The 259869-nt window shown below is 40.6% G+C and overlaps 7 protein-coding genes and 4 long non-coding RNA genes across 54 annotated transcripts; 6 read left to right on the top strand and 5 right to left on the bottom strand.

Moving 5' to 3' along the window:
• Positions 1-22848: 22848 nt before the first annotated feature.
• On the bottom strand, positions 22849-77584 carry LOC111922898 (uncharacterized). Of its 2 annotated transcripts, XR_015284137.1 has the most exons (4): positions 77388-77584; positions 63736-63863; positions 62472-62635; positions 22849-22930 (listed from the first exon to the last, which is right to left on the bottom strand). It is a non-coding gene; the product is annotated as an uncharacterized LOC111922898 (long non-coding RNA). The 2 variants fall into 2 exon arrangements; XR_002860798.2 differs by lacking the exons at positions 22849-22930; positions 77388-77584 and adding an exon at positions 60777-61927.
• PRDX4 (peroxiredoxin 4) lies at positions 76849-84782 on the top strand. 2 transcript variants are annotated; one of them, XM_086879902.1, is made up of 8 exons: positions 76897-77146; positions 78909-79026; positions 79983-80099; positions 80646-80768; positions 81380-81510; positions 83084-83118; positions 84288-84334; positions 84658-84782. In XM_086879902.1, exons 1-8 carry the CDS (start codon positions 76930-76932, stop codon positions 84659-84661), a joined length of 792 nt encoding a protein of 263 aa, XP_086736028.1. In that variant the 5' UTR covers positions 76897-76929; the 3' UTR covers positions 84662-84782. The 2 variants fall into 2 exon arrangements, with proteins under 2 accessions (XP_086736027.1, XP_086736028.1); XM_086879901.1 differs by lacking the exon at positions 84288-84334 and having other exon boundaries at positions 76849-77146.
• A 3596-nt stretch (positions 84783-88378) lies between these two features.
• ACOT9 (acyl-CoA thioesterase 9) lies at positions 88379-117465 on the bottom strand. 22 transcript variants are annotated; one of them, XM_023918498.2, is made up of 17 exons: positions 117124-117341; positions 115033-115417; positions 110604-110695; positions 108983-109009; positions 105697-105742; positions 101917-102087; positions 101787-101824; positions 99679-99762; positions 98989-99092; positions 98059-98132; positions 95642-95709; positions 94586-94697; positions 93445-93535; positions 92581-92666; positions 91712-91799; positions 91374-91524; positions 88379-91116 (listed from the first exon to the last, which is right to left on the bottom strand). In XM_023918498.2, exons 2-17 carry the CDS (start codon positions 115098-115100, stop codon positions 91058-91060), a joined length of 1359 nt encoding a protein of 452 aa, XP_023774266.1. In that variant the 5' UTR covers positions 115101-115417; positions 117124-117341; the 3' UTR covers positions 88379-91057. The 22 variants fall into 22 exon arrangements, with proteins under 22 accessions (XP_023774266.1, XP_086736008.1, XP_023774270.1 ...); XM_086879882.1 differs by lacking the exon at positions 117124-117341 and adding an exon at positions 117028-117078; XM_023918502.2 differs by lacking the exon at positions 115033-115417 and having other exon boundaries at positions 117124-117419.
• On the top strand, positions 117410-120387 carry SAT1 (spermidine/spermine N1-acetyltransferase 1). Of its 2 annotated transcripts, XM_023918504.2 has the most exons (6): positions 117410-117930; positions 118036-118087; positions 118172-118255; positions 119427-119528; positions 119615-119655; positions 119875-120387. In XM_023918504.2, exons 1-6 carry the CDS (start codon positions 117865-117867, stop codon positions 120043-120045), a joined length of 516 nt encoding a protein of 171 aa, XP_023774272.1. In that variant the 5' UTR covers positions 117410-117864; the 3' UTR covers positions 120046-120387. The 2 variants fall into 2 exon arrangements, with proteins under 2 accessions (XP_023774272.1, XP_023774271.1); XM_023918503.2 differs by having other exon boundaries at positions 118036-118255.
• A 4724-nt stretch (positions 120388-125111) lies between these two features.
• On the bottom strand, positions 125112-167231 carry APOO (apolipoprotein O). Of its 3 annotated transcripts, none has more exons than XM_086879905.1 (9): positions 167126-167231; positions 163229-163336; positions 160807-160926; positions 158156-158210; positions 157003-157098; positions 154955-155046; positions 149864-149971; positions 141677-141772; positions 125112-126376 (listed from the first exon to the last, which is right to left on the bottom strand). In XM_086879905.1, the coding sequence occupies exons 1-8, from the start codon at positions 167132-167134 to the stop codon at positions 141704-141706; spliced, it is 657 nt and encodes a 218-aa protein (XP_086736031.1). In that variant the 5' UTR covers positions 167135-167231; the 3' UTR covers positions 125112-126376; positions 141677-141703. The 3 variants fall into 3 exon arrangements, with proteins under 3 accessions (XP_086736031.1, XP_086736029.1, XP_086736030.1); XM_086879903.1 differs by lacking the exon at positions 125112-126376 and adding an exon at positions 138491-138806; XM_086879904.1 differs by lacking the exon at positions 125112-126376 and adding an exon at positions 140784-141178.
• On the top strand, positions 126376-130750 carry LOC147653965 (uncharacterized). Its single transcript, XR_015284136.1, has 2 exons — positions 126376-130191; positions 130530-130750. It is a non-coding gene; the product is annotated as an uncharacterized LOC147653965 (long non-coding RNA).
• A 1-nt stretch (position 167232) lies between the features above and the next one.
• On the top strand, positions 167233-170507 carry LOC147653964 (uncharacterized). The gene is made up of 2 exons (XR_015284138.1): positions 167233-168701; positions 168782-170507. It is a non-coding gene; the product is annotated as an uncharacterized LOC147653964 (long non-coding RNA).
• Positions 170508-175877: 5370 nt separating this feature from the next.
• On the bottom strand, positions 175878-204510 carry KLHL15 (kelch like family member 15). 9 transcript variants are annotated; one of them, XM_086879877.1, is made up of 6 exons: positions 204268-204401; positions 203610-203693; positions 201490-201584; positions 199706-199816; positions 191098-191809; positions 175878-182719 (listed from the first exon to the last, which is right to left on the bottom strand). In XM_086879877.1, the coding sequence occupies exons 5-6, from the start codon at positions 191800-191802 to the stop codon at positions 181610-181612; spliced, it is 1815 nt and encodes a 604-aa protein (XP_086736003.1). In that variant the 5' UTR covers positions 191803-191809; positions 199706-199816; positions 201490-201584; positions 203610-203693; positions 204268-204401; the 3' UTR covers positions 175878-181609. The 9 variants fall into 9 exon arrangements, with proteins under 9 accessions (XP_086736003.1, XP_086736002.1, XP_086736004.1 ...); XM_086879876.1 differs by lacking the exon at positions 204268-204401 and adding an exon at positions 203924-204149; XM_086879878.1 differs by lacking the exon at positions 204268-204401 and adding an exon at positions 203837-204047.
• Positions 204487-218275, top strand: EIF2S3 (eukaryotic translation initiation factor 2 subunit gamma). 2 transcript variants are annotated; one of them, XR_015284134.1, is made up of 13 exons: positions 204487-204591; positions 206819-206882; positions 207351-207478; positions 207565-207686; positions 209009-209103; positions 210318-210476; positions 211398-211532; positions 212451-212545; positions 213444-213588; positions 214014-214183; positions 215130-215302; positions 216114-216272; positions 217528-218275. XR_015284134.1 is itself a non-coding variant. In XM_086879881.1 (12 exons), exons 1-12 carry the CDS (start codon positions 204523-204525, stop codon positions 217589-217591), a joined length of 1419 nt encoding a protein of 472 aa, XP_086736007.1. In that variant the 5' UTR covers positions 204487-204522; the 3' UTR covers positions 217592-218275. The 2 variants fall into 2 exon arrangements, 1 of the variants encoding a protein (XP_086736007.1); XM_086879881.1 differs by lacking the exon at positions 216114-216272.
• On the bottom strand, positions 208087-217234 carry LOC147653963 (uncharacterized). Its single transcript, XR_015284139.1, has 2 exons — positions 217110-217234; positions 208087-211144 (listed from the first exon to the last, which is right to left on the bottom strand). It is a non-coding gene; the product is annotated as an uncharacterized LOC147653963 (long non-coding RNA).
• A 13507-nt stretch (positions 218276-231782) lies between the features above and the next one.
• ZFX (zinc finger protein X-linked) lies at positions 231783-253923 on the top strand. Of its 9 annotated transcripts, none has more exons than XM_086879869.1 (8): positions 231783-231909; positions 238242-238330; positions 238776-239342; positions 247970-248119; positions 248313-248456; positions 248550-248684; positions 250904-251044; positions 252461-253923. In XM_086879869.1, exons 2-8 carry the CDS (start codon positions 238270-238272, stop codon positions 253645-253647), a joined length of 2385 nt encoding a protein of 794 aa, XP_086735995.1. In that variant the 5' UTR covers positions 231783-231909; positions 238242-238269; the 3' UTR covers positions 253648-253923. The 9 variants fall into 9 exon arrangements, with proteins under 9 accessions (XP_086735995.1, XP_086735993.1, XP_086735997.1 ...); XM_086879867.1 differs by lacking the exon at positions 231783-231909 and adding an exon at positions 232292-232602; XM_086879868.1 differs by lacking the exon at positions 231783-231909 and adding an exon at positions 232629-232811.
• Positions 253924-259869: the final 5946 nt, after the last annotated feature.

Below are 259869 nucleotides of genomic sequence, written 5' to 3'. Positions count from 1 at the left end.
GTGAGCCATGAAATCCCACATCAGCCAACACCTTTATTTTTATTCAAAGGGAAAACAAAACTAAGTGGTGGCACAACTGGACAGAGAACAGGGGAGTCCAGAAGGAAGACTGGCTCCTCTGAAAAACAGAGCCAGCAGAGCAAGTGGGTTGTAGGAGAAGACCTGATGGCTCCAATACTTAGAAAGTGGTGTTTTTTCCTATTTTGTTAACTCGGGAAGAAAATAGCATGTCCAGGGAGGCACAGGGAAGGGAAGCCGAGTTAATAGGAGTCAGCTCTGGGTTTGCTGTTACAGGAGCTCCTCTGGCATGGTTGGGAACTGTCAGCAGGATGGCAGTGTGGGAGGGTCAGGGACAGCACTGCTGTGTGGGCACTGGGTATGCCAGATGAGGGGCTGTGGTGGTGCCATTTCCCTTGTCCCCATCCCACAGCCCTGCCCGGGGGTTCTCGGGGTGTGCAGCCACAGAGAGCATCAGCTCCTGTGCAGGAACAGCTCCTCACGATTCTCACACTGTGGCAGCACTGCTGGCAGGTTCTGCTGAACCAGTGCTTGCATGGTAAGGCACGAGCCCTGTAGGAGATCACTTTCTGGAAGCTCTTGGTTAGAAAGAATTATTCTGAGCCTTTTCCTTCCCAGCCTTTGCACATGTTAAAACCCTGACCCATAAAAATCAGCTTGAACAATTTAGCTGTGTAGGGACAAAGTATTTCTTCCATGGCTTTATCCCTACATTTATCACTAAAAGTACTTGTCATTTATTTTCTTATAAATATTGTGAAATAAGTAAGCCTTTCTGGGGTACGCACAAGTCTGATGAGAAGGAGGTGGGGAGTGGGGAGAGCCCTCTCCCAAAGGTGGGAAGCATCTTCCACCCTCAGCCAGTCACTACACCATCGCTGCAGGGCACCCCCAGTGACCCCAGCTCAGTGCAGTGGGGAGGGAAACTTTATCCCTCCTCCTCAGTATTATTAGAGAGCAGGGAGAAGCTTTAGCTCCAAATTGTGGGGGGATGAGTCCCCAGGGAAGCCCTTGTGAAACCCATCCACTGCCAGGAAAGAGCAGTGGTGGACTTCTTGTTTGGTTGGGTTGTTTTGAGAAAGAGATGACAAAAGTATCCCAGGAGAGCATTTGAACACAAATTCCTGTCCATGGTGCGTGGGTTGGAGCAGAATGGCATGCCCTGACATGCCACCCCTTGCCCTGTTGTCCTGGCACAGCTTCCTGTCTGGAGAGAGGGCACCTCAGCATCACATGCGCCTGCCTGGGGCAGCCGCTTCTCAGGCACAAATTGTTCTGATGTCGTTGGCATTCTGCAAGTCATTACCTTTTTTTAATTTTTGGGAAAAACAAAAAAAAAAACCAAAAAAAAAAAAACCAAACAAAAAAAAAAAAAACCAAGAAAAAAATGAGATCAGCAGAAACAATTCTAGGTTATTTAAGCTCCAAGAAGTCTTAATCTGTGCATCAAATAAATGGCTTGCAAGATGTCAGGGGTTTTCATTTAGGCTTTTTTTAACCTATTTTTACTATTTTTGTATTAATTTAGGGGAAAAATTGTATAATGAATCTCAATGTATAGCATAAGCCTAAAATAAAATGGCTGTCTCTCTCTTTGCTTCTTGTACTCCCAAACTGCTACAGAAAACCCATGCAATCACCAGTGCAACAAACTCATTTTCCTGGCCTAGCCCAAATAATAAGGATGAGCGTGCTCTGCAGGTCCCCACAGAGAGGGGTGCTGGAGTAGTTCAGGGGCACCTGCTCAGCACAGAGCCAGTGATGTCCCCAAGGTGATGGGTATGCTGCTTCTCCAGGAGCCCCTCTTGTTCCAGGCTGCACACTGCTCAGCAGCAAGCACAAGGAAAACCACATCTATTCATTTCCATATTACTGGGATCTAAGTGCTTTTTGGGGCTGTTTTATATAACCCAGCAGCAGAGCCCCAGCCTTGGCAGGCAAACCAACAGCTAAGGCAAAAATCTGAAACTGATTTGATCAAAAACTACAGGTTATTTCCTCAAACAAGAGCTGGACCTTCTGATATCTGGTAGGTAGGTAGGCCTGAAGTATTGTTGAACAGAAGTATTGCAATTGAACAGAATTATTACTATTAAAAATTTTCTTACCAAGACCTTAGCATCCACAAACTTAGAAGCTAAATCATCATTAAGACACCCACCTCTCTCCCACCAGCAGAACCACAGCTGCTGTTCCAGGATCTTCTTATGACTGTGCTCAATCCTCTTCTTCCCATGCCCAAGCAGATAACCCATTTACACTTCTTTCCCATTGTTTTGGAGAAGGGGAGCAGCATCTCTACAGGCCCATTTGGACCAACTGCCTCAAAGCAGAAGCAAAACACACCACCAGGCGACGAGGGCTACAGGTGCTCTGTCACACCTGACAGCAGAAATGACATATGCATCACTTTACTGTAAAAGGCAGGTGAGCCAGATCCAATCCCAAGTCACTGCAGGGGTTTGGGGTTTTTGGTTATCAGGGGTTTTCAGCCACTTTAGTTTAATGAGTCTGCAATTTAAAGGTGGTTCCTGTCACCTGTTATGGCTCCTGGCCTTGTCCCTTTCAGTCATTCTTTCTCTCATTGCCTTAAATTCAGAATCCAGAAGCACTGTTGCCAAAAATTCTGTCTGAAACTGAAACTCAAACAATACCAGTTTTTCTAGTTGGTAGTGTAATATAAGAGAGGCTATGTCTAAGCATCACACAGGAACTCAAAGAGCAAAACCCCCCATACCAGGCTGGTGTTCCTCATTTGTGTTAGCAAGAGCTCCTTCATGCAAATCTCCACCGATCTAATTTACAAAATTCAGGCTTTCCAAATGTGTAATCAGCATGTTCATTCTGAAAGTTCATCTGTATGTATACCTTGGAAACAAAGGCATGTTAAATCTGATTTTTAGCTTATCAAGGAATGCAGTTCAGCCCAACAAATATTCATGAGCAGTATGTCTGAATTCCTTATGCAATTCTCACACTGCTGCATACAAGTCAGGATATTTTCACTCCCAAATACCACATTTCCTTATTTATACAACTAATTTGCACATAGAAACTAGGCAGAATTGTGGACCCAAAACAGTGAAGTCTGCTTATGTTTACATTAATTCTGTGAATATCACTTAAACTTGTAAAGGTTGATGGCAATACAGAACTCACTGAGAAGGACAGGATTTTTTTTGCTGACTTCAGTTTACTGGCAGAATATAACTCAAATATATGCCAAGCACTAGCTAGAAAGAACCAGGGAATAAGACATCCAACAGTCCATCAGCAGAGAAAAAAAGTCCACTTGAAAATTTATCCATATGGGAAATGTAAGAATCATGTTAAAGGCCTTAGCTGGGTATCCAGACTATACATAGCATATGTTATATATGAATACAGAATATTCCATTCTGATTCTTTTTGGCTACATGGAATCTGCTGAAATATACTCCGTTCTGTGAGGAGGCATACTTTTGAGCAAAACTGACATTTATCTTCTTAGAAATTACCAATTTGCACAGGTGAAGTTTGCTGGAAACAAGATTTTAAATGTATACAAACAAACTGATGCCAGAAAACACAATTTGTAAAAAATATGCCTTCACATACTGATTATATTTCATAATAAGCAATCTGTTCCCTGATGCTACAAGTAAAAAATGATTTTTTATTTGTCAGCTATATTCAGGAAAATGAGATGCCCCACTAATGTATATATAGTGCATACACCCCCATACCAATTATGTATTTCTTATACGCCCAACACAAGTTGGCTCCTTATAAAGAGGAGGAAAAGCCAACCAAGAAATGCAGTTGAAAGCTGGTAGGAAGAATAGTTTATCTGTACTGAGATTAGTAGTGGATCAGAAGGGGAGGAGCAACGGAGAAGTTTGGTAAGGAGATTAGGAACAAAGAAACTGGCTGCAGAAATGCAGAGCTGTCAATAAAACTCAGGTTCTATTGTGTCAGGAGGATGAGAAAGAAATTATATAAAAACCTCTGAGTTGTAAAGGGAAGGGAGGTCTAAGCTAGTATGAGACTGAGAAAAATCATATCAACATATGTGCGGCTGTAATATATATTAAGGCTGTTTAATAAAAGACAGGATCTGTCCATACAAGGAAAATAAAAAATCACAGCTGCCTAATTATATGATTTCAAATACAGATTCAGTACCTCATTGTTTTGGAATAAAAGGAGGATATAATTTATAATCTAATCTGGAGCCCAGAGCTGGAGAATTTAACATGATACATAAACAGTGTCATACAGAAAAAGAGATTGGTCATGGATTCTGGCTCATAACTTACTTAAAAATGACAAATTGACCCTCATTATTTTACTGCAGCTCTTACTTAGAGAAGAGCAGCTGACTTTAATGTTCTGAAATAGCCATACCTGCCTGACAAAATTCTTGTGTGTTGGAAGGATTTCTTTTCTTTTCTTTTGAAGATGCAATCAATTTTCCCTCTGGACCAAGTGAGCCCTCAGACACATAACCTAGAGCAAGAAGTGGAAAATTTCAGCTCTCCTTAGGCGATTCCTGATTCAAGGACACCTATCTGCAATTGAATTTCTCTTTTTTTTCCTCTCTGCATACTATTGCAGGCTGTTCCATACCTGTCTATTGACAGTTTTACCAATCAGTATATTGTACCCCTCTTTGCAAGAGAGGTGGGGTTCTGCCAAGCATCTCTTGGTGTTGGCTCCAGAGGCAGTAGCCACATAATAATTTCAGGATTATTTCTGCTCATTAGCCCCTCTCCTGGGAGCCTTTCTGGCAATATCTTGGATCCTACTGGAAGGGTAGTTACAACAGCTGTCTCAGGACAACCAACAACATTTTGCTGACCTGCCATGCCTCTGATCTATACAAGTGACATAACATTATTAGATCTAGCAAGGAGAACCATCCAAAGCTCACTGTCAGGACATCATATGATATTTAATATCTGTGAGGATGTTTATACGGCAGATTTATTATATGGAATTTGCAGAAATAAGGAGAGGAGAGAGAGACAATATCAATTAAACTACTCATTCAGTCCTTTCCAAACCTCTCCATCAAAGGAAGAGTTCTTGCCTCACAGTCAGTGGTGATACCAAACCTGAAGAATCTAATTTACAGAAAAAGATTAAAAGAATTTGTCTTAGAAAGGGGAAATGTGAAGCAGTGATATGTGACTTCAGAATTATGGATAAGATTGTTAACATCAGTGAGAGGCAAATAATAAATTCATGGAGAATATTTCACAGGTAGAAATGACAAATATATATTGGAAACTGTAAAGTCAAGGGAGACAAAAAAAATCAACTCAGATGAGAAATGCCTAGATTTATTGTAGAGAACTTAATTTAAACCTCCAGACAGAAAACCTCCTAGATGTACTCACAGCCCTGGAGAGCTCTTCAGGTGGTCTGTTCCAGCACCAGATCAAAAATAAGGTAAGAGTTTTAAATTATTGACAACTACAACCAACAGAGCTTTAAAGTGTGGAACCTGGGTAGGAGAGAAATGGAAAAATTATGGGAAAAATACTTTAATGAAGTGTACTTAGTCTTTGTGTTCATCAGCATCTCTCCACAGACTTCTCAGGAGTTGCAGCTAATAACATTTATTTAAAGCACCACACAGCACATTCCAGACAGCTGTTCTCCCCTTCCCCTGGAAGCCAAAGGCTGAGTTTCATTTTGTCAGTCTGCTTTCAAGGCAGATGATCCCTCTGACATAGTCTGAGCAACAAAGGACCTGAGACACAGAGGTGAGCCCAGACCAGCACAGGAAACCCATACCTGAGCCATGGCAAGGCAAAGCATTGTTCCTCCTTCATCAGACAGCTGTGCAAAAGAGGATATTCCAATTTCTAATGTACTTTAAAAGCTTATAAGAGAAATTGGTCTCTGTAGTACTCTGTGGCTTCCCTAAGCAGTAGATGTGCTATGGATGCTGTCCAGACATCCATACACTTGTGCTTTCCCAAATCTTAGTAGCCCTCAGCCTCTGGCTTTATGCCACACAGCCCCTCTGACACTCTGATACTGAGAGACCTTTTTGGTGAAAAAGACTTTGTTCAGAACAAACAAATCTTTTTAAATATGAACTCTTCTATTCACCCCAGGTTTCCACACCTGCCATCTCTATTCTCTGTTAGTACATTTGGAAATGAAGGTGGCCACAGCGGGAAGGAGAGAACTGGAAAGGAAGCAAAAGTCCCATCATTTCAGCTAAGTGGCAGCTAGTTTTGTGAGGCTCAATTACCTGTAATTTTGTGAGACTCATTTTCCAGTACCAAATTTTTAAAAGGTGCTCACTATTCCACTCCCAAGCCAGGAGGAGCTATGGATTTTCAGTATACTCCAAGAATAGTATAACTGCTGTGTTGAAACCATGTTGCCCAGTGGAAATAAAGCATTGGGAAGGGGAGGAGAGCTTTATAGAGTTGCTGGATTTGAAATTTTCAGCAGAAAAGATTGGGTTTTCTTTTTTTAAAGAAAGTTCACATTTCTTACCTTTATTCTGAAAGGAGAAGTCTTCAAGTCTGAAAAGCTTAAAGCACATAAAATCATGTACTAAACCTTCTGTTCAGGAGAATAGAGGCCAGACGTGAGCTGAGAAAAGATACTAAGGCAGTAACAAATGCAAACAATAGCAAGCATTGCACTTCTAGAGAAATACGGATTTGAATGCATAATTAGCTAAATGTTACCAAAAATCTCCTGATGCAGGAAAAATAAAGTCAGGGAAAGATTGTCAAAAAAACATTTCTATGGTTTTTAACTTCTTTTTATGGCTTATTTGTAAGGTCACCAGATCTGCAGATTTCACACTCCATTCAAATCTGTAACTGCTTTTTTTAGACATAGTTATCATTAATATACATTCAGCCATTGACCAAATATAAACCATACTCAGGTGACCAGCCATGGATCTCAAGTCATCCCCACTCCTGAAATACATATAAAGTACATGTATTTCACAGAATAATGGGAAAAATCTATAGTAAATTCTAACCTAGGTGAAAACAATTTGTTTTAAACAGGCCAAACAGAATTGAAAAATTGTTTGCAGCAAATACTTTTATAAGCTCAAAATGTGAAGGTAAAGTAGCTCTATTCAAGCCTTTTGAAGAGAATGAATGAGAGAATGAATGTGAAAAAGCACATGGAGTGCAATTTAAAGAAGCAAGCAAGCGAATCATGACCAGAGAATGTCTATAAAACCTTGGCAGTTGACCTTCAATGGGTGAGGATGGTAAGTGGTTTGGAGAATCAGCGTTTCATCAAGTGGTTGAGTATATTTTTACCCTTTTCAAATATGAACCAGATCATCAGGTAAAAACTGATCATGCAAGGTTTGTCCATTTGCCTGCTCTCAGTGAGCATGAAAAAAAATCATATTCCTAAATAAGCCTGTGGTTTCTGCTGACTTTGGTTAATTCCCGTATGTTTCTGTTAACCACTATAGGGACAAAAAACAGAAATAAAAATGCTCCCAACCTTTATTACTTTTTCTTTTCTCAATAATCTATCCTACACGTCCCATTACCTTCTCCTTTTGCTATGCCAAACCTCTCTTATGAAATTCCCCAATTTTGGCCAGTTGACTCAAGCACTCCCCTAATACACTCTTGCAATTGTAAGTACTCAGGGGTTCCACTAAAGGGGTGGCTGGATGCAGCTTCAGGACTAATTTTATCCTATGAGTGATAGAATTATGCACCAACAGCTAAAAGGACACAATTACAAAGTAAACTATTGTGACACACACTGTGTAATGTCATACAATCAAATGCAATGTTTAGTAAACATGAACCTCTTTGTCATTTTGTATTTATTTATACAGGTTTAAAAAAAAATAAAAATAAAGCACACATTTAAAAATATCCCTTTCTCCATTGTGTGTCTGCCACATTATGCAACTTCCCGTTGAGGCTGATGGGAAGGCAATGACTCGGTCAGTGCCTGGGGAACTAGGCAATGACTAGCAAGGAATATGCAGTTCTTGTTTGTATTGATTTATACCTGCAAAGAGAGGGATAGAACCTTCCAGAGAGTGTGGGAGAGACAAGGAATGGCTCACCAGGCATAGGTGGGAACAACCAAATTTCTGCAGAAGTAGGAGCCTTAACTGGGTCACTGCCTAAAGGACTGCATTTTTCCAGCAATGTGCCAGTAATGAAATACCAAAGGGTTTCTAATTCCTGGGCTCCTCCCTCAGCTACAAATTCTGGGGGAAAAAGAAAGGGGAAAAAGGTCTTCCACTTACAGATGGAGAATTGATAAATCACTGGCATGCCCTCAAAACAGGGAGATGACAGAGCTCTGCAGGGAGCTCCAGGTCCTGCCAGTCTGCCCAAGGACCCATGGATTATCCCACCAAGTCTGTGTGCCACAAAAGCTCTGCTTTCCACACCTCCAGCAGGACTGTTCCCTCTCTTCTGGAAGAGACAACACACATTTCAAGATCACTGTCTTCCTTCAGAGGAAGATTCTCTGGCACCTTGCCTTCCTGTACCACCCTCCTTTTCTCTCCTTGCTTGTTCTCATCCTCATTTCTCTCATAGACATGCACATAAGAGATTCCTGTGCAAAAGGCTGATCTCAGTCCATTCCCCTATGGCCTAAGCCAACATGAGTTCCATTGATGAAGGAAAGTAATCCACAACTCTGACAAAATGATTGTTTTTCTCCTTTCCTCAATACACCACAAGAAACTGAGAAAGATGATCTAATGATGGATATCCAAAATACTGCAGAGGGAACAAAAGCCAAGCATGCTACTAATTTTTACAAAATATGTACTGTGAATTTCGTGTTTAGTGTTAGGAGAGGGCATGTCATTGTTTTTTACAACAGTTACAGAATCACAGTGGATTTTGTGGTAGCAGTTTTGGTCTGTGCTTTGAATACAAAGCAATTACAATGTCTAATGGCACTATTTTGAAAAAACAAAAGTGTTTCTGAAATTTAATTGTGTTCAAATCCCAGGGTAATTGTGGTACAATAGGAATTATTGGGTCAAATTTCAAATCCATCTCTACATTTGCATGTGTGTGCATGCTCATATTTGGTGCACTCAGTGGTACTCTTAGCAGACACACGAGGAGAAGATCCCACATGGGCTATTCAGGGCCAGCTCCATTCAATGGTTTCACTATTACTAGCTTGGATAGTGTGCAAAGGAATATATTAATAAAACACTGTCTGCCTGAGTTGGGAAGAACTGCAGAATTCTGAAGGCTGAGAACAGAGTCAAAAAACACTCAGACAGACCATTGAAAGAAAGAATGATGTGAAATCAACTGTAAGAGATTCAGAAAAGCCAAGTCCATGGGGAAAGAGAAATCAGTGGTGCAAACACGAAGTATGGAAAAACTGATAAAACAGCAGTTTTGCAGAAGAGCATCAGAGATTGCACTTGGTCACTGCTTCACAGTGAATAAAAACTGTGGCAATGCTACAAAGCCACCACATCTAATCCTTACCCAATTTATTAAAAGAATCACATACAGAAGACATGGAAGACATTTTTTGCTGCTCTCCTTAGAGGAGATGAATCTTCAACTGAACACTGTGGGCATGACCCTTGGAAAGAGTACGGAATTAAATGAGAATGAGGAGTCAGAAAAATGCACTGTCTTCAGGAAAGCCTGCTTATTCTAGGAGAGATAAATTTGAGAATCACAGTAACACTTTTCTGTATGAAAAGGATATATAAGAACAAGTATCAAATGTTTCTTGTGTCCCCTGAAGGTGGGACAAGACACAATCAGTTTAATTTGCAGCAAATATAAGTCAATTTGTATATCCTAATTCCAAAAATAGGCATGCACTGGGAATATGCCTAGGCTGGCTGTGGGACCATGTTTAGCAGGGTTTCAAGAAGAGGTTACACAAAAAACCTGCTTGCAACAACCTAGATAGTGATTCAGCCCCTTTTTTCCAAAAATCCAGTGTTTTCCAGCTCAAGTATGGTATTGCAATTTAGGTTGCCCCAAGCTATGTCCCTTTAAATTGGCTCAGATTGTATATTCAGAAACAGAGGCACCTTGAATTGCTTGTCATGTTACTTAGCATAAAAGCTGGATTCCTGGCCTGTAGAGGCTGGGATGTGTTCAGAAAAATGAGAGATTTATGTATCTGTAGCTAATACTTTTAAGTATGGCAATTTAAAATCTGTAGCAATTCAGCCACAATAAGTGGAGAAAATGTGATGTCTTCTACTGTTTCCTGATGCACTTTAATACATATCTGTGAAATTCAAGCTCTTTAGCTCACAGAAAATCTCTGTTGTAAAACACTCCGTAAGAAGGGTCCATGAAGTACAGAATAACAGAAGAAGAAAGAGACAAATTAATTTGCTGGATAGACAATTATTGGAAGCTTAGGAGACAAGAAATACCAGATTAAATACTTTCTCCATTTCTTTCTTGCAAATCAGTCTTTCAGTGTTTAATGAGTTCCTATCGGTCTATGCAAATAATTCACAATGAATAGTTTATCTGATATTTTTTCTGTTTGTGGGATATCTAAAAGCAAATTGGTTTCCTCTCACATAATCGTTATTCAAAATTATATTAATGCAGCCTTCAGTGAGTGTGTTTTCACTGCAGTTGCTTTGCTCTGTAATTCAGTTTTCATACCACCTACACGTGGCAAGAGTCCCGCCAAATTCCTCTTGTCCTCAGGGCAAAGATTCCTTCAAGATGAGGTAAGGTCCCACTTCCTACAGGCTCTGCAGGATATCTCCCTGTCCACTGATGCCATGGGGGGGTCTAACCTCCTAATCTGAGCACCTGGATCTGATGTGAGCTTCGGGATTAGGCTGCCGGTGGGAATTACTGCCAGTGCTAAATTAAAGACCCTCTTGAGCTCCCACTTCCCAAATTAACTGGCTAAAGAGAATCAAGATTTCTCAGGGAAAGAAAAGAAGCGCTCCTCCAGGCATCCCATTTCTGCCACTGATGTTCCCTATCTCTTCCATTGGCTATTCTATCATAGAATCATGGAATACTTTAGGTTGGAAAATAATTTTAGTGTCATTCAGTCCAACTGTGTATTTATTACATGTAAGCTTGCACTTGGTTTGCACACAAGAGGTAGGCAAAGGATTATGATTTTAGTTTTGAATCTCATTTTAATAGTTCCTACGTGAAGAAAGTTGCCACCATTCCTGAAGTCTCTGCTGTTTTGGGTACAGCCCATGGAACTCCTTCTGCTCTTGGGAACAGAGAATTAAATGCTTATGTGGAGAACTTTCAGTTCACCTCTGTCATGAAGCTTAGGGATGCCAGACAGACCATCTAACACAACAGGCATTATTCCTGTCATGAAAAACACTGAGAATGCCAAATGATGACAGAGAGCTGGAAGGTCCTTCAGCAAGCAGTTTTTGAATAGGAAGGAAAGCTTGATCTGCAGTTGTTTTTCCAGATGCAGTCAGATCTTTTGATAATCGCATTACACAGAGGCAGTTCTATAAATTTTCTCGTGACTTCAGTGCAGAGAGTTAAGGAGTTTGGTAACTGAGCACAATGAAATATTTGTGTTGCTAGAGGCACTTGACAAGGAGACACACTGTATTAGAAGTTTAGTGTGTCCAGCTCCTTCAAATTCCTTCTTTAACATTTTCAGAATGCAGAATGCAGAATGCAGAGTACACTGCAACATTTACCTTTGCAGAACCTTCTTCCTCAGAAGCTCACCTCAGACTTCCTCTTTCACCATCTCAGTGTACTAGAAGAAGTCATTCAAAGTTATCAAGAATATTTTTATTCACAAAGTGAAAGGCTCATGCTCTTTACTGCCATAAAAAACCAACTTAAATTGCTGACAGCCTGTGGCTAGCCTATTAATGTAAAAGTGAGAGAGCTTGCATGGGGGAGATAAAAAGGGGCAGATGAAAGAATATAAAGCATGCAGGGAGAGAAAAGAGATTAACAGAAGAGGGGGGGAAAAGTCAAATAAATAAGTGGAATGGGAAAAAATCAGAAAAAGAAGGCAAAATACAGAGATGCCATCAGTAGAAAGGAAGAAACGGTGAAGAAAAACAAGGATATTGGGAAAAGACAGGGATCATACCAGATCTTAAAATAATTCTGAGAAAATAGATAGTGATGTCAAAATCCCAGTAATTGAATTTCTGCCTTGAAAAGCCACTGACAGCTTTGCTTAAATGTTTAGCCACATAAAATCAAACTCCACGTCCCTGACTGCATGTATCTCTCAATGAAGTCAACAAGAATCAATAGCAACAGCAGCATTCAAATCCATGCTGTTTTTGTTGTGGAAAAGGTAAATACAATACTCTTTGCATACCTGCACCATTTCTCCATCTTCTTGTAGCCTCTAACACACTTTCTAACATATGTCTGTCCCAAAGCCACTGTTGTTAGCCCTTCCTGAATTGATGGCATCCAGATGAAGCGAAGCCAGTGAGGGAGAGCTCACTATTGTCTGTTCTTAACAAATAATCATTAAAGGATAGAATGGCAGCACCACAGCATTGTCCAACACTCAGTCTATTTGCCTTGAGTCAGCTGCTCTGTACTTTCTCCCTATTCTTGAATAATTGAATACTACATCCTACATTTCTTTTTTTCTCTGTGCAAGGACTGGTCTTACCTGAAAAATATTGTAAACTCATTCAAATTTCATTACTTCATTGGACCTAATGCAAACTGGAGGTACAGGAAAACCAAATAAATTAGTACCTCTCCACTACTTATTAATAGTGGTGTTTTCTGTTTCCTTTAACTGCAACTCAGGCCTGCCTGGCCTCTCCCCCATCCTTTGCAAACGACACTGAAAAATTTATGAGCAGCCCAAACTTACTCAATCATTTCAATGTCTCAGACTTACAATGTATCACATAAAGTGAATGCTCAAATGCTTGAATCATCACACTGAGGCCACGTTCTTGGACCAGTGGTGCTTCCATACATCCACCTGATGGGTCTGATGAGACACCTGCAAACAGGGGCCAGACAAGGAAGTAATAGTGTCACGTAAGAGTTAGATAAATGCTTCACTAGTGGAACCAGTTCAAGGATTTCTTGGCAGTTTAGACAAATCCTGAATGTCGTCAGCACAGGAGCAAATCAGTGAGTAGGTCTCCTTTCAGACCTGAAATTTAGTTGATCATGGTGGTGGAGGAGCACAGGGGGACATGGTGTCACCAGGAGGGGCAGGGAGCCAATGAGGGCCATGACAATCCAGAAGGGGTGGCAGGAGGTCAGAGGGTTTCAGGAGTTTGTGGGGAAAGTTTGTGTCTGTTTCCTACCTTTCCATTCATCTCACAGGTGCTGACCCAGGTTATTTGATCTCTAGTGGGACTTTGGTCTGTAGCAGGGGCACAGCACCAGACCCAGCCCTGCTCCCTTGGGGAGCCCAGCCCATGCTCTCCACTGGCACTGCCAGGCTGTCCTTGCCCTGTCCCCCAGCAGTGGCACAGCTGCTCGAGGGGAGCCCCACTTCTTCCCAGACCTGTGTTTTCCAGCACATGAGCCCAGGAGCAGCACACCAAGGAGGTGCAGCACACACACAGCAGGGACACTGCAGGCACAGCTCCCAGCAGCTGCCAGCCTCCCTGCCTCCCTGCTGGGACATGGCGAGGAGCTCACTGCCCCCTGCGTCAGCCTGGGTCAGAAACACTAATGCTGAAAAACACATCCCAAAATCTAACAAGCACAGGGCTTCAAGACCATTTTGCCTGTGCAAAAACTAATGATTCTTCATCTGGACATCAGTCCAGATAGCAGAGCCGTGATGATCCATAGGGAGCCATCAGGCTTGTAGGCTTTTCTGTATGTCTCATTTGGGATGGGAAGACAGATAATATATAATCATGTTGATTAGCCAGAGGGAGTGACTGACTGTTTCATGTACTGTGTGCTTTGTACACCTAAACAACAGAACAAGTTCATGTATATTCATTCCTGAGTGGCCTATATAATGAAAAATATCTATATCTAGGCCCTAAAACAGAGCAAGGATTTGTCTCCCTTTTAAAAGTCAAGGTATCTAAACACATAATATAGAAGGAAAGAAAACTTAGTATTTCCCTCAAGAGGTCTTTTAACAAAAGAATGTGTCACAATGATGTACAGCACGTAGAAAACAAATTTGATAAAATAAAAATATAGAATAAATATTATTTTTAAGGACACTGTCCCACAATATTTTTGGTTATTATGCAAAAGCATATATTTGATTTTCACAATAAGACCCTTTCCAGAAATACTCTCTATTAGTCATAAAATGTCATGTTGTAAAGCAGAATCATCCATCAAAATGCAAAATGAGCAGGTTTCTTATTTTGGGACAAATAGGGTTCACCAAAGATACGAGGTCAGGTGAAAAGAAGGAAAATTTTCTGTATTTTTCAGCCACCAGGGTTGTAAGAAAAATCCTTTCTGAATTCTTCCCATTTATGTGCCTGTGATGTACCTGTGCAGCTTGAAGTTCCTTGTACACAGAGAGCAGGATGCATTAATCATGAGGAACAGAGGGCCTGAAGCTGCAGTGTGCCACTCCACTTGAAAAGCCTCTAAAATATGCTAGTGCCAGATCTGCCTGGGCTGAAAATTGTGTACTGCTCACAATGCTGCATCTGAAAAGAGTAAAATTAAATGTATGCCCTCGGAAAACTTGCCGCACATCTACTCCCGATTTCTTTCCATTTCTGCCTACCAAAGGGTTGTAATTTCCATCTCTATCTTAAGCATGCTCCTTCTGTGTCTCTCATCAGAACAACAGAGCTTCCTCCTGCCTTTCTCATGAAAGTTCACCACAATGAAATCAGCGGGGTAAGTAAGGCAAGCAAGATTTTCACACTACCTCACAGGGAATTCATCTGCTGAGGCTTCATTTATTGTAATGTATGGCTTTTGTTCCTGGCCTCCTCCACACAGTTCTGCACCTAGGCACGATGGTAATCTGGCTTTCTCCCCGTGTACACCTGGCAGATGGTGGTGTGTATTAGCAAGCACTAAGCAATGCAGCCTGCTCGTTGTCATACTGGAGCAAGAACAGCCTCGGCCACGTTCCCAAGCATTTACTCTTTGTCTGGAGTTCCTCAGATATTCCAGTGCCAGCCATACATCACAACTTTAAGAGCTAAGGTGACAATTCAAAATATGAAAATCATTGCGGAGTAAATGAAGCAAATGATCGTTTTTGACAAATACACATGAGTGTGGCACTCAGAAATCTGGCTTGAATGTCTCTAAATAATTAAATTTATCTACCTCAGTAACCACATTTGAATTGCAAATTAATTCTCCACCTCAGCCCTGCTGCATGTGTGCATCTCCACTGGTACCTGAGCTCCCACAGGCCTGGTGAGCTGGCTCTGAGTGCAGGAGCTCCTCTGGGCAGAAGCATTTCAGGGCAGAGAACACCCAAGGGCGAGGACACTTGGCTTTGCTATACAATGTTTTGTTGTCAGCCTCCTTGCATTTCCTTTTGGTGCCTTTTGGTGGGTGCTGTGCTGTGCAGCACATCCACAGCCCAGGGGCAGTGCCAAGCATGGAGCTGCTGAGGCAGGGCAAACCTGGCTTAGCTCCATCACATATGTTGTGGTATCTTTTAACTGCATAAACCATCCTCTCTACCACACTCCTGCCCTTTTTATGCAGAATAGACAGGGCAGCACTGCTCACCTGATGTTCCCTGCTGGGGGAATGACAACATAAATTGTTAAGTCCCTGTATTGTTTCCATTTCAGTTCTCCACAATGCCACCCTTGTTCCAAGTTACTCAAATTCCACTGTAAAACAGAATTATCCACCTCCCTACCATTTCTCAGCATATAAGCATTTTCTCAAGAACAATGACTTTGCTCTCTGAAATGTCCTGTGAGATGAGGAAACTTCCTTAAATCCATTTTACAAATAGAGGTTTGAGGCACAGAGATATTAATGTCAACAGGGCTAACTCACTTTGAAAGTTTATAGTTTGACTTTCTTAGGGAACCAGACATTTTAGTGCACTACATTTCTCCACAGCAATGCAGTTTCTTAGTCTCCATTGGAAACTCCAAGCATTCCTCATTTCATTTCAACAAGTCAGACTGAAGGGCTCAGATAAGAAATCCAGAAATTGAAGAACACACAGGCATCACCTGTGAGAAATGTCAGTGAAGCGATGTGATTTAAATCCCAGTGGAATTCCTGCATGTCAGGAAGAAAAGAAAGTTCTCCAGGGCAATATTTAACAGCCCATCCCAGAAGACTTCTTCTCTTTCCATCTTATTCACTGCACAGATTCCCAGCTCCCGCAGCAAATAATGCAGAGGTCCTGGAGGCGACAGTTTCTCCCCCAGCTGTGACAGGGCCCCCGGCCCATGTACCCTACACTCGTTGCCATTCAGGATTCTAAGGTCAGCTTTGCACAGACAAGTTGAAAACTGATATTTTTTTCTAGTTCCATGCCTCCTTCTGGTGCTGTTACAAAACCCTTAGGACAAGGGAAGAAGGGGCTAGGAAGTTCCCAGGTTTCATTCTTGCAGCCCTGAGGCAAGCCTGAGGCAGGAATAATCCTCTGCATAGGTGTCACAAAGCAATGGCAAATGGCCACTCTGGTTCCTTAGCAAAAGGAACTACACTCCACCATGGCAGTAAGGGAATTTTTGCCCCTGCACCCTGAGCTATGCTATTCCTCAGGCCAGGTTCAACCTCCTGACACCTTGTGACTCCCGATGCTTCAGTCCTACCTGAGCCTCATCCCACAGGGCTCTGTCCTGCCTGCCCCTTCCTCATCCCCAGCCTCCCTTACCCATCCCCACGTCCCCCTCCACCACAGACACACACACACACATGAGCATTCTGCACAGAGAATGAAATCAGTCAGCAGAAACTTCAGTCTTGCAGGGGTATTTTCCCAGAGTAAGGGACAGATCCTGACACCAGCCCTGCTCCTTACCCAGCTTTCTAGCCCTACCCTAGAGCTCTATCTGAGCAAGGCTGTCCCCTCTTTCTTGCAAACAGGCAAATTGTTTCAGAGAACAGAAATTGTGCATGTTTTGGTAAAGAAAGTTTTAAATATAGACTCTTAAATTTTAGCAAAGTTATGAAACATAGAAAAACAATTATAAACATTTTTATATCCTAGAGGGAGGCTTGATTATTTGGCTGCATTATTTTAGAAAAGCTTTTACAAACAGAAGGAATATGCATGTGATCTCTGGATAATCAGACAACCTCAGCTGAAAAAACAGTAACTAAATGACCAGAGTATTCTGTTTAATTCTCTCTGTCAGGTGGCCAGTTCTCTACTATTCAGAGATGAAGAGGTGAATTCTCTCTATAGCATCGTTTCTCTGTATCTGAAAGCAAAACCCAAAGCTTTTTAGCAGCACTTCCAATTTATCCCTTCCACTAATAGGCATCATCCTCTTAAAAATCTTTTCATCTCTCTGCAGTACTAAATTACACAGTCCTAATCCCAACTGAATCAGATGATTGTGCTGGTCTGTACTGTAGAGGCACTTGGAGGCAGCTTCACTCAACATAAGCAGCATCTGCTCTGCAAACATCATACCTGCTATCCACACCTAAAAGTGGTTTTGGCTGACTGACAAGCATTACTCTTGTAACGTTAGCCCAGCTGCATAGTATTCATTTATATAATCTGTTTTATAGATATGTGTTTATTATTATTAATAAATATTATATTAGAATAATAGAATAATAGAATACGGTGATAAATTACATAATGGTTGGTTGGTTTGTTGGTTTCTTTGGTTGTTTGTTTGTTTTGATAATGAATTTATAATCTGTTAGCCCAACTACATCTTTAGGTGTAGACAGAAGTTTGGGACGGCTATAGGGTCTCTGGAGTCATCTGCTATATCTACTGGCTACAGAGACCATGGATAGCCTTGGCAGGGGGAGGAGGTTCATGTGAGTGTGCTGTGTGTATTTTTAGGGGTTTTCTCAAACCTGTCAAACAAAAAAAGGATGTTATACTGATTCCAAGTGACTCCATCACTTCATCAGCTGTATACAAGATGATGGGTGGTCATAGTGCCTGCTCACAGTTCAGTGTCTTACACCAGCTGGGTTGCAGCATCACCTTCCAAACACAGACAGGCCTGGCTTTCCATGACACATCTATCCTGCCATTCAGGCCTAAGCCTGAGGTCTGGGATGAGAAGCCAGCCTGGCAAGGCTCCCAACCTGCCTCACTGCTGTGACAAACTCATCAGTAACCACCTGGCTTAAGACCACGGTGCCCTGGCTGGACCCCTCGCACCTGTAGCTTCAGGTTGCTTCCAGGAGGACAAGGGGAACTTTGGAACATGGTTCAAGCTGGCCAGATGTTCATCTGCAAAGTAATGTGCAAGTTTAAGGAGCTGCTGTCTCAGCAGGGAGCTCCCTCTCACTCAGCTGGGTGCCACAACCTCTGCTGGAAGAGCTCAGCCTTGTTAAACAGCTCCGAGCCCTTTCCAGTGTCAGTGCCAGTGCCCTGGGCTGGTTCACACCCGCAGTCAGTGCCCCAGCAACACAGGCACAGATTTAAAGGACCAATTCCAAACTCTCTGTGTGCCACCAGCAAAACTGATCCAACAGGAGCTTAAAGGCATCGTCATCCAGCCAAGAACCACAGGCTTGGACTGAAAATCTTGGGAAAGAAAATGTGGGGTCTGGAGCCTATTCCTGGATTCAGGAGGAAATTGCTGGTGCTCTCCTGAGATTCATGACTGCCTGTTTGGCTCAGGGAAACAATCCCTGCACTTGCAGAAGTCACTGGGGGTGGGAACTAGATGATCTTTAAAGTCCCTTCCAGCCCAAGCCTTTCTATGGTTCTATGAAATCTATGAAATATCCTTCATTATATTTTAAATAGAAAGGATACTTCTTCTTGTGCACTTTGTTTTCTGAGCCTTTGGAGTACCCTTATCCAGGCTGGTCTCTTTGACAATGAAAGCCTCCTCAAAATGCAATATAGTAATGTGACTTCAGACAGGGAAGCTTCAAGGAAAACTCCAAAAGCTGCAGTAGGGCTCTCAGAGCCAGCAGCACCAGGAAGAGATCTCAGCACACTGCTTACCCAGGGACACCCTCCTCCCTGGCTGCCAGACCCTTCATTTTTCTTCCATTTCTGCTCCACCATCTCTCATCAAAGTGACAGGTGTGAGACCATGGATTTCAATTAATGTCTCTTAACTGCTTGGATGGAATTTGACAGAATATGAAATGATATTATTAAATGCACAAAAATAATTAAAGATAGGATGAAGTGCACATATATAGATATGTAACAACCATATATGCATGTATGTATGCATAATGGTTTTTTTCTCAAGAAGCCAGTGGAAAGTTAGTGACTTTTATCCCCTTCTGAGATACTTTCTGATTATGTACAGCCTTGACAATTATTCCACTGCTGGTTATATGAAACACCAGTGTGTTTCATATGTAAGCAGTACCCTTCCAGAAAAATTATCCTTTTGACATAATGTTATATATATACTTCTTTGTTTAGGCATCCTCAAGATTAATAAAATCAAGAGCCAGATGCCTTGAGACAAATTAGTATAATATAATATAATATAATATAATATAATATAATATAATATAATATAATATAATATAATATAATATAATATAATATAATATAATATAATATAATATAATATAATATAATATAATATAATATAATATAATATAATATAATATAATATAATATAATATAATATAATATAATATAATATAATATAATATAATATAATATAATATAATATAATATAATATATATAAATTTATAGGAAACACTGGTTCCATGAAATGCTTTGGGCTGCCTGTGCTGCTCATCCCCGTGGAAGCACCATTGCTATTGCAGCCCTACAACCACACAGCACTGATCCATAAGTATAGGAGGTTTCATCTAAATAAGAGACATTAACAACATAAGATGGTTCTGCACCAAAAAGATCCATTTGACTTTGAATTTGCTTTTTCACTCTCCAATTCATTTTTCATCTACAGGATTCTCTATATTCACTTATAAAACCAGGTGGTTTTTATGGACATTTGAATAATGACAATGCTCTGCAGCTGCTTGGCACTGCTTATGAAATGGCATTTGTGACAGGGAAGATGCCTCTGACAAGAAAAGACCTCTGATTAAGTCCACATCTAACTAATCACACTGTTGTTAATAGCTTGAGAAAATAAATATTCTGAAAAAGTTTAAAAAAAGACACGTCTCCTATCATCCTATATTTTTCTTGTATATTTCTAACTCATCCAAGGGTTGTTTTCTTCTCTAGACTTTGGTTAAAATACTTTGGTGCCCCAGTCTAGTTTGGAGCAAGTTGGTGAGACTCATTTGCAAGTAGCACAGTTATTTTTGGAAGACCTGTTGTTGTGCCATCGTTAAACTGCATTATGTTTTTTCTTGTTGTTTAACATGCAAAACATGTGGTATCACCCTCAAATGTATACCACATAGTCTCTTTTTTAAAACTTGACATTTGTGAGGTTTTTCAAGAAAGACAATAATTCAGGCTGTAAGCGCTAAGTAATTAAGAATTAGTCCCCAAAAGCTCATGTTTTGAGTTCTGTGATTTACTGGAGACCTTCTACATTGATGAGGTCAAAACAGAGAAAGAGAAAACATACTGAACATTTTATGACTTCTCAGTGGCTCTGGCTTTATTTTACTCTCAAAATTCAGACTTTCTGCAGTCAACTAACATAAAATTTCTGACAGTGTCTCCAATTATTCAATGCTGTATGAAAAGCCATCTTAATCAGCTCAGGTGATGAGTATACTGGACCAGATCACACAGGACCCTCTCTCTATAAGGCTCCCAGCCTCCACCAAGGAGACAGAAATAACCTGTGCTGAGCTTTCTTCTTTAATATAAAAATTATAGGGGGAGAGGAGGGCATTCACTAATGATTTGTTAAGACAGGGTGGAAGTCCTGAACTGGCTAACTTTAATGAAAACAAAGAAATCTGTTCCTCAGCCAAAGCTTATGATTCTCATGGAGTGCCCAGCCCATTTCCACTTCCCTTTGATTTATAGCAAACTGATGCATTCCTTGAAATGGATAGCTTTTTTGCACTCCCCTGATGAAAAAGCTAAACAACAAAACCAGCCAGTAAAAACAAACAAAAAAATTCCTCTTTTTTAAACAATAGTGACCTTTTCTCAAGAAAATACCAATTTTGATAAAAGTTTATTGTTTCCCCCAGATTTCTGGTGACCAGGAAGGAAAAGGTCAAGTTCCCACTAGAGCATTTTTCATCTGGGCAATTTTGAGAGGACAGAGAGCTCAGCATGAAGGTGAAGCCCCAAAAGTGACCCTGTCAGCCTGAGCACTGCCTGCCACCAGTGATCCAAAACCAGCTCCCTGATTCCAGTATCCACACCCACCTCCCTGCCTCCCCTCCTGCCAAGATGCAGAACAAACCCACCCAAAATACAACCTGCCCATGCCACCCTGACAGACACCTCAGAGAGCAGGACAGGTTCTAACAAAGCAGAAGACCCCTTTTTTTCACACAAAATAGAAAGTTCTACTCAGAGCTGTGTGGCTCTGTGAGGAAAATTGGATGTTGGGGAAAAAAAAATCTCAAATCTTCTCCATCTACCTGAGTAAGTGACAGATGTGATTAGATGCAGACGCTTGGGAAATTACAGCATGTGTCAAGGACGAGGTACGGTAATCCTTTCAAAAATACTCGTGGTCCCAGAAGGGACCCCTCAGACGGTCGAGACGACCCCATCCTTCTCCCAGTTCTGCTCTGTGTGCCCCCTTTACTCCTTCCCACACGGGAATCCCGTGCCCACCTCCCCACTCCCATGCAGAGCGTTCCTGTGCTTTGCAGTGCAAGCAGCAACAGCAGGAGGCTTCACAGCTCACTGCCCTGCAGCCTGAATACGAGGAAGAAAAACAGGGACAAAGATTATAGTGACTTTGATGGAGCAGGGGAATGTGGATATTAAATTGCAGCAGAATATTCCAAGCAGCAGAATATGGATTAGAAGCAGTTGAACCTGGTTTGGCACAGAAACTCTGCGACGTCGATTGCCTCTGCAAAGCTACATTTGGCCAACCTGCTTGTAGCTTCTGGTAAGGTTTATTTATAGGCCACCCTTCCATTTTTGTTCATGCACAATTAGGAAGAGCAGAGAACTAAACTATTTGCAGAAAATGGAATTTGAACAGGAAAATGCCTCCTTACATCCCATGGAAAATGAGTTCCTGACGTCTACCTCAGGAATCTTCTGTTCAACACCTCTGGATCATGCATGAGTTGCAAACTGATGTGCTTTAGCTTATAAGGGAGCCCTTTCTGCTCTTTTACATCTGTCTTTTTGGGTTCCAAGAGGAAGGCAGGAGCTTAGCAGTGAATTTTAGAAAACAACTTCAATTTGTGTATGTGAATTCCCTCACTATAGAACCTACTCACACCACTCAAATCTCACTATAAAGAACTTATTCAACCCAACAGGTTGATTTCAAGAGCAAAGTATACAAAATACAAAAAATGGGAAAAAAACTGTGTATTTGCTGCATGACTTCACAGTGTTCAACACACAATTAAACTTTCCATTTTAAGGAGCATTACAATAGGGTTTTAATTCAACAGCATCTCCAGAAAAAGATTTATATCTCATACTTCCATATCTATCATGTCAAAGGGTATTAACAAATGAGCATTGTCACATTCTGACACTGAATAAAATGTCTTGAAAGCCAAATGACACACTTAAAAATTACAATTTTTTTATTCTAAGAGAGAGAGAAACTGTTAAATATATTTAATGAAAAAAAAGTAAAGCAATCAAAACAATGAAGGAGAGGATCTTTCTTGCTTTATTACCTTTTGAATGCCAACCTTGTCTTTTTAACAGCCAGGCAGACAAAGACCTGTCATCCAGTATCTTCACAAATTACAGTCCAACCTGTAAATACAAACAGAGCACTTGATATGATCTTCAGGCATTTCTATTTTCTATTTAATACTGCTTCATGCATTCATGTGCTAATAAAGGTTAAACTAGGTGATCCTTCAAGCAGCCCTCTACACTTTATCTGCCAGAGCTATAAAAGCCAAAGAAAATTGGTGCATTTATATTGTGAAAAGAGAAAGACTCCAAGCATTGTAATGAAGTAGGGTATTTCTTCTCGTGTATCATTTCAGCAGCAGTTGTTTACAACAAAAACATTTAGTCAGAACTGGATTTTTATGAGAAATTCTCATGTGTTACTAATCTTCTGCTGACATCAGACTGATTCTCTTGGATCTTTCATTTGCTTCTGGTGAATCACCCTGCTCATAAAACAAATTGCCTTGTCCTGACTTGGATTTCCACCTTGATTTTCAGTGTGGCTTCAGGTATATGCAACAGTTTACCCTTGAGAAAATTCAGCATAGTCATGCTAGCACAGTCTTCATCTTAAAATAACACACAACACCACTGTACAATGAACAAAATTTAAAAATTGGAGGAATTAATTCTAAAACAATTCCAATATAGAACAGCCTTATTACCTCAGACTCCAAACACAGAACCAGATACATAATTAAATACAGGATTGCCCACATAACCACAGATGAGAAGCAGAAAAAAGTATTTATCAAAATATCTCCTTATCCCCTTTGACTTCCCATCCTTATCTTCAGACTTCCTAAGGTATCAGTTTCTCCTACTCTATACTGCAACTACACAAGTCCCCTTTTAACCCTCTCAGTAGTCTGAAATACATGCCATAAAAACCCTTTGTGGAGTCCCACAAATAATTTTTAGGCAAAATAAGCAGCTGACTAAAATCACCTTTCTAGATCTCCACATCCTTCAAAAGTTAAGAGCACAGAAGACGAACGGTTGGTTTGGCTGAGAACTGGCAGATTTGGGTTACAAGATGAGGAGAAGGTGTAAGGAAAGCCTTTATAATACAGACAAAAAAGATTGTCCCATGAATAAAGGCAAAGAAACACATGGATAGAGAGGCTGGGTTTAGCAAAATTGCTTCCACAGTTTCACCAAATAGCTGAGATAAACATGAATGGGCAAATATTGATGCATCCACTCATTGGGCTAGAGAACAAATTATTATTACAGAACAAATGGCATTCTCCTTTGGGCAGAGCTGATTAACAGCAATCTAGAGAGAAGGGGAAAAAGCAGGAATGTCCCTTGCAAAGGAATTACAATAAAAACCCCATGTGTTACTATAATGTTTCATGATCACACAGGACGAGCCAACACCAATTAAAGGCCAAACGTCTCCCATTTACAGCAGCAATGATAGAAGAGGCAAATTTTGGCCATGACCTCATCTTTTATTAAGATCCTAGGTGCCAGAAGGCAGATTTACAAAGGCATTTTTTGAACTAAAATTGCATATGGGCCCATTGACACAAATACAGGGATTTGCAGTAAATCCTCCCAGGATGCCTGAAGTGGCTTTTTAAATTTTTAATCACAAACAAATGAGTCATGTTAGAAAGAGTACACAGAAAGAGAACTACTACCATCACCACCAGCACTGATTGTTTAAAAAAACCTAAATTAAGCTTGCCAAGTCTAGCACTTGAAGTTTCTTTTCTCTGTTATTTGTATGCACACACACAGTCTGACAAAGCACTCCCAAAATTATAACATAGATTTAAACAAAAAAAAAGGAAAACTGTGCAAATTTTTAGAAATACTCGCTGTGGTGCAGTAAAACTCTTTCATTATTTTCCCATCTTTTCATTTTAATCTGATAAATGTACACATTAAGCCCTTTTCTCAATAACATTTTTTATGGTCAAGTGGAATCTGATTTTTTCCAACATAGTTATTCTGAACTACTTCTTTCCTTTTCCAAAGGCATTTATTGCCTTAAGTTGCTTTTTTACATTTGAAGTGGAGCAACTGAAATTGGAATTGAGCAAAACATTTCATTTCCTTAGATGAAGAGATTCTTAGGACTTTCCAGATATGCTTTAATTATTTTGGGAGTACAACATTAGCTTTCCTTACTAACTCAGAGCAGGTCCTTCCTTGTCTGGCAGGCTAGTCAGTGCTTCTTTAGCCAAAAAGAAACAGCTCATCTTTTAAAATACTGAGTTAAGCTCTTTGAACTATGTGCTTTGTCACATCATGCTGCTTTTTGTGGGTTTTTTTCCTGAAATGTCTCCCTTGAACGTTTTTTTACCTAAGTTGGTAAAGCACAGATTATCTAAGTGTCTACAATTGTTTGCATCATCCTCTTACATCTACTGTAATCTACAGACCTCGAGATTCTGGATTTGACAGCAGTGCCACCGTCACTTAGAGTCCACCAAGTCACTTAAAAAAACAAACACCATGGCTACAGCAAGATCTTGATCCTCTCATATGCTGGAGGGTTTCTGCATTTCACAGTTACTGTTCTTTGTTTTGAGGTGGTACCTACAGTTCTCAACAGCAAACTGATCCCTCCTAGGTATCAGGTGATGTGGAATGAAAACTGAAAGGGAAGATGAGAATAATAACTTGTTGACTGGTCTCTTTCCCCCAGCTGTCATTAATGCCCTCACCCATGCCTTCATTTCTGTTTCCAAGTTAATGTTTTAATTTTCACCAAGCTCATGCTGAAATTTGGCACAAAGCTATTTAAAATACTTAGGGTCCAATCTAATTCCTATTCAAGTAGATGGAAAGAAAGATGGATTTTATTTCTTTATTTCAGAATAGAAAATATTCCTGTATTCCAAGGGCCAGCACAGGACATCAGACTGCTAGAATCCATCATGTCAGAAGAATTTCCCACATGTTTCTTAACAATGTGAGATACCGATGAAAACAAAAGCCTTTTCCCCAAGCAACAGCACCACACCAGTCCTGTCCCAGGCCCCTCCTCACTCCTTCCTGAACTGGGAAAATTGCTCAAAATCTTGTCCACATTTTTTTCTCATTCCTCTCCTTATATTTACTGCCCAACTTATACTGGCCATGAAGCCAGCCAAGTTATTCCTTTTTGTCTTGAGGAGAACAAGGTGGGTATTTTTCTGTAAATCATTTTTACAAATGCAATATTCATAGTCCTAGAGATGAACTGAAAAATCTACTGTAATGACTGAGTAGCTGATCTTAAACAAACTTGCTTGATTTTATTACCGGTGCTTTATTTTTCCTTTCTCTCTCCTCTCTTGCTGTCTCTGTCACCAGTACCAACCATTTTCACCCCTGACATCATACTGTAATTTAAGAAAGTTCTTGTTTTATGGTTTAAAAGACTATTTTAATGACCTCCATTAATTCAAATACATCTTCAAGTCTTTGTGATACAGCTATTAAGGCAAGCAGGCATCTCAAAATGTCTATGAAAAGTATTTATTGAAAATTTTACATCTAAAAAGACTAGCTAAGAAATCTTTTCACAGGCTTTGATTCCATGAAGAAGCCATGATCTTCATCCTAGACCAGATAGACAAAAAAAGCCACTGAGGAAAATGAAAAATAAAAATCATAATACAGAAAATACTACCCTGAAACAGAGTTCACATCTCAATAAAGAATAAACTCAAGGACTGCATAACATCTGCTAGGATGTTTGTTATAGATATCGATGTAGGAATGTGTATCTCTAATAAGATGAAGGATGGTAGTGCAGAGCAGGAGAGAGAAACAGGACAGCACCTGAATTCTTTATGCATAGAATCATCATATAATCATTAAGGCTAGAAAAGATCTCTGAGATCATTGAGTCCAACCATCCAACTGTATGGCACAGGAGAGGTGTCCTTTGAGATACAACAGCTTTTTGTGTCCTCTTGAATGAAAAAATATTACCCTGTCACATGCCATGAGTTTGCAAACCATGTATGACTGCATGTGAAGAATAATGTGGAGCCAGACTCATGTGAAGTAGGAGCAAGAAGCCCACAGGACAAGTATTCCACTACTGTGGCCTCCCTGCATCACCAGAGCAGCTTCTGACTGGAAAGCCAGGACCCAGGAAAGGGATGGAAGAGGTGGGAGGCAGGACCATGAGGAAGCTTGGCTCCCAGAGCAAACCAAAGGGAGGGAGACCTTCCAAACCATCAAGGGAAAGCAGGGACAGGAGACCGGGGAGGCCTGAGTCCCCACCTCCTTTGCTACCCTTGTGTGCACACTGAAGGAAATGCAGTGCTCACATCTGCCTGCAGCACAGTATTTATTCCCTAGGCTCCCACTGCAACTGAGTGGCCTTTGCTCTACTCTTGCACAGCTCTGCAAAGCCTCATCTGAAAAGTTAAGCACAAGGAAGTGTAATTTTAAGTTCTATCTGTAACTCTCACTGAGCTATTATAAAAGGAGGAACACTACCCATATTATAAATGTTACATGAGTAAATGAGGAATATGAATGAGTGAGAGCTATTCATCTCAATGAGCACTTCTCTCCTGGAGAGTGTTACAAAGCCACAGGATGTCCCCAAGTTTCAAAATTTGCATTCCCACCTTCGAGTTAGATGAAAAACTTGCAAAAGCATATGTATCTAGATAGCTCCTTAATGACCCTGCCTCTCAGGGGAGTCTTGTGCATTGAATATTCATCAACAGTAGGTTGTGCCACGAACGCTTACCAATAATTGCTATTTAAACAGCCATTTTATTCTGAAAAAAAAAGCTTTACTGGGCACATACTATCAACCCTCTGAATAAGGGAAAGCCAAAGATCTTCTGAAGATGTAGATGGGGAGCAGTGGGGTAGCAACCATTGCCTAAGGCTGTGTCTGTATTGCAGTTAAAAGATGTATGTGGAGATAAATGCTTAGTGCTTAGGACCTAATGCCACATTATTTAAAAAAACAGGGAAGGTGGAGAGTGGGGATGTGTTGAGGCATGGTCTAGTGTGATCTGATGTGCTGGGTTAGCGATGGGAGCACTGGTTTCCATTCAGGAAGAGCTGAGTTCAGGAGTTTTGAGGCCACTCGGTACCACAAACCAAACTACCTTAGTGCAAGCAACTGGAAGAGCTGTTTCAAAATGCATTCCAGATCTGAATAAAACCACTAATGTAAATGCACACTTCTTCATCCTGCTCCTCAGTACCTTTGAAAACACTGAAATAAGTCATGCACAAAGGCACAACTCAAGGAGAGGAAAGATTGCACAGTCATTTCTCTTTTGCCCAGGCTTCTATGCCTTTCATGTTGCTTTGATAATAAAGGGAACGAAAGTCTGAAGTAGAACTATTCAACACTCCATTGCCTGGCTCTAAATAAAGAAATTTCAAGCTTTTCTACCTTACCTACTATGCTATTCTAAGACAGAAAGATTTCTATAATTTTAAAGGTTTGTTGGGATTTTCCTCTGCATTAATGAGATTTATTTTTCCTCTGAGAATTTAGCACTTTTCTCACAATTACCATTCCACCTCCAGTTTCTTTAGCACACCTGTTTCTGCACAGCAGACAAGAATGAGCTGGTTTTGTTAGGTACTGTCTTCCCAGTAAGACGCTTTCACTGCAGTGCTGAGCACCTCTCACAGTGGCACCAAACTCTTCTTTATGAACCCTCAGTGCCAAAGCTGCACGTTGATTTTGCTGTGCCTGAATTCCATTCAGCAGAATTCATTGTTGCACCAGAAGCAGCCTTCCTGCAGAATTAACAGGGATACCTCTGTGCCAGTGCAGGAACCGTAACAAAAGCGGGCAGAATTGCAGTCTCTCACTTTCTCCCAGGTTGTTTGTGCAGGCAGGTGCTTCATTTAGCATATTTCTTAAACTGGAAATTATTTTTTTAAAAATAAAAACACACATACACACCAAAAAAAACCTGACTACTCCTTTTTCAGCTCTGGTTCTAAGAGAAGCACCATTTCTTTCAGGTACAGAGAAGGTAAATAACATCTTTAAATCAAAGTGATATGTTTTAGACAAATACATTTGGGTTGTTTTTTTTTCCTGAAACTTCTCTCCCGCTCTTCCACATCCTCAGACTCAAGAACAGGCAGTTCTTGAGTTCAACAGAAACTCCTTCCTGCCAGGAAGCCAAACACAAGCATCTCACCCTGGGGGTGAGCACAGGGCAGGAAAGGAGCCCAGTGAAATCTGCTTATAAGGCAGACCCACACTGTGGATGCCCTGCAACTGCCCCCATTCCCCCTGGGACTGCCCACTTAAACAGGCAGCCAGCAGCTCCTCAGTGGCTCTTCCCTTTCCAAAGATATCCTGGCCCCAACCTCAAGCCCTGCTTTGGTGTGAGCAGCCCTTTCCCCCTGGGCTGGGACATAGCTCTCTCCTGGTTTTGAAATTAAACCACTTGTCTAACAGGTCTCCCAAGATCCAGGCACCATCGCAAGATGCCCAAATCACCAAGATTTTCACACCTAGCTGGGTTAGGAAGTTAGGTGGAGAGAAGAGCAGCATTTTCATCTGGGAGCCCAAGGAAGGGACACTTTTGGCCCCACTGTGAAAGCACCAAAGGATTCACACTGTCCTGTAAGCAGATCTCTCTGTGCTGCCAGCCTGAGCTTTGTGAAAGAGTGGGGAATATCTCCACTGCCTTCACAGGATGCCACCTCAGGATCTTAGATCTAACTTTACTATGCCTTAAAAAAAAAACAATCTGTTTTATAGGATTGGTCTGTTTCTGCTCCTTGGTGATGTTCATGACAGCAACACAGCAGAAATATAGCACATACCCTTAATTTAGTTCCTGTAAAGCTCTCCTGTTACTGCTTAATGCAATCAATTACTGAGTAATCTGAACTGTGCCCACAAAATGAACGTAAATTGCCATCAAAGCTAGGACAATGCAAGTGGTGGTGTTAATTCCCAACCATCTATTGTAATTCGGTAGTCATTGGAAAGGTTTCTCTCCTGGTAAATTTTAGAAGCTCTTTACACAAATGACTGCTTTCCTTTGATGTGGAGCAACAGGGAATGTCTTTTTAGCATTAAAATTACACAAAATATACTATGCATATATGTACACAAGCAGAGCTTAACAGTATTTATAGAAATTCTAGATTCATTTGTTTGGTGGATAAATGCTGTATTTAGATAAAGTCCATTTACAAAAATACATCACATATATATATGTATGTATAAATATATTAATATATAGATATAGAAACACAACCCCTCAGTACAGAAAATTCCCTTAAAAAGTGTTTAGAACTACACTGTGCATTAACTACAAAATAAGCCACATGCAGTCTTGGCGATGACAAACAGCAAAGGGGGAATGATTTGCCTTATTGCAGAGCGAGGTAAGGCAGGCAGCGCGGGAGCCCTGCCCTCCTGCTCGCTCCCTTGTCTCCGGGGAAGGCAGGGAGGGAGGGAGCCACTGATGTTGGGAAGGCTGCACGGCCACGCTCCTGCGCTCCCTCTTCCTCTCGCCCTCTCCAGTCTTTTCCTTCTCACACTGCCGCAGAGCTTTCCAAATGAAGAAGCTGTTTCCATGACACCAAACCTTTAATTTGAAGCATACATATAAACAGCCTATGATTGTGATCACAATGCACCATTCCTTATTTATTTTATTCTTTTTTTTTTTTGTTCTGTTTTGGACAGAGACAGGCAGTTCTTATGAAATACAGCATAAAAATCACTGGTTGTAAACAGCAAGCAGTTTCACCTTTAGTGTTTTACAAATACCTTGATTTCTCTATTAAATTTCTTGTCATGTTTAATAAACCTAAGAAGCAGACTAGTTGACTAATCAGAGTGCTTTGTGTTTATGCTTTGTACTTGTAGCCAGACTCATCTCCGTGGTGCTTTGTTCTTCTGGTGAGGTCTTACCTTAGTGCATCCTTTCCCCTAATAATTTACTTTTCCTTAAAAGCTATTTTTTGGTCACTCTCTTCCCCAGAACAGTGTTTTATAGCCTTCTATCATGGCAAACTTACAATAATAAACTACAAATGTAAGTATTCTTTCTTTTTAAATTTATTTAAATTTTTATCTATTTATCTAAAAGATAAATAAAATAACATTCTTCTTGCACAAAAAAAATCTGTAAGAAAAAATGTGTCACATCAAGAAAGACATAATCTTAAACTTGCATTGAACTTATATATCAATAGTGGAACACACCCATAAGCAAATATTTTATTTTTTATTTCCTTAATTGTACCTTCTTAAGCACAAGATCAAGATTTATTTATCCTTCTAAAGAGAAACTTTAATCAAAATATTCTCCAGTTAAAACACTGTAAATTTGTTTGATTCCCAGTGTAATGGAATCAGAAAGTAAAGATGGTAGGAAGATGAAGTTTTTGTGCATCCACAGCATCCCCTCTCTCACCCAACTACTGCTACCAAAGAACTGCAGTGGCAGAAGCACCATGCAATAGCAGCTAAGTTTTATTCTTATGCTTAGCTTTATTAACAAGTCTGAGACCCCTACAGCGTGTACTCCCACACACCTGCTGAGCCAGCGGCAGGGAAAGCAGGCGTTTGCTGAGTGCCTGATTTCCCACTGCTCCACACCTGACAGACAGCTGCCCACGGGATGTGGTGCCCTCAGCCCCTTCCCAAACACAGCAGCTCCTGCCCCACTGCTCCAGGCAGGTAGGGATTGCAGGTAGGGATTACAGGTAGGGATTATGCCATAGCTGCAATTCCCATGCCGTTCCCTGAGTGTGCAGGGGCACACAGGAAGGTGGCACATTTCTATCTGGCCACCACTGGTATGCTCACTGCGGAGAGCAACTTGTACCTTTGGGCCAGATGTTCCACTGTCCTTAAAGACAGGAAGCAACAAGCAGCCAAAACAACGTTGGGAGCAGCTTTTCAATGTGGAGGCCTGGAGACCGATCCCAAAATCAACACACAAAAGACAGCGCTAAATATGCACAAGTGATTTGATGTAACAGCGAAATCAGCACCGTCCCTTTTCCTACCCCCAGGTTATCCCAAAATTCTTGCACACAAATTAAAGGAGAAAATTCCATGGTTTTATAGGACAAGTCAACCACAGATACACTTGCAAACAGAGTGATATATTAGGTTAAAGGTTGCAGAGGGATTTCAGAATTGGAGCAATAAGTTGTTTTACTGATATCTTTTCTCCATCCATGGAGGCTTTCTTATGACATAGACTTTTCCCCAAAGCAGCCTGTTCCAAAGGCCAAGGAAGACAGAAGGATTCCCTGTGCTGGAGACACCAGGTGTCCCATGAGTTAAATGTGCTAGACATAAACATAAGCACATGGCTGTACTATCCATGAAGGACACATCCACAGAGACTTGCAGGAAGCAACAAGATGAGTAAAGCCTGAAATCCCACAAATAGCAGAAAACACTCAGGATATGGAAATGCAAAACACAAGGCAGCAAGCAAAGCCTAGGGCATGGCACCCAAAGTTGAAGGGGGTAAGACTTTCTAGGTGACCATGGGAGTTCATGCCTGGAATACTCCCTTCTTCTGTGTGGCTACTGCAACCAGGCACAATCTCCCCTCCACATGAGACCACACAAAAGCCAGGCTCAAGCATGTTCCATGCAGGTTTCCCCTGCAAACCCCAAGCAAGTTTTTCAGTTGTCTGTCAGAGAGGAACAGCAGCAGGGTCACACATCACAGGTGAAGACAAACACAGGGGAGCACATATGAGACTGCAGCAGCAGGTACTGACAGAGATGAAAAACCCTGAGAGAAGAAGCAGGTCTGGGGTTTGCAGCATCCCCATCCCTGCCTTACAAAAGGGCTTCCTCACCTTCAGGAAATCCTTGTGCAACAAGAGCATCCAGCCTGGAAGGTGAAGTGGGTTCCAAGGTCTGTTGAAGGGTCCAGACATCAAGGCCTGTGCTCACAGTGTTTTCATTGCCTGTGGAGAGCCCAACAGACTCTAAAAACAATTCGGGATGTGACAAGGAAATGAGATAATGATGCATTTTAAAGTCAGTTATAGGTGAGAGAGATGGGGCTCCTAAGGAAGGGCAAAGCTACTTACTGGTTCACATTGACAGGGTGACAGCAGAGACAAGTGATCTGAACTGAAGGAAAGGCTTTTTCGATTGTAGTGTAGGATTTACACCATTACGATGCTGCCGGTCTGTGTGTTATTCTGAGAGCTATTCATGCATCTCTATCGTTTAGCTGAATTATATTTTTTCCCCTTAATAAACTTGCTTATTCAGTCTCACTATCACACCAAAGGACTAATTTGGATTTAATTTATTTCTCTCTGTACTTGCCATAGCCATTGCTTCTTTTACTTTTTCTCCCCCTATCTGCCAGTCTTTTTAATTTTGTCTTTTGTGTGAGCCTTGTAGGGCAAGGATCATACCTATTTCTATTTTTGGAAACCATCTACAGGGAATAAATTATGGTAATTACGTCCAGCAGAATTATATTGTAGTGACTGCCAGACATGGAATAGCCACTGTCAGAGATCCTCAGAACAAGATCATCTGGTTTTGCCCTCAAGTAAGAAGGAAACGAGGAAGATGCACCACCAAAATTAGTATTATGAAAGTGCCTCTAATCTCTGGAAAAGTACATGGTGAATGCTGCCTACAGCCAGGGAATCACAGAGAGCCAGGCATTTGAGCTTTACCACAGAAAGGATATAATAACATTAGCGACTGCTGATTTTAAAATTGAATTCTACTAAAGTTCCTATTTGAAGCTACACTTATTCCCGTGCTTAAGGCTTTGAGGGTGGGTAAATGGGTGGGAAAAAACTTTGAATGCAATCTTCATTTCACATATTTCTGATATTTAAAATGTTTCAAAGTTATTAATGTGCTATACTTGCCCTGAGTCCAAGTGGTGGCTTATCTAATATTACCTTATGAAAAATTTGGAAATATGAAAATAGTATTTTCCATATAATTCAGCTAAAATCTGTTTATTTATGTAGCAGAAAAAAAATGGTCAAATATTTAAATATCAAATTAAGTGTGTGGCATAGACTTCCCAGGGGAAAAGAAATAGACTTGTGTGAAGGTGTTTTGTTCAGTAGGTCTGAAGGATGGTGAAGGATGCAATGCCATTTTGACTCAGACCTTGAGGCTACGTTGGTGTGATGCTCTAGAAGTAAGGTGGTTTAAGGGGACGAGGGGCAGGCTGAGTTTCCCTAGCTCATTCTTAACTGCTTTAAGCACTTTTCCTCCACTGGTGCCCCTATCAATGTTCAAATGCAATGTTCAATGTTCAAAGGCGACCTGTGAGGAGGGAAAAAAATGGTCCTTATACCCTTCTCTTGCTGCTTCTTGGTGTGTTGGAGACCTCTGCAAGAGCTGGGAGTCTAGCTTGTTTGGGTTTTGCTGGCTCTTTCTATGAAGAATGCAGGTTCTGTGTCTTGTTTGAGGGGCAGTCATTGGTAACCAGAGCCGTGAGAGTTCTGCTGACTCTCTGGAGTCAGGAGCTCCCACAGCTCCAAAGAAGACTGGCACCTGGCACCCAGAGCAGGTCTGGGTGTCTGCATGTATGAAAAAATAAGTTGTTCTGAATGTGATTCACCTTTTTGTCTAACTGATGTGACTGTGTGTGTTAATGTGGATTAACACATCCATATTCATCTTTCTGTAAAAAGTATAAATTGCAGAGCTTCACAAACTTTTACTACAGTGTGTTTGTTTCTGGGGGCTGTCTTCCCAACTGGCTATTCCTGATTTAAGGACATAGTACCCATTAAAAGGCACTTTTTTTTCCAGTAACAAACCACGCTTCCAGTGTAAGAGGGAACTAGAACACTCCAAATATTTTTCTCCATGCCAACAATCATGACACAGAGGTGATATGATTTATGAAGCATCAGGAGAGCAGAAGGGAATAGACACTTTAGGCACATGCCAGATCTTCTTCCTTTAGGCTGTTGCATTATGAGCCTGCCTTAGGGCAGTTTTATTTCTTCTCCAGCAGCACATCATCACAGAACAGCAGAGTTCCTCCTCTGTGCCAAGCTCTGAAGGAACTCAGGGAAGAGCCGCAACCACCTGGAATCCTCCCTGATGAGAGAAGCTGCCAATATCTCCTTAAAACCTGAAAGTTTCTAAATAGACAAGGGAAGAGATGGGGAGGTGCCTTTTAAAGTCAGGATTTACATTTTCTTGCATACATATTGCAAATGCTTTATTGCAACAAAACCTTTTGGGATTTCTGTGATGGTTGAAATAAAAAGAGAGGATTTCAGGCAACACCTGACGAATTCAGGGGCTTCAGCCCCATAGTCTTCAAAAGGTCATCACCTTCCCCTGTGGATCTGTAACTGATTACAGGTATTAACATCACCTCATCTACATAAACAGACTTGAGTAAGGAAGGATTTCAGAACATTAACCTCAGTAATTAGTCTCCTGTATCACCTCCTTTAAACTACATATGCTGAGAAGAAGGCAATAAAGACAGTCAAAGAAATTTTTCCTACATCTTCTCTTGTTTCCTCAGGCTGGCCCTAAGGAGGAGAGAAATTTCACCCTGATAGCTGGAAAGGCTCCTATGGTTGAGCCTTTAGACCGCTACTCTTTCCCGTCCCTTAAGGAAGAGCGGTTTTGTGCACTTGTGTAAAGTGTTGCAGATGTTTCTCTCAAGGTCACTTGGCTGAAATAGCCCCCTGTATTTTCTTTCCTTATTCCAGTGTGCATTCACAATAGCTTTGTGTACATCTGACAAAGCAACATGGACAGCCAAGCAGCTTGGACACCCAGCAGCCCACTGCTCATCACTGGCACAGGGAAGCCACCATGATATCTACAAAATACCTGTCCCAAAGATTTTTACCTTATTTGTTACTGTCATTTAACCTTATTTGTTACTGTTGAGTAGTTTGGAGGAAAGCAGCCAAGGCTGCAGAGTCCAGTTAAAACTTCCCCACCTAATGACAACCTTTTACCAATCACAGATTTCTGAATCACTGCATTCATTCTGTCCTAATCCATCTTCTGGCCTCACATCACCCCAGCTAAAAAAACTGGCATTGGATATGAACACACACCTTGGATACAAGCAACCCACACATCTTGCCTAGCACCATGATTTGCACATGGGGATAAGGAGCTGAAAGAAACCTGAGATGCAATTGATAAGACAGCAGCACCATCCCTGCACTGTGCACACAAACTTTACAAACACTCTCACTGGAAAAGGAATCCCTGAGGTGCCATCGTGTGGGGAACCCACAGCTCAGGCTCTATAAGAAGGCAGTGGGAAAACCTGCTGTCTTCTAGGAGCTGATACAGTGTCACTGTCACAGAGCTATTGAGTGAGTGAGCAGCACCAGCTGCCTTTTCACACTATGAAACCATATGTCTTTTTAATTTGAAAAAAAGGCTGGCTGGTTGAGGCTATTTATATCTGTATTTCCTATGGGAATTTCAATAGCAAAACAGCAAAACACCAGATAAAGATATCTATAATAGTAATGCTGACAGACCTCTGACTGTAGTATCCTAAACTCCAGCATTATAGCAACCTGCTTAGAAGTTTCTATACCTACAGAATTTCAGTCCTAGCTCAGTTCTTGGGACTGCTATATTCCACTTTTAAAAGTAAACCCATCAATTATCTGGATAGTGAAGAAGTGAAGGATAAACTTGAACAAGTTACATGAACATTTTAATTAAAGCACATCTTGACAGAAGATCAAGAAGAGAATAGTAAGTTAACATCCATAAAAATGTGTTGAGACAGCTCTGATATATTTTCCAGTTGTAGAAAAGGTAATTGGATGAAATGAAGGGGAAACAAATTCAATGTGATAAATGTAATGGATATTTATTGCTACAAAGGATTAGCTAGAACTACCTTCAAGCACAGGCTTGATGCTAGATATGATAATTTGATAGGAAGAAACTGCCTTTTGCTTATCAACTTCTTTTATTATGACATATCATAAAGGGGAGAAAAAATCACATTATGGATTTGCTGGCCTGTGGGATAACCTTGAAATTGTGCCACTGAATTTCCACATCTTTTTTTAGACTTCTAGTATGGAACCAAAATAATACTGAAAGTACATGGAAGATTAGAATACGAGTAAATACCGAGTGTGACCTTTTCTTGCCACAGAGAAAATCCCTGCGACCTCCACTCATCGGGAGTCAAGGCACAAATGAAAATGCCTAAAGAGAGAAGAAAAAAATCTTACCCAGGTAGACAACAAAACTTTCTCATCCATGAGCATTTTTTATTGAATGACAAAGTGTTAATTTAAACTATCAGACCATACATCCTTCTGTATGTAAATAGGGGTGATATACTCGTTTCACATGTGTACTGGTTCTGTGCATTAGGACATGGTGAAGCACATGGCTTTTGCCTTACCAGTAATGACTCACGTGCCACCTACAGTAAACCAAGCAGAGGGGTGGCACAGTAACTACAAATACAGAACAAATGCATGGCTTTTTATCATTTCTGTCTTGTAAATCTCCTCTTCTGTTTTCCTTCAAAAAAAGAAACCAAACCTAAGTAGCAGTTTTGCCTGAACAAAGAGTGCTATAAATAAGTGTTACAAACAAGTGATGTTAGAAACAAGTGTTATAAAGAAGTGTTATAAAGAGTTGAGAACTCCTATTTTATCTACAAAACAGACATGCTGACATCTATAGCATTAGAAAGCAAATGGATTATTTCTAGACTTCAGGTTGTGCAGAGGTGGGACCTGTGTCTGTAAGACTGTTCTTAACACAGTAGTGTTGCTACTAAAATATTAATAACAAATTATATACATAGCATGAAGGGTGGGATCTTGTGCTTAAACTCAAAAATCCCCACTGAACGTGTGTTGTGTATGACACCATCAGACACACTCACTCCAAATTGTTCTAACTCAGTATTGACATTTTTCTCCATTATCCATCACATCCATGAGATTTTAATATAATTATTTCAGAACATTGCTCAGGTCTTGTCTGCTCTTGGAAATACACCAAAATAGCTACAATTATTCTGAGACAGTTTATTTCAATATAAATCCCAAAGCGGACACTCTTATTCCAAAATAAGAGTTCTTATTTCCAATTTAATTTAATCTAGTTCTAAAATATCCTCCTGGGATCTTATTCTGGAATAGTTATTTTGGTACATTTCCAAATGTAGGCAAGCCCAAAGTCAGGGATTGGAGACTGGAGTTTGTTGAAGACAAAATTCTGTTTCCACTTGAAAAAAATCCAAACCAATAAGCTTAAGAAATCCATCCCTTTCAGAAATGCAAGCCCTTACACAAAAAAGGTAGAGATCCTATTTCAAGAATAGCAATTTGTTACCCCTGCATGTGTAGATGCCAATTAATGTTTCATCAAAGAAGTCACTCATAGAGCTCCTCCACCCTTTTTCTTTTTCATCTAAACATATACTGTCAAAGCAAAAGAGCAAAAAATAAGAGTCAGAAACTAAACCAGGAAAATAATCTAGCTCAGGCAGCCTTCTGATCCTGAGAAAAGGGAAATGTAAAAATCTTCACTAGCTCAGCCAAGCAATTCCATCAATTGTTAATTTTATGCAGAAGGTGTTTGTATGCTGAATGCTAGGCTGTCCACAAAACCTGCAATAGGCAAGCCTTAAGAGAAGTACAATGAAGCTATGAACCTCTGTAGGGAAAAGAAAAAAATAAAGATACTTATTGTTTCTGAAAATCAACTATAATTTTACTACACCAAAGCCTAAACTTTCTAAAATTTCTAGAATACGAAAGGGGACTTGGAGAAGATCTCAGTTTTCTTTACCTCAAACAAACTTTGGAAGTAGAATCACAGAATGGTTTATATTGGAAGTGACCTTAACAATAATCTAGAATCTATGACTTAACAACTTCCTTGCTGGGAATAAAACAGCAATCAGAGATGGTGAAAGAGGACACAGGGAGTGTTTAATGTCAGAGTGGTTAAAGTCATTAGAACACAAGCGAACATGGGGAGCCATCTATGGCTCAGCAGCTTCCTCTCCATCCTTTGGCTTCACTGACCACTCAATAGTATTTTCAAGGCTGAAATAAATTCTGGTATCAGCAGATATTGACAAATGGTTGTTATCCAGAGCATCTGCCTCTGATTGTATGCGGGCACAAACAAAACAAAACAAAACAAAACAAAACAAACAAAGAAAAAATCCAAAGAGCTTCCTAATACACTAAATGTAGGTATTTGATCCAAGCAAGTTGTTTTTATTACATCTGTTCCACAATTGTTAGTAAGAGATATGGTCAATCCTTTATGGATTTTGAAGACTGTCGACAACACAAACCCTTTTTTTCCTCATTTTTCTACTCACCAGCCTAACAAGAGAATTCAAGGCTTTCTTATTTTCTTTAGAGCTCTTTTTTCAGCCTGACCATGCAAAGAACATATGCAGCAGCATTTACCAACACTGCCACCAGCATCCCACCACCATCCACCAGAGCCGGAACACATCAGCTCTATCTTGCATCCCATGGACACTTTGAAATCTGCCCCAAGTACCAGTGACATGTGAATCCCTGTGCTTGTGACTGCTCTTTTCTGGAACTGCCCAAAGGCCACTGTAGCCCAGTGGCTCTGCAAGGGCCTGCAAAGGCAGCAGTCATGTCTGTATGAGACAGTTGTCTCAGGAGCCCATCTTCACCCTGGGTCACACATCACGGGCAGCCAAGCCTTCTGAGTCAGGGAAGGAGTCTCCTGCTTTAAACAACATCGATTTGGCAAGCCAAACATATAAAGGGAAGGAATACAAAAAGTAGTTTCATGTCCCTTGCCCTCAAAAACACACCAATGATTCCTACAGCTGCAATGCTTCGGGCCCACAAACATTGCCATGGTTTTGATTCTCCCTCTCTCATAGGGAAGATTTGTCCCTTTTTCCTCCCAGTGCAGAGGAAGAACCATGATCTTCTTGTCCCACACGATGCCAAGCTGTGTTTCACAGCCAGAAGAAAGACCTCAGTGTGTCTGAGCTGTTCAGACCAGCTGTGTTTGAGATGGAAACCACAGAGTAAGAAATGACAGGTGTAGCTTGCCCCACAGGTCCCACACAACACCCTCTGATCAATCCGTTCCTCTGGATATCACCAGCCTTCCTTGTACCTCAGTAACATCACCATCAAAGCTGTGAGAGACACCAAGAGCCACAAAGTGAGCAAATATCCCCATCTAGTGTCCCTGAGCACTGCAGAGTAAATTCTGCTCTTTTCCATCTCTTTTATCTTTTTCCAGTCATCCTGATTCTTAGTGAGAAAGAAGCTCTCTCTAAAAGAGAGAGCAAAAATTACCACTGCTCCCCTGAAGTGCATTATGCAGACTCTAGGCATGCAAACAGCTCAGCCAGCACTCTGCTAATTACATTTCTGCAAGTCTGGTCTGAGCTTTCTCTTGAGCAACAGCTGGTTATTATTTCAGCTCACATGGTCAGTCTCAGTGAGGTTTCTTTCCTGGCTCCATTCTGCTAATCTGACCACAAGGAATCAACAAATTAGTTCTAGAGGATAAATCAAAGGGCTTTTCCTGTGACACTTACCCCCTGTTTTGCATACAGCACTTCCAGCTCACAACTGTCTCCTCAGTTCTCATAGAAAAGCTCCCTGGCTACAGTGGCATGTTTTTTGAGGGTGAAATGCATTAGCCTCTGTTTGCTCCAAATTTAATTCATCTATTTAAATAATTTAATACAGCATCCACCAGTATGAAAGCTGGGCAAATTGAATCCAAAGGATTTGAAGACACATAGATTAAATAAACTACCTTCAAATCCTGGCTCTCAAATTATCACTGCCCCTGGATTAATTCTACCTTAATTAGACAAAATAATCTTCTCAAAATGATTAAATTTGTGAAATAAAGATGAAATAAACATGAAGCAAAAGCAAATGGAATACAAACAGCCAGAAAGCATAAGATATAATACAGAGCCTTGAATTACACTAAAAGTCATTCTGTTTAGGTTCTCATTAGAGGTCTATAAAATCATGAGTGGCATGAAAGAGATGAATAAAAAGTTTTGTTTCTCAATATACAAGAAAAAGGGGTGCATCACATGAAATTTTCAACCAGGGTGTTGAAACAAATAAAGAGTGAGGACTTTCTCACAGAGTGAATCATTAAATTGCTAAACTCATTGCCAAAAGTGATGAAGATTCTGAAAGCAAAAGTAGAATCTGACAAATCAACAAAAGATAAGGCCACAAAGACTTATTAAACACAGAGACCAGAAAATCTTTAGGCCCTGAGCTGCTGAGGGGTGGGAGAACGGATGGGGGAAATATCACTCAATACTTTCACTGCAGTTACGCCCTTTCCTTAATTATCAGCTGCTGTCAGAAACAGGATACTGAGCTTGATGGGCCTTTGGCTGAGCATAATGGAGCTATTCTTATAATGTGACAAGTCATGAATTGGATTTACTTTAAAATGTTGACACTGGCTTCAGAACCTTGTACCAGAAGGTGACTAAAAAGCATCCAAACTAAACTCAGCTCATGGAGTTTAGGATAACAATTAGACTTTCAGACTTATCTAACTTGCAGGAGTTGTTCATGTTGCAACACCACTTGATTGTCAAATCCATTAAGCATCACTACTGTAAAGGCAGACATTTGTCTGTGGTTATGGCTCATGATGACAGCAAGCCAGCATGTTACAGAACAAAAGACAACACTACTCTACAAAAGGTCCCTAGCAAGCAACTTCATTAACAGCAAGGATTTTAAGGCCAAAAATAAATATTTTTTAAAAGACTAGTATCTTCAAGAAAGGCTCCAAAATTTGAGTTTGGGTTGAAATTATTTACAATATCTGTTCCATACAGGTAGCTAGACACCATAGTGAACACTGCTTTGAAGTCCCTGGAGAGTCCTTTGGAAGAAAGCATAGAAGAGCACATAGTCCTTGCCCCGTCTGAACTGTAATGAAAAGCAACACTTGGAGATCAGGGTCAGAAAGATGCTTGTCCAAACCATTCCTAAGAAATGAGAAGCAGAGCAGGTCATCACTACACTGTCATACACAAGACAGGGTAGAAGTGCTAAATTTAAGGAGAGGTAAGGAAAAAATCCAGTTTTATACCCTTGAAGTAAGTGGTGCAGGCCCATACCTCAAACAGAACAGGTAGCACCACCTGACACACTAATCCTCTCCTCTTCAACCACAATGCCAAAGTTTCTGAGCAGGAAAGCATCAAGACAGCTCAGTTTTGAGCTAGTTTTAACACTAGCTGGAGATTTGCCAGGACTCTGAGAACAGTGCAGCAGATAGTCAATATTGCCATACCCCAAGTCTACTGCCAGAGCTGGATCATCCCACCAACTGTATTTTTCAAAAAAGCCAAAATTTTATTTTAGTCTGCTAGGAAAAAATCATATATAATATAAAAAAATAAAAAAAAGCCCTAGACTGATGCAGCCTGCAGACCTGACTCAGTCTTTATTGTCTTCAGCAGAAAGACCTTGATGCCCTCCTGGGAGTGGAGTGCAGCCTTCAAAGTTGCCTGGAAACATAAAACATGAAAAGCTGTTCAGGTATTGAAGCTGCTCTCAGAAGACAGGTGAGGACAGCCTCAGGCTCCCACAAAGCTCGTGGAGAAGCTGATTACCAGGAGCAGCAGAATGAGTTCACTGCCTTTTTCACCCACATCAAGAGTCCTCCAAAGCCAGACAAGTGGGTGCTCCCAGAGGTGGCGCTGGGACATGCAGGCAGGTGTGCCTCACCACTGTGACATTTCACAGTCACATCAAAACAAGCTCTTTTCTTCCCTTGTTTTCCCTTGTTCTTCCTCCCTCAGTTCCCCATGCAAATTCCATCTCCATCTTCCACCATCATTTTGCTATAGCTAGAAGAGCCATATACCTCAGCCCAGAGTCATAAAATGTAATGCACACCCTACTGACTGTCCTGAGCCAGCTCTCACTCTGCACCTTTCTTTGGGGAACAGTTCTCAGCCACACACATTTCCTCCACCAGACTTGTACTGGTACTGACCTCTACTCCTGAAACAGCCTCCAAAACCCTTATCAAGGCTTTCCTTCACCAGTCACCATCCTGACCCATACACAGCCTTAAAATTACAAGCCCTGGATCCCTGCCAGCTTAAATAATGCAGATCCAAACGACTTTAAATCTCTCTTCTTTTTTTTTCCTCTCTGCATTTTCCATACACGGTGTTAAGACCCACAGCAGAAAACTCTGTTTCCCCGTGTTATTCTGTAATTTGCAACGCCACCCACCAAATGGTACAGTAGAAATAGTTAATCACATAGGCTTGGGATATGCATAAGCTGAGTTGTAAAGGTGCTAATAGATATATTTGAATTCAAAAGAGATCTGAGAGGTGGAAAATAATATCTTATTAGTATGCTATATGTGTGTGCAAAGCAGCAGCCTGTTCTCTAAAAGATGTGGGGAAAAAATAGTAGAATCAAAGCCTTCAGCTTCTTCTATAACAACGCATTAAAATCAGTAATCTTTCTATTTTATCTCATTAGAATTATTAGCATTATTGATTTCTATATTACAGAATTCTGAACCATTGCAAAAAATATTACACACAGTAAATCTGCATTTCTGTATGTTGACAACCACTCATACCTGTCTCGGGGTCCAGCCTCAGACACCAGCAGCTCAGTGTTTCCATACAACTTGCAGTTTGTCTGGCATTTGGAGAAATGTGTTGAACCTGAATCACGTAGGAAATGGGTCCGCAAAATGAGCTGTTGAAATGTACTGAATATGAGCTGAAATAACACAGTATGGAACCATCTTCACCTTGCTTACCTTTACTTCCCAGAACAGACATATTCCTCAAATACATGTAAATTGTGGGAATTGCTGTTTCTGTCTTCAACACACTGCTGGTTTGCAGGTTGTTTTCTCCCATTCTCTTTGCTCACTCTATGAGCAGCAGCCTTCATAGAACAGGTCCAATCAAATGGATGACTGAGCACTTATTTCAAGGGGCCAGGGACAGAGAGGACAGGGACATTTGCTTCTCCATAGAGGCAAATGAGAATAAGATCAGCCAAGCACACAGATCATGCTTGGGCGGGATCATAAGTTAAAAACTTAGAAAAAGCACGTACACCCAAGTAATTAATCCAAGTTGAATTATGACTACTTAATGTGCTCTTGTTAGTCAACTCAGTAATTCTATCACATCCATCACATTTACATCTCAGCTACAGGATTTGGAAAAGATTCTGCAATATACGATTCAGGGGGAGAAAATGGTTATCATTTCTTTTTAAACCTCAGAGCATGAGGGGGAGAATAAATACTGGGCTATTTGAACTTACTCAGAGTGTTTTCACTGGCATAGAGAGGTACAAGATTTCAACCTGTTCTCTTTTTAAACTTAATTTCAACATTAATAATGGATAAATGGGTTGTGCCACCCACAGCACATTCTGAGGACCAGGGGCATGACTGAATTTAAAAAAGCATTAGGCAGTCCCTGCCTGTAGACATTCTCCCCCCAAACTAGTTCTCTAATGTACAAACTGGAACAGTGAAACCAGCCACTAGAGACTGTTTCCATGAGTAAGGGGCTACTCTTGCAGAAACTCCTCTTGGTCATCTGGTCTCAAACAGCAAATCCAGATGAGACTAAAGTTGCTCCCACAGGTTTCTACAGGGAAGTACTTTCCTTTGTACTAAGTAAAACAGAAAACGAAACAAACTTGGGCATATTCCACTCTCCTCAGCTGTTGAGCATCGAACTCCCGGGATCTTTAACAGCACGAGTCAGGTTAAGCAATCTCTGCCTACCAGGGCAACTGGAAGATGCCAACATGAGCATGGCACACACACCATGAGGCCACCATGCAGCTCCAGCACCTGCCCAAGTGCCACATCACCCACTTCCAGCAGGGAGGGCAAACACATTGCCAACACTCCTGTCTGACACTGGCTTTGCAAGCCCCATCTTTCAGCCTCATCTTGCCTTGAACCACAGGAAGTTTGTATCCATATTGTATTCAGCACACCGGCTGCCTTGGGGATACCAAAAAGATAAAAAAACCCAGAAAGGAAAACCACCTGTAACAACAACTTTCACCTGTGCAATAGCAAAACTGTCAAGAACCCAGAGATCTAGAAAGTGAAGCTTCCTGTTCATTCTGAGCACAGAACAGACTGCCCAGAGCATTTGTGGAGTCTCCTTCTCTGCAGATACTCCCATTGTCTCGACACATTCCTGAGTGAGGCGCTTTAACGGAGCAGGGAGGCTGGACCAGATGACCTCTGGTGATCCTTTTCACCCATTCTGTGTGATTTTGTGATTTATCATTTCCTGGAAATGAGGTGGTGCTCCAGAAAAGCACACAGCACGCTGTACATGAAAGTCAGGGTGACACAGTAGGTGGATAATGTGAAGCACACATATCTACTCTGTTCTGCAGGGATCAAAACATCCACTCCCTTATCCATATCCTTTTTGCAAGGATGAATCATACCAATAACAATTATGTCTTCATTAGCTAACACTGAATCTGTTTTTCCTGAACTAAAAATTTAAAAATTAAAAAAAAAAATAAAAAAACACCACAAATTAATTTTTAAAGTTATGATTGAATGAAACAATGCTCTTCTTGCAGGATATTTAAACCTTGCTTAGTCATATGCAAATCTCTAAAATCAACATTTACATAAGGCTCAGTCCATCACTTTTTTAATTGCTCACACAATAAAATATTTTATTCCTTTTATACTGGCTCCTCTACATCAACTTTGGAAAGTATCCCATAAAGTACAAGTGTATGTATATTCAAAATACAGTTGCAAAAAGCATCTAGTGGAAAACATAGAACACTCAAAACTAGCCCATGTGCATATGGGTTTTTAAAGTTGAACTACATAAAACCCCAACAGAAATGCAAAATACTGAAGACTTGATTACTATTTTTGTACCAGTACAGCTACCAGGAAGATGCAATATTTTCTTAGTATTTTTCAATTGAATATTTATCAAGAATATTATTATTTTGCTGTCACTGGGTTTTGATTAGTACCTATTCACAAAGTTTCAGTTTTGGTTTTGTGGTTTTTAATGTTCAGTTAGAAATTGTAGTGTTTCACCTGCCATGGACATCATGGGAAGTATTTGACACTGGAGTTTTTCTTCTGTCCCTGGAGTTACAGCAAAGGCAGCTTCACCATAGAGTTAAGGATGTCCTTTAAAAACAGTCTCTCAAATAAGTGAAAACTATTGCTGCTGGGAGTTCAGTGGGTAGCAGACACACCAGGTGCTGCTGAACATTCAGTTCATGCATTGGGCATAACTGGAATTGGAAATAATTAGATGAATATTTCAGTCCAGAACTGTGCCTGTTCCTCTAATCCTCTCTGTTGCAACTGTATTTGCTGCTTAGCAATATCAGTTTTAATTCCCAGTTCCTAATAAGTGCAATCAAGCACCACTCTCTCGAGTTCATTATACAGAACTGGATGAAACATTAGGTCAAGTGTGACTTCCAGGTGAGCTTTCATTACCATTTGCCTCCTGGTTTTTGTATGTGCTCTGCATGTTCCACCTCAAGCGAGGGCAGATCCTTTGTAAGTGCTGAAATTGCTCATCTGGGTCCTCAGGGCATCCCAAAACACAGCAGACACCACACAACAACTGCTGCAGCCCCGAGGTGTTTAGCTATGGCAGTGCAGCTGGTAAAAGCAAGCAGCCTAATAGCTGTAAAATGTCACCAGGGTTAGCACAGATCATCCTTCACTCAGTGTTTTCCCCATTCTTCACATCCTCTTTCGTGACTTTGAAATAAAGTTACATAAGAAAAAACTGGTAGTTCACGTCCACGCCAAATTACAAGCATAAAATATGTGACAACTTTACATATTTACAAGGCTTGGAGGAGGCATTTGGATCATCAGGAGCCTTAACCACGTGGTCTTCAATATGCAATTCCAACTCTCAGGGATATGATGAAGAGTGTTTTACTGCTGGCTGAGCACTAATGGATTTGGATTTTAACTGCAGTCCAGAGGCATCCTGAAATGGTGAGCTAATGTGCATTTAATTTTGCTTATTTGGATTTAGCACAACCTGGTTTAGTTATAACACTGTAGTGTCAGCACCAGCCATCTGGGAGTTGAGCACTGGGAGAAAAGTGGCCAATGAAACCCTTTGAAAAGGGGAAATTCAAAGAGAAGCAGATGAAAAATAGAAGATAAACAGGCAGGGCTAAGAATAATTTTTAAAAAGTCAGAGAAACAACAGCAATAACAGGCAGTGACAGAATAAAGCATCAAAAGGGAGTGACTCAAATAAATATCCACATGTCTGGTTGCTTCACAAATCTGGGTAAAGACTGGGTGCTACCAGGAAGCTCTCTGAAAACACTAATATCAGCAAACTGAGAGATGCCAGTTTTCCTATTTTAGATATCAGCCCTCAAATTAGGATTTGAGTACTGGATCCTCTCCTGGAAAAAGAGTAATCCTGAAACCATTCAGTTAGCCCTGGAAACATTTAGAGGCTGCATGGCTATTAAGCAGCCCATATTAATTTTCCTCCATGAAAAGCATTCAAAATACAATATTTCAAAACAAAGTGGGGAAGAAATGCTTTTCAGAGAAGAAACTTAACACAAGCTACTTTGATATTTTACTGTGGACTTTCACCTGTAAGTTTTGCAAATTACAATGCTCTGGCAGGATGTTGGCACAGGAACTAAAGGATGAGAAACCAAACAATGACACAGAATCACAGAATTTTCTGAGTTGGAAGGGACCCAAAAGGATAGTGCACAGCAAAACAAGATCATTTTGGGCTTTTAGAAGTGTTACTACCACCAGGAAGAGAGTCCAAAGAATCAAAAGGGTCAAAGACATGAAGACTAGAAGATCTGAGCAGGGACATCTCTTCTGCAGACCAGGAACACCATCCTCTTCCTCAGCCCTAGATGTGCACCTCAGGTACACCCCAGCTTGTAAGGACCCAAAACCCAGACACATTCCCAGGGAAAGGAAGGTTTGAACATGAGGTGCCCCACCATGTACTTCAGGGTGAAGAAAAAACAAGAGTGCAAGTTAATACCATGTCCAGAGCTGCATGAACAGACCAGCAACCAGACTGAGACCAGTTCAGCTGACTGGCACCAGCACAGAGCAGCATCCTGGCAGAGAGACCAGGAACCAGCACAGCCTGAACAACTCTTGGTAATAACAAATGGAACAGCCATAAAAAATCTCAATAGATCATTATCATCATTATAAATTTTGTTACTAATGATCTCACATCAGTCCAAAATAACCTTCCATAGGTCTTACCCTGGCAGGGCCTGAAGCAAGGCCAGCTCTGAACAAACAGTGGATATATTCCCTTAGTTTTTAAGACTAACTGTGTAATATAACTTTGTCACCACCAGCAACAAGGACTCTCCCAAGAGGCAACCTTGGAGAGCCTGGGGAAAACTTTTAGAATCACATTAAAAATGTCTAGTCTTTCACACTGGCCAGAATTTCCCTGGTTTTCATGTGGTAAAGAAAACTGAAGACAAAGGAAAATCCACCATCTCTAAGTGATTTGAAATAAGCACCAGTTTAAGTTGTAATGTCAGATGTACAAGTTCTTACCTGGAGTGTAGATTCAGAACCTGCTGGCAAATCAATATTTAACAGGAATCATAGGACTTTAGAAGTATGCTGCACACTGCAGGCTTTTTTATAGTAAACAAAAGAAACCAAATACCAGCTAAAGTTTCATTATGCGTTCATACACCTGCTTAAAACGGGACATGTTTGGAGTGGTCCCTCATACCAAGGTCCTACAGCAGTTTAGGCCAGGTAGGAGCAGGGATCACACCACAGGAGTGCTGTCTCTACCACACTAAAGCTGTGTCTCAGATGTGGGAACACCATCTGAAGCTGGATGCTGCAAGGGCCAAGCTGTGTCCTGAGCTGAACCAGCTCATTTGGTCTGGGTACTGGGATGGTGTTTTGCAGCAGAAGTTGCAGATGAATCCAGAAGGATTAGTGGCTGGAGAGCAGGAGTTGAACTGAGAAACCTGCTCCTCCTGCCAAATAAATGCAGCAAATGAGTCTTGGGTAATGGAAGTAGAGGGTGCTATGTGAAGGAAATGCATATTGCTGTCTCCTATAATGAGGGCCACAGAGGACTGGTTGCACCAATTAAATTAAATCAATTTCACAGCCAGCATTGCACTATTGTACAACCATCTGTAGAAAGTGATATTTCAATTAAGAGTATTTTCTCTCACTTTAGATTAAGACAGTTCATAGTAAATTTTTTAAAAATTAATATAATCAATTTCTAAAGTGAAATCCGAGTCTTGACAGCAAACCATTAGCTTATTTCATGCAAGCCTAGAAAAAGTAACTTCTCAGCAAGATACATAAAGTTATGAGGAGGATTTTTGGGCTTTGTGAAAACATTTATTATTGCCAATTCTTTTCTAAAATTCATTTCTAAAGCATTGTGAGATTTTACTTTATTGTGGCTGGTTTTGTGCTTGAGTGCTGCACAACAGTTTGTGTACTGAAAAAAGGGTTTTTGCAGATAAAAGATACTGAGAATCCTCTTGAGCTCGTACTATTAAATGGCCAATGAAGATCTATCAACTTCCAAGCACTTATTGGTTTTTTTAATTAACTTATGAATTCATATGACCAATCATTACACAGGACTTCAAAATCTTTACAAGATTTTTTTGCTTGTTTTTATAGGAGAAATAAACTCTTGAATGGCAAAACTGGTGAACAGTGTTGGGAGGTAAGCCTGCCCATCAGAAGCAAGAACATTCAGAATTTAAGTGTTCAATCAGACTGACACAGATTTACTGCAAAAAGTGAAAGCATACAGACATTTGAGTTAAGCTGCCTTGTGGGAATGTCTACTGGAGTTTTCTTCCCCTGTAGTGAGGTTTTACTGTCACCTCATCTCAGGCAAGGTGCGCTCTTAGAGTATTTGCCAGTATAATCATCTTCTGTGTATATATGGGGAAGAAGGGAGTAAGGAGGGGAGGGAGAGAGGGAGGAAACAAGGGAGAGGAGAAATGAGATCATAGGACATTTTTATACTTGCCAGCATAGATATATTTCTGTTGGAAAATCACTTTAGCTAACATTATTTGTTTTATTCTTTGTTTTATGATATACCTGGTATAAATAAAAATGCCAAGTCTAACTTTTTGCTGTTAGAAGCTTATAAAGACTCCAGCTGTATTAAACAACTGTGAGAAATGAACCTACTGCTCATCTAGAGGTTATCTGAGATGTAGAGATGTTGTGAACGGTTTTTCATGTCTCCTTAGTTCAGTTTAGTACAAAGTGCAGTGACTTGGATTATTTCAGCTCAGACGGTTTGAGATTGCAGTGATAGTGAGGGAAATCACAACACCACATTCTGCAACAACTTTCTGTCTGAGAGCAAACTAAGCAGTCACAGCTTCTGCACTGAAAACCTTTTGAACCACTTCAAGGTCTTGCATGTGCCTGCCAATAACATGAGAGCACTGGGCTCTCATGTAAAGCTATTCCATTAGACATGTTCTAGAGTAGCCATGACTCAAGAAGATACATCCTATGGCTCCACTTGCATTGTTCTGTCACAATTTCTGGTCATTTCTCCATCCCTCTTATGAATAGGCAGAAATATCAGCCCCCAAACCACAGATGAGCAAATATTTGATCCTGCCCCTCTGTCCAGACCTGAGCTCCCTGGCCATACGTAGGGATTCTTTGAAGCTCCACTGGTGCAACTTGTGTAAGTAGTTCCAGCCTATTAACTGTTCCCTGGAGAGTTTTCCTCACCTGGAAAAGTCAATGATGTCCTTATTTCAGTTAAGTATTCACTGTCTTTCTGTATGCAAGCCATTGAGTGGGCAGGGAAGAGCAGAAGGATGTGTATAGGGAAGACACAATGTTCTCCTCTGGCAGTGTGGGAAGACTGGCACATCATAATGTTCAGGAATAATAATTGCACCTCTAGCACTTCCACTACCTACTTGATCAATGTTTCATAAAATTTAACGTACTGATGTTTTTGAAAGGTAACCACCAATCCAGATACACAGCTTGTGAGGGTCAGGGTAAGGGCAATGGAGGAGAACTATTTAAAATGGCTGAGTAAAAAATTTGATTGAAAACAAAAAGAGTTGAAAAACAAGTTACTATTTCTGACTTTTGCTATAGAAAAGCAAAATCTCAAAATAAAAAATAAAATAAAAAAAAGTACTTTTCTTCACTGGGAAAAAACACTGGGAAAGTAGGAATAATAACTGTCATTTGAGTGACTTATGATGCCCTTCATATAGGCCAAGCTCTGTAGTCCAGTTGTACATTCTGTCATGCCTGAAGAGATCATTACCCCTCACTAATGGAAACCATTGTTTCTGGGCACCCTGGCTTACAGGGCCAAATGGGAGCTCTCCAAAGGATTTGGCATAGCACTCCAAACCAAAGGCACAGGTCTTGGCTGTACTACCTCTGTTTTCAATGAAAAGCACCTATTTCTGCCAAAATGCTATTGAAGTTCAAGTGATTATTTTATTATATCTTAATTGATTGAAAATGTAACCTCTCAATTTTTGTGAATTACCTTCATTGAACCATTGGAGGCAATGATGGACTAATCTTTTTTCATACATTTAAAAGGAGAAAATGTGGTGCTGTAGTACTTGACTAATTTTGCTAGACTTTCAAATCTAATAATAGCATTCTTCATAATTGATTTAGTCTTTCTCAATTCCACTTAAATTAGCTTTCTGCTTTAATTAAATCACAAGACATTTTATGCCAGGAGAGAATTGGTCATTTTTACCTGCTGGTATAATTACAAAATATCACCACAATGCACAAGAGAATCCTGAGGCCTATAGTTATAAATAAGCTTAAGACTTAATTTTATGCTTCTGTTTTCCCTCCAATATTTACAGCATATTTGCATTTCTGATACATTTCATGCTGCTATGTTTTACAGTGTTTTGCAGACGGTCTTGCAACTCTCAGCATGCAACAACAGTAACTAAATATTTATGATTGTGCATAACTTCAGTTCTCTCTGTAGTCTTCAGAGTTCCCTGTAGAAGTCAGCATTTGTCAGCTCGGAGCCTGCACTGGCACCAGCAATGATTGTACTGGCACTGCCTTGTGCTACAGCAATGACTCCCTCTAGCCCCAGCTCATCCACAGTTTCAGTGCATTTCATCCCATCCTCTTCACAGAAGAAAAGTTAACAAAGTCAAAATGTTGCCCTACTTTTCCAGCCTGAGGAAGAGATCATCTGAGAGCTGACATTTTGCTTTGGATTCCATGCATCTCATGCACACCTTGGGGTGTTAGGTTTGACTCTCTGTGGAACATTTGTAACTCATGCCTCCAGTCAGGCCAAGACTTGAGACTTCCCTCCACCTCACACAAAACACACAAGGAAGAGATGTACATGCTCTCTCCAGGGCACTCAAGTCCTGCCCAGAGGCTGCAGCGAGGGACTGAAGGAGCAGGTTTTCAGGGACAGCTGCTCTTCTTCCATCCAGAGCCACAACAGGACAGGACCAGGAGGGCATCCAAGCTCTCAGCAGAACCAAACCTGCAGCTGATACACACAACAGCTGAGACAAGCCTTTGCCTACCACTGTCCTGGGTCCTACTCCCTCCTGGGTCTGGGTCTCCTCCTTAAAACCACTTCTGGTGCTATTCACAAACGTTAGGATCCTTTTCTAACTAGTAGCCAGAAAAGCCTTGTTACTGTCAGGCCATCCCATGCATTTATTGTAGAAATTTCAAAATTGAGTAAGAATCAAAAATTAAAAGCACAGCTAGGTCTGTTAAAACTGTCTAGACTTTTTATTTCTTTCTCTGTTCCCTTATATGACTATCTGTGCTGCTTTGAGAGCAATAACTCAGGTTATTAACTCCACTGTATGCAATTAAATGGACCCCAGTAAATCTGCAGGTCCCTCCCCACAACTTTTGACCTCTGGTATGCAAATGAAATTATTTTAAGAAGTTATTTTCATGATAATATGATACTCTTTCATTAGGCCTAATTTCCTTTCAACAGAGCCTCAAAAGAGGGAGCTCATTTACAGTGTTCTAAAGCACTTGCACTTCCTTATTGCCTGAACTTTTCTAATATGAATTCTTGTAAGACAGAGCACAACATGAATTATGTGTATCTGTATTCACTCATAAGCCTATAAAAATTTGCATCTACTCCCTTCCTGCTTTTTGTCCTTGTTGGATTTGTTGTTTCCTTCTCAACACAATCTGTTAGGGAACTGGTAAATCCTTTACATCAGTACATGTTGCTATTTTCAACCTTGAATAAATACATACATACATAGTAATATAAATATGTTCTTAATGACTCCCAATAATAATACTGCTGCATGTTCTGGTGGCAAATTACTTCAGAAATCTCCCAAGGGATGTTGTAATTGCAACAACATTGCTCCAACACTGTTGGAATAGGATAAGTGGAGTGGACAATTGCTATGGTCAACTTAGTCCTCATGTGGAGATTTATTGACAATATAGTCTCTGGTAGTTTCCATGACAGAACTCTACCTACAGCTGAACCAGCTCTCTACACAAAAATATAAATAAAGTCTTCAAATCATGTGAAGGCTCACAGCACTAAAGCCAAGATCTGAAATTATTTTATGGAAATATTAAATACTTAAACGAAATATAGCTGTGTAGTAACTGGACTGATTCAGTAAGTGCTTGATGTGACCACGTACAAGTGGCAGTGTCTACCTGGAGATTTTTGTCAGTCTAAAATTAACTTGAGTTTTAATAAAATATTTCAAAATGAAAACAGATAATTAAAGGCAAAGGTAAAAACGTATTAACTTCTTAACTTTTGGGTTCTACCACTATGACCACAATCTAGTAGCAGAATTTAATCACTGATCTTACATTTGAAGTCACTTAGATGTTACCCAACAACCTGCTGATGTAGTAGCTGAAGGCAAAAGAAGTAAGGTGAGGAATAATTCAGCATCTCATAATACACTGCTGCTATACATATACACAACATGGAACAAAAAGAAAGCATATTAGCAAGAGAAACACATGGAGGAGATCTAGTGCTTTTCCTGAAAAATTATCCAGACTTCTTCCTTTAAGTAACACTTGGGAGCACACTGGGTTTTAAGGCAAATTGTCCTCACATATTGAAATTGTGGGAATATTGACTTTCTTCATTAAGTCAGAGCTATAATCCATAAAACAGACAATAAAAATATTCATGGTACTTCGTCCAGTTTTCAGCTGATTATCACTCTCTTCAAGCAAAGCTGCAGGAAGCAAAAAATTGAGTAACTCATTGAAAAACAGACCAAACTGCTTTTCTCTCACAAATTAAAGCACCCATCTTTGGGAGCACACTGGAAAATTTAACTAAAAAAAAAAACCATTTTTGTTCATAATGTGCTCAGCATATGATCTACTTCATATATTATTATTTACTTGAAGCAAATTAACTTAAGCATTGCCAATTATCAAATTTTTATTTATTGAGCATCACTGGGCTTGTACCCAAAAAAATAATAATTTAGTTTGAGAGTCAGAACTCTTCAAAAACTTTTGCAAGTGTGTCCTGAACTTCTTATAGAAGGAAAAAGTTGTTTTTATACAACTTTGCTATAATCATGTAGCATTATAAACTTGACAGAACTATTGGTGACCAGAACAACCACTCTGCAGTGTGGCTCATGATATTTAACCTCTGGCCTCCTCTGCCCTGCAGCTCCAATTGCTCCTCCAACCAGACCAAGACCAGCATTTCTCACAAAACTGGAGCAATCTTCCCTCCTGTGGGCCAGAGAGGTTTCCAGGATCACCTGCAACACACTGGAGTGTTCCTCTCAGCTTAGAATCATAGAATCTGATTGGAAACATCTCTAAGGTCATTAAGTTCAACCATTAGAGTTTTTTCTGCAACAAGTCCCAACGTGTGGCCTGAGGGTATGACACTTGCTCAGATTTTTGCAGATTTGCAGTGAGGGAGACCCTAAGCCACAAATCCCAAGCATTTGGGAGAGTGTTAAGTATCACTGTGTACTTTCTCTTATCTTCCTCTCTCATTCTAATATCTGCAGTTCAGCAAAAGGTAGGATAACTGGTCTGAAGCGGTATTTCTTTGTTTTGTTCATTAGGAATTACTGGTCAAAATTTGATATCCAGAATTCAGAAAAAGAATGAGGTGACATAAGTTTCCCTCATTACCTTTTTTCCTTTTCTTTTTGATATTCCAAGGAGTGCAAATAACTCACTGGTTTTAAGAAATCAATGAAGACTGTCATGTCCCTACAAGCAAATGAATGACATTTAGACTTTCCACTATACAAGTTTGAATACCTGATTGATTTTATGCTGGAGAATTTAGTGTAGGTAAGCAGTACTGCTGAAGTCTCATGCATCAAAACAAGACAGACTTTCATTTGAGATCTCTTGAAAAACAGAGTGAAACTATCCAAACTCTTCAAGTACACTTGGATTGTTTGACCTTGTAGGGGATCCACTTGTTTCACCCCGGGAAGTGCAGCACAGAGTGAGACTATGCTTCCATCTCTAAGGCCTCCACTTTGCTGTACCCTTCTATATGAATGATAAAAATTATCTCAGGAATGAAAGCACAGATTAAAAAACAAGTCCAAGATGTTCTCAGAACAAGGGTGTTACTAGCACAGTAATAGTTAAAGTTTACAAACTGTGCCAGCGGAAAGGAAGAAGTGCAGAGACACTTCAGCTAGAAAACTTCCTGGGGAAATAAGGTTGGCAGTGGCTGAAAAATTTATTCAGACCTTTTGCACATTACAGCAAAACCGTCCCCAGCCACGTCAGTGACTCCGGGTCATGGAGAACTACAGCTTATTTCCCAGTACCAAACTGAAGGTCTCACTCAGCTGACTAGTCTACAATTAACTCTCACCATATGATTTAATTCTGAATTTTAAGATTAATTCTTTTTTTCTGTAATTTGACTGGATTTTCTCACCTTCCTTATTAAGGAGAAAGTTGGGCTTGTGTTTTCTATCATGACAGCACCCTTCCCTGAGACTATGTGCTGATAAACAAGGCTCTGCAACTTCCAAAACCATTTTTTCTTCTAGATACTAACCAAAGCAATAACAATTTTATCTGAAGAACACAAATACATCTGAGGTGACCAACAAAGAGAAAACAGCTTTTTATTACCTGACATATTCTACAAAGTTGTCAGCAAAAGAAGAGTAGGTTGACTGAAATGCACATCAGTCAATAAAGCAACCATCATCATTTCAAATCACTCAGGGAAAAATACGTTTATCTGTGGCTGCTTTTATGAGTGGAAATTAATTCAGCCAAATTTCAGAGAGGAATAAATGGCCTTTTGTCAGAGCCATCATAGCCAAATTGTTATTACTTTCTTACTTCTATCACGATGTCTAAAACCAGAATTTCACATGACATGTGAGTGCAGAGTCCCCTCAAAAAGCAACCAAGGAGAGGATATTGCACACAACCAAAGCCAGCCCCTTCCAGAGCTGGATGTGTTCACACCTACCTGATCTGGGTGAAAAAAGAAAACAGTGCAGGGTGAATGTGCCAACTTAAATCCAGGGTAAGGTGTGCTGCTGCATTTCAAATGAATTGCATGTGGCAGGTCAGTTTTACCAAACAAGAAGGGAACCACAAGTGTTACATCTCAGGAAAGCACAGGTTATGATCACTAGATCAATACAAGATAAATAACAGTGTATCCCACACAGCCTGCTTATCTTAAATCAGTGCTGCCAAACTATGCCTTTTGAATGAGAGCTAAAAATGATATTGAAGGTTTTCATATGGCTTGTACTTCAGAGTGAATCCATTCAGCCTGGGGAGACATAAAGATCTCAGAGAATCTGCTCTTATCTAGCAGCAGCATTCCTGCTTCACCAGGCCTGAGGACACTTTTAATGCATCTGACCAGCAGGGTCACTCAGGCATCCCTTCCCACAGAACAGAGCCCTAATTTGATGAGTATGCAGAGCATAACACAAAGCAAATCACAACAGCTTTAGACCCTGTGCCCTGCTCATCCTCCCCAAACAGCTCCAATTCTGCTTTCAGTGACCAGTTCCCAAACTTTTCTGACAAATGAGTCATTACCTATCCACCCATGATTCTTTTGGCAGAAGAAAAAGCCTTGTGCAACATCCATCACTCGGAGGGATGGTAACAACAACTGAAAACCAGCTCTTACCAACAGGGCACTGCTCACAGGGAGCAAGGGGCCAGTGTACAAATCCGTGTGCCAGCCTCGCCCAGGCACAGCATCTGCAGGCCACCACTAGAAACCCCCACCTCTAACAGAGGGACAGGGCTGACTCCCCAGGTTTTTTCATGCTGAGAAAAGCTTGGCCACTGCAGCTGAGTGCCAGACAGAGCCGGATCTGCAGGAGAGCTGGCCCCAGCATTGCAGCCCCACTGCTGCACACAAAAGACTCCCAGAGAATGGCTGAGCTCTCCAGTTACCCCAATACCATTACTAACAACTACCTTGCACAGCAAAAAAGATGACTTTTATGCATTTTTCCTGAACATTTGAAGGAACCATCTCCTAAATATCACCTTTCCTGTGAAACTTTGAGTTTACCCGAGTAGCATCTCACTCCATGCTTACCTCACCCTGCCTGACTCTACTTTTCCCACCTGCAAACCCTTCCCCTTTTGTTTCCTCTATCATCAATGTGCTCCTGTTTAGAATAATTTTAAAATTAAGTTTTCATGTTAGTTCTTTATTAAGTATCTTGATTTAAGTTTGTTCTTTTGAAAAATAAGTAAATGGCATTCAGCAGATCCGTTCCAACCCAGGCCATTCTATGATTCTGTGGCTCTATATTTGCAATTTCTTGTGCAGAGTATAATCTGTACTTCATTTTCCTGTCATATCATACTGATAGAGGCCCTATCAGCTAATTAAAGATTTTTACCCTTTTTCTTTTCTCTGTTTTCTCAGACACAAAGTTCTGATTTTTTTTAATAACACCTGATTTTTATGGAAGACATCTCTTCCAGATCGACATTCTGGAAGCAGCAGCAATAATTTCTGACCTATTATGGGCAAATCAGCAGTATTAAGTGATCTTCAAAGCACTTCTGTAGATGGTACAAAATGTATATAAGCTGCTCCATTGGCAAAATTATCTACCTTCTGGTGCCATTACACAGAACAGCCTAATATGCATAATTACAGTAATTATGCAGAGTACAGCACAAACAAAAACAAAATTATATGCTGCTTCACACTGGCACTCTTTCAGATAGAAATTCATTTTCACATTTACAGTATTGCAAATATGGACAACATTATTAAAGTAGAATTTGAACATAATTATGCATACCAACTCCATATTAAATTGGTGCTTTCCATCTTCAGTAAGTTGTTGGTAGCTGTTGTGATGTCTTTTTCACGGTACACTAAACCACCTAAATTTTATCAACATGTAAGTCCATCTCTACTTTTCTTTCAACAATACCACTGAAAGTATCACAGCATCTATAACCACCTGCTGCCTTCAAGCTAAAGTCACATCTTCAGGTAATTCTAAAAAGAAATATTTTTTCTTGTTTAGAATTTAAAACATACTTTTTAAGTTTTTCCACATTAAAAAAAAAAAAAAAAAAAGAGAGAGAGAGAGAAAGAAAATATTTTAAGCAGGACAGACTGTTTCATTTCAGTTCAATGATTTTTAAGCAGAATGAAAAGTTGGAGTCCATGGTCTGACACTTCCTACACTGCAGTAACAACCTGCATGAACACATCTCTTTCCAAAATGCACATCCCCTACATCCTATGATAAAATGATAAAATTTCAAGTTACTGTTATTTTATGCATATGGTTACATAGAAGGAGATTCCCTGCTGGGATACAAGATTGCTCTGACTTTGGGCCTGCCACATTGGCTGGGAGGTATCCCAGACCTTTTCCTCCTGTCAGCCCCAGCACAAGGCCCTGGGGTACAAGGAGAGGAGATGGGTGAGTATTTAAGTGTTGAGGGTGCCTGGAAAGGACTCATCAGGCACCAGAGATAAGACACTGCTGTGACTGAAGGAGGATGCAGAACCCATCTAGACAAGCAGGAAGTGCTTGTAGTGCTGGGGTGTGACTGCAGACAGTGAGTTGCTGCCAGCACAGAAAACCTGCACTTGGAAACGCAGTAGCTGGAAGAGGAAGAATAATGAGTGGCCCAGTTTAAAGCCTCCAAAAGAAGAAGGTTGATGCCAGTGGCAATTTTGGAAGTCTTTCTCACCTGTCTGGACTCTTTCACAAATGGTTTCATCTATCCAGGCTTTTGATACTCAGGAATGGGAAGACAGAGAAAGAAGGATCATTGCAAGCAAGCTGCTGAGAAAAGCAAAACTGAATAATTTGTTAAAGGACTGAATTAGTAGAACAGTTTTCCACATTGTCACATTATGATTACCTCCTTCAGCTCAGAGTAGATACACTGGAAGAGATTAGAACCAAGACCACCAGGAAATGGAAAGATTGCACATGTGAGAGGAGACTCTTGAAGCCCTGCTGTGGGTCAGCTTGGACAGGGATGTTCAGACTTGTCCACACTGATCAAGCATGGAAGAGGCAATCAGCCAGGCTCCTTCAAGCCATGGCCCTGTCCTGAAAGTACCAGGTCTGAAGAACCATCTGAGCAGAAAAGCACCGTTTCTTTCCAGATGTTCCTCTAGGCAGCTCCAAGTGAAAGCTAAAATGCTAACATTTCTTAAGGAAACAAGGCTCTTCATGTCTGCATCCAGGACTGTTTGTCTTTTTTGTTGCGTCTCTTCCCTAACCTTTTGTGAGCCCATTGGACAATTTAGATCTAATAAGACAAGCCAGAAGTCTTACAGTCATTAAGTTCCTACACATTTCCTGAAAATAGGGTGTGGGTGGAAGAGAAAGAGCTCATTAATGCTGCCTGTGGGGGAAAGGCTGGTGAATAAACTCCCACCTCTTTAGAAACCAGATTGCACACAAGAGACAAAAAGCAAGTGGTTATGAAAATTCCAAGTGCGGGGAAAGCCTGGGGTCTGCAGAGGACCCAAACAAAAAGATCAAAACCCCAGAAACAAACACAAACTTTCCTTCTTCATGTTTTTTGACACTTAGTCTTACCCTTGGGGGTAATCCAATCTATTTTAGTTTCAGGACATGAAAAGGGAAGTGGACCAGATGTATTTGTGCTTCGAGTCTAAGTGTGCACATCTGTAAACCCACATAAGCTTCATGCAGGAAGGAAACACTCCTCAAATAACATGAAGCTGTTAGGTATTTTTAACAGCCCTGAGACTGGGGAATTGCCATCTGTAATTGCTGATGGTAGGTGACCATTGATAAAATTGATGGAGCCCCAGCTGGACTGCATTGCACAGGCAGGGCAACAGTTGACAAGAAAGGAAAAGAAGGGTTCGGTTACCACAAACCAACTAAAACTAAGGTGAAAGCTTTATAATCAAAGTTGTGGTTCACATATTAGATGAATATTCTGCTTCCGTCCGAAGATGTATCCAGCTGAACAAATCAGTTTTGACTCTTTGATGAAATTATCTATTTAATCACATTTACAATCAAATAGCAGCTGACTTCTTCACTGTTAATGTGAGGGAGGAGCTTTTTGTATATATATGTTAGCATTTTATATACTGTGTGGTCTCTGACTGGCTCTCCACCAAGTGAAGGACTCAGCCCTTCACTTTTCTTGGCAGAAAATATCCTACAATTTTCCTAAAGTTCAAGCCTCAATTCTCATCCCTACAGCACTCTGACTATATAATAATCTTCAAGTTGTCACTAAGGAGCTATGGCAATTGCTTGAAGACAATGACCTAAACCAGCTTTTCAAACATCTACTTTTTTTTTTTTCTTATATTCTTTTAATCTAAATAATCACAGAAACAACATATAAAAAAATTAAATATTTTAAATAAGGCAGAGGATATTTTCATTTAATTTCTTTAATCAAAAGATTTTCCAAATGTGACCATTCAAAAGAAACATTTCCACCACAAATACTTGAAAAATAAAATGCATCACATAGAATTATTTCAGCTTCTGACATTTTATTTCCATACCTGATTTATTTTATGGGAGTGTTCTCCATTTTTCTTTATCCTATGATGTTTTTAGAATTAACCTTTTTCCAGATCAAACCACCTCCCTAATAAGTTAATCCTTTTGGATGCAGCACTGAAGTAATCACACCCAAGTCAGCCACAAATGAAGATTGCTCTTAGTGGAACTCACTTATGTCCAAAGGCCAACTTCTCACAGTTTTCGGGGTGGGAGGTTGTTAATCTGGAATCACAGTCACTTCCCAGGAGGTGAGTTGTCTGCAAGCTGCATTGGACTTTGGTTTTGCAAAAGGACAAAACACTAAGCAAGGCATGGAGCCCAGTTTGATTCATGAGAGAGAAACCCTTTCCAGATCCTTCTTCCCCTGCAGGAGACCTGGGCTCTCTACTCTGCGCCAGTTGCCACAAGAAGGTACTAGCCACTCATCAAAAATGTATTCTAGGTTCACAAAGTCATAGATTGGTTGAGTTTGGAAGGTAAATCATCCAGCCCTGATCTGTGATCAGAGCAGAGTCAAAAAAAGACAGTTGCTCAGGGCTGTGTCCAGTCATGTTTTAAACATCTCCAAGGGGTTTTGCCTCAGAGCACTTTTTCCTTGATGTTCAAGAATTGGTGCACTGTACAACCTGTATCAACAAATTTGATAAAAGCAACCATCTCTCCCTAAAACATCACATCTCTTATTAGACCAGAATGGTCTTTTCTACTACTGCTGCTATTGCTACTATAGAATTTCAATTTTATTTTTTGGACCTTAATAGTAGTTTCTACAGATTCTTTGCAAGTAATTAAAATCTCCTGCCTCTTACCTCTGCATATTCAAAGAGATTACCTCATATATTCTCTAAAACTATTATTTATCACATTTATTACCTGAAGATTTAAGCCTTCATTTGAGAGATCAATACAGAACATTTCTGAGCTGTGTACTTCTTCCATTAATCAAGGCACCAAAGGAAGGATCTCCACCAATACAGCTACACCAGTTCTCAGCAGGCATCAATCTCCCTTTAACATCTGTAAAGCATTTATTTAATAATACCAGCTAATTAAATAATCAGAGAAGCATATGTCTATGGAGAACCAGACAAGTATATGCCTATGAAGACTGTTCAACCCCAGGCACACGTGTGAGAATGTGGGTCTTTTCTTCTAACTACCGAAGCTAAATTCTTCCTTAACTCTTTATCTTACTGCTCATTTGAATTTCCCAGAAGCATTTATTTTGACTCTAAGAAAATCTGTGATTCAAATCCTTGCAGCTTTGCTGATGCTCAGATTAGATCTCTTCATGGAGCAAAGTGTTCCCCTGGACAGCTCTGCTTAGCAAGATGCAGGGTTTGGTATTTGTGTGAATCAATCCAGACCATTTCAGGGTCACTTTTAGCAAAGGAAAGCCTGCCTGTTAAGACCAGATAAGAGTGAGGTCATTGATTTATTTTTTCCTCATTATCTGGCAAGATTTCAGTTGAAGCCTAAACTCATTATCTCTGTGGAAATACAAACACAACTTGGTCCCTTGAAGCAAGTTAATTTAGTTTGAAAACAGTTAGGGAGTTACCTTCTGAATTCAATTAGCTAATAAGTCCTGATGGGTAAAGGTCACAGAAGAGCAAGGCACTGTGCTGGTTTAAGTTAAATGCAGTTCCAGGTAACATCAGAGCAGCACTTTTCCCCTTCTTACTGAGTCATGGCTGCAGCTTCTGGCCACCATCTCCAAATTCTCTGTCAATAAGAGAGACAAATTTATGCCAGAAGGGCACCTTCAGGGATGAGAACAGCAGCAGTACCTTTGAGCCACAGCTCCTTCAGTGTCTTCCCTTTATACTGGATGTAAATCAGCAGGGGAAGATGTTCCCCCTTTCAACCACACGGAATAAAGCCTCTCTGCTCAACTCATGTTAATCAAGATAATCTGTACATTAAAATCCAAATCCCTCTCTGCAGCAAGATACAGTCAAACACAGGATTCACTTTCTATTCCCAGCTGTAGAGATGGTTCCTATAAGGACTGATGCTGTAGGAGAGCCTGTGTTTCTGCAAAAGACATGACACTTGTGGATCATTCATGGACCACCAGCTGAGAGAGACTGTTTCAGGCTGGGCTGGGAAAGCATTCTCAGCTTAACATCCAAGTTAGAAAACAATACTACGGTAGAAACATTGACAGGCTTGATCACAATATAATAACTGTTGGTATTACTGCTATAATAGAGGGGAAGTAAATGGTGGAAGGGCGGCACATTTTAATTGTTCTCTCAAGGAAACACCGGGCTCTGAACTACAGTAAGCAATCACAAGCTACAAGCAGTTCCCTCTTAGAGAAACAATTTTTCATTTTATAATGTGAAAGTAAATTTCTTGCCAGTATTACCTCAGGTCATTAGCTATATTGTAATTCTTGTGTTTTTCCAAACTGATTTCCCCCTTAATTTGATTTTGAGCAGCTGATTAAATTTACCCTCCTTGAAGAAACAGACATTCAATTTACATTCTCCTGGTATCAAAGTGCAGTTCTCATGGTCACACTTCTAGCTACAGAGTAATTTTGCCACTTCTTTAAAGGGGCATTCTCTAACCAATGACCACATATGTTGGCTTCCTCCTGCACATCCATGTTGTACACAAGCTCAGAAAACAGAACAATAAACTGTACAATGCAAAAGCCACTCTTCAGACAACTACAAATCATTGAATTACAGGATGAAGGAAAACTGAATGCAGCACTGGTATTCATTTTACTTACTCATCCCACAAGGAACCAAATTCCATACCCAGAGGCATAGGTGCCTCTGGTTCATTACCACAGACCCCAGGGCTCTCACCTTCTCAGGTGGCTGGATCAATCCAAACACGTTCTCTCCCAAGACTTCGAGTGGACATCCAGGCTAGGTCTAAATTATTTAAGTAGGGTTCAAACCTTGGGATCCTGTGGGTCTCTGAGCTACTTTATCTGCAAAAACATAAAATAAACATTAAACAGAAACATTATGCAGAAGAATTCTACTGGATCAGGTCAAATGTCCACTTAGTCCAGTATTCCACCACTGACAGGATACCAAGGCAAACAATTTTTAAAAAGGGTAACCATGCAGTAATTTTCTCCACTCTCTCCTCCCCACATTCAGAGCCTGTCACGCAGGCAGCTCCTCAGGCACAAATATCATCTTGTTGCCTATTAGTCCCTGATAGATTTTCTTTCTCTGTTAATTAGCCTGATTGGTTTTGAGCCCATCTACCCTCTTGACACCCAGCAGATACTGTAAGACTGGTTCCAGTTTAGCCACACACCACAAGGACCAAGTTTGCTGTTGTTTGCTTAAGCCACTACCCAGTAATTCCACCCGATGTCCCTTGTTCTTGCTCTGGGAGAAATGCAAACAATCATTTGCTACTTATTTTCTCTGTGCCACTCATGATTTTAAACACCGCTATCGCATGCCTTTCCACCTTCCCTTTTCCCATCTAAAGAGTCTATCTAATCAATCTCAATTCAGAAGCTGTTCTTTGCCTGTGAAAACACTTGTCAGGTTTCTCTGTCCCCTTTGAACATTGGCATACCTTTTCTTAGACGTGGAGACCAGAACAGTGCACAATAATCAGGAGGTGAATGCACAGCAAAATAATTATTTTGTTTGCTGTCTTCCCTAGCAATTTCTGACAATCCATTTGCTTTTGAGCATTACCCTGCCCTCAGCCAGCACTTCTTAGAATTACTGACAGCTAATTTGAGCTCTCTTCCCTAAGTCACAATAGGTTGTTTAAAGCCCATTTCAGCATGGTACAGTCAGGTTTATTTTTTCCCATGTGCGTTATCTTGTGGTTATTGGCATCAAATGCAGACTGCCATTTTACTGCAATGCCACTCACCACGTTTGTGAAAGTAGACTTTTATTTTTTCTACCCTGAATAACTCAGTCAAAGAAGCATACAGCACTATTTAGGACATTTTCCAGACCACTTATGAATATGCCAGACATCAGAGAACTCAGTGCAGATCCCTGTGGGATTCCACTTGTTATCTCCCACTGAAATACCTGACTGTTTATTCCTACTCCTCACATCATTTCCAGCAGAGAACTTTCCTTTCATCCTGCTTCTGTTTTGCTTCTTTAGGATCTTCTAACTGAGTAGCTTATCAAAAGCTTTAGGAAAATCTGAGCACACTGTACCAACCAAATCACCCTAATCCACACTCATGTCAGTGCTTCAGACAAAGAGCAGTGGATTTCTCTCAGACACGATTTCTCTTGACAAAAGCCACATTGACATGTTTCCAAAGTCCTTTTTAAATACAGGTGACAAATTGCTGTTTTCCCTTTCTGTGATACAGTAGACATGTGGGGCAGAGGTGCAGGAGTTCCTGTTCCACTACTGGAAGCTGGCAGAATCTGAGAGTCAGTGCAGTGCTTGCAATGACCAGAAGTCCCTCCAGCTTTAACCATGCAAACAAGGCCCTGTTTGCCCTTCTGAACGATGCCAAGCACTGCTTCTTCTCCAGGCATTCCCTGTTTAGTGCCTTCAACATGCAGTCACTCATACTGCTTTACAGCAGCAGAATCCCTCTCATCGTGACTCTTTATCCACTAACACTCCTGCTTTTTCTGCAGCTGCTCGGTTCTGTGAATTATTTCCACACCTTTAGTGCCCAAAACACCCCCACAGAATAACCTTCCAGCCCTCTCCTGCAGCCAGGCTGCACCTTCCTTGTGAACTCAGGCCTTTCTGGAGCTCACGGAGGTGGCTGGCATCTGCTCTCACAGGGGAGAGACCCCTGCCTTTCTCCCCTACGTTCAGCCATCCCTGAAGAACATGACATGATAGAACTATCTTTTAAGAAGTTTTAACAAAACTCCGAATTAAAATTCATGTGGGTTGCCCAGTGAGGAAAATTTTGAACGCACAGAACAATACCAGTGCTTCCTTTTACAACCAGAGACAAATCATTTTAGTGTTATGGCTACTCATGTAAAGCCTGAGACATTAATTAAATTAATTATTGTAAGTGACAGAGTTTCTCTAATAACATTCAGCTATTTGACAACAGACCTGGTAGTTATTTAAAATTGTTGTGGTTATTCCAAATAAAATTTTAACTATGTGAACACACTTGTTTTCTAATTTTACCTGGTTTTATGTTAATAGGCTTGTTCTTATCTTATTCTTATCCCTTTTCAGATTTTTCATTTAACACCTTGGAAAACATAAATGTGCACATTTCAGCGGCAACTTAGCTTTTCAGAATATATCACAAGTTCTTAGAGATGAATACATAAAATCAGTAAAAAATCCACCAGGATCTTAGGCACTGCTTTGCATGTATGAGGTGCTATCTGTAAAAGAATTCAATCAGAAAATTCATTACAAAATGTGAGAAATGGCCCAGAACCTCCAGTCTAGTATATGCTGAAATTTATGAAGTGGTGTTAAGGGAAAATTGTTTCCAGAAGGCATCAGATAAGATTGCAAAGATAAAGACTTCCAAACAAGGAATTGGAAAACAGACACACAGTGAGGCCAAAATATGCCTTTTTAATTCCAGGTACCAATGCTCTAGTTAACAGATAGATCTGTATTCACTCACGTGAAGAGAGACCAGGGATTAAAAATATTCCTGTCTCTGAAAAGAGGTATTATGAGGTATGTTAATAGCAATGGAGTATTCTCAACTGAGGAGATGAAACCTTTCAGTGGAAGAAAAACACTTGAGTTTTTTCACTGACACAATTAGGTGTCTGTGTGCACACATGTACATATAGAGGCCACGTGAGCTCATGCAGCATTGTAATAACACAGACCCTGAGTTTCTCAGTCTCTTTAATACTGAAAGATGAAACAGCTAAGGTGGCACTACTTTCCTGTTCTGAAACACCCACAAATGTTTGCTTTCACATGAAATGTCTTCTGAGCAGGAACACTTAAGTCCCTGGGGCTACAGTAAGTACCACTAGGCAGTAACTGGTATAATTTACTACAAAATTTGTGCACAAAAAATCTCCCTTCACAGCACTCCAGAAGCCAGAAGGACACATGTACAATGAATATTTCAGGACTTAGAACTCATAAAGAAAGGAAAATTCAGAAATCATAGATCCCAAACCACACCACATTAGGACAATCACTGCACAGAAACTGAGCTTGAATGAACAGTTTCCAACTAATTAAAACCTAATAACCATAGCAATGTTTCCAGCTCTGCATGCTTCACTAAACGTTTAATTTTTTCCACTAACTTTCATTTCATATATTTTAGCAATATTTGTGTCTCTCGATGCATTGCTGGTGCTCAGATTCAGTTCAGTTTTCCCAAGTCATTATTCCACACTAATTTCCTCAGGTGCCTGAGTCAACCTTTGAGAGATGCTGTTCCTCCAAAGCCAAGCCTGCTCCAGCTGTTTTGAGGTATTTAACCAGGGCAGCAGCATCTGCTGGGCTGAGTGGGAGCAGGGCAATGCCAGATCCTCCTGGTGATGCCTGTAACCTCTTCTCCAACAAAGCTCTGAAAACAGCCCTGACGCTACTGCATCTCTCAGCAGCAGTTTTCTGCTGGGGAAGAGAGGGTAGAAGAAGCTGCTGGTCTCTCCCTCAGCCAGCCCACAGCAGGACAAGCCTGCAGCCACAGCAAGGCAGCTGTTCAGACCCCACACACTCTGCCCTTACACAAACCTTGTGTAAGAGCCACAACCAAATTTGACCTGTGGCAAAAGGGTCCTCCCTGCTCTTCTGCTTTCAGCCACGCAACAGCTGGGCACAGTTGTTCAAGAACACCAGTTTTTGCTTTGTTTCCCCAAAGTCTTTCCTTCAAATGTCTCACAATTATATGGAAGCTGATCTTTCATTCAAAACAACAGCTGTCTGGGGCCTCCATGGAAACCCAGACATGTGAATCCTACAGGCACACCGGGAACCAGACAGGTCCAAAGATCTCCAAGTCTCTTACTGCTACTGCTTTTCCTGATCTTCCAACCTCTCAGCATCTGAATTTAGCAACACTGCACAAAAGCTCAAGGCATAGGACTCACCATTTCTTCATTCCAGGCTTGGGGGACTGTTACCTAGCTCCCTCTGGGGAGCAAGGAAAGAGGGAGCATTTTATTTCGGCTGGTCTGCTGGGAAGCAATCACTGCTGCCCAGCAGAGCTCATGCTCTTCCATTGTGGAAGCACTGCTGTCACCAATAGCAGGCTTCACACCACAAATGTTCAGGCTAAAAGCAAAATCTTTACAGCTTCTGAAAAACAGACAGCCCCTGTAGCTCCAGTCCAGGACAGACTTCTGTCTTCCTTGAGTGGGTGCAGAAGAATTTAGTACATTTACTGACTAGGCTATATGTTGTCATCTGGAGCCTTCTGTTCACTCTTTATTTGCAATTTTTCACAGAAACCCCTCTGTGATGCAGGACATACTGGTGACAGTCTATCCCTCCCTCCACAATAACAACCCCACAGCAGCTCTCCTGCCTTCAGCAGAAGCACCCAGGAGCACCGAGATGGGAACGTGAATGCACTGAAGCACAAAATGGCTTGGGATTATAATGAACAACTGACCCCTAACAAACAATTTGGTAAATATAAGCAGTGGTTTGTTGTGGTGACCTACTCAAGTATGTCCAGGCAGAAGGTACAGCAAGCAGTCAGCTCTGAAGGTGTACTGCTACTGCCTGAAGGAGCAGAGCACAAAGCTCACAGCCCAGCCAAGCCTTTCAGTATCAATGCCAACTTGCCACAACAGTTTCTAGATAGCTTTCTAGTAAGAAAACTGAGCAAATGGTTAACAAAAATGAAATTAGCATAGAGATTAGGTCAGGTATTTTTAATGAGGCATTTTTAAAATTAATTATTTCTTGCTAAACACTAAGATGCTTATCTGTTGGTAATGACGCTGCAGACTCACCAGGACAAAAGGCATCACGTCAGGCTTCTGGGAAATGGCATCAAATGTTGCAAACGACCTTGAAGTCTGCTTTCCTACAGGAGATACAGAATCTGACATTTTTGGTGGTTTGGGGTTTTTTTTTTAAACACTGCTTGTTTCATTTCCACTTGGCAAAAATGGTAAAAATACCATCTGGCAGAAAACTTATTTCAGAAATCAACACCCAGGTCATAGAGAGGAACTCCGCTCCATGAACTACTCTGTGTTATCAGCTTTCTTAACTGGCAACTTCAGCTCACTCAATAGTTGCTCACAGCAACTCTTTCAAAGCGTAGGCTTGAGGAATAATCCCTTGCAACAGCTACTTGTGCAGAAGGTCAACACATCATTTTATATATCTCTGCAACATTTACCATCCTCAAAATCTTAGAAAGTTTTTTAATCTTTTTTAAAATAGGGGAATAATTTGGCAGCACCTCCCACACAGTGAATGACAGAGATGACACAAATTTTGACAAGACAGCTGCAGTTGTGAAGTGGTTCAGATATACTCATCCCTATGTCCAGGGACAGGCTTTGGGTCATGCCTGGAATGGAACAGGGAGCATTAACTGTACTCATGCAGAAGTGCTATTTTATTTTCAGATTACGCCATGGTGTGAACCAACCCGTTCCCCTTTTCATCACTTTAGACCCCATACTGAAGAAAACAGTCAGAGTATTCTGGTTCTCATTTTTGTATTACAACTTAAGTGTGCAAGCTGCACACTGTGCTTTATTTTAGGCTTCAAGAGCAGCAGGAAAATGAAAAGCAGCTGCACCCAACTGTAGCAAGTATCAGCATTTTTTAAACATTTTCTTCCATATTTTGATTCTGTAATGATGAATGAGATTGTAGGGTATAAACATATAAATGCTTCGCACACAGGTAGTATACTTCAAGTGTACCACCTATAGTACCTACAGTATCTTGAAACCCCTATGCTTTCACTTAAGAATTTGTAAACTTTCAAACTTCTCCAAACTTCTAAGTATTATGACTTTCTTAAAATTTGCATGTAAACATGCAATAATAAGTAAAGCTCATATCTATGTACCATGGGCTTTTTTTCCTTTAATCATGGGAAAACAACAGCACTAGATTTCAAGTTTAGTTGTGGTTGATCAAATATTTACTCTTGCACAGAGGCATGGCTTCCCAAGGCCACTTGGCAAGTTGACAAATCAAAGCAGAGAAAGAGCTTTGACTCTAACAGGAGTTACTTTAGTATTAACCCAAAGTAATTTACAGTTTATTACACAACTTACATGCTAAATTAGACTATTGAATTTATCTGAAGAAGACTTAAGACATATACCTATGGTCCAAAGAACACAAATATTGGGTCCATTTCACTTCCAATTACTAAGAAACTTTGCTTTGTAAGAAAACCTCTAGGTCCTTGCATTAGACCAAGCAGGCAAGCTGAAGTAATTGAACCTCTGAAATAGTTGCAAAATTGAACTGGAATAGGTGAGGATGTTACCATAAAAAAAGGTAAAGCCTTCATTTATTTACAGCAGTTCTAAATGGAGCACAGAGATTTCTGAAAGCACAGAGAAAAACCAGGGCCCGTGCACTCCACTCTGATTAATTAGAGATGATAGCTTTCTGGACTGCTTCCTAAACTCCCAGAAAACTGTGTGCATCTAGCAAAAAAGGAAGCAGAAACAAAAATCCAGTATTGATTTCCGTACTCCATAGTGACCAGGTTAAAACTCATTTTCTGTTATACAACTTCACCTCTATCCCCAGAATTTTTATGGGGTTTTTTTAATTATTTTTTTTTCTTCCTTTTTAAGAGACTACTGTAGTATCGCCACTATCTTCACTCTCAAGAGTTTATTCAATAGAGCACATTTTTTAGTGAAAAATTCTATAAGCTTCATTGTTGTAACAAGTTCACAAGAACTGGGATTGTTTGTGAGGACTGAATATAGATTTCAGCTTGCATTTCCTAGACCTGTAGACCTAGTATTTTAGAGAAGAAAATACCAGATCCCCAGATTTTAGGACATTTCAGACACCTGGAGAATAGATTACTTCAGTTCTTTCAATCAGTATAACAAGCATCGTACTGCCATCTAGTGAGCAATGTAAAAGCCACTGACACATCAAGGTGCATAAGTATTTCTCATTACAAGACATATTTCTCTTTCATAAGTATGACTAGAAAATAAAAGAAAATTTAGGTATGGATCACTGATAGAAAATTGATAATAAAGTTTTGCAAGATAAAAGTAAAGAGGCACAAGGAAGTCAGTATAACAAGAGCTGGGAGTTCTTTATGACCACGTTATCCCACCACCCTTGGAATGCAGCCTTCTCTCCTACATAGATCATGGGATCAGCCATGCTTCAGACAGTAAGGTCTATTTTTTGACAATAGCTAAATATTCCGTTTTCCTTCACTGCCCAAATGCAAGGCATGTAGCACACCCATAAGCTTGAGCAAGGCCTTAGTGGCTATCCACAGAAGAGGCATCCCCCAGGTGTCACCAATAAACATCAGCAGCATCTGTCCCCATTCTGGTTTGAGAGAATATGAAATTAGGTTGCCACAGGGCTTCTTTCCACCCATGAGGCCGTGGTTCAGGCACCTGTGAGGAAAAGGCACAGCTTTGCTTTGTCTGAGCAGAGAAGTGACAAATTTTACACCTTTTCCCAAAGGCTGACTGAGCTCAAGACTTGGACCAGAGTGCTCTAGGCCCAGCTCAGATTTGAGAAGGCAGAACCAAGGATGGGACCCCGAGGGCAGGAGCCTGTGCCCCCCTGTGAATGTCACTGATGGAGGTCACTACACCTGACACAGTGGGTTTACTGCTCTGTGGGTGAAGGTCTGTCTTGGTCAGCATCACCAGACAAAGCTAGCTAGGGGATTTTGGCTAGCAAGATCCTGGCTGTGATGGTCTCAGGGCACAGCAGCCACACGCTGCCAACAGCAGGTCCAGACATCCAGCGCTGGCTTTCCAGGGCAATTCTTCAACTGCCCTTCACAGTTCACTGACTTGTAGAGAACAGCATATGTCTAACAGGTGCTGCTCAGCACTGACTTTCTCTGTCCTCATCAGCACAGCTGTCCAAAAATTGTGCTACTGCACAATGTTGTTTCGGGCACTTTCTTTGAATACATACTTGTTAAAGGAAGAAAAATGAGATAGAGCATAAACACACTTGTAACCCACCCCAAGGTGACAGCCAGAGGAAAACTGATGAGGTCCTGCAAGGACTACGTGATTCGTCAACTCAAGAAGGTGTTTGTGTGTGTTTGTTTTTATTCACAAACTTGTAGATTCTGTCAGCACTTACAGAGGCAGAAGAAAGCTTGGAACAGGAGGTGCTTTAGAAACCATACTCCCCCTCATCCAGTGACTAGCAGTAGCAACTACCCTTTGTTGTTATGCTCAGTCAAACACATCAGTAACGTGCTCTGCCCTGTTCCTATCACACAGGACCTGCAGGGCTTCTGACACCAATGACATAGCAAGCAGAGCTGGCTGGAGGAGAAAGGGAAAGAAATGAAGCAGAACTTTTCTATGGCAGGTGTGTTTGCAGAGGAAAAACACACATTCATCTCTAAACACTAATGTATTCCCCAAAGGTAGGCCACAGGAATAAACATATCTAGGATGCTTCTAATAGTATAAAGTGGCAGATTTGATAAAGTCTATGTTTATGTTTATTCAGTCATACTGCTTCCGCTAGCTGACAACACAAGCAGCAGTCAGAAGTCAGGATGCAGCTCCTGTTCAAGCAAATGGCACCACCCAGCACTTCTCAGCCTGATACACTTTTTCTTCAAGGTCCCTTTGCAATCAGCACACAAACAGCTGACCCCACCAGTCTGGCCTTAGCAAGACCCAAATAGAAGAAGTCTTGTTAAAGACTTAAAATTGTTAATTTTAATTATGGTCATTCTGTTCCAATCCCTCTCACAAAACAGATGTTTTCTACCCTCCTTTCTCCAGCAAACTTTCCTGTGCTACAGATTTTCTTGTCGTGCATGATGAGCAATGCAATATATTTGATAAAATGTCCCTGTAAACCATGAGGAGGATAAAACCAACTGCTAGTTTTACCATCACAATATTGAACATCTGCTCCATCTGTTCCAGGAAATGGTGACAGGTATCTTGCTAAAATATATTACACAAATTTTTCCAAGATATTTTTATGTTCGGTCATTTAAATCGTGGTAATTTTATCACCACACAGAACCCCCATAACCACTTCTAAACTGCTTCAGTAGCCTAAATCACTCCCTGATTACATAACTGTAGTGCCACCATGGCAATGACATCCTGCCACTATCAAGCCCTTTGCCAAAACTGAACCTTCCTCATGGGCCTGGATGCATGACAGGAACGCTGCCTGAGTGCAGTGGGGGAAAGGAAAGATTCAGGAGATTTCCCTTTACACATGCTAAGCCTTCCCAGCTTCGGGTGAGCTGCATAACAGGATGAATGTATCAGTGTTTCTCTTATCACATTTTAACAGCATCACTTAATATCACCAATTTAAACACAACAATGAGCATTCAGTCAAGTATTGAATCATTGGGAAAAGAAAGACTGCTGCCTATTTTCTCCATTTAGACACTGAAGAGTGATATATATTTGGATTTCATCTTGGATTCCATTTATAAATTTTTTCAATTTTTAATCATTTGCAGAAGTCTTGAGAGTACAGCATCAGCCAGAAAGTCTTTCCTGTTGCTTTTTTGAATTCTGTTCCATGCCTATATTATACTTAATCATAACTGAACCTCAAGTTAGAGCTATTAAACTAACATTATATTCTGCAGATAAAAGCCATTTTTGTCTTTCAGTATTTTCTCCACTCACAAGAGGCCTGCTTTTTTTCTATTTTTACTGCATTGGTTTTACTGGTTTTCTCTCTCATTTAGAGATACATGGGAATATATTTATGTTAACATATTTATATGTTAACATAAGGATGTTAACATTATGCAAAGTGCATACCTTGCAACTGCTTTTTTTTTCAACCTCACTGTATGTCTACCTTTCAAAACACTGCCATTTCCTACAGCTCAAAACACCAGCACAAAGAAAAGAGCGGGGCCAACCAAAACAACTTTCTCTGTGAACTCAGAGAGGCCATGACTGTCACTTTTCTTATGAGCACAGAGATTGAGGAAAGCTTGATATAAAATTCAGTGCTACTAGAGTTAGATCATGTAAGACGGTAATCTATGAACACATTTCAGCAAGCTTAAATGTGAAGCTCATCTGATTCTAAGATCAGTGGGAGTACACAAATTGTTTAAGTGCTTTTTTCCACCACAGCCAGACTGCTTAACATGATCAAACAGGTTTTCTTCATCCTCCTTTTAATGACATGACCATGATAGGGAAGGGGTGTCAAACTCAAACAGCAGCACTGAAAAGAACAGGCTTTTCCTGCTTTCAACACTTTGGGAGGTATAAACAGAGAATGGCCACCACCAACTCCCTGTGAAAAAAAACAGGACAAGGGGATCTCATGTGCCATCAAGTCCATCTCCCTTTTAGGCAGACATTTAATACTATTTTTTTATAATTCTACACATGCTGATCAAGCCTGGTAAATAGGCAGGTGTTTTGCTCCTGTACTCATCAGAGGGTTGTTCCAGAGCCTTACACTTCTGAGCCACGATAATCTTCAATCTCTTCCTTCAGGTGGGCAAATGCACCAAAGAAGATTATTACTGTGGCAGTAAGGATATGAGTGGCATGACCCTAAATTGTAGAACCTAGACTGGAACTTAAAGGCAAATATCACAAGAGATGGGAAAGAAAAGGAGAGCCTTCTCAAGAGAAGTCAGAGCTTTGGGAGAAAGGAACACTAAATCATAGGTTAAGAAGTCCAAACTTGCCTGCAAGATCTTGTTTCTCCAACTCCTGTGAATTTAATTTTGTGAAGTATCTTTCTAAAAGAGTGAAATCTGTTGCAGAAAACCTCAGAAATATTAGGATTTTTTTCAAGGCAGAGCATAAAATCACAGATACCTTGCTACTACTTTTCTTCCATTACAAAGACTTTATTCTTTGAAAATCACCCTCAGCATTTTATTTTGCCTCTGCTCTTTACATGCCTGTTCTGTATTATTTAAAAAAAAAGAAAAAGAAGAGAAATTTTACTGTCCATTCTGGCACAGGTATGACACCATACTGAAGCATTTATCACAAATCATCTGCAGAGACAGGCTGCAATGCAGATGCTCCTGACATTGTCAGTCTGGAGAAGAACTTTTACTGGACCACCAGTTTTCCCAGAGGATGACATCCACAGTGCTCAAAGCACAAAAGGTGCTTTTGATAAGGGATGGCTCCAGCTTTTTCACAACCTTATTTTTAAGGACCCTGGGTACAATTTAATTGATACACTTGACAGATGACCTGACCGGTCCCTGCCCAATAGGTATGCCTAGTTCAACCGGAAATTGCACTGCAAAGCCTTACCAACTGCTTGTCACAGCCTACTTACTGTCTTCAAAATCTTGTTATTAAATGCACTGTGGAATTATATTCTATCTGTGCTTATCTGTGACATATGTAATTGTTTCGTGATATGAAACACAATCTACTCAGCACTGAGAAAAATGATCTCTAACAAGGCAAACTTGAACCGAGGCATCTGGGGCATACGGATGATCACAGCGCTGGAGCATCTCCTCTGTAAGCACTGGGGTTGTTCAGCCTGGAGAAGGCTCCAGGGAGACCTTAGAGCAGCCTTCCAGTACCTAAAGAGGGCTTATAAGAAAGATGGGGAGAGACATTTTAGCAGGGCCTATTGTGATAGGAAAAGAGTAACGGTTTTGAATTACAAAACAGTAGGTTAACACTAAATATAAGTAAGAAATTTTTTACAATGAGGGTGGCAAAACACTGGCACAGGTTGACCAGAGGTGGATGATCCAATCCTGGAAACATTCAAGGTCAGGCTGGACGAGGCTCTGAGCAATCTGATCTAGGTGAAAATGGTCCTGCCATTGGAGGGGTATTAGAATAGATTATCTTTAAAGGTCCCTTCCAACCCAAACCATTTTGTGTTTCTGTGAATTAAGGCACTTAGTATTTCATTTCTCTCTAACCACGCTGTTACACAGTCACGATGCGAAATACTTGGTGCCCATTCACGAGCTGCTGCCCAGCTGAGCACAATTCAAGGTTTTGGGCCTAAGGCAGTACCCTTTTCCACATTTCCTGTGTTCATGAGACCAGAATGCACAAGCCACACTTGGCATGGCTGGGTACAACCGCGAGTGGTGCCGTGCCCACAGAACCCACGCTGCCACAGATAAGAGATGATAGCAGATAGAGGCCTCTCACAATCATAGTTTCCTTCTGCAATCACACGCTCCGGATACGTGCGCGCTCTCTCCACACACACGTGTACATTTCCCCTCTTTCTCTACACACCTACAAAATTCCCCGTTTTCCCTCCGAGGCCGGAGCACGAGGCCGCAGCCCCGCGGTCACTGCCCGCGCTCAGCGCCCGCGGACGGGGCAGGGCCCGGGGGGCCGTGTCGGGCCGGGGCTCCTGCGCTCTGCCCCGGGGGGCCGGGCCGTGTCGGGCCGGGGCTCCTGCGCTCTGCCCCGGGGGGCCGGGCCGTGTCGGGCCGGGGCTCCTGCGCTCTGCCCCGGGGGGCCGGGCCGGAGCTCCTGCGCTCTGCCCCGGGGGGCCGGGCCGGAGCTCCTGCGCTCTGCCCCGGGGGGCCGGGCCGGGGCTCCTGCGCTCTGCCCCGGGGGGCCGTGTCGGGCCGGGGCTCCTGCGCTCTGCCCCGGGGGGCCGTGTCGGGCCGGGGCTCCTGCGCTCTGCCCCGGGGGGCCGTGTCTGGCCGGGGCTCCTGCGCTCTGCCCCGGGGGGCCGGGCCGGGCCGGGGCTCCTGCGCTCTGCCCCGGGGGGCCGGGCCGGGGCTCCTGCGCTCTGCCCCGGGGGGCCGGGCCGGGGCTCCTGTGCCTGGCCCGGCGCTGCTGTGCAGCGCAGGCACAGCCCCTCGGGCCCCGGCCCGGCCAGGCCATGCGGCAGGAGTGTGTGAGGCCCAAGCTCCTCCCCGCCTCCCCTCCCCTCGCCGCGCCGCAGGGACGTGGACTCGGCGGGACATGGAGGCGGGCGGCGGGGCCGGGGCCCGGTGTCCCACGCTGCTGCTGCTCCTGCTGGCGGCGGCGCTGGGAGGCGAAGCGGAGGCGGAGGAGCCGCGCCCGGCGCGGCAGCGCGGGGACGAGCAGTGCCATTACTACGCGGGCGGGCAGGTGTACCCTGGGGAGGCGGCCCGGCTGCCCGTCTCCGACCACTCGCTGCACCTCAGCCAGGCTAAGAGTAGGTGCCGGGCGCGGCCGGGGCTGCGGGGAGCGGCGGGGCCGGGACGGGGGTGCGCCCGCAGTGAGCCTCGGGGCCGCGGTGTGGGGCGGCGGCAGCGCCACGTCAGGCGGAGCGCGGGGGCTCCCCGGGCCCGTCCCTTGGCCACGCCGGCTCTGCCTGCGGCCTCCGGGGCGGCCGCGGCAGCCAGGGGAGAGGGAAGGAGGGGGAGGCAGACCGGCCCCACCAGCTCCTTCCAGACCTGTATTTCCATCGTGGTCGATGTGCCGTGGCCGCCGTCTCACGGGCGTTCGGCAAGGTCCGTGGTTCCAGAAATGGCGAACGAGTTCAGGGAAGCGCTTCAAGGGATACACAGGACTGTTTTGTGCTCACGCTGCGGTCAGAAACAATGAACGGGAGCCTCTCGTAACCCGCTGCCACCGCGCTGGGTTTGGCACTGCTTTTGTGCCTGTGCTCTGCTGTGGTTTAAATGCTTTACATGACAGACGTGGGGACAAACACCGTAATCGTGTGGCTGTTCAGGGATATCTGCTCAAAGTCCCGTCATGCAGGAGAGTACAGAGAGATCGCACAGAAATTGTTACCTCCCCTATGAGAATTTACAGCTTTAAAGTCCTTTTCCTTTACTGAATCAGGCGTACGTTCTGTTACAAGCGTTCGCAAGCAGATGCTAAAAAAAAAAACCAAAAAAAAAAACAGTAACCAATACTGTTTGGATTTTTCTCCCTTTGTAATGTAAGTTATTACAGACAGATGTTTATAACTGCAAAAACAATTACCTTAATTTAGAAAGGGGTCAAGATATGCAATATTTTGTTTAGTATCTTTTCCTTCTCCCTCCTTAGCTGAAGGTCTTTGTTATACATCCTTGCTAACTATATTCTGCAGCTATGAATTGTCCTAAGAAAAGGAGAGCCAAATAATTCAGGCACCATCCAGATAATATTTAAAGATTCCACGTATTTTTCTCAGAAGCTTTTCCCTAATTTGCTGGAGATGTATGTCAATGTCCTTGACATGGCAAGTGTATTCAGATCAACTTGTAATTCCAGCATACCCTGTCCTTTGTCTCCAGATTCACAGTGGTATGAAAATAGTACCTGGCAGATTAATTTTTAATATTTTAAATTCAAAGTTAATCCCTGATAGGAATTGTAAATACATGTCATGCTTTTCAGTGGGATATTATTTTAAAACACAGCTGTTTTCAAGTTAAAATTTGCTTAGGAATTGTAATTTAATAAACATATGCTGCATTTTTATGCATCTGTCTCTAAACATGTTGTGGCATATATTTTTTGTGGAACAGAATTCCAGACAGGTTTCCATGACTAAAAAGTAGCAAAGTAAATTTGAACCATTTTGTCCTGCTGGTTCCCAACAGCTATTCCTAACAAAATAATGAGAGTAGCTGAAGTATTAAAGAGCTTTCCCCTTCAGTCTAGCAGGTGCCTTGTGCTGGCAGTGCACACAGGGTTTGTTCGGTAGCCCAGATAAGGTTTGTGTGGCCTTGATTATCAATGATCAACAGGGCTCATATATGAGCACAAGTTGGTCAAATTATTTACTTTGTATGTTTATTGAAGACTTCTTTTCTTCATCATTCTGTTACCCCCATGTTTAGAGCTGGAAAGCAGTTTCATCTTGGAACTGTGCTGTAGGTTGTTTTGTAAGCAAAAGGAAGAACAGCTGTCTTTGGACAGCTTGGTTTGAACACAGGTGTTATATTCTGACTTCTAATTCAACATTCTTTGCATTTCAGTCTCCAAGCCAGCACCTTACTGGGAGGGAACAGCAGTCATTAATGGAGAGTTTAAAGAGCTGAAGTTAACAGATTATGAAGGAAAATATCTTGTCTTCTTCTTCTATCCTCTTGACTTGTAAGTAAGAGCACTGTAGGCATACCGAGTGCAGCTACACTAGATTCATAATTCATTAATTCTTCTCTTTTTTTGAGGTCTTGTATTTTAGTTTGGTAAGAATTTGGGAGAGAAGAAAGGAGTGACAGAAGAAAATACAGTCTTTGCATTTGTTTTCTTACCATGCATTGGTAAAATTGTAACACAATCTTTGCAGACACTAGTTCGTGTCTCCACACAAAACAAACAACTTTGTAGTTACCCAGTTAGGCAGACTCTATGTTCTGTTTCGTGCTGTAACTCAGTGCTACAAGTAGAAGAAGGCATCCCATCTGCTTTTTCTAAAGGATATATATATAGTGTATCCAGGAGGTGGCATTTTCCCATTAAGCTCATCCCGTAGTATCCGAAGGGCTCTTAACATTAACCTCCTTTATTTAGAATGCAGTAACTTCACTGATTGAGTGAAGACATTTCTGCTTTTTAAGGGACAGTCCCATTCTTTTCCACAAAATGAAGATAAGAGGACAGAGATGCATAACTACTTCTAATATTATAGCATCATTAGCTTTAATACTTTAGTTTTTCTATAATAGAAAAAGGTGAACACAAATTAGTTAAAACTTGCAGATTTGCACAGTAACAACAAATTATAGTATGATTCTCTGAAAAAAGTGGCTTATAGTATTTAAAATCAGGCACATTCGTAAAATCTAAAAGAACATAACTGTACAAGGTCTGAATCCAGATTCTAAAATAACTGTAGATTTACAATCTTCAGAAATAATCCATTTGTAACTAAGCTGGAGTCTGAGGGTGGGAATTTGTCAGGCAGCATTTGGTTAGATACTTGAAGAAGCAATAAAAATAAGCAAAAGCTGAAATAATTTATGACAAATACACCATTTTAAGTTACACAGAGAATTTACTGTCTTTCTCATTACATTTTTACTTTTATCTTGTCTTAAATCTTCTAGTACGTTTGTCTGTCCAACTGAGATAATTGCTTTCAGTGACCGAATTGAAGAATTCAGAGCAATAAATACCGAAGTAGTAGCATGTTCTGTGGATTCAAAATTCACTCACTTAGCATGGTATGTGTTTTCCTCTTGTCTTTCACTTAATATTATTCATGTTCCAACTTAGGAGAAGGACAGAACTCCCCAGATTTTTAGCCTGTGTAGGTATATCATAATGTGTGAAAGTGTGATGCTGTTGACACAAATGTTTAAAATAAATTTTAACTCTAGTGTGTGAAAGTACCTTTGCTTTTTAAGCGTGTTTAATGTGTACTGCTTGAAACATACCATGTCTCAGTCCAAAAAATACTACAAATACAAAAAGAAAATGTTAATGAAACTACCAGTAAATGCTTTCCATTGTCTCAGTTCATGAGCACATTGGCATAAAGCAAATGCAACTGATAAGGTTGTCATTAACAGATGTGGCCAAAACCTGCAGAAGATCTACTGAACATTTTGTTCAAGCCACAAATACTGTTCATCTCCTTTGTGTGCAGAACAGAAAAATGTCACTTGCACTAAATCCTTCTGTCCATAATGATGCAGTTTGTGAGTTTTTGACTTGTGTAGGGAGTATAAATCTATGAGAAATGCATCTATATTTTCTTTCCTTCAAAGGATTAATACTCCTCGTAAACAAGGAGGACTTGGACCAATGAAGATTCCCCTTCTTTCTGATCTGACACACCAGATTTCAAAGGATTATGGAGTGTATTTGGAAGATCAAGGACATACCCTTAGGTATTTCACTGGGCTGCAGTTCAGTTGGGTTTTTGCTGGGGTAATACTTACTGCTTTCTATTTAAAAAAGCATTTGAAATTTTTCTTTTAGAGCAGCTTTTACTTGGGGATTTATGGCGAGCAGCAAATACTGAAGAACACAAAAAATAGAGTTATAATGTGTCAGAAGAGGGGTCAAGGTTAATATCCTGTTTAACAGCAGGCATCAATAGATACCTTGGGCAGGATTGCCCAGAACTGCAGTTGCTCAGGGACCTCCCAGGTCCAAGCAGAGTCAAGACTAAGGTTACCTAAAGAATACATTTGCCTAAAAGAGAATAGTTTCTTTTGGGATCCCTGTAATGCCCTAATGTCTGCAGCATCCCCTGGCAGGGCCTCTCAGAGTTTAGTTCTATGTTCTGCAAAGAAGTATCTTCTTTTTGGTTTTAACTAGAGTTCTGCTCATGTCCTCTGATACCCAGGTAAAGAATAGTAGGTTACTGGTGGTGAGTATTATATGGTGTTTGCAAAGATAAAATTCCTCCCACCCAGCAGACATAAAATAGTGCATGAAAACACCGCTATCATTAACTCTGTTTCCTAACACACATACACTTTTTTTTTCCCCACAGAGGCCTTTTCATTATTGACAATAAAAGAATCCTTCGACAGATCACAATGAATGACCTTCCTGTTGGGAGATCAGTGGATGAAACACTTCGTTTAGTACAAGCATTCCAGTACACAGACAAACATGGAGAAGGTGCTCTTTTGAATATTGCCATATCGAAGATTGTTTTACTTAGCCTGGAAGCTGTATTAGCTTTTTGGAGGAAAGATGCTCAGTAGCATTAAGGACTGGCCTCATACAGTGACTGAAGAGACTTGATTGCCCTGCTTGATTTCGTGGTCCCAGGTTCTTAGGCTGTTTCTAGAATAGTAATTTACATTTTGCTTCACATCCATGAGAATGAGAGCATAAAGCTCTTAGTCTGAATTTTGGCATTATGTACGATGTTTCCCAAGCATAAATTTGTACAAAACATGAGGCTGTGAAGAACAAGGCCCAATATTTCAGCACATTTTTGCATACTAAAGTAAAGGAGATGCAGGTCATCCTTGTCCTGTGCCATTCAGTGAGGCACTGTGACAAGTAATTGAGATTGTTTCATGTCAAGATACATGGTGATACTATGGAAACTATACCATTACTCTGTATAAGTGCTGTGTGATCATCTTTCCCCAGCAAAGAAATTTTACTGTCTTCAGATCATTACTTTGATTCAAGAATTCTTATTCAGTTCAAGCATGGGGTGAACTTTTTCACATTTCTTTCAATAATTTATTTGAGGATTTGTTTAAATATGAATACACATTTAGCAGCTTAACTTCCAGTTCAACTCAATGTCTCCAGGCATTTGAAAGTACTTTTATATGAAGGTACAAATCATTATTCTGCTGTGCTGTACAGACTTGAAAAAATAGATGCTGATGCTTACAGGCTATGCAATCTGACTAAGGAAATTTACCCACATTTAGTTACAAAGCCAGTTTACAGAATGTTAATTTGCAGTGTTTCCAGAACACCACGTTTTTCCCAGCTTTTGAATGTTTTGAATTAATGTTGAGGAGAGCCTCTGTAGACACCTCACTGGTTTCTTCACACAAAATAACAGTTCTCCACAATTCCTACTAGCATGTGGGGCATTTTGTCAGCATGACTTAAAGCAGTGAAATATGACACAGCTGCTTGAGCTGAAGCCTCAGAGGAAGAGCTCTGAACAGATGAGAGCTTTACTCCAGAATATGCAGCTGTACAGGTGGTCCCAGGGCTCCCAGCCACACTGCAGTAAGCACATGCTGCGATCCCTTTGCTCCTAAGCAAGACTACAAATAAAATCAGTCTCTGGTGGAATCTTTGAAGTGATCTCTGTGCTAAAAAATGCCCCTAGTTTTGGTTTTAAAGAAAGAAAGGTAGGTCTCTGTGTAGTCACCTGAATTGTATTGCAAACCTTCACTTTTACTAGAGTTGATGTTCATTCTCAGATACTACTTTGCCAGTACTTTGTGTAGAAGGGCACAAGAATTAAACCAAGGCATAGGCATCCATCCAGACATCTGCAGTTTTCAGGCAACAGAAGTGGTGGATGGTGTCAGGTATAAACTGCTAGGTCACCATCCCATGTGTAAAGAAAACTGTACATTTAATAGTTTCAGGTATTGACATGTGACACTTCACAGTGTTTTACTTCAAGGTCAAAAAGAGAATACTAAACACACAAAAGTCTGTGTGTGTAAAAATAACTTCAGTTAACTTTGTCCCTTTTTTTTTTCAGTTTGCCCTGCTGGTTGGAAACCTGGCAGTGAAACAGTAAGTCACTGTTTATATTAACATGCATATAGTACTAACAAGCACTTAGTTACCATTTCTACTAGAGCCATCTTAGCAACTTCCAGTGAGAAGGCATGAGTAAATATCACATTATTAAACTTAGACTATTCGGCTTACTATTGATTTCATTAGGGGATTGTTTCCCTCACACTAGACATGTTCCAGTTGTTTCAAACTCCTGGTGTGTAAACAAAATTCACTTGATCAGCAGTGAGTCTGTGATCAAGAACTTTTTCCTGTTAACACCTGATGAGGGAAAGTTTGAAACTCTTAAGTTTGTTGTATCTTCTTGGCTATTTGTCCATATAAATTCGTGGTGGATCTTACTTCGCAGATCCTGGGCACTACCCAAGAAATAAAAAGATAAAAGTTGCTAGGCTGCTGTAGTTTGTGCCAGAGCCAGTGCCACTGTCAGCACGCCAGCAGAGAGCACTGCTTTGCTGTGCAATTGTCCTCCCTTTGTTACTTCTGAGCTCCATGTGACTGGAGGCAGAGAAGCCAGAGTTCACATAAACACTCATTGAACTTGTTTGTGTTCCCTGGCCCAGAGTGAGCCTCAGCAGAATAAGGTCTGAGCTGCCTCGTTCAAATGAGATAACTGTCACTTATTTGAGCATGTGGCTTCCTTCTGAACCATCTGGTGATGACAGAGCACTGTTGTTATTGAGCTGGCTCAACAAAAACCAGGTCCCAGCAGCCTCTATGCAGAGTTAGTGAGCATTATACTTGATAGTAAAAAACAGTGGAATGTTAAACCATGGTTTTTGGTGGATGTGAAAGTTTCCTAGGATGACTTGAGGCTGGGAGTGAATTTTTTCAAGCTAGCAGAGGAGTGTCGTAAGGGGGGAAGCTGGATATTAAGACTATAAAATGAAATAGAGCTGGCTGGCCCAACATCTGTATTTTGGCACTGAAAACTTCTGCCCTCCACAACCAGGATCACCTAGATAACATGACATTGGTACCTTTTCTAAAAAACAGTTACGATGCTGATCTTAACAGCTCAGATACTGCCAATTTAATAATCTAAAGCAATACATAAGCATTCTCACCTCCTCTGTGGAAAAGATGCAGACAATAGCTGAGTAGTTGAAAAAGCCTTTCTCAAAGATGTAGACATGCCTTCTAAATGTGTTTGATTTAATTAGATCAAACCAGAGGAAGCCATGAGAGTGTGGTGGCCAAGGGAAGAACTGTAAGTAAATTCTAAGCCTCTAGATTACAGATACTAATTTACCAAAATATCTTGCTTTTGGGGCAAGCTATCAAAATTCTTCCTTTGGTAGGCTGCACTCTCTCATGCCTCAATCGGTTGGATTTCTCTGCTACTGCTGTTAGGTACCTTTAGAGATGAACAGTAATCTAGTACCAAATCAACTGATAAATTACTCTTCAGTGTTGCTAGTGAGTTGGCAGTAGCATCTTTCTTTGAAATACTGTGCTGTTCTGGCTTTATAGTCTGCTATGTTTTCATGGCTTTGGTTTTTGACTAACGTTTTCATTTTCTTTCTTGAACAGATAATTCCAGATCCAGCTGGAAAACTGAAGTATTTTGATAAATTAAACTGAGGCTTGCTTCTGTTGAATTAAATAGGTCACATACTTCTTGATTTTTGCCAATAAAATTTCATTAATTTTTGGTACTTTCGTGAGTTTGATTAATGTGTAACAGCAGTAAAACATTAAAGGGCTCATTGTTTCAACAGAAGTCTAGCCTGTGTGAAGCACAGGTACTCATTAGTTATTAGAGAATACTCTTATGAAATGCATGTTTTCTCTTTAGGTTTTATTTAGATGCTTAGTCTTCCCCAAATCCACTTGGCATCTTGGGCTTAGATTTATGACTTTTGCTATTAATAGATTTCTTAATTTCTGCAAAAATCTTGTGTGTTTGGTCACATTCTAGAAACTACAGCTAGAAAAGAGCCACTTGGTTATGGTACATTTGTCTGTCGTCCAGAGGCAATAGTAGCTAACTTAAAAGCCAGGAACAAGTTACAGTTGCTGATTTAAATTTCCAGTCTGTAAAGCTTGAAAACATTTTTCACCTATTAAGAACACACCCTACACTATAGAAATCAGTACATCTGCGCTGGAAAAAGCACAGCTCTACCAGTTCATGTGATTCAAATAGTGAACCAGTAAATTTTTCTGTGCTTGAATTTGTAGTGTATTTGCTGATAAGATCAATTCTGTTTCACACTTTCTGAGTTTTTCCCCTACACTGTTAACAGATAGATGTGGGGGACAGTGTCCTGTGCCAATCCACTCCCTAACTGTGGCTCCTAGTTTTAAGGGAGTAGTTGTAGTCTTGTCTTGTAGACATGAATTTCTTCTTCCAAGGGAAAAGAACATATCCATGTAAGACATACTTGTATGCACTGGAGAACCCTTTCCTGAGGATGTCATCTTGCTTCTTCACACCTCTTCCTCTTTTTGACACAGTATTCTAGAGTCTGTGCAACTGGAAAAACAGTAACTGAAATCTATATCAGCTTTTCACTAGGGTCATCCTTGAAAAGGCAACAGGCACCTTTTGTCTCCAGTCTGCACCACTATATTATTACTCTTGGTTTGGATCCCACATACCTGAGAACCCACTTCCCCTTCCCTCACCAAACCATACAATTCCCTGCCCTATACACAGACACTTCACTACAGTTCTGCAGATCTAGGCCAGCACTTGCACTGTGAAGTTACATGATTTTGTGGACTTGGGCGAGTATTGAGCAGCTCTCCATGTTAGTCACTGCAGACACAGAGCAGAAACAGCTGCTTCATTTCACTTTGGCTCTGATAGAAGTAACACCTATGCACATTCCATGGGCAGAGGGAATCACAGCCAGAGCAAGTAGAGCTCCACTGAGCCTCAGCCTCCCTGTTCCTGTGAGCTCTGGGGAAAGGAGTTCCTCATCCCATCTAGAGGCTAACAGAGGCTAAATGGGATCAACGCCAAACCCCAAAGGCAGCTAACGTGCTGTTCCAGCCTGTGATCACAAAGACCTGTGGGCAGCATGTAGAAGTGTTTTCTCACATGACTAGGATGTAAATCACCTTGAATTTTAGTCTGTGTTCTGTTTCCATCAATCCCTGAATCAACAAGAACAACACACAATGTTCAAATAACTGCAAGCCACTGCAGCATGAGAAATGGGAGCCCAGCTATCACATGGATATTCAGCAGCAGCCCAAGGCACAAAATGAACACAACGCTTGTGCCCCATTTCGAACTGGTGCCTGTGCCCTGCTCCCCAGAGGCTTTGCCCACCTCTCCAGCCAGCTGGCTCTCAGTCACACCTAATGCCCTCCTAGCTGCAGGAACCTCTGACACTGAGCCAGCCAGCAACACCTGATAAAGACAGAGATGAGTTATCAGCCACAACTTGGACACACTCCACCCAGCTCATGGCTCCTTGCAGAGCCCAGTGAGCAGTGAAGTACAGCAACATAGCCACAGGGTGTATCTCTGTAGCACCAAGAGCAGCAAACTACAACAGATGTCAAAAGCTGTATGGAGTCTGAGTCAAGAACAAAAAACTGTGCTGAGAACACTTAGTGACTGAAGAAAACTGGGGCCATCTTCATGCTTTGACCATTGCAAATTTAAGTCACAGTAGCATAGCTGTGTCAACTTTCAAAGTTTTTATAAATGCACATTTACATTTTAAACCTGTGGTAAGGGATTTTTTTTATTTTTTTTAAATGCAGTTCAATGAGGACAAAAAGTATTAGGGAAATAGGGAATAGTCCTTAAGCAATGACTTGAATTGCCGTGTGATTGTACATTTCAACTGAATAAATGACAAAATCTGTTCCTCCACATGAGGTTTAAAATAGTGGAAAGCTTCAATTTCATACATCTCTGCTTTCTCAAACCCCAGGGAAAGTACATATACATATATATACGTATAATACAAATACACATTCAGGGGCCTCTCTTGGAAGTGCATAAAATGCAGATGCTATTGTGAGCCTGTCTTCTACAGAAAAAGCAAAAATGTTCCTGCAAGGCAAGTAATGACTAATAATGAGACACAGACCTCACTTCCTCTGCTATTTTAGGCAAGCCTCCCACACCCCTCTACTCCTCAGCTGTCAAACTATATATGGTGGTGAGGTCCACAGATGAAAGCCATCAAGCAGGATGGATCTAGCTGAGACCTGGATGTCACTTCCAGAAGTATCAAAGAAGGATCAATTCAGAAAATAATAATGGCACAGATATTTGGTGTTACTAGCTGATGTAGCCCTCTGCAGCCTTCCTGGGTTACGCCCATTCCTCAACCACAGAAACCCCTTCCTCTGCAAACTCAAGTATATCAAAAAAATAAACACCACACTGCTGGGAGCCTGTACTGGTATTAGGTTTACAGTTGGACACAATGATCTTACAACAAATCATCTTTCCAACCTGCTAATGCCCACCAGTGCCTTCAGCCTCACAGACAGGAGCCCTGCAGTGATGAGGATCTCTGCTGGCAGAGAAGTGCTACAGTGTATTTTCTGTGCAGGTCTGGTCATCCAAATACACCTTCCACAAAAGCAGTCCCCAGTTTCTCTTTCATGAAAGCTGAATGTTTACCCTTTTATTTTCCTGTTAGCTTGTGCCTAGCCCATGAAGAAATTCTTTCTCCCATGTCTAGTTAAGAATGCATCCTGAGCAGGATCAGCAATCAAACCAGTATCACCAAGACAAAGGCTGGAATGGATGTGTAATAAAACCAATTAAGCATGCAGTGAGTTTAGAGCAGGTTCCTGAACTGAAACTGTTCCTCAATGGCCCACATTGCACCAGCTCCTACAAACTTCTTTCCAGAGTGCTGTACAAACGTGACATGGCTGCAAAATCTGACATGGCTGCAAAGGAATGGTCCGTATTTGAAAAAGGGCTACCAGAAGCTGTTACATGCAGTTTGAGTTATTTTAGTACTTTTTTAACCACAGAAAAATATAAACATTTTAAACAAGGCACTCCTTTGCGCACTGAATTCAATCCCATAGAAATCTCCTTTTATATCACTACTGAGAAGGAGGCAATCCTGCTCCTCCTCACTGTATTCAAAGAAACAATGGGCACAGACATTTGTTTCCTGCTACAGAGCCACTGTCAATTAATTATATAGATAAGCTTACTATAAATAAAAATATTTTCTAGAAATTCCTTTAGGCTTCTGTGGTAATGGTTTCACCTACAGCAGTGGCAGGCTGGATATAAATTGCAACATAAACCCAACATGAATTACTATGCTGAAATATTTTAATTCTAAATGTGAGATCAAAGAACATTTTTCTCACACACACAGAGGCACAAAGCAGCATGCACACCCTTGAACAAAGATACCAGAGAGGGTGACAGCTTGGAGTTACCATCTCAAAGTAAAAAATACATGAGTACAGATATATAGCAATAAACAGAAAAGCATGTATCTTTTACATATGTGTATATACACACACAGACACATTCTGTATGGCTGTACATACATTCTGTAACCACTGTCATTGTGGTTTGTGATTAAGTTATCATGAACTTTGAGAATACACCAATTCTTCTACGTATCTTCCATCTGTGGAATTAATTTTCTTCACTGTGTCCAGAGATTCTGATGTCACACCTTCTTCCATATTCTATTACCTGTTCTTCTCTTCTCTAGCCTCTTCCCAAAAGCTGAATTTAGAAATTATAAATTCATCTTTAAATGCAGCTGAAAAGTCAGTAGAGGATGAATTTGGTATCCCCTTATATGTGTTATAAAAAAGTGATCCGGGTAGGATCACTGGGTCAGTGATAAAAACCTGAAGGTACTCAGGAGTAAAACATAGTTCTGAAATAGAGCCTTTCATTTCCTGCCTTCCTGGGTTTTTTTTAAGTCAACATTGATCCCTGCAACAATGGGGAAGAAGCTGAGATACAATTTCAGTTCTTTATTTGTGTGGTCAGTCTAATAGTGCCAGTTTTAAGAAGGAAAAACCCAGAAAATATTATATATCTCCACAGCATCATAACCATCATAACCATTAAAGAAAAAGAAAGAGAGTTGAGTCTGCACTGGAGTGTGGCTGAAGAGTGTAACTCAATGGAAGGAACCAAGAGCTTACCATCAGGGCAATGCATGAATCTGTTCTGGATCAGGCCATACCCCTGTGCCCCCTCTGGAGTCATCTAACTCATCCAACATGGCAGCTGAATTTTAAGGAAAGGCTGATGTGTAACATGCTGATTATTACAATGCTCAATTACAATTCCTCACAGGAATAGCAAAGAGCTGCTAGAGGTCATGAACTTCATGCCACCCTAGCACCTAAGGAAACTGCTCCTGCAAATTGTGACTGTCTCAGGCTTTCTTACTCAGAAATTAAAGTTCAACATGCTGCTTTATTTTATCAACGTGCTTCAAGCATCTGTGCTGATTGATATAATTCCTATTTGCTGCATCCTCTTTTCAAAATATTTTTAAGCATCACAGGAAAGCCAGAATCTGTTCTTGTGTACTGTAAGATATCACATTTCATCCATTTAATCCCTGAATGCAATTCCTCTTTGGATGTCCTGATCAGCTAGGATGTGAAGGATGTGAACGTACCAGAGATACAATTTCATGCTTGTGACATACCCACTGCTAAAAGTTGATGCCTCCCTTCCACTCAGCTTCCTGATTTTAAGAAATTGGGCTTTATGTGCCAGAAATTGGAGGCTATTAAAACTTTCTCCATTACATCAGAAGCACTTCAGTATCAAGTACTCTGTTCCTGTTATTTATTTGCCATAGTTATGACCACCATGATGTTCCCTCTGTGCTGGGGAAGTTCTCTGTCCTTCACAGGTAAACCTGACAACCTTTAGGTCTGCACAATACTCACACTGCACTACAGTCCACCAAGGTAGCAGATAAATAATCCAGCTGTCCTCTAGCTGTACAACCCCTCAGTGGGACAAAGATCCTCCCATCATTCAGCAGCTGACCTGGGAGTTGCCCAGCACAGATTCTCCAGGCTCCTAACTGCAGCACCAAACATTATCATTACCATTTGGGCAGCATTTTATCTTTTTTGTTCCCAGTCCTTAATAAACCAAAATGTTCTGTTCTACAAAGCCATTTCTCAGTCCCACCCAGCCTCACCAATCAGACTTCTACTCTCCAAGCCATGAGAAATAATTCACTAAGGAGCTCACACTTATATCTTAAAAAAAAAAAAAAAAAAAAAAAAATAGAAGAGGCAGGCAAGGACACAGAGTGCCAGAAAATACCATCTAGCCACCTCATTTCATTGCAAAAATCAGTTTTCTTGCAAGGGAATATGAAACCATCCAAACAGAAGCTGCAATAACCTTGTAAAACCCCTAGTGATGGGAAACACCTGTTTTCCATTGTTCACACAGTAATTTCTGAGCCTCTGCTACTGCTTAGATACATGTGTCCTTGTTCGAAAAAGAATTATAACCCTTAACCTAATTTACACAAGAATGTAGGTCAAATTGCTTCACCTGTGTGTATCTACTTATTGCACACCTTTTTCTGACAGAACTTCTATCCCTTATCAGGGAAACACAAAAGGAGAGCTACTAAGGGAAAGGCAGCAGATGGTGACAAGACAGCAAAGGTTGTAATGAGATCTGTGAAAGTAGACAAAGAGAGTCGATAAATCCAAAGCCTAAGACTCTATTTTTTCAGCCTCTTTTTCCTAGCATTGGCATGTAAAAGATTTCAACAAATTCTACTAGTAAAGAATAAAAAAATCCAAATATATGCAAATACAGGAGTACTGAAAAGGAGGGTTTTGGTCTGGAGCTTGGGTTTGGTTTTGGGTGGTTGTTGGGTTTTTTCTGAGTATTACAAACACCTGTCCATTAGCCCCCTGTGGTGACAGCTCTTGCTAAGACAGCACGCTGCTGCACTGCTACTGCAGCTCCTAGTGCCTGTCACATTTCTCTCATGACTGCAGTAAAGTGTCGCATCCCATCTAAATACAACATGGACTCTGAAATAAAGTGGAGAAAAGAGAGAACCACATTAGTACCTTAGTATCAGTACTGGGCAACTACAACTAAACAAAGTGACAAAAGTAAGAAGTAATCCACACTGTCATCAAAGCATAAAGTCTGTGCGGTTTGCCATGAAATCCTGTTATATTATTTAAATTCCAGTAGTTCATCTATTAAAATTACCAGTGTTCCATAGAAAGAAATTAATCTTATTTAGAGAGTTATGATAACAACATATTAATGGGATACTTACCTCCATATGTCTTAGGTACAACTTGTGGGACTTCATTTTCTGATATAAATGTAAAATGGAAAGTATTGGTAGTATGTTGCTCCCTGGTATTTGCATTGTAAACTTCACTGTGTACTCGAATCTGGATGTAATTTTTTTCTGTGTAACAGACCTACACAGTTAAAACAATAGTTAGAGCTTGTAATTTATCACCAATGCTGAAAACTGTAACAGATTTCATTACACCGTTTAACAAGAAAAGTCACACATTCTCATAACACATTGCTCATTATCAGTGACTGACACTGGTGACAGCAAAGAGAAGGTCTGCTCCTTTTCAAAAGGAAATCAACTCCTACCTGTCCAGAAAGCAGTAGTAAGGATCCAACTTCAACTGGCTTCTGAAACATGATATCATCAACAGATACAATAAAGGGCCTGGAACTCCTGAGGAAGCAAAAGAGAAATTTCTTCTCAATAATAAAAAAGATGTTTGCAAAAATTTCAAATACCTACTTGTCAGCATTTTGATGAAGGGTTACTAGAGAATAAATCTCTTCCTTAAACAGAGGCTACAGAAAGTGTTAAGGAGTTATGCCATCACTGGAGGAAATCTCTCACACCAATGAAGCACACACTTTCTAAGGATATGTTATTGCACCATTATGGTGTCTTATGAAGTACACTTGCTGCACAATCTTCAAGCCATCATTCATCAGGCCTCAGTTTTTCAAGAACTGACACAAACCAGTTAACTTTGTATCAATCTTTGCATACCCCATTAAACTTTCACACAGACCTCTGCTGGGTAACAACTTCAGTCACACTTCCTAAGCTCAAGCAGTCAATAGAAGAAGTTTAGAACCCATTTCTCTTGTGTACCAAATGTAAAGTTGTAATATTTATTTGACAGAATGAATATGTTATATGGTTAAAAAGTCCATCTCAAAAGCTTGGTAAGATAAAAGAAAACAGAAAATGGATGTGTTTTCTATCTTGACAAGTAATACTTAAAACTCAGGCTCCAAGGAACAAGATGCCAGTCCCTCTGTAAATATGATAGATGCTCCAAGCAAAGTAGCACTGTGCACTAATAGTGCACAATTCTACTGGACACCTAAGTTTTTTCCAGTTCAGACTGTCATTAAGTTGGTTAGCTTGGGTTCCCAACCTCTGTGTATGAGCAAAATGCTCTGGATTATATAAACATTGCAGGTCCACAACTCACCCATAGCTGCAAGCAGTTGCCCATCCCAGTTCAAATGCCTTTCTCATGAGAAAACCCCCAAAGATCCTATTAAAGATGTTCCGTTCCTGTACATAGAAACAAATACTAAATTCTTTTCAAAGACTTGTGTTGAAGTTTGCACTTCAGCTCACAGTGTTTAACAGAAGTCCCAACACCTGAACATATAAAAGGCACTACTGAAATATGTATGTAAAATTCAAAATGCCCAAGGTAACTTTACCTAATAGGAGCTCATCTGACTCATTTGACAGCATAATGTAACAACTCAAAATTGTACCAGCAACCAAAGGCCAAACTTTTTGCAAGCACTTTGCAAAGAAATTTCTTTACACAGAATGAACAGTCTGGTAAGAAAACAAGGTCATTAAAAATCTCCCATTTTGCAGTGGTAATCCATACAAATAACAAAAAAATTAGCAAAAGAAACTAGGCTCTAAATTGCAAGGACTGCAGAAGCCAAACAAAATAATGGTTTGACTAATCGTAGGCCAAAATTCATAGTCAAAGAATGGTTTGGGTTGGAAGTGATCTTAAAGATATCTAGTTCCAACCTCCCTGCCATGAGCTGGTACACCTTGCACTAGACCAGGTTGCTCAGAGCCCCACCCAGTCTGGCTATGAACATTTCCAGGGATGGGGCACCCACAAATTCTCTGGGCAACCTGTCCCAGAGCCTAATCACAATCACAGTAAAAATTCCTTCCTAATACCTACTCTAAAGCTCTCCTCTTTCAGTTTAAAGCCATTACCCCTTGTCCTGTCACTACATGTCCCTGTAAAAACTCCCTCTCAAAGTTACTTCTTAAGTAACTTTCTGTAATTCATTAGTATTTTTCAAAATACCTCAGGATGGCAAATCTCCAGGCCTTTTAGCTTTGCATCTTCCATCCACACTGAATTGGGTGGTAATTTACGACTCTGGAAACTCACTGTCCTTTGGAAGAGACAATCAACATTATAGTCCACAGAATTAGCAGAATTCAGCAAGCCAAAAAAGTGTAAATAGCAAATGCAGACACATACAAAAAAAAACCTACAAAAACATAGAACACCAAAATAAACCCAAAACAGAAATTGTATCACTAAATACTCTTCCAGCTGACCTTGATGCCTTATCTAAAGCTGCCCTTTGATTTGTTACTGCAATAAACCTATTCTCCTGATCTTTCAAAAACTTCTGCTAATGTTCAAGTTTATGTGAATGAAGAAGCTTAAGAAAGGTACATGAAAGAAAAGATGAATCACAACCACAAAGGGCACACTTTTTCAGAAAAGCCTTGCTCTGCTTTTTAAGTCATAATAGGAAATAAAAGCACACAGTGAGCTAATAGAGTAATTCATCACCAAACATACAGACAGTTTTTGAAGTTTTCAAACCCAGATGGAATGTGTACAAAGTACAACTGCTAATTTTAAGGGAAAGCAAGTCTGCTTTTGGTAAACAACTTTAAAAATAACAATTGTATAGACTAATAAGTTAAAGAAATTATAAATTATCAGAAATACAACACTACACTAATATAATTACACATTTCTCTGTAACTGTTGGCATCAGATGACTTCACACCCATCTCAAGTATAAGTACGCTAACAGCTCCCTCAAATAACATTGTCAGGTATTGTATTTAAATCACATTGCAAGGTTATTTAGTTACAAGGTGGTCAGTTCCTGCCCTCACAGTTTTTTTAATTAGATATGGCAGAAAATTGATTATGCAAGTCATGACTGCAAAACCATTCCATTCTCTTATCTGCTTAAATATCATTAACCTTTTTCCTCAAAGTAATTCCTAACAGCTTGTTTAGAACAACAGAAGAATCTTCTAAGAGCCGCAGATGTCATGTCAAAGTTTGTACCTGCATTTCAAATAAACTGCCACAGAATTTAAATGTGAATTTATACCAGACTACCCTGTTACAGGCACCCACTCAAAAGGCACTTTTCCACAAGATGTCAGTTCTCCTTCACCCCTCCCCTTCTTGCCTTGTGTCCAGTGTATTAAGGAATATGTCATGCACAATGTTTCTTTCTTCTGCAGTAGGAGCCATTTTCAGTAAGGAAGAAGTGCTGAATTCAATCCTCTTCATCTTGTTCACTGAATATTGAAAAAAAAAAACCAAAAAACAACCCCATAGTATTAAAGTTCAAAGAATAAACAAATAATGGCTCTGAAGATTTTAACCTGAAATCAACAGTCTTTCCATTTTTCCTTTTCCCCTGTAAGTTAAAAGCTGTAACTTCATGGTCCTACAGACCCAAAGAGAAATTTGGATTTTATAATTAACTGCAGTAAAATAAAAATAAAGCAGAAGTTCACTAGTACCTCACCAATGTGATAAAGAACTTCTTCACATATTTTATGACACCCACACACTGTTCCTATAGAAAACTTGAGTACTGCCCTCAAAGTACAGAATATATCTAACAAGAAACCCTACAGAACAATAAGCTTCAGGTTTTGCCAATGGTACAAGAATGAAAGTTTATGGCAGAACCCATTGCAGTGACTGAAATTTTAGTTTAAAATATATTCTGTCCAGTTTATTCAGTCTTCAGTTTTTTTCTAATTCTCTACTTTGAAACTCCAGCTTGAAATAAATAAGGATGGTGCTACATGCTCCTTCCCTTGTCTCCCACTTTTCTTTTCCCAAGTTTCTTTCCAAAAGGAACATGAGCACACAAACAGGTGAGGAGCTGTGATGTCCTGCAGGCCCACCATGGAGTAATCAGTTGGCCAGAGTATTAGGAGCCCCTGTGCTGCACTCAGATCCAAAGCAGAGAGAGCATCCTGCCAAGGGGAGAAGTCCAGAGGGTGTGCAGAGCCCATCAGAGGTGTCTGTCAGTTTAGCCAAAAAGTTTCAAGCATGTGGTAGCAGGCTTTTAAATTCTCTTACTCTACTGACACAAATGAGACAAAACAAAAACCTGATTTTAAACAAATTAGGAGTATTTCTAAGTAGCAGAACTCCTGAACTTTGCTTCCTCCCAGCTAAGTTGAAACTGAGGCAGATGTGCATACTACCAGGAAATATGACATACATTCCCCTTGCTTGAAGATTTCTTCCTCCTCAGGGCTCTCAGGAATGAGTGGATTAACAAATGCTGGCCTATGGACGGGAAGATTTTTTTTAAGTTACAAACTTTACAAGAATTTGTCCTGTAAATACATTATAACAGTCTTCCATTTTTGCTCACATACACAGTACAAGATGAAATGACATACTTCAGGTTATATGATAAAAATAAATATGGCTGCTAGCAGAATATCACATTAGCTTTAACTCTGAAGAGATAGTTAAGTGATCCAACCACTACCTGATGCCATCAGAAAAGAGACACATCTGTGGTTCTTAAGAAGCTAAAATTGTACTCATAAATTATAATGAAGATTGTTCCAAAAGAAAGCTGTTCAGAAACTCAGCAAATGTAAACATGATGATCTAGGATAGTCTAAACCAAAACTTGACTGGTACCATTCCTCCTGGAATAGAAGAAGCATGGTGCTGTATCTAGCAAGTGTTTTTATAACTTATGTATTCCCTTGACAGCCTTATCAACAGCCAAAAGCTGTTTACCACATGTACCACTTATCAAAGATTATGACATGCCTTGAGTGTCACCCTGAAAACTCAGCTTCTGAGCTTGCTGACATAGTTTTCTAAGGACTTTCCCAGGACAGTAACTGTAAACATAGATATGTGTACATTCTTTCTGTTACGCGTCTTGTGATGGGCATCTCTCATGGCCAGTGCAGTGAGAAAGTGTTATCCTGACCATCCAATCCCTGGCCATGGTCAGAAACCTATGAATCCTGGGAGGAAAAATAAACTTTCTCTTCCTTTCACCACAACTCGACCTGTGTCCGTGTGATCTATTCATCTTCAGCGGTAACACTTGAGCACACCATTTCTATGTTTATTCTACTGCACAGATAAGTTTACTTTAACCAACTTTTATAGCATTTAATTATTTGCACAAGTAAAGACAAACACTTACTCTCAAGAGCTATTCTTCTGCATAGTTTCTGATTATTAATTTTCAACTTTCAACATTTATACAAATGCTGAGAACAACATACATATACATACATGCGCGCACACACACACAGTAACAATTGTTACTGCTGAACAATTCACCTCTACCCCAAGCCTTTACTTGGGCTGGCAACAAGAGGCAGAGAGAAGCTTTTCTTTTAAAACAAACTGATCTTTCCTGGTTTGCTAAACCTCTGAAAATCCACCGGATCCTTCTCCATCACAGAGCTCATTTCCCCTCAGCTCAGCAAACACCTACATCAGCTCTCCTGGCCAAGCCCCAAGCTGCTGAGATGCAAGTTTGCTACAGTCCCAAACCCACACAACCCTGCTTCTGTGGGGCCACAGCAAACCTAACATATCCTGTACCTGTCTGAAGGGTTTTGATCTCACATAAATACCCTCCTTATATGGACAGAATGCCTCCAAAACACAGCTGGCCTGTGGCCAGCTAGCTTGTACAACAGCCACTGAAGTTTGCATCTATCTGCACAAGTCCATGTAGACTTGTTCTCAGTCAATCTGCTAGTGTATAATTACATCAGATTTGATGTCATTCTTTTGAAAAAATAGTCTTTAAAATGGGAACCATAACATAATTTGTTTTCTTAATATATAATATATTCACTGGTTCTAGAACAAGTCTGAAGAAAACAAACCTAGAAACTACTTCTAATGTTATCAGGACCACATAATTATATCAAGTAAAACCCTTTCATTAAACACATCTTTGTTAAATACAAGCAAGTACTTAAACTAATTAGAAACAGAGAAACGTTTATTACTTGGGCAGGCTATATAGGGAAAATGTAAGAACTACAGCTAATTTTTCTGATAATCGAGTCATAAACCTAAATGGCAACTGAGCAGCCTCTTATTCTAATAACTAAGGAATTATAGAGAAAGTAAAACCAGAATAATAACAAAATAAGTGTCTGGGGTTTTTTTAAGTTCTGTGGGAATACTTACCAGTTCCATCTTAGTTACAAAAGCAAGTTTTAACTTGAATTATTCTGGTGACACCTATTAAGTGTGTATTAGGGAATAAATGGTATTATTCACTCAAAGACTATTTAACCACTGAAACTCAATCATTAGTTCAAACAACTACTAGAATGCAGGTGGGTTTCTGGCAGACTCATTCACTTCTGTGTTCATTCAGACCAGTCACTCAAACACAAAGGAAAATCTGTTTTAAAAAAGGGTCAGATCCCAAGACTACCAGCAATTCCTGGTATCATGACTGCTAAAATAAGTCTGAAGTTTGTAACAGGTAAGTTCACACTTGCCAGCAGAAAGCATCAACTATGTGGTTTATTTACCACCTACATTATATGGCTTCTACATATACAGAGCAAGCTACAATGTTTGCCATTTTCAGCACACCTAAAGTCAGGAAACTTTTCCTGTCCTACAAATTACCGTTTATTCTCTGGGTCTCGGGCCACCATGACAAAGGTTGCATCTAACACAGGGCTGTAATCACCACCATGCAGCTAAAAGAGACAGGAAAAAAATACATTACTGAATTCTAAAATTGGAAATGTGCTTAGCAAGCTATTTAGTTGACATAAACTATTCAATCAACTTTAATTCTGCTTACTTTCACATTCTGTCATTCCTTCCAACATCTCTCACAACAGGTCAAAGATAAGGAAATAATTAAAACTTTCATTTCAGGAATTCTGCAATGTAAATATTTACCAAGGAATGCTTATTAAAAATGCTGAGCTGGGAGGGGAGGAAATCAACCCAGTCATTGTAAAAGGACTCACTTAACCTTTACTCTGAGAAATGCCATAGCTTTTTTTTTCTTTTTTTATATACCAAATTGCCACTAATGCCAGCACTGTAAGGAGTAAGAACAAAAAGGTAAGAAGTAAGAACAAAAAGGTAAGAAGTAAGAACAAAAAGGTAAGGAGTTCAGAACAAAAAGGTGTAACATTATCTTCTACATTAGAGACTTTACTTAAGGAGAACAATTGAATAATACAAAAAATTTACCTGTTTACCTGAATTATCACAGAATTCTTTGAATTAGAAGGAACCTTAAAGACATCCAGTTCCAATCGCCCAGCCATGGGGAGAGACACCTTCCAAGATCAAGTGGCTCAAAGCCCCATCCAACCCACCCTTGAACACTTCTAGGGATGAGGCATCTCTGCTTCTCTGGGAAACCTGCTTCAGTACCTCACTGTCCTCACAATTGATAACTTCTTCCCACTATCTCATCTAAATCCATTCTCTCAGTTTGAAGCCATTCCCCCTTGTCCTGTCACTATATGCTCTTGTAAATTCCCCCTGAAGCACCTCAGGCCTGCTGTAAGATGGAGAGAAGTCACAGGAACTAACCTGCAGCATGTGCATCTTCACTTCCATGGAGGTCTTCCCAACCCAAGAAACATTGCCTGTGAATTTGATGTCACAGTCTGGATGTATAATCTTCTGGCACAAATCTACAAGACAAATATTAGGGGCTACTGGAGATGGATCACTCACAACTAATACTAGACAGGCCAGATTCTCCAGGACCTTTATGTGATCTGAAAGTGGCAATACACACAAAGACAACCCAGAAAAGTCCGTTGTTGCAAGGGACCACGCTGCTCATCTGCAGTTTCTGCCTCTGCAAACTTCTGAAGTCAAAACAGGAGTAGGAAGCAGGGACAAAGGTAGACAGCAGACCCAAGGGAGTGTTCAGCAGAACAGGCAACACAAGCAAGGTCCAACTCCGCCAGAACAAACAGTGTACAATAATGAAGGTAAGAATCTGCATGCCAAAATAAAACCAAACACTAAAGTGCAAGAATCATGAAAGTTGATTTTGAAGGGAAATGACATATGAAATGCTGAAAAGCATCTACAAAACCCTCTTCCCACCTCTTGTCAACAAAAGCCAGAAAACTTCAAAGCTAAAACAAGATGAAGTGAACTAAACAGGAGTGAAAAAGGAATCCTTAATAACAACCATGGGAAGGCAGTAGCTGATGAAAGAGTAAGACAAACAGATGAAACTATTTTATTTACTAAGTTGCCACTTACTGATTTTATCGACCAGAGCTGTAACTATGGATAAAGGAGACATTTGCTGCATTTCCTGCTTGGTGTGAGTGTAGCAAACAAGAACTGTGAAGAGATCAAAAATGGAGCCAGCTCTTTAACAAAAACATAAGTGGAGCAGATCAAAATCATCTTTGCAAAGTATAAGAGGTACCTTGAAAACATAAACTGAAGTATCCTACTATAGGAGAGCACAACTTCCACATTTTCACATATGTAACACATGGGCTTGCTATAGAGAAAACAGCAGCAGCTGTCTCAGTTTTATGCATATTTACTTACTGCAAAGATAAATTTAACTAAGCATTTTAAACCAGCTCATCACTTGACTTCCAATCCCACATAATCTCTTTACTCTACCACTGCAGCCCCCTGTCTCAGACTCTTCCTATCTTATATTTTGATTTCATGAAGGCTGTCCAAGGATACATGCTATCTGAGGACTTTTTAAATACTGATTCATTTAAAGAGGTGGAGATTAAATAAATGGTGCCTTACAGGCACAAAACCATAGTCAGAGGTATTTATCACACTGCAATTACTACTAGCCAAACCACTATTTAAACTAATTAGCTTTGTTCACAAAAGCACATCCAAGTAAACCGACTCCTTGGAGTAATTCAAGGCTATTTTTTTCTAGTGTTCATGTAATTTTCACTCAACACAGATCTTCATTATCAAAAGTATCTGTCTGGTACTTAATGAGATAAGAGAGAAGGAATCCCCATATATGGACCATTCACTTCAGAGCTAGACTTGATGATCCTTGTGGGGCCCTTCCAAACCAGAATATTCTGTGATTTGTGATCTGGACGATCTCTATCCTTCCAAGAAATCTAAGATTTTTTTTCCTTATGTTTACTGAAGTCACAATTCTAAAACCTTTAAAGTCTATTAATTTATTATATCAATATGAGCACCCCAAATATTGTTTAACTGGGACAGAATCTTGGTTAACCCAAAACAATACATCCCCAGTGGAACTGCCTGGAGCCCAGTATTACTGCAAACAAGGCAGAGACATTCTGTACTGTCACAGGAAAAAAATTAGATCTTCACAGATTTCAGGGAAAATTAAACAAGGCACAGAATGAAAAACAGGTTCATCTCATCTAGCAATGCAGGGCAGCCAACAGTTTGAAGTCTTCTTTTCTAATTCAGGACAGATACTGAAACCAGTAACCTTCAACTCCCAGGAAGAAAAAGCAGTCATGCAGCTATTTCATCTATCCTCAGTGGACATGCATTCATTTCTTTCTCTGCCTTCCTCCATTTTGTCCATCTGGACTCTCCAAAGGAACAGAAAAAAGATGCTCTATTCACAACTTTCCCTTGATAAGCACTTAATTCTTTGTCAAAACCTCCATCAAAAAGCTCCCAACCAACTATGGAACTCAGAGGAAGGAGGAAGTCACCTGGTGATGTTTTAAGAAAAAGTATCTCCTAATTCTATTAACAATCTGACACTCATAACACAAAAGAAAAAATGTATACTTTTCAAGACCACAAATAAATAAAAAGGAGAAAAAAATTAAGAAAGCTAACTCATGAAACAACTGACTTGGTTTTACCCTTAACAACAGTTTGCAGAACCCAAGAACATACAATTGTTTTTCATTTGTTCTCAACGGATATGTTACAATCTTCTTCTCCCCAAAGGGAAGATTAAAATATTTCTATTGCAAATATAAATATTCCATCTCATTAACTGCTGGTGGCTTAAGCAGTTTTCGTTGAGATTTTTTTAAGATTAAAAAAAAATCTTAACCTTTCATTTTCAATATGCACTCCACAAATTTTCTAAGTTCACACTCAATACAAATTCATAATCTAGGTTCACTTTTCAGTAAATTATTTTTGCAGCTGGTCCTTTAAAAATCTGACAGAGGCAGCAAGCCAAAAAATTTTGCTTCCATCAGTTCTGTATCATCCTTCCTTCTCTTGCAGTACCAGTGTCCTCTTTATTTCCTTCCCTTCTGAGATGCCAGAATTATGGGTTTCCCTCCAAGGTCATATTGTGTCACACCAAACAGTGCTCAGCAGTAATCACGCTCACTTTGTGCAGCCTTTACGAGGGCATAGGTACATACCTCCTAAACTGTCAAGATCTTCAAGTATCCTTCCAAACCTGCAATACAGGGGTTTGACAATTAAATACTTACATACAGGGCAAACAGAAGTTAACCATTTCCTGCAGGTGTAACATGGTTGCTTTGTTACCTTACGCTGTTGTGTACATTCAGGTACTTTTCTCTTATTTCAGGCTGACTTCCTAAAGGTAGAATAACTTCCAAGTAGCTATCCTTCATTCTCCTAGGAGGAAGATCTTCCTGCCGTTTTGCCAGTAAAGTATGAAGAGCTTTTCTTTCTTGCATTGCTTGCACATGATCCCTGGTAAGAAAAAAATCTTTATTCTGAAGTACAAGAAGATAACCAAAACCCTAACTAAAAGATATCACATCAATGATTATTGAAGTTAAAACCAAAAAGTAGTAGAAATAGCAAGACACAGTGAACGTGCCTTGAAAAGAAAGTGAAATGCACAAAATGAGAGATGTGAAGCAGAATTACTGCAGAAATCTTTGAAATAGTTTGTGTACAAGAGGCAAGCACATACTTCACACTAATGAGATGAACAAAATGCATCTAATTCTGAATGCTACCAAAAACATTGCCCTTGAAATGAACAAATCACACATAATTTAATCTATGAGGTTTTGTGCATATTCATGTCGTCCAGAGCTAGTGTCACCAATCTTCCCATACTACCAATTTTAAAGGTCTGACCATCAATTTGCAATCTCTCCCAAGAAGTAAAGTAGATGTATAGTGTAACTATGTATAGCACTAACAACAAGAGAACTAATCTGCTAAGACTTGCCATCACCCACAGGTGAGTTCCCCCTTTGGAACATCAGTTCTAACAGCAAGCTAAAAGACAAATAAAACTAATCTATTTCTCTTTCTCTCTTCCTACCCAGATATCTTAAAATTATACAGGAAAGTTACGGAAAGAAACAACACAGAAAAGGGAGAACAATTCCTTCAGAGCCGCTTTTCCAACACTACCAAGTAAGAGGGACTGCAATTCTCACAGTGGAGAAGGGTGCAATTGACTGTCACTTCTTTCCAGTCTACCAAGTTGACTCCTTGCACAGGTATCTATCTACAAGATGTAAGAGTCTTGCCCAACAGCCTCTCTTACCTGTTCCAAAGTTCCCTCCCCTTAGAAGTGCAACCTGACTGAATAAAGCAAGAATTTCATAACATCCCTAGAATCAATATCCATCTATTAAAAACCTAAAGGTTAAACATGCAACAGTTCTGGTATGAAGCCAAGAAGTAAGCAAAAATATGGATCATTTCATAGAGCAAGAGAATGCACAAAACACTAAGCAACCAAATTTAATGTTAAATTTCTGGATGTGTGCCATTCCTTCAAGTTGTGTTTGCTGTTTCAGTGACACCGTGTTTAACAAAAGCAATTAATCAAAAAAAAAAAAAAAAAAAAGAAAAAAAAGAAAACTTTTTCACCAAAAAGAAATCTTCTCTTAAGTTTTGACTTTGGATGAATTCTGGATGTTAGCCACCTAATATGAAGGCTTACTTGGCTTAAGTATTATTTCAAAAAGTCAAGCTTCAACATATTTTTTTCTGTTTAGTAAGTTCTGGGGAAATACAAATAATCCATGATCAAAGGGAGTGAAAGCCAAGCAGAAAACTTAAGTTAGATTCATTTGTTTGTTTGTTTTAAACATGAGATGTGGTTTACTTCATCTGGGCAACATGATACCATGGAGTTCAGAGAAAACAGAAAGATAACAACCTCCTGCAGTGGGTTAATGTTTAAAGTTATGCCACTGCATAGAAATGGAATATTACTGGATGACTAAAGAAAGATGCAAGGTCCAAGATGATGCATCTTCATGCTTTTAAAAAAAAAAAATTCCAAGGTCTTTCAGTGAAAGGCTTAAAAGAAATTAATTAGAAAGTAAATCAGAAATTTGTCTACGAACATAAAGAAACCTAACAATAAAAATTTTACAATATTTGGTTTTCACCAGCTCCATCCTGGCTCCTCTGAGGTCAGCAGCAGAATTCTTGACTTCCACTTCAGAATGTGCTCTTCAATATACAGAAGTATTAGACTCAATGCAGTAATATTTTTCAACAGACAAATACTGTTACACACTACAGTACTAGTCATACTGTAACAATAATTCATCTAAATATTAACTAGTACCTGCCCTAAACATTCTGAGGGATTTTTATATATTTCTGCAATAGCCCAAACACCATCTAGACTATATTTAACAATGAACAGATTAATAGTTTTACCTGCAATTTAAGTACAAAACCAGAATAAACACATAAGCTAGATATTTCTTTTTAATAATGAATACAAAACACCACTGATCCTCAAAAGAGAAATCACAAACCAAAGTCTCCTTTTAGCAAAATTAATGGTTAAAAATGTTCCTCCAACATGCATCCCTTCTCTCTCCCAGCATTCCAGATATATGTACATCAGTCCTTCCCTATCTCCCTTTTCAGGACCCCTATCAAGCTGTTCCTTAGATTTGTCCTCTTTAGTCATTCTGTGGCCTAACTAACTAACTAACTAACTAACTAACTAACTCAGTTTAATCCCCAGCTGTTCAGTCTCCACACATATCAACTCTTTGACACCCCATTTTTGAAGTGGGCTCTCAAAGGCTACACAATCCATGCCCACCAAACCTCTCTGTATTAAACCTGTCATTCTCAAGCACTCCCATCTGTTGTCTCCCTGGCTTTCCTTCTTCACAGTAGCTGAAGGATTCAGTACTCTGCAGAACATTTCTGCTGTATTTTGTACAGCACAAGAGAAGTACCCATCTAAGCAAAACACTGCTGCAGTGATCCTGGCCTCAGTCTGCTCTTCTTCCACGATGGGAGCAGTGGGAGAAAAAAATAAAGAACATCAGACTTGACCAGAGCCCCCTAAAATCTCAATTTTCTAATGGTATTTCCATATTGATCCTCCTCAGCCATTCTGGTATGTGGGAAAGGCTTTTTCATAAACAATTTCTAGAGCCCTTTCTAACTGACTTGATGAAAAGTTCAAGCCCCCTCATGCTTAGATACTACTCTTACTAACCAAAAATCAGCTTCCCAGATTCAGACATTTTTATTAGAATGCCTAAAGTTGTGTTTAGCTAAACTGAGTCCAAAGGCCTGGACACATCAGACACTTCACCCAGGAAAGCCTCTCTTCACTTACCTATCATTGCACAAAGTGGGAAAAAAGAGCTCGGCAAACACAGCCAAAATTAACAAAAAACATGGGACCAACCAAACTGCAATGTGTATTCCTCCAGACTGCTATATTGACTTCTCCAGACTGTAACAGCAGAGGGTTACAGTCAACTCTGGCTTATTCAGTGTAATAGGGGGGGAAGAAAGTAACTCAAATAAAGCAAAACCAGCAATTATTTGAAAAATATGTAAATTAATCAAAAAATAAGTTAGAACAGATAAAGGAAATGCTCAAGATGCTCCTGATTAAGGAGACCCTGATCCCAAGCTGACAATTTTCCAAACAGACATGGGTGCCATTCAGAATGCAGCCTGCTACACAGTGAACAAGCTCAGCTGCCTCTGAATGATAAATCCACCATGTGGGCAATCTACCTAGAGATAATTCAGGAGGTAACAGCAACACAGCATTGACAGCCAGACCCTACAGCTCCAAACTCCCATTGGATTTAAAGCTAGTGGGACACTAGCTTTACTTAAATCTTGTAAACACCAAGATCAGGTGTTTTGTTTCAGAGAAATCTTTTTTTTTTCTTTGTGATCCACAAACTACCAATTCAGAAGCTTTGTTTCAATTACTTTTTAGTGGGATCTTTTTCTTCCCCTGACAGCAAGCTACCTATAGGTAACTTCCACTACCACAACTCTGAGCTCCACCTTGGTTTAACAAATGAAGTAAAATACATGTCATGCACACTGTACCTCCAGTTGGTAGATGCTCCCACTATATCCCTCAATTTGCTCCGCACTGGAAAAAAAAAAAACAAAAAACAAAAAACAAGGCAAATCAAGCTTAGTTCTGCAAGTGATAAACATGAGGTTGCCTGGTGTTAAAGGCACCCTCATCCTCATCCCAGAACAGGAAAATTAAGCAAATTCATGCAAAGAGCAGCCCAGAAATGAAAGTTTGGCCAAATTCACTGCTGCTGTTAGTAGGCATATCACAGTAATGGGTTGAGTAACATGGTGCCATAGCTTATTGCATATAGTCAACGAAGAGTGCCTGTTAGTTCAATCAGTCACCTCCAATGCTAATTAACAGCTGAAAGACAGCATGGATCAAGATTAGATTGGGGAATTTGGATGTGAAAATATTATAGCCTAAACACAAACTGTGGAGATAACACAAATCAGAAGTCATAAAAGAACTTAAAAGGGAACAGTGCAGCTGGGAAACAGGGAATGAGGAGAATACCAATTAAATAATCCCACCCACAAAGGCAGGCAGTTATCAGCAGACTGGTTCTTGCCAGCAGGGTTTCCTAGCCCAAACTTTTAGCAGTCTGAAAGAACACAGTGTTAAAACACTGAACACAGGCCTATGAAAATTATTCTGGCCCTGTTTGCACTCTCAGAGTTAATACTAGTTCTGCACAAGTTGTTCCTGAATTTCAAGAATAATCTGCATAAGCATCTTTTTTACTCTTTCTTGGTTAAGATAATTAAGTGTGCTAAGGTCCCATCAAATCTACCAAACTACTCCACAGCTGTTAGGCAGGTGATTGTTGGCTATTTGGAAACACCTGAAAACAAGGAGCAACAATTCTCAAGCTCAGAACAGAACTAAGAATTGTATAGAAGGGACTCCTTGCCTATTTGCAAAGATTTTTGATACAAAGAAGTTCAAATATTAGGGACACATCAAGGAAGAGCAAACAAAAAATATTCAGAATTTCATGGTGAAATTGAAAGAGGCTGCTGGTGAGTCACAAGTTGATCCTTTATCAGGCTTGGCATTTTTCAAGCTAAATTCCCAGTCTGAGTATTCACAGTGATCAGCAAGCTGGCCTATAAACGGTGGAGCAAGCCTAGCTGAATTCCTAGGATTTAAATCACATTCCACTCTCTCAGTCAAATCCACTCAGCTCTGCTCCCCTCCTCCTCAGTCACTTCAGCTTCTGCCCAAGTCCCCCCACACCACCACTACTGCTATTCCCCAAACCTCCCCTTCCCTGCTCCTTGCCCTGCAGCACCCTCAGCCCCCGTCCCTACACTCCCAGCCTGTTTCTGCTATGCCTGCCTGCTACAGAAGCATCAGCCTGAGGCAGAGGCAGGCAAGGGAATGACTGCCAGCCGGCACATGGATCCAGTGACTCACCAACAGCCAGCAAACACCAGGGTCTGTGGCTGACCCCAGCACCAGCTCTAGCATCCTAACAAACCTCTGATTTGGAAGCAATTTTTCACAGAAATTGTGGAAAAATCTCTTCGAGATTTGTGGCTCATCTATTTTGGCTGACATCAACAAAATGTTCTGGAAGATGAGAAAGACAAGAAGACAGGCAGACAAAGACAAAAGATAGATTGCTTAGGCCTTATTTTTTTACAAAATTAGGCTAAAAATGTGTTTTGAAATTAGAAGACTTCTACTACTAATTCAAAGAACGAAAAAAAATATTCAAGGAAAGAACCTGATTGAAAATTTTGAGAGTTGATTTCTTTTGGAAACAGGGAAGTTCTGATTCCTTTTTCCTTAAGCAGCAGCATGCTTGCTTACAGAATAGGTATTACTTTCTTGTTACTCATACTCCACCTGTGAGGCTGCCATACATGCATTTGATCAATACAGTGCTAGCAGAAACACTGTTACAGCTTCTAGAACACAAAACCTCAATTTTTTCAAGTTTGTAGACTGTGCTGGGATGAACAGGGAATAAACAGCACTTTCTCTTTGTTTAAACTAAATTTCATCTTCCTTTTCAACTCTATAGAGGTAAAAAGCTCTGAAAAAAAATCTCAGGTCCAAACCTGCAAAAATGTATATAAGCTGTTAGTCCCATTTAATACATCTGATTTCAACTTTAGGTATAAAAATAAGTATTTTCCAGGCTGGGAACATGTATTTCCAGGCTGGGAACAAGTATTTTCCAGCCTGAGAATCAGGCCCTCGATACTGCTTTTCTACATGCTCTAGCTACTTTCCCAGGAAAGCAACTATAAACATAGGTGTTTATACATTCCATTAAAGATATGCCTTTTGATGAACATCTCTCACAGCCAGCGTGGTTAGGAAGATGTTAACCTGACTATCCAATCACTGGTCATGGTCAGAAACTTATAAATACTGAAAAGAAAAATAAAGCTCTCTCTTTCTTTCACCACACCTTGAACGGCGTCCGTGTGATTTTGTGTCCAATAGCAACAGGAACACATTAAAATTTTTATCTCAACAATAAAAAGGACAAAGTGTAAAGCATTTTTAAATGTTGTCAAGCCATATCTAGTCCATTTTACAGCTCATAAGTACATAGTTTTTAATTTTTCCATTCTTTTTCCTCCTGTGAAGACTATCGTGCTCTTCTAGATATTAGAAATTTATGTAAGTAACAATAGAAATTTAAATAAGAAAAACACAAAGATCTATAAGCTATTTTTTTTCCTATATGGCAAACGTCTTAAGTGTGCAAAACAGTTATAGCAAATGGGACTTCTCCATCATGCTGACATCAGCATATTTCTCAGCATCTCCTAACCTGTGATCATTAGATCATCAATGCCAGAGCAGCAGGGTCTGAGTTTATTTGCACTGTGCTGTGGAAAAGGACATGAGAAGAGCAGCTGGACAAGATCACAGCATTCATCTCTACCAGTGAGGTTCATTCCACTCGTGCTGGTATCTCCCCAGCTGCATCCAGGTTCAGGCAGACCACCAGCTTTGGTACAGAGCTTGGTCTGGACTGAGGTGAAGGATGCAGATTCAAACGTCTAAAATGAAGCCAACTACCGCAGGAGCTGCTGCCATGAGAAATTTTGTATTCCATAAGCCTCTTAGAAACGTTTTATCCAGCACCAAAGACAGAGATTAAGTGCAACACTGCCACAATTAAGACCAGGGCCATTCACCAAAGGCAAAGGGGCTTTAAGCAAGGCAACAGAGAAGAATAATGACACTTAATTTTTCACCAATGCTAAAGTAAGGAAAAACAGTAGCTGAGTAAGTTTAGTGTTACAGCAAATATTTTAATATGTACAAGTTACCACAACACACCATTATTCACATGAATGGGTGACTGTCCTGTGGAGTACAAAACACAAGTTAGATTAACAATGAAAAGAAACAATGCAATTTACATCTAATAAGGAGCTACTTGATTATTCTACCTGCTTCAGTTCCATTTAGGCACATGTTCCTTAATTTTAGTAACTGCAGGGAATTTATCCTTGCCTGATTTATAGTCAGTGTCTTTTTGTTTTCAACTCAGTTTGTCTTTTCAAGCCAGCTTCCCAGTTCCACGTCCACTGACTCTGTGTGGTATCTGTTTCCAGTGTAATTCCAAATAGTTCTTCAAACTAGGGGCTACCATGTACTGTTGACAAACAGTGCTAACTTTGGAAAGAGTATCTGGAGCACTTTTCGGGAAGTGGGATGAGAGTTTTTTCATTTGGACTCATTTTGGACATTTTGGAAAATTCCAAAGTCCTGCTTTGTGTAGCCTTTGGGAAAGCCATGGAAGAAGTGAGCATTCCCAACAGGAACCCAAAATTGTGAAAATGAAGCACGTGAAAAACTAGTAAGAAAAAGTATTTGGTGTTTTGTGAAAGCATGGATACCAAATTGAAATGGTATCCAAATTTCATATATATAGTTTACATAACAGTAGAACAGTCTACATATCAACAAAACTTTTAATTTGAATAATTATGAAACAGAATCTCAAATGTTTACAGTGATTGTAGTCGACAAAATATTAGTAGCCCTTGGAGTGCCAGGATGACCTCACTGTTTCACTATTTTTACTGGCCTTCTAGATGCCATCATTTTCAAATATTCAAATAAACAATCAGGGCGAGTTGCAAGTATGCAACATCCTGTACCCTTGCTTCTCTCCTTTAATCTCCTAAATTGCAACTTATTAACAATGAAAATAATTTCTCTAACAACAAATAACCTCCTTTTCTCTTTTATTGGATAACCAGTAACTACTGGTCACTTCTGTTTAGAAAAGGAAAAAAGAAGATCTCAGAAATAAGCAGAACTTCATGAAGGAACTATTTGTACCTGGCTCCAGCCTTTTTCTTCCTGCCCAGTACAAGGGATTAGAATGCAAGAAAATCTTTTTTAAAACTTCTGAAACAGAAGCATTATGGTTTATAACTATTAGAGCACTGAAACAAACTTTCAACACAAAGCTCTATTGACAAGAGCAATTTCACGAGGCAGTGCTGCTGATCCGATTAAAAGATTTCTACAAATTTGCAAAATTAGCAGGATTGACAGATTAAAAGTTCTGTAAGGCATTATTTCCACTCAATTCCCCATTTCTTGGCCATTCTCTCCAGTCTCGTTGTACCTATCTGCATTACACTGACTTTCTATCAAGACCCAAGCTGAGCAGCAGTTATCCTGCCAGAAAAGAACCTTCTTCTGCCAAGGCTGAAGAACCAGAGGACTCTCTAAATTTGCAATTTCAGTAACTTAGCATATTTGTGCCATTCACTTCCAAACACACAGCAATTTTCTGCTGCCTCCTAAATACTTACACCATGAGCTAACAGACAAGGGCACATTCATTATCCAAACCATACTAATATATGAATGGACATCACCTGAAAAAATAAACTCCTTAGTAACATCATTAAATCTTCTGGAGCACTGCAATTTACTCTACCTTCAGACATGTTAAGAAGCCCTGGGGAGGCACTGGTCCCAGAAGTGAGTGTCCTAGCCAGAACAGAAGGAAGTTTCCTCATGATGCACAACCTATAGGCAGAGCAGAAACATTTAGTGTCATTAAAAATAATCCCATTGAAATAATTTAGGATTTAATTTTGGAATTATGCTGGTGACTTCAGAAACACTAGTCCTTATTTTCAGCTTGATTTTTAGAACTAGATACCATCGGTGCAATGGTTCCAATACAGTTGAAATCCCAACTGGCACCTTTCTTTATCTAAAAACAAGAAGAATGTTTAACTGGCAGTAATTGTTCTCTTCACTGACTATTCAGATATCCTGAGAGAACCAACTTAGACTCAACACCAGCTTTTACCCTGTAGCATCTTAACACAGATAGGGTGGGTCCATGTGCCTCTAGGAAATCATCCATGACTCTAACAATACACTTCTCCTGCACTTGGCTGGTGTGCACAGCAGTGGACGGAGGAATATACAAAAAAGGACTTCACAAGGTCTCACAAGCAGTCCCATTCAGCTAAGCCTGGTTTTCTCTTCTGTGGCTTAGTATTGCAGCAACTCAAAAAAACCTAAAGTGCCAGATATGATCCTCTTAGCCATTAAGCAAGGAGGGACAACCATGAAACAGAGGATATAATCCACCCACAATTCACTAAGTGTTCTATAAGGTACTAGCCAGCACTACTCCTCTAGCCAAGTGTAACTGTGGTAACACAAAAATATGGTGTGTAAAACCGCTTGTGATAGTTCACAGCATCATCCTGACAAGGCGTATGGATTGCTGGTCCCTTAATTTTCCTCTTCTGGGACTGGGATTCCACCTCACAAAAGGAAATGTGGCAGGTTCTCAGGCACCAAGAGAAAAGCAAGGCCATTTACACATCTCTCTTCCTCTCTCTTCCCTTCATATATATCTACACATATATATCATAAACACAAAAGCTTTCACTGTCTGCAAATACACACGGAGACCTTGAGAGAGTAAGACAAAAAACAAACACACACACGAAACAAAAAAAAAAAAAGAAAACTCTGAAGGCAGCGGAGTCCCGTATGCATCAGGAATGACGTGAATGGCGAGGGTGAAACGTCTCTGCGACTGCTTCAGCCTCCGGGTTCGGTGTGTCACAGCCGGGCCAGCAAACACTGCAGCCGCACCCCGCAGGGCCCGCTCACGCCCGGTGCCCCAGACCGGCCCAAGCACCGCGCCCGAGGCCGCGCTGCCCGCGGCGCTGCTCAAGTTTCGGGGTGCCCCACCCTGCCCCTCACGGCAGAGCGCAGCGGGGCCGCGGGGCACGGCCTCCCCTGTGCAGGCCCGGGCCCGCCGGGGGCACCATCTCCCCCGGCCGCTATTCCCCACCCGGGCCGGAGACGCGCGGGCCGCCTTACCGGGTGGGCAGCATGGTGCTCGCCGGGGCTGTCACAGCTGGGCCGCGCCTGCCCCAGCCCCACGGTCCTCCCGCACCAGCGACTCGGGGCTCGCCGCGCACACGGCAGGCTCCGGGCCGCCTGCAGCTGGGAGCCGTCGCCCTGCCCACCCCGGGATCCCCGGGCGGCACCGCCCGGCCCTGGCCTGCCCCGTGGCGCGGCCGCTCCCCGGGGCGGAGGTTGGGGCAGGACACCGTTAGTCGTCGGGCGGGCCCTGCTGGGACTTGCTTTTAATAAACCTCGTTATTTTTTCTTTTTAATGCTCAGTTTTTCCGCTGTGTCGTGAGGAAGGCGGGCTGGCGGCGCTGAGCTGGGCGCTGTGCCCGGAGCCTGAGGCGCGCCCCGAGCCGTCACACGGCCGTGGGGAACACGGCCTCCTGCCCCGGCCCGTCACTTGGTGGCACTGCTAGAGAAGGTAATTGAGAGCCTCGGAATTTCCTAAAGAGAAGAGGCTTAAGAGCTTGAAGAGTGACGTTATCACTCTGTACAACTCGCTGAAAGCAGACTGTAGCCAGGTGGGGGTCAGCCTCTTCTCACTGGCAACCAACAGGACGAGAGGACACTGTCTTAAGCTGCGCCAGGGGAAGTTTAGGTTGGACATTAGGTAGAGCAATTTCTTCACAGAAATTAACATTAACCCATTAATGTTCAGACATTGGAATGGACTGCCCAGGGAGGTGCTGGAATCACTGTCCCTAGAAGTGTTTAAAGAAAAACCGAGTGTGGTACTCAGTGCCGTGGTCTGGTTGACATGTGTCATGGTTGGTGTTCGGTCACAGGTTGGGCTCAATAATTTTGGGTCTTTTCCAACCTAATTGATACTGTGAAAATAGAGCTATGTTAAATAAGCTGTGTGCTTTGCACAGGCAAATAATCAACAAGTTCAATTAATCAGAATTTTTTTTTATTCCTGGGAGCTGAAGAAACTTAGAGCAGAGAGAACATGGGGCCTGCACTGGGGTGTGTGGCAGAGGGGCAGCCCTGGCTCTGCACCAAGACACCATGGAGCCCATAAGGAGCACAGCACTTGCCATAATTGTGTCTGCACCTCCATGGGACAGGGATGTACACACGTGCCCAGGTTTGTGGCTTCCACACCAACCACCACACCAATGTTTGTGGTTCTCACTGGCCATTCCAGCCCACCAGCAAAACAGTGTACATAGGAGGTACAAGTTAGCAATGAAGTTGTTAAGCACACCTTGCTGAAGACTTAGCAAAACACCAGCAAGATTGGATGAGGATATGAGAAAACATGTTCTGGCAAACACAAAGTATATTAACCAGAGTATTCATTACATGTAAGAGTAACACCTGAAAACTAGATGGTCTTTAAAGTCCCTTCCAACTGAAACCGTTCTGTGATTCCATGAAAAAGCTAAGGGGGCTATTGCAAAGCTTCTCACTCATCTGGTCACAGGTAAAAAAATGTGGAAACCTGGTATGCATGTATGCTGAAAGTTCAAAAATCAAGATGCCATGAAAAGAATCACATCTGGGGAGTGCAGAAGACTGTGCTAAAGACAAAACTGTGAGTTTAAACCATAAGAAAAACACCTACTCATTGTGCAAACCCCTGTTAATTATAAGGAAAAATTTAGATTTCATAGGTTTCTTTTTAAAGCCTGAGATATTTCACCCTGATTTAAGCACACTGCAGGATCAGAGCCAAAGGGACTTCTACTGTGTCCAGATACAATACTTCTACTGTATCCAAAACCAAGGCCTGGCTGGATTCTTTCCCAACATTTATTTCTGTAACTTCTATTCCCCAAATCATTTGCACACATGATATAGATGATTTGTGGATTCAGGAAGATAATTAGCTATGTCTAAACCCCAAATTCATTAAACTGCATGATTACAAATGACAGATAAGATGTATTAGCCTACAGGAATAGGGTTCTAATGATCAAAAATATGTTTTCAAAGATAATAAAGAAAAATTGTGGTCCTTTTATTGCCAGAATATGGAAATTCATGTAGCTTTATCACATTAAACTGTTATTCTGCATTTACCTTGAATTCTGAGCATTGCTCATGCAGTATTTATTTAGTATTTGTCCTATTCTGACAGAGATTAATCTATTTTCTATGTACAGCTTAGTGCTGATAAACTGTAATTTTAAGTGGCTTGAATAAAACATCAGAAGCAACTGTGAACTCAAAAATAACTACACAAGGTCTAAGGATTAGGAAGAAAACATTCAGTTTAAAATTATAAGAGAATCCCAACTGTCCAAAATCATGAAAAATTATAGATCAATACTGAATATTAATTGCATTTTCTGTATTTTGCTCCAGGGATTTGACAGGAGATACAATTTGGATTGAAATACTTGGAAATATTTATTAGCACAATCAAAAATCATTAACTCGCTACATTTTAGTGTGGAATAAGGGGGTTTTCTCCTTCTCCTCTTACTTATTACAGAGAACCTCTGAGGCATGAGAGAGGCATTCATAAAGAATGCAAGGAATCTTTCTAGTGAAGAAGGAAATAAAAAACAGGGGAAGAGAGTTTGATTAGTTGAACAGTAAAGAAAGAAAGCTGGTCCCCACTTTGAGCCTTTCTGTCCATCCTCCAAGGAAAGAGAACATTAGAAAATTTAGACGCAAATAAAAACATGGTTTTAATACAAGTGCAGATGGGGTCCCAGAACTCTGAATAAATTGTTCAGTTGCATCGCCATGAAAGGATCTGGGGGAACTGGCTTGGCTATTTCCTGTATCTTCAGACTAGAAAAGAGCTCTATCTCTGGGCAGGATGTGGGAAAAACTTGCCTCAGTCACTATGTAACACTCCGTGTGCTTTTATTAACAGCTGTTTATAAAAGCTCCTGTTGCATGCTAAAAAAGAAAGTGCTGCTTGCTATTTTGCACAAATTTTTCAGTTTCATGAGTAATAATTAGGGAGAAAATACAGTAAGAATAATAGGAATTATGCACATTTTAGGTAGTTCTAACCATTTTACCTTCTCAAACACCAAAGTCCAACCCTCCTGATGGAAATGCAGATGGATTCAGTCAGCAAGTTCCACATGGAGGAAGCTTCTGGCTCGTACAGAAGTGAGCTAATACAGACTTCAGTGCATATTTCATTATAACAGATTATTTCAATGTTGGTTTACCTTAAACACATTTGCTAACCACCTGCCAGCACACATATTTGCACAATTTAAAAAAAATATTGAGTCTTTTCAGGAGACTTGCCACTACTCATTCCTTGGAGAGAAGGGCAGATCAACAGGCTGTGACCGCTGAAGGACAAAATCCAAGCCCTGTACAAGTCATTAGAGATTTCATCATTGGCCCCAGCTATGTCAAGATGACGTGAAACCTGCTCAAAGACAAACAGACCTGAAACAAAAGGAAGAAGCTGTAAAACATATACCAAACCAGTCTAACTAATTCACAAACTGAGTTATTTTGGAACCTTTTTATAACATATTCTTACCATTATTATTAAACTTACTTATTCTGGAAAAATACCTATAATAATACATAACTAAATAGTTGTATTATAGTCTCTGAAATCTAGATATCTTAATTAGTCATTTTTAATTCTCCTTTTTTTCACTAAATTCTCTGCATTTCCTATTGTTTCATGAAACATTTTTTGACACTTCATGAATTTTTTTTAGTATTTTTTCATTCTCCCTTGTGAAATTGAAAGTTAAATCAAATGAAGTCTATTAACACAATATCAGCATATTTCTGAGCAAAGTTAAGCAGGACTTTCAAAAACAGTCAAGGGAGAAAATGTTTGGATCTTTTTTTGCTGAGACTTCAACTTCTAAATCATGTGACATTTCTGACTTGAGAAGAAAGAAACCAGGCACTTTGTGTTCTTACACAGCAGTAGGTTTCCTGATAGTGTGACTTCCTCATTGTGAAATGCAAAACAAAGAGTTGAGACAACACAATGGCTGTTGTCTTTCACAGAGACAGTATTCCCCATTTCTGATGCCAGTCTAATTATTTCTAGGGAATGAAAAAATCTGTATTCATTAAAGGTATGTTGTTAGGCTGAGTCTATTCTTTGGTAGTTTATTCAGATTCAATCTCCCTACTAAATACCCTGTCCTGAGGGATTTCCAGACTCACAATCCATTAAATAAATTTTAACTTTTCTGCTACTAGCCACTGGCAGTTGCTTAGTGATATGGAAATGCTTCTGTTCTTTGGGCATCTCTGTTCTTGCTCAAGTAGAGGGTAAACTGAACCATTTAGGGTGTTTTCATGAATCCTAAATTATTCTCCCAAGCCTTCAGGCACTTTCCACTGTATGCTAACACCAGCCACCCAAGCACATACTTTATATACACTTCTTTATATAATCCTGTTGCAGTATCATGTTCTGTTCACTTAGACAGCTGGTCCCTCTGTCCAAGTGAAGGCCAACCTTGTAGCTTGTTGGATACATTAAAAAATAGGGCGGTGTGTTGTGAGAGTTGGTAGCACGGCTTACTGTCTTCCCATATCCCAAACCACTCTTTAAACAACTCAGATTAAGCTAAATGTAAAATAAAGCGCTCCTTTACAATATCCAAGAATATACATGATAGTGGCACAGCTAATGGAAGAGGCTGAAAAGAAAACCACACATACGCCAAAGATTTGCTCTTCTCTGGGTGCCAGCCCAGCTGGTAGGTCCATTGACCACACAGTTATCTAGATCATGATCCAGCTCATTCCTCAGCATACTGAAGAACCTCTAGGTAATACCCAGAGGAAGCGCAAGGCTGAGGATAATTCCACCCTTTGATACTCCGAAGTCACGTTGTTGAGTGTACCCAGATGGAATTTTCCTCATCACACCCACCTCTCTCCTCAGTGACATCCCTACCTCCATCAGGATGGCGTCGGAGCCTCCCTTACAGCAGATTACTGGCAGATCCCCCTGCTTTAAACCCACTCCTTCGTGCTTCCCCCAGCACAACCCCTTCCCCTCCAGTGAGGCTGCTTACGGTGCGTGTGCCAGCCCGGGAAACGTCCCAACCCCAGGGTTAAACTTCAGTGGTTTGAACCTTTTTCCGTAAGGACGCTCCTGCCCGGGGGCGTACCTTGGTGCCAGACACGCTCCCGCGCGTTGGATACGGATCACTGCTCCGCAAACACGCAGGTTTGCTTTCTGTCTGTCCCCACAGCGGAGCACGAAGCGCCCCCAACGCTGCCCCGTGCTCTGCGGCCAGGGCGGCGCCCGTGCAGGGAGAGCCCCGAGCCCAGGGCAATGTCGGGCTCGGCTTTCGGGCTCCCGCGGCAGCCGGTGCCGGGGGTCCCCGAGGGCGGCGCCGGGGGTCCCCGAGGGCGGCGCCGGGGGTCCCCGAGGGCGGCGCCGGGGGTCCCCGAGGGCCGGTCCCGCCGCCCAGGGAGAGCCGCCGGGGTCTCGCCCTGCAGCTCCGCCCAGCCCCGCCAGGGGGCGCCGCGCGCGGATGGGGGAGGGCGAGTCACGAGACGGCCGCAGCTGTTGCTGGCAGGCCCGGGCAGGATTCCGAGGAGGGGCGCGGCCATTGGCTGAAGGCGAGCACCGCGAGCGCTCCTATTGGTCGGTGGGAGCGGAAGGCGGGCCAAGAACGTCTTTAAATACGGCGGCCGAGGCCGGCGCCTTTTACTCTCCGAGTCGGGGAAGCAGCGGTAGCGAGCCGAGACCGCCAGCAGCCGAACGCCGCCGGGACATGCTCTCAGCCTGACTGACCGCAGGTGGCCGCCGCGCCCGGGACACGAATGAAGAAACAGCTGCTCCTCCTGTTCACGCACCGGGGACTCGTCAGCCGAGGGGGCCGCAGGGGGAAGCGTCGCCGAAAATGGCTTCGTTCAGCATCCGCGCCGCGCGTCCCGAGGACTGTCCCGACCTGCTGCGACTGATCAAGGTGCGGCGGGGCGGGGGGCAGCGCTGCCCGCGGCCGGAGCAAAACAAGCTGTTGCGCAAGGGCGGGGGGCGGGGAGAGGCCGCTCACAACCTCCTTCTCTTCCAGGAACTGGCGAAATACGAGGACATGGAGGACCAAGTGGTGCTAACTGAGAAAGGTATGGAGGCTGCAAGAGCTCACCCGGCTGGTGGCCGAGTGACAGCGCCTGTGGCTCAGGCGCGTGTGTGTTCTGCTTTTCTAGAGCTGCTTGAGGATGGTTTTGGCGAGCACCCTTTCTACCACTGTCTGGTTGCAGAAGTGCCAAAAGACCAGTGGTCGTCTGAAGGTGAGACTTCCTGGTACTTATTTTTGGACGCTAAATACACGGAAGCATCATTTGCTTAATATTAACAATTGTAGTTGAGGTTCCGCCAGTGGACTGGGATAGGAGAACTAGGTTAACTGGTAAAATTCAGTAATGTATAGTGATACTCTGCTGAAGTGGTTGCTAATCCTGGAAACATGGGAGATCAAGTATAACATAATGTGCTTGACTCCAATTATTAAATGGCTTTTCTTGTTTGACCCTGACTTACCTTTATGTAATTCTGTTGAATCACATTTTTTTCTTTAATTTGTCCCCAATCTTCAGGTTACAGTCTCTAGCTTCGCCATGTACATGGCCCTTCTGTGTACATGGATGGGCGGGGAGGTAACTAAAAGATCCGTTACACAATAAAGTAGATGATCATAATATGAGGTAAGGTCTACAGGGGCAAGTGCTGTTCCCAAACCTTTACCAAAGACACAGTAGATCACAGAAACGTGTTTGCACGCTTCTCTTACAGTATGTGCAGAGTGTTACAGCAGATGTAGTTAAAATACTCAGGATTTATGTTTGAGTGGGCTGTTGTTGGAAGAGTTGGTTTTTCTCTTCAGCCACACAGTTATAATTGAAGTTGCAGCTTTTACTTACCTTGACTTCCTGGTGCTGAAGGTAAAGAAGAATGTGATGCTCAGTGGAAGTGCTTGAAATGCTGCTGTAAAGGTGGCCTGTAAATAGGCCTTCTGGCACAGTAGTTACTGAGGAATATACATGGAAAGATAAGTGTTTTCCAGGGTTTGACAGGCTATACCTAAGGAAGCAGAGCTGGGGTAATCATCTAGATTGTGAGCTGCTGTCTGAGGTTCTTAATTCTCCCAAACTGGAAATGAATCAGGGTGTGCATTATTTTGTAGAAAAAGGCCATGTTAGCAGTTACTATGGCAGTGCTTTTGAGGATTTCAGTGTATGGACAGGGCAACTTTTTGTTTATTAGGCTGATACAAATTTGTCAGAACTTGTGTTCAACTGTGTGCTTATTTGCAAATTTCATTTTTAATTGTAACCTAGTATTTGCAAATGCCAGTCAAATGTCTGCATGTGCCAGAGAATCTGTATGTTTAAACATGCATGTAAAAGTTAATATTTTTACCTTTTAAATTCTGACTAGCTGAAGTTACATCCTTTGTTTCAGAAACATGCATTGTGGGCTTTGCCATGTATTACTTCACTTATGATCCATGGATTGGAAAACTGCTGTACCTTGAAGATTTTTATGTGATGGCTGAGTACAGAGGTACCTATTGCAGAATTAGATGAGCTGCTTCCTGCAAGGTTTCTGTAGATTTAAAACTTAGGTTTCTTGTTTCTTTGGTTTTTTAGGACTTGGTATTGGGTCAGAAATTCTGAAGAACTTGAGCCAGGTATGTCTAAGTGCTAAGTCTAAACAAGAATTGAAGGATGCAGCAGGACTCTAGACAGCTTAAAACATTGGCTAGAGTCTGCTAAACTGTGAGAAACACTGCAGTGACTGTTGGCATGAACTAGATGACTTGTTGGTGGTAGGCTGTTGCTGAGTCATCTGGCCAGCTGTCCCTGGGGCTGTCCCTGGGCACTGTGACCATGTGGCGTTGGCTTTGCAGGTGGCTGTGAAGTGCCGCTGCAGCAGCATGCACTTCCTCGTCGCAGAGTGGAACGAACCCTCCATCAGGTTCTACAAGAGAAGGGGCGCCTCTGATCTGTCCACTGAGGAGGGCTGGAGGCTCTTCAAGATTGATAAAGAGTATCTCTTGAAGATGGCAGCAGAAGAGTGAGAGATTATTCCAGCAAATAAATTCTTTCTGCGAATATATGTGCTCTCTGAATAAACTCCTTCTTGCTTTCTGTGTATGTACAGTTTGTAGTGGAATAAAGTAGTGTGGATGCTAATAATGACAGTGCAGGTGTGGTCATAGAGTAATGGTACTGTGATCTGGAGCTGAGGCATCTGAAGTTCAGTATGTGCTTGTGTGCATCCTATACCAGTGTGGGCTTGTAATCCTTGTATATGGAAACTTCATTCTTGTAAGTGTCATTCAAATGTGTACAATGTACACACTGGTAGGGTTTGTTTTAATTATTGCCTTTTATAAAAATAAAATAGTGTTTTCACTTAATGGCAGTAGTTTTTACTTTAATTCTCACGTGAAGTTTTCCGTCAAATAACATGCAGATTAATAAAAGACTGAATTGACTTCAACCTTCCAACAAGTGAAAAGTGAAGTGATTTACCATGATCCTGGTGGGATAAAAGTGTACTTAGGTGCCTTTGGGGCCTGGTGGCGCCTGAGTAGGGCATCCCAGCCTTGTGATCTATAGGTACAGTTGGAGTCCCTAAATTAGGTTGCTGCTCTCTGGACAGCTGTTCCAGAAAGTCTGGAGCTTAGGCCTTCACTTGTCTGCTGAGTACCTCAGCTGGAATGGTGTAGCCTTGAAGGGAGAGAGGCATTCTGGTGTGGTTTCAAGGCCTAAGTAACAAAAGTTGGTTCTGACTGGTCACATGAAATGAAAGTATATTTACAAACCACACAAAAAAAGCTCCCTTATGTGATTCTTAAACCACCAAACTCGAACGCATTTGGTGGTGTGTGTTTCTAATTGTGATTTCAGGTCAGGCTCAGCATTTATGCTGAGCTGTAAGTGCTGTGTAAAGCAATAAGAAACCAGCCCTGTGTGTTTAAGTGTTTGCACAGTAGCAGATTAAAACAATGCTGGTCATCATGTCTTTGAGACAAATTAACAAATTTGCAGTACTGTGCCCTTCTCATTAGCTGGTGAAAGTGGATGCATGCAAACTTTGTGTTGCTTTCCTCCTGCTCTCTGGCGAGCCTGCAATAAAAGGCTTTTTTTGGCCAGCACTGCTTTCACTTCAAAGAAAGGAAAGAGACTTAGCTGCCTTGTAACATAAACTGGTTTAAATAAAACAAGGTTTTAAACCCGTTGGTCACTGCATAAATTGTCACATATTTCCTTATCCTAGAGAGCGGTGAGTAGTGACTGCTTCAGCCATGGGAGATGCTGAACTAACTGTAAGAATAAGCTATCACTCTGCCCACGGCCAACAGAGAGCTGTGCATGAAACTGTTCTTATTTTCTGTTTTGTTTTTGGTTTTAGCTGATGTGTAGTCAGCAGTGTGCCAGCTCTGCCCAGGTGTGAGGTTTGGCTGTCAGCTGTTGCTTTGAGAGTGAGAACACTAATAAAAATACAGGAGCTTCTGGAAGACAGCAGAAGGTAGCTCTTCCTTGGGAGTGTTGGTGGACAAGCTCAACATGGTCTTGGCGATCTGCACTCGCAGCCCAGAAAACCAACCATGTCCTGGGCTGCTTCCAAAGCCTTGTGGGCAGCAGGTCAAGGGAGGGGGCTCTGCCCCTCTGCTCCACTCTGGTAAGACCCACCTGGAGTGCTGCATCCAGCCCTGGGGTCCCCAACATCAGAAAGACGTGGGCTTGCTGGAGTGAGTCAAGAGGAGGCCATGAAGATGATCAGGGCACTGGAACACCTCTCCCATGAACACAGACTGAAAGAGTTGGAGCTTCTCAGCCTGGAGAAGAAAAGGCTTCAGGGACACCCAGCAGTTTTCCAGTATCTAAAGGGGCTACAGAAAGCTGGAGAGGAACTTTTTACAGGGGCAAGAGGGCTTTAAGCTGTAGGAGGACAGGTTTAGACTAGCTAGTAAGAAGAAATTTTTACTGTGAGGGTGGTGAGGCACTGGAATGGATTGCCCAGAGTTGTGGATGTCTCATCCCTGGAAGCATTCAAGGCCGGGCTGAATGAGGCTTTGAGCATCCTGGTTTAGTGGGTGACATCCCTGACCATGGTGGAGGTTGGAAGGAAATGGTCTTTGAGATCCCTTCTTAAGCCAAACCATCCTATGTTTCTGTGATATGGTTCTGATGCTTATCTGGACTAACTCCACCTGGACTGAGAATGGAATCTGTCACAAAAATTACCTTGACTGAATAGGTCAGGTTCTGCATAAGAAACATCCATTTCCAGGCCTGCCCCTGTCTGTCCAGCACCACAGCTGCTGTGGCAGCATTCATACCACACACAACAGCCCGGGGCTCAATCCCCCTCCTACCCAAGGACAGTGGAAATCTTTTTTTCTTGCTTGGCCAAAGTCTAAATGCCAGTCTACAAACCTCCCTATCCTTGCTGAGCCTGTACTCTTCTGGAATTCAGCAGGCCAGAGGAAGTGAGAACAAGCATACCCAAGGAACCAGCCCAAGAGCTGGTGATGGAGGCAGAATGGGGAAGAGGAGATGGTCTCTAGCAGTTCTCACTGAGCATCAGGGTGTTGTATCTTCTCCTTGGTGAAGATGTACTCACTTCGCTGGTTACTCTGTGAGCTATATTAACCTCCTCATCATCTCATCTCAATCTCATCTCAATACCTACTGCATCTCAGTCCTAGTGCAACCTGTTTTGAAGTTATTTTAAGCTTATCCTTCTGGCTCCATTTATCAGACCAGAAGGTGATTGCTAGTAGAGCAAGAGTGTTTTTATTTTGAAATTAACAGTTCATTAGATATCTAGGGCAGGCCTGCTTAAATCTCAGGCCCCAGACTTCTGGAGCACAATAAAGCTATCAAAGCTGCATGACTGGATGGAACAAGCTAACTAATTAAGCATTATAATTAGGAAAGTAAGCAGCTTAGTCAAATTTTCAATCAATTTAAAATTGTTTATCATATCTTGTTCATCTTCTGCCAATATGGCTTACCATTGCATTTTCTAAACAAATTCTGATGGAATGGATTCTCAGGGATTCACAGAAAACAAGTGAGGCAATGCTAGAAGAGAAGACCTTTTCTAGCCAATGGGGATAATTTTAAACATTCACACGTGAAAGAAACACAAGGTCCAACCTATCAGATATTACTTTTGCTGAGATCCTACTAAGAGGAAGGGTTTTTAAAACCAGCAGAAGTATTCTCACAGTTTTGGTAAGAGTCTCCAACAGCAATGTGGCAATGCTGTGGGTTAAGAAAAGACCAATTTTAAATTCCCTCAATAACTTTTTCTCAAACTACGGGAGGACCAAAGTGATTCTGGAACTAAAACTTAGACATACAACACAGCGTTTTCTGTGGCTTTAGGTGCTGGAGAAACCTCAGCTGGTGTGATTTTCCTCGGTGCCAGGAAATCACACCGCCAAGCCGAGTGCCAGCGCTTGATGGAGCTGAGCGATACCAGCTGCCTTTGAGCTGGTCGCCGGTGTCCCAGCAGCGGGAGCCCATCGCAGCAGAGGCACAGGGCTGGCCTGCAGGTCAGCCAGAGCTGCGCAATCCCCTGCAGCAGCGAGCCTGCCTCCGGGGAAAGCTTGGGGAGCGAGTGCTACCAGCGCTGATAACATCTCCAGGGAGCCGAGGTGCAAAGCTCCTCCTCGCTCTCCCTCTCAAACTCATGCCCCGGGAAGTTCTCACGCTGATCCAGCCAGCGGGACATTTCGCAATGGCAGAGTTTCCACATTCCCATCGGGCGGGCACAGAAGGGTGGCCTTGGCCAAACCCGCGGCCGGAGGATGCGTCAGGACCATCCCGGCTGCGAGCGGAGGGAGCTCCGGGCTCGCCGCCCCCTCTCGCTTTTCCTGTTCACAGGCTCCTGCACAATGAGCCGAGCCGTAGCCATAGCGACGGCATGGAGGGAGGCTTGTTTTGTCTACATAAGTTAAAACAAAATATATGTGAGGAAAACAAGCCTTCCCCCTCCCCTCTTCTTGTAAAGAGACTTCGCTGTCGATGTAATTCGAAAAGCCCATGCAAACTTTTCCTCCGAAAAAGCGTCTGGGCGCTTTACCGCACTCCTGCGCGGTGTTTTGTCTTGGGGGAGTCGCTGTCCTGGCCCACTGTCAGCTCGGGGCAAACACCAGCTCCGTACGGAGCGGCACCCGGGAGAGCTCGGCCTAATTCCCGCCGGGCAGCCCTGCCTCGGGCTGGATGCCGGCCCAGGGGTGTGTGTCGTGCCTCACTTCCAGCTGACCAGAAGCTTTATTTCCTTCGGCTTGTCCGAGCTTCTCCTCCCGGGGCCCGCTCCCCTGGGCTGTCCCTCAGGGAGCCGGAGCTGAGCTCCGCAGCTCACACGGACTGACGGGGACCGCCGAGGGACCAAACCTGCGGCTTAAATAATTCACCTCACGCAATGGACTCTGCTGTGCCCGGTTGTTCTGCTTGCCTGGGCAGGATTGCCTAATTGTTCGGGTTTTTTTAACTCGGGTTTCAGAGAAGTGGCTGCAGTTTAAAGGGAGGCCTCAGCTGCCGTCCGAAGCCGAGCAGCAAAGCAGCGCCATGCCTGCTGCTAATGTTTAATCTCGCTGCAAACTCAAAGCAGGCTCTAAATCAATCTAGGCAAGATTCCCTCCCAGGACTCTTTCTTCTCTCACCAAGACCTGGCTAATTTTTTTTTTTGCGTTCCAGATGTTTTTTGGTAAATACAACCTTGATGGAGGGCTTCAGAACCCATCAGGAGCTCAGACTTGTCCCCACAGGGAGCTCACGGAGGAGAGGGTGTGAGGCTGGCCAGGGTGGATGTGGGCTCTGGGGCACAGCCCAACACCAGTGTGGCACTGGGAGATGCACCTCTCCCGACCCTCAGGCCTTGCCCTGCTGAGCTCTGCCTTTTTCTTCGATCAGACACACTCTGTGTTTGATAACAGAATAAAGCAAAGGAACACACCTCAGTTAAAAATAGTGACTGAGGGGGAAGAAACTCCATCTTCAAACCAGTTTCAGTTTCATTTCACAGAAATGAAACTCCAGGCCAAAGCAAGAGACAAAAAGCCCCAGGGGATAATTAGATTGTGAGGATGGAAAACAAACACCCTGTTCAGAAACTGCTCTCAGGTAAATAGTTCTGTTTATTTGTCTTTCAAACTTTGCGTATTTTGATTGTTGATATTAGCAGGTGTCAGACGGTCACATCAACTCACAGGAAAAAGGAACCTTCATATTCTTGAACCGTTTCCCATCTCCACTAGAACAGACTAAAAATAACATGCTTTAGTAAGACAAAGCCATGTGCCCGTCCTCTCCTGTAAGTTTGCTGTACATCATGATGAGATAGCTTTACATCTAACAAATCACCTCCCAGGAACCCACTGTGGAGGGATGGGAGACGGATCCCTGAAATTCCTACTGGAAACTTTCCTCCACACAGGAAAAAATATGAGAGAGACAGTATCTTTCCACATGAAAGCCCATCAGTGTTTCCAAGTAACTGGATATTGCAGTGTTATTTTCAAAGCACACTGATAAAACTGTAGGGTGAGACTTTGGAAAGCTGGTTACTATAATTGGATACCCAGATACCACTGTGGAGGTACCTTTGAACAGATTTTATTGCTCTCATCATGAGCAAACTCCAGTCTGGGCTGTCTGTGATGTCTCTGAACTTCCAGATTTGGCCCACTTGAGTCACTGACACACAAACACCACCGCACACCTTGTGCGGGAGGAAACAAGACTCGTCGTTTTGGTCTGTAGTCTCGTGCCTTTTGCAATCAGCTCACATGATGGGATTTGGGTTTCTCCCCCAGCCAGCTTCCTGCCATGGCCTAGCACAAATGTACACAAACATTTCCAGCCACAGCCTCGATGTGTTTTAGCTACAGTTGCAGGTACACGTCTTTTTCAGAGTTAACATACAGGAATGGATCAAACTCTGCATCCACCACTCCTAGAGGTCATAACCTCCTTACAGGGGTGTAGCTTTGCCACTGGAGCAGAAAATGTAAATTAAAAAGGAGGCAGGAGAAGAGATCTGCAGCACTGAAGGAGGCCCGGTGCAGGGGCTGACCACAGCCTGCCACAGGAAGCCACACACCCAACAGAGGAAGCAGCATCAAGGGACATAGTTCAGGTTTTTTCTTTCCAGATAATGTAATCATAACAAACTGTAAGACTTATTTCACAAAATCAAAAGTCTGAGAGGCAAATTCTTGGGATACATTAATAATTTCTGGATTATTTTTACCTCCCATTGATGTTATTAGCCATAACTTAATGGATTAGCAAGTACTAATTTTGGATTTGGTGGTGCAGGAGCAGGAACTATTCGTTTGCTGAAGAGCAACAGGCAGAACTGGCAGATGGAGGCAGCAACAAGCCCTAGGATCAAAGAAATAACACTTCATTAATCCAGTTTTAAACAAAAACAAAACTAGCTGAAAATTTGAGGGATAGTGGCTATTCTTTAGCCAGGCAAGAAAGCACACCCTCTTTATGTAACTACATATCTCTGAAAGCTGTAAAGCTGCCAGACTGTAAAACAGGGTGGTAAACCAAAGTCCACTGCATTACAAAGTACAGCTGGTCCAAATGACAGTGAAGTCAGGACAAGGCTAAAGAATCCCATAGGAAAACAAAAATAAATTACGTAAGCAAATATTCAGGATTTATAGGCATGAGTTGATTACCTTCTCAGCACAAAGTAATGAAATTATGCTGGATTTGCATACTGGATTTGCCATCACCACAATTTGAAATTTGATGACAGAAGTCCTGCAGGGACTCAGAGCCTCAGAGCTCCTTTACTTGCCATTTGGGCTTGGTATCAGCAAGCTATTTTCTGCTGTTAAAAGCCAAAGCACTTTTCACCCCCACAGCTCAACACAGTCAGACAGCCCTGCATCACTCCTAGGCAGGGCCAGGTTTACTTCTAGGCACCCAGAGCACTTTGGGGCTCCCATTACACAGGCTTACATCTTGCTTCTCAGCTAAGGTATTTTCTGCAAAAGTGAAAGGTCCTTTTTCACAGGTCTAAAAGCAAATGGAAGTGTAGAGGAGGACATGACATTATCTCCTGTTTGTTCTTAAAGAAACTGTTGAGCCTTTTGGATCCAAGCAGTGATGGTCCTTTCATTTAAGTTATAAAGCATTAGGTGCTCCTGTTTACAGAAGTAAAGAATATAAATCAAATATAAATGCACCTCAGGCACATGCAGCTTGCAATAAAAGGTTTTGAAGCACCAGCATGCTGTAGGCTGTGCTGGGACAGCCCTCACCCCTTGCCAGAGAGCAGACACAGTCCCTCAGCTAACTGGGCTGACGTGCAAAACTCCAGCACCATGGGGACAGTGGCACTTGTAGCTGCTCCTTCTCTTTCATTACCTTTTCCAAGCTCAACCATGGTGGCTTTACTTTACACAGCTCTGAATAGAACCAAGCTCATCACAGGTGCTGCAGGATGTTTCAGAGGAGTTTCTGTGGGAGCTGGCACAGAACAGAGGGGCATGGAGGTGTCCCTGAGCCACTGGAAGCTCTCAACCCCTTGGTGCCCAAGCACTTGCTCTGTGCTGAAGGTTGCACTCCACAGGAGAGACAGATGCCTGGGGAAATGACCACGGACAACTCCAAGTCTCAAATCCTCCTAGTCTTGTTTCTGGTGATACTGCAGCCAGCAAAACCTGCCTGGCTGCAGCGTGGGGGACACCTGCAGGCTCAGCACCTGCCAACACACACGCATGGACACACACCATGGCAGCCAATGCCAAGACTGTGCCCTTTTCCAGGAAGGCTGAGGCCAGCAGTCTCATGATACGGCAAACAGTGCTTTTTCATCATGAGACCCGGGAGAGCCCGGGTTTGTGTGAGGCAGCTGCTCTGCAGCAGGGCTGAGCTGGGGCAGTCGGGATTTACTGCTGCTGGGACACCACAGCCAGCATCACAGCTGTGGTCTCAGTGTGGCCCATGGTGGAAGGATGATGGAGGAGAAACCCGCTGAGGTAAACACGGGCAGACATGGGAAACAAGTGTGGGTTCATCCCTCCCCAGGCTTTTGGGCATGCCAAGGGCAGAGGAGGGCTGGCAGTGGGTCTGCTCTGCTGCTGGGCCCCCTCAGCAGCTACTCTGCATCACAGGGAAAGGAGGCTCAAACTTCTCCTTCAGACAGGGAAGTGCCTTTTCTGAGGAGGCTTTTGGAGTGGAACGTGACCGGCCAGGGGTGCATTATGGTGCTGTGGGTAGCAGCACACTTGGCTGCCTGTCTCACAGGCCACGTCCCAGCACACTGGGCAAAACATACACCGAGTTTTATAAGTGAAGAAATACAGTGCCCTGCGGTGAAGCAGCAAGTGTTCCCAAAAACAGCTTTTTGCAATGCAGCTGGCATGAAACATCAATACTTTTTCCAGAGAGTCTCTTTTACCAGAATACTGCAAACTCAGCCACCACCCCAGGCCAGGCAAGTACAGCCAGGATGATGTACGGGGCTGATTTCAAATCAGCCTTCCCTGTGACACCTGAGACCAGCCTCCATGGACGTCCAGCAGAGCTGACACCATTAACTAAATCCCCATTTTTTCAGAGTAGTTTATTTAATCACACAGTCTCAAAGTTATGTGTGACTCACATCACGTGTGAGTGAGCGCACGTATGTGAGTTCCTCTTCTTCTGCCCCATTAAAGCCATAGTTAAAAGACTTTTCCCACAAACATATAGTGGAGTTTGTCCTCATTCACAGCAAATAGAGTTAGTACCTGAGTGATAATGTGCATAAACAGTACATGAGTTGCACCTGATCATGATAAGGGTTTTTTTGAGTATTTTCCACTAAAGGTGTGGCACTGAACTTCTAAGGCTTGTGTCCAGCTGTGGGATGAGTGGGAATACAGTGGGCTGGGTGAAAATCTGGCTGAAGAACAGGGGTCAGAGGGTTGTAGTGAATGGGGCTACATGTAATTGGTCACCAGTGGTGCTCCTCAGGGCTCAGCTCTAGGGCCAGTTCTGTTCAATATTTGGATAAAAGGAGGCTGAGAGGCAATCTCATTGCTCTCCTGGGGAGAGGGAGGTGATGATCTCCTCTCCCTGGGATCCTGTGATGGGGTGTGTGGGAATGGTTCAAAGCTGCATCATCAGAGGAGGTTCAGACTGGACATTAGTAACCTCTTTAGCAAGAGGGTGGTCAAACTCTGGAACAGGCTTCCTAGAGAGGTGGTCAATGGCCCAAGACTGTCAGTGTTTAAGAGGCATTTGGACAACGCCCTTAATAATCTGCTTTGACTTTGACCAACCTGAAGTGATCAGGCTGTTGGACTAGATCTTCTTTGTAGGTCCTTTCAACTGAAACAGTTCTATTCTCTTCTGTATCACAAGAAAGTCTACAGAAAGTGCGTTGAAGACACTAAACACTGCATTTCTATATAAAATAATTTATGCTAAGTGTTATATTCTTGAGACAACTGTATGACTAGAGAATTTTAAATAAGAGACTGTTACAACCACCAATAAGAAGTGTGTACCACACCCTCTGTTTTGGAAATTGCTGCCCATTGCAGCCAAGTGCCATGTTTTGCGTCCTTTGTCCAGCCAAAAAATACATGCACCACCAGAAACCCCAGAGTGTCCCTGACTCTGTCCCAGCCTGTGTCCCAGCAGCGTGGTCTGGTGACTGGTCCCCACAGCAAGGACTGGCAGCCCAGGCTGGTACCTGCTGGCTCCCTCCCTGGAGGTGTTACAGGGGGTTTGGCATGGCAGGAGAGCCCCAAATCCCACGGAGTCCTGTGGTGGGGCTGACTAATGGCTGAGCCATGTCTCCAGTGCAATGAGCCCATCTCCTCTCTTTTCCTGGAGGGCAGTGTCTGGGTGTCATTTGGGCTTCTTCCCATGCCTTTTATTTTGTGAAAAAGGCAGGAGGTTCTGTGGTCCTCTGGGCTGTCTGTGTCACCTGATGTGTGGGTGTGTGGGCTCAGCATCATCTTGGGACCGCCCTCCTTGAGCCACCTCCTCCTGAGAGGGCTCGGTGCAGCCAGACCCCTTGAGCTCACACCAGCACTGCCACAACACCTCCTGCAACTGAACTCTGAAAATTCCAGTTGAGCACCCAACACCTGCCAGTTTCTCTTTAGTCAGAGGCACTGCAACACTTGGTTTTATCTGTCCTTCCCTGCCTGTGACAACCCCTCATCCCACTGACTCATCTGAAGGTAAGTAGTGCCCAGGTAACTTGGCGCTCAGCAGGAAACCCTCGCCTCTGCTGTGCCTGATCAAATGTAACCTTCAAAAATGCACCAGGGGAAACATTTGGTGCACCTCTCCAGCAAAGTTGTTTAATTACATTTATCACTTCAAAACCACCACTGCACTGGGATTATCATATGACATATTGGTTGTGTCTACTCATGTTTTCAGTAAGATAACGTGAGTTTGGGCTTGTTAATCTATAAAGAGAATTAGGGCACTGTAATGGCACAGGTTGGAAAGGGCCTGATAACTTCTTTGTTATAAATACAATTTTGCTTGTTGATTTCCTTCCCTTTTTTAGGACAAATGAAATAGATCGGATGAATAAATCAGCGCCTAAATCTCCATCCCAGAAGCAAGGACCCCTTTTGATTGCCTTGCTACAAGTAACTTGTTCTCTATGAAATTTAATTAAAATCTCACATTAATTTCCTTTTCCTGAAGTTTAAATGTATAAACATCAAAATGTTTAAAGAATATATCACCTAGAGCAGTCAAAATAAAACGAATTATGAAATACAACAAGACTTTGGCTTTACTGTAGAACCTTGAGTGAAATCAGGGCTGGGAGGGCTGTGTCAGTGGGTGCCTTCCCACCTCCAGCTTTGTGCATCCTGGAAAAATGGGTTTACCTCTTACACAGCTGGAAGTCCCCCACAAAAATGTCCCCTAAGCCTTAACCTGGGAAGGAATGACCCCCTCCAACTGTACTGCTGAGGTGGGAGTGGGAAAGGGGAGAAAGGAGAAAGGGATTGGTAAAAACCCAATAATCCTTACTAGAGAGGGGAGAAAATCAACAATGGAGAGCATGCATAAAAAATTCACTGTAGGTTTTCACTGTGCCCTTTTCAAATCATAGTGCACACATTTGCTCACTCTTGTTTTGATGTGGTTTTTTGTGTTGGTTTTTTTTGGTTTGTTTGTTATGATCCTGTGTTCACTGTGGAGGGCAGGTCAGGTTTGAGGAGCTCACCTGGCTCAATGTACCACAATGTTCCCCCAGCCAGGACAGCTGTCTCCTGTAGCTGCCTTCACGTGAGCAGGAAACTGGATGTTAGAAAAACAAACATGATGCAAACCTCTTCATAAATAAACACTCCTAACCTTGAATAGGTCCCTGTTATGCAAGGCCCACCAACACCCGTTCAGGGTGTAGGGCACCAGAAGTGCTGCAAAGCTGCTGTTTCCAGGATTTTAGGGACAGCCACCGGGATCTGCAGCCTCCCACAAGGGGGGAGAGGCTGCTGCTGGGCCAGTGTGGGGAGACAAACTGCAGGCATCTGTGCCAGCACTGGGTGATGGGGGACATCACCCATGGCCACACATACCATTTGGGAAGGAATAAGGGTTTCAGGAGCACCAGGAGTGCTCCAGACATGCTGGTGCACAGCTGTGGTCCCCTGTACTGGGTAAGATGTGGCCACAGGGTCAGCACAGCCACCACTGCTAAAAATTAACATGGCTGAAAACCTTGATGTTTAAAATAAATTACATTTTAAAAAAGAGTGAGCCCATTGTTTTCCAGGTCTCAAAATAGTAATTGACCATGTTTTAAGGAAACACTGTTCCAAAATCCCGAAGTGATAAAAGCTGCTAGTGATAACCATGTATGAGGAGCTTGAGCATCTGTATATGAGAAACCTTGAAAGCAGGGATGATGAGGTGCCAGAATTCTTCAAGAAGATTACTGAGGTGAGAGAAGTGTAAGGAAGATCTCAGCAGGACCCCCAGGCCAGGGAGGTGCTCTGGGCAAAGCCAGGAAAGTCCACCAGAGAGAGGGGTCACAAACACAAGACAAAAAAGAGAGAAAACAAGTTGTTGCAGAGATTTAAGGCAACAATCAAGTATGAAAGCATTACAGAATCTTCTGCCTAGGAACCCCACCACTCAGATCCTGCATGGATCAGAAAGAGTCCCACTTTTCCAGTCAGAAAGGATGTTGCAGAACTCTCCTGTTCTCCAGGAGAATCCCTGTGGGACTGGCAGGTGAACCAGACAGGTGTCACAATGCTCTTCAGCCTTCCTGCAGGCAGAGCACTTTCAGCTGCAGGCAGAGAGTGGAGAATTCTTGTGCAAATAAAACTGCTCCTCTTATTCATTTCACTCCACAAGGAAAATACAAACATATAGGAAGTCCCACGGGACTACTAATTAACATTACCACTTCACACCTCCTTTGCAGTTATGATTTTATTTATTGCAGTTTACTTACAAGTGGTGGCTATGGGTTTACTCATGGTAGTAGCCTTCCAGGATAAAAATCAGGCTTTGATCACAGCACATCATATTCTTAGTTCAGACTTGTGGCCTGAGGTGTGTAGAGTTCTACCTGCACATCTATGTTGCAGTTTACCTCACCCACTGGGAGCCTAAAATCATTTATGTTTTTTGTTCCCATAGTTCTGTTACTTTTGGGTGTGAGTCACCCTGGGCTAGCTAGCCCAGGGCAGAGAGTGCTTTTATACCACTGCTCCTCTAACATTCCTCAAACAAGAGACTCTCCTTAGCAGGCTAACCTCATCTGCAAATAGGACAATACTGTAAAAGCAATAATGTTAAAAAGCGACTGGTGAATATCTGGCCTTTTTAAGATTTCAAGAAGGGTTGTGGTAGTAAAAGAGGATGCACTCACATTTGTGTTACATCTTTTTTCCACAAGCTAAGCCTCCTTCCCCTTTACTGTTTTCTTCTTGTTCAAAACACAGTTGCTGGTTTTAGCATCTGTGTATTTTGCTCTCTTGTACAGGGAGAGGTCATACTGATCTTACTCCATCAAGGCAGAAGTACAGCCAAAGTTTGTTTGACCCCCGGGACGTGTCCTCGTACAGTTGGATGCTGTGCAAAAGCTGCTAAATGGCAGAAGACTCCAATATTATGTATGAATTGGCTCGCTCCCTGTCTCTTGGCAGGGATTGAGAGGCGAGTAGTGCACATTTCTTTTTTCTTTCAGCCAGTAACAGCTCATCCCTTTCATCGTCAGATGAACCCGGAGGCGAGTACAGGAGAGATAAACACAGCAGTCCGTGCCTCGCTGACCTCCCAGTGAACCGCAGACAGGAGAGTGAGTCCTCTGCTCGTGGCAGAGCTGAGTTTTCTCCAGCACCTTCACTGGGCTCGGAGCGAGGCGCTGCCCGAGCCCCGCTCCGGCCCCGGCGGGGCTGCTGCGCTCGCTGCCCGCCGGCCTGACTCACTGGCAGCTCCTGATGCCATTCCTCGTCTCTGGCAGGATATGAAAAATGTGTCAAGCCTGGCACACGACAGTAAACATAGTCTTTGGGGCTGGCTTTGGTGCTTTCACCAGCCCGTTTTAGTTTGGGCAGTTTGTAAACGATGCTTTTAAGACAGCACATCAAACCCCTCTGGCGCGGCTCCTCGGTAAATGCGAAGATGACTTCAGCGCGTTGAGCTGAATTACAAAACTCTCTCTCCTTTCTTTTTTTTTTTTTTTGGTCCCACGCCGAAGTATCAGCGCAGTGCTTTGAACTGAGGTTACCTTTATGATTCACGGCATGAATGAGCACTTAGTGTGCGCATACAAGAGCCCTGTACGAATCAGGAAATGGCTCTTTCAGGTCTCCTGACAAAAGGAAGTGAGTCTGAAGCTTGCTAAATTTGCAAAGAGGACGCTGGTGAACTTAATCTGGGGCAGGGGGTGGGGGGAAGGGAAGAATCCCTTTTCTTTTCACTGAGGATTGATACACAAACTCCCCATGTACACCGGTTTCAAGAACAACAACAACAAGAAATTAAAGGGGCTAAAACGGTGGTGGTGGGGGCCGTCCGCAGCTGTAATCCCTCGATGGTACGTGCATACAGCCACGAAGACAATTCTGGCTTCGTGCTTCAGCATTGCCCCCTTCGTTGGGGCGGCGAGAGCTTTCCTGCATCCCTGGGGTGAAGCTGCGAGGCGGCAGCATCGCGGAGCAGCCCTGCTCGGGGCAGCCTTCCCTCCAGGGCTCCCCAGCGCTCCGGCCGGGCGCTGCTCGGGCATCACTTTCCGTTCAAAGAAACCCATTGAACTTCTTCAAAGGCACGGGTGCTGCGCCCTGGAGCTGGACGAAGGTACTCCAGATAAAGACATGGAAGATTCAGATGCAGTGGGACACAGAAAGGCCGATTTTTAAAGATTTTGGTACGGGACGTGGTGGGTCCTGTGGCTTCACACTTAAAGGCCAAAGCAGAAAGAAATGAAGTTCTCCTTGTGAGGTTATTCTTTTATCTGGGCATGCAGGGGCTGAGCTCACTACTCCCTTAAAATGCACATTGCACAAGCCCCTGGAAAAAGATGAAGTGCTCTCCAGCAGCCCTCCTGTCTACATAGCCCCAGCGGGTAAAGGACTGCACCAACAGCCTTCCTGCCGCAGCATCTGTCCCCTCAGCCAAAAAGCGTGGAGCAAATGACCCATCCTGTTACTTCATAGGCTGGCTTATAACTTAAGGTTAGCTTTGCTGAGGAAGAGCTGGACACAGATTAAAATGCATCCTTTAGCTTTAAATCCTTTATCTATCAAAATCTTGAGTCTTGTGAATGCTTATAATTGCACTATAAACAAAAGGAGAAGTTCCCTGACCAAGCTGTTCCATTGTCCCCACTGCCCCCTTCACAGCGGGCCCAAAGGCTCTGGGATCACGAGCACAGCTCAGGCTGTGCCATGGCTATTTCCCAGGCACACTGCAAGCCAGTCAGCTGGGATTTCCTCTCTCCAGAAGATCCAGCAAAGCTTACCCATAACAGGATCATTCCTCGGTAACTGGGGCTGGTGATGGAGCACTGCACTGCCACAGCTGGACACAGCACATGTGACTGACTGGCTTTTTGTGTTGGTAGACTTAGACCCTTCAATGCAAACACACACACACACACACACACACACACACACGAAGAAAAAGGGTAAGGAGGAGTCAAGAGAGCTTAGTCTAGTGCAGGCATTGCAGGTCCATTTCCAGTGGAGCAGAGGAAGGGAGAAATCCTTCTGAGGGAGCAGACTTGTAACCAGCTGTGACATCCTCAGCCCACCTCTGATTTTGCCAACTTTGACCATCAGTGCAATGGCTACTAGAACAATAGCCTGAAAACACGGCTGTGAGAGTGGCACTCTGGAGGAATCCATGAACTTCAAGTCCAGCTCAGACTTTCATCTCTAAGAAGAGATAGCCAGTGATGAATTTCACTGACATGAAATAGGAGAAATTGCATCAATACACTACCATTTTCTCCAGAGGGACCCTAAGAAAGCTGCCAGCTCCAGTCAACCTAAGAACTATGTCCAGTCAAAAAATACCAGAATCAGCTAATGGTACAGACTTAAGAGGACAGGGCGTTGTTGCACAATTATAAACATACTGGGTTTTTTTTGCTGAAACAACTTCTGTTCTGTGGTTTAGATATTGTTATCAAATGTTTGTCTTGTAAGCAAGAATCTTTTGTACTGTCCAAACCCCTCTGGAAGGGGGTTAACCCAGGCAGCTGCCAGGCCACCCAGGTGCAACAGCCAACACTGCTGTGAGAGGCTGCATTCGGGAAGGTCCAGTGGGAAGCCATGCAGGCCTTCCCAGTATGCCTGAACAGCCCAAATGCTCTTTGTGAATAGCAGTTTATTGTGATGAAACTGGCTTTAGAATTTATAGGAAGGTACAGAAATAATAAAAATGACAAATAACAACCAACCAACCAAAAAAAAAATTAAAAAAAAAAAAAAAAAAAAAAGAGGAAAAAATAAACAAATACAGCAGTTTCTATTTGTCTGGAAGTACATGTGCTCACACTGAGGTTTTTCTGCCAATAAACAGCAGTAACTAGTCCCTTCAACTCCCAGGGCACTGTTTTCTCAAGGGGTAAAATGCAATTCCCTCCATATCAATCTTGGTCTTTACCGCTCTCCTTGAAAGTGACAGATGCAATGAGAAATGCTCCAAAATATTTGAATTATGACTGCTGAGAAGTCTGTGTCTGGGGCCTCCTGCAGTCAGAGCACTGAGTCTAAAACAGACTTTTGCAATGAACATTTGTGGCAAAATCCGGTGTGTTTATTGAAGGCTGCAAGACTGGGCACATTTACCTAGGCTAACTGGATTAATCCAGGCTGGTGATGCTCCTTCTAGCAAACAAGAGACTTCACTGTCACTTTAGACACATGACATGCTGCCTACAAGAATCCTCATCCCAACACAGGGCCATCCTGATGACCTCCAGTTCTACAATTTTCACATGCTGCAGATTAAAGATGGTGTTTTTACGAGAGAGCACTGCAACCTGGCCCCAAGCCGTGCTGCAGCCAGTGTAGCTGAGGATGCTGAGATGAGAACACTCTTTCAGCTGCACACAGTCCAGTTGCCAAGGCAAAAACTTCAAGTGGAAGGATGACCAAACACCATGCTTGGGTGGGGAATATACCATTTTTAGCCTTCACCATAGTACCCACAGGCAAAGTCTGGCAAAAGGTAACACATGCATGCACAGTTTAGTTCCGTGTGTGTGCACACATATACAGATATATGGACATCAACAGTGGTCAGCTCCTCTCCTGTTCCTCATTAGGAAGGTCTTTGCCAAGTGAGTTGAATGTTTACAAACTCCTGGGCTCTTACCAGCACACTTTTTCTTTATTTCCTGTAGTTATAAAAACCAGAAGACATAAGGAAAGGATTCCAGCTAAGGCTGTCTTGCTCACACTTTGGAACCGTCTCCTTGTCATGTGTGCATGCAGGTGCTTGAAAGCAGTCATTTCCTGCTAGATAAAAGCATTCCGGTTTGATGTCAATCACTTGGGACATTTTGAAGCAGCAGTGTAAATATGCTGAATGAAGATCTGATCAAGTGAAAAGCATTTAGGAGAGCATTTACCTCAGGCTTTTTAAACATGCACACGTGTATATATAAACAAATAACTGAATTAACAAGTAATCATGTCCTTAAATGCCAGTGTGACATATGCCAAATATTGAAATAATATGAAACTGAAAAAAAAAACCCCAGGCATCTAAAGCTGTATTCCTAGTCCTATGGTGATTATTCTCTCTGTGATATGAGAATGTGTAAGTGAAGACCTATTTTTAAGGGCAGAAACAAATCTATGCTTGTACCACAGGAGTGGTGTAACAGAGCAGTTACAGCTCTATTTCCCAAGTTTCCTTTCCACCACTGACAAAAACACTACTTTGATCCTCCCAAGCCTGCTTAAACAATGTTGGCAAGTTTAAAGTATAAACAAAACCTCACACACACAGCTCCCAAACCCCATGCAGGAACTCTGCTCCCTATATCAACATATATCTTTACCAGCCTAAATCATAAAAACATGCACTGAACATGTTGAGAGATATTGTTTTTCTGCCTGAGGCAACCACATGCCTTATTGCCTGTTCTAAAAAAGACTTGGCCTGTTTTACAATGCCCACACAGACTGGCATTCACACTGCCAAGGTCTGTTTGTTTTTCTCTAAAAAAGTCTGTGGAATATGCTCAGCTGGAATACCTAACCATGCAATAACAGGAATACCTAACCATGGAATAACAAAGATGTTTAAAAACATTTTGAATCTGATTCACTTTGCATTTTGTTCCCTGCTCTTTTTAGAAAGTTAATGTATCATACAAAAATGTATTTCATCTTACCCTTCCCCAATTCTTCATATTCTCTGATTAATTAAGGAGCATCAATTTAAAATTCAGAGCTTTAAATGCTCTGAACTACTTGGATTACAGTAACTTGTAATACATCAAGCCCCAAAATAGAGATCGTGGAAATGAGAAACGATGAAAGGGCTTTATTGTGCAAAGATTTCAAAATGCTAGAAATCCTTTTGTATTTCCCTCCACATCACATTTTCCTTCCCTCCCCTGGCTGGGAATAAGGAAACAGCCAATTACTCTGTAGCTGGTTCCCACCACGGTAAAGTTCTGGTTCCCACTGTGCTGTGCATTCAAGCAAAAACAAGAACAAGCATTAACAGCTCCATTCCCATCCATCCACCAGACAGGAACTCACAGATGCTTCATTACACACCTCCTGCTGGCACTGATGAGGCAGAGGACTTGTATAGAAAGGAGGCGGGGGACTTAGACAAAACACAAGAGTCATTGTAATTGTTCCCATTCCCAATTCTGTGAGCTCATGTTAGCCAAAACATCCTACTACTGTCAGCTTTCCTTGCTGGTGGAAAATACAGGCACTGTCAACACCGCCTCAAGAACGTCTCAGATTGTGCAAACATCACATCCATGAGTTTAAAGAAGACAGGAAGAGGGGAAAAAATGGACCATTTTCTGTAACTGGAATTTTATTTTATATATAAATAATAAAGAGACCGAAGGATTTTTGAGACTTGCTACTTGAAATGTTGATCCTGCAATGGGACAAACATGGACAGACTTGAGTCCCACTGCAGAACAGAGGATGAAGTCTCAAGACTGACCCAAAACATGTAGTGTCCTTTCACAGAAGCCATACCAGAAGCCCGAGCAGCAGATCACCAGACTGTCCTGAGGCAAAGGCAGATTAGTCACATTCAAAATGGATTCAGATGGTTTTCATCTTTTTCTTGGGAAATTGTTGCTCATATCTATATTTTTATTCACCTATAACCAAAGAAAGGGGACAGAGATTAAGGGGGAGAGGGAAGCAGGGAGAAAGTGGAATTAAATTTATCACAGGCCTATTCATTTTTAAAGTGCAGTCAAAACTTTTCTTCTTTGATGTGGCAAGTTGATCAAAATCTGTTTGAGGAACATTCTCAATACCAATTTGTTTGCAGTAGAGATATTTAACTCTTCACATTACTGATATTTTGCAGTAGAGACATTTAACTTCATATTAATGACATTAGAGCACTAATGTTGATGTCTGTTCTAGGGAACTCGATTCCCATAGTTGAACTAAATGGAAAGATGAAGAGAACACTTCAAACAACCAAACACCAACTGTATATGAATCTTGTATAATAAACCAACTTTCTCAAAAAGAAATCTTCTAAATTCCCATCAAATGCATGTTTTCTTAATCTTATTTACTCTGGTGTAAAACTAGGGCAACTGAACTCAAAGAAATGGAATTACATAAATATAGATCTGGAACACAGTGAAAATGAGATATGCTACCTTCATGGAAAAACACAAAACTCTGTCACTTCCATGCAACTCCTAAACACAACAGCTGGATAAAATTAAAGCTTGCTTCTTCTACACTGGGATGTGGTTTGAGCTGAAGTTTGCATATAATTTTTGATGACAAACTAACGAAAACAAAGGAGGTGCAATGCTGCTGGTTTTTGGAATAGAGAAATATGCTGTTGTCTTCAACCCAATATGATTTTGTTCTTGGCTGACCATTCACAGCTCAGAGACCCATGTTGTAGCAAATCATTAAGGAAATGAGACTGTCTTTATTTTAGCAACCACATTCAACTAGGAATATTACCAACAGTTGAAAATGCAGTGAGACTTTCAGGACTGATCTCATCCAGAATTTTAAAAAATATGTCTTTTCAAAGATCACAGCAATGTTCTCCAACCTCTGGGATCAGAAACCCAACATAACATCTGGACTTGGGTATGGAGTTAAATGACTGGATTTGATTTCAAGCACAAGTAACAAACTGCCACCCCCGCAGAACAGCTGAACTTGATACCGAATTGAACTTTCACCATCTGGTTGCCCCAAGTCAAAAACACAGCAGTTCCCTTCATGTGCCTCCTCCAGAAACAACATGAGGTGAAGCACGTAGGTTTCAAACCAAGAGCACCCAGGTACTTCAAACTCCTGGGCAATTTATCTTTACTCTCTTAAAACCTCCCCCAAACAAAGAAAATGTGCCTGAAGCAAAAGGCTGACATTTAAAAAAGTGAATAAATTCCTAATAGAAATTATACTCATAGCAAGAAATTCTAAAAGAAAATAAAACCTATTTATGCATTTCTGTCTGTAATGAACCTTGATATTTGTACAGTGTCACAAACAAAAGTTCAGTTTTCTTGGTTTTTTATAATTTAGTAGCTCTGTCCTAGTCAACAATAAGCATAACAATATTTAAGTCAATTTCAGAGAGTCTTTTCTTCCTCTCAGCTCTCTTAGAATTTTTTACAGAAAAAAACCCCACTAAAACTCCTCTTATTATTTTTTAATTTTTTATTTTACATGACTATCTTACAAACTACTTGTAAAACATGTATTCTTAAAGACTATATTCATAGCTCTAAAGGGAAAGCTAAGGTACTCAGTACATCAGCCAGTCAATAAGCTCACATTGCTGCTGTAAGAATTAGCAATAGCAATTAAAAACACTTTAAGGGAGCCAGCATTAAAAACTAGGGTTTCTTTTAAAGCTGCCCATGTAACAGTGGAACGCTGCTGCCCAGCAGGTGAGTGCATTCCACCACATCTGCAAACATATGTGACTGATGCTGATACATGGAAAAAAAGTGATGCCAGTTGGCCAGACCTGGACTCTATTTACACAACTGGCAGTAAGGAAAAAAAAAAATTCAATTTATTTTTAAATTAAATAAATGGAATACTGCATACAAAAATTATGACAGTCCCCATAATGACAGGATCACTTTCTGATAAAAAGTAAGTTTTTAATATAATGCAAAAATAATACAGGACAAAGAGAAGCAAGTAGAAAACATGTTCAGAAGAGACATTCTTTATCAACTGATAACAGAGCAGACATCTGATATTTTGCACTAAATTATGTCAAATTACATTCTAATTATTTGTAATAATCCTCAAATACAGAGCAATTTCTATCCAATGAAACCAAACCATTATTAAAAAGTCAAGAGGATGTTTTTGTTTTGCTTTTCTAGAAACTGTAACCATAGGAGTTTAGAACACAGCCCTGAGGCCAAGCCAGAACTGGTATCTCAACTGGAGTTTCTGCCTTGGAGAGCCTGGAAAATGCTGCCTTCGTTTCTTCCATCTTTTGTTCCCAACAGGACTCATGTGGAAGCTGCATTAACATGAAAGGTCAGGCACATCACAGACTTTTACAGCCTGTAAGGCAGCACTGTACCCTGGCACTCACAAATCCTTAGAGAAAACTTATCAGCAGGGAAGATGTTTCTTTCCCTACCCTAATACTTGCACAAGCATGACAAAGAAGGCAAAGAGGTTTTTGGTACAGGAGGCAGAAATTAAAGAGAAGAAAAGAAAAATAAAGGCAAAAACCAACCAACACCACAATCACAAGGCCTTCCTCAATTAATTCAGAACACTTCAAGCAGATATATTTACTTGTTATGCTCTAAATATGAAGAGTTTAATTTTCTTAACTTAAATAGTGTTAGGGGGCACATATATTCTTGACAAATTTTAGGACAAATAAAATTGTCTGTCCACACTCTCCTAATCATTATGAAGAAAACTACAAGTCAAACTTGAAAATGTTCCACTCCTCCAAGTTAATCTGCTGCTTAGCCACAAACTATTACCAGTCTTTATCCTTTACCTGTTTGATGCCAGGTGATGTAGCATTCTACTTCTTGGTTTGCTCTTTATTTGAAGCAGCATGGACTTCCAGGGGCTTGTCACCCACTGCATCACCCTTGAGGAAGAAAAAATGTGCACAACGTTTCAATTGAGGCTATCCATGATTAATGTTTTTACCAGAACAGAAACCCTCTTCAAAAGCTGAAAAATAAATATCTCACAAAACCAAGTGATTCATGAGACTAATTCAGGATAATACACTGAAGTATGATCTTCTATCAAACTCTTTCTAAACTTTAGGCTTCCTGTAGTTAGCCAAACTATTAAAGGATGTGAAAGAGCAAGTATTTTCAACAGAAGTGCTTTAATTTAATCACTTTGCCTGTATTAATAACTGAGGATGAATACCCACAGAGTAGTTGCTATTTTGCATTCTCTGAAATCTGTGTGGATTTATACAATAGGCCTCTTTTAGCACATATCCTTTTAGAGGGTGTCCTCACACTTTCCCCAACATCAGTGACAGAATCAAAGAAAGAAGAGAAGCTTGTTACAGGGTCTGGTCTATCTATTTGCCAAGATGCTATAACAAGCATGCATTTAATTACAGCTTTAAATAGATATCAAATAAAAAATACTTAAAGGGCCACACACATGGCTTGGGGACTGAAGCACATACAAGGACAAGCTGAGATGAGGATCTGTTCAGACTTGTGAGGACCAGACAAAGGGGGAACCTAATTCCTATCCACAATTTCTTAATGGGCACATACATATTTGGAAGAGCCAAGTTCTTCTCAGAGGTTCAGATCCAAAGGACAGGGATAAAAGGACAGAGGACCATGGAAAATTTCTCTTAGAACAAAGACCAAAAAAATTATAAATGTATCACACCACCAATCACTGGAGCAGGTTTTCCAGAGAATTTTCTAAATCTCCAACCCTGGAAATATTAAGGACATTACCACATAAGGCTTGAACCACCAAATCTAACTTTTGAAACTGTCTCTGCTTTGAACAGGGGTCTGGGTGAAATAATCAGAGGTGGCACCCACCCTCAATTGTTCTTAAATTCTACACATGGAAATTAAATGTCATTTCCTCTTTATTCTAGGTTATTTTAACCAATATGACTTAAATAAAGAGATGATTTGTGACAGCCAACATGGCTTCACTAATGGCAAAGTGTGCCTGACAAATTTGGTGGCCTTTTACAACAGGGTCACAGCAGTGGTAGACAGGGAAGAGTAACTGATGTCATCTATGGCTCGTGCAAAGCACTTGACACTGTCCTGCAGAACATCCTTGCCTCTAAACTGGAGACATTGATCTGATGGAGGGACCACTTGGTGGATAAGGAATTGGCTGGATGGTCACACTCAGAGTTGTAGTCAACAGTCTGATGTCTGAGTGGAGAGCAGTGACGAGTGGTGTCCTCAGGGCTCAGTGCTGGGACTGGCACTGACATCTCTGTCAGCAGCAAGGACAGTGGGATCGAGGGCACCCACAGCAAGTCTGCCAACAACACCAAGTTGTGAAGTGCAGTCAGCATGCTGCAGAGAGGAATGTCATCCAGAGGCACCGTGACAGGCTTGAGAAGTGGGCCCATGCCAACCTCATAAAGTTCAGCAAGGCCAGGTGTAAAATTCTGCACCTGGGTCAGGACAATCCCAAGCACAAACACAGGCTGGGCAGAGAATGGATTGAGAACAGCCCTGGGGGGAAGGACTTGCTGATGCTGGTTGATGAAAAACTCAATGAGATCCAGCAATGTGCCCCTGCAGCCCAGAAACCAACCACATCCTGGGCTGCTTCAAAAGCAGTGTGGGCAGCAGGTCAGCTCTGCTCTTGGAAGACCCACCATGAGTGCTGTATCCAGCTCTAGGGCCCGTGACACACAAAGGATGTGTCTCAGAGCAAGTCCAGAGGAGGCCAGGGAGATGATCCTGGGAGATGAAGAGGGCCGGAGCACCACTTCTACTGAATCATGATTTTTGAAGAGTTAAGATTTTAGATCAGAGTTAGAAGCAACTTATAATGATCAAGATGCAAGTCAGATAAGCCTATGGTAGGTTAATGATTATTAGATGCTTAAGCCAGAGCTAATTGTCATATTGTTTGCTATTACGAGCTTGTTTACAGAAGAAAGTGGAGTAAGTGAAGCGTTATAAGAACAGACTGAAACCACTGAGAACAATGGCCAGCACTTGGACTCTCTATCAGTCACAAAGCAGGGAGCCTTGGATTGTGCCAGAGGGTCACAGAGACCCGATGAAGACTTTCCTGGTTTCATCCTTTGAAGACGACTGACCCAATTCGAGACCACTGACCCAATTTAAGAGAAGAACTGCACACATGTGAAGGACTAATACCCTCACTTTAATACTGAATGGGGATGGGAGGTGCTGGGGTTATGCATGTGTATTGTACATAAGATTTTGGGAAATAACTAGAGGGAAGAGAACCTTGTTCGGCGCAGTCATGCCTTTTGGGGAGGACCCCCATGCCACCCACCAGTGAATAATAATCATACTACTTTCTAACTTTAATTAATTTGAGAGTCTTTGTGATCATGCTGGCTTTTAACAATTCACTACAAAGACAGGCTAAGAGAGTTGGGATTGTTCAGCCTGGAAAAGAGCAGGCTTTGGGAAAACTTTTAGCAGCTTTCCAGGCAGGCTACAAGGGAGCTGGAGAGGGACTTTTCAGAAAGGCCTGTAGCAACAAAACAAATAGGAATGGCTTCAGACTGGAAGAGGGCAGACTTAGATTAGATATTGGGAAGAAATTCTTTGCTGTGAGGGTAATGAGGCACTGGCACAGGTTGTTGATGCCCCATCCCTGCAAGTGTTCAAGGCCAAGATGGATGGGGCTTGGAGCAACCAGGTCTAGTGGAAGTTGTTCCTGCAAGGGGTTGGAACTAGATTATCTTTAAGATTCCTTCCATCCCAAATCATTCTGTGATTCTATAATGCTAAATGTGAAATGGAAAATGTAGCAAAAGACGCTAAAAGAGACTGGAAAATATGTCAAAGAATGGGTTAAATTTATATATTATCAATTAAACACAATAAAGGCACCAAGTCTGTGTGATGCTGCATATGCTGTGCTGGAGATACGGATTCATTATATCAAGATTCAATTATGAAGACACTTCTTAAATGTCTTATTAAAAAAAAAGGCTAGCAAGACCTTTAAAAGGCAACTCTTTCTTTCAAAAACCCATTTTGTTTTGATTACTACTGTGGATATTTCATAGTAGAGGAAATCACATCCACAAACCACACCCATTTCAAAATAATAATCTACTCTGTCATTTGCCTGTACAGGAACTTTTAAGTTACAACATTTTACTAAAATTTACAATGAATAATCTGACTAATGATGCCTCATCTCAGAGTTTACTCAATCCTGAACAAATGAACTAAAAATAAGCTACTCACAGAGAAGCCTGTGTTTTTCCAGTTTCTTGTTTTAACTTGTAAAAAGCAATTATCGTCTAGGTAAGCTTTTTTTTTTTTTTTAATATCCTGAAAGAGGAAAGCAATCTAAAGCAGCACACACACACACACAAGAGAAGAGGGGTCCTGCTAAATTCCTTTGTTTCTATGAGCTCATGAAATCTCATCACAGGGCTTGCCTTCAGTAAAACTATTCAGCCTGAGTTACTTAAATACAAGTCAATCCACCAACAGACTATCATTCCTCACACAAAGTCATTTGCTGAACTAGCAATTAAGAAGGTTTTAACTCCATGCACTTTATATGCCCACTGTGTAAACAGTGAGCCCAAGTTAAGACAGCTCAAGCAGTAATGTGAGCTAGCCAGAAAAGGACTTCCTGTAGCACAGGCACATAATTTTACAAAAAAGTGCCAAAGTCCTCCAGCATTCTCAAAACCAAGTCAGAAGCAAAAAATCTGTTTAGATCAATGACTCAGAAGACAGACTTCCTTTGTGCCAGGGTGCCCTCTCATAATCAGAAGCAGGCACATATTCAAGACAGTCTTTCTACTTTCTGGCTCAACACAACCACCCCATAACTAATCTGGGTGGCCAGAGGAGTTCACACATCAGAGCTCTATCCCATAGCAGAAGAGAAAATAATTTGCATTCTTGCGTGCCTGATTGTTTCAAGTGAAAGGTGACTGATAAGAAAACTCTATAATACACTCATTATAAAATGTTCAATACATTGGGATTCCTTGGGATAAAAAAAAAAAAAAATCGTTATTTGGAATTAAAAACAACACAGGAACCAAAGGGACTGTACCGTTTCAGTACAGGAGTGATTAAAAAACACCCCAACTTAGCTCATGCAGTATCTAACAGAGATACATTGAGACCTGAACTTTAAACAACAAACTTTGTAAAAAGCCCACCATGATTACTCTGGAAATTTTCCTTCCATACAAAGAAAAACACCCCAAAGCAAACTAGCTAAATGTCAAACCCCCAAATGTGTGGTGCCTCTTTCTCTTACGTTACAGCCAAGCCAGGTGCAGAAGTTTCTGTTGCTGCCTCAGAAACCTTGCAGATGGCCAGACCCTTTTACACTACTCTTAGAAATTATAACTTCAAAAGTACATAAGACAGGTACGTATCTTTTATGCATATGGAAACTCTTGAAAAGGAAAGTCTGGCCCCCAGAAAAAAAAACAGAACAATTGCAAAAGAAACACAAAGGCTCACCTGGGCTCACAGATTAATGATTTACCTTCTGTCCCCCTTCTGTTTGTAATGTATTGCTTGGAATAAAGAGAACATTACTGCCTTACCATATTCTTCCTCCCCCAGTCAATCAGTAACTTCTTCTTTTAAGTTGACCTTGAACTTCTCACAGAAATATGAAGTACTTTCAAAAATATTGCTCTAAACTGCCCTTAGAGAGATCAACTTTTTGCAGAGTACATTCTTTTTGTCCGTTCCACTTCTAGCACATCTAAATTCCCCACTTCCCATACTAAGGATCCATTCCAAAAGAAGTAATATTTCTTACCAGTTTCATACTGTTTTTGTTCTTACTACCAAACAATAAAAGGAGAGCGTGTGACAGGAAACAGTATTTTCTGCCAGAAGTAGATGTTTATCTTTTAGATGAGATGACCAAACTTTTGCCTGCCTATTCAGAACCAACCAAAGCCAAGCCTGACAAGTATTTTCTAGAGAAAGAAGCTCTCTCAGCTGCTTATGTTGCATTTTAAAAGATGACCAAAATATATGTGACTTTAGAACTCCCTTAAAACACAATTTAAGGTTTGTTATGGTCACAATCTGTGATGCTGATGGTAAGGCTCCCTAGTCAAAACACCGACAACACAATTTTCAGCAGAGATTTCAGGTGTGGAAAGTTCTGGTCCACAATTTCCTTGACACTTGTTCCAAGCAAGTATAGAGAATCATCCAAAGCTGAGCCCTCTTTGCACCTGGAGATTTTCTGTAATCAGCTAGCATTTAGATAATACCCAGAGACTGCCATAGAGACAGATTTTAAATATATTTAAAATATATATAGGCGTAATAATATATGTGTAATAAAAACATAGGCATTTAAAAATTGTATGTATCATATATTAGTATGGTTAAGTCACTGGTGGTGTCCATCAGCACACCAGACAGGAATGAAAACCAAGTAATATGCCATAAAAGTTTCTCTCAGTCTCTGAAGTTGAGAGGGAAATTAGTTTTTCTGCAAGATCTCATTACTAGTTGGGGCAAAGTGGGAAAGAGCAAACACAAGAAGAAAGGAACAAGGGCTGAGTGTATTCAGAGCTGTAGTGCTGTTCTAGTTTTACACAATTTGGCCACTTCACTAAAAACGAGGGGTGCCCAATTCAGTGTTGCTGGAAGAGAGAGAACCCAAAACTGTTAAAAATACAGCAAAAGTCTTTGAGTGGTATGGAGACAAAATAGAGTGAGAACTAAGAGAAGGAAATTGTTTTTCTATATGCTTCAATTTTAGCAGAGGGATTTTAGCCTGACATCCTGAAGAGCTGCATCCTTGAACAGCATATTAAAAACATTTATCTGACTGACTTTACTGTATGGAGGTGCTACAGCCAATGTTTTGAAATGTAGGCACTGAAGGTTCCAGAATTCATATTTCTTGGCAGAACTCAGAATTCAGTTGATATGACCTCAGTTTGGCACAGGTTTTTGTTTCATAAAACCTTCAGAAAATTAACATACCACATTTATTTTAATGACCTATTGCTGCACAAACATGAAGTTATGCACAGCTGTGGTACCTATGACTATCAAACAAATTATGAGCAACGTAACAAATTAACAGAAGCCAAGAAGAGCCACCCATATATTGTTTGACTATTTGCAAGAATCCTTTGTGTAGCAACAGGAAAATGCTGGAGTAAATGTCACAAAAACAAAAATAACATCTTTTGCTCTGGCACAGTTTCATGAAATGGGTTACATCTGCTGCAAAAACAATTCAAGAGTAACATTTAGACCTGTCTTCACTAGTTCAGGAATCTAGCTGCCTAGAACAACAATAAGAAATATGTATACAAAAGCAACCAAATTCTCTCACAAGGTTGTCAAATTAAGACAGGAGTCACAGAATCTATCCTAGAATGCTTTGCCAATTTCAGTATATGATAGTTAAAAGCATTTTCTTCCATGACACTTCTATATGAGTAAAAGCCTCCAATAAAAAATAGAACTTAAACAGAAATTGTTCTGCTTGAAAAGCTGATACTAATTTGGTTGCACTAATAATCTGTATGATTATTTCCATATGAAACAAACCTAAAACAAACCCATTTCTACCCACTAGAATTCTCAATTATGTATTTTGTATGGTTTCACCAATCCAGGCCAAAGGAAGCTTCAGAGCAAACTTTCTCCATTAGAATCACTTCTCAGTCCTCACTCTAGACAAAAGCACGTGACTTTTTACAGCTGCTGTTCAGCTTCTCTGCCCAGCAGGGAAACAAGACCCTCTTTAGGAACTTCAGAGGACAAAGGAAGGCTGCTTGCCTCAGTGGTAAGAGATCAATGAACATGGGCAATGAAGGCAATTTCATCAAGAGATCAAATACTGTTTCTTCACTGTAGTAACAGGGTTTCTGTACCTTGTCTAATCCACCAAGTTACCCAGCAACAGTTCACGCTGACAGTATCTGAACAATGAGATGAACTTTTGAAGAACACCCATCAATGGGCATTTTGCTCCTCTGTGCAAGTAACATGTTTTGGCAACTAAGGGGTGTGATTTAAAGATTCTGCAAGGAGGAAGAGAAAGAAGTAAGTGTTTACTTAGTGGTCTCTGTAATTCTGCATGCTGTTTCTTTTTCTGCTGAGGTAGCAAGTGTTTGAATAAGCCTTATAGTAAGATGGAAGTGTTGAAAGTTTTTGCCTTCCAATAACTACCACGTGCTCCCTTTTGAAAGCCTGAGATACAACAAAAGAAAAACTTCAGCTATTTTTTATTAATGTTGTCAGTTTGTCTTTCTGAAATATTTTAATATTGCCACTTTTTTTGAGTTTCTTTTTGACAGGCTATGTTTTAAGGAAGGTAGAGAGCAATTAACTAACCTTTGTTTATTCAAGTTCATTTACTTAAGTGTATTGGGCCAATACAGGATGAGTGTCCACTGATGAAAGTCTTCACTCTCAGAAGATGCAGCAACTGCCAGGACATGAACATTTCTCCAGCCCAGCTTGTCTGGAACTAGTCCTACACCCAGCCCTACCAAGGGAACTTGGTCCCATCCCCAAAGTCTATCCAAGTGCAATTTTGTCTCCAAAACACCTCTCTCCCAGTCACAGTGAGTTTAGAAATGAATTGAAAACCACATAAGCTTTATGTTACACACTTGAACTTATATTTCTTTAAGCAGCAGCTAAAAAAAAACCCTAAAAACCTTACTTTCCAGGCTTTCCCTGGAACACATTTAATCAGCTTGCTTCTCCAGTCTCTCACACTAAGCCATCTACATATATTTACTAGAACTGTTTGCTTATCTGTATCAGATTATACCAAACAAAACTTCCAAGCAGCATTTCTGAAAGTTCATCTGGAAGTAAGCCTAATGCTTTTCCACAGCTTAGAAAGAGAGAATGAAGGATTTCTTTTCAGAAATAAAGGCCAAATTGCAAATTGTTGAACAAAACCACTGTTGTTCATAATTATTTTTGTCTGAAAAGGCAGTGGTAAATTAAGAAATCAATTTCCTCAGAGTTCTTACCTTATCATCTTTTTCCCCTGATTTCTTCTTCTTAGGATTATCCTTCCAAAGAGCTTCTACAGCAATATATCCTTGAAGACTCCAGTCATACAGCTGTGTGCCAGCAACCTTTGAAACATAAGTTTTTAGAAAGCATGAACTCAATAACCTGGGGAATATTGCCTTCCTACTTATTCAAGTGGAAAAACGAGATGTTTAACTCTTCCTGTTCAAGCTCACAATGTACAGCATTAATAGACATTTTGGAAAATAATGTCACATGAGAAGTAAGAAAAAATAATGTGCTAAAAAGCTGTCTGAAGACTACCTGAATATACATCTGTACAAACAGAAGTGGAATGACACTGTGTGGAAACAATCCTGGTTTTCTTAGTATTTGACATTCAACATAATTAACATATGCAAAGTATTTCTTAATTTGACCATACCTATTTATATTTTGACAACCCACTTAGGGTTGTCACTATTCTGCAATTTTAGATTTTCTTCCTATGTGTTTTTTAGAACTTGCTGATAGATGAATGTAATGAATAACCAACTGTCAACTCCCAAAATGCAACACAGCTAGGAAAGACTGTACTTGCTATATTTCACCAACAGCTATTTTATGACAGGAAAAGGCCCTAAGTCTAATAAAACAGCATCCCCTGTCCCTTATGTGACATGTAATTGTAATATCCATAGCACCCTTTAAAATTAAAGAGTGTTAGGTTTTTACAGACAGGCTCAGGTCTATACTGACTTTCATTATCACTATCTGTTTCTGCATGATGAACACCAAAAAGGACAATTTGTCCGACTAAACAGCTATTAAACTAAAAAAACTTATGAAATCAAGAATTAAAAAGGTATTTCCCTATCTTCAATAGCAGGGAAAGCCACAAAATGCAAACTCTGAGAACAGGGCAAGCATAAATGTTCCTAAAACAGTTTTCTGGTGTTTCTGAAAAAGTTTCTGAACTACATCTCTAAGTCTCTTCCAGTCTCCATCAATTCACTGTTCAGAGATTTCCTGAGCCATGATTTTTATGAATGCAAAGAGGCCCAAAGAATTTCCCTTCTATGAATTTTTGGCATGGGGTTCAAGGGGAAGTACAAATTTTTAGCATCCCTGTGCCAAGTGGTTCCACTGTGGGGTACACATGGTGTGAAGAGCCACTTCCCCTTGTTTGTCTGATCTGTAATCAGCAAGACTGATTACACCAGTTACTACACAATGGTACAAGGATGTGCTTCTGGGCAGATACCATGTGCTTCCTACCTTAAAAAAGAGGCTATTGTATAACTAGAATTAAAAGAAAACAAACACAAATCAGAAACTACACTTCCACGTCACAACTAAATCCAAAATGTAGGCTAAAATACAAAGTATCTTTTTTGTCACCATATCTGACCAATTGCTTTGGTTTAAACAAGTCTGTTGGATGCACTCTGTTTTCTCTATAGCTGAAACTGATAAGCATCATCAGAAAAAAGCAAATCAAGTGAACCAGTTAAATCTCCAAAACTGCACAATTTAAATATTACAAGTATAGACAGTTATTTTGTTTTTCAGTATCAGAAGTGTTCATTCTCTAGCACTTCAACAAACCAGCTAGCTCATCTGAGAAGATGGTGGTCCCTTGTGCAAACAGTATGAACCTACAAGGACTGAAAAATAATCACAATAAACAAAATGCTGGTTTTGTCTGTAATATTACTGAAGACACAGCTATCCACATGAGAAAAAACTACTTTCCTTAAGCTGTTTTTTTGTTTCTGCTTAAAAATACTCCATTAAAATATTTAAAACCACAGTAAATGCCTAACAGTACAAACTTAAAAATATTCTTATTATAGGATTCATATGACCAAGTGATCTATGAATTGCATTACAAGAGAAACTGGTCATTCATGTCGCTGGACTAAGTGGCTACATCACAAGGTACAGCAACCCAGACAGCTCAGTCTGCCAAAACCAATGTTTCACCAGAGCACAAACTTCCCAAGAGCCAGGACCCACAGACACTTTCACAGCTGAAAAATACAGTTCTAGGCAGACTGGAAGTGCAAGCTACAAGGTGAACATGCTAAAATACGATCACTGTTGAATACACTGTAAGCAGGTTTGTATGCTAAAGTTTGAACTAACAAGTTTAAAAGTCAGATTGAGTGGCTCTCAACAGGGATTCTGAAAGTTTGAGGTGACTATGGGCCACCAACACCCATACTGGGCACTACTGGGGTAGCACCCAGGGTCTCCAAGGCCTAATGTGCCACACAGCACCATGAGCACACATTACTGACTATACTGGATGTTACACAGAATTACACACATACAGAATATTAATTAGCAATTCTTCATCTACGTTCTAGAAACTAAACTGAGAATCCACTGGTTTTTGTATATTTACACTATTAACAAAGCAGTCAGTGCCATTTCACGAGCATTCATCAGTGAACATGGATCAAGTGACCCTGACTCCTGCTTTCCAACAAAACAGCTCCTGAAATCCTGTGCCAGCACAGCTGTTTATGCCTTACAGACTGAACTGAGCAAGGGACAAGTAATGTGATTTTCTGTCAAACCAACAAAACTGGCACATCAGGAAGCTTTTTTTCTTTCAAGAAGAGTGAAAGCATAACACACAGTATTTCAGTAAATTTGAAAGGTTCTAATAACAATGGACAAAATTGAATTCTAATGCTAGTGTGATTTAAATAACTACATAATGGAAAGTTCTTTCCAGATAGAAGATGAGCCACAGTAAATGTAAAGTATTTTGAGTATATTATGATTAGCTGGAAAGCAATACCATTTCCAAACACTAAGTAGGGTTCCACCAGAATAAAAGAAGCTTTAGCATTAAATTCAATTCCCCTACTACATATACAGTCTGACCTTCTGTTGAAAGTTATTAAAAATATAGTAATACTGGCAGTGAGAAAATAAATCCCTTACAAATTTGTGATTTATTAGAATTTGTGATCTCTTATTTATTAGATCATTTTACTAAACCAAGGAAAAAAACAATAGTCAATAAATGTCTTCCATCTTCAGTTAGATCATTTTTGTCTGAAAACTATCAATGATGAACTCTGTTGCTACAACTTCACTTAGGAATTCATACATTTTAATGAAATAAGATTTTTTACTTCCAGACTAATAAAGTGTTGGACCTCAATTACAAATACAATCACAAATTCTGCTGTGTTTATTTCCAACTCTCCATTGTAAAGTCTTAAATACAAGTGAGACAGAAACAAACCTCCCCTCCCCAAATTAAAAAAACCAAAACCAACATAACACCCAGTGAAGGGAATTATAGAACTATAAAAGAAAAAGCAGTGATGAAGTACTTAAGTGTGGAAGAAAAATAAAAATAATAATAATAATAATAATATTTAATATATAATATATAATAATATAAAAATAAAGTAATTTAAATTTATGTTCCAGAGTATTTTCTATATTGTTTCATTAACTTGGCAAGTGAGCTTTGTACTGCAGGCATTCCTTTCTAGGTCTACACTTTTTGAAAGGCTTATGAAACATTTAAAAATAATTAATAGAGAGAAAGTGTTTCTAATTTCAGATTAAAGCCTAAAAATTATGGATGGTAAGATATGATATGCTTAAAACTTTGCTTTTTTAAGAAAAGAAAGTAACAAGATAAGATTAGAGGAACCAAAACAGTATCCAGGATATTACTCTCCCCACAGAAGTTTCCAAATTCATACGTCTACTGTCCTCACCAAATCAACAAAGCTAAACCCATTCCAATCTCCTGTCAGATTTTTCATTACAGTCAAAGTAAGAACTGTGAATTAATCAAAGAGCAATCATGCACTTCAAAGTTCTCATAAAATAAACAAAGTATTGTGAAGCTGTTAACACCAAATCTATAGTTAAGCCTGAACTGAGCTTCTTTAAAAACAGTAACATCAGTTTGAATGGCGTTCAATCCCTTCCCACTTCACTGTTCAGAAGGCAAGTAGAATTTTAATACACAGTTTCCAACAGAAATGTCTAAGCTTCTTAAATTTTTATGGGCTTTTTTCCTGCCACTTGCATAATTTTCACCCTCTGAGAATAAATCAACAGAATTATCTGTATTTAGAGCATCTGAATCCTGGAAGCGGTAAAAAAAGATTCCATCAAAAATCAGAATACCACCATGCTGGCAGAGTTCAAGCTCAGCAGTTTTCACTTTCCCTAAGTCAATGACCTTTCAGTTTTCAAAGAACATTCCATGTTCTTGAGAATATCATATTACCATTCTGACATCTTAGGGTCATTCATAAGTGGCCAGTAGTTAGATAGCAAATTTACCAAAGGCTGAAATATAAAGAATTTCATGAAAGATGTGAGTATGCGCACTGAGTGGTTAAAAGCTGGATTTGAAACACAGTGTGGTGGAGAACTAAGAATCTGCCAGTACCACTAAGTGTGGACAGCAAGGCACATGATCTAACATCAGTAAAGGCGGTAAGCAATTCCTTGGTCCCTTCAGTTCTTTCTCTCACAGGAAACTCATTTAAGCAACTGTAAGTTAACACGCTTCTTGTGTGCCTGAAACAAACTTCCCCATAAATAGGGAAGGTATCCAGTAAGTTTGCAGCAGAATTCTTAACCAGTTCCAGAATATGCATGCTTTCTTAAAGCCCCAAACTAAAAAAAAGCAGAAAATGTAATAACATTTATCTCAAAATGTTATGATGACTTGTCTATATAAACTCTTTTTTCTTCTTTCAAATACTGCTTTCATTTACTCACAAGGTATTTCATGTTTCCTTAGTATTGTACGTAAACACACAAACTGTACTCACCATATTTATGTTAATTTACCATTACATGAGTTTAGAGATTCTGAAAGAAAATTATGTTTGTGTAACTGAAGACACTACTCCAGATGTTAGAAAAAAAATGTCAATAAAAGGAACACATCTGATTATCTTCCAGCCCAGACCGCATCTGCTTTGATAAAATAACCATAATTTTGTTAATTGCCACTGATGTGGCTTTAAAACACAGATAACCAGTTAATGTGAAGCTAGGATGCAACAATCAAAGTAAAAGACATTTCTCCAAAGAAAGGTATCATCACTGACCTTTGCAATAGCAGCCGCCTGCTGAGGGTAATACATGGAGGTACCAATACCCATCAGAGCTACAGGATACACCAATTTCTTTATTTTTGAGCCTGTTTTGTAACAAAAAATCAAAAACCACAAACATTAGAGTGTATGTTAACCAAGTCAGCTGAATGGCCCTAATATTTTATTTATAAACAATTTTCTTAAATACATTTTAGCATATTTTCTCTTCCATCCCACCAGTTTCTTAAGAAACATAATCTCTCTGATTAGCAGGGGCCCCCTAATAGTTTGTTAAACTTTGTAAGCTTCACTAAGATCGTATCTTAGACTAACTGTGCACATAAAATCCTTTGGACATAAACTGCTGACCGAGTTTGGGCCTAGGATTGGACACATCTAGGCTCCTCTGAGTAGGAGTCTAGATAGGAAGGAGGTTGTCTCTGAATCCTGTGACTGGAGAGTAGGATCCTCCCCAGACAGGTCTGTCTGACCCTGTCCTCTATGCAGTAACTGATCAAGTGTACCTTGCCATCAAATCCTTTCAAATCATTGCTTTATATCAATAAACACATTGCTGCTGCTCTCTTACAAGTCAAGTGCATCACTCCATCTGCAACATGAGTTAAAACTAATTATCTCTAATTTACATTTTAAACCAAGCTGAATGACTGCACAATATTCACATGATTAAACTCAGAATACCATATTCTCTACTTAGTGAGCAGCTGTGCATATTCAAGTGTTATCATTAGACCTGAAGGATTTTATTTGTACCTTCCAAGAGGGCACACAGAGACCAAGACAAAGACCAAAGGAGGAGGAATAAAATAAAGAGGACTTATGGTAGCATCAAAATTAAGGGGCACTTCTTTTTATGGTTTGAATATTTTCTGTAAATAAGAGTCATATTTTTAACTATTACCAGAAAAAAAAAAAAAAAAGTTTTAAAATTATGGTTCCCATCCTAAAAGATTCACAAATTTAACATTTTTAGCATGAGGTATTTTCCTTTTTATTAAACTTAGGATCCTCTAATCTTTCAATTCCAGTCCCAAGATTGCACTTCCCCTTCTCCCCTCACTTTGCTAGAGTCATAAATGATGGAAGCTGATCTCATTTGTGATCACACTACTTGAGAAATGGGAATCTGAAGAAAAAGAACTTCAAACAGGGAAGTTACCTTGATTTCATTAAAAAAAGTACACTAGGAAAAAGTGAAGTACTGCTTTCACCAGCTTCACTGGAAAATTAAATATTCTGAGGTGCACTTCTAATTTCTACACAGCCAAGCACACACTTCCAGTTCAACTCCTTCAGGCCCCATCAAGGTTTATTTTTTGTCCAAACTATGTCCTTACTGGTATTTATATTCTAAACTTTAAAGTTCTGTTACCTACATTTCACGGCATTAAGAATATCTCAACTTAAGCAAAAAATACTTCTTCACACTTAACATTTCTTAGACTAATGCTTCTTTTTATGAAAGTATGAACATTTCTTCAGTAAGTGTGATGAAATTAACTGTGTCGTTTTTCATAGTACAAAATGTGCAGGTACTTATAATACATCCAGAGTTCACAAGTCTATTTGCTGAATCACCATCTGCAGCAGCTCTGCATGTGGACACACAATACTTTGAAAAAACTCATATATATACCTAATTGGATACATAGTTCAGGAACATCTGTATTTTACCATAATTCATTCCTCTGTTGTTTTCTACAGTAACTTAAGTGATCAAGAACTTCAATAATCAAAAATATTTTTAGGCTAAAAGATACCAAACCAGTCCTTTGCCATTTCTGCTCTACTAAGATACTTCTGGGAAATATGGAAGACTAGATTTTAGTAACAAATACAGCAACGATAAAAAAATAACTGTTGATTATTAAACATATTTTCCCTGAAGTTTCTTTATAACTGGAGGAACAGTGTAGAAACATGCTTGTACAATTAATTCAGATCTCCTTGTCACAATTAAAAATCAGTACCCTAAAACCCACAAAAAAATTACTTATTCAAAATTATAACATAACCAGGTTCAAATGGTTCCCACTTACCTCTAGCAAGAAACAGTCCAATAATTCCAGCAAAACTTATAACACCAAGTCTTGGATAAAATCCAGCAGGGGGTTTTTGGAGAAATTCATAGCCCTCTGAAAAGATGCCAGAACAAAGTGCTTTAATGTAATGTGAAAGTGTTTTTGTGATAAGGAATCGTCAATACTCGCTGGCAATTGTTACAAAACACAAAGAGTTATCAAAACACATTTAACTATCATGCGCATTTTAGATACGCTGGCAAAAAATTCAAAGCCTTTGAGATCTTCTCTAGTGACACATGAATGAAACTGAATATTGTATTGTATTCACCAACTTTCATAGGAGCTTTGCCTTTGCTCCTGGGCCATCTGTTTTGTTTTGCTCTTTTGCATCTCAATCATATCTTTTGCAAGTTAGTGATAAAAACCTTCGCAAAATGGAATTTTACAGTTACACATTAACAAAAACTAGTTTCAGTAAAATACTGTACAAAAAAGCAAATCACAGAAGAATGGAAAGACACAGCAGAAGCAAAGTTTACTCTATGATGGGAGTCTGGTGGGGGAATGGAAAACTATGCAAATTCTTCCATGCTAACAAGTTCAAAAGACTGAAACTGTTAAGTTTAAAAAAAAAAAAGAGGTGCAGTATCTGAAATGAGCTCTACACAGAATCCATGCTCAGTCCTGGTAAGCCTCAGTATGAAAGTATGCTCACAAAAATGAAAACAAATTTAAATTATTTTGGATTAATTCAAAATTCTTAGGAGATCCATAGACACAAAGCAAAATGACACAGCTAAACGTTACAAACAAAACACCTAATGCTCAAAACAAGTAATAAACTTTACAGGAGGTTTCAGCAACTAAGCTAGGCCATGCAAATATTGCCAGCTGGGAATAAATTGTGAGCATTTTTCCCCTTCTCCCCTTCATAACTAATTTTTAGTGACATTGAGAAACATAAATGCTGGTCTCAGATTTTAATTGTTTAGAAATGTAGTGTCATAAGTGACCCACAAAGGAAATTCAAACAGATACACAGCAGAAATAGTCTTAAATGCATTAGAAATTATACATACAATGATGCTTAATGGAATTCCCTTTAAACTGAAAATATAGTACAGTCCTGCATTTTAAACTGCTAATTAAGAAAACTAAGCTGATTTACCTCTACCATGCTCAACAGCTTTTTCTAACTTGGGCATAGCTTTGGCATAAAGATCCTAAAAAAAAAAAAAAAAAAAAGAGAACAAGGGTAAATAGATATCAAGTAAGTAAAATATTGACTAATAGACTGTAATGGACCTGACAAAGAAAGGAGAAAATAAAAAACCAAAAACAAGAAAGAAAAAAGTGATGGATCCCTAAAATAACTTACTTTAATTCCCACTTCCACCCTTTACTTACAGGGCTATGCTTGCTCAATGTTACATTTACAGATTTTTCTCAAAGTGGTCTTTGGACAAATACAGATAATACTTTGAAACACAAACATCAATCTCAATATTTTATTGAAATCAGGCAACTGAAATTCAGAATTATCTTGGGTTTCTCAGTGTATGCAGGTACTGCAAAAACACTTGAGGTGATGCAAAGAAGTACAATACTGCAACAAACTCCTTCCTCACACTTTGCAGAGGTATGTGACTCATTCTGCAAGGTGATAAATTCCATTTCCCAGGAGACTGTCTTAGGCTAACAAGACTACATTTTGAAGTGACTTGGAAAATTAGATATCCATAGATGTCCAAAGTAAATCAGTGACACTGCATCAACTCCACAGAACAGTTCTAGATTTTTTTCAGACTGAGAATATACAGGAAGTAAAAAAATGCAGATTGCCTTTTTATCAAAATAAAAAAAAAAAACTCAATAAAAAGAACCCTGATAATTGTTATTTACACTATTAATGCTTCAGAGAGATGATGTAAAGCTGTCTATAAATTAGGGGGAAAATTCATAAACATATACACCCAAAGCTAAAGCAGAGAATAGTCTTGCAGTTCTACCTGAGCTGCATCTGTGCAGAAGTGAAAGCATTTATTTAGGATACTGTATGGGTATAGCTTTAGAACTTTAGAAATCTATCTCTCATGAAAATAAAAAAGTGTTAGCATGTGACACACAACATAACTTTAAATGCATGTTGCTCTTACTGAAAGCTAATTTAAGAAGAACCTGCTCTGAAGACCCCAGAGACTAAGTCTGATCTTCTGCCACAACTGAAATATAACTGGCTCATTTCTACATCTGAGTTTTGAGCTGCATTTCCACTACAGTTAAGTGATTTTGGAAAAGTAAAATGGATATACAAACCTATTTCATTCTGATTATCTCTTTGATTTTAAAGACAACTGAGACACCTAAATATTATTTTCTTCAACATAGCAGAGATGGGCAGGGGGTATAAAACCAAAGCTGCCTCTGACTACAGTTAAGCAAGATTGCCCCAAACCCATAAAGGTTACATGCCTGCTTCATAAAATGAGTCAGTAAACCACTGCCAGGAAATGGCTTGTTGTGTGTGAGCAGAAGAGCACATCTTATGTCAATGATCACCAGACAGACAAAAAAAAAAAAAAAATAAAACAAATAGGGTGACAACAGGTCAGTGAGACATCAAGCAGGGTTAAAGGCTAACCTCCTCTCCAATCTCACTCCCCAGTTAGGGTTACCACAGGCAACCAAAAAACACACATGTGTTCAGGAGGCCAGAGCTCCAACAACCCTGTGGAAAACCCCCCTTTCCCTTCCAAGCTGCAGCCAGTGCTCCTGCTGATGGCACTTCAGAAACACCAGACTGAGTAACTCTGGAAAAATGTTTCAGTCCTGTTAAAGGTAGCATCACACAGAACTTCCAGGCAGAAAGGACACTCTGATCCAAACAGCTTGGCTTTCAATGGAGAGCTGGGCAAACAGCTAGCAGCTTAAGGGGATTCACAACAGGCAGAGGGCAAAGCAGAGAATCGCCTACAGTTTCCAAGAGACAACCACAGAGCAAGGATGCCTTCACTTCAAAAGCCTCAACATTTCCTGGGCAGGAAAAAGCAAGAAAGCTATCCTGGGGCTTTGCAATCTGATACCAACAATTTAGGCCTAGATTACAAAAATCTTGTTTTTTCTCTCTGCTCCAGAGCCTATTTTTGTATTTAATGACTATTTACTCTAAACGTACTACCTAATAAAATAGATATCAGAAAGTTTTGGGGGAAAGGTCTGGAGATTGGGTTTACCACTACTTAGTGGCCTGGGATTGTCTTTCTTCCAGAGAGCTGCATTCCTTCCCTCAACATTCCAGTTCAGCAAATACTGATTTATTTTTTGCTAAGTTGTATTTTATCACAGTTGCAGCAAGGGCAACTTGGTTTTGCTGCTCCAAAACACACTTCTTGATAATTTAAGGCCTCCTTGAGCATGAAAACTGCAAATACCTATCTTCCTCAGCTACAGAACAGTACCAAATCCAGGTATCTGTAGGTATATTTAAGCCTAAAGTACACTTCAGAAAACAATTCTATGCTTTAGTTAATTTTAATTGTTTTGGAAGGAGAAACCCTAAATCCAGGGTTAGTTCAGCAAATTAGTATAATGACACAACTGGTTCTGTGTGAGAAAGGGGTAAACATTATGACCTGAATTGTCAAAAATTTTAAGCAATGCAGAAAACCTTTAGTGATGCCACATTTTTGGAAAATGCTTGTACAGCTATCAACTTTTACTTTGCTGCCGCCTGTTAATTCCAGCTCAGAAAAAACAAACCACAACCCCAGCTGGGGCTAATCCTTGAACCACCACCTGCTGCAATACAAACCATTATACCTGACACCAGGCTGTATATGGCTCCATAACATGCCGTAAACGGGAAACCCCCTCTTCCAAGTCAGTTTTGGGATTCTCCACATATTTAGTCTCACGAGCTGGGGAGGAGTACAGTGACAGCTGTGAATATTAGCAAACAAGATGTTAAAAACAAAGGTGCAATTGTGCAAGTAGGTGTTCAGGGCACGAACAGTCTAAGCAGAGAACACCTAACTCTGTGCTTACTACATAAACAATGCATAATAAAAATTCACACAGCTCTGAGACAACCATTATGAGCAAAGTTTAATTATACAGCACATAATTATGATGAAGATGACTTCTAACTGCTATACAATTCATTCATAGCTGCTATATGATCCAAGTCACAAGTTATAAATTAATATTAAACTAGTTTAATAAGAACACACAACATAATTGTGAAAAATGTTTCTCACCTTAATCAGCACTTCTGGTTCCCAGTTAACATACTGAATGTACTAGAAATCACAATCAATCATTTTCTATATTTGCACAGGCCATCATTAAAGAGCCTAAGCAGCTTCTAGCAAAGGAAACATCCAATACAAATGTGCCTGTTTGTTACTGAGCAGGAAAATGGTACAACATCCCAACCTCTGGTCATTAACCACATCAGCAACTGGCAGCATTAATGGAACCCTGGCACTGAGCAAAGAGGAACTGTAACAAGCAATGGGCATCTTCACATAATAAATGCTAAACCACCCTGTTTAGGGTTTAGAATCACAACATTTACTACAACTACCTAAGCATATTTGAAACTGTATTCCATCAAAAACAAAAAGGCCTAAGTTTGTACTTAGATAAAAGCAAAACCTATTAAAATTTCTAGTAGTTTATATACTACACAGATGTTTAGTATAAAGAGCTTATGTTTTACATCATATTTATACTCCATTGAGTAGTTTATTAGAAACTGATGATTGCAAGTTTTGATGCATTAAAATGTTGCTAGCTCTGTTATCACGATCAGCTGGAAAAGGACCGTCTCTCTGTCATAAACAAAAAAGATGTTAACCATAACGTAATATAAAATTACATCAAATTTATCCAATAATTTGGTAACTTGAGCTGGATTTCCCGTAATACTTTGAAAGATAAGGATTTTCAGCCTCGCTTCCCTGGGAAACCTGGTCACCCCTGGCAATCACAGGAACAAGCCGAACTTTGATCCTGCTGGACAACCTAACAGCAATGGCTGGCACAAGAACAGAAGCCTTGGAGATAAGGAAATTCCCATGTATTTTATGAAACTAGACAGCTGACACAGTAGAGATCCAAACTAACACCCTGTGAATGGCAAGAAAGGCAGCCAAAACTCCATGGCTTGCACATTCTGCTGTGCTGGAGTTGATGGCAAGCCCATTACTCAGCTCACATGAACTCCACGCTGCTGCCTGAGGACTGACTCAGGCTGGTGGAGGCTGGGCACGCGATGGCCCAGGCTGAGGCTCCCAGGCCAGGGAGGGTCTGGAGCCCACTGCAACTCCAGCTCCTCTCACTCTGTACATGGGAACTGCCCAGCCTAACACCTAAGTATGCACAAACACCAGTCTCATTTAGCTCCAGTGCTTATGGTACAACACTTCAGCTTGGGTTGAAATACTCAAAATTTTTAAACAACTGCATGCTGTCATGCACATAAAGCTAGATTTAGTTATGAATTACTTCTTTTAATTTTTTTTAGTATTGGAGATTTTTAAAAGCCTGTGCAACAATGCTGGTGAGCCTACAGTTTGCCAGAGTACTTTAAGGCTCTACTTATAACTGAGACATTTGTAATATCTTAAAGAAATGAAAACATAACAGGTATTTATTACCACTATTTATTGTATTTGTTGTTGTTTAGGTCCGAATACTGTGAAGAAAGTAAAACTGATAACATTCTGTAGGCTACTATGGTGGATTTAAAGTATTGCCAGAAAAGAATTTTGATCATAAAAAAGAAAATACTTTTAGAAATAAAACATTATGATTTGCTGTTTTAATGGAGAACATAAGTGAATTTTTATTAGAATTTATCAACAGTACTTACAGTAAAAAGTAAGTGGAATTATCTGGATAAAAAGCAAAGAAAATATTCCTGGGGATTTGAAATACAACCATAAGTAAATCTAACAAACATGAAAATCTAATTTCTGAATGAAGAATAGGAGGCTTTAATGTAGGAAAAAGATCTTACACACAAGCAAGCCTGGCACTATCAAATGAAGAACATCAAATGCAATGCCCAGGTAAAAGCAAAACAATATAGATGTCTCTGTGGTGGAAAACTGAGAAGCAAATTTAAAGGCATGAATACAAAAGGTGACAAGATGTACCTAAATGCTTTCATACATCGAAACACAATGTTTTCAGGATTATTTAGACAGAAGAGCACTAAGACTCCAACCACACTTACCTCCTCAATTTTCAGCAACTCCTTTTTGGAAGTCTTCTCTGAAGAAGCAGCATAAACCTGGACAGAGAGCAAGCTCAGGCTTACAGGGGTGGCCCCCAGCCGAATTACCTGGAAACATTATAGGAAGACACAGACATCATTGTATGCAAACAAGATGGCAATGTGTTTGAACATATCCAGGTAGACAATGTTTATGTCCCTTTATGGGGTAAAAAGCGATATATTAACATGCTTGGAAATTAGGAGAAAGAAGGGCCAGCAGTACACAATCTAATGCTCTCAGACACTCAAATGGTAACATCTAAATCACTCAAATGGTAATTGGAAAAGCCTAAAGCTAAAGGAGGTAGTAGAAATAAATGCTAATCTCATCAGTTTTCATCTCAAAAAAAAAAAAATCTTGTTTTCTCTCATTTAAAATAATTTTTGAACTAACTTTCTCAGTTTAAATATCAAGATTATATAATATTTTGGACAACTTTGTGAATGACCATAATACCTCAATTTTTCCACAGTTAATACCAAAAGCTCAGTGTTTTACTTCTATTTAATATCGGCATCTAGATTCAGGAAAACAATGAGACCTACAGCTATAAATACCAGAACAAAATCAATACTTTCTAAGAATATTAGGAATGTCTCCTACTTTTCTGTGAGAAGCATGAATTACTTTACTGTTTTTTGAATACTTTAAATTCAATCCAATCGCACAACACAACCACCATGAGAAAGACAGATATAATTCTTCCAATACTCAGGACCTATGCTAAACTGAATCTCTTAATGGGAAAGTCTGCTTCACCTTAAAAAACAGAAGAAAAAAAAATCCTAGCTGTACAGTAAATCAAGAACGCCCAGAGAACATTTTCCAGCACACGCACACCTTTATTAACAGCAAAGCACAACTCCAGAAATGTCAGTTGAAATGGGAAAGCTTTCAGTGCCTCATAGTCCTGTTACTGCTCAGGGAAACGTGCAGTTACAACAGCCTGTGTTTTGTGGATCTAACACCAAACTGGAGACATCTGGCTCCTCTCCAGCACTGGCTCCCAAGAAGTCCTGCTGCTCACCTTGCCCTAGCTTTAGTGGCCGGATGCTTCCACCGTGAGGCAATTCACCTCGCCAATTTGGCAAAAGATTAATCCTGAAAGAGAAGCGGAGAGCTTTGTGCGGGCTTCACAAATTGAACCCTTCCATGAAACAGCTTGACAAGGACCAGAGGAACTACGTGGGAAGGGGGATGAGGAAGGGGAAGGCAGCAAGGCCTCTTCCTTTTCGCAAGCAGTAGGGTCTGTTGCATTGACCTAGCTGCTTGTGAGACTGAAGGCGAGGTCAAACCACACGTCCTTCGTGCTGTGACGGTGGTAACCGGCCCAGCCACGACACAATTGCTCTGTCTGCTGCAGAACTGTTAAAAATAGCTTTAAAAATATCTAGACCAAATCAGCTTATTGTAGGCAGTCAAGCATTTGCATTTAAATTTCTTGATGTCAAACTTCCTGAAAATGCCCGTTTCAGTGTACAGAAACAGCACACAAGAAGTAGGTCACAGGACTGCTTTTCTGGAAGACGTAAGGGTCAAAAGGTATTGAAAAACTTGCTTAAAATGGAAGTTTTTCCTTGTATGAATTTATGGACTCATTACTAAAGCACTAAAAATGAAACACCACAATGACTGGATCAGCTGTTTCACAGCCAAGGAAAGACAAGGATAATCTTTAACAGTGTTTGCTTAAACACTTTTCACATACTTCCGTTAGCCAGGACAAAAACAAATGCTACCAACCATTAATAGCTGTAGAGTTCATTTCCTCAATCTTTTCTTTTTTCACTGCAAAATTGTCCTGTCACTGAAAAGGCAAAAATCTAAATGCATTTTCATCCTGAAATGTTTTCAAACAGTGTCACCAGAAGAAACACTAAAACCAGACGTTTTAAATACTTCAGATTTTTATACAAAGACACAAACAGCACAGCACAAGACTGGAAGCACCTGGGTTTCACAAAACATTCTGAGTGATCACAGAACTACTCAGACTGAAAATGCCAACTGTGTATATTATCAAGATATTGAACTGCAGACATTTTCCATTGGTTTTACTTTTTAACAAAATGAAACTAACTTCTGAAAGTGCAAGTTGAATTTCTTCTTAAATGTGCTGTTCAAGTCATATCGCAAAGGTCCCCTACATCAGCTACCTTATGGGACAGACAGAACTGCTGCTAAAATACTGTATTTTACACCCATGGAAATATTTGTGAATATGAAAGATCAACTGCTGTACTTTTTGTTTCCAAAAAATCCCTTTAGAATCTCATTTTTGAATTCCATACTAACAACATACTACTAAAACAACTGCTTTAGTAAAACATTTTGACTGATTGAGCTGTGCCTTCAGCATGCCAGACTTACAGCCACTCAGTATCAGAAAAGCAGAGCTAAAATTCCTTTCACTGGCAATGCTCTGCAGTTATTTTAAGCAAAAAATATACATTTACTCCTCTCTAGCCCAGAATTCAACTTTAATATCTAGACACCAGATAGGAAAAGCTTAAGCATACTTTTAAGAAAGCTGATACTGGTCCTAATGTATGAAACCACTTCATTTTTTCCTTCTTTTTCTATTCTTCCTCCTATTTCTCAACCCAAACTATAAAAACATAAAACCAAAATCCAAACTCTTCAACACTCCTGTCCCTGAAGCACAAATATCCTGTAAAAAAGCCACCTTCCCCTTTGGCTCTTGGAGGCATAACATCAGGTTGGCCTGAAGCACCTAAATCCTCAATGGCTGTATAGAAGTACTAATATTACGCATAGTGCCTAAAAGCACAGGTTATAACCCCTCTAATGACAATTCAGCCTCAATTATGGAATTCTCAATGATTCCAAGCACAGAATTCCAACACGAAAGCACAAAAAGAAAAAAGAATTTGTGACAAGAGCAGAGCAAATGAGGGCTCAGCACATCAGTATCACAGACTCTCAGAATTGCCAGGGTTGGAAGGGACCTCTGGAGATCATCCAGTCCAACCCCCCTGCCAAGACACGGTCACCTGGAGCAGGTGACACAGGAACGCGTCCAGGCAGGTGGGCTTTGAATGTCTCCAGAAAGACTTCACGACCTGGGCAGCTGTTCCAGTGCTCTGCTACCCTCAACATAAAGAAGTTCTTCCTCATGTTGAGTTGGCACTTCTTGTGTTTCAATTATATATTAGTATTTAGTATACTCAGTGTACTGATATCTAGATATATTATCAATATTTCATACAGAAAATGGTACCAAGGGAAATGAATACCAAGAATCGAGCATCACCAAGTTTTGGTGTTTTTTTTTTTTAAAACGAAGAGCCGTAACAACGTCCTGACCGGCACAGAGCGCTTGTTTTTCGCCTGACGGGATCTGGGGCTGCTCTAATCAGAGGCAAAGACCTTTGAGATAGCGAGTGCCGGACCGTGCTTTACAACCTTAACGCACTAAAAGGGAGACTTTTCAAGATCGAATTGACAGTTTCAAGCGACAACTGCACGAACCCAAAGTCTGCGGTAACACAGCTCCGCGCTGCTGGAAGCAATTTCAAAATAAGAAGTAACTTTACAATTCCTGTGAAGAAGGAATAGGATCTGCACGCACGAATCCAAACTCTGCGGCAACACAGCTGCGCGGATGTACCCCAGAAGCAATTTTAAGTAAGGAATGTGTCTCTTTTCATGCAATACGGAGGGCACGCGGTTCTGAAGCGCTAGAAGGAGCGATTAAGCAGCTGCAAGGAGAGTGGAACCAAGAACCAAGACCCTGCGAAGAGTTAGAAGGCAGAAGGGCGCGGGCGGAGCGGGGGAGCCCCGGGCGCTGCCGGCGCCGCGGGCCCGGCCCGGCCACGGGGACCCTTCCTCACCTTGAACATGGCGGCGCCGGGCGCGCGGCGACGGAGCGACGGCGTCACCGCGGCGTGACGTCACGCGGGTGGCCCCGCCCAGCGGCCGCCCGCCGCCGGCGCCGCTCGGGAGGCGGAGAGGCTCCGACGTGCGGGGTCCGCCATGCGGGAACGGCGCCTCAGGGCCGCGGGGGCCTGAGCTTACACACCAGCCCTCAGCACCGCGGCATGGCTCGGTGTGTTACCCTGCAGCCTTTATAAAGAAGGTTCGGCTGTTCAGAGATCAGTCACGGGATCACGGAATCAATTAGGTTGGAAAAGACCGCTGAGGTCGTCGAATCCAACCTGTGACCGACCACCTTGTCAACTACACCGTGGCACTGAGTGCCACGTCCAGTCTTTCCTTAAACACTTCTAGTGACGGTGACTCCACCAGCAGTCTATTCCAATGTTGACTCACCCTTTCTGTGAAATTCTTCCTAATGTCCAACCTAAACCTTCCCTGGCACAGTTTAAGACTGTGTGGCAGGCTGCCAGGCAGAAGAGACCGAGCCCCACCTGGCTGCACTCTCCTGTCAGGGAGTTGTAGAGAGCGATAAAGTCACTTCTGAGCCTGTTTCTCACCTGGCTGAATACCCCCAGCTCCCTCAGGGGACTTGTGCTCCAGACCCTTCACCAGCTTAATTGCTCTTCTGTCTCACTGCCAGTATAATTTGGATGGGTGTGCCGGTTTTGCTTGGGGAAGAGTTAATTCTCTTCACAGAGGCTGGTAAGGGGCTGTGTATCTAGTGCTGAACATATACAGCACAATGACATAATACAGAAACGTTTCTGTTACTCATGTGTTGAAGACAGAATATCCCTTTCGTCACTTGAGGTTACCTGTCCCAGATTTATCTCCTCCCACACACTAACAGCCCCTCGTACAGAGCATGGCCCTATGAAAAGCAGAAAAAGCCTTGGCTCTCTGTAAGCCCTGCTCAGCAATAACAAAAACATCTCTGTATTATCAACCCTGTGTTCAGCATTAATCCAGTACACAGCCCCATACCAGCCAATGTGAAGAGAATTAGATAATTAACTCTACCCCAACCAAAACCAGCACAATGGGGCAAATGTACAGGTAGGGTTCTGTGCCTTTCTAATCTCATTATATTACCCAAAAAAAAATTAAACACCCTTTTCTCAGTTTTTCACACTTTTTGCATCCCCTGCGGCATCTCCCAGCTCACTTGAGTGAGTTGGACAGGTGCAAGTTTTTTCTGCTCACATCTGCAGCAAGGGAAGGTCTTCTGTACATCACACGGTGACTGACTTGTAACTCAATGGGAGATGAATATCAGAAATGAGTACTAAATTTCTGTCAGAAAATTGACTTGGAACAAGACCACCCAGGGAGGTGGTAGAGTCACCATCCCTGGAGGTGTTCAAGAAACATAGTTTCTTGAAAAAATCTAATATTGATTTTAGAATATGAATAGCACCGTGTTAGTGCAAGAAAATTTTATTAGAAAATTTTAATGCAAAAGGTGGAATCACCTGAAGAATATGGTAGCAAACAGTTCATCAGGAACAGTACTGGGGAAAGACAGACAAGGTATGCACCCTTGTATGATTTTCTTTGCGATGATAGTTTTTGATGTTCCCTCTCAAAATTCCTACATTTCTTTACTGCAGATTCTTTATAGACCTAACAGAAGCAGCTATAGAAGGAAGAAGTTTAACCATTGCATTGCAGAACTGGGCAATGCTCCTTAACAGGCAAATTAATAGGACAGCAGAAATACCATGAACAAATGGCACAAGATGAGCTCCAGTACTCACGGACAATACTGATATTCTCTTATGGATTTGGTTATAAAGATTTCAGCATGGAAGAGTTAAACCTAAAATGTACCTAAGTGACCAATCAGTGAGGAACACTAATTGTCCTCTTTCTCCGTTGCACCATGCTTTGCACAATCAGTTACATTTACAGAATATAAGCGGCCAGACTGAGGCAAATGTTCATGGAAAACTGATTTAGCAGCATTTTGTGGAGGTTTTGTCAGGATGTGGAGTGATGGTGTAGTTTGCAAAGCAGTTGCATTTCTTGATGTATTTTAGTAATAATTCTCAAGGAGTTTGAGAAAGGAAATGTTTCAAAGCTCAGAATTACATGTAAACCCACAAGAGGAGTGATGACATCAAGGTGAATAATGGCACCTGCTCTGGTTAGTTCTCAACCAAAGCTAAGTCCCATGCCATGGGTAGGATCAACTGTTCCTCAATTTTTGCAGGGAGCAGATATAAGAATACACTGTCTTTTTAAGTTTGGTGCATGAACAGTAAAAAAAATTCCAATTCTTTCTGGACATAAAATGGTGTATATGTTACAAATATGTATTTTTGTCATCAATTTATATGTAGTGGCTATACAGCAATTATTAATACAATTACGTAACACAGATATAAATATCTGAAGAACAGATGGTTGTTTCAAAAAAAACTTTAATCCAAATAATTTTATTAGCTCAGGCATCTTCAGTGGACTTTTTTTGTTAATGTGGAATTTAATCTTTAAAACTACTGATATGACTAATTTAAATAAATGGGAAAATCTTTGTAAAGAACAATACAAATGTAATTGTTTTCATGTAGATGTATTCTTCTCTTATGCTGGAGGAGGTTATCCCTGCAAAATTTCCCTGGGACAAGGATAATATATGCCATAATGGATTATGCAGTCCAAAACACTGTCAGACAGACTTAAAAAGGAGCTGAAGTTTCTGTTGCTGAGGCCACAGAATAAAGAGGTTTGGCATGATTGACTGTTTCTAATGTAAGTACCTCTAGCAAAGTTCAGTTTGATTTTGCATGCCAGTATTTTTCTCTTTCTTTGGTAATTGGCTTTTCTAAACACTTGCAAAAGACACATTTCCTTCAGAAAACTGCAGCTCAGAGAAAAAAATGCTGCCATAGTTCATAAACTATATCAACACAGGCAGAAATACAATTTAAGAAACTTGATCTCTAATCCTCTGCCTTAGCCATTATGGTCTGAGCTTTCATACTGTTGTATTACTTTGCTTGTTTACAGTTTATTTTTGAGTCAGGAAAATAAGATCAGTCCTTTACTATTAATACAATTACAGTTCTTTGCCACAGATTTATAATTGTAGGAAAAATTGATTTGTTCCACACTGATGTTAAAATATGAGTGTGTAACATCTGTCCATCAAATACCAATGAAGTTACCTACTCAAACTGATCACTGGAAAACACTGTAATTCTGGAAGGCTGGTTTACTTTGATGTTCTCCTTCAAGATAAATCTTCTTGTATATTAAAGCAAACAAACAACCCCAACACCCCCCATGTTTTTCCATGCACCTTTTCTCAATAAAACAGATTATTTTTTAAAACACCATGACTTGTCACTACTGTTTTGCCAAGCTATTTAGAATTGGGGTTTGATGCCTTTATAAAATAAACTGCTATTCCACCTCTTAGAGCTTTTCGTTTGTGTTTTAAGTGGAAAGAATGCTGTTTGCCAGATCTCTCCTCAAGTTCATTGAAAAATATATAGTTAATATGAAATACACATCCACAAGAGCTCCAGTAAACTCAACCTTCAGTCGTTAAGCAGCTTCACCCAATGCTGTGAGCCTGGTGCTCTAAATGCCCACATAAGGAATAGTGGGAGGGGGCATGTCAGGCACACAGCTTTGCTGGGCGTGGCTGCAAAGCCCAGGATCAATTTCTCAGGTTCCTGTCACTTTTAGCACATATTTGTTAGGTAGCTAATTGATCTGGCTTTTATTGGGTGCACGGTGACAGATTTTCACAATGTTTGTGAAGGGGGAGTAGCTTGCATTTCCATAAGAATACTCCTTCATCCTTTCTACTTTATTCACTTCCTAAATAAAAATAAGCCGAAATCGAACAGATTTTTGTATTTAATGATACTGTCTTATTTGGAGTGAAACTTACCTTGTGCTTCTTCTTTTCATAGTTAAGGTGGGTCGTTTTTTGACGTTTGTCAGAGGCACTTTATTGGCAGCTATGAGGTCTGAAGTCACACATTCAGAAAGTAAATTGGGTGTTGAGAACAGATGCCATTTCAGAGCTGTTTGTGCTTTCCCACTGACCTACCTTTAACTGCAGCAAAGTCTTTACTGCATTCACATCTGAGGTAAACCAGGACTTGAATTTCAGCACCTGATGTCTCACCACCTTTGTCACATTTTGACAGCATTCAAAATACACTCTGTGCTTTCCAAATAAAGATTCTATAATCTAAGACAAGGGACAGGTAGAAACTCCAGTGTAATTCAACTGCATCTATTTCACTTTTGATACTACCATGGCTAATAAACCCAAATGTTCCTTCCCTAATTCAAATCCTTGGCTTCTCACTGCACCCACCAGTAGCTCTGGTTCCACATTTTTCAGCTCCTTCCAGTCAAAATGAATAATTCTTCTATCAACAAGTTGTTGATACCACCAACAGAGATGTGTGGATTGCCCAGTCAAACACAGGTAACAGGCTACCAGTAGCAGTGAGAACTCAAAACAGCTTTTTGATGCCCTTAAGTACCCATCACAACAAAGCCCAACTCCTTTCAAAATTCAAATTCATCTCAGATTTCAGTTACACAGGATACATTCTGGAGGTCAATTAAGACTAAAAGATTAAAGGTCCTGCATCTTTTGCCAGCCTTTACGTATTTTGTGCATGATATTTTTTTTTATCTTAAAAAATTAGTTTCACAGTAATCCCTATTTTCTTAGGAAGGTGATCTGAACAGCTTTACTTCATTTGCCTGTAAATTTATTGATTTACATATCTTTATAAATATGCATGTACATTAAATGTAGTACATTATTTACCTAAACGAGTTTCTAGGTCTACCAAATAATTTTCAATTAAAGGTACACATTCCTTCTGGAAGCAAAATGCCCTTTTTGAGACACAATCTGTCTTCTGTGCAGAGCACTCATTAGTCAGGAAGTCCTTCTGCAGTTCCTTGCTCTGTGGTACCATCACATTTGTTCAGCCTGGGTTTGCACCTTGGATTCCTTTGCCTCGTATTCATTAGAACCCACCAGATCTGGTACCTTCCACTACTGCTTCCTTTCAGGGAGCATTTGCCACAAAGGAGCAATGCCCAACCTTACAGAAGCTTAATCCTGAAGTGCATTTAGGAAACGTTCCAGGGGTCTCTCACAATCAAGAATCAAAACACTAATTTAGACAGATTCCCGCAATGATCCCCTATCTGTTTAACACAGTTCTCCCCAGCTGCTTCTCCTAATGTGACACTATTGATGTCTATCCCCCATTCCCTCTGGAGAAGGGCTATTGCTGGATGATTACAGCTCATGGTGTACATGAGCAGAGGGCACAGGGTAGTGGCGCAGAGCCTGACAGTGTCTTTACTTTTAAGTGCTTCCATCAAGCACAGCATTTGAAACTACCTCCTCAGGCTTATAAATTAGTACAATGTAGTGCTGGCACAGCTAAAAAACAATGCCTTAGTTTGCTTTGGCTGTTGTATAGATGAGAAAAATGTCACATTTCTCAAGTGTGATCAAACAGGTTCTCACTCCTCTCTGCATGTATCTATCTGCAGGGTATTACACGGGCCCAGAAACTGGGTGTTACAAACAGGAACAACTTTGCTGAACATCAAGAGTGGCAATTTCATGAACTGAAATGCCTGAGGGATCAATCCATTGTTAAAGAAAATGGGAATATGAAACAGGTAAATTGTATGTCTGGTTCCAGACATTATCTCTGGAGGTTATTGGATGATTTCCATCCACAGCAGATGCATAAATCATCAAAAGTTAAAGTACTGGAAAATTGCTAACCCACCCAGTCACTTTAATGTGTTCTTCCCTGCTTTGAAGAAGGCTGCAGATCTGAGAGCAGATCTCACTGTGGCTTTCTACCCCAGTTTAACAAGTTTAGCAAAAAATACATTCTTGTAATTAATTTTTACCATGGGATAAATAAAAATCTCTGCACAGCAAAGCTAGGAGAGAACTGAAAATGAGAAACTGGTAATTTTTTAAGGAGCACAACTTCTGCAGAGTACATTTGGTTATTATTCGGGTGTTAACAATTTTGTACTGAGATTTCCTTGGCTAAGGTATTTAGTTTATTTAACTTAAATAGAGGTCAGTGTCACTCACCTTGTTTTCAGAAAACAGCACAAAGGCAAAATCCACCTCTTTCAGAAAATAGCTAAAACACTTCCAGGAAGGTTGTTAATTGGATCAGCTCCCAGCTTTAAGACCATGAAAAGTCATTAAACTAAAAGCCACAGTTCAGTTATTAACACCCTTTTTTTATGTAATTCCTTTGACAAAGAAAGGATGGTAAAGTCAGAAAGTCTCATCAATAGGACTCAAGTACATATAAACAGACCCATACCACATGCACAATTCACCAGAGGAAAGAAAAGATTCTCACACAGAAAAAATAATTACATGGTGTAACTCAAACTTGTGAGATGAAACACATGACAAACTCCAAACAAACCAATGTTTAGAACATGCCTGAGGACATATTGAAAATGCTGTGGGAAAGGAGGCTGCCAGTTTAAGCCAAAGACAGATAGCTGTCTGGTAAAATTAAATAGTTAAATAAAAGGCTTAACCATTAAAGCCTGCTACCTCATTAGAAAACAGATATTTTATTCAGCACCATTTATTGAACAACATTTATTTATAATACAGGAGAAATGCTACCAATGGTGACACCACCAGGAGACATTTGAAGACATCAGATACACAGCAAAGATGATTTTTTTTAGTTTCTTTACCACATACTATCAATCGAGAATGTTTGGTGCTCAGCATATGATGCTTAATGCTGAAGTTCATTCCAATGCATAGATGACTGACCAGTCACTGTGGGCTTAAACAGACATCATGATGAGGTTTATTTTTACCTGTAAACATTGCCCAAAGCATCTATCAGCACAACTATAGAATTGAATGTAGAAGTGGAAAGTGTTAATGAAAACAAGAACTTGAAGCTGTGTTTACGCATATTCCCTACCCTCTTCCTTGAACAGAAGTTTTGCACGTGCCAAGAAAGTTGCCTTGGGCCACGTGGTACTTCAGTTAAAGGATGACACTGAACCATCAGCAAGATTTGACAGGCTGGAGACTGGGTAGGGGATCGTATCCACGAGTGTTATAAACTCAAAAGGTACAGAACTGATACAGAATCTGTGCCTAACCCAAAGCAACACTCTGCCTTTCCACATTATGAAGCTAATGGACTCAAAAAAGAAACAAATAAACAAACAAAAAACCCCAAACAAAAACAGCACCAGAACCACAAAACCCCAATCTGTAACAAAGGGGGAATGGCTGTTGAAATTAAGAATTTCATGTCAATAAGGATAATTTATAGCAAAGAATATAGAAGGCATTCACCAAATAAACCCTTTGCAAAAATAATGTTAATTTCATAACGTACAAAACAAGTGAACACAGATTACTAACTAGACAAAAAATAAGGCCACATTTAAAAAAAAATGTGAAGAATTTGGTATGGATCAGTCAAAGTATGAGAGCTCTTAGTGAAACAATAGGAACTTTGCTGGCAATGCCTGATGAAAAGGTGGCAACAAGTAAGTAAAGTCAGGCATTGTGACATCTTAGAAAAAAGGTATTACCAAAATTCAACCTGGCTCACTGAGAAGGGAGATTAAAAAAGCAAATAAAAAGAAATGTAAGTAGTATTTACAGTGTGAAAATATTGTCATGTTCTCTTCCACTGTATCAGTCTAATGCATTTGGTCTCCTTTTCAACTCAAAATGGGGACATCTAATAATTAAAGTGGCCCTTCCTCCCTTTAATTCACCCACAGCATTCTCCCATTAAACAGTATAGTGTAGGATGAAGAAAAGTTACCAAAAAAGGAGAGGAAGGGGTAGGGGGAACGGAGAAAGTTACTTTATGCAAACAAAGTTCAAAGTAATTTGAATTATTAAAATAAAATTAAAATGCTATTTTAGAACTCAATATTAAAAATAAATAAATAAAGTCACTACAGTTATTTTCAAACATTCTTGACAGCAGACTTTTAAACCAGGGGCTTTGATCTGAGAGACCTGACAAAACAGTGACAGAGTAAGGAAAAGTGTGGCAATGGACTGAAAAGGAAGGCTTTCATCAGACTGCTTGAGAAAATAGGATTATAACCTGTTTTACCTGCCCTCCCACCCTGCTCCCCCTCCCTGGTATTGAATGCTAATCTGACACTTTAATCCTGAAATGAAGTTTCCCCTTCCTGTTACAGGAAATGTTAAGAAGTATATCCTGGCCTTCTGGCCAGTGAACACACGTTGTCTGGGAGCCCTCAATTCCGTGCACTCAACAGCAGGGAATGGTCTCTCCTGGCTGCTGACCAACACCAAAGGCTGCCCTGGTGTTCAGCCTTGGCAGTTTAAATTCATAACTTCACACCAAGGGACAAATAGAACAACCAAGTCAACTCCAAACATTTGTTCAAGCTTGAAATGCAGAGTAAACATATAAAAACACTACAGTAATTAAGACTGGGAGGACTGTAAAATACAGCTAAAAAAAAGACCTTGAAGTTGCTTATATAAGCACATCCAATTTAAGGGGATAACTTGAACAAAATCTTACATACACATTGAAATAAGACAGTTTTGAAGAGCTGTCTAACTCAGTCATCTCTGAAGTCCTGAGGAAAATAATCCACATCCACTACATTTTTGAGTGTTACAAAATTTACACAAGAGTGTTTAAAGATTAAAAATATTTTATTTACACTTTTCTTTATACACATTTTATACATTTTTTTCAGCTTGAAAACCCAAACAGAGCATATATGCAAGTCGGAGCATACTGTATCCATAGCAAGGTAAAATTACTTTCTGCCAAAAAAAAAAAAAAAAAAAAAAAAGACAAGAAAAATGCTTTAAAACAGTTAAAAAGAGGCAATTCTTAAATTATTTAGAGAACTTTATAGCAGCCCTAGGGTAATCATTAGACAGGTAATCCAAATGTATATATGAGGTCATATACATATAATTTTCTATAGGAAAAGCATTTCCAATAGCTAGACACAAACACAATACAGTTTGAAAATAACTTTTCCTGTTAACTTATCAAATACATTCTTTTCAATACAAACAATCTGATATTGTACACTGGAATTGTGGGATATTATAGTGGAATTGCAATCTCCAGCATATAATTAATTTATTTTAAGAAGATCTACAAAAATAACAATATACAGGGAAAAATATTTAAAATAAAAACATAATTCACTCTTCCCTTCACCTGCTCCAACACTGACATAAAAGTTAGGTGGGTCCCACTGAGGTAATAAAAGCCCCCCTAAATACAGCTAACTTTACAGTCTTACAGAGCACTCCACTTCCTAGGCTTACATTAAGATTTTTTCTATCAGTCATAAATAAAAACTATCTGCAAATAGAAATTATTTTCCCCTAGCTACCAACTTAATATTAATCCAAAGATATTTAAAATTGATTTTTGAAAGTTATTTTTAAAATATTACATAAATTGAACTTAGTGAAGTGTAGAAAAAATTAGTACAGGGACACATAGGAAAGCTTGTGCTGAAAACAAATTAGTTTTTCTGCCACCTGCCACATACAACTGTGTTTTATGAAGTTTACCCACACAAATGGAAATTTTCAAGTTACTAACCAACTTTCAAAAATAGAATACAGATGCAAAAGTAGTCATTAGTATTTATTTTAAGCAGCTTTAAGTTGTTTAATAAACATGAAAATCTCAGAATGTTAGCTACAGGACATCAGCAAGCTCTGTTTAAATAGATGATGTGTTTTCCAGTTATGTTCTTTCCACTCTCCTTCAGTAAACCCTGCCACATGTGACAAATGCTTATTCAAGTAACTTTACCACCTATATATATTTTTATTAGCAGAAGAGCAGGAGGGATGTTTTCTCTGATGGTCCCAAACCTGTAAACTCTTAAGCACAGGCTTAGTAACACCTGTGCTTACATGTTCTCCTTTAAGTACCTTACAGTTTTCTGTTTCTTTGTATTGGACTATTCACATATGTGAAGTCCACATCTGATGTGTTAAAAGAATCTGGGGCCCAAGTCAGTATTTATTTTTTTAAGAAAAAGTACATTAAAAAGGCAAAATACCTATACAAATGTGACTACTTCTAAAAAGACTCTGACATATGCAGGCTGACAAACTAGAAGTTTATTTTAAAGAACTGAGTCTCCCCACAACGCTTACCCTCCCTTTGCTAAAGAATGGACATAATGAGTTAAGCAATGGGGTTTTTTAGATCAGTTTGAATTTGCACCTGCTGAATTTTATCTTTATTTCCTGAGTGTCAAGTGAAGCTTCATCCCTGACACAAGTATTATCAGCATGAGGAAATGCAGCACTTGGGATTCTATGGCAGGAGGGCCTCAAGAATAAATAGGTGCAAATATCAGGAACCAGGGAAATATTGCAGTCAAACCCTCAGAGGTTTGACTAGCAGGACTGCTATCATACTGCAGGAAATAGGGCATCCACATTTTTCAAAAACAAGTAACATAAAAGCAGGTTTCCAGATAGCTCATATGCTGTGACTTGCTAGCAGTGCTTTCTGAAACAGCAGGACCTCTGTAAAATCAAGGTCTGCCTTCTTCCAGCTAAATTCATAGGGAAAAAAAATCCTAAAGTTTATTTTTGCCAGCTGATGCCTCCCACAATGAAACTACCAACACTTTGTGGCAGAAAGTAAGCTATTTATAACTTACGCAGTACCTATAAAAAAAAAAAACCTGCCCCCTAAAAACAGACCTAGGAGATGTGAAATGGAACTGGCAGTATCCAGTTCCTTTACAGGAACACTTTGCTTTTGTCCATTGTCTCATTTGAGAAGAAAATTTCCTCCTGAAGTTGGTTGCTAAATTAAGAAATGAAGCTGATAAATTTTTTCTATAGATGTGGAAAAAAAAAACCCCCTGGATTGTAACTTATTATGTCCACCTTTCTAGAAGAAGGCAAGCACACTTGCTTTTCAAAGCAAGTCATATGTTGAATTTTAAATATGTGGGTAACATTACATTTGCTGGTATTCCATTATGGGATGGGAATAGGAGAATCTCCTCAAATCTAAGAACCAAAGATCATAACTTACCTTTGACAAATGAGAGGCATTTAAATGTTTTTAAAATCCCATCTTAATCTGACCATAATGCTAACTTTGATAGTAATAGACAATTCTCATTAGCCATCTTAGGTTTGTCCCTATTAACGAACTAAACTATCTGGAGCTAAATACTAAGAGCAAACATTAAAAACAAAACAAAAACAACAACAACAAAAAAATAATCCCTCCAAGCAATCAAACTAACTGTCTCAAAAGTTTCATTGCAGTATAAAAAAGAACAGAAGCTAATTTTTATATTTCAGATCTGAAAAAATGAAAGCACGGTAGATATGTAAATTGACACCACATTCTCACATATCCCCATGATTCTAATCCCAAGTGAATTCCAACCATCTCTAAAACTGGAAAGGTTACAGCCAGCCTTTCAATGGAGACACAACTTCAGGGAAGCTGAAACAACAGTTCAATTATAATTTCACAGAACAATTACTACTACAATCCTGAACAAGATCTTTCAGAACTGTGCACCTGAAGATAAATATGAGCTTAAAAGCAGAGCACCAAAACTGATGTGGTTCTTCATTTTTCAAGTGTCAGCACTCACCAATGACTTTAGTGGCAGCTGCTGAGTGCACAGACCTTCAGAAGGCGCTTAAATGCAGACTCAAAAATGTAACTTGAGACACCCCTATCCTTACCATTATAATAAAGTCTTGGCCATGTCTGTAAGATATCTGACTCCTGACCACCAGATTTCCAGAGCCAGGGCTGCTCCCTAAACTGGCACTGGCGCCCCACATAAAGTTAAGTAAAGTACTTCACATAAAGTGAAGTACTCTACTCAATGTAATGTGCCCTTGACAGCCACCTCACACAGGATTAGCTTGCTGCCCCATTAACTTATTGAGAAATGAGTTGGTGACAAAAAGAAATAATAACAAAAACAAACAAACCCAAATCAAAACAACAAAAAACTAACCAAAACAAAACCACCACCCAACCCTGGTTTTTTTTTTCTCTTGTGCCCCAATATTCCATGAACTATGTACAGTCAGCACACAGCCAGCACCTACGAGAATCAATTTATCTCTCCCCATGTAGGGTGATGTACACACAAGTCTCACAGTGAAACTGAGGTTTTAGTGTAAGCCACATTTGCTTTAAGTCAGGCTATTAAGAAAGTAAATGAGATTTTTAATTCAGTAAACTGAATTCTTATTAAAAAAGACAAACTTAGCTGCAAACTAGTCTGCATCAGAAGGCTGAATATAAATATTTGGTCCAGTCTCTTCTGGTGTAAATAACTCACCACTACAGCTATGATGGCAAATATTCCCTCTTTCTTTTACAGCGTAAGAAAATACTCGATTAATAAATCATTTCTAACAATAAACAAACCCTAAAAATCTGCTGACTTGCCACATAGCTCCAAATACCCACATTTCAACCCAGAACATAATTCCTACAAAGATACCAGAACACAGTATAAGTTTTACACATTGTTTGAACTTCTATTATTTCAAACTTCATTTACACAAGTAGGTGTTATTTTTAACATGGAAAATTTAGGGTGATTTTGGTCCCTTTGTAAGTGCATTCTTTTGAACTCCCTGAGTACTGTACATTCCTTTTCTACAGTGAATTCTGACTGGAAGATGCTGAATAAAGTGGTTTTGCTTTGCTGCATATAAAGTAAAATCTATTGCTTAAAATGAAACACAGCAGCACAAGATTTTACAGAATATGCAGCTCATGTTTCAGCATCTGAACTACATGTGAGCCTTCAGCTTCCCCAGCTCTCTCCTTTGGGTTCCAGAAGTGGCTAGTTTACATCCACAAAGATAGTCAAAATGCAGTAACTGTTATTATTAATGTCTTGGCAGATAATTCTTACCAATCTGCTGCCATTTATACCTGCAAGTTAACACAATGGAATAGTCAAAGCCCTCTTGGACCAGCCATCTCTATTCAGGCACTCCAAGGTCAGTAGCCATAGTTGTGTAGGTTTTTATAAAAGAAATAGAAATTATAATAACAAACCAATCACCTACCTCAACATTTTCAAAACACAGTAGTTCTTAACTGTTAATAATTAAATAATAATAATAATAATTAAAAAATTACACCACTTCAATATGAGTACTCATATTGAAGAGTGAGTATAAGCAAAGTATTGACAATAAACTGTAGCATATCCAGTATTCAGTTCCAAAAATAACTGTGGGCTGCAGCAGTTGAGCATTTGCTTACTGACATTTTCTATTTTAACAAAAAAGATAACTGGGCAGCACATTGAAACCAAAAAGAAACTCAGGTAAAATGAGCTTACTTTTTAAAAAATAATTTATAAAAGAACAAATAACCAACAGTTCATTATGTTGCAACAATATAAAGAGTTTAAGGTTACTGAATCAATCAGTATGTACTAAAGATATTTTGATACCAAATGAGGCTTCCAGTTTCACTTAAGAACTTTGAATTATTTAGCTCATGAAATACATTAAATTCAACAGATATGGCTGAATCTGTGTACTAGTTAAAATATAATATTGTAACTGCACATAAAAAGATGCATTTATATACAGTTTCTACAGTGTATGCACATGTGTGTATACATTTTTTACTCACCAACAAACACAACACAGACAATAGAAGGCAGCATAGAAATAGTGTTTTAAATATAAAATTGTTTTGTTTTCAATTTAGTAGAAAATGTGTAATTTGCATTTTGGCAGACTTACTGGTACAACTATACAAAACCAGGAAAAGGGTCATGCAAAAGGGTTAAAATTCTTCTCCAAAGTAAATAAGGGAAAACAAAAAGACCTAGTAGATTTGAGAGTACTTTGCAGTTAATGGCAAAAGCATCTAAAAGACAACATAAAATCCAGAAATAGTTTGGTTTTGTTACTTTATACCTGGTTGTACCCAGGTACAGGTGATGAGCTGCATTTTGATGCACAATAAAAAATGAAAATAACATCTTTCTTCTCTTCCTTTCACAAATATTTTGTCAAACTCAACTGATTTGAAGAGCATAGTGATATAATGGCCATTAAAAAAAAGAGAACACATTGTAGACATAAAATGTTACCATAAGAAAAAGCAGACTCAAAAATATATTTCTCATACTTACGTTTGTTAAAAGAAAACACAACAAAGCTTTCACAAGGTCAGACCAACTATCACCTTTTCTAATAAACTTGGTAAGTACACTCCCTGTACATCCTGTTTCTCTTGAGCATTTAGCCATTGTTCCTATACACAAGGAGATGTCTCTGCAGGAATTCAACTGGTTTGTAATTTATTTCAACAAATTAGTATAGCTCTTTTGTATTTGATTGGGTTGTTCATTCTGTTTTAGCTGCAACGTCTAACATGCTCCAAAACATACTCAGGAAAGTGCAGGCTGCAGACCTGTAAGCCATCCAGCTTGCATGGCATCCTTGGATATTCATCTTCTTTCCATTTGTTTTCCTCTGGATCAAAAGTGAGAATCGAATCGCTGTAATGACCATTGTAACAAAGGCCTCCAAGAACCATTATCTGTTTGTCCAGAACAGCTACACCATGACCACTCCTACCTATTGGCATAGAAGCCAATATAGTCCATTGATCGGTATCAGGGTCATAAACTTCTGTAGAGGGACATCCTTGAGACTCAAAGGAGGCTCTCAAGATCACACAGACACCACCAAAGACATAAAGCTTACCATTATAAGAAATCATTTTGTGAAAGCATCTTGCATAATTCATTTTGCATTTGTTCTCCCAACAGTTAGTGACCACTTGAGTTCTCCGTGTTCGCTGCTCTACCGTCCCTTCTTTACTGGGATCAAACACACACACTTGCTTTGAAGTTGAAGATGATGTAATTCCACCAGTGATATACAACTTGTTACCAAGCACAGTCCCTTCATGTCCATACTTATTGACTGGATAGGGATCCACAAATTCCCATTTATCTTCAGTAATATCATACCGTTCAGTTGAGTAAAACGTTTCATCCCTTGTTCTCCCAGCCACTGCATAAACATACCTGCCAATCACTCCAACAGCAAACTCAGAACGTGGCACAGACATGTCTGCCATTCGTAACCAGGTGTTCTGTCTTGGGTCATATCTAAACACTTTGGATGAAGCATGGAACTCACCATCTGGCCCCAGTTCTTCCCCACCTAATAAGAACACGAAGTTATTCACAATGGCAAGGCAGTCTGGTCGTAAAGGTACTTGAGGACCCTCTAGTTCCCACCAGACCCTTGGTTTGTGCAAGAGAAGAATTTTACTGTTTACCATACTGTGTCCTATCATTCCTCTAAATACTGCAGTCTGGGGTTTGGCGGAACGAATTTTGTTCGATTTCATTTCCATCAAAGGCTGTTGGTGAACGCTATGAAAGTAATTCATGGCTTGGTCAACCTCATGTCGCAGCTGCCGGGAGTATCGATAAAACTCTGATGTTTTTACCTATGAATACATTTAAAAGATATTAAAATTCTGACCAAGAGAAACAACCCAGAAAACCTAAATCACTATGTGTCATTAGAAGATTATTTTACTTTATTTCATTCAGGCAATCTTGAGAGCAATTGCATTTATGCATGATGATTTAAACTGATGTATTGTTATCCAAAATCCAGAAGGCAATTTAGTGATTAAGAGCAGTGACTAACATTTTCAGCAGAATAATCATATGCAGAATTTATGCTGGAATTAGGCACAACTAAAATCCCCAAGTCTAAAAATCATTATTCCTTCTCCTGAAAAAAGCTCCTGTTCATCCTCTGCTTAATCCAAAAAGTACCCAAATTAAAAATTCCATCTTTTCCTGGGCTTTAAAGACACTCTACCCACCCATTCTGTGGTTACCAAGGTCTACTCTAGTCTGTTTTTTCTCTAAATTCTCACAAATGAAGCCTGAGCTCTCAAATGCCAGGCTCTGCTTACAGGGCTATTAAATTGCCATGGGGTGGGAAGGGAAGGTAACCAACCACTCATCCTGATGACAACATTATGGTTTTCCCTCTGTGAGTTTCCACATGTTAACACATGCCTTCAACACAACAAGGAAACATCTCCACCTGTAATCCTTTGGTTGTGCATTTCTTTGGCAAATTGCAGAGGCAGGTTTAAACTTCCACTTCCCAGGTGAGAGTTATAACCTAAGAGCTATTCCTGCTCAGTTTTATTGGAGTTGTAGGCACAAGGGAAAAGAAGAATCCCTTTCTGGGACCCTTCCTACTATCTAAGCCAATTTAAGTGCCTGAGGCTGGTCCTGAGACCATTCCAAAACACATCCCTGTCTTGAACATTCTAATTAATCTAGCTCAAGGCAGTCCTCAGCTCACCGTGAGAATCTCTTCAGAGGCCTCACTCTTCCTGTACAGTCTGGTGTAACACAGCATTCTGAATCACACTTCTGAAACAAATAAAACCTGCTAGATGTTGCCAAATCCACAAATCCTCCATCAATTTGATCCTAAATCCCAGTTTCTTTCAAATAAAATTGGACTGCTTTCAAACAGTCTGAAAGCCTTTAGTACCTACCAGCTCTAAATAAGAAGCAATGCTCTGAAAAAAATCTGAGGCCACTCTGAAATTTCAAGTGATCACAAGGTAACACCAAAAGCTACTATTTTTACCCCACCTCCTCCTAGCCTCTGTCCCAAAGAACAAATGCCTCAGAGGTGGTGGAATGAATTCTGACATATATGGAAGGCAATGTGGAAATTAATGTTCTTTATACCTTGTGAATAAAATAGCAGCTTGTTCCATAAATACATACCATTAAAATTTTGTTAGCCATCTGTTAATCATCTCTTCCTTGTGTAGTAATTAAGACATTCTGCTGTCAATGAATGATTTTAAAAAATCTTTTGAACTGTTCTTGGACACAATTTGCAGGTTTTGAGACAGTTTGAGACACCAGATTTAAAAAAAAAAAAAAAAAAGCTGAATACTAACCTACTATTGTAAAGCAATGTGTAACTCAAAAGTGACAGTGACTTGATGTATTTACAGTTTTTCTTTCCTCCCCTTCAATTTTGACAAGATCAACTTATCTTTGTTTGAAAAAAAAGGAGGATGGTCACATGCAGATCATAAATATTATTCCTGCAGCAATATCCAGCTTCTTTCTAATGTTTTTACTAGAAGTGATTTTGGAGCAAAAAGGTTTACTCAAGTATGCTACTTACAGAAAACCCACAGTAAGCCCAACTTTTCTGGGAACAACGGCTCTATTTTCTCATTGCAAATGAAGAATATATCATACAAAGACAGATCTGCTCATATGGTATTTGTTAGAATAAACTATATACCTTGCCTGACTGAAAAGACTGAGCATAAATTACAGAAAACAGGCTGGCAGGGAGAACTACAGCATCGAAAAATGGTAACATATAAAGGTTACAAAAAATGAAAAAGGAAGTTAAAATAACAAAGAATCATGGCTTTTATCCTTATAAGGATAAATTCTAAACCAGCAGGACTACTTCAGGTATTCCCAAATTGGAGCTATCGTCTTTGGAATTAAATAAAAATATAAATTATCTTTGTTCCACCTATATGCAGTTCAGGTTTTCTTGGATAATTACAGGAGACAACAGGATCAACATGCTTACAATGTGAAGAATACCAGAAAAGCCTGGCAGAGATGGAAAATGTTTTTCTTTCTCCCTCAACATTTACAACTCTGTTATTAGATCTAGAAATTCAAATGCCAGCCAGAAACTAGAATTAAAATAAGTTTACAACTTCATCACTCTACTCCTTCAATAGCCTAAATCTCACCCTGTGAGAGCACACCAAAGGAAACTAGGAGTATCTCTAATTCCAGAGAGAGACCCTCCAGACCAGGGAATCAATCTATTAGTTTATTACTGCTTATTTTGACAAAGGCACTCATGTCAAAGCAAAGCCTCAAGCTCTTACCGTAAATGAAAAAGACATCAAGGAACAAATGCAACTCCCAGTTATTAGCATCCCTCTGTGACTGAAGTTCATGGGGAAGCTTCAAGAAGCACAGGTTTGAAGAGCTGAACATGAAAATACACAAGCACTAGCAATTCTTAAAATGTGTAGAAAAAGCCCCACAAAACAAAACTAATCTACTACCTCACTTCTGGAGAGAAAAGGTAATTGGAGCATTCCTAGACTTGGCTGTTGAGGAAAAATATTCCTGTTTTTAACCATCCACTTTTCACCAGCATAACCTCTGCCATACAGGACCAGTACCTCTCCTGAGGCTCAAATGATGCTCTAAGATGAATGTTAGGATATGCCTATAGGAAAGTATAGACTGCTCACACTTGATTGATGCAAATGAAAACAAAGCAAATGTAGGTCATTTGGACCACTTTCAGTCACACATTTTAAAATGTTCCAGTACTATTTGAAAGCCCTGTTCAGCCCCTAGCTAGAAAAACTCTCTGTCTACACTTCGAAATAATTTTACAGTAATTTTCCCTACTTCTGTATATAATCAGAGAAGCATTAAAACTTAGGTAGTTTGGTATTTAAAACAACTGTAAATTGTGGATGTCAGCAGATGAAAGCCCATGGCCTTTTGCAGGAATTTCTATCTGACATCCAAAACATGCAGAAGGAAAGCTCTCAGCTCTGCCACTGCCTTTAAGTAGCAACAAGAAGCTGATCAGCAAATATCAAAGTGCTTATCAACAGACCAGTTTTCCCGTTAAGTTCAGATGGAGAAGCTCTGGAACGAATGTGTTCATAATCACCAACACTCAAACAGAACACATGGATTTCAGCAAAACAGATGGAAATGTACCGTTGTCATGAACCCTGAAGTAAAACAAATGTGCATTCCTAAAGAGTACATCATCAACTCTGAATTGCTAAAAATATATAAATGCTTCAAAGCATTTTTGAAGTTTTTCTTTAAACTGCTCTGTTATTTTGCTGAAGGGTCTCAAAAGAATTTTAAGTTGGACTTCCTTATCAATGCCAGTCATACTGTCAAAAAAGGAATTTCATCCAAGTGCTAAAGCTCTGCTCATGTGATCTTTTTTACACTCTTTGCGTTCTTTCCATTCTTTCTTTAATTTTCTGGAGAAAACCTTCTTGAAGAGGTTATGCTGGGACACAGCCTAATGTAGAGTTTCTGCAAGATCTCCAGAGATGGAGAATGGGAACTGTCTCCAGGTATGAGCTACTTCTGGTTCACAGTCAGACTTCCAGCTACACACACTGAGAAGTGCATAAACAAAATCAAATGTGTTATTCCATAATAAAAGATGTCAAAATAATTAAAACATCCACCCCTCTACTTGTCCTCCATAGCATCCCTCCAGTCACAGTAAATTTGAGCTTTAATGCATTTTCTCTTCTTTTTAAATCAGTGAAACACTCCATAAAAAGTGCTGGCTTTCCAAATTAATGCAGTGATTAATCATTGCCTATTTTTCTGCTGTACTGAATGCATGCTTTTCTACTTGTAGCAGCTTTGGAAGTCTCCGAATCTTCCATTTATATTATATGAAGAAGTAAAACAAAAAATTAAGCCATAAATTTCTAATTTGAAAAGTTATCCCCACAAAAGACCAGCTGTGCCTCACATTATGTTCAACTTTTCCCCTCCCCAAAAACAATTACACTAATTTATAAGCTTCAGAAAGAGCAATGAAATGCAAGGTGAACGTTCTGTAACACGTTTGACTTCAGTATACAGCCTTTTTAAAAAAATTTTCCTCATACAACCATTTACAGCTACTGCTCTATTTGTATTCTTGTTACTTAGGTTTATAAGAAAAAGCTTTCCAAACCAGAAATAAAGGCTTCTTTTGAACTGCCCAAACTAAATAGCTATTATTTGTGCACCTAATAACTAAATTTTATTATGTTATTACATGGGGTGGATACTAAGTTGCTTCCTTCTGTAGAACTGGTAAAAAAGCCCCAAAGACAAACAAAAACAAAAGCACAGAAAAATCTTGATGGCTCATAATGTCCCTTTATCATCTCTAGTAATTTAAACAGAGGACTTTTAAAGATTCTAACTTATTGTGCTCAAGCTTTCTAAGCCTGTCAATTCTGAAGATGTGATGCAACTCAAACTCAGCTACTAGGAGTCAGAAGCAATGCTCCAGCTTTCCAACAAACAATGATGGTGTCTGTATCACACTCCAAAGACCAAACTCTTACTTGAAAAAAAAACCAACTTATTTTACTAGAGATTAACCTGAATCAAAACTAAAGATCCATCAACTCTACTAACCAAGATCCTTATTATTTTCACATCTCTGGACATATTCTAATCACAATTATAAGCTGGTATGAGAACTGCTCAGCAACAGTGAAGGGCTTTGAAGGGCTATTCTGCAAGAATATAAATCACTTAAGTGTTTTCAGCCAAACCATAGAAAGGCAGAGCCTCTGTGCAGCAAGGACAATGCCCTCAAATTGATAACTCAGCTGTTCCTTTTTAGAAACTGGAAAGAGAAATTGTCAAAGTCAAGCTGGAGTCTAATTCAATCTATTATCTTAAATCAGAGTAGAGTCAATAATTTATATGCCACAATTAAGAAGCTCAGCATGTAATAAATACTGCTAGCAAATCTATTCAAATCAACAGTAATCTTAACACCCAAAAATTTATATAGCATATATATAAAAATTTTTACAGCACATATTTACAATAAGAGGGGCTCCAAACTTCACCCACACCTCTTATTCTATACTTCAGCAAAAAAAGTTCTGTAAGTAGATACATATGTACTACTAGACACGGAGGTAAATTGGAAAAAAAAAGAAATTCAACACATTTATGAAAGGTAAAGTCACAGTAGCATAAAATTACAATGACATCTTTTCAAAAATTACTATTTTCTATGAACAGGACAGTAGATATTCAAAAATAATGTGCTATTCATCCTACCTCTACAGCAGAAGCTGATGAACCTAGTGATTAGTAAATTTTTGATTTAAGCTAGCAATCAATAAATCACCATGGGCTAGTCATAACAAACCTCCCAAAATGGTCATTAAAAAACCCTGAGTTTAAAGGAGAGATTTTGAAACAACATTTCAATCTGACTAGTACACAGAAACTAAACAGACCTTATATAGTATATTTCAGGGAAATCATGACACGGCTGCCTCCAGTACCATGGAGATAAACTCAGTGATGCAGGTGAAAGGCACTCCAACTTCTATCTCCAAACTTCCTCAAGACTTACAGAGCCATGGATATCTTTCATAAAAAAGGAAAGCACAACATGGATAGTGAAACTTGTGCTTTTCCCCAAACACTTTGCCTTTACTTTCTAACTACTCCCTAAATCCCTACTTGATTTATCTTTCCATTTTTTCCCATACATCTGCATGTACTTTAAGGGCTGAGGAACAAAAGGAGTACCCACTCATAGTTCAGAAGCCATTCTTCCAGGACAGTCTGCCGTAAGAAAAAATTGCTGTACCTTTACTTGTGCACTCTAAATGCACATCAGCCTCCAGGTATTAATCTAGACTCACTGATTTAGTTTTTAAATTGCACACCTCTCCAAAACAATTATGTAAGGAACAGAATGGCTTAAAAGGACAAAAGTATCCTTACCATGACTTGCAAAGTTATATAAGTTATTTATATCCTACAGTGACAGGCATCTGAGGAATGTGTATTAGAAAGATTACACAAAAGTACATGACAAGCTGGCCAGTGTATAGCCAATACAGAGTTTGGTGAACTGGAAGAGTCAACCTCAGACTGCATTTGGTACATTCAGGCATTCAGTATGTGCTGAGTTCAGGAAAAGTGTGGTTTCTGACTGTGGATCTCCAAAAAAAGGAAGTTTTACCACTATTTCCCGAGTCTATACACAAAGAGGCTCTCCCCGAGTTACTGCCAGAACAGTGAACAGATACACTCTCTTATTAAAAAAATAAAGTGTTCTAAAATGTGATATTGGCTCCAACTGCAGCTGTCCTTTGTCACTTGTCCTGCTGGATAACTTAATACTCTCTAGCCAGGGCAGAACACAAATGCATTCCTAGCTGCAGTAACAAATGACATAATTAGCTCTGCTTCCCTCTGCTGAGCTGTCTCACTCCATAATCTGCACTGGCTTTTCTCTGCTCCCACATACAATTAACAGAAAGGGTATTACCAGATAAAACTTTACATGTAGGTATATAACCTGGCATGCTGAAAACAGCTTCTCTCTTGAAGTTGTCCCTATTGGGCCATTTGGTAGCTGTTAAGATAAACCAGAAGGACAGTATGCACGATTTATACCAACAATATATCAAAGCAAACTCCAGAAGTTATACCTAAATATAATCCTGAAGACCAATATACACTTTCACCTGTACTTACAGAAATTTAACTGAAAATAGCTTGATGTTTGCGTCCCCAAAACCCATACAGCTGAAGCAGACTCACACAAATCCTGCCTTATTAGATTAACCTCAAAAAAATATGTTGTGAATTCTGTAGGTTTTATTACTGAAGGGCTTAAATGTTGTAACAACATGGTAGAAGTGCTATTTAAAACATGACACTACACAGTATCCTGCAGAGTTCAGCTCTAACTAGTTAATGTTTTAACCCAATATAAACATTACATTAGTGTTCTGAAATATGTTTAGGTATTTATTTTATGTCTATAGTCCAATATACCATCATAAATATATTTTTTGTATTATTACTTTCTATACTCAGTTCACACACAGAGAAAAGAAATCCAAAATGTAAAAATTCACTAGTCTGAAGTAATTAATATCTCTTATAATCTGAAATACAAATAAGTATAAGAATTACTGCTTGGATGATCCAGTGGCCCTTGAAACCACCAAAACCAATGCAACCTTGTCTGTATATTCACTAAAGTAAAAATATATGGGAGATTAATTTCTAAGAAGCACAATAAAAACATGGTGTCTGAACTCCTATTAATTTGCTGAGAGGTGAAAAATACAGAAGTTGGAGTTGCATATTATAACACAAAATTAACATTGTTACAACAGCACAGATAAAGTAATTCCTAACCTGAATACTGTTACTGGCCTGTAAGAGAACTGCTTACAAAGTATTGTAATCCTTTACTGTTAACAAATATTCAGAGATTCTCAAGAACGAGAAAACAATTTTTTTGTCTGTTTGTCAATAGAAGAGTAGAAAAGACAACTTCTCTTTCAACTCTTACTACATACAATAAAAATTAACTATAAGATCACCTGTTACAAAAAGTCCTCTGATATTTGAAGTAAATCATTACATCTGATACCATCAATAACTTTTGATTGCATTATGTCTTGTGTACAACCAAGTGTATGTGTAACTTTGCAGTATCAGGGCTTACTTCTAACTGCTGTGTAATAGCACAAGCACTGCAGATACAACAACACTGCAGATTTAAGACCAGATGCTATTTTTCATTTGTAAATAACCCTCCCCTGTACTTAAGCCACAAGATCTACAGTCACTATTTTTAACTATATTGATAAAAATCATTGTAACATACACCCTACATAGTATGTGCAGGTCTAAGGCCTCTGGAAAGCAAGAAGCAACTTGTGGAAAACAGTTAAGAACGTTTGAAATCAAACTAGATACAAGTGACTTATTTCAAAAGGTCTTTTCCATACCAAGTCATGTATAAACATGTACCACAAACATACCTGTTCTCCAGCCACTGTAAGTATTATTGTCTAATAACCAAAGACAACACTTCTAGTTGTTTGCCTTCTATGCTTTTCTTTATTAGAAAAATAAATGCTATAATTTTGTTCCTTCTCATAGCTTCCAGAATCTTACCTATTTATTTAATGGCATGCTGCCCTAGCTAAATGATGAATCCTGCCTATTGCTTTTCAAATGCACCAACCTTCTCAAAAACACTGGATGGTGTCATCAAACAAAACCTGATGTTCTGAATGATGGTGTCCGTATGTCTCCAGCGTCTTCTATCATGGCGTAGCCAGGCCTGAACAGCTTCATACAGCTCTATCTCTGGAAACCTGCTCAGATGATCATTATCCAAGTAAGACATGAGCTTCTCAAAGCTAAGATATGAAAGAAAGTCAGGTCTGGACATGAGTGGCACAAAATTCTCTAGTAGAAAGGAATCCAATTTTTCCCTGACTCCTTCGATGTTTACACCAAAATCATCCAGTAGTCTCATAATTTCTGCACAGTTTTCTAAGCAGATTTTAGCTAAGAGAAAAGAGCAGCAAAACTTTACCACCTCTATAAGCTGGACATACATGGCAGCCTGAAGGATTTCATGAACAGTGTTCATACTCAGTTCAATAGTTCCATAGTACATGAATTGGAGGACATGACTGAAGCCTGTAGCTGTCAGACCTTTCAAATGGATTTTGTCCTGATCTCGTTCTCGCATGTCTGCTGTGAACATAATCCTGAAGTAATCACTCTGGGTGGCAAGCAGTGCTTTATGGGCCTGAAATTGGTGGTCTTCAATGACAAGTGTGACATCAAGAAGCAATCCCTCCTCATACAGTGCTCTGAATCCTGCAGAGACACTGGTGTCATGGATGGAGGAGCTAAACCCTTCCACGTCCCCTGCCATGAATCACCTGGGGGGAAGAAAAAAAAAATAAATAAAAATAAAAATAAATCAGAATGTCTAATAACATATTATAAGCCCTTCTTGACCAGATAAATCCTAACTGAGATTGCTTTGATTAGGACTTGAATTCTTCACCATTCTTTCCATTTTCCCTCCAGCTCAAAAATCAACTTAGGAAGTAACTTAAAACACAAATTTTAAATATTTCTCCCCAAACCAAATATTCTCATTTTAAAGACAGGGTAATGAACAAAAATAACTATGCAACACTGCTGAAATGATTCCTTACTCCAAGTTAATTCATGGTCATATAATGAACTAAAAAGGTTGTCATGGTTTTTTTCCTCTCCCGCATCAATCTTTCTAAAGAATTTATCTCAGGGGAGCAATAAAACACCCACTCTTGAATATCAGAGGTCTCAAAAAGGAAGCCAAACTTCCTTAACTTCAGAAACAAGCTTCAGTAGATCTGTACATTGTATGATCTAAAAAAACAAAAAAATGTATTATGTTTTAAAATCTAAATCAATTTACTCCAAAGTTATTCATAGGAAAATGAACATTTTCAGAGCTATTACTTGAGATTGTGTGCTTCACTTCTTCTGTAAAAACACAGTCCCATCATGTTCCCCCCACTTCTTACTATAGTGATTAAGTTATGAAATCTATGAAATGTAAAATACTGGGGCAACAAGAAGCACTGATAAGAATAGGTCAAAAAAATTAATATTCTGTATAGTGGGCTTAATGAAGCTTAATTTCTCATTAAGCATTTGCAGATATAGTGTTACTTATATGCAAGTTATAATTAAACTGCAAATAAACAAAAAAACAAAACTAAGAGTAGCAGGATCCTGCCCTGCCAAAGTCAATTCAGCAATCAAAATCCATACATTTCTCAAAATGTTGCTCAATATCCTTGGGTTTAGGTAGGGTGAAGTTGCACAATACAGCTTGAACCAATTAACAATTTATCGAAGGACCATAGCACACTGTATTCTCCTCTGTCACATTCTGGGACTTGAGCTCCTGATGCCTGCTTTGAGCCATTTCTGGGGCTCATTTGGCTTCTCCAGAAAGTCAATTCAATTCATAAACAGGACCAAAAAATAAACTAAGTGCAGGGAGGGACAGATATGAGAAAGACACATAACACAAACACGACCACCCCCACTACCCAGCATACACAGAACCTCAAGACTAGAAATCTTTCTGCTTTCCAGTGAGCTGACTTCTGACTTGACACTGTGGGGTTTGACACAAGAAACAACCTGATGCAGAGGGCAGGACACATATTCGCGCAGGAAGAGAGAGAAAGAGCAACAACTTCCCTATTTGGAATTCATTTACTATTAGAATTGGTTCAGCTACTTTTGTTCCACTTCATCCCACCTTAAATTACACTTCCAACTTTCCTTCAGATATTTGTTGCATTTAACTTTGAATTTTCTATAAGAAATAAAGCTAATAATGTTTTGGTACTGATAACCCACAGGAAAAGCTAAATAATGCCAACAAGATTAGAAAAACCTGCAGATTCTCAAGGTCATAAACTCCACACAAGAATATGGCCTCAGAAGTGACTCTAGGCTGGCAATGTGCTTCAGAGCCTCAGAAAGCAGTTACCACTTACCCCACTTCCTTAAGCACCACATTCTGGCCGCTGCCATTGTAACAGAAATGCATTTTATTAGACTCATCAATGGCTAATCATCTCCTCTCCTTCACTCCTCAGCACAAATCCTGGAAAACCAAACTGGAGATACCCTTTGTCTCTGCAAAACTAAACTGATGAGTGGGTGTTTGTAACCACACCTCATGGAATTAGCATCATTCACTGTTGAAGCTTGATGATGGGCTCTGTGCACAATAAAGTCAGTGCTGGGAGTGTTCATTACAATTAAGGCCTTCTCACAGAATTCAAATTCCTCAAAGTAAGAGCAGGAGATGACAATACAATCACTTTCTCACCAGTATCCATGATAGCATCTTTCCTTCAATGTCACTAAAGACAAAGAGAAACATGCAAATTGCTCTGGAACCACTATTGCGAATCTCTTATTCCTCAACATCAAATGCCTACCAGAAAGAAAAATTACCATCAGATATTTTTCTTAGTTGTTGCCAATTCTTACAAAAAAGCAGACGAGGGAAGAACCACTTCACTACTTCTCACCACTCAAATAGAAGCAACCAACTGAAGAGGAAGCATAAAGCCTGACTTCACAGGATTTTTTCTAACTGAATTTCTGGTATCAAATAAAAAGGTAAGCACCAATATTAGCTTATCCCTTCTTTCATCAGAGCACTTGTAACTCCTCTTCTCCCATCCCCATCTCTCTGATGTTTAATAGCTGAGCTCATACCTCAGCCCTTCCTGTTCAAGAGATTTAATAATCACTTGCCTTTAAATGGGCCACTCATTTTCATAAAACATACAGAGACTTAAAACAACTCTCACTGCTGTCTGAAATCAGCCAAGAAGTTCCCTGGTTACCAGGACTCTCACACAGTACAAATGTGCAAGTTACAGCGCTTTAGGAGACCAACTAAGACTTGGCTCAGCGTCAGTTCCATCATCAGGGTTAAAAATGGGAAAGGACAGCTGGAATTTGCAAATTTGAGAATGAGAACAGAGTAACACAACAATGTATCAGGGAAGAAAAAGTGAAAAACGAAGCAACATTCCCCAAAACAAAGAAGCAGTATATATTCATCTGGAAATAATGGGATCTCCCATCACACAAGTAATCCTACTGAAGGAATTTCTTCAAAAGAATATGTGCATCACTATGTACCTGAACAACACTGAAAAACCACAGCAGCAAGCTCCAAACACACAGTAGGATCTTTGCCCTTACCTTGAGAAAGGTAATGATATTATGGGTACTCTACAAACAAAAGGAGATGAATTAACTTATACACAAGATGGCCCTAAAAGAAATGCCTCTTTCATCACCCTCAGAGGAGCAAAAAGGAAAAGCTGGAAGTGAAGTTAAGCAGAGAGACGTGGTAGATGCACCTCCAATGCTGCTTTTAAGGATCAAAACAAGTAAATAGTACTCAACACAACCAAACAAAAACCCCAAACCCAAACCAAACAAACACAAATGAAAAACCCCCAACCAAACCAGCATCAGAGAGTCCTGGGCAACTGGCTCTAGGTGACCCTGCAGGTGGCCCTGATGACCTCCAGAGGTCACTTACAACCTCAACTAGTCTGCAAATCTCTGATCATGTTGCTTTTGTACAGACACTGCAATGATGTGGGGAGTTTTTTGCGACCCTCCTTTTAATTCTGAATAAATAGCAGTAAGATAAATACACACACACACAAAATGTCATGCATATGTTATTATTCTTTGAATTTTAAATCTAACAAGGCAGCAACCACTGAAATATTGAGAAATAAAATGCGCCTGGGAACAGCCTTTAGGGTTCCAATTATTACATCTCCCTACAATTGGCTATTCCATAAAAAAATATTTAAAACTCTGAGTCAGCCACAAATCTCCATAATAGTAACAAAGGGGTCAACACTTGGAAATTATTATTTCTGAATGTTTTAAAAATGTGGGTGTTTAAATCACTTAATCCTTTTCACATTCCTGCTGATTTTACTTTTAGTAAATCTACAGCTTTCAACATCAACATATTTTTTCTACTAAACAACAGCAAGCATTTAATGGATTACTTAAGTAGGCACAAAACCAGTAAGACCTCTTCTTACGCCATCTAAAGAAGCTTCAGAATTCTATGAGTGAAAAGCAAAAGGACTACTTGTTTTCCTGCGTTAAATAAAAGGAGTAAATATCCTTTTCTTGGCATAAAGCCATATACATTATCAGCAGATAAATATTTCTTTAAAACAAAAAAATGTATTGCCAGTGCAAATACACAAAAGGGTTAAAATAGTACAAAAACTGGGAAAGTAGATAATTAAATGCATATTATGCTTAACTGGCAAAAATCTTCATTTCTAAAGCTAACATCCTCCGTCAAAAGCAAATAACAATGTGGTAGTTCAAACATTTAAAAAAGCAATACAAAATACTCTCAAACCAAGTAATTTTTTTAAAGCATAGCTATACCATTCCTCCCACACACACTTGCAATCTTTGATGTAATTCTAAGCACTATTCAAATGCTGCAGTTATTTCCCAGAGGACAATACATAACGATTTTTTTTCATATTTTCAATAAAAATGGAAAATTCAGTTAGGTTTTCTTCATGCATGCAAATCACAGCAGCACACTTAATCCAAAGGAAGACATGGAGCCTGCAGTGGTCTATAGGAAAACTGGAACAAAAAAAATCTTATGTATAAACAATGAAGGCGAGGTGGGGAGCAACGTGCATTGACATTCGTTATTGTTCTACACATCTTAGAGCTGATCAGGGTAATGCAGCACAGGAAGTAAGACTGCTGAAAATCCATAAGAGAAATACATTTAACCTTATTAGCTGTTCCTTACATTTTTATCTCTTTTAGCACATAATGCATTGGATTCTACAGCGCTGTGACTGTAAAACCACTTACTTGGAACACTGATTTCTCAGCTTTATTCTGCAGCTGTAATAAAAGTCTGAAAACCCTACTCCAGACTGCTTTTTCTTGCTAAACAAGGAGAACCTTCTTTCCTCAGGGTGTCTGAGGCTCTTAGTCACAAGCAGAAGAAATGGAGTCTAAATGCACTGGCTATTGAGAAGCAAGTTACAGAATACTGGCTTTTGACTCATGCCCTCCTGGATTTAAAAATCTCTCCAAAAGCAGTACTACCTAAAAAAGGCCCCTTCAAATATGTGTCTTTATGTAATAAGCTTACAGGCTTTTTCTAGGGGCAGAAATTTATTGTTCTAGGAAGGTACTGACAATACCAAGTCTAGCACATCAGCTCAAAGGAAAATTTCTGCTTTCCTTTACTGCTGTTCCTTAGTAACTCATTTAGGATGCTGAGACAGAACCAGCAAGATTTGTTTTGTTTACTGATTATGGAGTACTTGTTCATTTTACCCATCCCATAGATATTCTACAAAATCACCTTTGTTGTCAAGCTGAACAAGTTTTCACATAATAAAACACTATTATCTATGAGTTACACCATAAAGATATTTCACCAGACACACAGAACCATAAAATAGAGCTTAAAATGCAATGATCTCTTCCATCCACCAAATGCATTCATTTAAATGTAAATTTCAAAGCCATTATGCATGCTATATTTGGTGAGGTGCGCAGTAAAGGCTGCCTAGAGCAGAATTCTTTGACCCTAGTTTTGTTAACATGCTTTTCTGCAGGAAGAGGACATCTCTCCATAGTCAAATGTTATACACACATATGAAAATACAATACAACAAGTATTTGAACACACTACCAAACATTCACAACTGCACACACGGCTGAAAGCTGGGCTGCTGAATGCAGTGTACTGTATTGAGTAAGAATGCAGCTATACACAGTAAAGATAATTTATCCACCAAATTAAACCTTTGTTTACATGGTTTAAAACTAAAACCATTAAATTTTGTCCACCGTTTTTCATCATAATCCCCCACTAACAGCAACAGAAGGAGTAATGTCATGTGGGGATAGATCAACAACCAGTGGCTATCAACACTTTCCATTGCTACAATTGCAAAAATAGAGAACAAAAAAATATATCCTATTTCCATGTCTTTTATCTAAAATCCTTTGTAATTAGTAAATTAAATTTGGGAAACAATTTATCTTAAACATATTGGTATGCTCATGTTGAAGACTTCACCCAATCCATCTTGAGAATTCCAAAAGCAGTGGATTACTTGAGAAGGGAGAAGTAAGGAGCTTACCAATCACCACCAGAGGAACAAGACTGCCAAAACTCCAGAAATTAAAATTTGGCTACTCTTGAGAGTTGCCCACACTCCATTTCTTAGGGGCACAGAGCTGACCAGGACAGCTCCCCTGACAATCTCTGCCCCTGCTGCTATGGGCAATCTTAATCAGATCCTAGCAGCAGTGGTACTTTTTATCATTACAGTCATTATGGCTGTGTCAGAAGCATCAGAACTAGTTAACAACCAAACCTACTAAAACTCAGCATGGATTGTGCCTCAGCTCAGGTTTTTCTATTCTAAGTGTACCAGACCTGTAACTGTTCTTCACAGACACTAAGATAGCTTGAACCATCTGTCTAAAAGGTCACTGCATCACAACACCTGTACAAAAAAAACTGCTCCCAACTACAGAGCAAGCTCAGCCTAACACTCTTCCAATTGCATTTACTGCTATCAGAATGTGTGACCTGTATAAAACAGTTTATACATCCACAAAAATGAGAATTGTCTTTAACTGGAAATACTTCTATTACTACTACCTATAAGTTAAATGATGAGTATTGAAAATTACGTATTTGCCACTGCTCTCAAAGTGGACAGGACTGCTCTATGCTGAATATCAATCCTCACAGATATATGTATATATATATTTGTGTCTTATAGAATTATTTATCTTCTCAAATGTAAGAAAAAGGTATGAATGAGGTAAGATTCTCTCACTGTGAAGACTTATTAAGAAAATTATAGTGTATTTTATACAGAAAAGTAACAAGCTAACTATGTTAAGTGACAAAAAATCCTATTTTTTTAACTTATCACAAATTTCTAGCATAAGATGGAAATGAACTACAAGCAGTATTTAAAGTATATTAGTACAAATATTTTAAATCTAAATTAAGATTACTAAACTACCCCCTTCATTTGTCTTTTTGTTATCTGTATGTTTATTGCTAACTTAGTAAGTACTCCTATCATCTTCTGAAAAAATTATATTTACTGTGCTCTTTGTTCAAGACACACAGGTTTTGACCTCACTGCCAAATGTCAAACTCGCTTGTCAGAAACACAGACATCTTCCAACATATTTAATTTCTACACATATCCCCCAAACTGGCAGCTAGATGAATGAAAAAGGTCTGGTGTCTCCAGTGTGAGCTCAATAGTTACCTGCTGTGCTCTGCTTGCTGAAAGGCAAATCAACACATGTGTAGATCCAAACCAGACACAGGGTATAATTAAGGAAAGTGAAAGGAGATGAGTGTCAGTGGGAAAGTTTATAGGACATGTGGTAGAAATTACACACGTTTACTAGGTGACAGCAGGGAAAAGACAGGAAGTGTGTTGGTGCATGGTGGTATGCTCAGGGGATCTGAATGTGAACTGGGGCAATGGTGGTGCAAGTGCTGGGTTATTCTACAAGCAAGTTTATATAACAAGTCCACAGGAAGCCAGACTTCAGTAATTTTGTCCTTTTATCCAGTAACAGCTTTATGATTCTCCTATTCCTGCTCTAAATGGGAGGAAAAAAACCCCAAACCCCAAACAATAAAAAGGCAAGAACTTTACATTTTTAAGTGATGTTCCAGTATTCACCAAATAGGACAAAGCTCTAGTACCAACCCAGGGTAGCTCTACTCGTTCAGATCACGGGTACCTTTTTCGCGATCAGCTACGATTGGGGAGGTGAGGGGAGGAATGGCCATTTTCGGGGCAGGAACTCAGATAACCTACTCCACCCTGTCTGCTCGCACGCTCAGCCCCGCTCCGCTGTGAGCGGAGCCCACAGGCCGAGCTTCCCGGCAAGCGGGGCCGGCAGGCCCGGGATCCGCGACGTGCGGCCGCGGGAACCTGAGGGGCCCACCGGGGCTGCGGCCGACCCGGACCCGCCGGGCATTCGCTGTCCCCGCCCGGCGCGGCCGTGCCCGATCCCCGCTCCAGCCCGCCTGCTCCCCGCCTGCCGCCCGCGGGCAGCCGGCCCGCCGCCCCCCAGCCCGGAGAGGAGGGTCCCTGAGGGCCAGGAGGGCGCCCGGGCCGCCCTCGATGGGGCAGGCGGCGGCGGGAGGGCCCGGGGGATCCTTCACCCACCTCTCGGCAGCGGCGGCGCTGAGGACGCGGCTCCTCCCGCTGGAGCGGCGGAGAGGGGCCCTGGTTCCGTGTACCATACAGCCGGGGGCGGCGGAGGGAGGCGCCGGGGGGCTGCGGAGAGGGGCAATGGCTGAGGCGAAGCCGGGAGGAGGAGGAGAAGGAGGCGGAGGAAGAAGGGGGGATCCTGGGCTCCCTCCTCCCCGCCGTCCGCGCTCGGGGGGAGGTGGGAGCCGCCCCCGCCGCGCCGCCCGGGCACCGGCGCTCCCGGCCCGGCCCGGCCTCGCCCCCGGGGTCCCCGCCGCCCTCACGCTTGTTTACCTTCCGCGCTGCCCCGCGCGGCCGCGGGCGCCATGTTCCCCCGGCAGCACCGCGCCGGCCGTCACTTCCGCCGCACCTGCGGCCGCGCGGGCGGGCCCGGGGCAAGGAACAGCTCCGGCACCGGCACCGCCCCGGGCCGGCCCCGCTCGCCAGCCCCCGCCCCGCGCGGGCTCAGCCAGACCCCGGGGTCCTGGCACGCCCCGAGAAGCACGGCTGGAGAAAGTGACACCGAGAAGCATCATCTGCGTCCGGCCCGCAAGGACACGCATCCACACGCGTCCGCTTTCGGAGGGTCGATGTTGCGCTGCTCTCTCCCACCCCGCTGCCTCCAGACTGCGGCCAATTTCTCCGAGGCTGTGGCAGCTCTCAATTTTCTCTGGCAGCTGCCCGGTGTAGTGCTGCATCCTGCCCCCTGCTCGGTGCCAGCTGAGCTCCTTCCCGGACAGCGGCCAGCCGCAGGTGCTGCGGGCTGATCCCAGCTCCCTGCTTTCTGCCTTGCCAGCCGGCGTGGGAACCGGGGCACCAGAGCCCCAGGGGCCAGGGCCGGCAGCCCTTGAGCAGCGAACAAACTGCACACAGGGAGCACAGCCCTGAGCGGGGTGAGCAGGGTCCTGCCTTAGTACAAACATCACCCCTTTGCTTTCACTATTTTGCTTTTGCCTGGCAAACTGATTTTATTGTGAGAGATGAACTAACCTACGCGGACCTTTGCTTTGCCACTACCACCCCCAAAACATTTGCTACCCTTCTATGTCACTCATTGCTTTAAATAGCAGGCCATCCTCTCCCTGTTTACTGCTGTTCCCATCCCCTTCACAGCCTATTTTCAACCTCTCACTACCACCCCCTCCCCATTCTTGATTTATAAAACAAGTTACCTTCTCTATAGCTGCCACCCCCAAGCTGAATGTCTTTCCCACCTTCCACAGCTCCACATAATGAACTAGCTATTCCATGTGGTGCTTCACAAAGACTTCCCAATGCTATTCCCACTCTGTTGAACTGCCCACCTACTGCTCCCTCTACTACAATCAACCTCCCATTCACTCTTTCATCCCAATGGCCAGACCTCTGGCTTCGCAACTCCTTAGTATTCCATCTCATTCACCCATGCAGTAAATTTGCCCCATCTTCCCAGTGACTATTTTATAACCTGTTATTTGTGCACTTATGGTGAAAAAACTGCTCTTTACAGTCTGACCCTGCCAAGAGAGCATGTGTTCCAGCCCTCTGTGTCTCAAAGGAAAGACATTCCCTTCCTTTTGCATAAGGTACATCTCCTGCTGCAGCAAGAATGTACCCACCCATATCTAATAATTCAAGGAAGAAAAATGAGTAGAAATTAAGTTTCTAATATATAGAAATGATACAACCAAAACTTCATGCATCCTTCTGCACTCCTCAGACTTTTGACTTTCAGAGGTCAGCAAGGGTGGAAAAAGCTAAGCAAGACTTTTATGTTTTACCTGTCTGTCATTTTGCTGTCTGCAGTTTGTGTCAAGCTGAGGCACAAGATGATCTTCAGGTCTCCTACACACTGTCACAGAAGGGGACCTCAAACCTAGCCACAAAATAAAACCACAACAGCTTTGACATTTAAAACAGCTCAACATTTCAAAGCACAAAAAACTCCTCCCATCCCCTTCTCCTTCACATTGAACAATTTGCTTCTACAAAAGAAAATCAAAATATGTTGATAATGTCTCAGTTCTAGTCTCTTAAATAAAATTAGATAATTAAATTTAGGCCTCTGACAATGACCATTAGTATCAACATCACCCTACTGAATATTAATTTAAACTGTGATTTGGGTTGACCCCTCTGATTTAGGCATATATACAAAGTCAGTGGCTAAGTAGTTACCACTAGCTTAAATGAGACTATTGCAATGAATAAAATTCTGGATATAGTTTTTGAGCTATATTAATACACTAGCTAAGATTTAGTTCTAATATTTTTAAACTTTATTTATTCATACATACATGTACAATACACGTATATTGACATATGATATAATATCAACTCCTAGAAATTTTTGTTTCATTTTAGTTGGGATTGTTCAGCCTGGACAAGAGAAGACTCTGAGGAAACCTTATAGAAGCTTTCAGTACTTAAAGGGAGCCCAAATGAAGGCTAGAAAGTGGACTTTTCACAAGGGCATGTAGTAACCAAACAAGGGGGAAAGGCTTTAAACTGAAAGAGGGCAGGTTTAGATTAGGTTCTAGGAAGAAATTCTTTAGTGGGAGGGCAGCACAGGCTGCTCAGGGGAAGCTGTGGATGCCCCACCCCTGGAAGTGTTCAAGGCCAGGCTGGATGGGGCTTTGAGCAACCTGGTCTGGGGAAAGGTGTTTCTGCCCACAGCAGAAAGATTGGAACTCAATGACCTTTAAGATCTTTTGAAAATCTTTGAGATCTTCCAACCTAAACCACCCTACGATCCTACAATAATTAGACATTTGCAGACTATAGACTTTTTTGGGTTTTCTCTGTACTACAAACATTTCTAAATAAATGAATCAAAATAGCAAGAGCACCTCCGGATATGTAAAACATACAATCTCATTGTTAAAATAGAAACAACAGTTTGAGTATTTTTTTTCATATTCTTGACAGGGAGTTTGGCAAGGATTAAGTCATTTTTAAAAGCTGTTTCAAATGTGGCAAAAACTATTTCTATGCTTCTATACTGCACTGCATTTATTGCATAATTTAAACAGGTAAGTAACTGCAAAGTCCAGTATTCTCTGTTCATTTTCATAAAAGAGGGATTATACATGCATGAACACGGAGGCAACTACAACCAAGTATTGCATCATGTTCCCACTACACATTGTATATCTCAGTTGTTTTTCCCAGAAGTGAGATATTTAACACAAAATTGAAAACACCATGTGGCCTGATAAAAGATTAGATATGAACATTTATTTTCCAGATCAATGTACAACGTGATTGGTTGCCAAAAAAAATACATTTTGTCACTGGCAACACCATCATAGATACTGGTAGGTTTCTTAAATGTGTTTCTGTTATTTTCTTCAGATCAAGACCACTGGCAATGTATTTGCTCTAGGTAAAAAGTGAGCAGAACTCACTCCTAACTCCTGTACCAGGAAAGCACGGAAATAGTAGCATTTGGGAAAGTGGGAGGTTACAACCATTGTTAAACCAGGCATACCAGTTTCACACAGATTTCCATCATCATATTTCAATCACGTGGTTGTCTGCCCCAAACCTGCTTTTTTTGACCTGCAAAGTCAGGCAAAGTCTGAGAAAAAAATGTGTTTTCTAACAGACAAAGCCGCTGTTGTTGGCACAATACACACATATTTGAGATAACTGGTTACCTGCATTGAAACCTGTTTCCCTGACCAGGGAGGAAATCCTATCAGCAACATTCTCTATGCCTTTAAGAAATTCCCATGAAGCCAGTTTGATTTCCCCACAGGGAAGGATTGGGAGTTTGGCCTTTACATGCGGTGAACCTCTAAACTGGCTCTCATCACTGGATTAGGGACTTTATTCAATTTTTAACGCAATTATGTCATACCCAACTCTGGAAATAGCAAGTGCTTGGTGGGATTTTTACCTGTTTCGTACAGAACACTCAGGTTGTTCGTGTGTTGGGGCAGCTCTCACATCCACATGGTCTCCCTAACAAAAAGCGCCCAGTCTACAAGAGACAGTAGCAAGAAAAAAGGTTGAAATTAGAAAAATATTCTCATGCCGATGGCCAGCAGAGGTTATAACATATGTACAGTGACCCGTTCATCTTCAAGCAGACACGGCGGCCGATGTGCTCGTTTCAGTACGTACAAGGACATCGTGCTTCAGTCCTCCCCGAAGCTCTCTTTCTGCATCGCACCCCCTCGGCACCCCAAATAAATCCGCACAGCAACAAACCCTGGGCACACGATCCTCCCGCCTTCGGTGTGTCTTTCACCGAGCCCGGTCCCCTCCCGCAGCCACAGCGCTGTTCCACACCCGCGCCGCACGGCACCAGCGCGGCCTGTGCTGGGCTCCCGGCGCTCTGTGGCGGGCTTTTCGGGCCGTCCGTCCTGGCGGGCTCCCGGCACCGGCCGAGCTGCGCGCTCCCGCCGGCGCGCCGAGCGCGCGCCGAGCCCGCCCCGGGCTCTCCCCGCGCTCCCGCGCCCGTTACCCGCCGCCCGCGCTCCCGCCCCGTGCACGCGCACGCTCCCCCGCCCGCGCACGCTGCGCGGCCCCGCCGCAGGCCCTGGTTGCATCACCCGGCGTGAGGGCGACCGGGGGTCCTTTACAGGGCTGCCCGGAAAAGCGCCTGACTCGTGGCCGCCCCGCCGTGGGGCGGACGGCAGCCCTCCGACGCTGATCGCGGTTTTTCCTTGAGCTCGGTGTCCTCTCCCGGGCCGGCCGGTGCCGCGCTGTGTGTCGGAGGCTGCGGGCCGGCAGCGGCGGCGCCGAGGGGAGGAGAAGCCGGCGGTCAGGCGGCCGCGCGGGACTACTCACTTCCTACTCGGGCCAAGATGGCGGGGGACGAGGCGGGAGTGACTCTGGGGCAGCCGCACCTCAGCCGGCAGGATCTCGGCACCTTGGTGAGCGCCGCCCGCGGAGCGCCCAGGAGCGAGATCGCGCTCCCGGGGCTCGGCTGGGGCGTCCTGGGAGCGGAGGGTGCGGGCGGGCTGTTGTGGGCGAGTGGGTGGGGGGTGCAGCCCGAGGGGGCTCCGAGCCTTCTGCTGGGCCCCACCGCCGCCGATGCGTTCCAAGGGGGCGCAGGAGGCGGTGACGCCTCGGGGAGCCGAGCTCAGCACGCTGCGGGGCTGGGGGACGCGGGCGCGGGGCAGAGCGGCGGCGCAGGGAGCAGGTCCAGCCGGTCGTGGTGGGTGTGGGGCGCCCGGGCGAGGCGCTTCTCCTCCCGATGAGTGCGAGACTCAGTGGGTCCGTGTCCCGCCGGTGCGGCTGAAGGTTTTATGGCTCACTGGTGGGTGCAGTTTTCCTCGTGTAAGGTTTGCCTTGTTCTGTGGTATTAAAGACTCATCCGAAGTAGAACCATAAATATGAACTGTGTTTCTCCAACAAGCTCGAGGGGTTGGCTTCCAGCCCTGTCTTGGTTGGTTTGCCAAAAAAATTTTCTTGACTGTTAACATGTACCAGTTCTACCTATACCAGAATACCAGTTCTACTTACCATTGCAACCAGTTGCAGTGGTCTCCTGCTATGGCAGCCTTGCCTATTAAATAGCTTGCCTGGGCTCCCTCACTTACTACGTTTATATGCTAGTCTAAGTGTATATGTAATGTATATTTCAAATTGAAGTGTATTATAATGTACATAGTCAAAAACCCTGTTGCTGTGTCCCCGATGTTTAAACTGGAACAGCTTATTTGTCTTTGCAGTAATAATGTTTGATGTTCCTCGGGCTTGAGCACAGGAATTCCCTTGTTACGGCGAGTGTGTCAGTTATTTCAGATAATTTCTTTGCTTCCTGTCATTGTTGACCATGGCATGCCCTGGTCAGAAAAGGCACATATAGATGCTAGCTGGAAGGTCAGCAGGTATTACCTTTAAGGCCTATTCTGCCGGCCCTTGAGTGTTTACAGCTGAGTGGACTTTTTGCTGAACAATAGCTTTATAGCAGTCTTGAGAAAAAAACTCCATGCGTGCATGATTGTGTGCACCAGGAAGAATTCTGGTGGCAGGAATTGCATCACGCTGAAATTCTGGTCGCCTGGCCACATGGTGCCATCTGCAGGTCGCATTCCCATTGCTGGGAAGTCATTTTAAGTTCGATATATGATAAATGTAATTGTGTGTCTTAAGTGTTCAAAACTTGCTTTGTATTGAAGGTGAACGTTTTATTCATGTCGTACTTGAGAACAGAATGAGTGAGCTTACGTTTTTACACAGATGTTTGATCATTTTGCACAGAACCTTCATTTAACAGCATAAACCATATGTGATTTTATGTTTGTATTATTTGTATCTTAAATTTTGTCCTGCACTGAGGACTCCTCTGGCATCATGAATCTTTGCTTGAACTGAATGGCTAATCCATGTGAATTTGTTGCACAATAGATATTAGCTTTATAGAGTAACATTTCAGTGGATTTCAACATTTGTCCATTATTTGGACAAACAGCTTTAAAAAAAAACCCAAACAAGTCTTTCAGAGTTGTTTTCTTATCTCTGTAGAGTGTATTTGTGAGGTTTTTGTTTTGCCAGTAGCTACCAATCAGTTTTCACACAGACTATTTAGGACAGCAGAATTTTTGTCTGGTACCTGAAGCAGCAATAACAGTATCTGAGGAAAAAAGTAGCTATTAAAAAGAATAAAAAGCCATGATGCTAATGAAACCTCTGGACTCACTGACTCAAAAGTATTAGTTCTAATTACATATTGGCTGTAGTGGAACCTTACACCTATTAAACAACTGTTTATTGACAAAGCTTTGTTTTTAAAATGTTAGTGCTGTTCATCATATAGACTGTTGAAAGTCATGTGTAATTTAGGTTCAGGGGGTAGGTAAAGGCTTGGGGTGTTTTCTTATAAGCTTCTTTTGAAGTTTCTTTTTACTCCCATCATTAATACTTAGCAGCCAAGACTGATTTACAGTCAGGGCTTTGAATTGTAGTCTGTACTGATTCACAACCAGGACTTGGTTCACTTTTGGTCATATTTCACACACTTAAAAGACTGGAATGCATATAATCTACCTGGATTTTGCTGAATAGAATTATCAGTTAATTTTCAAGTTTCTAAATTTTTAACTTTCTAAACATCTGTATGCAAGATGAATAAATTCTAAAATCTCCCTTATACAGGATGTTACCAAGTTGACGCCTCTTTCACCAGAAGTCATCAGCAGACAAGCAACAATTAATATAGGTAAAAAAAAAACCTTATAAAAAAGAGGGGTGTGTTAAGGTGACTCTGGTGCTCATGCAGTAGCAGATGGTGCCTATGTGGTAACACTTTCAAGAAATTTGTACGGAAACAATTACACAGTAATTTTAGGGAATTGTCAAGCACTTTTGACTTGAAAAGCACCAATTTTACTTCAGGAACACCACTGAATAGTGTGGGGAATTGCTAAAGTTGCTAAAGCAAACTTTGTTTTACCTTGAAATAAAGCACTGAAATTAGTTTAATTTAAATGCAAAGATCTGTCCATTTGGAGTGCAATTTCAGGTCTTGTTTGTTTAAACAAAAATTATTACAAAGTCCACATGTACCTTTGATGGGGATTCTGGATTTACTAGCTGTGAATTTGGGGTAATTGTGTATTGATTGTAGTGGCACATTGCACAAAATTAAACTGTGTGTTATTGACAAACATTTCCTTTTAAAACATAGGTACAATTGGTCATGTAGCCCATGGAAAGTCGACAGTAGTCAAAGCTATATCTGGAGTTCATACTGTCAGATTTAAAAATGAACTGGAAAGAAATATTACAATCAAGCTGGGTTATGCTAATGCAAAGGTGAGTCATCACTGTAAATGTAGCAGCTATGTTGTTAATATATTTTAGGGGGGGGTTGTAATTTTTTCAATTTTAAAAAATCACAGATTTACAAGCTGGACGACCCAAGCTGCTCTCGACCAGAGTGTTACCGATCCTGTGGAAGTAGCACCCCAGATGAGTTCCCAACAGATATTCCTGGCACCAAAGGGAACTTTAAACTAGTCAGGTAACTACTTTAAATTAGTGGATAAATTGTGTTTACTTCCCTTTGTATGAAAACAGGATTGAGCTGTGAGCTGAATGGGTTCTAGCAGACTACACGTTCTTAGATGAGGCACCCCTGGGCTAAGGCATTGTCTAAACTGTCCTGAATTCATTGATGGTGATGAGCACTTCATGCTTACAGCTGTGACACAGCTGTGTCTGCTGTCCTCAGCTACTTGCAGGACTTTGAAGTGAAATATTTCTGCTATTAATATAAGTACATTTTAAACTAGCTAGATTGAGAGCTAATGTGGACCTCACAAACACATCTCTAAAATCCCTTTCGGAAGGGTGACCTTCGTTAAATAATTTCTTCCCAAGGGTAGAATTTTCAAAATTTTTTAAATGAATATACAAAAGCCTGATGTTTAATATGAGATCAGGTCTCTCACTGGAGGCCAAGAGTTTATTTATTTGACTTCTGATAAAGTATAACACGGTCTTTATGCAGTGGTTACATGGGTCTGCACATTGATTGGTCAAATGAGAGCATTCATGAAGGCTGTTGTACAAGATTCTTAATTAATGTTTGTGATAAAATTCATGTGGGGCTGTAACTATGTCTTTCCTTTTCTCAGATTCCCAGCAGAGCACTTGTACTAAGATTAATCTCTGCTGGAGTGTGACAGGCAGGCAGCCATTGTGAAACAACTGGTTAAAAGCTTTGCATTCTCTATCCTACTAGTTATTTGCATGTAGTAGATTTCTATCATCAGCAAAGCACCAAATTAGTCCCTTGCTTTTTGGTGGCCTGCTACTAAGAACAAGGATTCTTCACTAGATAGGTTCAGGAAAGAATATAGTGAATCAAGTATCTTGGTCTGCACAATAAAGTCATAAGGTTGGAAATGTAAAATCATGTCTGTAGACAAATCTTTGAAGTGCAGTTATAACCATGTAATTAAAGATGCATATTTTCCTAAAATTGAAAAATGGGAGATGTCTTTTAAAAGAGATAAGAGAAATCCCATTTTGGGTTGGTGGTGGTGAGTTGGTTTGATTCCAGGCTTTTATCCTGGTGCATTTAACTCTAATCTAATTTATGAGTAAATTGGTGAAATATTAAAGAGGTACTTAATGTGGATATATGGTATTACATCTTGAAACTCAGAAAAAGTATTCAGTAGCTGTTCAGTAGTGTTCGTGTTCTTTTAGAACTTTTTTGAAAATATTATTTTAAGGATTATTTTAACTTCTGTGTCTGCCTAATCACTGACATTAATCAGTCAGAGGAGTTGCTGATAATGGGCTTTTGGATTTCTCTTTCACCCTCTCCTACAACAGGCATGTCTCTTTTGTGGATTGTCCTGGCCACGATATTTTGATGGCTACCATGTTGAACGGTGCAGCAGTAATGGATGCAGCTTTACTGTTGATAGGTAACAATTGCTACCCAAAAGCATAGCCCCATTCTGTAGTAGCATGGAGCAACTTTATATGGGCTTTAAAACCTCCTGGGATGTGGTGAGCAATTTAAACAAGTGAATGCTTTTGAGATTTATTAAAGAGATTAAAGTGCTGCTACAATGGCAATGCACTCTAACAAGCTGGTTTGTTTTAAACACAGCTATCCATACTCACTAGTCTGGTAGCTGGCCCCATTGATAGAAGATAGGTAATATAAAATCTTGTAATAGTATAGTACTGCAACATTTTTATCACTTTATGGAAATGAATTAGCTGCATTTTAAGTTTCTCTGAAGGTTCAGTTTCCTTTAAATATGCACGTAGGCTTTGCCATACAGTAGAGTTCACAAAAAACAGTACAAACAGTAAACCCAGATAAATATAGGCAAAAATTAAGTAGAGGAGATTTAATCTAATCCAGACAACTTTTGTTCTGATTTGCAAGCAACAGAAAGTGAGTAAAACTGATTTTTTTATGTCTGTAGAGCACTCTAGTGTTCTATAGTGATACATAGCAATTATCTCACCATGATAGGATATGTCAACAAAAGCTAGAAACAGCTTCAGATATTGTAATTTAAAGTTTGAGATAAACAATAAGCTATCATTTCTTCTGCCTGTTTATCTCTAGAAAGTGTGATAGACCAAACTTCAGGCAAGATTAACCACCATAATGGCACATCAGCCAATGCTGGCTTCTTAGCTGAAGTCTAAACCATACTGATGGTTGCCCTATTCACATACTTGATGGAATTATTACAGAGTTTGGGGATCTTGGTATTTTTATGACTTTACTGATAAGAAAATGTTAAGATATTTCTTGAAAGGTAATTTGTTGATTATGCTACAGTCAACACTGGGATATCTGAAGAGCTAAAGGATGGAGTAAACCAAGTTAGGTGTTGGTATCTTTGGATATTTTAGGTGCGTGTTCCTAGTGGGAGCAGGTAGAATGGGGGAGCCTCTCTGTCAGCTGCTTATCTGTCCTGCATTGTGTGGAGGCTACAGCCAGCAGCTGTAGGGGAGAATAGGTGCTTGTTGATGTGGTTGCTTCACGTGGAGATTACTGAGAGACAACTGTCTTTTCTTTTTTACATAGTGATAGTATATGGAAGTAGATGTCCTGACTGTAAGAATTTCATCTGTCTTTATAGTTTCTAAATTCCAGTCACTTCTCTTCTTTCAGCTGGTAACGAGTCATGCCCTCAACCTCAGACCTCAGAACATCTAGCTGCTATAGAAATCATGAAACTGAAGCACATTTTAATTCTACAGAATAAGATTGACTTGGTGAAAGAGAGCCAGGCTAAAGAGCAGTATGAACAGATTCTTGCATTTGTACAAGGTAAGGTTTCAAGAGCAGAAATCCAGTTAGTGGTAGAAATTCAGTGTTGAGACATTGACACAGTGGTTTTCTTTATATTGATAGAAAAGTTTCTCTTAGTGCTGGTGTACATGGTCTGTAAATAAGAAAATTAGAGCCTGGGAGTTGTGCTTCTTGCCTGTTTCAGCCTGCTTGCATGCAATAGTGTTATGGTGCTGGGTCAGAGCTCTAGATGTAAAGCTAACATCAATCTCTCTTACGTAGTAGCTTTCAGTAGATTTATGATTTCTTCCTGGAATGCTTCTTTGGTAGAGCTTTTGCTGTGATTTTACTGCAGTGCAGGAGAGAAGGAAGCTGTACTTGTTAGGGACACCTAACAAGTGGGTTTAAATATATTAATTTTTTTAATATATTAATTTTTGTTATCTAATGACAAAAGATTGCTCTTTCATCTGTCTGTGTAAATCCAGTTTGAGCAGTGTTATCATACTCTGTAAAGGTCTGCTCACCTTCATAGTATTTTATCTTTCCCTGGAGCTTTCAATGTTTTCTCTGTTTATCTGCAGTAGGTGGGGTATGTGACAAGCTGCAGAGCTAGATTGTCACCATCAGACATTGCCAGTGGGTTTTTCTTTTTCATAATTGTTGCCTTGCAGAAGCTGTTTATAACTCTGTCAGAGTGGCTCAATCTGTAAATTTGGAGTTTGAAAACTGGAGTTATCACAAGGAACATAGACATATTAAAACTAAGATTATCTTGCACATTTTCAAAATGCCTCAAAAAATAGGTGTGGCTGATGTGGGCTAAAATGTTGAAGGGGAGGATAGATGCTCTGATGTTGCTTTGGAAAATACGCATGCCACAGAATTCTTTAGTATTTTTAACAAGGACAGAACACTTGGTCATATTAAGGCTTAATGTTAAACTTGCTTTTGTTTTAGGTACAGTTGCAGAAGGAGCTCCAATAATTCCAATCTCAGCACAGCTGAAGTACAACATTGAAGTGGTTTGCGAGTACATAGTGAAGAAAATCCCAGTCCCTTTGCGAGACTTCACTTCTGAACCAAGGCTCATTGGTATGTAAATGTTGAGGCCTGGGTGTCTGTGGCCAAACATTTTCTGCACGTGTTTATACTTAGAATAGCACATCCTAAGTGCCCTAAACAGAGGTGGGTTTAAAAGGACTATTTAGGACCCTCTTATTTTAAAACTTGCATGTCTTCTGAGATCTGTATTGTTTGTTTATTGTTGTATACAATAAACAATTGTAATTGCTGTTGGTTTTGTGTATATTCTGGGCATATGACAGCACTAAAATGCAATAGAAATGAGAAATTTGTCTGTATCTTAAAACCATCTCTTTAGTTGCTATGAATTTAGTTTTGATTTAACAAAATATTGGCAAACTGATGAATTTGATAATTAAATTATTTCCATGGAAATATTTTAGGTAGCTGGGTTAAATCTTTTGTGTTAGTCTTCTTTTTCCTGGTTATAATTGTCAAAGTTTCAGTTCTTGTCCAGCATACTATGAAATGCAGTTCCTACAAGGAATTCATTTCCTTGCCTTCTTTATCAAATAATCCAAGGGAGTCCTACATTGCATAAATGCATAAAAATTGACCATGTTACATCAAGGTTACAGTGTCCAACTATGAGTACATTAAAACAAAGGTCTGGTATTCACAATTAACATTGTGAATATTGAAGAGGTTTTGTAAAATGGTTAATCATTGCTTTTTTTTCGGATCTCTAAGTTACTTTCTGCTATGCAGAAGTCTTACGAAACATTTATATATATGAGCACTTCAAATGATTTTGAGAATAAAATTGTCTGCCTAAAAATTTGGAATAAAATATTGATTGTTCTGGTTTTGTAATATTTGTAAATATGTGTATCCTCTCATAAGAACAGAGAAGTCATCTAAGTTGCTAAAGAAAGATGCTGTTTCAAAATCTGACAGTAAATATAATCCTGGTTATGATCTTTTCAGTAATCAGATCTTTTGATGTCAACAAGCCTGGCTGTGAAGTTGATGACCTTAAGGGAGGTGTTGCCGGTGGGAGTATTCTAAAGGGTGTTTTAAAGGTAACCCTTTCTCTTCCTTGACTGAAATTTGTAATGACAATGAGTAGAGTTTTTCCATGCTTGCTACAAAATGTATCTATACAATTGATTTTTTTTTTAACTTGAATACAGTTGCATGGCACTTATCCTTTCTGTCTGTACCTCATTTTCACTTTACAGTTTTAAAATACCAGACCAAGAAGCACTGGTTTTAATTTTTTAAATATATTATTGAAGTCTTAATTTTTGCTAGTAATGATAATAGATTTAATTCCTCACAAAAATGGAAGGAACTATTTTTTTTCCTGTTCTACTACTTCCGCTTGCTGAATTATTGTGGGGAAGAGGAGAGGAATAGAACTTTAAAAGCACCTTGGAAGTGTATATAGGTTCTTACAGGTCCCACTTCCCCATTTAAGTGTTCTGTATATTTTGATTTTTTTTGTTTTGCTTGCTCGCCAGCAATAGACAGAAACTTTAACCTATTGCCTTGCTGGAGAGCAAACTATGTCTTTGAACATTTATACAGCTTGTACTTTCTCTGGTTTGCAGTGTATTCATGTCGATCAGTTACACTGATTGAATTAACTCAATTCTTCTCAGTGCCAAAATATTCCTAAATTAAATACAATGTTTAAAAATTAAACTGAAATTTAATTGTTGAAATTACTGCTGATAATGATCCTTTGCTAAAGCGGTTTTACAAATGGTGTTGAAAACCAGTTGTAACATTTGCTGTAAGTATTGTTCAATTTGCAGCAAATGGTGCAACAGAAATCCTACAAGTTCTACAGTAGCCCAGAACCAAGGACTTGTATAGATTTTGGGTTATATAAGTTATATAAGTCTTATCTGTGACTAGTCAGCTTTGCGTTCCTTTGAAATAACCAGTTGAACACTTTTTCACTTTTGTCATTAGGTGGGCCAGGAAATTGAGGTGCGGCCTGGTATTGTGTCCAAGGACAGTGAAGGCAAACTCATGTGCAAGCCAATCTTTTCCAAAATTGTTTCACTCTTTGCTGAGCACAATGATCTACAATATGCTGCTCCAGGAGGCCTTATAGGTAAGAATATTCTCTTAAGAAAAGATTCATTTCTTCATGCTTATTGAAAACACTTGGTTTCATTCAACAATGAATTTCAGTATAATTAACAAAAATACCATGAGCATTTTTAGATAGTTCATATATGTAGAGAGAGACAAGGGTTGGTGTGAAAAATGGATATTTAGGAATTAAATAGTTTTCCTGAATGTTACTGGCCAAGGCAGATCAGCTTGCACTGTTAATTGTACCAGCTTTAACAGCACAATATTTCTTCATCTGTTCAGACAGAGCTCACAGTCTTGCTGACATTCTGAAAGTACTGTCCGGGTAATAAGGAATTCCCACTACATTCTCTGGTTTTTTAGGTCATCATCAAATACATTCGCACATAAAAATGACAGCTACCTTTCAGTTACTCTTTGTGACTTTCCTTGTTGTTGTAGGTGTTGGCACTAAGATTGATCCCACTTTGTGCCGGGCTGACCGCATGGTGGGCCAAGTTCTTGGTGCAGTTGGGGCACTGCCAGAAATATTTACAGAGCTAGAAATTTCCTACTTCTTGCTGAGACGACTCTTAGGTGTGCGCACTGAAGGAGACAAGAAAGCTGCAAAGGTCTGTGCCCCTTCTTTTGTTTTTCCTGATTTTGCTCCTGTGCTACTTTTCATTAATGAATATAATTTTTTGATCATATGTAGAAATTTTGTCTCAGTGTTGATACAAGCTTGTCACCAAACTTATCTGCTTATTTAATGCTGTAGAATGGTTTTCAGAGGAGTAGAAATTCATATCAGTAGTTAAAAGCAGCATAAAGTATTTATGTGTTATGTATTTTTCTAACATGCTAGTACTTGTTTTCTTTTGCTATCATCCTATTCGTTTGTGCAATAATTAGTTTTACAGTGGTACTGATCTACTTCCTACTGACATGCTTTTTGTAGGCTTTTTTCACTGAAGAATTTTTAAAAAATTTAAGTATTTTTTAAATACTCTGAAAAAAACCTGAACTTGAGGCACAGCATAAACTTGTGTAACACGGTCTGTTTTACACAAATCAATTAAAAGATCATAATTTCCCCTGTTAGCGTTTAAATCTAAACTGTTACATGTAACAGTGAGTAAAGTGCTTCAGTGCTCTCTTATCCTGTGATATTATTTTTGATTTTTTTTTTTATGTAGGCATAAGGGAAATGAGAATACACCATCCTAGTAAATAGTCTGTATTACATCACATTTTGTAACAATATCTGTCACTGTTTATAATACATGATATGAAATCATCAGTATAGTTTATAGAAAATGCAAATAAATCCCAAGAACATGCATCATACCAAGAATCTCAGAACTACATGTGTAGCATATTTATGTATTTGTCCTTTTGCATATAAAACTTTTATCTACTGACACTGCTGCCCATAGTTTGTGTGTGTATATTTATAGTATTTCTCAGCTGTATCTTTTTTTGTGGCAAAAAGGTAACAGAAGATACTTGGTACTTTCTGTGCTATTTGTTTTTTAGTACTAAAGCTTATGTTTCAGAGTTTTGTATGTCTGTCTGCAGGTGCAAAAATTATCAAAGAATGAAGTTCTAATGGTAAACATAGGATCCTTGTCTACTGGAGGGAGAGTCAGTGCTGTAAAGGCGGATTTGGGAAAGATTGTGCTAACTAACCCTGTATGCACAGAAGTGGGAGAAAAAATTGCTCTGAGTCGAAGAGTTGAGAAACACTGGCGGTAAGTTGGTGCGAAGTTGGTAGAGTACCTGGTTGCTACATTGTTAACAAAAAAATATATGGATATGATTTTGTACTGAAATAGGTAAGTTTATGTCCGTTTTAAAAATTCTTCTGGATTCTCCTAACGCATTGGCACCATAGCTGTGGATGCTTCATTTCATTGCTGTCCCTTTTTTAAACAAACACTATGGTCAGGAGGGTACCTATTAGTTTACAGACAAGGAAACTCCTGAGGTTCCAGTTTGTTTCCCAAACTGCAAAACTGTAAATTGAGCTCAGTAGGGAATCTTAGCAGAAGGGCTGGGAAATTATCATTATGTTAAGCCAAAAAGGCATCTTTATGCACACCTCAGTGTTTTTTTTACCTGTGGAGCTGCATGTGATTTCTAGTGCAACCTGGAAGGAACAGAGGGAATGTTCCTGGAAGGAACCTGGGGAACAGAGGAGGGATGTTTGCGTGTTTTATGTACTACAAGCACATAAGAAAGAAAAAAGTATCAACTGGATTGACCCATTCAAATTACAAATATAAAATATCTGACTGCACAGAAGCATCTGGAGGCTGAAAATGATGAACAGAATTGGCTGATGATTCATTTTATCGCAGTGCCACTCTTTAGGTGATTACGCATACTGTACCTGACACATGTTTCGTAAGACTAGATTGATAAGAAGATAAGTGTATTTAGATTTGTTGGCTCTGCACAGCCCTCGTAGTGTGAGAGAGCACAGCCATTTTTACAAGAAGTCTGTATCGTATGGAAAGGAACCAAGCTTTAAATATCCATGGATGCATGTTTCTTTTTCAGATGACAAGAAAATATAGACAGGAACTTAGTGCTTGCTGTCTGCAAGCAAGATGACAAATTAGGGAATATTTTCTGATATTCTCTGAAAAAAAACCACAAGGCAAAAGATAACATGTCTTGAACAGGAGGAAAAAAAAGGCAGGACCCAAATTAAGTCAGGTAAAGCAGAAGGAAGAGGAGAAACTATATTAGAAATTATGCTTTTTTTTTTTTTCTTTTATTAAGCTGTAGACTAATAGCCTGTGCAAATTGTAATGTGTCTTTTGTTGCTGCTGTAGATTCCTTTCCAGTTAAAAAACGTGACCAAATTTTGCCCAAAAGCCAACCACCTGTCTCTGGATTATGAGGTGGGCAAATAGTGGCAGCCTGCTTTAAAGATAGTTATTGAAAAGATGGCTCCTATGCTGCATTAAAAAGATAAAAACAATGCAAGGAAACTGAAAGTTGAGGAAAGGGAAAGAAGACAAACTGGGAAAACTAGCGTAGTAAAATCTAATCGGAATAATGTACAGTTGGTACTGTGAAAAGGAACTTGCAGCCTGAGACAATGGATTACTGAAAATACAGAGGAAAGTTCATAAAGCAAGACTAAAAAAAGGTATAAAGTAGAAAGGAAATATACAGAGGCATAGAGAGAGGTTAAACAGCAAATGGCATACACCAGTGATTCCAAGGATCAGTGAATTCAAAGACGGTCAAGTTATGACCTATGGGTGTGGTACTAAAAAGTGGGAAGTGCTGCTCTGATAAACTTCGGTTCCTTTTCTGGTGTCCCAAGACAGGCTTTACTACTTAGCAAGGGAAATTGAGATGCATGTGTGGTTTCTCACCAGAAATTGGAAAGGTTTTGAACACAGTCTTACTAATAATGTGAAATACCTGCTGACTATGGAAATGGATGTATTCTGAATTTCGTTTTATAAGCATATTTTTATGAGGCCATAGTGGCCTATAATAAAGGCCTTCATTTTTCTGAATATAAATAGCAGCACTTACCTGAGCGCTGAGTTACCATCTCAGGCTACTGTTCATTGAGAGTTACAGCTGTTTGTGCTCTTACTGAATTTTCATTTCTTTTTGAAAGCAATGCAGTATTTCAGACACAGATGAAAGAGATCAAGCTGTGAATAGATTTACCATCCAACAGTATAACATAAGTTAAAATATTTTCAGATTTTCAGCTTCTTTTCAGGAGTACACCCTTAGCTGGTTACAAATGTCCTTCACCCTTCCCTATTCCATGTTTCCACTAAGCAGGTTTAGTTCTTGTAGAATGTTTTGGGTGGGAGACAAATGTAGAAAATTCAAAATGTGAGAACTGAAGGCATAAGAAGGACAGAAGGATGTTGACTTGTACAGGGTATTTCTCACTACTAGTAAAAGTAATATAAAACTTTTTTTTTTTTTTTTTCAGTTTAATTGGTTGGGGTCAGATCAGAAGAGGAGTGACAATCAAGCCAACTGTTGATGATGACTGAAGAAAAAAAGAGTGCTTCATTTTTAAAGATGAAGTGCCTATTTCTATTTTGGAGGGGGTGTATTTTCACAGTGGAAATGGAAGCTGTGCAAACAGTATCATTGAGTTGTATGGCTGTCCTCGTACATTTTATTGAATTTTACCCTCTTACTAAAATACTAGTCACTATCACCATTAAAAGTGTAAAAGAATTGGCATAGAAGTGGGTTTCATTATCCACATTTTAGTAGAAATTAATTGTACATGTCTCATGGCATGTCTAATTTATGTTACTCTGTGTTTCAGACATATCTGTTTAATATCAGTCAAACCAGCCCCAATGTAACACACAAACCATAAATCTGGTATTGAAATAAAATATTGCTTATTTTCATTAATTCCTACCGGTTTTTTGAGTAACAAAAGACTGCAGTGATTGTTCAAGTACAAGAATTAAAAGCAAGCAACCAAACTCTTCTTGGAAGACTAGTACCTTTTCTGTACAATTTGTTTTGTTTAGACAACTGTTACCAACAAAAAACTTTATTCCTTTGTTTCTATGGTTCTGATTTTAGGATTCTAAAGTATAATACTTTGTAATTAGGATGGCAATATTGACTGACTTGAATTTGTCATTTCTGATATTACTACATGTTTTCTTAAATCCCCAAAGAAAAACCACAAGTAAACTGGATATGAACTGGCAGTACTGGTTTTGGCCTATTTTAGTATGGATTTATGAAAAGAATGTGATTAATTGGAACATAACTTTGTCATCATGGAACTCTGTGGGGGTGACCTGGGAGTTCTTTATACAGTAGGAGTAAACTACTTCAAAATTATCTTGAGCAAATATAAAATACTGGGAAGAGGCTGTTAGAAAGGAATTATTTGGGGTGGGGGCAGAGTAATGGTCGTGGAATTGTGAATAGGATGAGGAAAATAGGTGTGAAACCGCTTTTGTTTAGCTACTCTGAATCACATGCCTCAGGATAAAACTTAATGTAATAAACTTACTGTAGGGTGCTAATACTTTAATCCATTTAGATTTCACTTCATTTGTACTAATATATATAGTTATAGCTGTTTTATATACTATTTAGCAAGTCGTGCTACTTAACATATTTTGGTACAAAGTACTGTGTTTTCAAAGCTTGGTTTTGGTTTTATTCAATATCTTTAAGGGCTTTCTAAAGGTAAATACAATTTCACTCATCAGATTTGACTTGGATGAAACAGCTTGCATTTTGTTCCTGATTTTGCACTGTATTGTGTTGCCTTATGTCTGCATTCTTATACTCAGTTTTTCCATTTGTAAACTACTACCTCACATGGTGTTGAGAGTAAATATATTAATTTTTGAATAGTGCTTTTCCATTTAAAAAGCAAGAGTCAGCTGTAGTTCTCTCTGACTCTCCAGGTACTTGACTAATCTACGTTCTTAAATGTGTCTGTTTCAAGGATTGCATCTTGTGTGCTTTGGCACCTTCTTTCTGTAACTGTGAATTCTAGGAACTTGGATAAACTTAAGCCTTACCTCGTCTGGTGGTCTGAAGGTGAGCATAAAAGAGAATGCAAACTCCTGCAGAATGTTTGGATGGCACCAGCTCCAGGATGAAATTTCATGCAGAGTCCTTTCTCAGTGCACAGCAAATTACGTTATTGTTGGTCTAATGAAACCTATGTGGAAAAGCTTCTGAGAAACTGGTTAAGCACCCAAAGACATTTTTAGACATTCAGATATTCTGGAGATTGTGTCTCTCTTGATCTGCAATTTAAAGAATACCAGCGCCGTAATCTTGCCAAAGTTGTGCATCAACCTGCTTTCCCAGTGGCTTTTCCAGGCAGGGTGAGGCTCTCACACTGTGCTCTATATCCTGTCACATCAGGATGAGGGCCTGAGGGGTAAATCATATACAGAGTTCTGCTGCCACCAAAATGTTAAACCTCCTCTAATGGAAAGCTTTGACTCCTGACATGAATGATGAGTAATAGGGTTTTGAGACTGCTGAATACATGGAACATGTCTCTGCAGCATTGGAGAGCCAAGTGTGAACAGTGTAAGTGCAAATACATTGTGTGCTGATGCGTGTACCAACCGCTTCTCAGTCACTGAACTGTGATGCTGAGAGACAAGAGAAAGCAATATCATGTACAGCTAAGGAAGCTGAAAATTATTTTGATCTTGGCCAGGATGAAAATAATGATGGATTCATTGTGAGCTTTCTCACTTTACCAAGGATTTGCTTCAGGGTGATTTTATTTTTTTACCCTTTTTAGGTCATATTTAGCTGCCTGAACAGAGGTGTGCATTTGCATTTCAAATAGGTTGGGTACAAATACATAGATATCTTGTGCAGTGGTACAAAGTTGAAGTGCTGTGTCAGTAGTTATTTCTGAGACTTCAGTGTGTATTTGGGAAATGCTATTTCTGGCCAAATACCAGATTTTGCTCTGAAAGAGTAAAGAAAAAACTTTCAGGTAACACTTTTGCTGATTTGGTCCTAGTATACACGAAATCCAAAAACATTTTAAAATTTGTTTTTATTGCATTAGTTTTGTAGCACTTTCGAAAGTGCTTCCTTCTAGCTCAATGCTGCAGAAAGGGTTCTTGCTCTTTTGCCATGCTGAGTCATGTGGATGAGCCTCCAGCCTGCCTGCAGGAAAGGTTTAAACTTAAGTTCTGGCCCCGATTCCCATCAGTGCTTCTGTCATGTGAAGCCCAGCTCCACTGCCCGTGCCGTTCTGGGTCACTTCTTGCTGCCAGGCTGGGGCTAAACATTTATAAAGTTTCAAACACCTGTCGTCCCTTACCCACCACCCCAAAGCACCGACTGGCGCTTCCCAGCTCCTGTCCCCTCCTGGCCGTGGCACGGCCCACGGACATCAACAATGTCCAGCTGCCTTTCACTGACATCACCAGACCCTGTGGCCACCATTCCTTATCCATCGGTTCTTCCAGTGCCACAACTCTCTTGGCACAGTTGGCTCAATGGCTGATACTCACTTTCCATACTGCTAAAATCACTAATGTGCTCTGGCTTCATGTTGCTGCTTTTGTGTCTGCAAAGCTCCATCTGTACGTGCTCATCAAATGTTCCATTCATCTCTAGTACATCCCAATGATGTAGTGAAAGTGCATGTTTCATACTTTTCCAGACTAAAACCCCAGCCAGAATAACCATTTTTACAGAAATTATGCTTTATGGTGAATAACATAGCAGCTGTAACAATCAAAAACTGTGTGATACAAGTATGTAAAGAAATTCTCCTTTCTTACCTTGAAAGGATTATAAAAGCAACCAAACAAGTCTCCTGACATGGGCACTATATATGCAGTGAAGAAAGAAAAAATTAGCAATAGAACTTTGTTACCAAGGAACAGACATTTTGTTCAAGGAATTACCTCAGATATTTAAATAAACATATATATTCTTTGGTGTGTTTTATAAAGCTTTTATAAAACAAGGAATGAGAACACTGTGTTCAAACACATATGAAAACTGTTGAAATATTTTAGTTGAAGTATGTGACATTTACTTGTGTTGAGGAAGGCTTCATTAAGAAATTGCAGGCTATGCATTTATAAAACACAGACTTTCCAGTTCAAACAGTTTCTTTCTAAAGCCTAGTATACTTTTTTGAATATTTCAGTACAGTTGGGGAAACAAAAAATCAAGATTCACTTAAGTCTCATATTACACAATCCTAAGGATTCAAATTAATCAGGGCACCAGTTCTCCCTTTTTGGCTGTGTGGGCATTTGTAAAGAAATCCAACATACTAGACTGGATTAGTTATGTTATTTAGAAAGCCCCTTCCCCTGCCAAACATTACACTTTTCTGTGTTTAATTATTTTAGTTTATTTGGTGTTCAATGAAGACCTGCGAAGTGTTTTCTCCTACAAATGTGCCTTAAGGTTCTCTGAACTCATTTCTCTTCCTGGTTTTGCTTAATCATCTATTTGATTAGGTAATCTATTATGTATCTCAAAATACTTCATTTGCAACATCATCCTAACTACCACACAACAGAGTTAAGTCTCAGCTTTTGCAAGTTTTCATTAAAGCGGCTTTTTTTTAACCTTGGTGACTAGCACTGGGCACACAGAAATAAAATAATTTTTTGTAGTTTTTCTTGGCTACAGCCAAAAAGCTGTTGATAACAAAGTTTGGCAACAATTATTTTTATTTCTTTAAATTGTCCCCTATTTATTGTGTTGGCAGCAATTGTATACAACTTAATCCTTTAAAAATCTAACATGGAGTCTTACTTCACACCAGAAAGAGGTATGGGGGTATAATTAATCCTACAGCAATCACATTCACGTATTCTCCATATGGTTTTGGCTCCTTGCCTCCTGCCTCGTTGTCTGTTAGCACGCATTAATCACGCCGAGCCAGCAGACACTGGTACAGCCCTGCAAACCCTGTGCTTGTGTACTTCAGACACACAAATTGTCCTGTTAACACTGCTGGGACCATTGTGCACTTGCAGGTGAGCTTACGCTTTTACGTTTTACGCAGTGTTTTGGAAACTGGGATCTTAAATTACTTCAATTTTTCTGAAAGCTTAATTCCTCCTTTAAATTCCTTGCTACTTCACACTGTTGCTGTTCTACCAACCTGTGTGTTCGTGCTGGGAATTTATTTTTGCAGTTGAAACCTGACATTTTGTCTTTGAAAGCATTTTGAGCCTTATGAGAAGGTGTCTGTTTTGACACATAATATCACAGAAAAGTAGACTCTTGGTACATTCCAGAGCAACCTGGCCGTTTTATGGACTGGTGAAAGCTGCTCCAGGTAGAAGCTGATCACCAGCTCCCATCCATTCAAGGGGAGTACAGTTAATGTAGCTACAGAAGAGTTTTGCTGGAAAGAGACCAAATAATACAGCTTTGAACTGACAAACGCTAAAAATCAGTGTTGTCCCATTAAAGTGTTCCCAAAAAGAAGATTGGTCCCTCTGTGTAATGGTTTGGTTTGTAATGTCCTTCTCTCTTGTTAAACGATTTACTAGAGAAGCAGGGAGGGGCTGTTTCTCTTTCAAAACACTATGCTTATATAGTCACGGAAGCAGACAACCCTCAGGGCCATCTACAATTCTATCAGTGGAGAAAGGGAACTCTTTTAACCCTTCGAATCTTCTCTACCCTTTTTCAAGACCATCAGTGCTGACTTCTAACAATGTATCAGGTTGAACATTTACCAGTCCTTTTACCTTTGTTACATGTACTCACCAACAACTCTAGGCTGTATCTTTGATTCATGGGCAAATAAGGCAAATGAAATGTGAGCTTACAGAATTATGGAGGAAATAATGGATTTTTTTACATCCATCCCCCTCCCTGCCCCTGCAACCAATGAAAGGTCAAACTAAGAGATGTTATTTGAAATTGCAGAATAAATAATTAACTGTCCTATCTAATTAAAAATTCCTTTAAGCTTGCACAGCACTTAATCAGGAAGCACTAGAAATAAAATTGCCTATGAAAGCCTTCAACAACTAACTACAACTAAATATTAAGTATACTGAATATTTGTAAACCAAGACATGTCAGAGATTTTAATGCAGACAAATAATTTACCAGTTCTCCACAAGATGCAAAGGACTCCTGCTCAACACAAGGACCACCCTGCTGTTTAAATGTAAGATCTGCTTTCAACTTCTTTTTTATTTAGCTTTTCAATTAAAAAAACAAAGAAAAAACTTACTTTTTCCTGTTTTTCTTTTTTCCTTTTTTTTTTTTCCTTATTTTTCTTTCATTTCCTTATTTTCTTCTTTTTCTTTTCTCTACAAGGGCAAATAATCTGCATTTTGATCTGAGGCAGCTGAAAAAAATGTTTCTGTAGTCTTCACAAAAAATTCAGTTTGAGGCCAACACCCCTTAGGGAAAATTTCAGACTTGTGAAAGCTGGCAAAGTTTTACGAGCAACTGAAAACCTGTGCAATGCAAAATGTTAGACAGCTTCAAAGTAATTGACACTATGCTGCACATTGCTGGTATTTTTAAGTAGAGAGGTTATCTGAGATATATGCAGCTGTAGAGATTTCATACTGGCTTTACAATATTTTCACTGATTTAAACCTATTAGGTCAGTTCCAACCTACTGACTTTGTATAACTGAAAGAGAAAAGACACAGTCTGAGGATCTGGACCCTTCTCTGATCGTTCTCTACAACTATCCTGTGTAGCACAGCACAGACAGACCAAACACAAGAGCCTTGCATTTCTCTTCTGGGTCCCAAAACCATAGGATTCTTTACACTGAACACAGTTCTCTAAGATACATGCTAACATTGGAATAAAAAGCATGTCAGTCAGTCATCAGCCTGGTGTATCTGAACACATTTTTAAAATACTCTTTTTTTATAGGTAGGAACCATTAGAAAGTTTAAGTTCAAATACAGTTTTCAGACCCCAAGCAACAAATAAGATTCTCTGATCACGTTTTACTGTTCAGTTTGTGTATTTCCCACTCATTTGCTATCCAATATGTCAGCCTTATCATGAAGAAATTTCTCCAAATGAACACTGGAGTATGAAGTATGTGAAAAAAGTACGAAACATACTTGTTTCACAGATATTCCTCCAATAGGAATTGCTCCTTATTTTTCAGGGTTTCACAAATCCCAGGAATATCTGTGTTGAGGCTTGGTAAAATTGTCTTATAAAGCCATGAAAACCTGCTTTGAAAGATTTTTTTGCTTTATTTAATGAGTATTTTCAATGTCAATTTCTTCAAAATAATTTTGTGTACTAGCACACAATTGTAAAGGTCAATCTTTGTTTCATTACTTCATTCACTGCAACTAGTTTTCTCACCAAAGTATTTCTTACAGCTTCATTCATCTTTCTTGGCCCTCAAGCCTTTGTCTCCCAAGGATGGTGGCTGCCTGTATGCACAGGCAGTTCAGTGCACATCCCAACTCTGCTTGTCTAAATTCACCCTAGAATTGGAGACATGTATGGCACTTTTGTCCCAAGGATCATGGGCTGAAGCGAGTTGGTGGCTTTGTCTGCATGTGTAGTGTTGGCTGTAACGTGCCTGTCTCAGTGGCCAGCCATTTGTTCTGACAGACATCAGGCCAGATGCTACCCAAAACACAGGCGCAGTGACAGCCTGGGCCCCTTTCCAAGCCTAGCTTCCCAGAAACTGTATGAAGCTTCCTGCCAACACCAAGCCAGTTCTTTCTTCAGCTCTCTCAGGGAGCACCCTGAACACAAGCAGTAATTGGAAAAGTGCAGATGGATGGGTCAGTGTGAAGGGATGAGCCCTTCACAGGCTCCCAGGGGAAGGTGATGGGCAGCACACCAAGCTGCAGCAGTCTCATGCTCAAGCTCTGTGATGAGGATACGGCCTGGTGGGAGCAGGACTTACAGCAAACCCAGAACTGGCAGTTGCTGAAGCCAGGGGACATGGCAGGTGACTGCCCTGGAGTTCTGTCTTCAATGAGGCAGATAACTCACAGAGAAGGCTGGGGAATGGGAAGCCTCTACTTGTGAGCAGCTTGCCACCAATAATGATAAACTACCCATGTAGGGAAAGGTTCTCTGCCTGGCAGGAGGTTGTATCTAGATGATTTTTAAGGGCTTTTCCAACCCAAACCATACTGTGAACCGTGCCTTTGAAGAGTAATGCAAGGTTATAAAGCACTTGCAACTTGGTGCCATGGATCACATACACTGATTGAGACCTGGGCATTTTTATAGTCTTTGGACTTTCTATCCACCAGAAAGGTTTCACCCGTAGGCCTCTTGTTCCCCTGTCGAGCATGAATGCCAAGCCCCAACTCCTCAAAACATTGCTTCACAGCTTGGAGCACCTCATGTTCTTTTGGTCTGTGCCTCTTCTTTGTTGTGATTTTGCTTAATTCCATGATGTTTGTTCTTTGGCCATAACATGGTGCAACATTTATTCCAGATAAACACCCTGTGAATTCCAGATAACTTGGCCTGTCTTCAGTTTTCAGTAGGGAATTTCAAGGAGTTCTGCTTCATCCACTGAGATTTTGTGCATGGCCACATGCCTCTGTCATAGCAGACAGCAATAATCAGTGCTACTTTGGGAGGTTCCAGCAACTCTCTTCCTTCCATGATTTTTGCCCCAGGTGAGGGGAGTTTAGGAACCTTATTTTCAAAGCCATTTTAGGCGCAGAGGTTGTGATTCAGTAATTCCTGCTACATTTCATTCTGTGGGTCACAGCCCATTCTTCATTGGTCTTGCATGGTAACTCTTGAAACCATTTCATCTAGCCTGGGACATCTTTTTGTGAAGGACCAAATGGTTGCTAAGAGAAAATGAAGGACTAGTGATGGCAATGTGTGCTTGTGGTGGCCATAGAAAGACCCCTTCCTAAACTGCAGCAAAAACAACCGGGAATAGGTTGCCATTAAAGGCTTGGCAATCTGAAAATATCAATTCTGTAATATCTGAGAATGAAAAGAGAAGGGAGAAACAGGCATTGCTGTCTGAGAGCACGCACCTCAGCACGGGCACTAGAGGACTCTACGGAATTCACTGTCTCCACAGGTTTCTATTGGACAATTACTTTGTAATTTAAGTTACAAACACAAATTAATGTCTGGACAATTCTTCAGAAATTCTAAACAGTGCTACAAGGACTACAAAATGGACAAGTAAATCTATTGTCTATTAAGAGTAACTAGGCCTGGGCATGTCCTGACAGAGAAAAAAAAAATATTTAAAACTATTTTTAGACAGAAAACATCAGTCTACTGAAAAACAGGACTCCAAGAAATATTCTTCTAGATACCTCTACCTGCTTCCACTTGTGATAGGGCAGGGAATGACTGTAAAAGATGGCCTAATATCAATTTCTCTATGGCATAAGCCATTAATTCACTCCTTTGTGAACCAAAGGACTTGGGCAGAAATGCCAGGAAGTGCCATCCAATCTGGAGGTGAAGGCATTGAAGAGAGGAAGACCTATTCCATCCATTATGTTTTGCTTGTGGTTGATCACCATTTACAATTTAGGAAGCCAAGACTTTTTTTTGTTCAAATCTATCTTGTTTAAACCCCAGCTATCCATGTCTCTCTTTAGAGTGAAGTGAATTCCCATTACCAGGAAAGCACTATATAATTCATGTCTACTTCTTTTGTTCCTGTTGGTATTAAACAGCTAAAGACTTTTTAAGCATCCAAATTCTTTTAATAATTCTTTGTGGCCTCCCCAGATTTTGGTCTATTTAAAAAACACAACCTACCAGATACAAACTCATCTTATTTCTATTACCTACTCCACAGTGAACATCCCCAAACAGCACCAGCTCCTTTTTGTCCCACATGAATATGAGGCTCTTATTGAGGTGTCTTGTGACTGCATTCCTTGAATCTTTTCTGCTTTCCAGGATTCAGAAATACTCTCTAGGTACATAACTTGAATTCATTAATCCTAAACACTTAATTTTTCACTTGGACAGATTAAGACATAATTTATTTAAGTGGCTCAATTTACAAAGTAATCCAGTCTGTCTGATGTTTCTGCATTATCATCTTTTCCTCATCATCTGTATGTACTTATTCCAGCAACTTTGTCACAGCCACAAATAAAAACAGAATGACTCTAAGATGACTTCTAGACCACAATGGAAGTGTTGGGCCATAACTAAGGTTCCACCTCTTTGAACAATCCAATTGTTTGGTTATTTCTGCAATGTTATGTGTTTCTTCACAACTGTCAGTCCATCAGCTTTTAAGCTATGTAATGTATAATACTGAAAGTAAGGGAGACTTGGTGTGTGTAGTATAAAGCACCTTGCCCAAGTCTGCTGCATCTACACAGTGTTGTGCTGAAGCTTCTCACCTACTCAAGTAATGAAGTTTCGTGTGTCTGCCGAGATCATTTTTCTGTAAGCCACACTTAGTGGTACTAGTTACATTTCTACCCTTTTATTCTTTATGAAAGAAATCACATGTTTTCTTTTCCATTATTTTGAAAGAACTGACTTTGACATGACTGCTAGCTCATAAACCAACTCAGACAAATGGGCACTGGCTGGTATCACCCTTTCTGAAGTGGCCCAAGCCTTTTGAGATTTATTGTTACAAATGAACCAGCTACCTCCTCTGCTGACAAAGGCAGGCAGGAGCGCATTTCAAAGCATGTAACTACACTTCCCTAGGCATTTCCTACTGACTAGTGACCTTATGATCACCTTATGTTCACCTAGAAACACTTTATGTGGTCCTACAGACTTTTGGTCTGATAGCTGCTCCTTTGTTGCACTCAATTTTAAGACTCTGGGGTTATCTGGACCTGCAGATTAAACTATCAGTAGAAAGACTGCTTATCCCTCATACTTCATTTTGGAACATATTTTTACAAGGATTCCTTCTGAGTGTAACTATCCTGAATACACAGTGCATGAAAGTTAGCAGCTACTACAGTCATGAAGTAGACCTTTATACAACCACTAAAAAGAATCTTGTTTATCCTCCTTACTCCTTCCTTTTTAGTCCAATGACTGCAGGTAAATACTGGTTCACTTGCAATATTATTAACAATCAAAAGAGAACAGTATGGAACATTAGATCCTTGGGTAAAATGGCAGTATTTCCTTTTTATAGACAAGTTTCAAATAAAAGATAGAAGACAGAAAAATTACTCCAGAATTTCCATGAGAATATATTAACAGAGGACTATTCTGGGAGAAATTAGAAAAATCCCCTTTCACTTTCTTTCCTACCCAACCTCCATCACTGTGGTTGCATAGGAAAAACATGAAAAGATGACTTCAGCAGGCTGATGTTTACTGTACAGTGACATAGCCAACTCACAATGAACCCTCATCGACAGCTGAGGGGTTTGTCAAGGTAAAAAAAATGGTTACTCAAACATGATCAGGTAACTGGATGGTAAAATAGCTCTATTTCATCTGTTTCACAGATGAAGAAGCAAACACATCTTTGTCTACTTAAAGTCTACTTAAGTAGACTGAAAGTCTACTTAAAGACATTCAAACAAGTCACCAGAAAACTGACAAAATTCAAGTTACTCCCTTACAACCTGGGGCTTGGCAATAGAGGAGCTACATCTACAGAAATCTGGGAATGTTACACGGCACAATGGTGTTTGCTATGCATGTTGCCAGTACTTGGAAAAAAATCTAATTAACACACAAGATAAAAAGGAAGGAACTGTGACTGAAAATGGCTCATTACAAATTTTTGTAATTTATTGAGAAGTAAATTATCAGTAAGATCATTGAAAACATCACCCATACTGACTTGGATCTGTAACCCATTTTTCATGGCTTAACTCCTTTTAAGATTACCAAGATGGAACCTGATCACAAAATTATATTAGCCATTGTGATAAATGTCCAAGTATGAAATTAGCAGCAGGTATCTCCAGAACTTACTCAATGACTGCTAAGCTCAAGTATGACTTTAAGAGGACACTCAGCAAAAGTCACCGACTTCTTTTTCCTTTGTGAGGAAAAAGATGTAGCACAATACCTACTCCCAAGTGACACCAAAACAAACTCTAGGGAAAAATGCAAAGGAACAGCATATCACAGGTAAAATTAGAGTTGGACTAAAAGTGGTGCCAGCACACCTAAGGTACCTGCTGTTTCCAAGTGTGTTCTGCCCTTGGATACCTCTGTTGGCTGTGGGAGCAGAAAGGTCTGTGAGTATCAGCTGCAAACACTGCTTCCTTCCTGACAGCTGCACCCATGGGAGTTACCCTGTTTCTGATCACACCAGGGTGTCTGTGGCCTGTTGGAAACCAGAGTGGCTGGGGAAAACATTGAGGTAAACGACTCCATCAAGAAAAAAAATTACACAAAAGACTAAAAATATGCTGGTATCTTGCTACCGAGTGGTGAAGAACACGGGGTAAATGTGAAACAGTTATATACAGACAGGATGAATGGCCAGCCAGGCAAGAAGTTAGAATTCATGTCTTGCAAAACATCCAGCCATTTGCCTTTTAATAGCATTATAGTTTTCTCTTCCCTTGTAATAACATGGCAACTGGCTATGCTGACTCTTTGAAGGCAACGTGCCCTGAATTCTGGATTTCCACTGCCTATGTGAACAAAAAATTGAATAAAAAGTCCTTGAAACCAAAGACCTTACAGGATCTTGTACTGTTCACTGGAATTTTCTATGCACTTTACATTTGTTGGAAAACTGGCTTAGAAGTTGTAGAATTGTTCAAGCTGGAAGGTACTTCTACAGATTGTCTTCCCCAACCCTCCTGCTCAGAGGAGGGTCACCTACAGCAGACTGCTTAAGGCTGTGGCCCGAGTATCACCAAATCCAGAGGCTTCACAATCTCTGTGGGAAACATGTTTCACTGTTTCAAAGAAATTCAGTCTTAAATTCAAACATAATGACAAAGAAATAAATTCCAATTTTTTAAGAGTTACCTTGCTGCTGATTATGAACTAACCATCATATTTCTCTGTTCTTTCACTAAGCCTCTTCCATCCTGGCAAAAATATCTACTTAAGACTAGATTAATATCACATGTATGGTAAAGCTCAGAAAACCTTGTGAAGGTCAGTATTTTAGGACCCCTTCCTGAAACCCAGGTCTAGGCTGAATCTACAAAAGCTTTACTACAACCTTCATGGAACTAAATAAAATAAATAAATTTTTGAAGTATTATTGTTCCCATTCTGTTCTCAGTATCATAGTGTGTTGCGTTTATGCAGGTAGGTCTTGGCAGCAGGGGTGCTACAGGAGTGGCTTTTGTGAGAAGCTGCTGGAAGCTTCCTCCATGTCCAGAAGAGCCAATGCCAGCCAGCTCCAGGACAGACCCACTGCTGGCCAAGGCTGGACCCATCAGGAATGGTGGGAACACCTCAGTGACAACATATTTGAGAAGGAAAGAAAAAAAGGTTTTTGTGCAGGTGTAATTGCAGGTGGAGAAAAGCAGGGTGAGAACATGTGAGAGGAACAATTCTGACACCAAGGTCAGTGGAGAAGGAGGGGCATGGAGGTGCTCCAGGCACCAAAGCCAAGATTCCCCTGCAGCCCATGGAGGAGACCCACGGTAGAGCTGGTGGATGCCTGAGAGGAGGCTGTGAGTCCATGGGAGGCCCATGCTGGACCAGGCTCCTGGCAGGGACCTGCACACCCATGGCAAGAGAAGCCCATGCTGGAGCAGGTTTCTTGGTAGCACTTGTGATCCTCTGGAGGACCCACACTGGAGCACGTTGTGCCTGAAGGACTACACCCCATGTGCAGTGTGACCCACCTTGAAGCAGTTTGTGGAAAACTGCTGTCAGTGGGATGAACTCCTCTCCCTGAGCAGGAAAAACCTGTGATGAACTATTCATAACCCCCATTCCCATCTCCCTGCACTGCTGGAGGAAAGAAGGTAGAGCTTCCGAAGAAGAAAGAGGTGGGGGAATGTGTTGTTTAAGATTTATTTTACTTCTCATTATCCTGCTCTGACTTTGTTGGTAATAAATTCATATCCCCAATGCGAGTCAATGTTTGCCCTTAGGTATTTGTTGAGTGATCTCCCTTGGTCCTTATCTAAACTCATGAACCTTTGTTGTCTTTTCTCTTCCCTGTCCAGCTGAGAAGGCAAATGACAGATCAGTTTCTGTGGGTGCCTGGCACCAGGGTCAACCCACTAAACGCAGTTAAAGTTTGCAGGGTGAGTGTTTATCAAACACTGTACGGAAATAAACTCCAAGCATCACCCTACTTACTTTCATGCCTTTGTGTTAAGACAGAAAGGACAAAGACTAGTGCACAAAATTAAAGTGGAGTCGAAGCTGAACCAGAGACTAATTGGCAAAATAAACGCTACACATTTACCGTACTCAGCCAGATAAGTCACATTTGCATCATTTGATAAGTGCAACAGCCAATTTCCTTCCAGTTTCCTTAAACGTTAAAAACGCCTCTTGAAGAAACCTGCTCGAGGCCTGGCCCCACAATTATGCAACTGATTTGAAGGTACCTCTTCACATCCATGAGGTTACTCACTTACTTTCTAACGCCTCAAAAACTTTAGGGTGCATTTTTCATGGATCAAAGGCATCACCCTCCTCAAAAAAAAAAAAAAAAAAAAAAAAATTGATTCTTATTAACTTTTATGACAAGGATGAGAAAACACCTCTAGACAGGCCTTAGGTTTCAATGCCAAATTATTTCCAATTTTCTATAGTCCACAAAATGCACCCTCTCCCCTTGCCCGGTACTGTTGTTACGTGAGTGCCAGAGGCCCCCGCGGATCACCCGCCGTCCGTGCTCTACGTGGGGAACCGGGGTCCGGAACCGCACCCCGCTGCTTTCCGCTGTCCTTGTTCTCAGCAATTCCCGCCGGCAGCCGCGCCCCGCGCCGAGGTGACCCAAGGCCGCCCAAGCCGCGGCCCGCGTCCACCCCAGAGCGGAGTTCCCGCACCCTAAAACCCCGCACCCTAAAAACTGCTCCCTGCCGCACAGACCCGAGTCCAAGCCCGCGGCGGGGGCGCGGTGCCTCCGGCCCGCACTCCGGGCCCGGGCCGGGCCGCGGGCCTCGCAGTGCGGGGGGGTGGGGGGGGCTCGCCCGGCATGGAGGGGTCGGGCGGGGACGGGGTCCCGGGGTACCGCTGTGCTCCGCGGGCGCACACCGAGCCCCGGGCAGCGCGGCGCGGCCGAGCAGCGGCGGAGGCGGCGGCAGGAGGAGCCGCGGGACCGAGCGCCGCCGCGCCGCCCCCGCCACGCCGCCCCGACCGCCGCCTCGCCCGCCCCGCACAGGCCCCCGGCCCGCTCGGCCGCACCGGCCCCCGCGGGCGGGCGGGCGAGCGGCCCGAGGCAGCGGTGGCGGCGCGCTCCCTTCCGCCTGCTCCTGGGCTCTCTCGGGCAGTGACGTGACGTGCTGACGGCGGGCCCGGCCCGGGGAGCTTGGCCGCTTCCACTCAGCTCCGAGCTCGGCCCCTCCCTCCCCTCCCGCCCGCCCGCCCGCCCCGCCGCAGCCGCCGCCGCCGCCGCCGCGCTCGGCCCAGTCGCGCTGAGAGAGGCCGCGTCGAGCGAGCGCCGCCGCCCGCCACCCGCACGGTAAGAGCCGCGGGCCGGGCCCTGCCGCCCGCCCGGCCCGGGCCTCCCCCTGCCCGCACAGGCCGCGGCGCAGGCCGCGAGGAGGCCGCAGCTAGGCCGCGACAGGGCTCCGCCACAGGAGCGGGCCGCGGGCTCTGCGCCGGCAGGTCCCGTACGCCCGGCGCGGCCCGGGGCGGCGGGGGAGGTGGCGTGAGGAACGCGGAGCGGAGGTGGGTGGCTGCGGGCCCGGGGGGAGGCGAGTGGGGCCGGTGAGGGGCCGCGGGCCCGGCCGGGGGGGGCTCGGAGGTGTCTGGAGGAGGAGACAAAATGGCGGCGCGCGGGGGGGGCGGAGGGCGCCGGCGCCATCTTGAATTAATCGCTCGCACAGCCGGGGCCCCGCGCGGGCCGGGCCGGGCTGGGCCGGGCGGGGCGGGGGAGCCTCGGGGCTTCGGCAGGGACCGCCCGCAGCCTCCACACCCTCCCCGCCTCCCGCTGCCACACTAAGAGGCGCAGCGGAGCGAGGCGCGTTCCGGCCCGCGGTGGCTCCCTGCGCGACCGCGCCGGGACTGCCGGCCGGGTCCTCTCCTGCCCCGCCATCTCCTTCCTCTCCTCCGGCCGGGGATTCGGGCGCCGCGGGCTCGGCAGCGCCGGGAGCTCTCCCGCAGCCGCCTTCGCCCACTCGCCCTGTAAGCAGCCCCCTAATCCCCTTGGGGCCCCCTTGGTGCTGGTTCAAAGGTGCGCCTGGGATCGGTCATTTTCCCAATTTAGGTTTCGTTAAGAATTAGCTTATTTCCTTTGGAATTACTGTCGTCTGGCGCACAACATCCCAGTAAAATCTGGAGAAAACCCTTTTCTTTAAGCGGTTTCTGCAAATACCCCACCAGTGAACTACAACAAAGAGGGAAATGACTTGAGGGGGTTTTTTTGTAGAACTGGAATGAAAGCGGCAGCACTGATTCTCCTGCCAAAAGTGACGGAGATGCGTCAAGAAATTAGCAGCTGAATGATCACGTTGTTACATTTGTAACATCGTTTTTATTCTTCTGTTTCTGCACCTAGTAATAACGGGGGTTATTTTCAAGGCCGGAATTAAATCCTACAGGAGTGTAATTTTATTCTATTTTTTTTTGCCTTTCGTGTGCGTGCGACTGAAAGCAGCGTGTGTGTGTGTGTGCCTTGCGTTCCCCACAAGTGGGTCACGTCAGGCGAGTTGTGACACTGCAGCAGTGGCGTGGACTGAGCCCAGAGCTGCCTCAGGAGCACCGCGAAGCCTCGGTGGCTCGGGGCTCTGACCCAATTGGGACACGCCAGGCGTGCCGCAATTTTTAATGGGATGTAGCAAGGCACGACGGGAACATGGTTGTGGCTGTACACTAAGTCATCCCAGCGTGGGTAGGGGCCAGATTTGCACATGGGGAATTTTGCCGTTTTACGCCTTGATTTGTAAGAGTTTCAATGTCTGAATACTTGCTTTATGGCCTTATTGCAAATTCCGAGTAGGCAAATGACTATGCCTATATATTTCTTTTTCACAGGGATGGATTTTCTGAGGTTTCCCCTTTTCTCTCCTTTTCCTTTTTCCCCATTTTCCTTTCTTTTTTTTTTTTTTTTAATTTATTTTTTGGTGAGAGCAGAGAAACCATTTCTGTGGAATATTAAGGAACTTTTTTTAAGGAACTCTATTTTTAAAGTGTTTCTTTTTATTTCATCTTGATTGCCTTGCTAGGTCTGTTGAGTCAAGGACCTGTAATGTGGCAGGACTAGTGTACTGTCTGCATTGTTTCTCTTGACTGATTGTTCGCATGATCATTTTCATTTTGGAAGGTTATTGCTAATATAGTAATTCCATTTCTTCCATTAATATGTAATTTTCCATCTGTCCTTCCACTTGAAAATGTTACCTTGAGTAAGCTGGCATGGACCCAAGCCAAGTAAAAGGTTGGAGATGTTTAGTTCTATTCAGAAGTTATAAAACCTGATTCTGGGTGCCTCAGGTTTTTTTGTCACAGTGGTAGGAGTGTTACTAGAAATCCTGAGATATGAACAAAGAGCCAGAAGAGAAGGACTAAGTGTAGGGACATGGCTGGGAACCTGCTTTTCTTTCAGACTTTGGATTCCCAAGCTGGAACTGAATAATTGATTCTGTTGGCTTTGATGCCAGGTCCTGTGGTGTCAGCTAGAATGTTTTGGAAGGATGAGAGGAGTTTCTGTCCTTCTTGAAATCTTGCAGGATAGTGAACAGCTGGAATTGCTTCCTAGCCTTTATGGTACCACAGAGCTTGGGGTGCTTGCCAAGGAATTGAAGATGTTCTCTGTGGTGCTTGCAAGAAGCAGCTCTGGTATATCTTGTGTCACGGAGCTGCCGCTACAGGTAGAGAACCCTGTGGTGTTCCTTCCTTTGTGTGGCTGTGTCTTGTGCCCCTGTGCTCACCCTCTGCTCAGAAGAGCAAGCAGGAAGAAACAGTGTTTTCTCATCTCCTTGTTAGAATGCTCAAACCCTGAAGTGATTTTGGAAATATTTTTGTATTTTTTGCCGCAGCCATAGATAAATTACTTTATGCTGTTTTAGACTGCAGGTTCTGATTTGGACACTTTTATTATTTCAGATAGTTCCATTAATTCCTGTTTAAAGTGCCTGCATCCTCTTTTGGATGCAGGCACTTTTCTTGCTGCAGATTTCTGTGGATGTGGGGCCTGTGCCCTTGTGGAGCACTTTTAAACTCTTTATGATCCTGCACAGGGGTAAGAATTGGTGTGCACTGATGTGTTGCCTTGGTCTGTATGCTAAAGCACATTATAAGAAACATTGTTTAATGAGAGGTTCACTGACTGAAAGCATTGAGGTTTCTTTCTACTCTGGAACAAGCACCAAAGCAAATGTTGGATGCCTTTTTAAGACACAGACTTGAAAGCCCATGTGTGCAGGAAGTGTCTTTGGTTTGTTGGAGCCTGCACCTTTGTTTTGAGCACATTTTGACAGTGTAGGTGAGAAGATCTGATCAATGAAGAGGCCAGAGTTATGCAGTGTGCAGGTGGAAGGTGTGCTGGGCTATCACTGCTGTGAAACTGCACCTCCTAAACACCACAGGGACATTTTGGGTTTAGCATCTGTTCCCTGGAATCCAGGTAACAGCAAGAATAACAGGGAAGAGATGGTGTCAGCAGGCACTTACAGGAAGCTGGAAAGTAGTGATGGAGACCTCTGCATCTCATGAGTGAAGAGGATAGACAAAAGGACAGTGAAAGAGTGCCTCACTTAGTGAAATGGGGAATTTAGGGAGTGGATAGGATAGAGAAAGTACAGGCATGAATCATAAGAAGTGGGAATTTGTGGTGGAGTGATGGTCAGGTGGGTGGTGAAAGCAGGAAGCAGGGAAAAGCAAATGCCAGTTCTTCCAGTAGCTGGTGGTGAACTGATACTTCAGGCTGGTCAGGTCACAGCAGATTGCAGGCTGATGTGTATGATAATACAGCCCTCAAAAGCACAGGCACAAAGGGCATCTGAACTTTTCCCAGAGAGCTGGACAGAGAGTTCCATCTTCTTATGGGTGTGTTGTCTGAGGAGAGAAGCAGTTGTATTTCTGCCAACCTTTAGTACCCCTTCACCTACCAAAAACCCCACTCCTAATTGCTGATACAATCTTTGCTACAAATTGATGAGTAGCTGAGGTTTGTGTGAATGATGGGAGTGTATCATAGTTAGAAGCTGGAGGGATGAAATGAGCAGGTGAGGTAATGAACATAATATTGATGTAGACATACAAAAAACTGGAAAAGAAGCAACAGAAGACAAGAAATGAAACAGTGAAGATAACACAGAAAATACGACAAGATGAATAGGAAGGACATTGGTAGTGGACTGGTTGAATATATGGAAGGAAAGCATTTTGGGTATGAATAATTCTTGCTAGAATTACTGTATGGTATTTTGTTACTCTGCTCTTGTTTCTGTGGCATGGCAGAAGTTGATTGCCATCAGTCTAGCTATTTCTTGCATCTGAGGCTGAGAAAAACTTTTCTTCTATTCTTGGTTCTGAAAAAAAGCTTTGGGTGAAGGGCTGTTTCTCTTAGTAGTGGGCTCTTCTGGTGTAAGTGCTTGACAGTAAGAATAATTGGGAGGTGATTTATGTCCAGCTGGATACCACAATGACTTGTTAGCACAGCTGTCTTTAAAATACAGATGCCTTCCAGCTGAGCATCACACAAATATTGTGGACACAACACCTTGGACAATTATTAGTGTTCCACTATTTTTCTTCCAGTTCAATGTCTGGCTATATTTCTCCCTCAATTTCTATAAAAGACAAGGCCTGAGTGACTGCACTGGAGGCTGGACAACACCCCAAGGGAGAGTTCCAGAGGTGAAGAGTTGAGAAATTTTGAGCTAAAAAGTGAGGCAGGTTTAGAAAATGCTTGTTCTACATTATGGGTTTAGATTTGTGTTTTGGACTAGTTAATTTTTACTTTTGTAAAGCAGTTTCCCTGATAAAGACTTAATGAATGTAAATGTTAGTTGATGTAATTTGGAAAGGTTATGATTCTTATGGAAACCTTGGGTAGAATCTTGATGTTTTGTCTGTCTTTTGTGAAAGTATCATGGAAATGGGGAGCTTTCTTCCTGTGACTGTGAGAAATGTTTGGAGGAAGAAAAATAACATCTTCCACTTCTACAGTAATACAAGCAGAAACATGAAGCAACATTCTGTTGCCTCTTGCTCATTCTGCATGTAGGAAAGTAGTTGGACTTAAGTGCAAGGGAGTAGTACAAGTTTATGTTAGATTGCATTTTACCTAACTAGGTTTGCCTGATCCTGACTGTAATGCACATATGTAAGCAGCAAAATTCAGATTGCAGTTTCACATTTTTGCAAGTATTTTAACTTGGTGGTCTTTTTTGGTTCTTTCATTAAAAAGATCAAAATTCTAAGACATTATGCATTGAAATGTTGACGTGCTGTTCAAAAATTTTGGTAGAACATGACATTTGGTGATTTTTGAGAACTAACTTGTGATACTTATGGTACTTTGTCTTAGGGCAAGAGTTTGGAAAATATTTACATATCTAGGTTTGCAAACATTTGATGTTATGCTTTGGAAGCAGTTTACATTGATGATTAGAGTTCCTGAAGTGACATAAGAGTGAACTCTTCCTGACTGTCCAAGAATGAACATGAGGACATCAGAACTGGTGTGCATTTCAGATAACGAGCTCTCTTATGTTTAACTTATCATATTGAGCCTTAATAATTTGACAATTCTATATTCCTCCCCATCAAATATGGACTTGTGATCCTTGAGTAGGAATATGCCTAGGCTTTGTCTTAATTTTTTTTTTTTTTTTTAAGATGATAAGGAAATCTTATTTTCACATTCGTTTATGAGCTGCTTCTGTGTTTGTGAAGCCTTAGGGTTTTGAGAAATGGACCCAGAGTGTTGGACCTTGCACTCTAGTACAGACAGTGGATGTTTGGTCATCCAGAGTAGTATTGCTGGAATCCCAGACTGAGGGAACCCTGATTGAAATCTGATTAATCTTATAGTCATGAGGTGCTGTGTGTTAACTTCCATTCACCTAAAATTTCAGCTTTTCTGTGCATAGACAGAGACAACTTTCTTCACTTAATACAAGTGAAATAACCTTTCTTCTTTATCTTCTACAGACACTGTGACTGATGAGAGTTAAAGGCCATGGATGAAGATGGGCTTGAATTGCAGCCACATGAGCCAAATGCATTTTTTGATCCAACAGGTCTGTAAGGAGATAATATGTAGATAAGTGTTCACATTAGATGCAATTGACTATTGTTTATTCTGCCTTTGCTTAGAAGTGCTGTGCTGCATCAATGCTTTTGTCTAGAGTAGTTGCTTTTGAGTTTGGGTTGTTTTTATTACTCAGAGCAATATGAATGAGCTACTGTTCTTTCAGTCAAGTAGTAGTTGTTTGGGTATTGGGGGAGAGTCTAAAAATTGCAAATCTTTTCTGAGAGAGAAAATCTTGTTCATCTTAGTTATGTTGGCATCTACTGAGGGCTTGCTTTATCTACCTATCTTAATGGTTGACATGCTGTTATGTCAGTTCTACTAAAGTGCAGCATAGTCTAAAAGTTCAAGTGAAACAGAAGTAATTTCAATTATTAACCACCTCATGTGAGACAGTTTTACAATTTAAATGCTATTTTAATTGTGTTTTTCAGGAGCTGATGCAACACATATGGATGGAGATCAGATTGTTGTGGAAGTACAGGAAACAGTATTTGTTTCAGATGTAGTCGACTCAGATATAACTGTGCATAATTTTGTTCCTGATGATCCAGACTCAGTAGTAATCCAGGATGTCATTGAGGATGTTGTTATCGAGGATGTTCAGTGCCCAGATATCATGGACGAGCCAGATGTGTCTGAAACAGTCATTATTCCTGAACAAGTGCTGGACACAGACGTAGCCGAAGAGGTTTCTTTGGCTCATTGCACTGTCCCGGATGATGTTTTGGCTTCTGACATAACAGCAGAGACAATGTCCATACCAGAACATGTACTGACAACTGAGTCAATGCATGTACCTGAAGTTGGACACGTAGAACATGTAGTTCACGATAACATTGAAGAAGCAGATATTGTCACTGATACTCTGGGAACAGATGTTGTTTCTGAGGAAGTCTTGGTGGCAGACTGTGCATCAGAGGCAGTGATCGATGCCAATGGAATCCCTGTGGAACATCAAGATGAGAAGGGCAACTGTGATGATTACCTTATGATTTCCTGTAAGTGTTTGGGTAAAGCCATCAAACTTCTTATGATACGGGCTTGAAATATACGAGGGAGGGATTAAGACAATACCCAAAGCAGAGTTTCTGTATTTTTTATTGAAATGCAGATCTCACAAATGTACTCACAAAGAGGGATTTTTAGGAGCTTGTACCAGCTAAATGTTGTGGTGAAGCTAATGGAGAGAAATACAGGCAAATGCACGTCTGATTATAAGTTATTTCTGTAGCAATTTATGGTGTATGAACAAGAGTAAGAATTCCAGTAAACCAAATGCTTAATAAGAACTGAAAGAAAATTAATGTGACAATGTTTAAAAATGCTTTTATGTGCAGGTTACTAAAATGACTACCAACACATTAAAGAAACAAAAATATTTCATGGAAAAGAAAGAGTAAAAAACCATGGTTTCTGAAAATCCAATCCTTGTCTTGTTTTTTTGCTAAGCCCCCACCTCTTGCACTCCATTTATTGTTGGATATAGACAGCAATACGGTTTTCTTTGCTGTTAGGATGTGTTTTCTTCTCTTGATTAAGCAAAGGACAGAGGTATGCAGCTAACAAAAAGAGTAGCGATTGCTGCTCATAACTGAGAAGTGATTAATCTCCCTTAGGAACAGTGGCACAATCCATTTGAATCATATTTCAAAAGGCTTAAATAGAGGGTGGAGAAAAATAGAGCATATCATCAATCCTTTTTCTACTGAGGATATCAATTTGTGTGAACTAGAGTTTAAGTATGTTACATATTATAATGATTACTCAGTGCAGCACCTAGGAACATCACAGTGTCATGCTGAACATTTATTTATTGTAGAAATAGAAAAGCCTTGTTAGGCTGTTTTGTTTAATTGCTATTTCAGGCACTTCAGTTTTGTGTGGTGTTAAATAATTCCATTGATGAGGTGTACTTCGTGCTGTGCTTCAGTTATCTTTTTTCTCTTTTTTTTTTTTTTTTTTTTTTTTCATTTTTCCCCCTTCTTTACTTTTGGACACATTTTTGAAATGTATAATAACCTGTTTTAATTTTATATTCTGTACTTACAAATTTTAATGTTGCTTCTCCTTACCTAGGATCACTGCATTTCTTAATTTATCATCTCTTGAGTTCCTTGAGTAACCTTGTTGCAGCCATGTTTTGAGTTTATATGAGGTACAGTTAATTCTCTATTATCTGGGAAAACAATGAAATGGGATAATGCAAAATATGGATCACACAAAATATTGTAAATTAAACTGCAGGATTGTACTGAGGTGAAATAGGTCAGGGGAGCTGTTCTGAAATTGTATTGATCCAAACTGGTAAATGCACTCTTGTCTGTCTAGTTTGGTACAGATAAAACTTTCTGATTCTGGACCCAAGTTAGATTAGATGAAAGCAGCTTAAATGCTTCTGAACCTGCCGCATAGTTAGACAGCAAACTGGATAATCTGTCCATGGATAATTGAGGCCTGATTCTGGTGGTGATCCTTCCCTCTTCCATATCCCTGACTGTAGCTCTTCAAGGCACTGTTGCTCCTGTCTCTGCTAACCCCTCCTGTGCAGGTTTTCCTCCTGCAGTAGTGCAGGGCCTCAGGGGCTGCTGCCATGGAGCACCTTGCAAACCATGCCTTTTTAAGTGCACAGAGAGGGGTGGGTGGATGTGTGTCCTGTTCATCACTGGCAGTGACTGAACAAAGACAGAATGTCTTGGTAGAGGCCATTTTGGATGATCCCTATCTAGCTGGGAAGGCTTCTTAGATTTATCAGTCAGTTGTCAACAGGTGGTGACTGGCAGGAAGCACAGAAATATCGTTGTTCGCTTGTGCTGGGATAGTCTCCATTTTCAGTCACATATTTCTGCAGTTTCGTACTTTATTTATTATTAAATTTCTCTTGCAATGTACTTTGTTTAGGTTCAGACCCTTAAGTAATCCAGCATTTAAAATAATCATTATGCTACAAAATATGCGTTCTATTTGTGTTTAATGTTCTACAGTTAATTTTAAAGGGAAGTCCCTACTACCACCTACTGTGTTTAAAGCCTGCATAACAAGTTCTTCTGGTTGTGAAGGCAGAGCCTGGTGCTTTTCCATCAAATAGAGATTGTCTTGCTAAACAGTCTTTGTTGTATGAAAAATATGATTTGAATTAATTTTTCATTATTTTTTTTGTTTGCATCAGCAGTGTATATGTGTTCATTGATCTGATGCCTGTCTCAGTTTTTCAGTTGAACTTAGTTTTCAAAAGGTAATAACATTGAGCCGATCCAGTTTTGGGTTTTTCATCCCAACTTGTAAATTTGTGTTTGATTCTGGCAAACCTCCCTGAACTGCAGGGGCAGATGTTGGAATGTAATCTTGTCTGCCATTACTGTAGCCAAATGTTGCTGCTTCCTAGATCTGGGAGCTAGACTGTGTTCTTCAGAATGCCTTTGCCTGTCTTCTTTTAGATAGGCACTTGAAAAACAGGGGATGACGCTTCGTGTTCTTTCTGTTGTAGGTTTCTCCATCTGTTTTCTCCACTGAAAGCTATTAGCAAAATCTTTTTGCTTTTTCCTATGGCTCTCTTTAAGCATTTCCATCTTTGTTCCTAATAAGCTGAGTATACATATGTTTTCTTAAGATAATTTTCTTGGTTTTTTCTGAAAATATGCAATTTGGAATGATTAATCTGTGTGTACATTTTTTTTAATGCTGTATTTCAACCTTCTTTCTTGGTCTCAGGCTGATTTGTCTTTTCAAAGAGAACAGTTCCTGTGGGTTTCATTCTGTGACTTTGCTTCAATGAACTCAGTATTTTTAATATTTCTTTTCCCAGTTAGATTTATTTTAGCTTTGGCATTAATATGCTTTTTCTATATTCATTTTCAAGGTAATGTTTCTTGGCACAGCTTTATATCACTAGTTACTTTTTGATGTACTTAATTTCTTTTCTTGGATACTTTGTCTTTGCCCTCAAGATCCATTTTTGTTCCATGGTAGATTTGAGGCACTTGCAGAAGAGCAGAATCACATATTAATTCAACTAAGAATACAAACCTACCAGTTAGTGGCTTGAAAAAGATGAAAGGAGGTTTGATTTTTATTTTTTAAATTTTTTTCCTTTTTTTTTTCCCTTTCCCTTTTGTATGTTCCATAACAAGCCAGTTCATGAGTTAGGTCTGAAAAGTACAAATTGTTCTGTGACCCACACTGGTACTAATTATTTGGTAGCTTGGAAAACCATTTCTCCATAAGTGAAACAGTGGAGGTGAGATTAGCTGGTGTTTGTCAAAACAAAAAAAACTATCATGCTTTTACTAACCAAGGAAAGCAGAGCCTAGCATAAGATGGAAATTGAAGGGGGTTTTGCCTGATTTCATTCTATTTGGCAAAGGTAGGCACATCCTCTGATGTGAACTGATTCTATGAGATGCAAAGTTGTATCCTGATACACTCTTATTGCAGTAAAAATAGAGAGGCAAAGAAGTTTGACAAGAGTCTGGAAAGAGTGAAGGGCAGCCTCACGAGGCTTAAACTACAGCTTTAAGAATTTAAATATTTGCAAATATGGGAACTGTTATATCCATCCATTCCTCCATCCCCTTGCTTTTCTCCAAGTTAGACATGTCTCTGTTTTTTTTTAATCTGAATTAACACTTTTCATTGCAGGAGTCTGAACCCAGGGTAATTCACACAGAGAGAAAGGTTTCACCTAAGCCTATGAAAATCAATCTTTTTTCATCCTTGTTGGGTGCTTAAGTTGAAAGCAATGGATCTGATGAACCAAACCATAGCGTTCATGCTTTTCCTTAGGGCCTTCCAGTAGACTTCGAGTCAAGAAAGCAAAATGCTTTCAATTGCTTTTTTAGCATAAATACCTCTCTCTTTTTCCCTGGAGGTTGCTAAAGATGCAGGAAATCACATTTTTCTTTCTTAGAGGTAGAACTTACTGTCATGCCTCTGTCTGACCACTGGAGTGGCATCAACAGTTGTTGCAGCTCTGGCTGTTCAGGAGGTTACCCTGAGAGGTGATGGAAGTAAGAGTCACCTTGGGCTGAGTGATGTCTCAGAGCTTAGTTTGGTTTGTGTGCTAGGGGCAGAGGACAAGAAGGACAAGTGTTAGATCCCAGTTGGGAGCTCAGGAATTGCACCTCTACTAGATTACTGCCCTGGAGGGACCTTTAGATGCATAGGATATTCTCACGTGTAAAGGCAAAGGATTAAAATGCAAATAGAGCAGATTTCTCTTCTCTCACGAGTTAGGAAACCTGCTTTGCCATTCAAGAAATAAGTATGGTAAAAATAGCTTCTTTTGTGGACTAGGTCTGCTGTTGAGTGAAGTAGATGTTTCTGTCACAACTGATCAAAGCCAGGGGAAAACAGAATGCTTTTAATCTGTTTTAGAGAGAATAGTTAGTAATGGCCTTTTTCATTAAGATTTCCTAAATAGGGTTGTTTCTTTTGTAAGCAGACAAGTGTCCCATGATACACAAGAGAACCATTTGGGAACTGAAGGCTGACAAAAAAGATGATTCTTGTCTAATTGCTCCATTGACACATTTTTAAGATCTGTTTAACTGGTGTAGATAGACTTTTCCTTACGTTGTTTTGGTGTGTTTTTTTAGCAATAAGCAGTGGGTACTTGAAAAAGATGGAAGGTGTCTCTGTGCTTAAGTGAATTTTATTTTTTACAGTCTTTTAATTTTCCTCATTTATCCCACATAGAGGTGAAATGGTAGGAAAGAATAAGTTTAAAAAGCTACGGAATCCATTAAAAATAAAGGCAGTTATATTTGCATTTTTAAATTACAAATAAACCACTGTAAGGGTACAAAGTCTTCATCTGCCTATCCCTCAAATATTGATATAAAAAACTAAAAGCAGCTTCTTGGGGAAAGTGTATGTATCATGGTTGAACAAGAGATGTTCTATTGAAGCAAATCAGGATCTTGGCCTGGCATCCTTCTGTGTGGGGAAACTGGCCTCAACAAGGTTTTAAATGTGGAGTTTATTATCCATGCATAGGAGCTTGTTTCTGTCACAAAAATGCCATTGGACATGCTTTAATAGAAGGGTAGAAATACTGGAGATAATTGTTCTTTGTTTGTTACTAGTTTATGACATTATTTATAAAATTAAGTTTAGTGTTTTCTAGGAAATTAATGCTGTCATTGTGATAGATCACATAGAATCTTTTGTTGTCTGTATCTTTTATTTCTTTAATTTATTCTTTATTTCTTGTTCCTTTTTTTACCTGTTGGTCTCTTTTCGTTGATTTCCTTTTAAGTGCTAACTAGACAGGTTTTAAATATGCTGCGGCTTCCATACTGTGTGACACCTTTCTCATCTGTTTGTGCTTTTAATAACAATTCTAGCATTATCTTTATGTGGAAGCAATTATTGCAACATTGGAGAAGCACATACTTGTTTCTTGCAGCTCATCGTATGCAAAGAGCAGGCTGCTTTAATCAGTGAAGCCTGTGAAGAATTTTGGCAAACTAACCATAAACCACATTCTTGCAATTCATGTAAAATACTGTGTCTAGTAATTTTTCTGGTTTCTGGTGTGTTTTGTTTTCGTTTTTTTTTTTAACTCTTGAGATTTGGTCTGTATCCACTTGTTTACTGAATGAAAGCTAGTATGGGGGGAAAAAATCAGACATTTAAAGTTTTTACTTTACTTTGTCCAGTTCATATCTGATAAAATAGAGGCAAAAGGTATGACACCACTGGAGTAATGCTAGCCTGAACTTTAAGTACTTTCTTTTGTTTGGTTGGTTGGGGTTTTTTTTGTTTTTTTCTTTTGTTAATGTCCAAGAAGAACAATATGAAAGAATATCAGCCATGGATGGTTATTTGTGGGACCCCTCGATGAGCTATGGATTCAAATGAAAAATTAATATCATCAGAGTTCCAACTTGAAACTGATCAGTCAAGTATTTCTGAATATTGTTTTCTCTGATTGTAAAACACATACATGGAGAATGCAGAAACTTTGGGCAAATGTTTAACAGAAAGAAAATTTCATAAAATGCTGCCAGTGAATCAGTATAAATAAATGCTTGTGTAGCCATAGGACAAATTACCTTGGAAATGGTACTTTCTGTAATAGATACCCATTCTCTTTCACCTTGTTTGTCTCTTCCTTTTATTTTTATCTTTTTTCCTATCTATTTCTTTCCATCCTATTTTTCATCTTTTATCCATTTATTGCTATACTGCAAATATTACTGCTTTTCAAGCCCATGAAGGACTTCAGTTTTTAAAGTACTACCACCTGTTAAGAGTGAATGTTTTTCCTTTTGGATGAGAAAAGTTGACTTCATACCTCCTACTCATCAATTTCCTTACAATTTAATGAATCTGTTAAAAAGTATTTGAACCAGTTGTTATATTTTTAAAACATTGCTGAATATAAAGGGAATTCAGGGATAAGCAAACTCTAAATTGCATAACTATTTTTTTATTATGTTGGATAAAGTAATACTTAGAATCTTGGAGAACTTATTTCGAAGCATGAATAGAGCATGTTTTTAAGACTCAGAAGTCATCTGCTGTGTGAAAGTTATCAATGGATACTTCCATGTTTAAATGGAAGAAAGAAACTCCTGTTTGGTTAAAAGAAATAGGCCCGTTTCACATCATGCATATAGGTTTGTTTTCTCTCTGATTGATTCAACCATGATTTTTCTTCCTTGTGGGTATGTTCCAGCCATCAGTTGATCTTGGTGGCAGACTTCCCTTTTGGCTTCAGAGGTGTAAAATCAGTCTACACTGATTTGAAAGCCTTCCAAGTACATGTGCCTGACACTGGAAACAGCCAAGTTAAGGGAGAACTGCTACATAAATGCAGTGTAGGAACAAAAGCAAATTTTCTTTTTTGTCAGAGTTCCAATGACATTTCGTATGTCATGGTTACGACAAAGTCACAAAAGTCTGTTGGTAACTGAATATACACACTGTGGAGCTACATTGTTAATATGATTCAAAAGAACAGCTTAAGCTTTTTACTTTTATATACTCTGGGGTTCAGCTACATGATGTTATGTTGTCTCATGACACAAAGTAATTTTTTAAACATCCTACTGCTTGAAACAGTCTGTACAGTGGCCACTGATCATGATCATGGCATTCGAGTATTTAGTGGTTTTTTGCTGTTCTTTTGGTAAGGAGAGAGACAAACTTGTTAGTGCTTTATAATTTAATGTTATTAATATTTTTGTGAGTAATGCTGCTTGATTGAGAAATTGTACTTAAATACAGTTGTGTTTGATACGTGAGACAGAACATGTGATAGTTTGTCTAATTCAAAGGCTAATTTATTGACTTAATAGCAGAAAAATAATAGTAATAATATGTTGAGCTTTTTTTTGAAGTATGTATTAAAATAAGTTTAAGAATGCAGTTACTGAGTAGTAAAGCTATGATTTATTTACGAGGGTAGTTCAATGAGTGCTAGTAAAGCACTAAGCATACTTGGTGAAGTATTTGGTATATGCTAGGCATGGTAGTTAAAAATTCTTCAGCATTTATAGGACAGTTCTTAGACTTCTTAGTATAAATTCCGTGTCTTTCTGTCATGAACTGAAGTCATGTGTGACTCTTAGGGAGTGACAGTAAAGTCACAAATTACAAATGTATTCTGTCACGTTAAGAATTCTTAAATAATCTCAACACTGAAGAAACATCCAGGGCTTCTGAAATTGGAAGATTCTCCAAAGGTCTTGAGACACTGGATTTGATTTTTGTGAATGCATTCTTACTATTTTTTTCTTGAAAACCTGTTCTTAGTAAAGTAAGATGTGGGGGAGGTGCCTGTGTACAGTATGCCTCAAAAATCCAAGTGTGTTCCTCGTAAAGCTGGCTGTCAGCCATGTGTATGTGGGATTCTGGGCAAGTTTTGGCAGTTCAGGCTGGAGCGTGGTGTGGGTGCCCTTCTGGAGGTGGTAGAGGAAAGTTTGGAAGTGCAGTTTGGGGCAGCAGCAGGAATGCAGAGCAAGGCTCTGTCAGGAAGGGCACCAGGGACAGGTTCCCAGCACTGCAGTGGCAGGGGAGCACTGGGCTGCTGTGCTCCATCCCCCAGCTGTGGATGGCAGGAGGAAAGTGAAAGAGTTATTTCCCGGAGTTGCTGTTCAGGTTTCCTCTCCTGGCAGCTGGAAAATCATCACTACCAGCACTTTGCAGGGAACCAGGTCTGACAGCCAGCAGTAGTACCACTTGTATCAGACAGGGTTGAGCAACAGATAATGCTTTTGAAAAGAACAATTACTAGCTTATTAGTTGTGAAGGAGAAAGCAATTAAAACTGAGAATAAGTGAAATTATGCCACAGAGTGAAGTACTGATGTGTACTTTCTTCCTACCATCATCTTGCTGCAGATCACAGTTTCCTTATTAGGGTTGCCTGGTGAGGTGTTCATGCTTCTAGTTTCTGTCACTGCAGCATTCTTGCACTTCCACCTTAACTAGAAGATAACAGCTTGAATTTATTTTTGTGTTGTCATTGTTTTCAAGGATATGAAAAAAATATTAAAGGGTAGGTTCTTTATCAAACTTTTTTAATTTTAAACTGCTTCCAAATTTGAGTCATAAATTAATAAAGTCTTTCATATATGTCTGTCTGCATATGACTGGGTAATTGTAATAACTTGTTTTTGTAGTGGATGATGCTGGTAAGATAGAACACGAAGGTTCTGCTGAAATTACCATGGAAGCAGAGTCAGAAAGTGGCTCTTGTAAAGTGGATGGCATTTGTCCAGAAGTCATCAAGGTCTATATATTCAAAGCAGATCCTGGAGAAGACGATTTAGGTAAAATACACTTGTTTGAGACTGCTCCAACCTGTCACTTGAAATTTTGCATGAGGCTGTGGTTTCTCTCAAGTGGTCTGTAAAGACCTGTGAGTCTGATACTAAAGAATTGACAAACTTGCAGTTTTTTGTGGTTTAGTGTAGATTTTGGTCACGTGTATGTAAAATATTTTGCTCTGGTCTTCCTAATTAGGGGGAACAGTAGACATTGTGGAGAGCGAGCCAGAGAATGACCACGCAGTTGGATTGCTCGATCAAAATAGCAGTATTCGTATTCCAAGGGAGAAAATGGTTTACATGACTGTAAATGATTCTCAGCATGAAGACGAAGACTTAAGTAAGTAGGTGGCTTTCCTTTGGGAACAGGGATTTTCACTTTCAGCAGTGCAGCATTCCTATTTTTTTTTTTTTAAACTTCTTTTTCTCTTAGATGTTGCAGAAATAGCTGATGAGGTTTATATGGAAGTGATTGTAGGAGAGGAGGATGCCGCAGCCGCCCATGAACAGCAAATCGATGACACCGAAATTAAAACTTTCATGCCCATAGCTTGGGCAGCAGCTTATGGTAAGCAATATTCAGAATAATTATTCTTGGTAACACTGCAGCAAAGTGCCAGGGATTGGTTTTTGGAGGGTTGTCTAGACTATTAGTGCTTTTGTGTTTGTTTATAGAGTTTTAGCTTAACAATGGTTTCTTAGCATAATGAGCCTTAAAAAGAAAGGAAGAGGGAAGTTGTAAGGCAGGCTTCTTGCTCTTATTTAAGAGACATTTTCTTTCATACTTTCATGATGCGAAAGGGAAAATACATGAGCTTCCAGCTAAAAAATTGAATCTCAAGTATATCTCAGAGTTTTAGGATACAGTGAGAGCTGGCTTGGGAGTAGAACTGAATATTTTTATTAGGGAGAGGGGCAAAAAAAGAAGGCAAATGGGTATAGGTAAGATTCAGTATAGCAGTGAAAAGCAGCACTGAGCTCTAGCTCGATTTAAATGCTTTCTAGAAAGATCATATAAATACATGATTTCATTATAAAAATTATTGATTAATCAGTAATTAATTGATTAATGAAAAGAAGTTGGAGGGAGATTTTAAATACGTAGCAGAACCTTGAGAGTATTTCCAGCATGCAGAAACATTTTTCTTGATCATTGGGATGTGAACACCAACTGGTGCACAAACTGATTTCCCAAACTTTTGTAGGCTTAAGACCAGAATTTCATCTGAAAAAAATGTTTCTTTGTTGCCCCTTTCTCCTTCTAAACAAATCAAAGGAAATAGTGGAGTAGAGGACAAAACTTAGATGTTTGCATGATATGAATTGTGGTGATGATGCCAGCAGACAATTGTGCTGGGAATACAGTGGGGGCTGGAATCTTGGACATAAGCCAGGAAGGGCAAGTTTTCACCAAGCAGTGTGTTTAAAAGTTACTTAAGAGATGGCTGGTAGTGCACCCAAAGCCTTATCTTAGGCCATATACTGGTAAGCCCAGTTTGAGTGAGAAGGAAATGACCTATGCCAGTCTGGGTGGGCATTGAAACTGAAATCAAGTGAACTTGAAACAAGTTGAATACTAAACATTCAGTGATTTTGATGGAGGGGGAGAAAATTGAGAAGAATGTATTAAAAACAGTGAGATGGAATTGAAAGGAGAATTTAAGAATGTGGAAAACTGTGGAGTGGTTTAATTGTCAGCAGTAAGCAACCTAGCATGCAGAGTGAGAGATGGTGGGGACAGGGAGAAATTAAGCATGAAGGCCTGAAAATGGCAGAGGAACACTTGAGGAAGCATATAGATGAGAATCTTCAGGCTCTGCACATGTGCCTGGCTCAGAGTCTCCTTACATTAATAACGAATATTAATTCTCAGCGCTTAACTAAAGGAACAGCTACCGAGCATCTTGCACTTTCTTCCACTTGAGTCTTCCTGTCTTATTTGTGTGCTTTGTTTTCACTAGGAAATGTTGGCTTTTATTGATTCAAGTAAATACTTGACCACAAAATTTATTACTAAAAGTTCACTTATGCTCTTAAAGCACCAATGTTAAATTGATTGCCAATAAATACCTTCTTGAATGTATTTGTAATTTTCATGTTTGCTTTACATACAGTGATACCATTTGTGTATTAAACACAAAGCTCTGTGAGGCAAAGACTCTTTCCTTCTTTCTGTTACACAACACTGAACATGCTCTTTGTTCCCAGTATAAAGAATTTGTAAGTGCTAAAGCATCAGGTGTATAAATAGTAAGTAGTGTACTTTGTTTGCCGCCTTATGGGCTGTTTAGAAGGATTCTTTGATTGCAGCTCCAGTTCAGAAACTTGGTGTGTGACAAACTTGAGTCAGATGAATTCAGACATGCAAAAGTGAATGAGAGCTCACACACAAATGTATTTCAGGACTGAGACAAAAATCAGGCACAGTAAATACTGTTACTTGGTATTATTTACTAATGTTAAACATTTTGGGTATAATTAGCAACCAAAGAGATTCAAAAAATGCTGCATTTGAAGGAGAATTCTCTGTGTAATGAAAAGCGATTAATTCCTGTACGTTATGTACTCCTGTAAAGTTAGGTTAACAAAGCTAATGCTCATAATACCAAGTTCTATTATTCATAATTCCTAAGTTAATGGTGAGACATTTTGCAGCTTATGCTGTACATGATTACATTTTGATTAAATGTCCAGATAATAGTTTATCATTTCTGTTGCTACCATTGTAGAATTTGTGCTCAAATTACCTGCAGTTTTGGTAGGTAACTTTTTAACTTACCTTGGTAGGTAATAATAACGATGGCATCGAAAGTCGGAATGGGACTGCAAGTGCTCTTTTGCACATAGATGAGTCATCTGGACTTGGGAGACTGGCCAAGCAAAAACCAAAGAAGAAGAGGAGACCTGAGTCCAGACAGTATCAGACAGGTGAGTATGTGGTGCCAGGCTCTCATTCATACAGGCACTTGCCCATAAACAGATGCATTTGGAGTGTCTTGTAAAAAGAGGGATTTGGGAAATTATTTGTTTGACAACACTTCTTCTTTATAAATGACTGCATATTTTATTTTAAAAATATTAAATACATGGGTGATTTGGATTGTGACAGATGATTTAAAGGAAGCCATCTCTGACATAGGTAAAAGTATCATAGTAAAAGGTTAAAAGGTTATATACTTAACTTGCCACACCTGTTCTAATGTTTAACTTTTTAAAAGGTGATGTTAGATAAATGGTGTTCTGTAATATTACCTTTAAAAAACCCTTTTTGTCTTTATTGGAAATATATAAAACAAAGCATTTCATTATATCAGCTCAGTAGCTACTGGAAAGTGAACATTCTATATTAATGTTCAGTATTGTAATTTCTATACCGTTTCCTGTTTTAATGGTGAAATAAAATTGGCTTGATGTTTGTGCCTATCTTTTTACTTTCACCTATAAGAACAGAAGTGTTCTATGGCATAATTTGGTTTCTGCTGTTACTGTGTTACGGTCAGAATATTTATTTGGTTTGATAAAGTTGAAAAAAAACTTTTTTCTTCAATAGCCTTGCCTTAAATAGTACTAAAAGTTCCTTTCCAAATTGTGACTTAACTGTAGGAGTTCTGTTTTGTTTAGCTTGAGTTAGTAAACTGTGCAAATTGAAGTTGGCCTTTTCTATTTCCAGCTAGTCAGTTCTCCTTATAAAATGTTTTTGGACTAGACAGCTTTTTTAACATGCCTAGGCAAATATAGGGTAAAAAAATCGGGGTGATAGATGATTGCAAATTATTTCCAAAGCTTTGAGGTTTCTGTATGTGAAACATGTTCCTATTTATTCCTGCTTGGTAGCTCTTCAGATTGTAGCTGTGACAGATGGTGTAAGAAGGAGGTGTTAGTTTGGGGACATCTGAATTGTAGTCAGTGGTAGGTGATTAAATTGCCAGATTAAACTTTATCTACAGATTTGTAGAGTCAAGAGAAGGTTGTGTGCTTTGCTTACTAGATGATACTCAGTTTAACAAGTTGGCTGCTGTTCTTTGTATCAGCCATTGGTTCCTGCATGTATTTAATGTGTCAACTCAGTCAGAATTCTTCAAAATAAAATTATTTGAGGTGAAGAACATCTTTGGTTGTTTCCATCAAAAAACAGTGTTTCCTTTCTCTTAGTAATAAAAATGAGTGAAAGTAGTAATTCCCTCAGTTTCTTCTGCCTAACTAACTAACAAGCTTGTTTATTGTATGGTAAAATGTGTGTATCCCATCTTTCTCAACAATCCATCTTCTTGTTAACATCTGACATTTATTGAACTGTAGTATTGTTGTATAATATTGATAAAGGGTTTTTTGGTTGTTTTTCAGCAATAATCATTGGCCCCGATGGTCATCCATTGACAGTCTACCCCTGCATGATTTGTGGAAAGAAATTTAAGTCCAGAGGTTTCTTGAAAAGGCACATGAAAAACCACCCAGAGCACCTTCTTACTAAGAAGAAATACAGATGCACAGACTGTGATTACACTACGAATAAAAAAATAAGTTTACATAACCACTTGGAGAGTCATAAGCTGACCAACAAAACAGAAAAGCTTATTGAATGCGACGAGTGTGGGAAAACCTTCTCTCATGCAGGAACTTTATTTACTCACAAGATGGTGCACAGGGACAAAGGAGTTAATAAAATGCACAAGTGCAAATTCTGCGATTATGAGACAGCGGAACAAGGGTTACTGAGTCACCACCTTTTGGCTGTCCACAGCAAGAACTTTCCTCACATTTGCGTGGAGTGTGGCAAAGGGTTTCGCCATCCGTCGGAGCTCAAGAAGCACATGCGGATCCACACTGGTGAGAAGCCCTACCAGTGCCAATATTGTGAATACCGATCTGCCGACTCTTCCAACTTGAAAACCCACGTAAAGACTAAACACAGTAAGGAAACGCCGTTGAAGTGTGATATTTGTTTCCAGACTTTTTCAGATACCAAAGAGCTACAGCAGCATACACTTATGCATCAAGAAAGTAAAACACATCAGTGTTTGCATTGTGACCATAAGAGCTCAAACTCGAGTGATCTGAAACGACACATTATTTCAGTCCACACAAAAGACTATCCTCATAAGTGTGATATGTGTGATAAAGGCTTTCACAGGCCTTCGGAACTGAAAAAACACGTGGCGGCTCACAAAGGTAAAAAATTGCACCAATGCAGACATTGTGACTTTAAAATTGCAGATCCGTTCATTCTGAGCCGCCACATACTCTCAGTTCACACAAAGGATCTTCCATTCAGGTGCAAGAGATGTAGAAAGGGCTTTAGGCAACAAAACGAGCTGAAAAAACACATGAAAACACACAGTGGCAGGAAAGTTTATCAGTGCGAGTACTGTGAGTATAGCACTACAGACGCCTCAGGCTTCAAACGGCACGTGATTTCCATTCACACAAAAGACTACCCTCACCGGTGTGAGTATTGCAAGAAAGGTTTCCGAAGGCCTTCAGAGAAGAACCAGCACATTATGCGACATCATAAAGATGTTGGGCTGCCTTAAAGTCTCTTTCACAGACTTATGGCTGGAATTAGAAAGGAAATTTGCCTTTCAGGCAGTTAGCTTATTTTAAAGCCAATCACCTGCGATCACACACACACAAAAAAAAAAAAAACGAAAAAAATACTGTGCATTTGATTTGTTGCTGTATAAAAATAGGATTATTGCTTGTAGTTGACTTTTATACCTTTTGTTCAATAGCGTGTTCGGAATTCTATTCAGTTTGTTTAATAAATGAAGAAAAGATGGCAACAATAAAGTTGCATTTAATAAAGTAAACCCTGTCTCTTACTGAATTTTTCAACCGTAATAGTTTATTTAAGTATATTTATCTTACTGACCTCGTTGATACTCACAGTGTCCATGTTAATGCAGTTTTGTCGTGAATTTTAAAAATAAGAAATTTCTCTTGATAAAATTGTCAGAGGTGTGTATAAAATGGGGAATTGTCATGTTGACATTAAAGTCACTAGGGCCCACCTGATTGTCCTGTTTTAACTATACAGTCTTCGTGGCAGGTTAACTATTTTCTGGTTGAGGAGTTACAAGTCTCACTTTGTGTTTTCATTCTGGTTTCAGAGATAAAAATACTTTTAAAAATGGTTTGGAGCGGTTTTTATCTTTCCTGGGCAAACTTAAAATATGCGCAAATATTACATTTATTGTTCTGTGCTTCTTTGTCTTTGAAGGGTTTTGTGTGTTACAAAAGAGTTGGGTTTTTTCCGCTTTACTCCTGTCTTAAATGTTGGAAACGTAAAATACTCTTGTTCCATTTGCAGAGTTAACAATAGGTCACAACTGTCTGTATGTGCTGGTAAACGTACCTCAAACTTTATGCTTTTATGTATGTTGGTATTTCTTTGAAAGAGCAGTTTGTGGTTCAAGTCACAATTTTATTATTAGTTGTTTTAGAATAAAATTTAAGACCAAGAGGTGCCTCAAATTTGGAAACCAGATATTTACAGTGAGAGCTTCAGAAGGGAATGGAGCAGAGCAGATGAATTCATAAGGAGTAGAGACGTTGTAACGTAGATAGCTTTAATAAGAGAAGTAACTTATGATAGATGCAATTCTGTTACTAAATGTTTTTCCTGAGCCATTAGTAGCAGTGTTCAGCTGCTGTTTATTAATTAGTACAGTATCCAGAATTAACCCAGTTCTTTTAATCTGTCTATAAGCAGCTGGGAGAATATTACAATTATTAGATGCAATTTTGCCACCTGAAGACTATTATAAAGTAGCTCCATATCATTTGCTAATTGCAGTGTAAATGTACCAAGCACAAAGTCACATACTTTAACAACAACCTTGGAGCAAAAAACCCAAACCACTTTAATTACAAGCCAGATTTTAGGACCTTTCCCTGCTTCCTTTGCTCAAATTCTTACCCCAGCCACTGTTTGATGGTGGATTGCAGAATTCAGTCCCTTCTGCCTGCCAGATTAGGATAGATTTATAACCAACAATTCACTAATGGAAAGGCTTCAGAGACTGGGCCAGTGTTAATTCCTGTTTCTAGGCAGGTGAACTTCCAATTTGAAATCAAACAGGAATTCTAGTGTTGGTTTCAAGTCTGAGGTGATGGAAGGACAAAGGTTTCCTTTGTGGATGTGCATCTTCTAGGCCTTTTGTATTTTGTCTTGTTACCAAGCCCTGCCCCTGCTGCTTATCCCTCCTGTCTCACTGTAAGCTGGAATTCTTGTCTGTAGTGTGCGGTTGAGGAGAGTCCAATGCCATTGCCTGTGTTGTAGGATGGTTTTTTCTTTCTTTGCCTGCTTGCAGTGCCCCCAGACTTGTGGGGTGTGCTCTTGTGTAATATTGCTACTAGCGGGCCATGACCCTTTAGCGTGTAATTCCTGGCTGTGCTGCATTGTGCCTTCCTTGAAATCCCCGCTGAAGCCAGTGGATTTCCTCCATGGCCGTAGTGTCTGTTGCCTGCTGATGCCAAACCAGATGCAGTAAAACCCAGCAGAGATTCCCACTTGCTTCTTGCAAAATACCTGCCTGTGACTACTTTTGTTTCCTCTCTTATGTTCAAGCATTTTCTAACTGGAAACCTGGAAAGTGTACAAAATCTGCATAAATTCCCATAGTAGTGCTGAGGATTTTAGCCATTTTGAACTTTATTTTTTTAAATAAGCTGAAAGACAAAGAACACAATTTTACGCATTTTCTTTCTCTTACGTAGCCTGGAATCATACACTTTTTTTTTTTTTTAAAGCACAATGTTGAAACTTTTTTTTTTAATAATTAAGGGTTTGGTCAAGTGGATTTTGTAAAATGTATTTGTCTGTATAAAGAGAAAAGGAAATTATAGTTATTGTTAATGTACTGACATTAGTTACAGGTTAGTTTTAATTCTTAAATAATTTGCTTAGCAAATGCTATGAAATGGATGTTTCAGTTTAATGTTTAAAAAGGTACAGATTTTTACAAGGACATAATATAAATTATTGTTCTGTAGAAAATACCCTGTTAAATATTGTATATGTCCTTCCCTCTGTACACTTTGTAAAAAAGACAAAAGAAAAAAACAAAATACATAGAACCATATAGGGATGTGTGACATTATTGTAATTGTGTACTTGATAATAACGTGAAAAATAAAATTCAAAATATTTTCCTTTTAATGAACGTTTAGTCTATTTGATGCCAGTTCTGAGATGAGCCTGGTTCTGAGGGACACAGTCATCTGCAGCTCTACTGCACTTTTAACTTCCCTACTGCTCCCCGCTTTTGGCTCATGGTGTGTAGTACTGGGGCAGGGGCGATTCGGTCCCTGCTGTGGCTGAAACAGTCCTTTACCTGGAACTCTGCAAAAGTGAAAGGGATTGGCAGGTCTTCAAAATCCATTTTCATGCCTGGTTTTATATTAAAGAATTCACATCTGATAAACTTCTGATGATGCCTTTGTGTTTTTCAGCAAGGTAACTGGTTACCTTCAAAGTGCTACTACTCTGTCCCAAAATGCCCCACCAGACCTTGAAACAATTGAGGGGCACTGCTGTTGTTGGGACCGAATGAATGTTTCCTGGTGCCTCTTTTGCTGTGTGTGCCTCAGCAGGAGCCCAGCTGCCCCCGTTCCCGCTGGGCTGGGAGCACGATGCAGCTCTGCAGGGAGGATGTCTGAGCTGGGCCTCTGCCTGTCCTCCTGCTCTGCCCAGCTTCTCCACCCACTGCTCCCAGTGCAGGGGCAGCTGGGGGTGCAGAGGGCTTGTGGCTGTTTTCCCCACTGCTCGCCAAATGCTTCAGCCCAGTTAAATCCAGCTGGGCAGTGGGAGCTCCTTTGGCAATGCTCTGTCTGGCACAGGCCATCCTGCGTTGACAGCCTGCTGGTCCCATGAGTGGCAGAGGTGCTGCTGGGTGTTGCTCCCCTCTATCCGCACCTGCCTTCCAAGGGAGGAGGCCCAGGTGCCTTCAAGACATTTATAACAGTTCACTCTCACTGGTACCTTAAGGAAATGCTGACTTACTCCTCATCTCAGTGATTCAGCCCCACTGGTATTGGGCACCCCTTTGATTTAGTTTGGTTTTTTGGTTTTTTCCATCAACCTGATGCTCCTCAACCACTCATCAGAGAATTGCACATTGAGTACCAGAGACATTCAGGGTACTGGAGAAGAACTGCACCCAATTCAGGCTGCATCATTCATCTGGGAGGAAGGGCCAGGAGCAGTTACCAGCTCTAGGCTCCTGCGCAGTAGCAAGTTCCCCCCCTCCTCTAGGATGTCCCCTTCTTCCTCTTGGATTTCTGTAGCTGTGGAAGCCTCACTGCTCTGCTGAAGGATCCTGCCCAGGTACCTGCAGCCCACAGGGGTGATTTCCCCCTCACTGGGACACAGTAGCCAGGACACACAGAGCCTGCATACCTGAGTGTTCTTTGACAGCCTTACTTGAAAGCCAAAGGATGTGTCACTAATTAGGAAAATAAGCAGCTAGATAGCTGCTCATTGCTGTTCCCTGGCTTGTTATAGTAGTAATTAAAATTAAATAGTATATCATTAATAGGAAATACAGTTAATACCTAAACAATTAGGACAGGTAGAAAACTGACCAAGGAGGGGCTGGCTGGAACCAATAAAGAAGTGAGTAGAGGGGCCAGGGGCAAAAAAGTAGTTGTTGATACACACAAACAAAAACCTTTCCTTTGGTTTTTGAGAAGTTTTGAAGAGGGGACTGGTTGATTTGGTTTTCTGTAAGTGCTGATGCAGAAAAGGCAAGTTATTCTTTTATAAAAGTAGCATAAGTATCAAATGAGGCTGGGGATGGTTTTTTTCCAGACCTGTGACAATCAAGGATGCTATAGGCCAAGAGCATTTAAAAACAACAAGCACAAGTGGTTCAGAGGCCATGTACCACACCGACTTTTGTAATATTTACTGAAAATCCACAAATCTGGAAAAAATACTACTGTTCCATTGAAGACAAAAAATTGAGAATCGTCTCAGCACAAGCCCAGGCAAAATCAGGATAAAGAATTACAGCTGCTGGGACCAAGTCAAGAAGGGAATATAAAAAGAGTGAAACACAACAAGCACATCTTATAGCTAGAGCACATATGCCCTAGCCTTGAACAAGCTCCTCCAGTGCTGTGATAGTGCAGGGTCATGTGCTGGGCTGTCCCTGGTGTGACAGCTCAACTCTCCAGAGCTAAGTACCATGTACCAGCACTTCTCACCCCTGCTCTGCCTCTCACATTGTTTTCTGCTGTGATTGAACCAGTATTGGAGGTTCACTTTAGCCAGCTCCACCGTGGAGCCAAGGGTGGGGTGTACACAGCTTCAGACAGGTGATTCCCATTGTGGTGTTTGTTGTCCTTGCTTCCTGGCTGGGGGATGTCTGTCAGGCCCACTGCCCTGAGAGGCCAATGCTCCTGTGCTGGTCAGGGGCTGAGGAGCCTGAGTGAGTCTATTTTGAGGAGCCAAGTGCTTGAAATCAGGTTTTTGATGGAAAAACTTGTGCTCTGTAATCAAAGCCCAACACAAAGCACCAATCCTGATGAGAATGTTTCCAACAGGGTCCACAGAAGTCCCATAGGGGCCACATTTTGAGATTTTTAAACTAAAGTCTAGCAGGTTGGCTAGAAGCTCAAATAACAAGCTATGAGCCCAGTGTCAGGCAGGATCCAAAAGCCCTGCCTTGTCCTATTTAGATTTCTTGGGCTTAGTTCAGTTGCTCATATCCAGGCACAAAAGCCACCTGTGACTGATTGTCTTGGGATTCCCAACACTTGGGTGCTACACAGGTCCTGAGGAGAATCTGTGCATGATGGTGTGCCCAGAAACAAGTACAGATAAAAAGACACTTCATGACAGACCAAAGGACATAACACAGACTTGATTTTTCTCTTGCACTGACATAAGAAATTTTTTTTTTTAAGTCTGATACTGTAAAGTTAGCTCTAAGAAAACTAGGACATATTTTGTTTGACACAGCCCAGGATAACAAAGAATGCCAGGATTATATCCATTTGAAAGCATGAATCATAATTAACAAGCACTCACAGGTATAGAAGCTGGGATATTAGAGCCAGTTAAATTACTGGCAGAGGCAGAGAATGCTAAGAATAAAGAAGTGCTCGAAACCAGGAAAATTAATATATACTTTATATATTTACTCTATTTTTAAATGTCATTATGGTATCATTAATACCATTTTGCCTATCATGGTCCTACTAAGAAAGCACTTCAGCTTCCTCACTTCTTAGGCTTTTAATGCAGCACTTTTGCTGGAAAGTTTCTGGCATGGAGCAATGTGAATTCTCTGTGGGTAGTCAGAAAAACGCCAGTGTTTGTCCAGACTCACTGAGCTCCTTTGCAGCAGTACCCAAAGCTGTCACTGCACTAGACAGTTGTCCAGCATCACAATATATTTAACATGGATGCAGGAGAAAATACCCCACAGCCCTATATTGCTATGCAAAAGATCTTCCTGTAGTACAACAAACACCTTGCAAAAAGACCCCAGCGAGCCAGGATAGTGATACCATCTCATGATCACTGCAGAGCAAGAGGAGCCCCTGACCCTCCTCTTGTTAGAGCAGCTCAGGGCTGCCACCACAAATTCAGATACTTCACATGTGCAGGCACAGAGCCTGGGAAGGATCAGAAGCCAACTGCTGCAGAAAGACAAACAGCCTGTGTCTGTGCCAGGACTTCTGTGCAAGCCTGAAGAGAATCCCAGCAAGAGTGCAGGATTGGCTCCTGCATGAGGCTGGGGAATGAT

This window comes from Cyanistes caeruleus, chromosome 3 (genome assembly GCF_971803275.1).
Source record: "Cyanistes caeruleus chromosome 3, bCyaCae1.hap1.1, whole genome shotgun sequence".
Lineage (NCBI taxonomy): Eukaryota > Metazoa > Chordata > Aves > Passeriformes > Paridae > Cyanistes > Cyanistes caeruleus.
Note: the sequence above shows the minus strand (reverse complement) of the source record. Positions and strands in the feature narration are given on the sequence as shown.

Bases quoted from the DNA above. Each gene is read 5' to 3' on its own strand.
- PRDX4 (XM_086879901.1), top strand. From the start codon at position 76,930: ATGGAGGCGGGCGGCGGGGCCGGGGCCCGGTGTCCCACGCTGCTGCTG. The intron at 77,147-78,908 runs GTAGGTGCCGGG...TTTGCATTTCAG, and splicing joins GCACCTCAGCCAGGCTAAGA to TCTCCAAGCCAGCACCTTAC. The intron at 80,769-81,379 runs GTATTTCACTGG...TTTTCCCCACAG, and splicing joins GATCAAGGACATACCCTTAG to AGGCCTTTTCATTATTGACA.
- ACOT9 (XM_023918498.2), bottom strand. From the start codon at position 115,100: ATGTGGAACTTGCTGACTGAATCCATCTGCATTTCCATCAGGAGGGTT. The intron at 99,093-99,678 runs GTAAGTGGCAAC...TTTGTCTTGTAG, and splicing joins AGCTCTGGTCGATAAAATCA to ATTTGTGCCAGAAGATTATA. The intron at 92,667-93,444 runs GTATTTTGAAAA...TTCTATGTACAG, and splicing joins TGGAGATTTGCCATCCTGAG to GAACGGAACATCTTTAATAG.
- SAT1 (XM_023918503.2), top strand. From the start codon at position 117,865: ATGGCTTCGTTCAGCATCCGCGCCGCGCGTCCCGAGGACTGTCCCGAC. The intron at 117,931-118,035 runs GTGCGGCGGGGC...CTTCTCTTCCAG, and splicing joins ACCTGCTGCGACTGATCAAG to GAACTGGCGAAATACGAGGA. The intron at 119,529-119,614 runs GTACCTATTGCA...TTGGTTTTTTAG, and splicing joins TGTGATGGCTGAGTACAGAG to GACTTGGTATTGGGTCAGAA.
- APOO (XM_086879905.1), bottom strand. The intron at 158,211-160,806 runs GTATAATGGTTT...TTTTTTTTTTAG, and splicing joins CATATACAGCCTGGTGTCAG to GATCTTTATGCCAAAGCTAT. The intron at 141,773-149,863 runs GTAAGAACTCTG...TTCTTCCTCAAG, and splicing joins CAGGGGAAAAAGATGATAAG to GGTGATGCAGTGGGTGACAA.
- KLHL15 (XM_086879874.1), bottom strand. From the start codon at position 191,802: ATGGCAGGGGACGTGGAAGGGTTTAGCTCCTCCATCCATGACACCAGT. The intron at 182,720-191,097 runs GTTGGTGCATTT...ATGTATTCATAG, and splicing joins CATCCAGTGTTTTTGAGAAG to GTAAAAACATCAGAGTTTTA.
- EIF2S3 (XM_086879881.1), top strand. From the start codon at position 204,523: ATGGCGGGGGACGAGGCGGGAGTGACTCTGGGGCAGCCGCACCTCAGC. The intron at 210,477-211,397 runs GTAAGGTTTCAA...CTTTTGTTTTAG, and splicing joins GATTCTTGCATTTGTACAAG to GTACAGTTGCAGAAGGAGCT. The intron at 211,533-212,450 runs GTATGTAAATGT...TGATCTTTTCAG, and splicing joins TTCTGAACCAAGGCTCATTG to TAATCAGATCTTTTGATGTC.
- ZFX (XM_086879869.1), top strand. From the start codon at position 238,270: ATGGATGAAGATGGGCTTGAATTGCAGCCACATGAGCCAAATGCATTT. The intron at 239,343-247,969 runs GTAAGTGTTTGG...TTGTTTTTGTAG, and splicing joins TGATTACCTTATGATTTCCT to TGGATGATGCTGGTAAGATA. The intron at 248,457-248,549 runs GTAAGTAGGTGG...TTTTTCTCTTAG, and splicing joins GCATGAAGACGAAGACTTAA to ATGTTGCAGAAATAGCTGAT.